The 237,841-nt window shown below is 44.3% G+C and overlaps 3 protein-coding genes and 1 long non-coding RNA gene across 6 annotated transcripts; 2 read left to right on the forward strand and 2 right to left on the reverse strand.

Annotated features, from left to right (window-relative positions):
* The first annotated feature begins 3,898 nt into the window (after window positions 1–3,898).
* Window positions 3,899–14,583, forward strand: LOC131756389 (uncharacterized). Its single transcript, XR_009335607.2, has 4 exons — window positions 3,899–8,334; window positions 8,881–8,984; window positions 10,025–10,207; window positions 13,387–14,583. It is a non-coding gene; the product is annotated as an uncharacterized lncRNA (long non-coding RNA).
* On the reverse strand, window positions 8,698–133,925 carry STK10 (serine/threonine kinase 10). 2 transcript variants are annotated; one of them, XM_059063478.2, is made up of 19 exons: window positions 133,402–133,925; window positions 108,495–108,659; window positions 81,040–81,088; window positions 75,692–75,841; window positions 61,999–62,071; window positions 60,835–61,029; window positions 60,170–60,251; window positions 51,630–51,764; window positions 48,811–49,356; window positions 46,220–46,347; window positions 41,571–41,694; window positions 40,944–41,123; window positions 23,017–23,109; window positions 20,137–20,266; window positions 18,636–18,760; window positions 16,885–17,073; window positions 16,219–16,344; window positions 13,453–13,566; window positions 8,698–10,039 (listed from the first exon to the last, which is right to left on the reverse strand). In XM_059063478.2, the coding sequence occupies exons 1-19, from the start codon at window positions 133,555–133,557 to the stop codon at window positions 9,899–9,901; spliced, it is 2,901 nt and encodes a 966-aa protein (XP_058919461.1). In that variant the 5' UTR covers window positions 133,558–133,925; the 3' UTR covers window positions 8,698–9,898. The 2 variants fall into 2 exon arrangements, with proteins under 2 accessions (XP_058919461.1, XP_058919462.1); XM_059063479.2 differs by lacking the exon at window positions 75,692–75,841 and having other exon boundaries at window positions 133,402–133,907.
* An 8,567-nt stretch (window positions 133,926–142,492) lies between these two features.
* Window positions 142,493–147,746, forward strand: EFCAB9 (EF-hand calcium binding domain 9). The gene is given in 5 exon segments (XM_059062415.2): window positions 142,493–142,628; window positions 145,433–145,581; window positions 146,621–146,797; window positions 147,548–147,634; window positions 147,636–147,746. Coding segments are annotated over 5 exon segments (660 nt in total).
* Window positions 147,747–152,453: 4,707 nt separating this feature from the next.
* Window positions 152,454–212,440, reverse strand: UBTD2 (ubiquitin domain containing 2). 2 transcript variants are annotated; one of them, XM_059063485.2, is made up of 3 exons: window positions 212,223–212,440; window positions 168,211–168,447; window positions 152,454–153,266 (listed from the first exon to the last, which is right to left on the reverse strand). In XM_059063485.2, exons 2-3 carry the CDS (start codon window positions 168,383–168,385, stop codon window positions 152,869–152,871), a joined length of 573 nt encoding a protein of 190 aa, XP_058919468.1. In that variant the 5' UTR covers window positions 168,386–168,447; window positions 212,223–212,440; the 3' UTR covers window positions 152,454–152,868. The 2 variants fall into 2 exon arrangements, with proteins under 2 accessions (XP_058919468.1, XP_058919467.1); XM_059063484.2 differs by lacking the exon at window positions 212,223–212,440 and adding an exon at window positions 211,948–212,113.
* Between the last annotated feature and the right edge of the window lie 25,401 nt (window positions 212,441–237,841).

Raw genomic sequence — 237,841 nt, forward strand, 5'->3', positions numbered from 1 at the left:
CCAGGTTTTCATCTTTTTCTTGTGTAACCTCTCAGACCTTATCAAAATTTACAGGCTTCACCATGCACCTTTTCATTCCTTCTGATAGACAGGTAATATAATATCTCATCCTAGCCTGGCCTACACGATCTTCATAGTGTGGGTCATGTTCTGGGACTGCATCTCCACCCACCTGATAAATTTGGTGGGGTAGATTGGTGGCCAGTAGGCCATCTGCATGTTCCCTGGCCTTTAGTATATCCTTCTTTTCATGCAGGGTGTAACAGTGGGCCAGAATAACCATGATGTGCTGACAAGTAAGAGAGAATGTTCCTATAAGTTTCCCTACGCCGGGATGTATTCCTTGAGATTGAGCATCTGTAAAGCCTATGATGCGGCTCCTTGGAAGTGGCCAGCCCAATATCTAGTCTGTAACAGTGTCTGGGCTGCCAAGGCCTGGAGTGATGGGGGTCCTAGAGGTGCACAAAGGAACTCCTGGAGGAATTGGAGTTGGGCACAATGGAAAATGCCACAGGGGTCAGGACCTGAGGGCCTAGAGGTGGGAGTATTCCCCCAGGGGACTTTTTTTCCTTTTTTTTTCTTTTGGACATAGAGTAAGGTGAGAGACTAGACAGCAAAAAAACCCTTTCTTCTGTCTGTTCGGCGGCTACAGTAAAACTGGGGAGAGCCTGATGATTCTATCTGACACAGGCAACAGTGAGTTTGGACAGTGTTTCCCATGTAATTTAACATATCAAATGAACCCAGTTAGTTTAGGATTTCTCTTTGGGATGCTCCAGGGCTCCCTTGAAGCACCCCAGAGTTAGCTGGAGGTCCAAAGCATTTCAATTAGAATTTGATATTTGGCAAGCCTGTCAAAAATTTCAAAAAGTTTTAAAACACCTGGTCAGACAGGATCATAGGTTGCTGTGAAACAGTACTTATTTCTTGAGCTAAGGTGGAAAAAAGATTTCAAAAATAAATACAGATCACTTAAAGGCACAGAAACTCACACAATCTGTTATCAAAAGCAGCATTCCAGGAAAACTTTGTTCTCTTATGAGAGAGAGAAACCAAATCCAGACTTGCATCAGCCTACTCTTAATAAAGTCCATTTACCTAATTAAATGTAATCCAACCTTAGAAAGTCCTGACCACATACAAAATTCTTTTTCAATTGTTCCTTTTCCACAAATCTACTGCAAATTTCTGTAACCATATTTTGTCCCTTATTCTTTTCCCATTCAGAAATAACCAGATCTAGGACAAAATCACCTTTTTCCTTTTAACAAAATATATTTCCCTTCCTCATACCTTCTTTTCTGAAAACACGCATCCTACTTTCCTTAAGCAACCGTGAACTGTCTTTTACAGTAGCATTCCTTGATTGGAATATCCCATAACCTCTAGAAACTTGTATCTTCCCAAAGCACAATTTCTTTCCTTAATGTGGTACAAGACATGTGTCTAATAAACCCAAACATTTTTAGTTTCCCTCTCGCAAGAAGACAGTAGTAGGTAAATTTAGACCTGTGTAGCAATTAATGTTCCAATATTTCATCTTATTTGAAATGGCCTGGATACTCAGTGGATTCCTATCACTCAACTTAGTTTAGTTTCAAGTTACCAAAATTTGGAGGGACTATTTAGATGGACATTTCCAAAACATAATTATTCCTATAGAGTTTACCAAAAGGTTCGTATCCCAGTTATATTTACTTAAAAGTTTAATTATATCAGGTTATTCTACTTGTTGACAGATTTTATAACAGAAACAATATGCACTTATTGACTTCCAGTAACCTTAGGTACTATAAAAGTATTGATATTATACTTAATGACTCTAAAGACAGGTCTGTATTAATTAAACCCACAGACTTAAGCTAGACAAGTTAATTTTTACATAAAGACAGAACCAGAGATCTCATAGTTTTCCCACTTGAATGTTTTTTTAATTTTTTTAAAATTTGTATTGGAGTATAGTTGATTCACAATGCTGTGTTAGTTTCAGGTGTACAACAAAGTGAATCACTTAAACATATATTGAGAAAAGTATACATATATTACGGAAAAACCCAACATTTTGGCCAACCCAATATATATATCCATTCTTTTTCAGATTCTTTTCCCATATAAGTTATTACAGAATATTGAGTAGAGTTCCCTGTGCTATACAGTAGATCCTGTTGTTTATCTATTTTATATATAGTATTGTGTATATGTTAATCCCAGTCTCCTAATTTATCACTTCCCTCCATGTTTCCCCTTTGGTAACCATAAATTTGATTTCTAGATCTGTGAGTCTGTTTCTGTTTTGTAAGTAAGTTCATTTGTATCTTTTTTTGTGTGGATTCCACATATAAGTGGTATCATGTGATATTTGTCTTTTTCTAACTTACTTCACTCAGTATGATAATCTCTAGGTCCATCCATGTTGCTGCAAATGTTCTTTTTTATGTTCTTTTTTATGGCTGAGTAATATTCTGTTGTGTATATTTGTACCACATCTTCATCCATTCCTCTGTCGATAGACATTTAGGTTGCTTCCATGTCTTAGCTATTGTAAATAGTGGTGCATTGGGGTGCATGTATCTTTTTGAATTATGGTTTTCTCCGGATCTCCGGATATATGCCCAGGAGTGGGCTTGCTGGATCATATGGTAGTTCTATATTTAGTTTTTTAAGGAATCTCCATACTGTTCTCCGTAATGGTTGTACCAATTTACATTCCCACCCCACTTGAATTTAAAAGGCCTCTTTTTGTTTTCCTCTTCTCAATTTGGGGGGCTACAGATAGTTCAGGTAGTTCCTGAGAGCCCAGGCAGAAGAGTTGCAGAAGCAGAGAGAAATGCAAACTCCTTGAGCTCAGATAGAATAGTTACTTTACAAAGGCAGAGGAGAAAGATGCAAGCTCCTCTCCCCGCCCCGCCCCCCCCCCCCCCACTGCCTTTTTTTCTTTAAAATCCCAGTAAGTAGCCCAAGGCTGGAGTCTCTGGCGATGTGGGCTGTGTTTTTTTTTCAAGCCTTAAGTGCTCCACCATGCCCACAATGTCAGCAGAGACTTGCAGGAGCCATTGGACAGACAAAACTACATAAAACAAAGATACCAATGACAAAAACTTAAAGACACAAACAAGAAGTTTTCAGGATAAAGGGGACCAGAGTGCAGGTATAAACATCAAGGGAGAGATAAAGGGAGGAGGGACAGAAAAGACTGAAAAAGAGAGACAGCAGGAAAATAAAGGTGAGACTATCAGGACAATAGGACTTCCAGCCAGTACACAGTATGAGGTTTGAGTCTCTATCACTCCCATAAATCTCCCTTCAGAGAGAGCCCGCTGGACCAGGATCTGCACAGTGTGAGGCGGGCCTCTCCCACCTCTGCTTGTCACCTGTCAAGGTGAGCCATTGCCGGCAAAAGGGAGCATGGTCTCACAAGCTCAGAGGAGTGATGCTGTAGCTGCCTGACGTCCACTCAGAAGTATAGGCCAGAAGTCGGAGAGGACAGAGAGAGGAGAGATAGAGAGCTATCAGGAGAGGGAAAGGGACAAGGGAGAGGGGGAAAGCATTGCCTGAATGAGGGTACTGAGGCCCCCAGGGGCCAGGAAGGCAGACTTACCAAACATGGTGATGCTGAAACAAGATGTTCAGGTGGCCATTTTTCACCCATGGGGAAGCTGCATTCGGTGGTCCCAGAAGTGCGCAGATCCCCTCCCAGGAAGGGGACAACTGCCCCACATTGGGTGCCATAAATCTGTTACCAACCAGGGTTCTTGGCCTCCTTAATAGATATTGATAAGAGGCTAGACAAGAAATTCAGGCAAGGCTTTTCCCTTGCTTGCTCCCAGGGAAGGGGGCATGGGCATGAGCTGGTTCCTTATATGGGGTGAGGGTAGGGGTGTGTCCAAGGACCAGCCTGGAGGGGTGGCTTAGGTGGTGTGCCCACCCCTTTGGTGGTGTTATGTGGAGGGGGCATGCATAGTACCCTGCTTTTGCTTCTGACACCCTGCATTTGCTCCCAGCTCTTCAGAAATAAGAGTTGGGTTCTTTCGGCCTCTTTCGGTTCAATGTATCCCATTGCGCATAACTTGCCCCATCTGCGCACGCACACAGTTGTTTTTAGTCCCTTGTAGTTTCTTTGTGTTCTGTTGCTCAGAGAGACATTTGCCCAGGTGCAAGCACTGCAGCAAAGGGTCCCAGGTCCCAGTCTGTCTCATGTTCAGTATTTCTGTCCAGATTTTCTAATCGTCCTCAGTGTCAGGACTGATCAGGATGACCTAGTCTGCCATCACTGGAATTGAAAGTTCTCTGTTTCATTTTTAACTAAAGACGTACTTGGTTTTGTTTTTTTTTTAACATCTTTATTGGAGTATAATTGCTTTACAATGGTGTGTTAGTTTCTGCTTTACAACAAAGTGAATCAGTTATACATATACATATGTTCCTATATCTCTTCCCTCTTGCGTCTCCCTCCCTCCCACCCTCCCTATCCCACCCCTCTAGGTGGCCACAAACCACCGAGCTGATCTCCCTGTGCCATGCGGCTGCTTCCCACTAGCTATCCACCCTACGTTTGGTAGTGTATATATGTCCATGCCACTCTCTCACTTCGTCACAGCTTACCCTTCCCCCTCCCCATATCCTCAAGTCCATGCTCTAGTAGGTCTGTGTTTTAGTCCCGTCCTACCCCTAGGCTCTTCATGACATTTTTTTTTCTTAGATTCCATATATATGTGTTAGCATACGGTATTTGTTTTTCTCCTTTTGACTTACTTTACTCTGTATGACAGACTCCAAGTCCATCCACCTCACTACAAATAACTCAATTTCGTTTCTAGATTTTTTGATGATGGCCATTCTGACCGGTGTGAGATGGTATCTCATTGTAGTTTTGATTTGCATTTCTCTAATGATTAGTGATGTTGAGCATCCTTTCATGTGTTTGTTGGCAATCTGTATATCTTCTTTGGAGAAATGTCTGTTTAAGTATTCTGCCCATTTTTGGATTGGGTTGTTTGTTTTTTTTGTTACTGAGTTGCATGAGTTGCTTATAAATTTTGGAGATTAATCTTTTGTCAGTTGCTTCATTTTCAACTATTTTCTCCCATTCTGAGGGTTGTCTTTTCGTCTTGTTTATGGTTTCCTTTGCTGTGCAAAAGCTTTTAAGTTTCATTAGGTCCCATCTGTTTATTTTTGTTTTTATTTTCATTTCTCTAGGAGGTGGGTCAAAAAGGATCTTGCTGTGATTTATGTCATAGAGACATACTTGTTAATCAGAACTAGTGAACACCCATGGTAGCACAGTGAGTTAATATACATCCAGTCTACAGCCCCCAGATCCCTACTGCTCCCTTTATGGCATGAGAAGCCCAGACTGCATATCTTGGTGTTGCAGTGCTGGATTCTGGGTGTTTAGGGGTCAGCTAAGGTCTTACTCCCTGCCCTCATGAAGCCTGCAGTCTGCCCTTTCCTTCCTAAAGTCTCCAACCTTTGTGGGCCAATATTCCCATTTGATTTTGTCTGTGTTCTTCTCGGGCCATCTCTTGAATTGCTACACTTATGATTTCAACTGTCCTTCCTCTGAGTAAACTCTTTCCCAGCCTTCGTACTGCTCTCAGGGCAATAAAGGTCAGCCTGAGCCTGGCATGCAGGTCTGGCCCTGTCCTTTTCTCAGCCTCATGGCCCATAAACCATTCACTCTCAACTATAGCCCAGTCTCTAAATGCATGTGTTTTGGCACATACAAGTTTGTCCTCCTAGACTCGGCATCACCTCCACTGGGAAGCCTTCCCTGATTCTCCCAGGCTACATCAGCCTGAACTAACACTCTACTTCACCAGGACTGTTTCCCCAGGAGGACAAGCATTTTGAAGCCAGTGTCAACATCTTATTCATTTCAGCATCTCTAACACTTGGCGTTTAAGAGGTGTCAGTTAATGTGGAAGGATCTCATGGGAAGTCTCATGGGAACTTGGGAAAAGTGCCACGCATCCCCTAATGCATTGTCTTTTCCATCAGTCGAATGAACCTTTTTCCCTGGCAACCTCAATTTCTACTCCTTAATGGGAGGCATGCCAGCTGCTTATCTGCCTGCATCCCCCCAGACACATCGAGTTCACAGACCTTTGGGACACTGTGACAGTGGACTGCCACCTGCTGGTGAGAAGGTTTCTTGGACAGTGACAGGAAAGTTTCTAGGCCAGTGACAACTCAGGGCTACAGAGAGAGCAGGGGTTCTTAAGGCATTCCACAAACAATATAAACCCCTTCTCAGAATAGTATTTTCAGATGCACAGTATAAAGCACATAGATTACAAGTGAAACCAGTCATAATGAGATAGAGGTGTCAAAATATTAGAAAATATATATACTATGTGTGATATATGTATTATGTATCTCAATAAATAACAAGATCTAGTAATAGGTCCAATAACTACTATAATTTCAAAATGATGAACAAAAATGATAATTGAAGATGTCTGCAACAGCTGTAATGTGAGTTGCAGTCTCTGTGATTTCTACTGCTGACATAGTCACAAGTACTGCTAATAATATTAGAGTTTGTTGCCTATACCCATAAGGAAAGGAAATGCGGAATTTCAGTTAGAGGTTAGTGAAACTAATGACCAAATATTTCCCATCCAGGTACAAAGATACCCTGAATTCTACCCATGGATCCCTTGTGTGTGTTTGAGGGGGGGTCCATTGACTCCAGGTTAAGAACCCCTCAATGAGGTTTAGAGGCATGGATGACACTTTTTTTTTTTTTTTGGCTGCATTGGGTCTTTGTTGCTGCGCACGGGCTTTCTCCAGTTGCAGTGAGCGGGGGCTACTCTTCGTTGCGGTGCACGGGATTCTCATTGCGGTGGCTTCCCTTGTTGCGAAGCACAGGCCCTAGGCATGCGGGCTTCAGTAGTTGTGGCACGTGGGCTCAGCAGTTGTGGCTCGCAGGCTCTAGAGCGCAGGCTCAGTAGTTGTGGCGCACGGGCTTAGTTGTTCCGCAGCATGTGGGATCTTCCCGGACCAGGGCTCAAACCCATGTCCCCTGCACTGGCAGGTGGATTCTTAACCACTGCGCCACCAGGGAAGCCCATGGCTGACACTTTTGAACATGGCAGAGATGCTGGTGGTTAAGTGTGTGTGACTCTTGCTGAATGTAATGTAATGTTGGCAGAGAGGAGCTGTGGAGGAGACAGTGAAGTTCAAACTCTGAAGCCATAGGCACTTTATCAGCACTTCCCAGTGCTCTGAGCTTTCGCCTCACTCTCCCCTGACCCAGCATGTTTCCTCGTCTATAAAACGAGAATGACAATGTCTTCCTCATGGGTTGCTGAAAGGATTCAATAAGTTAACATGTAAAAACTCCTGGGGTCGGGCTTCCCTGGTCTGTGGAAAAAACACACACACAGCCAAGCATAACTTCTTTCAGAACAGAAACCCCAACGTCTGACCTGCTGTATAACCTGTGAGGCACCAGTGTACTCAGAAGATAGGAAACCCTTTCTTGTTTAAGTCTGCCCTGCTTTTCCCACCTGAATCCAAGAGAACAAATCCAAATGCAAAGAGTTTCTCACCTTGTTATTTTATTAGAAGCATATTTACATTCTCGCAGTTAACTTTGCAGAGAACATTTTACAAAAGTTTTTTATATAAAGTTTAGAACTACATAAAAATAACTTCTGTTCTTCATAAAGGGGAAAATATAAGTTAGTTCTATTTACTCTGCTAAAAATTGACTGTAAATGAGTAACAGTTCCGTCTGTCCCTTCCAGAGAAAACATTAGCACAGAACACAAAGAATACTGCATGGGCCTTCTCAATGTTGGGCATTGTACGCTGGCACAACTGTGAGACTGGGAGACCCAACCAGACCCCATCCAGAAAGGACAGGGGAGGTGTTAAGACTAGGGCAGCACTGAGCAGGAAGCAGCAGCTTCTTGAATGAGATTCCAATGTGAAAGACAAACCAGAGAAGGAAATGATCAAACACTTTCACCTACACCATGAAACTGGCGATTCACCTAATACTCATTCTCACACCCCAGGCTACAAAAGGCAGTATTGTAAATAAAGCACAAGTCAGCCCTGCCACTGGCCATCACCTGACCATTTGCCAGTGCTGGCCTTGCGTGGTGGAACTGGGTCTGTGTTCTGTAGTTACACTGTTAGTTCATGTTTTCCCAGCACCTGTGCACCAAAGAGAATCAAAGGGGATAATTGTTTCGCTTGTCTCATTTGTGTGAGACCTGAAAATTGTCCCTTCTGGGTCAAATACTGAAGCAGGCAAGCTGAGTGCTCACTAACCGAAGAGGACCAGTGCCTTCCCATGGCCCCCAGTGCATCTTTACTGCATAGGTAAGTCTTTGGAACCCCAAGTCCCTTTTCCTATTGAATGGTTACCCTACTTTCCCAAGATCCATTTACAACCAGTGCCCAGAAAACTCCAGGGAATTGCTTTAGAAAGACAAAGCACTGCACCCTTACCTATAGGAGTGAAGAAAGAGGAAGTCCTCCCAGGGTGTGTCAACCACCCCATCACCACCACCAAAATAGTAGCCAGACTCAGTACACCCATTTGATTCCTCAAAATCACCTTCAGTTTTCTGCTTTGTTTTTTTAAAGCAGGTATTTTCCTAAGGAAGCCATTTATTTATATTTTTTTCAAGTTAGACATAAACGTGAAAAAAAGTTTACTTTGTAAATAAACCGAACGCTGGGTTGAGCATTGCTTTTATTGGGTTATCTACACTCTGCAGCCTGTGGGGATCAGAATCTGTGGGAGGCCAGCTGAGTCATCCAAAGGCCCAGCATTCCATCTGAGATACAGAAGCTTTGCTTTTGCCAGGTTCCTGGGGGCAGGAAGCACTGCATTTCTCCCTGATGCTTTTTCTCCCTGAACAGAAGTTCCAGTGCCTGCCAGCCTCTGTCTGAAGTGTAAGGCGGACTCTGAACTAGGAGGGACGCAGAGCAGAGGGAAGCAGCCTTCCCGTATCTCCTACAGACAGGTGGGCAAGTGTGAGACAGAGTGACTGGGGTGGGAAGGTCTCGTGGGGCGGGGGATTTATCCCTGAACACAGGATCCCGTGCAGGGCCAAAAGGAATCGCAGGCTGGCGGTTCAGCCTGTGCCTCTGGTGCCGGCCCCCAGCACGCCCATACCAATGGCTCCCCTCACATGTTCAGTGGCACAGGCTCAGGCAGCGAACATGTTCCAATCCACCTGGCACAAGAGGCCCAGGGGGCCAAGGGGTGGGTGTGTGTGTGCAGGAAGGGGGAGTACAAGATGGCACGAAACACTTGAGATCACAGTGGAGCGTTCAGCCACTCCCCATCCCACCGCTGTAGATGGATGCTGTCTCAAGAAGAAAGCAGTCTGGGGGAACTGGAGGAAGGAGGGCACCCCCTGAGCAGCTGGCTGCAGACTAGGCTCCACTGGGAACCAAAATGCCTGTTAGAAGCCGTGGTTCCTGGCCTGACACTGCAGGGAATGGCTGAAAAGCCACCGATAATTACAATAGGACGCGCCCACGGTGACTTCCTCAGTAGCACTTTGTGCCCACAGACAGCAAAGCTGGTGTTTTAGCAAACAGGAGGGGCCTCGAGGCCACAGAACACCTATTCCTCCTGGTCCCTGGCCCCCCCAACAGCCCAAGTCGCTGACAGCTCAAAGGAACCTGGGGCTCAAATGGAATGCACGTTAGGATCAGGCAGCACATCATAAAACCTCGCCCTCCACGACAAGCGGAGAAGCCAGAAACGCCGGGTGGGTCTGTCAGGCACAGCTGGGGTGGCACAAGACAAGGGGCGGGATTCGAGCCGGCATGGAAGCAAGAGGGAAGGGGCTCCTGAGTTACTTGTTCACAGAGAATGGGAGGGCCCCGAGGCCCACTGGCCTGCCAGCCACACAGCCCCAGGCGGCTGTTACGAAGCATCCGCAGAGCTGTAGGGGAAGAACCTGGTGGCCTTGTTTGGGGTGGTGGGGCTCAGGCACTCTGCCTCCTCGTTCATTTTGAAGAACATCTCCTGCTCTTGCTTCTTCTGGTTCAGCTCTTCTTCCAGAGCCTAGGACAGAGGGCAGACCGGAGCTCGTTTGGATCCCTTAGGACACAAGTCTTCCCCAACCACAGGACCCCCACCAAAGTGGCCTTCTCTGGAAATTCCCCTCCCAGGCCTCAGTGCTGGGTAACTTGGTCTTCCCTCGCTCCTGCTCCAGCGCCTATCACCCAGAAGGTAGGTACCACCTCCTCCTTCCTTGTGCCACAGCCATGCAGGCGTTTCCTATGGACCAAGGGCTCTGCTTTGGGGAAATGCCAGTCTAGATGGGGTGTGAGGGAGAAGCAGATGCAAATCAGCCGGCAGGAAAACAAAAGAATGGAGAAAAACCTGAGGTAGAAAATGGAGCAAGAGGTTTAACAGGGGAAACAGAGATGTCTGAGTTACATGGTGTTCCTAACCAGGGGACCATCCTGCAAAATCAGGGGACTTCTTTTCAAAATACACGTGCGGTCATGCTACCCCCCTGAGATTCTAATTCTGAACGTCTGTGGTAGGACAGGGGTTCTCTACGTTGTAAAAGCACATCAGATAACTGCAAGGGGAGCATCTAGACGGACAAGCACTGCAGGAGCTTCCCTTGGGCACACGCAAGTTTATATAGCTAAATTGTGTCCTACCAGAAAAATTTCTTGAGGGTTCTCCAAAAATAAATAAATAATTATTAAATTAAGAAAGGAAGCAGAGTGCAGAGGAAAGAGCAGGGGCTTTACAGTCAAATAGGATTCAGCTCCATTACCAGCTGGGTGGGCCTCTGCATGCTACCTTTCCTCTCCAAGCCTGTTTCCTCTCGTGTAAAATGGCAATATCACTACCTGCCTGGCCGGGCTACTGCAAAGATTAAATTAAAAACTAATGGGCTATAAGTACTACTTCCTACATGTCAGGCACTATGCTAAGTGCATTACATCTTATTTAATCTTCACCCTATGAGATAGATACCACTATCCCCATTTTAACGATGGAGAAACTGAGGCTCAGAGAGCTTAGGTCACTTGCCCAAGGTCATTCAGCTAGCTGGAAGCAGAGCCAAGATGGGTCTAACTTCAGAGTTCAAGCTCTGAAACACTGTGTGCCACCATCTGCAAAGCCAGGCACACGAGTTACTCAGTAAATGTGGCTTCTTTATTACTTACTTTCACTATAGAAGTAACCACTTTCACAGGATTTGACCAGCATTCTATTATGTCTCTCTCTTTAAAACTATTATTTGATGCCCTGAAATAGTCTCAACAAACAGCTTAATTACTAGATACCCCCTTAAGCTCTCATTCCTTCAACAGTACTAAATTCTAGTGAGCTCTACCTCTAAGGAAAAATGCGGAAGGGACACTGAATCGCAATGCCAATTTTTCCGGTCTGTTGTAAGATATCCATATTCAAAAGATACTGGAAATCCAGATTTTTATGTAAAATTTCCTTATACTTAAAAAACTGGCACCTTAAAACAAATTTTTGAATTGCTGTATGTTGGCCATACCTAATGTCTCTAAGCCACTTTCAGCCTGTGGGCCATCAGTTTGTAACTTCTGCTATAGGAATACCAATTTTATTATAATAGCTACCACTTTTTTGAGCACAGAGAGGTTTAATAACTTGCCCAGGGTCTCACAGCTAGTAATGGGGGAGCTAGGACTTTCTCCCACGTCTGTCTTCCTTCAAAGCCTATGCTCTTAAGCACTACCCTATTTTACCTCTATATAACCTATATATTCCTCTATATAACGTACAGCAGGAGTCAGCAGTCTTTTTTCTATAAAGGGCCAGATGGTAAATATTTTTGGCTTTGCAAACCTTAAGGCCTCTGTTGCAACTACTCAACTGCTGTTTGGTGTAAAATCAGCCAGAGACGATATGTAAATGAACGAGCATGGCTGTGTTCCAATAAAACTTTATTTACAAATACAGGTGGTAGGTCAGATTTGGCCCATGGGCAATAGTGTACTAACACCTGTTTTAAGGAAAGAAATGTTATCTTCATCTTATGGCCCCAAAAAGCAAGGTTCAGGAGGGAAGACTTGTCTGAGGCCACATTCTGTGTCAACTATGACCCAAGCAACGCCTTATTGACCTTACTAGATATTCTATACTTACTGAAAGAAATCTGAATTTTTCTAAAAATATTCCACAATGTACAGTCATCTCCCCTGCCCCCACATACATGGGCAGGCAGCTCAAAGCTGCTGACTGAAATGCAATAGTGTAAAAGAACGTTTATTCCAGGATGCAAATCATCACCTCCGGGTCAGTGTTCCAGCAGCAACCCAGGTGACTAAAGATAGGATGATTCTACAAAGAATTCTGGGAAGAGGTAGCCCACACCAGCAAAATCCAATGGCTCTCCAAATACATACTTGCGGCACCTCCCCTAAGCCCAGGCACCTGCAAGAAGCAATCTGGGCAGTTGCTAGAGGCAAGATGATGATTCATTTTCAGACTCTCAGGATGTGCCAAGGGTATAGAAGCCCTAGGTAAGAGAACCAGGTGAACATCTATTTCCTGATGCCAGATCAGCCTGTGTCAGCAGGAGTATAATTGATTTGAGTGTCAAGTATCAAAAGTCCTAGCAGACCATTCGTGGTTACAGATAAGTGTGGGCCTATTATCAGGAAGGTCTGGGACCCAGGCCAGCTTCCAGCTAGAAAGCTCCATTAGCACAGGGAGGGAAGCCTCTATTCAAGGACTCCCAAGGCCGTTATATGGCTGAGGTGGGCAACTGCCTCCTGGGCAGATCACAGTTACAGCAAACAGAGCTCAAGTACGACCGCAGAACAAACCTCAGGGCTCAGGACACATGAGTAATGGGTAATCAGGACAGCTCTCTCCTCAGAGTTTAGGAGAGTGGAAGGACATGAGTACGTCCTTGGCCTATACTGTGGGCTGGTGGCTTTCTGCATAACACTATACAATATTCATTATCTTCACTTTACAAATGACCACACTGAGGCCCTGTGATGGTCAATTTATTTGTCAACCTGGCAAAGCCACGGTAACCAGTTGTTTGGTCAAACACTAGTCTAGATGTCACTGTGAAGGAATTTTTTATATGTGATTAACATTTAACTCAGTAGACTGAATAAAGCAGCTTACCCTCCAAAATGTGGTTGGGTCTCACTCAATCAGTTGCAGGCCTTAAGAGAAAAAAGACTGAGGATCCCGCTAAAGAAAGAGGGATTGGGTCTCCACACTGCCCTGGGGCTCAGCGCTGCAACATCAACTCTTCCCTGGCTCTCCAGCCTGCAGTCTGCCCTGCAGATTTCAGGCTTAACAGTGCCAACAATCGGGTGAGACAGTTCCTTCAAATAAATTCTTAAATCTGTACCTTATCCATATCTGTATCTATATCCATACCCCAGGCAGACACCGATGGCACAACACGAAGCAGAGCCCACCACTGAGCCCACCAGCCCAGACAGGGTTACCTTTTTGCGTGGCCGAAGCTTGTCCCGCCATTCCTTTAGGTTCTGGTTATGGCTTTCGTCCAGGGCCTTCAGCTTCTGGGTTTCATGCTCTACCAGAAGGTGACACTTTTCATTCTGCAACATATTCCAGGAAGTACAAGGTAAGAAGCCCAGAGGGCTGAGATATACCATGAAGGTACCAGCATCATTTTATTACTTCTCCTTGATTATAAACTCCATTTATACAAAACACTACATGTAAAGACACATGCACCAAAAGGTGCCTGGAAGACTATTCCAGAATATTAACATTAATAATTCTTATTGAGTAGTGGAATCTGCAGCAGTTTTGCAACTTTCTACTTCGGGCTTTCTGCATTGTTTGAATTTTTCAACATGAACGTATAAAACTAATAACAATAAATCTGTGCCCTGATCCCACCACACGGAGGCAACCACCACAGAATTTTAGATATATTTCCCGTCAGGCTCTGTCCTGTGCGTTTTTTAGCTCACCCTGTATACACAATTCTGAAACCTGCCTCCCTCTCAACATTATAATGTAAACATTTCTACATTTATACAAAGAATTAACATCTTTTACAATCATCATTTTAATTCCTACAGGATGCCCCACAGTATGGTTTATCTAATTTAAACATTTCCCTATTTTTGGCCACTTAGGTTGCTCTTAACCTTCACTATTATAAATACCATTGTGCTATGTACTGAATTCAGTACATAGCACCTGTGCTATGTACTGAATTGTGTCTCCCCAAAATTCATATGTTGAAGCCCTAATGCCCAATGTGATGGATGATATTTGGAGATATGGGGCCTTTAGGAGATTAAATAGGTTTAGATGAGGTCAAGAGGGTAGGACCCTCATGGTAGGATTAGTGCCCTTATAAGAAGAGACCAGAGTGCTTACATGCTAGAGTGCTCCCTCCCTGTCTCCTTCCCTCCTTTTCTCCCTCTCTCCACCTCTCCTTTCCTCTCCTCTCTCTCTCTGCCATGTGAGGACACAGCAAGAAGGCATCCATCCGCAAGCCAGAGAGAGAGACTTCACGAGAACCCAGCCATGCTGGCAAAGCTGATCTTGGATTTCCAGGCTCCAAAACTGTAAGAAAATAAACTTCTGTTGCTTAAGCCACCCAGTCTGTGGTATTTTGTTATGGCAGTGTGAGCTACGATAATCTGTGTGTATAAATATTTTGTATTTGTATAAGTTATGTAATCATCTGCATCACATACCATTTCTTCAGGAGAGATTTGTGACAGGGGTAAGGGCAATGGACCTGGCTGAGGCTTGCCAACCTCACTGTTCTCTCGCTGAGGTAAGTTACCTGCCTCACAAAACTTAACCTGGAATCTCTCATAGGCAAAAGTGACAATTCCCTGTTGATTCCTCACAGGGAATCAATCTTGTGATTTATAAGGAGTTTATAAGCAGGGGGAAAGTGCCTTTATCCAGATACCTCAACCTTACTGGACTGGAAGAGTAGAACCCCTTGGGGAATTTTTATTTGGGGTTTCAAGTTCAAGGGTTTTGGGAATTTAGAAATTGCCTTGGTTGGGAATAATATAGCAGCCCTGAGTACCTCTGGCCTGCCCAGAGCTGGGCTCCCAGCACTCTTTATGGGTTTTCTCAGTTCATCCTCACAGTAAACCCACGAGGCAGGGTGGGGAACATAGATACAGAAGGTGAGTGGCCTGGCTAAAATTCACACAGCAACAAGCAGCAGAGCCCCTACCTGACAGGCTTCAATACCTGCAATGTTTCCTCCACACTTCCCTGCCTTTCCAGAAATTGCCAGATGGATCCAATAGCCTAAAGAATTTCCTGAGGTCACAGAGGTTTTGTGTCAGCCCATCTGTCAGGTATGGCAATGCCTCGCTCCACCACAAGGGGGCTCCAAGTACCAGCTCCCGGGCGGGTACCCTTAGGGTGAGGCAAACCTTCTGTGAGGCAAACAAAAAGGTCAAGGATCTCCCCAGGGAAAGAGGTAACAAAGGGGCTTGTCAATATCAGGATACCTTTTCCTGACTTCAGTGGGAAAACTTTGAGCTTCTCACCATTAAGGATGATGGTAAGTAGCTGTAGGTTTTTATAGATACCCTTTATCAAGTTGAGGAAGTTCCCCTCTATTCCTAGTTTACTGAGAGTGTTTATCATGAGCAGGGGTCAGCTTCTGTCAAGTACTTTTTCTGTATCTGTTGATGATATATGATCATGTGATGTTTCTTCTTTAGCCTGTTGATGTCATGGATTACATAACTCATTTTCATATATTGCACGAGCCCTGGGATAAATCCCACCTGGTGGGATGGTGTATACTACTTTTTATACATTTTTAAATTCTATTTGCCAACGTTTCTTTGGGGATTTGTGCATCTGTGTTCATGAGAGATACAGGTCTGTAGTTTTCCTCTCTGTAACGTCTGGTTTTGGTATTAGGGTAATTGGGACACCTTTTCCCAAGATACAGTGGTGACCGAGAAATCCAGCAGCAAGCCCACTGCCAGGCCCCGGTCATGGCACGTTCAGCTCAGCTCTGTCATCTCATTTACAAAGCCTCACCACGGCCCCCTGCCTATTTTACGAATGTGGAGACTATGGCCTGGGAGGGTGATGTGATTCGGCCAACATCACACAGAACGGCAGGATGGAAACCATTCCACCCTGAGCTTCAGACTCCTTCCCGGTTTGTAGGGTCTTTGGGCCCCCAGGGAGGTGACTGCCTCGGGGGCGGTGAGGCAAGCAGGGGCGGGGCAGAAGGGCAGTACCTGCAGCTGCTGCAGCTCTCCCATGTTGCTCCCGCACTGTGCCACCATGTCCCGCGTCTGGCTCTCATGTTTTTGCTGCTGCTGCAGCCGCTCTGACTTCTGCCTCTTCTCTTCCTGCTGGGAGAACTGCAACAGACAACAGGCGAGGTGCCTCAGCAGGCCACGGGCCTGGCTGGGAGCCCAGCTCAGCCCTGCCCCGGGGAGACCCCATCTGAGGGGCTGCTTTGTACAGAGCCACAGTGCCCTGCACCACTCAGGCTCTGCCCCCCGTCTCAAGTCCTCCCCTCTGAGCTGAGACCCAGCCCCTGCCCTCAAGGAGCCCCCAGATTGGCAACGACACTGAGACATGCTAGGACAGCATATGTAGTAAGCAGGGATCACAGGAGCCCACGGCCACCGACTCTGTCCCCGGGCCACACGGGTGACTTGTGAGCGGGGTCTCAGGAGAGGAGAGGAAGGAGTTTACCTGCAGAAGCAGCTGCAGGATAGACACCCTGAGTGTGTCCACCAGAGGGGCAGTCAACGTGAGGCTTTTAGGCTTCCATTCCATTCCTCCTTCCAAGACCCCGTGCTGCGTCTTATATTCTGTACTCCCCCAACCATATGATATTCAGGCCGCACCAAACCCGGGTCTGGCCCCACTCCAGGACGCCCCCGGCCCCCCACCTGCTTGATCTTCTCGCGCTGCTCAGCGGCACTGCCCGCCCCGTTGATGTACAGGCTCTTCTTATACATGGCCATGCGCGTCTTGCCCTCGCTCCTCTGAATCTTGGGCAGCCGCGCCTTTTCCTGCTGCTGCCGCACCTTCAGCTGCTCCATCATGCGCTGGTTGTAGCGCTGCATCTGCTCACACTCCTGAGGGGGACACCCAGCCGGGGCCAAGGTCAGCTGCGTTCCACGCACATGGGCGTGGTCAGATTCCAAGGCTGCCACACGCACTCAGGAGCCCAGGACCTGCGTGGTCCAGAATGCTCAGCAGAGCAAGGCTCGTGTCATTTTACTACTACTCTTAAATAACATTTTCTGTTCTCACTTTAAAAATTACCATTAATAACCTTACCTTCTTACCTTCTAAATGCCTTCTTAATCTCCCAAATATACAAACAGCTCATACGACTTAACCAAAAAAGCCCCCAAGCAACCCAGTTGAAAAATGGGCAGACCTTAATAGACATTTATCCAAAGAAGACATACAGATGGCCAGTAGGCATGTGAAAAGATGCTCAACATCGCTAATTATTAAGAGAAATGCAAATCAAAACTACAATGAGGTACCACCTCACATTGGTCAGAATGGCCATCATTTCAAAAGTCTACACATAACAAATGCTGGTGAGGGTGTGGAGAAAAGGGAGCCCTCCGACCCTGTTGGTGGGAATGTGAGTTGGTGCATCCACTATGGAAAACAGCATGGGAGGTTCCTCAGAAAACTAAAAATAGAGTCACCATATGCTATAGCAATCCCACTCCTGGGCATATACCCGGACAAAACTAATTCAAAAAGATACATGCACTCCTATGATCATAGCAGCACTATTCACAATAGCCAAGACATGGACGCAACCTAAATGACTATAAACGGATGAATGGATGAAGAAGATGTGGTACATATACACAACGGAATACTACTCAGCCATAAAAAAGAACAAAATAATGCCATTTGCAGCAGCATGGATGCAACCACAGATGGTCATACGAAGTGAAGTAAATCAGAAAGAGAAAGACAAATACCAAATGATATCACTTATATGTGTAAGCTAAAATATGGCACAAATGAACCTATCTACAAAACAGAAACAGGCTCACAGACATGGAGAATAGACTTGTGGTTGCCAAGGCCAAGTGGGGAGGGAGAGGGATGAACTGGGGGTTTGGGATTAGTAGATAGAAACTATTACATTTAGAATGGATAAACATCAGGGTCCTACTGTACAGCACAAGGAACCGTGTCCAATCTCCTGAGATAAACCATAATGCAAAAGAATATTTTAAAAAGAATGTATGTACGCATATAACTGAGTCACTTTGCTGTACTGCAGAAATTAGCACAACATTGTAAAGCAACGATACTTCAATTAAAAAAAGTATTCTGAGGGAATGCATGGGAAAGATATAAAATGAAAATGGAAAGAAAGGCAGGACAAAAAAAGGGAGAAGAGCATAAAAGTGAGAGAGACATGTACCTCAGGTGTCAGAGTCAGCGAGGGAGCTGCTTGGGCCATCTCCTTCCCTGCACAGTTTCCCCAATTCCTAGCCCCTGGATCTGAGGCAGGACATCACCCAAGAAGCTCTCAAGCCTCACTGTGGCCAATTTGGCTGCTCTCAGGAGCAAGTGATGCCCCACTGAGGGGCAGCCTCACGGCTCTCCCAGGTCTCCCAGTGGCAGCCCCTGAACCCAAGCTGACTAGGAGCCTCACCTTCTCATGCTTGCGCACCAGCTCGTGCCGCTGGAGGAAGTACTGGTCTTTGAGCTGCTGCTTCACCAGCTGGTGCCTCTCCTGCAGGTGATGCTCCTCCATCTCCCACAGCGCCGCCTCCCGGTCTGTGGAGGACATGTCACCCGGTGAGGTGCAGATGGCCAGAGCCCCACCAGGCCCTCCCCTCCACTGCCCCGAGCCAGGTCTCCTCACACTGGCTGATAACTGTGCCACAAAATAATAATAATAATAATAATAATGAGCCAGAGACAGCACTCGTATATTAGTCCTATGTTTACATCTTTACAACAGACAGGGACCATTAGCTCCAAAGCCCACAGGCACCAAACTCTAATTTTCACCCATCCAGTTGTTTTGTTTTTTTGTTTTGCTTATTTTGCGGTACGCGGGCCTCTCACTGTTGTGGCCTCTCCCGTTGCGAAGCACAGGCTCCAGACACGCAGGCCCAGCGGCCACGGCTCACGGGCCCAGCCGCTCCGCGGCATGTGGGATCCTCCCGGACCGGGGCACGAGCCCACGTCCTCCCAATCGGCAGGCAGACTCTCAGCCACTGCGCCACCAGGGAAGCCCATCCAGTTGTTTTAAATGCAGTTCAAACAACAGACTTCCAACCATTTGGAGCCTGCTTGCTTTGCATACCCCATAAAATTGTACCCAACATCCGCTAGCCATAAATTAGGTAGCCGGGGGGCTACATACAGACCCCAAGCTCTGCACCCTCCAGAACTCTCTACCCCAGAGCTTCCTCAGCTGAGCTCCCCCTGCTGAGTGACGTCATCCAGATACATAAGCCCCTCTCTGATCCCCTTCTTCCCCAGGATTTCCCCTGCCCTCCTCCCTCTGGGTGGTGGCTCACAGTGTTGTCTCTGGACAGTCTAATGCTGGGAGGGACTCACCAGCATGCAAACCTGCCAAAGCACCACCACACAAGGGTAGTTAAGAGCTTGGCTTCAAGATAAAGTCTGCATCCAAGGCCCACTCTACCACTCATTAACTGTGCAACCCAAGCCAAAGGAGTCACTCTCCAAGCCTCAATTTCCTCATCTATAAAAATGGGGAGAACAGTAGGGCCTGCCGTGCAGGGTTACGGATAGGATGCAGTGTGACTAAGGTGTAAGATTAAGGCACGTGGCTAGGCAGAGGAGTCGCTCGATACGTGTTGGCTGCTGGAAGCGGCTCTCAGTACTGCCCCCCGACCCCGTTAATCCAGCTCACTCACGTGCAATTTCCACCCACTCTACATCGCTTCCTTTTTTTTTTCCTTTCCTTGACATCCACAATAATGTCAGATAGTGTTGTTGCTAACTGGTATCTCTGCCTCAGTCCTGACTTCAGTGGGGATTTTCCTCATGTTTCACCATAAAGGCTGATGTTTGGTCTTAGGGTGGAGAAGACCTAGCGGTTCTTCCTTGCCCGGGGCTGGCATGTACATTCATGGAGAGTCTGGGCCAACATGTGCGCCCCGCTCTCGGGCACCCACCTCGAAGGAGCTCCTGCTTCCTAGTGAGGCACTCGCGCTCCTTGTCACAGATCTCCCGCCTGTTGTCGGCCGTGATCCTCTTCATCGCCAACTCCAGGTCCTCCTTCTGCTTGGCGAGGAAGTCCCGGTCCTATTAAGTATTTAAAATTTTAGGCATGTTTCCGGTATTGTGGGGTTTTTTTTAGAGCTAGATATTGAGATGTTAACAGGTGACATGATACGATGTCTGGGATTTGATTCAAAATAATACAGTAGAGTGGGGCAGTGAGTGGACAGGAGTTAATAATTACTGAGATCAGGTGATGGGTATATGGAGATTCATTATACTATTATACTTGTTTCTGCCTATGTTTTAAATTTTCTTTAATAAAGAGTGAAGAACTGAAATTTAAATTTAAAAATTTTAGCTACTATACATGAAGTAGATAACCAACAAGGACCTACTGTACAGCACAGGGAACTATACTCAGTATTTTGAAATAACCTATAAGGCGGAATTCCCTGGTGGTCCAGCGGTTAGGACTTGGAGCTTTCACTGCTGAGGGACCAGGTTTGATCCGTGGTCAGGGAACTAAGATCCCGCAAGCTGCACATCGGGCACAGCCAAAAAAAAAAACCAAAAGCAAACAAACAAAAAAACCTATAAGGGAAAAGAATCTGAAAAAGAATATATATTTATATATCACTAAATCACTGCACTGTATACCCGAAACTAACACAACATTGTAAATCAACTAACTTCAATAAAAAAATAATTTAAAAAATTTTTAAATAAAAATTGTAGGAAACATGTTAAGAACTAAAAATGTGCACTAATCTTATCACTCAATGCTAGCAGCTGGTTTTGGTGTGTCTATATAAATCTATTTACATCTGTTGTTGTTTCACAAAAATTATTTTTAAAGACTTGAAGAAATATTTGTACACCCATATTCATGGCAGCATTATTCACAACAGCCAAGGGATTGGAAACAACTCAAGTGTCCATAAACAGATGAATGTATAAACACTATGTGGTATATACATACAATGAAATATTATTCAGCCTTTAAAAGGAAAGAAATTCTTATATATGCTACAACACGAATGAATCTTGAGGACAAGGTAAGTGACACAAAAGGACAAAAACTGTATGATTCCACTTATATGAGGTCAAATTTGTAGAGACAGAAAGTAGAATGGTGGTTGCCAGGGACTGGAGGCAGGGTGTCATGGGGAATTACTGCTTAATGGGTACAGAGTTTCTGTTTTGCAAGATGAAGAGTTCTGAAGATGGATCATGGTGATGGTACTCACAATGATGTAAATGTACTTAATATCACTGAACTGCACACTTAAAAATGGGTAAGATACCAGATTTTATGTTACGTCTATTTTACCACAACTTTAAAAAATTATTAAAAAGACCTTTCCATGTCATAATGTAATCTTCTATCAAAAATAAGTTTTAATGGCTGAAAATATTTCATGGTATAGCTAGCTATACCCAACTTATCTACCCAATATATAATAGGTTGTTTATAGGTCTTCTTTATTTTAGATACTGCTGCTCTTCACATTCTGGTAGCTAAATGTCCTTGAACCTCTGTGATGATTCATCTTCCAAGATTAGTCCTAGAAGCAGAAAATCTAGGCCAAAGGATGTGTACATTTTTGAAGCTCTTGATGCAATTGCCAGAGTGGCCTCCTAAAAGGGCCAGTCTTCTCTCCCTCTGTGAGGACTAGGGCCTGTCTCCCCACCCTCCCTAGCCCTGCATTCTTTTTCTAATCAACCTGTCAAGGGACAGGTTGGAGGAAAGTATGATGGTATCCTGGAGTCAGACTCAGCTTGAGGCCTTGGACCCCACTGTTAACTGTGCAGTGTCACCTCTCTGAGCCTTAGCTTCTTCCTCTGTAAAGGGGAAAAACAAACAGCACCTATCCTGGTAAGCCATGAATGCTAAACCAGATAATATACCAAACAATTGTAATTGTAGACTCTAATTTTCTTTGCATTTGGGGGCAGAGGAAGTGGGACAAAATGAGAGCATGAAGTGAAAAGAAGGCTACTGAGGCTGGGGTAGAGGGGACTGAGTGTAGCTGGGAGAGGCTGACAAGAGACCTATAGGGCCTTGAAAGCATGTGAGAAGGCTGATCCGATCTTACGGACAAAGTGGGAGCCACTGAAGGTTTAAAAGGCCCAGGGCTGTTGGGGAAGGGTGCCATGATCAGATTTGGAATTCGTATTGATCACAACAATTGGTATGAGAGAAAGAATTGCAAGAACTGGAGGGAAACTAGCTGGGAGGCTACTGCAATAGTCCAGGCAAAAGACAAGAATGGCTAGGGAGTCACAGAGATGTTGACAAGTTGATGGATCGAGAGAGAGTTTGGAGATTAAAAAAAAAACAAAACCCAATGAAGGATTGCAGGGAAAAGAGGTGTCAGGAATGACAAGGCTTCTGGCCTGACAACACAGTGGAGGACAGTGTCCCCTCAGAACACGAGAACAGGACCAGGTCAGGGAGATCTGGGTTTGGTGTCTTTGAGGCTCTCCAGAAGATGTCAGGTACCGGGACGTACTGGGTTGGTCAAGGAGATGTGATGTACAAACAGCTATAAAACAAGGCAGGAAGCGCTGGATGTAAAGGTCTGTGGTATCTCCTAGAGATGGGAGAGCTAGCTCACTTCCAGCTGGAGCAAGGGCAATCAGGGAAGGCTGCATGGGGGAGATGACAACAGGGATGATAATCAGGATGGTCTGATTTATTCAGAATGAGAGGTGAGTATTCAAAGGGCAGGGCATGGGCACAGACAGAGAAGAGCTCTGGTCACCATTCAGAGACTCAAACCTGAGACTCCCCAGCCCCTCTACTCCCCAGCTGAGGGGCAAGGACTCACGAGAATCTGCTTCTTCTGTGCATGCTCCTCCATCTTCTGCTTCATGCTTTCCTTCCGCTGCTGCCTGGGGAGCTTCTCCACCTCATTCTTCACCTGCACCAGAGATAGCAGAAAATGGCTAGGTCAGGGTACCTCCACACTTCATACTTAATAAGCCTTCAGTCCCAGAACTCCTGGGCCAGGGAGACTGAAGATGAGGCTCAGCTTTCCAGGCACTAGCCCCGACTCTGCTCTCCACTCCGCTGACAGATGGCACCTACTGGCCACCTGTCTGCTGCTGGCTCCAGTTTCCAGACTCCTTCAGAGCAGACAGATGCTGTTTTTGCTGTTTGGTATCCATCCCCCTTCTTCTGATGATAGCACCTCAGTTTCTTTTAGGACAGTGTTTCTCAACCTCTTTTTAAATTGTTGCCCCCTCAGAAGCCCTTTTAGACATTTTTTCCCTAATTACCCAACACCATGAAATTTTAATACCACAGATATACTGTCAATCTGTTAGACCATTATAATATCTAAGATGTTTTTAACTTTTAGGGGGTGATATCACCCCAGTTGAGAATGCATGCATTAGGTAGCCCCTGCTCAGTCTCTGAGGTTCAGGTATGGCTGATGCCCCCAGCCCCATTTGACTCTAGGCTGGGCATATGATCCAAGCTGTCAATCAGCATATTCCATGCCTTGGCATCTGGGATTGGTTGAGAGATGAGCATGTGATCTTCGCTGGGCTAGTGAGAGCTTCAGGATGGGTGCTGGCATTATTGGGGAAAGCCGCTCTCTGTCCTTTGGGGTTGCTGAACTGGGAGGATGTAGGCCATGGTGGACCACCCTGGAGGGGTCTGCCTGAAACAGAATCAATGCATGGAAGCAATATTAAGAGATGAAGGATTCCTGGTGACACTTCTGCCCTCCTGGTCAGAGACAGGAGTTCTTGGTTTGATGTCTTTGAGACTCCAAAAGATGCCAGGTGGGTAGATGGTGAACTAATAGTATTCTCAAGCCAGCTGGAACTAGCTTTCTGTTTTTTTATAAAAGAAGAAGAGATTCATGACACTTCATTATAAGGAAGCTAGAGTTCCTCAAACAGTTTTCTCTGAGTAACCCATACCTTCACAGTTACCTGACACCCCAAAACATGTACTCACTGACAGGGCTCTTAGGAGCAGGTAGTGAAGGATTTTTCCATACTGTCCATGATCAAAAAAAGAGCATTCCAGGAGAGTTCTACTTCTGGCATGGTGAGGTATGCCAATGCAGCCTCTCATTCCTGCTGATTACAGTGAAAAACTCTGGATAAAATACAAAAAGCAACTAACTGAGGACTCTGAAAAGTAAGCAAAATCAGGTGGCTACGAAAGGGAGTCAAAATTTATAGAAGGGGCTGGTACTGGGGGTGAGTTTCCTGGGATTTTTTTTTTTTTTTTCCTTTTGCTCTCCTGGCTTTGCCCCTGTCCTAGACAGTGATGCAGTGGCTAAAACTGTAAGAAACACTGTGTTTCTTCTGCCAGAGAATCAGGCAGAAGTCAATAAAATTAATAAACCTTTAGTCAGATTTACAGAGAAGAAGGAGGAAGTGGAGAAGGAAAAGGAGGAGGGAGAGGAAGAGGATACTACAACACAAATTACCAGTATGAAGGGTGAAAGAGAAATCACTACAGATCCTACAGTCATTAAAAAGGATACTAAAGGAATCCTAAGAACAGCTTTATGTTGATAAATTCAGCCACTTAGGTGAAATAGACAAATTCCTTGAAAGAAACTACCAAAGCTCATTCAAGAAGAAATAACTAAAACCAGAGTGACATTAAAACCACCGACCAAATCCTTTTCATAAATATAGACTCAAAAGTCCTCATCAAAATATTAGCAAATTCAATCTAGTAATATATAAAAAGTGAACTACATAATGACCAAGTGGACTTTATCCCAGGAATGTAAAGCTCATTCAATATTTGAAAACAAAGCAATGTAATTCACAGTATCAACAGACTAAAGAAGAAAAACTATATGATCACATCAATTGATATAGGAAAAACATCGGACAAAATGCAACATCCAATCATGACAAAATCTATTAACAAACTAGGAATAGAAGGGAACTTCCTTAATCTGAAAGAGGGCATCTACAAAAAAACCCTAATGCTAACATCATACTTATCTATGAAATACTAAATGTTTTCCCCTTAAGACTGGAAACAAGGCAAGGATGTCCACTCTACTATTCCTATTCAACATCCCACTAGAGGTCCTTGCCAGCATGTTAAAGCAAGAAAAAGAAATATATATATATAGATTAAAAAGGAAGAAATAAAACTCTGTTTGCAGACATTACTGTCTATGTAGAAAATCCCAAGAAATCTATTTTTTAAAAAGTACTAGAACTGGTGAGTGAGTATAGTGAGGTCAGGATACAAGATCAATATACCACTATTTTCTATACTCTAGCACTGACGTTAGAAATTGACATTAAGGGGGACCTTCAAGATGGCAGAGGAGTAAGACATGGAGATCACCTTCCTCCCCACAAACATATCAAAAATACATCTCCATGTGGAACAACTCCTACAGAACACCTACTGAACGCTGGCAGAAGACCTCAGACTTCCCAAAAGGCAAGAAAATCCCTACATACCTGGGTAGGGCAAAAAAAAAGAAAAAATAGAGACAAAAGAATTGGGACGGGACCTGCACCTCTGAGAAGGAGCTGTGAAGGAGGAAAAGTTTCCACACACTAGGAAGCCCCTTCACAGGTGGAGACAGGGTGGGGTGAGGGTAAGCTTTGGAGCCGTGGAGGAGAGCGCAGCAACAGGGGTGCAGAGGGCAAAGTGGAGAGATTCCTGCACAGAGGATCGGTGCCGGCCAGCACTCACCAGCCTGAGAGGCTTGTCCGCCAGGGCAGGTGGGGGCTAGGAGCTGAGGCTCAGGCTTCGGTGGTCTGGTCCCAGGAAGAGGACTGGGGTTGGCTGCATGAACGCAGCCTGAAGGGGGCTAGTGCACCAAAGCTAGCCGGGAGGGAGTCCAGGAAAAACTCTGGACCTGCCTAAGAGGCAAAAGACCATTGTTTCGGGGTGTGCGAGGAGAGGGGATTCCTTCTCTGTCTGCCCACAGAAGGCAGAGCAATGCCTAAATGAGATCCAGAGATGGGCGCAAGCTCAGCTCGGACACCAGAGACAGGTGTGAAACGCTAAGGCTGCTGCTGTAGCCACCAAGAATCCTGTGTGCAAGCACAGGTCACTGTCCACATGCCCACCCCCCACCCCCCGCAAGCCTGTGCAGCCCGCCACTGCCAGGGACCCGTGATCCAGGGACAACTTCCCTGGGAGAACACACGGCACACCTCAGGCTGTTGCAACGTCACGCCAGCCTCTGCCACCAAAGGCTCGCCCCGCATTCCAATTATAACTACCGTACCCCTTCCTCCTCCCCCACCCCACCAGCATGAGTGAGCCAGAGTAACCTAATCAGCCTTGCTTTAACCCCATCCTCTCTGGGCGGGAACAGAAGCCTGAGGGCAACTGAGGTGGGGCCAAACCCAAAGCTGAAGCCCAGGAGCTTTGTTTGAACCCCAGTGCAAACAAAGAAGAGAAAGGGAGATATGGGAACATATGTATATGTATAACTGATTCACTTTGTTGTAAAGCAGAAACTAACACACCATTGTAAAGCAATTATACTCCAATAAAGATGTTAAAAAAAAAAAAAAAAGAAGAAGAAAAAGGGAAATCTCTCCCAGCAGCCTCAGGAGCAGCAGATTAAATCCCCACAATCAACTTGAGGTACCCTGCATCTCTGGAATACCTGAATAGACAACGAATCATCCCAAAATTGAGTTAGTGGACTTTGGGAGCAACTGTAGACTTGGGGTTTGCTGTCTGCAACTGACTTGTTTCTGATTTTTATGTTTATCTTAGTATAGTTTTTAGCGCTTGTTATCATTGCTGGATTTGTTTATTGGTTTGGTTGCTCTCTTTTTTAGTACTTTTAAATTTATTTTGATTATTTTTTAATTTTAATTATTTTATTTTATTCTATATTTATTTTTTTATTAAAAAATTTTTTTTCTTTCTTTTTTTCTCCCCTTTCTTCTGAGCCGTGTGGCTGTCAGGGTCTTGATGCACTGGCCTGGTGTCAGGCCTGAGCCTCTGAGGTGGGAGAGATGAGTTCAGGACATTGGTCCACCAGAGACCTCCCAGTTCCACATAACATCAAACAGCAAAAGCTCTCCTAGAGATCTCCATCTCAATGCTAAGACCAAGCTCCACCCAACGGCCAGCAAGCTCCAGTGCTGGACGGCCCATGCCAAACAACTAGCAAGACAAGAACACAAGCCCACCCATTAGCAGAGAGGCTGCCTAAAATCATAGTAAGTTCACAGACACCCCAAAACACACCACCAAATGCAGCCATGCCCACCAGAAAGACAAGATCGAGCCCCACCCACCAGAACACAGGCACCGGTCCCCTCCACCAGGAAGCCTACACAAGCCACTGAACCAACCTTATCCACTGGGGGCAGACACCAAAAACAACGGGAACTACGAACCTGCAGCCTGCAAAAAGCAGACCCCAAACACAGCAAGTTAGGCAAAATGAGAAGACAGAGAAATATGCAGCCGATGGAGCAAGGTAGAAACCCACCAGACCAAACAATTGAAGAAGAAATAGGCAGTCTACCTGAAAAAGAATTCAGAGTAATGACAGTAAAGGTATCCAAAATCTTGGAAATGGAATGGAGAAAATACAAGAAACATTTAACAAGGACCTAGAAGAACTAAAGAGCAAACAAACAATGATGAACAACACAATAAATGAAATTTAAAATTCTCTAGAAGGAATCAATAGAAGAATAACTGAGGCAGAAGAAAGGATAAGTGACCTAGAAGATAAAATAGTGGAAATAACTACCGCAGAGCATAATAAAGAAAAAAGAATGAAAAGAATTGAGGACAGTCTCAGAGATCTCTGGGACAACATTAAATGCACCAACATTCGAATTATAGGGGTCCCAGAAGAAGAAGAGAAAAAGGAAGTGTCTGAGAAAATATTTGAAGAGATTATAGTTGAAAACTTCCCTAACATGGGAAAGGAAATAGCCACCCAAGTCCAGGGAGCACAGAGAGACCCATACAGGATAAATCCAAGGAGAAACACACCAAGACACATATAAATCAAACTATCAAAATTAAATACAAAGAAAAAATATAAAAAGCAGCAAGGGAAAAACAACAAATAACACACAAGGGAATCCCCATAAGGTTAACATCTGATCTTTCAGCAGAAACTCTACAAGCCAGAAGGGAGTGGCAGGACATATTTAAAGTGATGAAGGAAAAAAACCTACAACCAAGATTACTCCACCTGGCAAGGATCTCATTCAGATTCGATGGAGACATTAAAAGCTTTACAGACAAGCAAAAGTTAAGAGAATTCAGCACCACCAAACCAGCTTTACAACAAATGCTAAAGGAACTTCTCTAGGCAGGAAACACAAGAGAAGGAAGAGACCTACAAAAACAAACCCAAAACAATTAAGAAAATGGTAATAGGAACATACATATCTATAATTACCTTAAATGTAAATGGATTAAATACTTCAACCAAAAGACAGAGACTGGCTGAATGGATAAAAAAAACAAGACCCATATATACATTGTCTACAAGAGACCCACTTCAGACCTTGGGACACATACAGACTGAAAGTGAGGAGATGGAAAAAGATATTCCATGCAAATGGAAATCAAAAGAAAGCTGGAGTAACAATTCTCATAACAGACAAAATAGACTTTAAAATAAAGACTATTATAAGAGACAAAGAAGGACACTACATACTGTTCCAGGGATCAATCCAAGAAGATATAACAATTGTAAATATTTATGCACCCAACATAGGAGCACCTCAATACATAAGGCAAATGCTAACAGGGGAAATCGACAGTAACACAATCATAGTAGGGGACTTTAACACCCCACTTTCACCAATGGACAGATCATGCAAAATGAAAATAAATAAGGAAATGCAAGCTTTATATGATACATTAGACCAGATGGTTTTAATTGATATTTATAGGACATTCCATCCAAAAACAACAGAATACACTTTCTTCTCAAGTGCTCATGGAACATTCTCCAGGCCAGATCATATCTTGGGTCACAAATCAAGCCTTGGTAGATTTACAAAAATTGAAATTGTATCAAGTATCTTTTTCAACCACAATGCTATGAAACTAGATATTACAGGAAAAAAAAACTGTAAAAAATACAAACACATGGAGGCTAAACAATACGCTACTAAATAACCAAGAGATCACTGAAGAATTCAGAGAGGAAATTAAAAAATACCTAAAACAAATGACAATGAAAACACAACGACCCAAAACCTATGGGATGCAGCAAAAGCAGTTCTAAGAGGGAAGTTTATAGCTATACAATCCTACCTCAAGAAACAAGAAAAATCTCAACCTAATCTTACACCTAAAGCAATTAGAGAAAGAACAGAAAACCCCACAAAAGTTAGCAGAAGGAAAGAAATCATAAAGATCAGATCAGAAATAAATGAGGACTTCCCTCATGGTGCAGTGGTTAAGAATCTGCCTGCCAGTGTAGGGGACACGGGTTCGAGCCCTGGTCCAGGAAGATCCCACATGCCGCAGAGCAACTAAGCCCGTGCACCACAACTACTGAGCCCAGGAGCCACAACTACTGAGCCCGTGTGCCACAACTACTGAAGCCCATGTGCCTAGAGCCCGTGCTCCACCAACAAGAGAAGCCACTGCAATGGAAGCCTGCGCACCACAATGAAGAGTAGCCCCTGCTCACCACAGCTAGAGAGAGCCCACATGCAGCAATGAAGACCCAATGCAGCCAAAAATAAATACGTAAGTAAGTAAATTAAGAAAAAAAGAAAGAAATGAAAAAGAAATGAAGGAAACAGTAGCAAAGATCAATAAAACTAAAAGCTGGTTCTTTGAGAAGATAAACAAAATTGATAAACCACTAGCCAGACTCATCAAGAAAAAAAGGGAGAATATTCAAATCAACAGAATTAGAAATGAAAAAGGAGAAGTAACAACGGACACCGAAGAAATACAAGGAATCATCGGGGATTACAATATGCCAATAAAATGAACAACCTGGAAGAAATGGACAAATTCTTAGAAAAGCACAACTTTCCGAGACTGAACCAGGAAGAAATAGAAAATATAAACAGACCAATTACAAGCACTGAACTTGAAACTGTGATTTAAAAATCTTCCAACAAACAAAAGCCCAGGACCAGAGAGCTTCACAGGCGAATTCTATCCAACATTTAGAGAAAAGCTAACACCTATCCTTCTCAAACTCTTCCAAAAGATAGCAGAGGGAGGAACACTCCCAAACTCATTCTACGAGGCCACCATCACCCCGATACCAAAACCAGACAAAGATGTCACAAAGAAAGAAAACTACAGACCAATATCACTGATGAACATAGATGCAAAAATTCTCAACAAAATACTAGCATACAGAATCCAGCAGCACATTAAAAGGATCATACACCATGATCAAGTGGGGTTTATCCCAGGAATGCAAGGATTCATCAATATATGCAAATCAATGTGATATACCATATTAACAAACTGAAGGATAAAAACCATATGATCATCTCAATAGATGCATAAAAAGCTTTTGACAAAATTCAACACCCATTTATGATAAAAACCCTCCAGAAAGTATGTATAGAGGAAACTTAACATAATAAAGGCCATATATGGCAAACCCACAGCCAACATCGTTCTCAATGGTGAAAAACTGAAACCATTTCCTCTAAAATCAGGAACAAGATAAGGATGCCCACTCTCACCACTATTATTTAACATAGTTTTGGAGGTTTTAGCCACAGCAATCAGAGAAGAAAAAGAAATAAAAGGAATCCAAATCAGAAAAGAAGTAGAGCTGTCACTGTTTGCAGATGACATAATACTATAAAAAGAGAATCCTAAAGATGCTACCAGAAAACTACTAGAGCTAATCAATGAATTTGGTAAGGTAGCAGGATACAAAATTAATGCACAGAAATCTCTTGCATTCCTACAACTAATGATGAAAATTAGGAAAGAAGGGCTTCCCCAGTGGTGCAGTGGTTGAGAATCCGCCTGCCAACGCAGGGGACACGGGTTCATGCCCCAGTCCGGGAAGATCCCACATGCCACGGAGCATCTGGGCCCATGAGCCATGGCCACTGAGCCTGTGCATCTGGAGCCTGTGCTCCGCAACGGGAGAGGCCACAACAGTGAGAGGCCCGCATACCAAAAAAAAAAAAAAAGGAAAGAAAAATTAAGGAAACATTCCCATTTACCACTGCAACAAAAAGAATAAAATACCTAGGAATAAACCTACCTAAGGAGACAAAAGACCTGTGTGCAGAAAACTATGACACTGATGAGAGAAATTAAAGATGATACAAACAGATGGAGACATATGTTCTTGGATTGGACAAATCAACACTGTGAAAATGACTATACTACCCAAAGCAATCTACAGGTTCAATGCAATCCCTATCAAACTAACAATGGCATTTTTCACAGAACTAGAACAAAAAATTTCACAATTTGTATGGAAACACAAAAGACCCTGAACACCAAAGCAATACTGAGAAAGAAAAATGGAGCTGGAGGAATCAGACTCCCTGACTTCAGACTATACTACAAAGCTACAGTAATCAAGACAGTATGGTACTTGTACAAATATAGAAATATAGATCAATAGAACAGGATAGAAAGCCCAGAGATAAACCCCCACACATGGTCACCTTATATTTGATAAAAGAGGCAAGAATATAAAATGGAGAAAAGACAGCCTCTTCAATAAGTGGTGCTGGGAAAACTGGACAGCTACATATAAAGGAATGAAATTAGAACACTTCCTAATACCATACACAAAAATGAACTCAAAATGGATTAAAGACCCAAAATGTAAGGCCAGACACTACAAAACTCTTAGAGAAAAACATAAGAAGAACACTCTGACATAAATCACAGCAAGATCCTTTTTGACCCACTCCTAGAGAAATGGAAACGAAAACAAAAATAAACAAATGGGACCTAATGAAACTTAAAAGCTTTTGCACAGCGGGCTTCCCTGGTGGTGCAATGGCAAAGAATCCACCTGCCAATGCAGGGGACACGGGTTCGAGCCCTGGTCCAGGAAGATCCCACATGCCATGGAGCAACTAAGCCCATGCGCCACAACTACAGAGCCTGTGCTCTAGACCCCACAAGCCACAACTACTGAGCCCACATGCCACAACTACTGAAGCCCGTGAGCCTAGAGCCTGTGCTCGGCAACAAGAAGGCACCGCAATGAGAAGTCCGCGCACCACAATGAAGAGTAGCCCCCGCTCACCCGCACGCAGCAATGAAGACCCAACGCAGCCAAAAAATAAAATGTAAATAAAATAAATAAATTTTTAAAAAGCTTTTGCACAGCAAAGGAAACCATAAAAAAGACAAAAAGACAACCTTCAGAATGGGAGAAAACATTTGCAAACGAAGCAACTGACAAAAGATTAATCTCCAAAATATAAAAGCAGCTCATGCAGCTTAATATCAAAAAAACAAACAACCCAATCCAAAATTGGGCAGAAGATCTAAATAGACATTTCTCCAAAGAAGATATACAGATTGCCAACAAACACACGAAAGGATGCTCAACATCACTAATCACTAGAGAAATGCAAATCAAAATGGCAATGAAGTGTCACCTCACACCGGTCAGAAAGGCCATCATCAAAAAATCTACTAACAATAAATTCTGGAGAGGGTGTGGAGAATAGAGAACCCTCTTGCACTGTTGGTGGAAATGTAAACTGATACAGCCACTATGGAGAACAGTATGGAGGAACAGTAGAACTACCATATGACCCAGCAATCCCACTACTGGGCATATACCAAGAAAACCATAATTCAAAAAGAGTCATATACCACAATGTTCATTGCAGCACTATTTACAATAGCCAGGAGATGGAAGCAACCTAAGTGTCCATTGATAAATGAATGGATAAAGAAGATATGACACATGTATACAATGGAATATTACTCAGCCATAGAAAGAAACAAAACTGAGTTATTTGTAGTGAGGTGGATGGATCTAGAGTCTGTCATACAGAGTGAGGTAAGTCAGAAAGAGAAAAACAAATACCGTATGCTAACACATATATATGGAATCTAAAAAAAAAAAAAAAAAATGGTTCTGAAGAACCTAGGGGAAGGACAGGAATAAAGACACAGACGTAGGGAACAGACTTGAGGACACAGGGAGGAGGAAGGGTAAGCTGGGATGAAGTGAGAGAGTAGCACTGATGTATATACACAACCAAATGTAAAGTAGATAGCTAGTGGGAAGCAGCTGCATCGCACAGGGAGATCAGCTCAGTGCTTTGTGACCACCTAGAGGGGTGGTATAGAGAGGGTGGGAGGCAGGCACAAGAGGGAGGGGTTATGGGGATGTATGTATACACACAACTGATTCACTTTGTTGTTCAGCAGAAACTACAACAACATTGTAAAGCAATTATACTCCAATAAAGATGTTTAAAAAATTAATTAATTAATTAAAAATAAATGGTGGTATACTCACAAATGAAGAAAAAAGAAGAAATTGACATTAAAAAATAGCACCTTGTACAACAGCACCAAAAAAAATATGAAATAAGAATAATTCTGGGCTTCCCTGGTGGCGCAGTGGTTGAGAATCCGCCTGCGGATGCAGGGAACACAGGTTCGTGCCCCGGTCCGGGAAGATCCCACATGCCGCGGAGCAGCTGGGCCTGTGAACCATGGCCGCTGAGCCTGCGCGTCCGGAGCCTGTGCTCCGCAAAGGGAGAGGCCACAGCAGTGAGAGGCCCACGTACCACCAAAAAAAAAGAAAAAAAAGAAAAAAAGAAAAAAAAAAAAAAGAATAATTCTTAAAAAAAAAAGAATAATTCTAACAAAATATATGCTGAACCTGTATGCTGAAAATTAAAAAAGAACACTAAGGAAAGATGTCAAAGAAGACCTCAATGAATGGAGAGATGTACTGTGTTCATGGAAAGGAAGGCTCAATATTGTTCAGATTCCCTTCTCCCTAACTTGATCCATGGATTCAACTCAATCTCAATCAAAAATCCCAGCAGACATTTTTATAGAAATCAACAAGCTGATTCTATGGTATATATGGATAGGCAAAGGAACTAGAATAGCCAAAACAATTTTGAAAAAAGGAACAAAGTTGGAGGACTCACACTACCTGATTTCAAGACTTACTGTAAAAATGTATTTATCAAGACATTGTAGAACTGGTAAAAGATAGATCAATAGAACAACACAGAGAGTCCAGGTATAGACACATAAATGTGTGGTCAATTGATTTTGCACAAAAATGCAAAGGCAAGTCAGTGGAGAAAGCATAGTCTTTTCAACAAATGGTGCTAGAAAACTGCACATCCATAGGCAAAACAATAATGATAATAATAGTGAAACTCATCCATACATTATGCATTTAATATAAAACCTAAAATTATAAAACATCTAAAACATGTGACCTTGTGTTATGCAAAGATTTCTTAGATAAGCTGCTAAAAGCACGATCCCTAAGAAAAAATGATAAGCTGGACTTCACCAAAATTAACTGCTTCTGCTCTATGCAAGACACCGTTACGAGAATCAAAAGACAAGCCACAGACTGGGAGCAAACATTCGCAAAATATATAACTGACAAAGTACTTGTATTCAGAATGTAAAAATAACTGTCACAATTCAGTAATAAAAAAACAAATCACCCAGTTAAATAAATGGGTAATAGGTTTAAACAGGTAACTCACCAAAAAAGATATATAGATAGCAAAAAAGCACAGGAAAAGATACTCAACTTTAGTCATTATTGAAATGCAAATAAAAAGCCACAATGAGCTACCACTTCCTATCAGAATGGCTAAAACAGAAAAAATAAAACTGATAAAACCAAGTACTGGTGAGGATGTGGAGCAACTGGAACTCTCACACATTGTCTTGGAGATGTAAAATAATACAGACTATTTTGGGAAAGTTTGGCGGCCTCTCCTAAAGTTAAACATACACTATCATCTGACCCCAAAATCCTACCAGCTATTCTTTATTGTTTCTTCTTCCAATTCTTGGGTGTTTTCTTTCATGGTTTTAGGTTTGTAATCTGAATTCTGCCCCTTTGTTCTTTAGCTTTAATGGTCTTGGATTAGGGTTTCTCAACCTTGGCCCTATTGGCTTTGGGAGCAGATAATTCTTTGTTGCGAGGGATGTCCTACGCATTATGCAGGATGTTAATAGCATCTCTGCCCCTACCCACTAGATGCCGTAGCACTCTCTCCCCAGTTGTGACAACAAAAATGTCTCTAGACACTGCCAAATGTCCCCTGGTGAGCAAAAGAGTCCCTGGTTGAGAATCACTGTATTATATTAGAAGTCCTCATAAAATATCTCAAAAAACTCATTTGTGCCACTTCACCTTCCATTTCCAAGGGCTCCCTTAGATATATGGGACATAACCATAATTCAGCACCAGTCAGGTGTTCATCAAAACACCTCTGACAGCCCCATTCAAGGCATCATACAATTGAAAGGATGCATTAGCTTAGAAGTGTGCTTTTCAAGCTTGATGATGTGGTCTTCCAGGACAAAAGATGAGAAACAGCAGTTTAGAAAAGGGTCTGGAGGTTTCTGCTAAAGGCACTGAAAACAGTAAGAACTCTTATACCACTGACAATGGAGGGAGAAAGCAAAAGAACATTCAGAGTAGAGTCACATGGAGCTACTTAGCAAAGGGACACCTCGACCTGCTCATAAGTAACCCCTGAGGACAGGGATGTACCAGCGCCACTCTGGCTGAGGTCTATAAAGGGAGGCTTTCTACTACAGGTCAGAAATCCTGCTTTCTGGTCCAACTGCACATCTTTGGAACAGTCCCTGGACTTGTTTCCCATTTTCTCATCAGAAAAAATTACCTGGCTTTTAACTAAAACTTCTAGGGTCCTTCCAGGAATATAACTCTGTGATGTTACAGAGATCCAAACTATTTAAGAAATAGTTAAATTATGTTTAATGAGTTTTGCCTAGGAAGGCAGGAAAACAAAGAGTTCTGGAAAGGTTTCCTTCAAGACTGATTGAATTTGTTTTCAAATTTAGATGATCTAAGAAGTAACTTACAATTGTCCAGTGAGTTTCTCGTGGATGTTAAGTGTACTGTGTGTATGGGGACTGAGGAGCAGACCATCAATTCCATTCTCATAGAACACACTTATTATACATTTATTATATTTCTATAGGTAGACACACACAGTACTAGATTTAGTTAATTACTTGAAACAACAATGAAGAATAAACACATCCCCATTCAACTAGCTTACTAATAATGATTTTTCCTATATGCAGACCTCCTAAATGCTGGAAGGTCATTAGTATGATATTTCATAAAAATAGCTATAACCATGAAAGAGGTCCCATGAGGCATCTCAAGTTTTACCCTCTGTTATTTTTGTATGTTTTCTATGCCTGATATCACATCATGACTGGCTTTCTCACATTCAGTGGATCATAGGGAGATGGACAGGGTGAACCCTTCCTTGCTCTGAAATGATTAAAGTCAAGTCCACGTGGGTCTGTGTATGGTCTTCTTCTCCAGCATCCACGTGTGGATTTCTCTGATGCAGCACTGGGCTGGCTAATGCATCTGTGAGCCTGCTCACCTGGGGGTCCTACTCATTCCCACTTTTGTCCTTCACCCCTGCTGGTGCATCCTAACCACCAATCCGAGGGCGTACCCAAGCCTCCCTGCTGGGCTTCACCAGCAGCCCTCACACAGGTGACCTTTGTGATCAAAGGTCTTCGGACTGTGGAGTAGGCAATGGCAGGACATGGAATCGTGGGACACCTTGGGGGGGGGCGTACCATGAAGCAAAGCCCTTCACCAGCCCCCACCAGCAAGAATCTCTAGACCTTACTTTGGAAACTGATAATAATGATAATGGTAAGAATAACCGAAAGGGCCACCATGCAGTAAATGCTTACCAGGTGCCAGGTGCCTGGCCTGCATTCTGTCATTTACTCTCTATCCAAAACAGCTTCATGAGCGATCCTGCCATTACCTGCTTTCACAGAGGAGACAGAGGCTCCGTGAGTTTAAGCAGCTTGCCTGAGTTCAGAGTCGGGATTCAAACTCGGGTCTCTCTGACTCCAGGCCCACACAACCACTTCCCTATGACATCATCCTAAAAGAACTTGCTTCTTCTCTTTACAAGTGGAAAAGACCATCTTCCCCCTTCACTCCCTCTGATAAAAATGTAGTACCTTCTCAAACTTCTTATAACCATGTAACATGCAACTCTTTCCATATTGACAGCCTCTTACAACAATGGCAAATCTGAGGACAGGGGCTGTGTATGATTTGCTCATCACTGCCTAATACAGGGGTGAAAAACAGTAGGAGCTCTAAAAACATATACTGATTAATTAAGTAACAAAACCCCCGCAGCTAGCTCTGGGAACCGGAAGCAAGCGCAAGCCTACACTTTGCCTGGCTCCACTGAGAAGCAGGTTAAAGCCAGCAGCTCTGTTCAGTCAGTGAGCCGGAGTCCTGGCAGCAAGAGTGCCTCATGGGAGGACAGTGACAGGGTCACAGTCTTACCAAATGGCAGAAGCCAAAAGGGCAAAGAGGTCAAGCTTTTTCTTTCCATGAAAACTTTTTGAAGAAAAACACCCAGGGAAAAAGAAAAACTGAATCTGAGTAGAAGCCCAAGTACCAGATCCCACGCACTGCCTCAGAATTCACTGACAGGCTTGAAAACCCTCCCAGAGTGCTGCCAACAACAAGAACGTCCACCTTTGTTAAAGGTCAGTGCTGGCCAAGGGTAAGGAACTCCGTGGCGACCCCACCCCGTCCCAGGCACCTCCTCTTTTTCCCACTTTTACAGTCCCCACAACTCCTCCCCCCACCCGCATGTACAAAGGGTGCGCGTACGTGATGGGGTGAGGAGTCAAGAGGAAACTGGAATCCGCAGGGTACTTGTTCTGGGGCAGACACTGGGTGCTTCTCATTTAATGCTCAAAATATGTGAGAGGAATGCATAGTAAACAGCACCGAATCAAACAGCAAACTCCTGCCTCTGACTCACCTCCCTCTGTGATTTGGCCCCTCTCTACCTGTCTGATTTCATCTTGTCCGAATCTCCCAATCGCTTCCCAAGCTCCTACCACACTGATCATTTTTTCAGTTCTTTCCAAGCTCTTTCCCACACCTCAGGGCCTTTGCATATGCTGTTCCACCCTCCTGGCATGTTCTTATTACTGGAATGTTCTTTGCACATGCCGTTCCACCCTCCTAGAAACATCCTTCTGGTCTCAGCCTAAATGTCACATACTGATCTCTCTGTAACTTCTCTAGTTAACCAACCTATTTGCTCTCACAGCATGTATGCAATGGGCAAGTGTTTTTTTATTTGATGTTGTGCTTTTTTTTTTCCTGGTTTCCCCGGCAATTAACAACTCCTTGAGTGTAGGGACCCTATCTATTTTGTTCATTACAGTATCCCTGGCACTTCATACAGTGCCACACATGTAGATATTCAATAGAACAGTGGCTGAGTAACTCTCACTGTGACAGAAGGCAGCCAGAACTCAGGCAAGAACTCAAAAAATATTGCTGGCTCGGTTCCAGACCACCACAATAAGGCGAACATCTCAATAAAGCAAGTCACATGAATATCTTGGTTTCCCAGTGCATAGAAAAAGTTATCTTTACACTATACTGTAGTCTGTTAAGTGTGCATTAGCATTATGTCTAAAAAAAAAAACTGTATAGAACTTTAAAAATATTTTATTGCTGAAAAAATGATCATCATGGGCTTCCCTGGTGGCGCAGTGGTTGAGAGCCCGCCTGCCGATGCAGGGGACGAGGGTTCGTGCCCCGGTCCGGGAAGATCCCACATGCCGCGGAGCGGCTGGGCCCGTGAGCCATGGCCGCTGAGCCTGCGCGTCCGGAGCCTGTGCTCCGCAACAGGAGAGGCCACAACAGTGAGAGGCCCGCGTACCACAAAAAAAAAAAAAAAAAAAAAAAAATGATCATCATCATCTGAGTTGTAATCTTTTTGCAAAAGTAACATCAAAGATCACTGATCACAGATCACCATGACAAATATAATCATAATGATAAAGTTTGAAATACGCAAGCATTACCAAAATGTGACACAGAGACAGGAAGGGAGCAAATGCTGTTGGAAAAATGGTGCAGAAGGACTTGCTCAATGCAGGGTTGCCACAAACCTTCAATTTGTAAAAAAAAAAGAAAACATAGTATCTGCGAAGTGCATTAAAACAAGGTCTGCCTGTAGCCTGTCCAAAGCCCAGCAGCTCGCTTTGAGCCACACAGCCGAGACTTGGAACCAAGTCTGTGCTCCCAGCATTGGAGCTGGGGATGTGCTTAGTATCAGCTTCTCCCTCCACTCCCCACACATCTCAGCCCACTGGCCCATCTCTCAGCAGGAGGTTCAGGACCAGGGTAAGTCAAGGCACTCACCTCTGGCACAAAAGGGAATGCCAAAAAACTCAGTAATCAAGATAAATACAATTTTAAAAACTCAAAATTCATGCCAAAAAGAAATTATGAACAGAATTCAAATACAGACAGGATCAAGTCCTATACATGCAGGGCTCAGCCTCATCGCCTCACACTAACCCCAGCCCTGTCGGATCCTGCCCATTTTATTTCATTCTATTTCATTTCATTTACTTTTGGCTGCACCACACGGCATGTGGGATCTTAGTTCCCTGACCAGGGATCAAACCCGCGCCCCCTGCAGTGGAAGCACGGAGTCTTAACCTCTGGACCGCCAGGGAAGTCCCCTGCCTCTGTTTTAAATAGCTGATATTCTGTTCATCATGAATATTTTACATGAATTTTTATTTTAAAACACTGCATCAGAATATTATTTATCTTGATTATGGAGTTTTTTGGCACCTCCTTAAATTCTGTGCCCTAGACAAGCTGTCTCATCCCAGCCCTGGCCCTGCTCAGCCAGCCAGTGGCCCCACTTTCCACAGGCAGCCACCAGAGTCCCCTTGGATACACCAAATGTCATGTCCGTCACAGTAAAGTCTAGGAGCTGGGTTCTGGGGTCCCCGAGCACCATGGACTGCTTGTTCACCTACTGCTCCCATCTGGAGATTGGGAAGCAGCCTTGATTGGTATGCCTGCCCCAGGGCTTCTACCCTCCTCGTCCCCCTCCTTCCTCCTGAGAGTTTAGGAAAGAAAGTCTGCCCCAGCTTCCCAGTGTCTGGCTCCACAGGGGGAGGTGTGGGCTGCTCTCTGGGACCCAGATGTCCTTCCCTGGGCAGGCTGAGAAATACACTACCCTTCCCTTGTCCTAGGACCATCTACCTCTTTGCCACCTCCCACTTCCCCTTCCAGCTGGATGGGGAAAGAGGGAGAACAGGCACATAGGTCCAAACTAGGGGGGCTGCTGTTCTGGGAGAAGGGAGAGTAGGGCATGGAGGATGTGTGTGCACCCATCCAGCACCCACTGCTCCTCTGGAGACAGCATCTCAAGTTTCCCTGAACTGCCATCCCTTCTTTCCCCTGCTCTCTTTCAGTGAGGGCTGCTAAGCTGGGGGGATGTACAGGAAGCTGCCTGAGGCCACATGGCGAGGGCCTGCCTGAAACCAAATCCACACAGAGGAAAGCAGAGCCCAAATGATGGGGAAGGGGCTCCTAATGGCACAGCTGGAGGGTGTAGATCCAGACATAGCTGGATGTGAGCTTTTCATGTATACAAGCTCCCCCAAATTCCCTCTGTTTCTGAGGCAAGGTTGAGTTGGGTTTTGATTACTTGCAACTGAGAGGGTCCTAATCCCCCTAGACACCCCTGTTTCCACCCAACACGTACTCACCTCCTTCTTCATCAGCTTGAGCTGCTCCTGGAACCTGGCATAGTCCCGCTCCTGCTCCAGGCGGATGCGCTTGGCCTCCTCCCGGCGGCGCACAGCGTGGTCTTGCTCCATCTTCTCCACTTGCTGCTTTTGCTGACGCTCCAGGTTCTCCAACTCTGTGTCAAAGAACTTCTTCTTGGCCTGGAATGAGCAGAAAGGGAAATTCAGGAAAGTCACCTTATACCTGGGAGGCAGATGGGGAAAGCCCAGAGCCCGTGCTCAGACCTGGGTTTGAATCCCAGGTCTACCACCTCTTTGCTGTGTGACCTGGGACAAGTCACTGAACCTCTCTGAGTCTTTTTTCTCATGTGCAAAAGGAAGACCAGACCATCTACCTCACAGGGTTGTTGCATGGGGCTCAATAAAGGTTATGTCCCCTCTAGAGATCCTCTTGTGTGACTCAGAGGAGCACCGTGACCTTCATGCAGTGCTGTGTTTGTAAGTCAATGCCTAATGAGATCAGGAAACAGAGGAATTGGGCAAATGTGAATTATTCTCCATGCCCAATCATCCTCACTCTGCAACTTCTGCTTAAAGAAAACATGGAAGCAAGAAGCCCTATAGGGACCCCTCTTTTCTCATGCTCACATTGATTTCTTGTTCAAAACGTTTGTGCATCTGCTCCAACTGCAGCTCATGCTTGCTGCTCAGCTGGGTCTGGTTCCGATGCTCTTCTTTCTGGAGCAGCCGAAGTTCTCGGAGTTCCTGGCGCCTGAAGGGTGGAAGGATGTGGACATTTCAGTCAGAAAGTGCCCTCAGTGATCATATAACTCATAGCTAGGGACACTGAAGGCTGGGGCGTGGAGAGGCGTCACATAAGACTGGGGTAGAGGCATGACACGAACTTAGAACTCAGATTTTATTTGACATTTATTGACAGACAAAACATTAATAATTTTAATATATAAAGAGTGCTTCCAAATCAATAAGAAAAACAGGAATATCCTAATTTTAAAAAGTGGCACAGAACATGGACAGACATGAAACAAAAGACACAGTCTTTAAATTAGCTATGTGGATATGAAATACAAATTAAAAAGAAATAACATCTTCATTAAATAGGCAAGAATATAGGGGAAATTGATACTTTCATATACTGCTGACATGTACAAATTGACACACTTCCAGAGGACAATGCAATAAGTCTCTGCCTTTTGACACAGTAGTTCCACTTCTGGATACTGCTTCTAAAGAGATATTCATAGATGCACAACAAAATTGAATAAGGATATTCATAACAACGCTATCTATAATAGTACAAAATTAGAAACAAATGTCCATCAATATAGTCTAATGAAATGTGTCCATATGATGTAATTTTATACAACCATTAAAAAAATCAAGTTCTCAGAGATATTGAATTACATGGAAAAAATCTATGAAAAATGCAGCAATTCTTTATGAACAGATAGGGATTGATCCCTGAATAAAAGAAGCGAGCTGTTGAAGAGTGTGGGTCTCTTATGCTACCTACCATCTGGGTGAAAAACAAAAAGGACCCTATATGTGTGTGCACATATGCATGTGTGTGTTTACTTTCCTATTTAAACACTGAGTGGGGCTTCCCTTCCCTGGTGGCGCAGTGGTTGAGAGTCCGCCTGCCGATGTAGGGGACATGGGTTCGTGCCCCGGTCTGGGAGGATCCCACATGCCATGAAGCGGCTGGGCCCGTAAGCCATGGCTGCTGAGCCTGTGCATCCGGAGCCTGTGCTCCGCAATGGGAGAGGCCACAACAGCGAGAGACCCGCATACCGCAAAAAAAAAAAAAAAAAGTCCACATAAACACTGAGTGTTTCTGGAAGGATTACACTGTAAAATATTAACACAAGGAGGGGAGCTGGATGGCTGGCAGAAAAGTGAGAGAGGGAAATTTTTCGCTGTTTACCCTCTTTTTCTTGTCGAGTGTTGAACCATGACATTACCTATTCAAAATGTAAATACAATAAAAATTTGACCCCAACCACACAGTGTACCTTCATTTGGTAACATACCTATTGTCACTGTGTATATGTGTGTACACAGAAAAAATACTGGTGGGATAAACCCCACCAATTGTGTTTCTTTCTGGGCAAGTCCATTAAAAATTGATATGTATCATTTATGGAATCAGAAATTAAAATGATGCAAAAGAACTTAGGCCTCCTGACTGTGAACAGGGGGCGGTTCCCTGGCAACCTGTGTCCTATTCCAGTCCAGCGTCTGCAGCCTGTCCCATGGCCACCCCCCGCTGTGGGGCTTTCCTCACAGCTCTGAGCGGGTAGAGCTACTCAGGAACTGCCCACTAACAGCTGCAGGAGGAGAGGCCTGCACGCTTTCAGGGGTCTGGGGGCCTTATTTGAATCTTGGCTCAGCTCACTTTCCCTTAGGCAGTCGCTCAGTCTTCGCAGGCTCTGTTCCTGCATCTGTCAAATGGGGAGATAATCTTTACCTCTCAGGTTCTTTAAGGTTACATGAGATGATACCTGTAGTGTCTGCCTGGCACATGGCAATCACTCCCCAAGTGGTAACTTCTCGAATGATAATGAGGAAGAAGAGGTAAAGGCTGCCCGGTCTCTGGGAAAAGCCAGAAATGCTTTCTAGAGGCACAGAAGAAAGCTTCCTTGGGAGCCTCTGCATTTGGGAAGAGAGGAGGCAGGAGGTGATTGCTGAGAGCTGACAAAGAGAGGGAAACCCTCACACAAGAGAGACTAAGGCTCAGAGAACAACTGACCAAAAAACGAACAGAGAAGAAGGTAAGCAGGCAGGTTCTGACATTTCCTCCTTGACCAACCTGAGTTCTCACAAGGGAAAGGCAGGCAGACACAGGCTTAAGAAGGAAAGAACCAGCAATTTTAGGCAAAACCAGAAAGAACTCTGACCTAGCAGCCTCAATCTGTGAGAGCAACTATTCGGTGACACCATTCAAAAGCCTACGTGTCACCCAATCCTCCGGAAATGATAGGATCCAGGTACAACCAGGGACGTGGGCCAGAGCCTGCCACAGCTCGCAGCCTGGCGGCCTGGCCACATTGACAGGACATGCAGACCTTCAGACCACAGCAGGCAAACAAGCAAAGCCTTGTTCTTTCACTGTGAGCACCTCTTCTCCACTGTGGCTAAATCTCACCTTTCAAACCTAAGGGGCACCCACTCCTCTGCTTGGGAGGAAGGTGGAGGCCCAGTGCCAGAGCCAGAGGCATCGCTTCTAGATGGGATGTGCTGGGTCTGGAATTTCAACCCCAGGAACCTGAACTGCCCAGAGGGGAGGTGACGGAAAGGAAACCGAGCCCTTGGGGTCTGAAGAGTGAGGAGTACAGGTCACCTCCCAGGTGACCATTAAAACAGAAGGTGGTGTCATCGTCCAAGAGCAACCACACCCACCCTTCCCGCAGCCTCAAGCCTCTCCAGCGCACACAGATGAAGACACCAGTGCACGTGTGCATGCGTGCGTGCGTGTACACGCATATGCATGCACACAGAAACACCACCAATGAAAAGTCTGCCTCTCATCCCCCTGGCTCCTAGAAGGCAGAAGTGCCCCCAGGCATCCAAAACTGCTTCTGTTTGGCTTTGGAATGTCTGTGCTTTTTATTTTCTCCTTTTAATTTTATTTTATTTATTTATTTATTCATATTTACATCTTTATTGGAGTATAATTGCTTTACGATGGTGTGTTAGTTTCTGCTGTATAACAAAGTGAATCAGCTATACGTATACATATACCCCCTCCCTCTTGCATCTCCCTCCCACCCTCCCTATCCCACCCCTCTAGGAAAATCAGGCCTTGTTTCTTTTTTAAAAAAAATATTTATTTATTTATTTTTGGCTGCACTGGGTCTTAGCTGCAGCACGCGTGTGGGATCTAGTTCCCCGACCAGGGATTGAACCCGGGCCCCCTGCACTGGGAGCGTGGAGTCTTAACCACTGGACCACCAGGGAGGTCCCTGTGCTTTTTAAAGATATGAATGTGTTTGATATGTTAGATATGTCCCACAAATCAATCGTGAATTTAGCCTTCAAAGGCCTGGCCTCAAGGGAGATTCGTGGGTCCAAGGCCTCCCTCCCTAACTGCGAAGCCCCTCACCCCCGCCCCTGGCAGCCCCCCAGCAAGCTTCCTGGTCCAGTGGAAGATGGGTAGGATCCTCACACAGACAGAGCTTCCCACCTGGAAGACCCGAGGCACGTAAGTTCCCGCCAAGAAACAGTTTCCTAATTTACAGAACGGCCGAGATAGGGTCTCCCTGAGGAGGGCTGTCAGGGTGCCTGAGCGCCTTCAAAGTGCAAAGATGGTTCCTAGCAAACAGCTTTGCCTCACACCCTCCTCCCCACACCAATCTCTTCCAGTTTCATGGGTTTTGCCTCCAAAATGCATGCTGCATCCAACCACTTCTTCCCTCTGTCGGGCCACCATCCTGGCCGGGGTCTCCCTGGATCCCTGCATCAGTCCTGCCCCCTCTACACCCAGACTCATACGGCGGCGGAGCTGGCTTTCAAAAGGGATGTTACTGCTGGTCGCTCTCCAGCTGCTTCACCCCAGCTACACTGGGGATGAAATCCACACTCTTCCACCCCTGCCCACGGGCCAACATGACCTTGGCCCTGCAGGTCCCGGGGACGGCTCCCCATCCTTTCCCTCCCACCTCACACTCCACACTACAGCCCTGGCCCTCTCAGGTCCCTAAACAAGCCACGCGGTCCACCCTCAGGCCTTGGCCTTGCAGTTCCCTCCGTGACCCCCGGCTCTGCTCGTGGCCAGCTCCTCTCAACCTTCTGGCTCTGTTCAGGGGATTTCCCACAGAGCAGTGTCCCCGACCCCGGCCCAGGGGCTCACTATCCTTTCACCCTTATTATTCCCTTCACAGCATGTACCACAGTTGGGAATTATCTTGTGTGCTGTTTGTTGGTCCATGAGGTGGAAGTTTTACAAAGGCAACGGCCTCAACTACCTGGGTCACCACCATGTCCCCCAACCTGCTGGGGGGTATGGATACATGGGTGAATGGCTGGCTGGCTGGCTGGAGGGGAGGGTGGAGGGGTGAGCAGGTGGGTAGGTGGGTGGGTGGGTGGATTGGTGGATGGGGGGTTGGGTGGGTTAGAGAATGCAGGATCTCAGGCAAAGCCAGCTTCCTTTTGTGTCCTTGATCCCGCACTTGATGCTGCAGACAGACAAACAGCTCTTGCACCAGGAGGACCCACGCCCATCCCTCTCACCGCATCCCCACCCTATTACCACCATCAGCGGCCCTTCCCAGGCTCACCTGAGAAATCTCATCTCCTCGTCCTTCTCATCGTCACTGATGATCTTGGAGGTGGTGATGCTCACCTCCACGCCATCCACCACAAACTTGCGTGTCCTCTTGAGGGTCTTATTGTGCAGCCTCGAGTTCTGGCCGGGGAAGATCATCAGGCAAAGCTCAGCATCACAGCTAAGAATCCATGGGCGACACAGAGGGTGCAGCCCACAGTCCTCCTGGCCCCAGAGCCTCAGCCCCGTCCAGGTAGGAGGCGACTGTCCATTGTCCCCCTCTTGCCTCAAGCTTTTCAATTGGTGGGGGGGGGGGAGTGCTGAGTGTCTGACGCTGGGCCCTTTCCTCTCCCTGATCTCGCCCTTCAGACACGGCCCATCCCCTGCCCGCTGGCTGCCAGCTCTCTCTCACACACAAGACGCAGCGTGAGAAAGAGCGAGCTGGGTTCCAATCTTCCCTCTACCACCTACTGGCTCTGTGACCCTGGGCAGGTCCCTTGTCCTGTCCGAGCCTCAGCTTCCTCGACCTGTCAGAGGAGGTGCCAAAGATGCGATGGTGGTGGGGCATACAACAACACCCGGCTCAAGGCAAGGGTTCAACACTTGGTATTTATTTTTGACAGTTATTATTGCAGACCACGATCTCTTATCCTCAATGCTAAAATCCAAAGAGCCTGGAAAACCAGAGTTCAGAACTGCTTTGGCAGCCAAATGTGACCTGACCTGAACTCCACAGGAGGCCACGCCCATCTAGAGCCACCATGAGATTATTCATAATCTTCATCTTTACTTTTCCCTATGAATAATCATGCCTTTCACGTGTGCTTGCTTACACAGTGCTGCCAGAACTCCTCCAGGAGGAGTTACGGGTATTTAAATACCCTTTGCAAGCCCTCCATCCTGATTCGGATGAGGCCTGTGGGCCTGCACGGAAGTCATCACGGCCTCTCCCCTCCGACCTCTCCACTGGTTTCCGAGGCCCTTCCTGGCGCAGTCCAGGCTGGCCTTTCTGGGGGCCTGCCAGCCTGAGAGTGCAGGGAGAGCCAGGGTGGCGCCCAGCAGGAGGCCTCTGCCCTCAAAGTCCGCGCTGACCCCCGTGCCCGCTCAGTCGAGCCCAGAAGACTGTCCTTGGCCCTGAGGTCTGGGTTCCCCTCCCCTGCAGGCTCCCACCTCTTCCCATGGCACCTCGCCCAGGAGCTCTGGACGCTATCGGCCCTGAAAGGTCACCCTGCATGCAGCTCATCGCCCTACAGCATCCAGCTCACGTGTCCCAGGACTCAGTTCAAGATGAGTCAGGCTAGCAACCAGAAATGCAGGCTGGCTGGAGATGGCGGGGGAGGAAGGAGGCCTGGGTGCAGCCCTCACATTAGAGCTGCTCCTGGTCACAGGGCCTCCGCCTGGGGGTAACAGGCTCCCCGTCAAGCCAAGGGTGCTGACGCAGCTGTGGACTCTTATCAGAACAGCCGCATTCCCTGACTCACTGCCAGCCCACCAGCAAAGGAATGTTCTCAATACCCTTGAGAAGAGGCGGGGACCCAGCTCTGATGGGTCAAACCATTATTTAAAAGAAAAAAAAATTACTGTGTTTTGTTTTTTTTAACCCTTAGTGTCTTTTTAAGAAGAGAAGGGACAGACCCCCTATCTTAAGGAAGATGATTATACATCAAAGCTGCTGCCATCTCCGCTTGTCCTGCTGACCTGTTAAAACTGTGCTTTCTTTCTGTTCCCAAAGCTAAGTGTGCTGGCTGACTGCCTCTCCTTTGGCCAATATTTTTGAGTCTCTGCTGTGTCATTTTCACCAAGTAAGTGACGGAAGGAAAAAACAAAAAAGATGCAGAACCTTCCCTAAATTCAGCCTTGGTTGGGGATGAGGTCCTCAGTGTGGCCAATCAGGTGACCAACAGCGAGTTCACGAATATCTCACGATTTGTGAGACGGGCAGGGGATGCGGCCTGCCCTTCCTGAGGACAAACAGGCCAAAGCTCCCACCGCGAGGGCAGAATGGCATGTACGAATCAGAGCTCAGAGTCTGGAGTCTGACCAGCTCCCCACCTCCCACCTGAGCCTCTGTTTGCTGGGCTGTACTTTGGGATGATTGAAGGTGCCTCATATGCGGTTGCTTTTAAGCATTTTGCAGTACAGGCCTCGTGCTGAGCTCTCAAGTGCAGTGGCTACTGTCATTCACAATGCCACCTCCTGCAGAACAGCCACGAGCCAGCAGGAAGCCTCGAGCCCACCCCCTTTAACTGAATCAGTCGGCAGCTGGACCACACGGCTGACCTCCAAGTCAGAGAACTTTCACTTCTAGAATTGTCTCTCCCCCATTTTAGCAGGGCCTTTAAACAAACCCAATTTAAATGGAAACCCAAACTGAAATTAAAACCCAAACCAATTAATTGCCTGACATAACTAAATCCCAGACCGAACTCAGATATTTGGGGGTTTAACTATGAATCAAACGGAGAGCTCTTTAAAGAAAGAGTAGTCTCATGAACTACTTATAATGGAAGGCAGCCACCATATGCTTTCAAACACCAAAACTGGGCAGCAACACATTCTGCAGTGCTTCCTGCTCCAAGCCCGAGGCACAAGGGGCAGCGTTACCTTGATAGACAGAGAGCCCGTCTCTCTGTTCAGGGACAGGTCGGCTGAGAGGGAGGCGCCATAGTCCATGCTCTCGGAGGTGGAGAGGCTGCCACAGTCTGAGTCCCTCTTGGAAGGGCCTAGAGCCTCCTGGGCAGGGAGCTCCAGGCTGCCGTTGGCCAGCTTCTCGCCACCCAAGGTCTCCAGGGCGCTGCTGTTGGGACGGCTCTGGCTTGCTTTCTGGGACCTGCTGGCTGCTGGACTGAGGTCCCCACCCTGGTCAGTGGCTTGCTTCTCCTCGGATACCTGAATCCTGGCATCCATGGACACCGGTCGGGACTTCCGGAGGGGCACGGGCACTGCCAGGCCGTTCTCATTTCCAGGGGCCACATCTGGGGGGCTGGTGGCTTGGAGGGATGTGTCCCCAGAGGGTTGGTTGGGCCCATTCACAATGTCCTGAGGCTGGCTAGGTGGCAGTGGGGTGAAAGATGATTCTTTGAGAAGCTTGTCAGCATCGAGGCTCAGCTGACTCACCTCAGAGGAGTCCTGAGTGTGGTTCCCCAGACGCTAGGTGAAAAAAAAAACCATAGTCAAGGCCATGCTACTGTGTGTCCGAGGCAAGAGTCAGAGATGCAGTGAGGTCAGAAAGTCAGACACCCACAAGGTGAAGTGGGCCAGGGAGGTACAATAGGCATCCCTCTCTAGTAAGCCACAGTCCTCCCCACTCCTTACTGCCTAACCAACAATAAAATTATTGTACTACTTGCTTTGAGGAATAGGTATTCCTCCTAGGAGCGGAGGCAACTGTGGCCAGCTACACAGCTCACGCCCTGTCGAAAGGGGGCAATGGCTACTCCGCTCCAGCCAATTGTGACAACGTGGGAAAATGGGTCCCCGGTGCCCAGACCTTCCAATTTTTCAAGACAAGCTCGAATCTGGACTTGTACATGACACCTCCCAATTTTTAGATGGCAACTAACTCTTTTTTTAAAAAAATCACAGAAAAGCCAAGCCAAACCTATCCAGGGGCTAGATTCAGCCTATTAGCCTCCTTTTTTTGTTTTGTTTTTGTTTTTTAGAGCTTTTCAGGGGTAGAAAGTACTGAAAATGTTGCAACTGTGAAATAGAACACTGATTTCTGTGGATGAAACATCAATGTCCAGCCTAATAAATAAGCTGAGCACCCACACAGCCACCTTCCAGGTCAGGAGAGGGACACTGTCCCAGCCCCGAGACCCCGACCTGTGTCCATCCTCCCCACGACACAATCATTGGCCTTTGATCTCTAAGTGTTATAGGTCGGTTTGTCTGCTTTTAAACTTGATATTAACAGAATCATACCATAAGCACCGTCTGGCGCTTTTTTTTTTTTTTTTTTTTGCGGTACGCGGGCCTCTCACTGTGTGGCCTCTCCCGTTGCGGAGCACAGGCTCCGGACGCGCAGGCCCAGCGGCCATGGCCCACGGGCCCAGCCGCCCCGCGGCACGTGGGATCCTCCCGGACCAGGGCACGAACCCGTGTCCCCTGCATCGGCAGGCGGACTCCCAACCACTGCGCCACCAGGGAAGCCCCGTCTGGCGCTTTTTTAACCTTGAATATGGAATCTTCAGAAGCAACTCTAATCCACCTTCTATTCAACAACACCCAGAGCAATGATGGTTAAAAATTCAGATCTGATCCTGACATCCACACACCAACGCCCAACCCCTGCCTGAAACCCTCATGGCCCCCACTGTCTTCATGACAAAGATCAGCCTTCTGCCTGTGGAGAAACCAGGTGGGACGGGACACTTTCTGCCTCTTCCCCATCCTCGCTGCCTGCCCCCTCCTGGTACCAGGCCCCAGACACGCTGCCTCCCCCTCCCACTCCCAGCCCACACCTGGCCCTGCCACCTATCAGCTCAGCGACTGCACCACTCGAACCTCAGTTTTCCCATCTGTAAAATGGAGCCTGGGTTCTCCCCTGTTTGAGTTGCAGGACGCCCGGCACCCCAGGGCTCAGTAAGGGCTGTGGTTACCGTGCAGATCCCACTCGTCCTCCCTGGGGTGTTCCTTCCTCGTCCTGGTGAGGATTCACACCAGCTCAGGCTCCTCCCAGGAATGAATTAAACTTGAGAAAGTGCTGTATTGTCCATCCCCAACAGTCTAACCCCTCCCTCACTAGGTCCACGGCACCACATGGATAGCAAATCTCCCCTCCTGGGGGAGGCTCTCCCCAAATGGCTAGACCAGGGATCCGAAAGTACAAGCTCAGGACAGAATCCAGCCCACAGACATGTTTTGTTTGGCTCAAATGTCTTATAAAAATGTAAATTAGCTTTAATTTAAATTTACAGTCAGCCAAGCACCTGAAGCTTGCAGATGGGTTATGAATATGCCAAGACCTGGGTCCCCTGGGCACTCAGGGCAGCCCGACGGGGTCTGGGGTGGCCGGAGCCCTTTGTTCAGCCTGTTGCCTCTGATCACGTGCAGCCTTTATGTGCATTGATCCCACAGTGTGCTACACGCATCCTCATTGTATGTGAGCCACGACAGGAAAAAGGCTGGGAAGCAAGATGAGTCAACTACCAACTTTTAAAAACTGGAAGATCTCAGGTAAAAATCTGATTCCTGGTCAACATACAGGATTTGGTCAACACACTCTGTTGCCTCATCCCTGCCCACGTGCTGTCTTACGTAACTGGTGGCCTGGTGGCGTGGCGGCCTGTGACCTCTGAGCTGGGGATAAACAGAAAGGAACCCTTCCTGCACCGCCCGGGCCCCTCCCACAGCAGTCAAGGCCTGTGGGGATCCCATCCCTCCCACACGCCCCTCCCCCGCCCCGTTCCTCCAGGCCTTACAGAGGCGGCATCCACCGAGTCCTCCTCTTCTCCCTCATCCCGGCCGTCTTCAATCTCCTCCATCACTTCAGCCTTGGCCTCGGCCACCAGTTCCCGCAGAGCCTTGTTGCTGGTGATGCTGCTGACGAAAGGATGCTGAGGGGCGGGGGGGGGGGGGGGGGCAAGACAGCTGGATTAGAACCACTGTGGGCTGGGGGGTGAGGAGGGGCAGCCAAGGCTGGGGGAGGCGTTACCCCAGGCAGAGAAGGCCAGCGGCATCCCTGAGCGAAACGTGAACACGAACTTGGTCAGGCAGACCCAGAGGCAGCTCAGGAATTCCTGTGCGTGGTGGAAAGTGAGCTAGCTCTGCCACCTACCAGCTGTGTGACACCGAGCAAGCCCCCTTCCCTCTCTGAGCTACAGGCTTCTCACCTTTGAAGTGGAGACAATAATGCCAGACCCACAGGGAAGGCATGCGGATGGAATGAGATCACGCGCAGGGAAGAGCTGAGCCCAAAGCGGGAGCAGAAGGAATGTTTCAGGAGGTTTGTTTGTGTATTTGTTAATTTACTTTTTTAAAAGGTTTTCGTATATGGTTTAAAATATATAATATATATACAGTATACACATGCATATACACACATACACTTTATTGAAGAATTACTTACACACGGTAAAGTTCACTAATCATTCAGCTCAGGGACTTTTTCCATACATACACACCTGGTGTAACCACAACCCAGCTTAAGACACAGACCATTTCCATCACCTCGAGAAGGTCCCCATTCCCCGTGCAGTCAGCCTCACTCCCCACAGCCACCCAGCTCCAGAGACTAGGTTTGCCTTCTCTTTAACTTCATCTGAACAGAATCATAGAGTACGTATTCTTTTGTGGTTGGCTTTCTTCACTCAACACGAGTTGAGCGGAGACTATGAGATTCGCCTACCCTGGTGCGTATGTCGGTAAACTCTTCCCTTTTGATTCCCGTGCAGCATTCTACCACGTGACTCTGTCACGGTTTGTTTACTCTTTCTGCTGTTGCTGGCCATTTGTGTCGTTTCCCATTTGGGGCAACTATAAATAAAGCTGCTATGAACATGCTCATATAGGTCTCAGGGTGGATGTGTGTGTCTGCAAAATCTTGAGGCCAAGTAGTGTATGTTCTATTCCTATGTGTTTACAGAAAGGCCCCATCTTTAAAAAGTGAAGGCTCTTTCACGGACCTTGGAAAACACCAAAGCTTTTAAGACCTCAGCAGCTGGTAAATCAGCCCGAAGATGTCCCTGGTACAAGTCTGTCTCTGAGCGTCTTGTCCCCAGCACCAGGTTGTGGACTGGGACATGGGAATTCCTCAATTCCCCACACTCAACTTAGAAAGGCATTGGCAGGGGCGGGGTGGGGCAGTTGTTAGGTTGGAATTTGCTCATTTGAAATGCGCAGGAAGGCTCTGATGAAATTCACTGTTTTTACTGTCAGTTATCAGCGGAGGAACAGTGTCAACAAGATTGCAGGGAAGTATTTAAATGACTAAAGAGAATAAATTTTCTGACACCTTGAAAACACATTCACAACTGATAGGTCCACTACAAATCATTCCTATCTGCTTGTTCACTCTTATCTGTTTAGTACATTTGTGGAAGGCCAGAGACAACACCCTATTCAACCTGGGCACCCCACTCTGCACACGGGAAAGCAATACACCTCACTCCTTTTAAAGAGCCCTGTCGTTCAGCTCTTCCTAAACCAGCCTGACTTTCTCTAGTTAGTCCAAACTAGTAAAGACGTGAAGAATTTTATTTCTTATCTTTCTCTCCCCACCCCCCCGTTCATTCGTTGATTCATGCCTCAGCCCCATGTTGAGGCCAGTGATGTGCCAGGTGCTGGAATAAGGCCAAACAAGCAGACAGGCAAGCTCCCTGGCCTTGGGGGCTCGAAGCTGAGTGGGAAAGACAATGGGCACGTAACCAAACAACAAGGTCATTTTTCAGCTCAGGTAATAGGATAGGCTGGAGGAACACAGGCCCGGACTGGTGCGGTGGATGGGTGGCGGGAGAGTCTGCCTAGGTCTTTGGGCAGAGGGCCCTCCTTGGGAGGTGACATGCAAGCTGAGCCCTGAGGGATGTGAAAGGGCCGGACAGGGAAAGATCTGGGCACAGAGGTTTCCACGCAGGGGGAGCAGCAAGTACAAGGGCTGCAGTGATATAAAGAGTAACCATTTGAAGGTATCACTCTGGCTGCTGTGTGGCTCCAAAAGGTCTTGAATTGGATATTAATAAGGAGGTACTAATCGTGAGAGGCAGGAGAGTATAGCAGTGAAGACTGCTGGCTCTAGACTCGAGAGTCAGGCTGCCTGGAATAAAATCCCACTTCCACCAACTCGGGCAAGTCACTCAACCTCTCTGAGCCTCAGTTTGCTCATCTGTATACTGGGAATAATAGTATGGCTGTTCTAAGCATTGTAGTAAGAGCTCAAAATACAGCAGCTATCATCTGTATCATCACCACCATCAGCAGCAGCACCACCAACATCACCACCATCATCATCAACATCATCCCCATCAACATCAACATCATCCCCATCAACATCAACATCATCCCCATCAACATCAACATCATCCCCATCAACATCAACATCATCCCCATCAACATCAACATCATCCCCATCAACATCAACATCAACCTCATCACCACCACCATGATCATCACCAACGTCACCATCATCAGTGTCAGCATCACCACCACCACCGTCATCACTACCATCACTACCATCACCATCACCACCACCATCACCACCACGATCAACACTACCACCACCGCCGTCATCATCACCATCATCAGTGTCAGCATCACCACCACCACCATCATCATCACCACCATCGTCATCACCATCATCCTTATCACCATTATCACCACCCCCATTACTACCACCACTGTCACCATCACCACCACCATCATCACCACCACCACCATCATTACTATGGCCACCATCATCACCACCATCACTACTGCCCCTGCCATCACCATGCCTACCATTACTACCACTGCCACTATGATCATCACCACCATCACCAGCAGCAGAATCACAATCAGAGAAGGCTTTAAGCACCAGTTTGCACTCCCAGCCATTCCCATTCCCTCCTGCATCCCCAGAGTGCAGCTTTTTGGAACTGAAGGCAAGAATCGGATCCCAAAGCTTCCCGAGCTTCACACTGCACAACCTCACACATGTGAACTTGAGCAAGAAGCCACGGGACACTTCACTGCAGTTGCTGAAGCAGATGCGGCAGAAACAAATAATGCAAACACAGGCTTCTGGAAATACCAGGTTTTCATCAGGCCACATCACATATTGACCAAATTAGTGACTCTTAAGCTTGGCCAGGAGCCTTGCTTTCTTGAGGCTGAACACCTTCTGCATGGCCTCCCTTGAGCACCCCAGGGTCTTGAGGAAGCGGAGGGGGAGGCATGGGGAAGAAAGCCTCTGACAGAGGGGCAGATGAGAAGGGCCACTCCCCTGGAGGCCAAGCTCCTGGAATCCCCGGGTGAGCGGGCTGCCAGATGGGGCAGGCCCTCCTGTGTCTGATTAGGCCCGGAACACTGCTCTGTAAACTCTGGGACACAAAGCACAGACCACCTCCTCCACTGCATCAGCTCTGTTACTTCCAGGGTTGTGTTTAGAAAAGACGTTTCAACCGCCAAGCTGCCAAGACCCATTAGAGACAAAGCCCATCAGAGAAGGGTGCGGGACCTTCCCCGGTGGCCGGTGCACTGTGCACCTGCACAGGGACAGGCTGGTCTGGGCACATGAGTCCCTAGAAAGGTGCTCGGTCACCCTCGTGGAAGACCCAGATCAGAGGGAAACTCAGCCGTCTGCTCCTTCATGAAGAGGAACTGCTGTTCTGTGCTATCTCTGCAGGGAGCCCCAAGGTGCCATAGAACTCGCCAGCTGGCACCCACCCTCCAGCCAGGACCTCTCCTGCCATCTACGCAGTCATCCTTCCCAAGAACTTGAGCCTAGTTTTCCTCTGTGTGCTTAGAAACCATCAGCCGGGGTGTCCCACACTCCAAGACTGGCTTTAGAAAATGCCTAATAACACTTTCAAGTTTTCAGGTGTCAGCATCTTTCCTTCAGTCCTCCTTCCCTCCCTCCTAACTTTATTCCATCTCTCTCTCTTTCCTTCATTCATTCAGAGATGCAACTTACTAGAGTGGTCAAAAGAACAGGCTTTGGAACCAGATGACCAGGATCAGAAATCAGCTCTGTCACTTACACACTGTGTGACTTTGTGGAGGCTACTTAACCTCTCTGTGCTTCAGTTTTATCATCTGTTTGACAGAGACCCAAACAGTACCTATTTCATAGGCTTGTCATGAGGATTAAATTAGCTAACATTTGCTCAGCATTTAGAATAGAACCTGGCATGGAGAAGACGTTACATAACACTTTGTTAAGTAAAAATAAGTAAATGTATTTAACGAAGGCCCTCTCCATACCAGGCACTATTCTGGATGACTGGGACACATCAGTGAAAGCAAAAACGAAAACAAAAACAAAGACTGCTGTCCCAAGGGAGCTGACATGCTAGTCCAGGAGATCAACGGTAAACTTAATAAACATGTAAGTTATATACTGACTGTAAGTGCTAAGTGCCATGGAAAAATCAAAAGTAGGGCAGGGGAAGGAGAATCAGGAATGTGAGGGTGCAGTAGGTTTTAAACAGGGTACTTGGGGGAGGCCTCACTGAGAAGCTGCCATTTGAGCAATGACTTGAAGAGAAAGAGTCAGCCATGGAGGTGTCTAGGGAGAGAGCATCCCTGGCATAGTGTACAGGCAGTGCAAAGGCCCTGAGGCTGGAGTGTGCCTGGAGTGTCTGAAGAGTAGCAAGGAGGCTGGTTGGCTGGGGAAGAGTGAGGGGGCAAGAGGAAGAGAAGTCTGAGGAGTCAAGGTGCGGTGGGTAGACCTTGCAGGACCTTGCAGGTCACTGAGACTCTGGATTTTACCCTGAGTAAGATGGGAGCCATTAAGGGGTTTTGGAATCAGGAGGTATAGGAGCTGACTTATGTTTTTCCCTCCGGCTGCAATGGAGGTGGTGAGAAGTGGCTGGATCGTGGGCATGTTCTGAAGCCAGGGACAACAGGATTCCCTGGTAGAATGGATACAGAGTGTAGGAGAAAGAGAGGGGTTAAGGATGCTTGAGAGGTTTGGGGCCTGACTGCTGGCAAGGTGGGGCTGCCATCGAATGAGACAGGAAAGCCATCGCTAGAGCATATTTGGGGAAAGATGGGGGAACTCAGATGTGGACGTGTTAAGTTTGAGATATCTACGGACACCTAAAGGGGTGGAGGGTAAACAGCCAGATACAAAGGCCTGTGGGCGAGAAGGGCAGTCTGGGCTGCAGGCAGAAATGCGGGAGTCATGGCGAACAGACGAGCCCATCAAGGTGATGGAGACGGAGGAAAAGGTCCTGGCGCACTTCACGTTAATCAATTGGAGAAAGAGGAGCAGGCGAAGGAGACAGACGAGTGGCCAGTGCAAAGGAAGGAAACCAAGAGAGCGTGGAGACCTGACATCAGGCGTTGACAGCCAAGGGGAAGAGGGTCGCCTGCGGCTGCTGCTGAGTCCAGCAAGACCAGCACTGAGGCCTGAGCTGACCACGAAGTCCCAAAGGTACTAACGACCTTGACAAGAATGCTGTGCTAGAACGGGGTGGGTTTAAGAGCAGATTCAGTAAGTGCATGCTGCGCACCGGATGTGTGACAGCCACAGTGCTGAAGGCAGCGGGTGGGTACAGAATCGCATCCACTCACACACTTCCGTGATGCAAGCACGACCCACCTCCCACGCAGGGGGAAACAGGCTCAGAGTGAGACCACTCGGGTTTCAGGAGGGCAAGCCTGATTTCAGAGCCCGGGTTACCACCAAGTGATACGGTCCCAACAAAATATCTGTGCGAGCGAATGAATGGATCATAAACCGGCGGGGGCATAAGTCAGTCGGCTGAAGGCGGGACGCAGGGCAAGAGGAGGGGCCGGGAGGAACGTGGGGGCCGCAGGCAGATGTGAGGCTCTGGAGGGTGTGCTGGCAAGTCAAGGTCTGGGCTTACCTGTGGCCACTCCAAGTCAGGTGACCTCGGCAGGCCACTTCCCTGCCCTGAGCCTCAGGGTCCTCACCTAAGGCGGTGATGATGCCCCACCCGCACGTGGAGAAAACTGACGGCAGCCTAAGCTGTGAAAGGAGCTTTCTTTGTCTGGAAGGATCTCTACTTTCTTCTGCAACCCTTCTGCCTTAGTGAAGAATCCTCTGGCAGGACGTTTTTTTCTTCACTATGGAACGGAAATTCCTGGCTCTGGCTGAGGCTCCTGGGCTGCCATGAGGGGATGAGGGACAGCTGGTCTCTTCCTGGCAGCATATCCTGGAGGCCGGATGTATCAGGCCAGGAGGTGCCTGCTCACGGGAAACAACTGGTCCCGGGAGCTTGGAGCTTTTGCATCTGACAGTGACAGCAGGCCCACGCACCCCCACCCCTGGTTGGCCTGGTCCAGTCCCTTGCCAACGCCACCCACCAAACGCCGCAATACCCTGAAAAGAAGGCCTCTGGTAACTCCAGGCGTGTGCTTTCAAATGCAATGCAGAAATCTACAAGGAACAGTCATGAGCCCCAGCAGACAGAACCCATTCTGCATCCCCGCTTCTTTCCATTTTTTAATAATTCAATTCAAGGCATCAAATATTCACTGCGCACAGCACTTGACAATTAAGCTAAGTACTTTACAGTGTCTTCTCACTTAACCTTGTAAGGCGGGGCCTGGCTATCATCCTCACTTCAGAGTGAGAACGGGGTCACAGAGAGGTTAAGCCCCCCGAGCAGGGTCTCACAGCCAGTAAATGGCAGAGAAGTGGATTTGAACCCACGACTTTCCAACCCCAGTCCACACACTGAATCACTGCACTACACACCCCAGAGGGACGCACTTGTGGTCCAAAGCCCCAGTCCCTGGCGCACAGTAAGTCGGTGCTTGGGAGAAGCGGCCGAATGTGAAGAAAGACTCGACTGCACGGTGGAGCGTCGGCCCCCTGTGCTCCCACCACACGAAGGTGGAGGGACCAGAGTGGACAGGCCCCATCACCCAGGCCCACTTCCTCTCCCTCTCCCAACAGCACTGGTGGCGTGGGGACTGGGGTCAGCCGCGCTAGAGACGGCCGGGTGCTTCCAAACACAGCTGCAAACACTCCAACACTCACCCCGCCAGGACATGAGGCATCGGCCCCGGGCAAGGGCAGCTCGTCGCTACCTCCAATATTTCAAAGAGGCTCAAGGAGATAGACATCCACTTCCCCACCTGGAGGCCGTTCAGCCAGCTAAGGGGATGCTCCCTGAGTCAGCTTTCATCCTGGCTGGTTTTGGAGATTCCACACCCAACAATCAGAGGGAGCCCTGCAAGCGTAAGTCAGATGGTGTCTCTCTCCTCCCAAACCCTCCCGGCTGCGCCATCACACACAGGGTGAAGCCTGCATCCTCCCGAGGTCCTGCATGACCCGCCATGACCTGGTCCCCCTCCTCTTTGAAAGGCCTGCTTCCACCGTTGGTCTTTTGCCAGGAACTTGGATTTGGGGGGGTTCCCCCCATTAACTGGTAAGAGGGGCCAGCTCAGCCTGAACTGCAAGCGACGTGGCCCATGCTGAACGCCTGCCAGCCTGTAACCCTGCCCGTGCCAGGCAGAGGCTGCCCACGTGGCCAGCCCCCAGTGAAACCCTGGGCCCCGAGCTCTCCCACGGGCTTCCCAGGTAAACAACACCTCACACGTGTCACCACAACACACAGCTGGAAGAACTAAGCACAGACCGTGTGACTCCACTGGAAGGGGACTCTGGAAGCTCCTGCCTGACTTCCCTCGGGTGCCTTTTCCTCTGTATCTTTTTGCTGTAATAAGTCATAGCGGAGAGTACGACTAGATGCTGTGTCCCGAGTGTCCTCTTAGGGAAGCACTGAACCTGGGGGTGGACACGCCCCTGTACCGCAATGATCTCATCTCCAGCCCTGCCCCCCTCCTCACCCCTCCTCCTGCACCCTGGCCCCCTGGCTCTCCCGGCTGCACCCATCGTGCCCCCATCCTAGGCCCTCACCTCTGCTCCTAAGCACCATGTGCCTGGCTCCCTGGCCTCCTTTGGGTGTCTGTGCACAGAGCCCCTCGTGTCCTCCTTTTATAGGAGAGCAACCCCTCCCAGGCCCCCCACCCCTGTGCTGTTCTCTTTTCCTCCACAGCCCTGCTCTCCACCTGCCACGTGCACTATCTGCTCATCAGCTGCCTGTCTCCCCCACTGGAAGGTAAGCTCCTTGAGGACAGGAGTCTGGGAGCTCCCTCACCACAGCCAGCCCTCCCCGCACGAGGGCCGGCACGTGGCAGGTGCTCAGGGAACGCCGGCCGATGAGTGAACGGTTGTGCCCACCATCGCCTGGGCTGGGGGAGGACGAACCCAGCTTCCAGGTCACGGGTGATCTGTCCACAGGAAGGGCTAGGCAGAGGGACAGGCAGTCCCCCGGGAGAGGGGCCCACTCACCTCCAGGAGCTGTGCAGCGCTGGGCCGGGTCTCCGGGTTCTTATCCAGGGCCGTCTTCAGGAAGTCTCGGAACTCCGCAGACCTGGGAGGACAGACAGGTAAGCTGGGAGCGGGCAAGAGCCGAGAAAACTCCCCACATCACTGACTCCACTCTCCTGGGAGGCGCGTGCTTCCCAAACACGCCCTTCAAAGGACAAAGGGCGCCTTTATAAGCTAAATGGCAGAGGCGATGGGGCCTTCAAGATGCCCTTCTCGTCACAGACATCACCAACAGAGAGGATGTGGAAGTCAGAGGAGCAGGGATTTGCCCGAAGGCACACAGTGAAACACAGCAGTGCTGGGGTTCGAGCCCCAATTCCCAGCCCAGGGTTGGGCCACGTGGCTGCTGGGGCTCACGGGGGCTCTTACTCCTGCAGTGGGATCCGGCTTATCTGGGTTACCCATTTTCTCTGATGGAGAGCCGATGTCCACAGCACAGAGGGAGGAAAGAGCCAGGAGGGTCCAGGGAGCTCAGAGAGGCTTGCAGACCCCCAGGCCCAACTGCTCCCCAACTGAGGAGCCCAGCAGTGATGGCAGAGCCCTGGCACCCCGCATCCCCCCACCCCGCGTCCCAGGCCCGCTGGCCGTCCAGCAAACACCCTCAGGCAGGCCTCCTGGCCACTTACCACTTAGAAGGTGTGAGTAGCGTGGGAGGGTCTGACTTGGCGATCTTGAGCAGGACCCGCATGGGGTTGAGCTCGTGGTGCGGGGGCTCGATCTGGGCCATCTCAATCAGAGTGATGCCCAGGGACCAGATGTCGGCTTTGTAGTCGTATGGGGTGTCCTTCATGGTCTCACACATCACCACCTCGGGGGCCATCCTGAACCAACCAAGGGACAACAGAGGGCTCAGACCCTGGCCTCCACAGGCGCTTCTCAGAGACTCAGGGTCAAGGACCAGCACAAGCCAGCATGAGGGGGTTGGCAGCACTCCCGAGTCATGATTTTCATTCCTTTCCATCCCACGGTCTTCCTTAGGACCGTTTTCTCACAGAAAGACGCCTTCCAAGCGGTTCCAATGCCCAAGTCCTGCTGCAGTTCTGATTCCTACCACAAGATGGCAGCAACAATCCAGAACACAGGGTCCTGGGGAAGGGGTGGGTGGGAGCAGTGGGGAAGGTACCCAGGAAAAACTGGGGGCGGGAAGGGGGGGTGAAGAGAACACAACAGCACAGAGAGAAGGGATGGGAGAGAAAAGGAGAAAGGAATAAAGGGCAGAGAGAGAAAGAAAGAGTGAGTAATAAGCAAGCAAGAAAGGAACCTCACTCCACGATGTGAAGTAAAACAGAAAGCAGTTAGGTGTGAAACTGAGACAGGTTTTTTTGTGTGCTTGTTTTTAAAGTAATAGTTTTGGAAAAGAAGGAAACACAATGGACTGGATAAGTCTGGGGAGATTTCATATAAGCATAGGAACTGAACTTGTATTGTTCATCTTCATGGCCCTAGCCCTATGCCTGGCACTCAATCAAGAACCGTTTTTCAGGGGTGTCAGTTCTTATGAATGGAGCATTTTCTATATGCACCATCCCATCCAATCCTCACAATAGCCCTTTATGTAGGTGCTATTATACCCCTGATTTTACAGGTGAGTAAACTGAGGCACACGAAGCTGAGCAACATGGCCAAGGTCTCTGCGCTTGTAAGTGAGGGGATCTGGGCTCAGACCCAGCAGGCTGACTCAGGAGCCCCTGCCTCTGTCCTCTCTCCTCTAGACCAGCCAGAGGAACCATGGAGAGTTGGAGGTGTAGCGTTCAGTCCACCATCCCATTTCCAGAAGCTACACGACTTACCAGTAAGGCGTTCCTATGAAGGAATCTCGTTTCTGCAGAGTCTTCAGATTCTTGGCAGACACACCGAAGTCAGCTGCAAGGCAAGAATCTCACATAGAGTACTGGATGGACATTCCTCCACCCACAGCCCTGGGGCATGGACTCAGAGACACACGTTCCAAATCAACTAAGAGATGCCATTTTCTATCTAGCAAACTAGTGATCGTTAAAAAAACAATACCTACTGCTGTAAGATGTACTGAGACATGCACTTTCCTACTTGCTAATAAGAATAGAAACTGAAGGGGACTTCCCTGGTGGTCCAGTGGTTAAGAATCCACCTTCCAACTCAGGGGGTGCAGGTTCCATCCCTGGCCGAGGAACTAAGATCTTACATGCCGCGGGGCAACCAAGCCTGTACAACGCAACTAGAGAAGCCCACGTGCTGCAATGATAGATCCCAGGTGCCGCAGCTAAGACCCAACACAGCCAATAAATAAATAAATTTTTTTAAAGAAAACGAATATAAATTGGAGAGGCTTTTAGGAAAGCAGTTTGGCAATAAATAGCAAGAACATTTCAAATAGCCATGCTCTTCTGGTGCAGTAATTCCAAATCTAGGAATCTACCTTAATGGAATAATCATTTTTTAAAATTTTTATTATTTATTTTATTTATTTTTTATTATTTGGGGCTGCATTGGGTCTTTGTTGCTGCACGTGGGCTTTCTCTAGTTGCGGCCGGTGGGGGCTAGTCTTCATAGCAGTACACGCAGGCTTCTTACTGCGGTGGCTTCTCTTGTTGTGAAGCACGGGCTCTAGGTGTGCAGGTTTCAGTAGTTGTGGCTCGCGGGCTCCAGAGTGCAGGCTTAGTAGTTATGGCGCACGGGCTTAGTTGCTCCGCGGCATGTGGGATCTACCTGGCCCAGGGCTCGAACCTGTGTCCCCTGCGTTGGCAGGCGGATTCTTAACCACTGCGCCACCAGAGAAGCCCGAAATAATCTTAAATGTTAAAAAAAAATTATGCGTAACGATATTCACCGAAGTGCCATCATAACAGAGACGAGTTAAAAACAATCACAATTGCTTAGCTTTCAGGGAGTGATTTTAAAACTTCTTGTATGCAATATATAATATATTCTGTCTTTTCCAAAAAGAATTTAAGGGACTCTCCTGGTGGTCCAGTGGTTAAGACTCCATGGTCCCAATGCAGGGGGCCCAAGTTCGATCCCTGGTCGGGGAACTAGACCCGCACGCACGCCGCAACTAAGAGTTCACGTGGCACAACTAAAGGTCCCACACGCCGCAACTAAGACCTGGCACAGCCAAATAAATAAATCAGTAAATAAATATGTTTTAAAGAAAAGAATTTAAGATGGTGTATCAAATACACACACACACACACACAGAGCAAGATGAACTAGGAAATTAGGAGAGGTAAGAAAGAAGGTAAAGGGTAAACAACTGAACAGATTAAGAAAAATGTGATACACACACAGTGGAATATTTTGTAGTCATTAAAGTTTTGAAGTATTTATTCAATATTTTAATATTAAATTATACACATTAATATTAAATTTTAACATACATTTCATAATGATAATAGGTGAGGAAGATTAAGAGGCACAAACTTCCCATTACACAACAAATGAGTCACGGGGATGAAATGTACGGTGTAGGGAATACAGTCAATAATCATGTAATATCTGTGTGTGGTGATAGATGGTAACTAGACTCATCATGGCGATCACTTTGAAATGTGTAGAAATATCGACTCACTATGCTGTGCACCAGAAACCAGCATAGTGTTGTCAATTATACTTCAAAACAAACTCATGGAAAAATAGATCAGATGTGTAGGGGTTTGGGGGAGGGGGAACTGGATGAAGGTGGTCAAAGGTACAAACTTGCAGTTATAAGATAAGTCCTAGGAAGGTAATGTACAACGTGATAAATAGAATTAACACTGCCCGGTGTTATATACGAAAGTTGGTAACACAGTAAATCCTAAGAGTTCTCTTCACAAGGAAAAACATTTTTTCTTTCATTTTGTAACTATACAAATGGATGTTCACTAAACTTATTGTGATAATCATTTCAGGATATATGTAAGTCCAATCATTATGCTGTGGCCTTAAACTGATACAGTGCTGAATGTCAATTATATCTGAATAAAACTGGAAGTAAAAATAAATTAAAAATTTTAAATAACATATATTTAACTATTTCAATAGTTAATAGAATATTAAAATATTTTATTGGTATATTTATATAGGTTAAATGGGAAAGGGCGAGGATGTATATTGTATGGTCAGAATTATGGCCCACTCCCTCCCCGACAAAAGGGCAAAAATATATTTTGAATTATTGGAGGAAATGTACCAGCCTGCTTAAATGGTTGTGGGTGGTTAAGACTAGACGAGGTTTCTTCTATTTTCTGAATTCCCGAAGTCTGCTGTGAGAAACGCGTATGACTTTCAGGACTAACAGAAAATAAATAAATATAATTTCTCTTTACACACACATATCCACGACCACCAGTCTTGCTTCACACACCTGCTGCTAAGGGAAGAGCCCAGCGCCACGAAGAGGAATTTTCTCCAGTGCTTTGGCCTTCAGGGGCCGAGTTTCATCTTCATTAAAAACTAAACTCAGGAGGAAGTAACACCTTGAGAGAACTGTCGATGTTCACTTTGAAGCCCGGCTTCGAGAAACTGCAAAGTTGTTACATAACTGCTGGTCACCCCAGGAGCCTCCGCCTGGGTCTGGAAGCCATGATCGGGTGCTTTAATCAGACTCACAACTTCAAACCAGGAGGGAGCATAATGCTGAGAGACGGGCCTGAACACTAGAGAGGTGGGTTCCAGTCTTGCCCCTTCTACTGCACCAGGTTCATTCATCTATTCATTCAGGTACCATCTGGAACCACACACAGGCCCAGGGCAGAGAATACAGTGGGGAAAAGGCAGATGAAGTCCTTGCCCTCCGGCAGCTCAAAGCTTAGTTGTGGAGGCAGACAGCGATCATATAAACATGAACTCACAACCATGTAAAGTGATGGAAAGGTAAGGCTGCAGGGCTAGGAGGGTCTACGGTCGGGGGGATGTGACCTCAAGAGAACAGGGAAGGGAGGACCTGGAGGAAGTCCAGATAAGTGCCATCAGGCTATTCACTCATTCAACAAGCACTAACTAAACATCCCTCGCGGGCCAGGCACTGCTCTAGGCACAGAGATGAACCAAAACCCTCACCCTCATTGGCTTGTTATTCTGGGGGTGGAAACAGGTTCTCCACACCACGTGATTCCTGGTAATGAGAAGGGCCATGCAGGGATAAGGCAGGGCAAAGGGACAGAGGGTGCTGGATGGATGGGCGGCTATCTTAGACAGGAGGTCAAGGTCTAGGGGAAACTATTTCCAGGCAGAGGAAACAAGCTGGCTGGAGGGCCCAGGAGGGGCAGGGCAGCATGGCTGGAAGGGGGTGGACTTGGATAAGTGGGGAAATAGGCAGGGGCCAGGAAAGTAACCAAATCTCTGACCCTCAGTTTCCCCACCAGTGACATGGGGACGGTGATGAGACTGTAGAACTACTTTGTAGGGTTGCAGTGAGAATTAAACGACACATAAAGCAAGCAGCTCCAAGCCCGGCTCTTGGTAAATTCTCTGTCATGATGGTGAATATTCCATGGGTTCTTGAGCTGGCACCCTCGAGATCCTTAGGTCGGGAAAAGTACGAGGCTGTACTGAGACCCCTTCCTGGGAATGGCCAGGAAAGCTGGACCGTGAGCCTCAGTCAGCGTTAACTGGACGACAGCTACCCCATCAGCTGACGACAGTGCTCACGGGACAGACAGTCTGGCTATTGGGGTTGGGGGGCTGTCGCCTTCCGGGGTGGGAGCAGCTACTGCTGCAGGGTGAGATGCAAAAACCAGGAAACCCAGGTGAGAAGCCAGCTCTGCTGCCGACCACCCTGTAGCCTGGACAAGTCATCACCCCATCACTGGGTAAGACTGGGGAGCCAGGCTCACCTCCTTCCTGCTGGGTCCTCCTGGGCCCCACGTGGGCCTGGCTATCCTGTAAACACCAACAATGGCTGGCACGCCATTTCACGAGATCTTTGCAGGAGAGCGACTGCCTCTCAGACCCAGGGTGAGGCTTCCAGGAGGGAGGCTGGAGCTGGCCACTCCCATACCACGGCGCCCACTGGTCCCTTCCGGAGCAGGGAGAGGAAAAGCAGAAACCACCAACTTTCAAAATGACACAGAGTTGGTCCCCAGGGCCCTCCCTGAAGCGAGCGCCTGCCAGCTTTTTGGGTGGCTGCTACTTCCCCTTCTGGGGACCAGCCAGGAGGGTGGGGTGGCCCCTCTTTGCAGCCCAGAACCCTCACGCTGTCCCTGAGCCGCGGTGGCCACAGCCGTTTGCTCCCTGAATGGAATTTATAAGTCATGTCCTCCGATAGGTAGATGGCTGCCCTCAGACAATTCAAAGGCAGTCTGGTATTTTCACCAGGCAGTCTCTTCTGTCGAAAACATTCCTCCCTTCCCTTTTCCTATTTTAAAACAAGAATCAGAGACAAAGCAGCAGGCAGGTGGGGACTCCATAACTTATCATTTCCATATGGAAAGAGGCCATTTCTGTTTTGTCCACAGCAGTATCCCAGCACCGCATCTGCTACATGAAACACTCAACAGGGCTCTCAAATGAACAACAGAATAAATGAACGGATGGAAAAAAATGACAAAACTGGGTTTTAAGAAATATGTTTGACAACAATTCTATTTCTGGAAATAACCCCCCCCCCAAACAGATTTCAAATATACATGGATGCTTCTGAAAGCAGTATTCAAAAGAGTGAAAAGCTGGAAAAAACCTAAGCTGTTGCTGGAGCCTGGCTGGCAGATAGTTCAGTAAATTTGGGCTCACCCGGACCATGAGATAACATGCAGCCCTTAAAAGGAACGAATCTGCCTTTGTACATACTGACTTGGAAGTCTGTCCGTAGCACACTGTCCCACCACGTGGTGCTGAGAGGCCCGTGCATTGTGCGGGATGAACAGTATGAACCCCAGCTGTATCTTAAAAGAATGACCCACGCACACCTCATGCACACAAACACGTCCACAAACATCTAAAAGAGTCTGAAAGGCTGCACATCAAACTTAATTGTGACTACCTCCCCGGAAGTGGGATTTTGCTGGGGGCAGTGTGCCGAGGGGGCCTTGCATTTTGCACTGAATACACCTTTTACTCTTTAAAATGTTTATGATAGAGAGTATGCATCACTTTTATGAAAAGCAGGTTTGAAAAGCTGAGATGCATATGGCAAAGTTTGGGGTGAGGGTTGTGGGGTTTTGTTTTTGTTTTTTTCCTTTTTAAAGTAAAACTCAGCGGGGGCCAGGATGTGGTGAAAGAACTTCACACTCCACTGAGGGGGTGTGAACTGGCGCACCCAGCGTGAACGGCACACCGGCCACAGGTATCAACACCACCCGACACGGTGCACACACCCAACAATCCTGATTCCAAGACTCCCTCTTAAAGGTGTGATCACAGACAGAGACTTGCAGACCCACGAACAGGCATGCCCGTCACCGTGCTTGTTGGAGGATAACGTGAGAAACCTCACAAGATGCCTAAATATCCAACTTTGGGGGTTTCATAGGTCAATTATGGTTTGTGCACATGATGGAATGAAAGAAAAACATTAAATAACCATGTTTCCGAGGAATATTTAAGGATATGGGGAATTATCTGATATTATTCAATTTTTTTAAAAGCTGACTGGAAAAATATATATATATATACCATGATCCAAAATTTTTTTAAAAATACATGTTAATCTAATAAAAACTAATATTTACTGAGAACTTATAAGGTGTGCAGCACTACACAAAGAGGCTTATGCTTATCATTTACCTTCCTCTGTATGTCATTTTGCATCTCATCAGCATATATATTCCTATGTATGTCATTTATACCTATGACCCTTTGGGGCAAGGAAAATTATTATCCCCATCTTACAGATGAGGACAAGGAAGTTTAGAGAGATTAAGTAATTTGCAGATGGTCACCTGGATCTAAGGACAAATGTGATGCTAAGTCTGTGCTCTACCACTCTCTGGTCTTTCTGAGCTCAGAAAAAAGACTGGAAGGAAGCAGTGCATCTTGGCAAGATTAGAAGAGACTTTCATTTCCTTCTTTGTGGGTCTTATTCCTAACTGTCTATATGACTATATCTACCTATATACTCATTCATATATTTATTTTCTTATTACCAAGGTAATACTGCTTATCAAAAATTCAAACATTGGGTTTCCCTGGTGGCGCAGTGGTTGAGAGTCCGCCTGCCGATGCAGGGGACACGAGTTCGTGCCCTGGTCTGGGAAGATCCCACATGCCGCGGAGCGGCTGGGCCCGTGAGCCATGGCTGCTGAGCCTGCGCGTCCGGAGCCTGTGCTCCGCAACGGGAGAGGCCATAACAGTGGGAGGCACACGTACCGAAAAAAAAAAAAAAAAAAAAAAAAAATTCAAACATTTACAAAATAAAAAGTCCCATAATCCTGGCAGAGATAAACACTTACGAGTTTGCTGCATACAGCTCCAGATTTATTTATAAAAATAAAAATCATATATGTAAATAAAAATATATTAAAATTATATGTATAGATCATTTTCAGGTATTTACTACTTTTAACAATGAAATCAGACTAAACATACTATTCTGCAACTTGTTTTTCCCCCTTCACAGTATGTATATACGTCTTTACAAGAGAGTACACATTTTCTAGAACTTAATTTTCAATAGCTGAAGAAGATTCTATTGTATGACAGACAGTACCATAACTTATTTAAGTAATCCTCTACTGGAATAAATTGGATCATTTCTGATTTCTTGCTGTTACTAATACTGTTGCAATGAATACCATTGTACATATGTTTCTATACATGTATAAATAGCACATATTACTTTTATAATCAGAAAATTACATAACAGTATAAAATGCATTACATATTACACACACACACACACACACACACGCACGCACGCACGCACGCAGTGAACTTAGAATGTATGAAGATAAGAGAATCTTTCATCTGTCCCCTTAACTGCAGGCGAACAAAAGAATCCAAGATAAGAGAAGCCTTTCCCCAGACAATGCCAATTAAAGGCAAACCACTGCCCAATTGTCCTCCTCCCCTGGACCCTCCACCCCACACCAGGGGAGTCCACAATCTAGCTTGGTCAGGGCTTACACTCGAATTCTAGGTGTCTGAGAAGCTTCCAGCTGGGCCTCAATCAGGGGTCATGCCACGTGTCCCAGGAAGTATTTGGAAATGAATGGGGGCAGTCAGGTTAGCACAACAAAAGACAGTGCTGCTGCCATTTAGTGAGAAAGAGCCAGGGACACTGCATCTCCTTACACGGCAAAAGTGTCCCATCCAGCCAGCAGTGGCCCTGTGGGCAAACACTAGCCACAGCCCTCATGGTGCAGACAGAAAAGTGAAACCTCTCTAGAGGGTTTGGGACCTGCTGAAACTGGAGTGGTGACGGGAGAATCAAAGGCTCCCATCCCCAGCCCTGGAATCCCAGGGGTTTCCTTCCTAGAGCAGCCAGAGGCATGCCTGGGCTCAAAAGAGGGAGGCTTCCACCAGTCACCCAAGTAACCTCTCTTAATTATCAGGACATCTGCCTTCCCAGGAGCATCATGGGAACAGTACCAGGCAGGGAAGTGAGCAGAGTCTACTGTGATCTGAGACAAACTACTTCCTGTTTCTGAGCCTCAGTTTCCTCATCTATTAAATGGGGGTCATATTATGCAACCAACTGTGAGACTGAAAGAACTGCTCTATTTTTCTGTTTCTATTTTTATTTTCTTTTGTTTTTTAGGCAACCAGGTACACATGACCACTAATGAGGGCTTTGCTTTTCCATTCATTCCCCTCCATCTTTGGCCTCCTACCCCACTGCCTTCATCAACTCTCTCTTCTCCCCCATAACCCTGCATTTTTCTGGTATTTTCTCTCTCATCCTCAATTTCAAATTCAGTCCTTTGTTCTTGCTTTCCATCCACTTCTGCCTCACTCACTCCCTCTTCTGGGTCTCTATTACTCCAGCAGGCTGTGCCAGTCTACGGTGGACAGCAATTTGTTTTTCTGGCACGTCCAAATCTTTCCTCCTTCTAGAAAACCATCTTGCCCACCCCCAACCCCACTGTTTCAGGAGGGTGAGGGGGACTGCCATACAGCTACATGATCCTGCCTCCATTCTCAGAGACTGACTACAAGCTGGGCCAATCAGAGAAGCCCTACTTACTGGGCCTCCATGACTGGTCCAGGGATATGCACCTGAGCCACGCTGGGCCAATCAGAGCTCTTCACTGGGATTATTGACTCTGAGACTTGAAATGATGAGGTTCAGTTCATCCTGCAGGAGGCAATGCTGGGAAAAGTAAAATTAAACCCAGCCAGAAGCTGTGTGTGAGGGGTTGGACTGAGAGCCTAACCAACATGCACAGAAAGGCAGAAACCAGAGACAGTCCTGGCAGCATTGTTTTCCAGGGTCCAGCTAACTCCATGTCCAGCTGCATATCTTCCCCAGCACGGTTCCATGCAGCATATACACACATTCTCCTGTCTGCCTTAAGTCGCGTGAGACCAGTTTTATCACCTGACACCAAAAGAGTCTAAGGAGGGTAGTGGTTAAGCACGTGGGCTCTGAAACCAGATGCACTGGTCTAAACCCCAGTTGTTCCACTTACTAGCTGTGTGACTTTGGGTAAGTTAATTAACCTCTCTAGGTGCCAAATCCTTCCTCTGTAAAATGTTATCAGTAGTCTGTGAGGATTCAATGAGTTACATACCAAACACTGGCTCAGTGCCTGGTAGCCACAATGAAAGAACCAAGACCCCAGCCTGCTGGCATCAGCAAACAAGAATTCTGGATTAGGGTCCAGGTGGGGGTGAGAGGCAGGTGACTGGTGCCTGCCAGGCCTCCTGAATATCAGGGGGCCTTTGGGAAGTAGAGATCCTGTAGTAACTTGAACTGATAAAGTAATGGCAATGCAGGACGCTACTGTTTACTGAGCACCTACTATGTGCCAGGCTCTGTGTTAGGCACTTTGATTTTTAGGCCAGTTCAGACCTCTTCTTGGAACTTGAAAGACCCCAAAAGTTGTGAAATTCACCTCCCATCTCCAGAGAAGCACGTCTGGGGAGAAGAACACAGGTTCTTTGGAGAATGAAGAACATTCCTCCTCACGACAGCTACTGTGAGACATTCCTCAGCCCAGGAAAGAAACTCAACCTTTGCCAGGCCTCTCTGATGGGCTGGGCACCTATAGATGCTTTGCATATATTGTCTCATTAAATCATCATACCAATTCCATGAGGTAAGAACTACTACCCCACTCTGTTTCAGAAAAGTAAGGTTCAAAAGGGTTAGGTGACTCATCCAAGGCCAAAGGCAGGTCCAGGACACGAGCACAGATCTTTGGACCTCAGAGTCCTCACCCCACTTTATATCTGAACTGTCTCTGGTGGCAGACACTCTTCCTTTCCCTCTCTGCACAAATGGATTCCCACCGGCCATGAAGAACTGCTTCACAGCCACCCAGAGCTGGAACGTGTGCTCTGCTTGGCAACTATCAAATGAATCTCAGAGGAAGTTTGAAATCCTAGACAGAAGTAAACATTTAACACAACGAAGAAGCAAAATGCCTAGCAGCAGACAGGGACAGAACCCTGAGCCTCCCTGTGACAGTACTTTGTATTTCAGTCCACTGGTCACAACCCTGTGAGGAGGTTCTGTTGTTACACCCACTGCACAGATGAAAAGACTGAGGCCTGAACGGTTAAATGTGTTTGTACAGCTCGAAGTGGCAGAGCCAGGATCTGAACCAGGCTTGTCCGTGTCTAGGGCCAACGCTTTGCTCAGCTCACCCTGCTGCTTCCCATTTATTCCCACTCCATCGAGAAACACAAACTCTCTCTGATGAGGTGACATCTCTGCTTGGGAGAAAGATCTGCTGAGCAATTCTCTTATGCAGCCCTGAGTTGCGTAATGCCCCTCCAGGGGCCTCAGATGGTCCCAGGGACCTAGGAAGAGGCAGACAGACTGCTACCTCGTCTCCCAGGCCTCCTCCACTGCTTCACCAGGCTGCAGATTCCAAGCCCCAGGGGGAAGGAGGATTTTCTAAAACAGAATATCAGGCCTCAGCAGGCGTCCACACCACGGCTCCCAGGGCCCAGCGGTAATTGTGTAAAGTAATTGTGTAAATACTCGCACATTTAACTCTCCCTGAACTTTTTTCTTCCTCCTTAATTGGCTCCCTGGTTTTCTCAACTGCGTCTGCCAAGTCATTTGGAAAGCTGATGCCCCCATCTGCTTCTGCTGGGTTCCGAGTGGGGTTCTGGAGTCAGCTCGGCACATCAGCGCCCTCCCGACTGAAGGGGTGTGTGGAGGAAGTCAGCAAAGGAAAGGAGGCCCTCACTGGGCACATCTTAGCCGGAGGCTGCTGGGGCCCTCCCTCCATCCCTGTCTCCACCCAGGGCTTCCCGGGCTTCCCTGTGCTGACAGCCCCTCAGGCTGCCCCTGACCCAGGCTGTCTGTGTCTTGTCTCCTCCATTTGACATGTTCTTTTTTTTTTTTAGGTATTACCGTATGTATTTATTTTATTTATTTCACTTTTTTTTTAGTATTTTGCATATTGTTTTTCAATTAAAAATTTTTTTATTGGAGTATAAATGCTTTACAATGTTGTGTTAGTTTCTGCTGTACAATTAACACGTATCTGTGGAATCTAGAAAAATGGTACAGATGAACCTATTTGCAGGGCAGGAATAGAGACATAGACGTAGAGAACGGGCACGTGGACATGGCGGGGAAGAGGAGGGTGGGACGAATTGGGAGATTACGATTTGACATATATACACTACCAAGCGTAAAACAGATAGCTAGCGGGAACCTGCCATAAAGCATAGGAAGCTCGGCTCGGGGCTCTGTGATGCCCTAGATGGGTGGGATGGGGGGGTGAATGGGAGGGAGGTCCAAGAGGGAGGGGATATAGGTATACACTTGATATGTTCTTGAAGGCTGAGCGAAAGTTTGCCTTGAATTCTCCAGAGCACATAAGACTCTTCCGTCCCCAGATTCTCCCTGACCTGGCTCTTCCCTGGCCACCTCTCTCCACCTGTGACAGAGCCAGTCCACTGGCAGCTAGAGTCAGGGAGACCCAAGTCCAAACCCTGCTGCTTCTCCCCGCATCATGGACTGATCCTGGGCATCTCATTCCATTGTGGGCTTCAGCGTCCTCACCTGTGATGGGTATAGTCGCCTCCCCTCCCCCAAGTGTCCTCAGGAGTGCTGACTAAATGAGATGACATCTAGAAAGTGCCTTGTCTGATGGCTGGCATCTAGAGGGTGCTTCATAAACCTGATACATATGTGTTTTTTTGTTTGTTTGTTTTGTTTTTTTGCGGTACACAGGCCTCGCTCCACGGCATGTGGGATCTTCCCGGACCGGGGCACGAACCCATGTCCCCTGCATCGGCAGGCGGACTCTCAACCACTGCGCCACCAGGGAAGCCCGTGTTATTTTTATTATCACTTTTTAAAAATATTTTATTTTATTTTATTTTATTTATTTATTTTTTTTTTTATTTTTTATTTTTTTGTGGTACGCGGGCCTCTCACTGTTGTGGCCTCTCCCGTTGCGGAGCACAGGCTCCGGACGCGCAGGCTCAGCGGCCATGGCTCACGGGCTCAGCCGCTCCACGGCATGTGGGATCTTCCCGGACCGGGGCACGAACCCGTGTCCCCTGCATCGGCAGGCGGATTCTCAACCACTGCGCCACCAGGGAAGCCCCTATTTTATTTTTTTATTATCACTTTTAACTCTTCTCATATTTACTCCTGCATTTATGCAGGAGTAAATATGAGAAGAGTTAAAAGTGACTGTCTTCGGGGGGGGACAGGGAAAGGAGATGGTAGGAGTAGAGGACACATGTATGTGTTATTTTGGTTAAATAAACTTATTAAAAATATAAAGAAATTTTGGGCTTCCCTGGTGGTGCAGTGGTTGAAAGTCCACCTGCCTATGCAGGGGATGCGGGTTCGTGCCCCAGTCCGGGAGGATCCCACATGCCGCGGAGTGGCTGGGCCCGTGAGCCATGGCCGCTGAACCTCCGCACAATGGGAGAGGCCACAACAGTGAGAGGCCCACGTACCGCAAAAAAATAAATAAAAATAAAAAATAAAAAAATAAAGAAATTCTGACACATGCTACAACATGGACGAAACTTGAGGACATTATGCTAAGTGAAATAGGCACAAAAACACAAATGATTGAATTTATATGAGATTCCTAGAGTAGTCAAATTCATAGAGACATTAAAGAGAATGGTGGTTGGGGACTTCCCTGGTGGTCCAGTGGTAAAGAATCCGCCTTACAATGCAGGGGACGCGGGTTAGATCCCTAGGGAGGGGACTTAGATCCCACATGCCGAGGGGCAACTAAGCCCGCGCACCTACAACTGCTGAGCTCGTGCACCTCAACTAGAGAGCCTGCCTGCCACAAACTACAGAGCCCACGTGCTCCGGAACCCGCGCGCCACAAGTAGAGAGGAGCCCGCGGCGTGCTGCAACAAAGAGCCTGCGCACCACAACTGAGACCTGATGCAGACAAAAATAAAATAAAAACAAATTTTAAAAAAGAGAGAGAGAGGGCTTCCCTGGTGGCGCAGCGGTTGAGAGTCCACCTGCCGATGCAGGAGACACGGGTTCGTGCCCTGGTCCGGGAAGATCCCACATGCCGCGGAGCAACTAAGCCCGTGAGCCATGGCCGCTGGGCCTGCGCGTCCGGAGCCTGTGCTCCGCAATGGGAGAGGCCACAACAGTGAGAGGCCCGCGTACCGCAAAAAAAAAAAAAAAAAAAAAAAAGAGAGAGAGAGAGAGAATGGTGGTTGCCAGGAGCTGGGGGCAGAGGGGATGGGGAGATGCTGTTTAATGGGTACAGAGTTTCAGTTTGGGAAGATGAAAAAGTTCTGGAGATGGATGGTGGTGATGGTTGCATAGCAATTTGAATGTGCTTGATGTCACCGAACTGTACACTTACAAAGAGTTAAGATGATAAATGTTGTTATGTGTATTTTACCACAGTTGAAAAGAAAAAAAAACAGAGAAGAGACACACACAAAAATAATAATAAGGTTTCACTATATGCCCCTGATGTTCTATTTTCTGTCTGGGAATGGGTGAGGGTTGTCTTTCCGTCCATCACCATCTCTCAGATTCTACCTATCAGAAGCAAGAGCAAAAGGGGTTGGGCCAGTGCCTCCTTGCAGCGCCTCTGGCCTGTGGACAGGAGCACTCTTGGTAGCAAGGGGCTGTCCTGTGCACTGTAGGGTGCTGGGCATCCCTCTCTCTACCCACCAGATGTCAGTGGTCTTCCCCAACCTTTAGCTGTGACAACCAAAGATGTCTCCAGACATTGCCACTGTCCCCGGGGGACAAAATCACCCTCGGTTGAGAACCCTGGATTAGATGCAGCCACGACGGGAACTGTGGCCCTGTGGCCCGGGGAAGACTGGGGAGGACCTCGACATCCCGTGGGAGTGCAGACCCACACTCGTTCCCTCCTGCCCGCAGAGGCCAGGCCAACACCCCAGGCAGGTGGTGCAGGGCTCTGCCTTCCCGCCTCACCCACAGACACCCCTTACCCAGCCTGATGTCTCCCTCAAGCGTCATCAGCACGTTGCCAGCTTTCAGATCCCGGTGGATGACCTTCTTGCCGTGCAGGAAGGTGAGGGCTTCCAGCATCTGGCGGCAAACCACCTGAATCTGGGGCTCAGTGAGGCCTCTGTCCAGCTCTGGAAACAGAGAGAACTTGTCAACTCAGCAAGTGCTTAATGCAGGCAACTCCATGTCAGGCCCCTGCCAGGTACAAGAACTACATAAGCCGCCAATGTGGTTGAGCACTTACTGTATACCAGGTTCACTTCTAAGCACCTCACATGGTACTTCCTTTGTCCTCACAGTAACCCTATGGAGCAGGCACAATTTTTCCGCCATTTCACAGGTTAGGAAACTGAGGCTCAGAGAGGTCAAGTCACTTGCTCAAGGTCACACAGTAGGGAGTCACAAATCTGAGATTAAAGACAGCCAGCCTGGCTTCAGAGCTCAGGTTTGCAAACACAACCTTTCTAAGGGGCAGAGACCCATTCTGTGAGCGGGCACTGAGTGTCAGGCTCCGTGCTGGATGTGGGGACACAGAGAAGGGCATGGAAATGATAAGCAACTTTTGGAACACAGGGGGGTTGGGGCGCATGGGAGGGCAGGACAGGCAGCAACCCGTTCTACCTGGGGAATCAGGAAGCTCCCCAGAGGAAAGGGCATTCGAGCTGTGTCTTGAAGGAAGAACAGGTGTTTGAGAGGAGAAAAGTGAGGCAGGGCATTCCAGGTCAAAGAACCAGCCGAAGCGAAGGCCTGGAGGTGACATGAGCTGCTGTTGAAAAATGTTAACTGGCTGGTGGTGGTGGTACCAGAGATGGGAAAGGTGAGGGGCCGTCACCAAAAGCCTCTTGTGTGCTGGTTGGGGCCGTGCGTGCGCACACACACAGACACACACACACCCACTGAGAGATGGCAGGGCTTTCTTTTCTGAGCAGGTGAGGAGCACAAAGAAGAGTACTCGACAGCATGTGCAAAGGAGCCCGCTTGGCTGGCGGGGAAAGTTAAGTGGAGGTCGGAGGTTGGCAGGAGCTATGGAGGCTGCATTTTCTTTGAAATGCAATGGGCAGTCTGGGAGAGGCTCTGAGCGGGACAGAGATACAATCTGAGTTTTGCGTTTAAAAACTTCCTCCTGGTGCAGCGAGTGAAGAGCTTGCAGGGAACAAGAGTGGGCAGGGGGCTTCGCTGGGGGCCACACCGTGGTCCAGGAGGGCTAGAAGGTGGCCAACGCTTTGAAGAGGAAGGATTCCTGACCTGGGTCGGGGAGTGGGGAATGACAGAGTGTGGGACCAGCTGGGTGCAGTGGAGAGGAAGGGTGCGAGAAGAGTCAAGGACGACATGTCCCGCTCTCTGCCCCGCTGGTCACGGTGATTTATTGAGTTTTTGCTGCCGCCCAAGCTCCCCGTGCTGAGGTGAGCCTCACAGCCCTGCCTGCTGGGCCTTCAGGCTGCAGGCTCCCAGGCTGGTGGGCCAGAGCACTGCATTGAGGCCTCCCTCTGGCTAGAGCAGCACTCTCCCTTCTGACTTCCCAGGGCCAGGGCCAGGGCAGAGGTGCCAACCGCACTGTCCTGGGAAGGCCGGCCCCAAAGCAGGGCTCCTGGACCAAAGGCCCCTCTCTCTGGGTCCACAACTGCTCCCCTTCCCAACTGCTCATCCTTAACCCCTGTGCCTCCCCCAGCAGGGGTCTAGGCTCAGAGCCTGAGGGGACCTCAGGGCCACACGGACTGCGCCTGAACCCAGCGCTGCCTCTTACTGGCTGTGTGGTTTCTGGCAAGTCGCTCTATGTCCCTGCATCTTCATTTCCTGGTCTGTAAAATGGGAGTGTGATGATAGATATAGGCAGGGCTCCAGCGATAAAGCATGTTAACTTCTCAGCATGGAGTACAGTCAATAAAAGGCGATCGCTGTTACACTGGCCCTGAGATTATGTCAGATTATCTGCAGCAAATTTTTTAAATGTCAAAAATGAGTCTGGGGCTTCCCTGGTGGCGCAGTGGTTGAGAATCCGCCTGCCGATGCAGGAGACACGGGTTCGTGCCCTGGTCCGGGAAGATCCCACATGCCACGGAGCAACTAAGCCCGTGACCCATGGCCGCTGGGCCTGCGCATCCGGAGCCTGTGCTCCGCAACGGGAGAGGCCACAGCAGTGAGAGGCCCGCATACCGCAAAAAAAAAAAAAAAAAAAAAAAAAAAGAGTCTGGCTCATGTCTGATTTACTTACATAAATGAAACAGGGAAAATCAAAGTGATGATGTGATGATCATGATCTCAACGCCACCGTTTTTGGAGCCTTTACAATGCACTAGGCACAGGGATAAGGATTTGGGTACATTATTTCATTTAATCTTTACAATAATCCAGTGAGGTAGATAGATAAGACACATTTTTAAGTCCAGTTTATTGAGATATAATTTACATACAGTAATATTCACCTTTTTTGGGGTATAGAGTTCTATGAGTTCTTTGGCAAATGTATGTAGTCACAAAAACAGCACCACAATTTCTTAATAGAATACATATTTCCATCACTCCCCAAAATTCCCCTGTGCGCCTTTCACCCCCATTCCAGGCCCAAAGCAATCACTGATTTGATTCCTGTCCCTATAGTTTCATCTTTTTCTAGAAAGGCATATAATTGGAATCACACAGTATGATAAATTTTTAAGGTGAATTTTTGATTACACAGCAATACATGAATACTTTCTTCTTAATAAAAGAAGCTGCAACATTGCAGATGAGTCTAAGTCGCCTTTGAAACCACATCCAGACCCGCCCCTCACCCTACTGTTCTTCAGGAGGGCTGAGAGCCAAAATGTTTAGCAGCTAGCAAGGCGTGGCCAACAGGATCAGAACAAACTAAGATGGCCACGTGGTGACGTGCCACGTGCATGTTCTTCCCATGCCGTAAAGGAGCTAGCCCAGTACCCCACAGCCACCAAGCCAAGGAACCTGGGATGGACCTCAGGAAGCCTGGACCCCAAGCCCAGGCTCATCACTTTGCACAACTCTGCAAGGCGATGGGAGGCAACCTAGGGCAGAAAGACCCTCTGAGCAGGGCGGGCATCTGCGGGAGAGTCAACCCCTGACCACAGAGCTGCAGCCAGAACCTGGCTCTCCTCGTCCCAGCTTCTCTTCTCCCACCTTGATTTCTATAATGGGGATGGCACTTTTCCTTTAACTGCTGCCACCAAAAAGGAGCAAACCACTTGGGGCTGGAGCTGTCGGTTCCACCAGGAGAACTGAGACAGAGAGCCCAGGGTGAGTTTGCCTGCTGGCTGAGCAATAGCCTGGGGTGACGCCCCAGCTGTGAATGACTCATCAATGCCTCTTCCCTCTCTGATATCCTCCCCCAGGTCTCATTCAGCTAAGCGGCAAACCGGCAAACCAAACCGGGAGAGGCAGGCTGCTAGTTGGTTCCCATTCTCCCCTCTTTTTTTTTTTTTTTTTTTTTTTTGGGGGGGGTGGGTACCCGGACCTCTCACTGTTGTGGCCTCTCCTGTTGCGGAGCATAGGCTCTGGATGCGCAGGCTCAGCGGCCATGGCTCACGGGCCCAGCCACTCCACGGCATGTGGGATCTTCCCGGACCAGGGCACAAACCTGTGTCCCCTGCATCTGCAGGCGGACTCTCAACCACTGCGCCACCAGGGAAGCACCCCTCTTTTTTAAATATCCAAACATACGGCCAACCATCCAGAAGACCACAACTCTCAGCCTCCCTTACAGCTATGTGTTACTATCTTCTAGCCAGTGAGATGAAAATGGAGGTGTCATGTGGGGCTTGTGTGGTGTCTCCTTAAAAGAGTGGCAGTGGGATGTGTTTTGTGGGCCTGTCCTACCCTTCCTTCTTCTATCCTCTGCTATTTGGAATTCTGATGTGATGGCTGGAGCTCCCACAGCCATCTTGTCACCAAGAACAGAAAATCAGCATAAAAATGGGGCCAACACAGAGCAAAGAAGGGGCAAGAGTTGGAGAAGGAAACCAAGTTCTTACAACGTTTTTAAAACCCCTAGCTCAGGCTGTGCCTGAAGCCTGACACCCTTAAACTTTTCAGTTATTAGTGCAAAGAAATTCCCCCTCCCACATCCCCCACCTTTTTTTTTCCCCTAAAACAGTTTGAATAGCTCTTATAATCTAGAGCATCTCAACTCATACAAGACCATCATTTTTATGTTGTCAGATTCTACCCAGAACAATGAAAATCTTCAAAGGCAATCTCTGCTGGGAGAAGGCACACCCAAGGGCCATATCACAAGTGCCCGTATCCTATTCCCCACTGTCATTTACCCACATGGGAACTCTGGGAGTGGCAAGAGGCTCTGCAAGGAAGGCCAGCATTCTATAGCTCAGGATGGGAAAGGGCTGCCATAAATTTGAGATATTCTGAGATAAACTGAGGGGGAAAACACCCTCTTCACAATAAAAATGTGGCTGAGTGGTGCTACGTTATACTGAGGGCCTCTCCTCTCCCGAACTGCCCCAGAATCCCGACATGTTATTCAACCTTCTGGGCCCAAGACTCTCAACCTCTCCTCACTCACTGCTCACCAGGCTGCAAAAGCAAAGGATAATGCAGGGTGGGCAGCAATTAGGAACAGCATCCCCCAGACCTGGGTTCACATCTCAGCTCTGTTGTGTGACTCTGGGCGAGCTCCTTAACCTCTCTAAGCATCAGTCTGGTCAATAAAACAGAGATGCTCGTTCTGATTTTATACATGAGGATAATATACATGAAAGCAGCTACCACAATCTCTGGCATATAGTGGCCATTCAAAAAATAGAGGTGATTACTAATATATATTTTTTGTTACTGCTCAAGCTTGCCTGGAACAACGATTTCCCCACTGAGCTCTTATAGAATGGGTGGGGATCCCCACTTTACAAAGAACCTCCCTCAGGTGTCTCATTTTCACCTCCTAAGAATACTGTGGGGTCCGGCAAGGGGGCACCACACCTGTCTTATGCCGAGGGCTTGAGGGAGAGAATGACCCGCTCAAGGTCATGTGGCTTTTTGAACGGGAAGTGTTGGTCTTCCAAGTGTCCTGCATCCTCTCCAGTAACTCAGCCCCTGCTCCCAAAAGGGGACAGAGTGGGGAAGTACTCAAACAGGCCACGCACATTACTGGGGCAGAGGAGTTACGGACACCAGTCCTAAGCAGCGCCAACCCCAGCACCACTGCACTTCATGAAGGAAGACTCACCCAGGGGGCTTCCCTGGCAGGCCAGTGGTTAGGACTCCACGCTTCCACTGAACGGGGCACAGGTTTGATCCCTGGTCAGGGAGCTAAGATCCCGCATGCCGCACCAAGAAAAAAAAAAACAAAAAGCAAAAAACTCACCCAGCATGATGGCATCCACAGCTCCCCCAGGACAGAACTCGATCATGATCTGAAGAAAATACAAGGCAAAGTAACAATGAGCAGGCACCTGGGAGAACCACCAGATTCAGGCCTTCAAGAGGCTCTCAGCCCAGCGCGGCGGATGGAAAAGGGCAATTAAGAGTAAAAAGTGCCGTGGGTATTGACACAGGCCCTCCCTCTCTGGTCCCTCTCTGGTCCCATCTTCATACTTCCTGCCCCACTCTGGGCTCCTATCATATATGAGAAGATGCTTTCTCTGTTTTTTAAAGTGCGGATAGAGGTGGGTGGGGAAGGCAGAAAGTGACACAAACTTTAAGGCACTCCCGGTATCTCCTCCAGCTCCGGGCTCCCGGACCGCGCTTGTTGCAAAGTCCCTCCAACCAAGCTCAGCAGAGGCAGACACAGTGCCTGCAGGGTGGTCAAGAAGGCTCGTCATTCTAAATAGAAAAGAAAACCTCAGCCATGACCCAGCTGGGCCAGAGCCAGCTCTCCAGCCAGAGGACGGAAAAATAGCCTTAAGGTTTCGATGAGGCCTCTAAGCTTGTGGCCGACCTTCCAGAGGCTTCCTGGCAATGTAAATATGAGGATGTGGTGATGCATGGCTGGACCCAAGTCCCCAGCCCACGGCTCACTAGTTGTGACCTTGGGCAAGTCACTTCAATCGTGTGAGCCCGTTTTCTCAGCTGTAAGATGGGGCTGCTGATGCTATTACTATTAGCTGGGCCCCAGGTCTGAGTATATTTAGGGGGAAGGACACCCCTGGGGGCAAGAAACCAAAGGAGGTCAAGCAGGGGGCTTTAAGCTGGGCCAGGGACACCTGAGATACTGGGACCAGGGGTAGCAAGACTGCACCACCCTCCCAGCCCAGGACAGCAGACAGGCCTGCCACATGCTGTGCAAGGCTACCCGCCATGGGAGGGAGCGATGCAAGGGGAAACCCACCCACTCACACACCACCACCTGCCGGGGAGGAAAGACCTGGCCTCTGACGCTCCTACAGTCACTCTGGTCCTGCCTGGCCATCGGAACATCAGGCCTGACCCCAGCTCCCCCAGATACCTCTCTACCACTTTGGTGACTGTCGTCCCAAATAAAAGTCATCAGAGATGGATTAATGTCCTGCAACCCAGAACACAAGGAAGTGGTACTACTTTCTCCCACTCATTCACTCATTCGTTTGTTCATTTAACCAACCACCAACGAACCAGGCTTGTTCCCAGGGGTCAGGGTGACCTGGACACACGCATTGACCCCTCGAAGCTCAGTGTATCATTCTGCCTTTTAATAATCCTCAGCTCCACAAAAGAGAACCCCAAATCCTATTAATTGCTAGAAAAAACCCAGCTACAAGAGGCAGTGGTGGAAAAGAAGCCAAATTTAGTCACCAAGCAAGACCACTTACTAGTTAACTGTCAGATGGTGGGATCCACGCCCAAACCCCACGGGAGTGACAAAGTCATCCGGGCCTTGCCAGGCGACGGGTGAGGCTCAGTCAGTAGGAGCTATTCCTATGATTCCTTCCTTGAGCTCAGAGGTTCGGGTTTTTTTGATTTTTGTGTTGTCTTTTGAGACCCCATGAAAGCCACCCTCTCTCCTCTCACACAGAAAAATGCAAATACAAACAAATGTCTGTGTGCAATTCCACTGACTTCTTGCACACGCTGAAGTCCCACTACCAAACCCAGGTTGGGAACTCCTGCTCTTCACCTGCTACTATCTGTGCAGCCTTGTCAATGACCTACCTCTCTGCAAAATGGGGTAATACTATGGATGCCCCCAGAACTACTGTAATGATTGGATGAGGTGGTATTTATAAAGCAACAAGCCTAGCCTCACACACAGCAGACTCAGGACAGGCTCAGCCATTCCCTTCTCTAACAGGAGGCAGCTGAAGAGGAAAAGGTGGTACTGCCTCTTAATTAGCTATGTGACCCTGGGTAAGCCACTTAGCGTCCCTGAGCCTCAATTTCTTCGTCTGTAAAACGGCGCTAATCTTCTCTCCCTCCAACATCATCAAGACAGTCAATGACATGCCCAACACAAAAGCCACACCAACTAATATGCACTTGTCGAATCTAGCAAAGGAAATCACTAGAGAGCGTCCCACTTAGACCATTTTATTTAGGCCTCCTACAAAAATATGCCTTCCCAGAACTACAGTTCATCAGCACACCCGTTGCCAGTATCAAAAATCAGTATGAGAAGTGGTCAAACCCAGGCAGTTCCTGCATCTTTCAGTGAAACTTACACAACATTCTTACTCAAGGTCCCCCATGACCCCTCCTCTCCCAGGTTAGCACTAGGAAAGCTTGAGCATTGTGCCATTCTGGTTTGCTTCCTCTTCTGCAATTCGAGAGCTCCATGACCCCTTGCCCTTACCGTATTTTTTTTACTTATTATTATTTTGCCTTGGCTGCTGGGAAGCTCTGAGCTTAGCTTTGGTTTTATTCTCATGAATAAATGTACCGACTTTTCATTCTATGCCAGGATTAAACCTATAATACTTCACAATTTGCATATGGACCCCAAGGAAGTACCCTTAGGAGATGACTGCCCTGTAACACAGGCGTCCCCAACCCCTGGGATCTAATGCCTGATGATGTCAGGTAGAGCTGATATAATAATAGAAATAAAGGCACAAAAAATGTAATGCGCTTGAATCACCCCAAAACCTTTCCACCCCCCCACCCCGATCCATGGAAAAACCGTCTTCCACGAAACTGGTCCCTGGTGCCACAAAGGTTGGGGACCACTGCTGTAACCCACACTTCAAACTGTGAAGCTTTTTTTTGAAACAGCAGTCCTTGTTCGGAGTTAATCAGTGATGTTCCATTAATTAACTTTGTGTAATCCTGCCCAACTGTACTCTCACATGTGGCAAAATAAAGTTTGATTTTTCTTCTTTTTTTTTTTAAACTTGTTTCTTTTTTTTGTCCTTTTGGTTTAAAAAGCTTCACGTCTGGGCTTCCCTGGTGGCGCAGTGGTTGAGAGTCCGCCTGCCGATGCAGGGGACGCGGGTTTGTGCCCCGGTCTGGGAGGATCCCACATGCCGCGGAGCGGCTGGGCCCGTGAGCCATGGCCGCTGAGCCTGGGCATCCGGAGCCTGTGCTCTGCAACGGGAGAAGCCACAGCAGTGAGAGGCCCGCGTACCACAAAAAAATAAAAAAATAAAAATAAATAAAAATAAAAAGCTTCACGTCTTGGTGCCTTTTATGTGATGCCAAAAAAAAAAAAAAAAATGTCCCTTTCATGACATGGTTCTCTCACTGGGTTCTGTTACGTGGATCTTATCACTTTACCTTTCAGCTTGTCAGTGGTAGGGTCACAGGGGGCTTATATTATAAACTTCTCAGGGCTTTTACAGATATGCATGAGGTTTAATTAATAACATAATAATCTCAATAAAGGCAATAAAAACACTAAATAAAAAGAAAATAATCATCTTGATGCCTTAGGAAATTACTAAATATGCCTGCTTAGAAAAGAGCATGGAAACATACATCAATACCCACAGAAGGATTACCGGTAGTCTGTACTTTCATGTATTTTCCATATTTTATCTAACTAATATGTAATATAACATTTTATACTAGAAGTACTCTTTTTTTTAATGGAAAGTACTGGCCTAAAATCACCCATGGCTACAGACGCATCTATTCATCTGAAGGGGGATGGGGTTGTGCCCATACACGACGAAGGCCCCAGCAGGACCATGCCCAGAGCATCCTGTGATGAAAGGAGGTTCCTCAGGCTCCAGCGTTCCTGGGTGCAAAGCTGACGGCCTCTAAGCCCTCACCAAGCCCCAAATCCAACAGCTCCCAGTACCAAGGACCGACTCCTAGAACCCATCAGAGGCTCATCCATCACTCTTCCTCGAGAGCGCAGCAAGCAGCTTGTGACCGAGGTTTTTCCCAGGATCTGGTGAAGGGAGGTTTGTGACCAGCTTAACTCATCAACAACTACCAACTGAGAGTCTACCAAAGGGCTCACATTGCTAGGCAAAGTGAGGGCCACAAAAGAAGTATCTGATCAACAAACACTACCTGAGCTCCTAGTCTATGACAAGCCTGGGGACCCAGGACGATTCAGACAGGTCCCTCTGCCCTAAGACCACAGGCAGAGGCAGACGCAGACAGAGGTGAGTGGTGCAGGCACATCGTGACTATAATTACCCAGAACCTGTGGCCACAGTGGTTAACCCAGCCCGGAGCTGGAGAGCTTGATAAAACACAGATAGTCGGGCCCCACCCCAGAGTTTCTGATTCAGTAGGTCTGGGGGAGGGTCCAAGAATCTGTATTTTGAACCAAATGCCCCAGGGATGCTGCTGCTTATCCCCCGACTATACTTGAAGAACCACTGCTCTATAGGAATTCGCAAAAGAGCAAGAGGTCTGTACCCTGGAGTCACATCTCTCCTCCGCCTAGCAAAAACATAATGTAAGATGGTGGTACAGAAATCTTGGGGACAAACTGGTGGAATTAACATTTTTTTTATGTTCCTTAATTAACCTGAACTTCATCGTCAGTGTTTCCTTTACTTCTTGCCTCTAACCAAGGAGCTAGGGGCTTGGGGAGGATGTAAGATCATCCTGGTGAGACTTTACCAAATGATGGTTTGAGAAGCCCTGGGTATTGGCAGAGGCTTTAGGGATTTGCCTTATTAGAGATGGTCAGATTGAAACAGAGGAGTATTTCAATGAGTATTTTTTAAACGTAAGTATAAATGTAATTATTTAAATACCCTCCCATCTTTAAAAAAAAAACAAGATTTGAGGACCTTTGAGTGTGTGTGTGTATCAAGGGGCAGGATGAAGATCAGGTGGGTAGAAGTGACACCAAAAGCACAAGCAATAAAAGAAAAAACAGATACACTGGACTTCATCAACATTAAAAGCTTTTGTGTATCAATGGACACTATCAAAAGAGTGAAAAGACAACCCACAGAACGGAAAAATGTCTGCACGTCATACATTTGACAACAGGCTAGTATCCAGAATATATAAAGAATTCTTAAAATAAAACAATAAAAGGACAAATAACCCTATTTAAAAATAGGTAAAGGATTTGAATAGATGTTTCTCCAAAAAAGATATAGGAATGGCCAATAAGCACATGAAAAGATGCTATCACTGGTCATTAGGGAAAGGTTAATCAAAGCCACAATGAGATACCACTTCATGCCTGCTAGGATGCCTAGAATCAAAAAGGTGGACAATGGTAAGTGTTGACAAGAATATGGACAGGGGCTTCCCTGGTGGCGCAGTGGTTGAGAATCCGCCTGCCGATGCAGGGGACACGGGTTTGTGCCCCAGTCCGGGAGGATCCCACAGGCCGTGGAGCGGCTGGGCCCGTGAGCCATGGCCGCTGAGCCTGTGCGTCCGGAGCCTGTGCTCCACAATGGGAGAGGCCACAACAGTGAGAGGCCTGCGTACAACAACAACAACAACAAAAAAGAATATGGACAAATAGGAACCCTCATACACCAACAGTAGGAAAGTAAAATGATGCAGGCACTTTGGAAAACAGTCTAAATGTTAACAGTTTAAAATGTTAAACATGGCATTACAATATGATCCATACAATTCCCCTCCTAGATACATATCCAAGACAATTAACAACATATCCATTCCACAAAAGATCCCAAATAGCCAAAACAATCTTGAGAAAGAACAAAGCTGGAGGCATTATACTTCCTGATTTCAAACTATATTACAAAAGCTATAGTAATCACAACAGTTTGGTATCAGCATAAAAATAGACAAACAAATTAGTAGAACAGAATAGAGAGCCCATAAATAAACCCATGAATATTATGGCCAATTAATCTACAACAAAGGAGGCAAGAATATACAATGGGGAAAGGATGGACTCTTCAATAAATGGTGTTGGGAGAACTAGATAGCTACATGCAAAAGAATGAAACTGAACCCACTATCTTACACTGTATACAAAAATCAACTCAAAATAGATTAAAGACTTGAATGTTAGACCAGAAACCATAAACCTCGTAGGAGAAAACACAGTTGGACATTGGTCTTGACACTGGTCTTAGCAATATATTTTTTTGATCTGACTCCAAAGGTAATGGCAACAAAAGCAAAAATAAACAAATGGGACTACATCAAACTAAAAAGCATCTGCACAGCAAAGGAAACCATCAACAAAATAAAAAGGCAATCTACTGAATGGGAGAAGATATTTGCAAACCATATATCCAATAAGGGGTTAATATTCAAAATATATAAAGAATTCATACAACTCAATGACGAAAAAACAAACAACCTGATTAAAAAACGGGCAGAGGATCTGAATAAACATTTTTCCAAAGAAGACATATGGATGGCCAACAAGCACATGAAAAGATGTGCAACATCACTAATCATCAGGGAAATGCAAATCAAAACCACAATGAGATCACTTCCCACCTGTCACAATGGCTATTATCAAAAGGACAAGAAGTTGGTGAGGATGTGAAGAAAAGGGAACCCTTATTCATGCACCGTTGGTGGGAATGTAAACTGGTGCAGCCACTGTGGAAAACAGTATGGAGGTTCCTCAAAAAATTAAAAATAGAACTACCATATGATCCAGCAATTCCACTTCTAGGTGTTTATTCAAAGGAAATGAAACACTAATTCGTAAAGATATATGCCACATTCACTGTAGCATTATTTACAATTGCCAAGATATGGAAACAACCCGAGTGTCCATCAATGGATGAATGGATAAAAAAAGATGTGACATATGGAATATCAAGGGACCCCAAATAACCAAAGCAATCTTAAAAAGAACAGTTTGTAAGAAACTGTTCAAAGAAAGTTGGAAGTCTCACATTTCTTGATTTCAAAACTTACTACAAAGTTACAATAATCAAAACAGTGAGGTACTAGCATAAAAACATATAGGCCAATGGAAGGAGATCCCAGAAATAAACCCTTGCATATGTAGTCAAATGATTTTCAACAAAGGTGTCAAGACCATTCAATGGGAAAAGGACAGACTTTTCAACAAATTTTGTTGGGAAAACTGAATTACCCATACGCAAGAGAATGAAGATGGTCCCTTACCCTACACCATATACAAAAATTTACTAAAAATGGATCAAAGACATAAATGTAAGAGGTAAAACTACAAAAGTCTTAGAAGAAAGAAATGGGAGAAAAGCTTCATGACATTGAATTTAGCCATGATTTCCAGGTAATGACACCAAAAGCACAGGCAACAACAACAACAAAATAAATAAACTGGACTTCATCAAATTTGATAACTTTTGGACATCAAAGGACACTATCAACAGAGTGAAAAAGCAACCCACAGAATGGGAGAAACTACTTGCAAATCATATATCTGATAAAGGACTAATATCAAGAATATATAAAGAACTCTTACAACTCAATAACAAAAAAATTGGGCAAAATACTTGAACAGACATTTACAGATATACCAATAGGCAATAAATGCATGAAAAGATGCTCAGCATTACTAATTAGGGAAATGCAAGTCAAAACCACAGTTAGATATCACTTTACACCCATTAGGCTGGTTATTATTAAAAAAACAAACAAACAGAAAATAACAAGCATTGGCAAGGATGTACAGAAATGGGAACCCTGTGTATGTAAAATGGTGTGGCCACTGTGGAAGCAAGTATGGCAGTTCCTCAAAAATTAAAACTAGAATTTAAAAAATTAAAAATGAATTGCCTTATGAACTGGCATTCCACTTCTGGGTATATACCCAAAAGAACTACAAGCAGAGTATCAAACAGATGTTTGTATACCAATGTTCAGAGCAGCATTACTCACAATAGCTAAAAGATGGAAACAACCCAAGTATACATCAACAGATAAATGGAAAAATTAAATATGGCATATCCATACAATGGAATATTATTCAGTCATAAAAAGGAATGAAGCACTGATACATATGAATGAACCTTGAAAACATTATGCTAAGTGAAAAAAGTCAGACACAAAAGGCCACATATTATGTGATTCCATTTGTATGAAATGCCCAGAATAGGCAAATCCATAGAGACAGAAAGGAGATCAGTGGTTGCTAGTACCTGGAGGAAGGCTCCCAGGGCAAGAGACCGTGGGCTCTGAAAATATGACCCAAGTGCTTTTCAGCTCAGAAAACTGCTGACACTATGTGCCAAGCCCTGTCCCAGGCCCTTTATTCACAGTCTCTCATTTAATCCTCACACTGTTCTATAAGATGAAGACAGTAATAATCTCCATTTTCTAGATCAAGGGTCACCAAAGTTTTTCTGTAAGGAACCAGATAGTAAATATTTTTGCCTTTGTACTCTTGAGCTCTTTGTTTCCCTGGAAACCTCAGCCCATAAACATGTTCAGAGGGTGCCCGACAGGGGACAGCCTGCAGTCCTGCTGGCTTTCCACTCTGGCTGGAGGCCAAAGGAAACTGGAAACCTGTGTTTACCTCGATCCCCTATCAGTTTAGATTAAGCAGCTGTCATGGTGTAGCATAAGGGTCACAGTCTTGCTACATGATCCTGGCAGGCCACATCACGCCTCCTACCACTCATCCATTCATTCATTCACGCATTTATTAGGCACCTACCCTGTTCCTGCAATATTTTAGCTGTGGGAATTTAGCACTGCACCTGCACAGCTCAAATCAAGAAGTACTCTCTTCCCTCTCAGGCCAGTGTCCTCTCAGAGTTGCCCTGGGACTGGTTACTATAAAAAACTTCTTCGGAGCTGTTGCAAATGAAGAGTCAGCTCAATACTCCTTAGGACTGAGAGAGCCAGAATTTAAAATCTCTTCTCTACCTGATCGACCCTTCAGGACTAAACCCTGACGCCACAGTTCCATGCCAAGCTGATTTCCACCCTTCTAAATAACACACATGGAAAACACCACCTGTGCACTGCTTCCCCCATATAGTCTCACTCCACACCCTCAACCTCCTCAGGATGTAAGCAGTTGCCCGGTCAGTTATCCCAGGTCAGTCTCAGTTCCCCCACCCATGACATTTAACAGGAATCGAGAGTTTATTCTGTGCCAGGCTCCTTTGCATGGATTATCTTACACGCACCATTTGAAGTGGGTATCCTAAAAAATGCCTCTACCTCATGGGGTTTTGGGGAGGATTAAACAGGATAATGGATGCCTGGCACTTAGAACATTACCTGGCACACAATAAGTAAATGCTTGATAAATGTTACCAATTATTATCAGCATTTGGTGATACTTTATTCCCATTTTACATACGAGGAAACTGAGGTTCAAAGAGATTAAGGTCATAGAAATAGTAAGTATCAGAGCCAGGACCTGAACTGGGACGTATTTGGGTACCAAGTCAGCTCTGTTTGTCTCCCCGTTGGAAGAGACCTAGTGACCCCATCCTCCCTTCCTTGTGCCTCAAGAAGGAAGCCACAAGCTCGAGACACAGCCCCCAGGTGGTGGAAGAAAAGGCCCCTCTGTCTCCCTGCTCCAGCCCTCACTGGGCCCCACTGGTCAGCTCACACACACCAAGTGAGCTCACTCACCCAGAAATAAGGGAGCCAGGATGTCGCAGCCCAGATAAGAGAGGGCCTGGACCAACCACAGGGTTTTAGACATTAAAGCGTACAGCCCACAGGCAGCAGGGCCAAGTAGCAGGATGGGTCAGCACTGCCACAGCCCGACTGTCCGCAGGGGACAACTGAGGCATGCTCAAGCCATGCCCCGGAGACCACACGGTGCTCGGGACCTGGGTCCCGCTCTTTCCCTGGCCCTTCCTGAGGCCGGCAGGAGTACCGGGTACACTGAAGGGGCTCGATAAATAAATGTTGGCAACAGTCCTGGAAGTAAAATTAAATAAAATTAAACCTCTTCTATAGGTCTGGACATAGTCCCAGATGTGCCCCTGTCCTTCTGTTGACAGTGCCATCACAACCACTTTCCTGCTTTGAGCCTCAGTTTTCCTACCTGGAAAATGAAGCTTTTAACACCTGTAAGGTCATTTTCAACATTGACATTTGAGGGTCTAAGGTGAAGGACATCACTTTATCACTGAATAAGCAGTTAATATTTATAAAAGTCCATTCATATCATCCATTATCAGAGCCTGGACCTGATATGTGAAGAGTAAGTGTTCACTGAATGAATTTATGAAGAATGAAATATGAATGAAACATTTCAGTGGCTTTGAGATGCCCAGAAATCAGGGCAAAACAGCCAACACAGACTAACACAGCTGATTCTTCAAAGAAAGCTGGACAAAAGCAAGCCAGTCCCTCCCTCCTCTGCCACCCAAGAGAACACAGATGATGGCTGCCATTACTGAGTGCCTAATGCATACCTTAGAGTGCTAACCATTCTACAGGCATTCCTTTACTTACTCCTGTGAGCAGTTATACTTATGTCTATTTTACAGATGGGGAAACTGAGGTTTGATGGGGAAAGGGATTCCCCAAAGGCACTCAGTTCCTAGGTGAGAGAACAAGGGTATAAACCCAGGTCTGTCTAACTCTAAGATGCAAAGATTGCTGAAATGTGCAGCCACAGGCAAGCTCCTTTCCCTCTCCAGGCTTGTTTCTTCTTGGGGTAGGAGGGGCAGGTGCTGCAATCACCCCTTCCTTCCCAGGTCTCCCTATCCTGAGAGGCAATGTCTCCTGGACACAGGGACACCCCATCAGCACAGAAAACAGAGGCTTCTGGTCACTCAACAGAGACCTGTAGAAAGAAGAACCCCCCCAAAGAAACGTAACAGTGAACACAAAAATGTCTCCAGCTTCTCAGCAGGCAGTCCTGTAGGTGGAGTCCCAGAACCTCCACACCTCTGAGCTCCAGGCCAAACAATGCGGCCATTGAGCGGGGCAGCCCTCACCCACAAGGCCTCCCAGGAACGCCGGGCCTTGCTCCTCCGCCTCCAGCTCCACCCACCACGTCACAGAGAGTCCGAGGAAGAAATCTGGGCTCCCCTCGAGACTGTGGGAACTGAGTGCCCCCAGCAGGAAGGAAGGGCACAAGGGATAGCCCTTGGGGTTCCTAAGGGGAGGGGAGGGGGTCCTGCCAAGGCAACAGGGAGCCTCTAAGCCTGTCTGGCACATTCTATGGCAGCTCTGCCACAACCCCTGTGGGGAGAATTACTAGATAAGGAGACTGAGATGGCTCCACCTCCAAGTGTGCAGGCCCAAGTCCCGAGGCATCTCTGGGATGGAACTGAGGTGACTGCAATTCGGGGTGCCTAAGCCCTTCTGATACTCTCTGGCCCAGAATTCAGGAGCACTGGCTTCAGGGCCAAAGTCCTCTGAGCTTGAGTCCAAATGCTGCCACTGTGTGTCTTTAGGCAACATGCTTCACCTCTCTGAGCCTCTATTGGCTCATCTGTAAAATGGGGACAACACATTCCAACCGTGATGGTGTCCTGAGGGGAGTGAATGACATGGCACACGTGAAAAAACAAGCACAGTGCCTAGCACCTCGCCAGAGGGGGACAGACGACAGTCACTGTCATCACTATGATGATTATCACCATCGCCACTCCCCTCGTCACACCAGGAAATCAGGGCTGGAACCAGACTCCAGGCAGATGCAAACTGGATTTCCAGCCCCTAGGGGAGACACAAGCAGTCCTCTGTCTGCACAGACATTTTTCATCTATTTGACCATCTGTCTGTCCGGCCACCATTACCTAAAGCCAGGGGTGGCAGGGCTTGTGCCGCCATAGAGAGAAATGGTCCAGGGCCACGCCCCTCATTAGATGAACTCACAAATCCACAAGACTAGGAGTGATCAGGGTCACAGGAAATACAGACACACAGCTGGAAGGCCTGCCTGACTGGTAGGAAACAGCATTTTCAACTAAAATTGTTAAAGGTTTGTGGCATGTGAGATGGTCCTCAAGGGACAAGTAGGATTTGAAACCAAGGGGAGAGGGGTGGCGATGTGGAGAGGTGGGCATGGCAGGCAGAGCCGGCGCTGAGCTGCTCACAGAGCAGGGAAGATGGTGCAGCGTGGGTGTTCGTGTCCTATTACATCCCCAAGGGCCACACCCAGTCTTCCTTGACTTATTACCCGAGAGACAAAGTCTCCAAGGAATCAAAACACCTGAGTAAACAAGGTGAGCCCCGGGTTTTGACTCTGGAGTCAGATACACCGGGGTTCCAATTCCAGCCCTGACACTGACTAACCCTGGGCAAGGAAAGACCTCGGAACAAGCGCAGAGATGTGAGCCTCGGTTTGCTCATGTATAAGGTATGGGGGAACTATAGGATCTGCCACCTGGGTAGTGAACAACGGAACGACTTGGGGAAAGCCCACGGCTCAGGACCCGGCATTCGGCAAGTGTGCTCCCACCGTTAGTAACACCAGAGGCTGTATCCACGCGGGAAACTGAAATGACCAGCCCACACTCAGAGACAAGCTCCCGGCGCCAGTGGCTGCCCATGAAAGGTTGAAGGAACAATCTGAGAGCAGCAGACAGCAGGGCAAAAACACTGGGCGCCTTGGGCAAGTCTAAGCATCTATTTGCCCATACACTCTACAGTCTTATTATGTCCATCCTCTGCCTCCCCACCCCCGCTGCCCCACAGAATGCAAATTCCCAGAGGGCACAGCTTTGTGTCTGTGCCTTCAGCAACTAAAACAGTGCCTGGCACACAGCTGGTACCCTGGAAACATTTGTTGGTGAACGAATGAATGCATGAGTGAGTCAGTGAGTGAATGCATGAATGAATGAATAAATGAATAATGGCTCACCCACGTGCTCCGGGGAGGAGGGTCCAGGCGCATGAGATCACGGATGTGGAACACCAGACACAGGGGAGGCGTGATCACGATGGGGTTGCAGAGACTGCCACAGTGGCAAGTACTGAAGGCTCCACCAGTGATGACACAAGTCCGAGGGCTCCTGAGACACAGACCAGTAGGGACACAGCCAGGAAGGAAGAAGGGCCCTCATTCGCCAAGGAAGACAGAAGACAGTCCCTCAGCCCCCCGCTCATCCCTCTGTTTCCCCACTTCCCCCGCCCGGGACTGGGATTATCTGTTCCCATCGGGGCCAGACAGGGCATAAATGCAGTGAAGCGGCCAGGGTCGGGGTGAGGGCAGATGGGAGAGCAGGTGGCTGTCTCTGGGGTAGCAGCCCTCAGCCCAGCTCATAGATGCCGCAAGGGAACATGGGCCCCTGTGGTGAGAGCTGCTTCAGGCCAAGCCAAACACTTGGATTCCTATGTGAAAAACACCAACTTACAAAGGGTCGCACTAACTATTGCAAAACACTAGAAAAAGGCTGCCTTAGGCACAGCCTGTGGACCGGGTTTACACGTTTATCTGCCAGTCTAGACTGAACGACACACATGACCTTGTCAGCTGGGTGCCTGGCACGCGGCTCCTACTGCCTTGCCAGCTGGGACGAGCTGGGTTTCTAATCCTGGGCCAACAGCTGCGAGATCAGGTGTCATCACCCTTCATGTCCAGATGGGGAAAACTGAGGCTCAGAGATGGGTCTGGGGTCACACAGCAGCACAGAGGCAGCAAGATTCCAACCCAGGTCTAGCTGACTCCAAAGCCACTGCTCGATGGACTGAAGGAACGAGGGTGTGAGTGAAGCTGGGGCAGGGGGTGGGGGGCGGTGAGTGGGGATGTGAGGAGCACACAGGAGTGCCACAGAGGGGGTGACAGCTGGCTGATGGGGTCAGCTGGCGAACTAAACGCCTGGGAACATGGCAGGCAAATCCCCGGACCACAGAGTCACCCTCGCTCCTGTGAACGTGACACAGGGACCCCGGCCCGGCCATTCCAACCGCAGGATTCCAGGCAAAACCCCACATTACCCCGGCCTGTCCATCCACAGCTACGCCATTCTACTGCCATCCTACCTGCTAGTAGCTGACAGTCCACCGCACCCAAGGTAGAGGCGGGATGGATCCTCGAGCCACAGGCCCCTCCCCACCAGACACTGCCAAAAAATGGTCTGCAGGACAACGGGCTCCTCAGGTGGAGGAGGGGGCACAGACTGTGTGGGCTGGCACCTGAGGGGCGTGGGGTGCACTGCAGAGGTGGGAGCCAGGCTGACCTGAGTTGGAACCTGGATGTGAGCCCTGAGACAGTCACTCTCTGCCTCTGACCCTCAGTCTTCACATCCATAAAATGAGGCTGACAACATCTCCATCCCATAGATTTGTGAGGACTCGGCAAGGTAATCACAAAAGGGCCCAGCACAGAGAAAGTTCCCAGCGAAGGCCAGCTATTTGTGTTCTTTTGCTGACTCTTTCCTCTCATCTTCACCCCCTGCCTCCTGATTTACCCTCTGGGCCAAGAAGTCACAAGCTTCTGCACCTGCTTCCCCCTCCCTGAGCCTCAAGGCACTCTATCTGTACAACAGAAGTGGTAAGAAGTAAGAATACACTTACCCCAGAGGACTGAGAGGGCTGCACAGAATTTCAAGTGCTTCACAAAGTGCTATTATGGATATGCGTGTGTGTCCCCAGAGTGGACGCCCCTACAGGCCTAATCCCGAAGGACAGCAGGAGTCAGTGAATTCCAGGGAAGCCCAGGGGCACCAGGACCCCAGAGCCCATGGGAAGACGTCCTGGCCCACAATACTGCGGAGAAGGGCCACCACAGGCCACACAGCTGACCACGAACCCAGAGTTCAGGATTTCAGAGATACCTGGACTAGGACAAACTGAGCTGACTTGGGCCAAAAGGCCTTCTTGAGATCATCCCTTCTTGGGCCTGGCATTACGGGCCAGGAAGCAGAGGTGCAGGGAAGGGACATTGCTTCCTACGGTCACAGAGGGTTGGTCCCTGATCTGGGAAGATCTCAGGTCCCCTGACTCCATCCAGTCCAGCGCTCCTTCTAACGCACTGAGTGACTTTTTAAATGCAAACAGCGCGGCTAGTGACTTTCTAATGTCACGTTCTCTTTACAGTTCTGGTATTTTTTAAGGCCAGATATGCAATCTCTGTCAGTGACCAACAGCTAGCCTCTGAGCCCAAGGCGACAAGCCACAGAAACCCTGGCCGGTGACATGTAGTCATATGAACATGTCTGGACAGCGGGCCCCTCCCACCCACGCCCCGCTCTGTGACCCTGGGCCCTGCACTTCCTCTTTGTAGAATGTTCACTTTCTGACAAGAAGTCACACTCTGAAAAGCCTACAGTCACTCCTTCAGTTCCTCTCTCTCTCTCTCTCTCACTCTCTCTCTCTCTCTCTCACACACACACATACACACACACACACAAACAAACTTGGTATATACATACAGGAAATTCACAGCCCCTTACAAACCTATTTTTGCATTCCCTAGGCCAGGAGTCCTGGCTTAAATGCCACCAGGTCTGAGGAGCTAACTTATGGGGCAAAGCAGCTCTGCCTGTATGAAAAAATGTCATCTTGCACACTTTTCTAAGAACACAGTCCTCTTGGTTATCTGCACTTTCCTCAATTTCGATAGAGACATGGGAATGAGAAATATATCCTCTCAATTCTACTTTAAGAAAAGCAGTGGCAGATATAGAGAATAGACTTGTGGCTGCCAAGGGGGAAGGAAGAACTGCGAGATTGGGATTAGCAGATGCAAACTAGTATGTATAGGATGGATAAACAACAAGGTCCTACTGTATAGCACAGGGGACTATATTCAATATCCTGTGATAAACCAGAATGGAAAGGAGTATGAAAAAGAACGTAAATCACTTTGTTGTACAGCAGAAATCAACACAACACTGTAAATCAACTATACTTCAAAAAAAATTTTTTATAAAGAATGAAAAACAGTGGCACACGCCAATGACATACAGCCCTTAGGCTGAGTACTGGGGACAGTAGGGAGTAGTGAGGTCTGAGGCTAATTAGAGAGCAAATCTCAACTTAAGGGGCTGTTGCTGCTCAGCCCCAGGCAACTGCTGCCACATCTCCAGGTTGTTCAAGAAAAGTCCAAAGGCCAGAACTTTATGTGCCATCTTCTGACAAAATGCTCGCAGCAAATTTCTAAAAGCATCTCGCGTGCCAAACAAAATGTGTCTGTAGGCCCATCCTAGCAGACACCCTCCTCCTCCCAGCAACAAAAGGCCGTGAGTGGCAGAGACACGTAGTTCTCAACCGAGGGCAGTTTTGTCCCCCAGGGGACAACTGGAAACATCTGGAGACGTTTATGGTTGTCACACTGAGTGAGGAGATGGGGGTTCTGCTGGCATCTAGTGGGTAGAGGCAGGGACATTGCTAAGCATCCTACAACGTACAGGACAGCTCCCCGCCACATAGAAAATGATCCAAACCCTGATGCAGACCAAACAGCAGCATCCAAAAGGCTTGGAAGCTACCCTGGGGACCACCATGGGAGTGGGGGTGCTGAGGGTGACAGGAGGCCTGCCCAGCTTAGGGCAGTTGCTATTTTCTCTGTGGCCACAGGACTTCCGTGAAGATTTCAACAGAGGAGGATTCCACAGCTAAGAATGCTGGGAAAGCCCAGGTATAGACAATGAGAGTTGAGACATGAGCTGGGGGAGCAAGACCACTGGCCTTCGGGTCAGGAGAGCTGGGGCCAAACCCAGCCTCTGGCCTCTGAGTGCTCCTGGACAAGCTGCTGAGCCTGCCCGTCTCAGTCCTAAGAGGACCATCCCCAACCTCTGGCCTTCCAGGCTTGGCCAGACCCCAGCACCCCTGACCTGGGCACATCCCCAGGTGGAGGTCCTGAGATTGGGGCACTGCATGGCACCGGGGGAGAGGAGTTCCTCCACCATGCTCGTCCTTCTGCCAAGCCCCATCACTGCCAAGCGCTAAAGAGACCCGTGCTGACATCCTTCCTCCTAACAGGGAGCACAGGGCCTGGGCTGAGGGCTTTGGCAGGCAAAGGGATTGGGCCAGAATGGAACAGAAGTGGTTTATTTTCTTTTATTTCTATTTATGGCAAGTGGGTCCTAATTTTCCATTTCTGGTAATGAGACGGAAGTTTCTTTTTCAATTAATGTAGTTAATTTCTAAAAAGTGAGTCACCTTAAAAAAATATTAACTATTCCAGAGGTAGGAGAATGAAGCAGGTTTGGGAGAGGCAGCCCTACAGAGAGTGTTACATAAATATTACAGCTCTTTAGCTTCAAGAATGACAAGTTCATACCTGGGGGGGAAATCCAGGGAGGTTCTCTCCAACTGTGGAGGCCTTCTATGCAAGGCAAAGGAGTCAATGCTTTGTTTGGTAGTCAGCAAGGAGATTCCTGGCAGATAAACTTGTGCAAAACTTTCTGCCCAGATAAAACTTGGGGGCAGAGGGGCTTCTGAGCTTCTCCTGTGCCAGGGCTCCAGGGGTGGTGGCCAGGCCTGGCTGTGTGCACATGAAAGGGCTTTCCTCACCCTGTGCTGATTCCTTCATCCACCCTGACATCACCTTTCTTACTGTCCAGGGGTGACATGGATCACAGCGAAGCCTCGGGTAGGTTCATCAGGTGAAAGGCAGAAAAGCCAGAAGAGAAGAGGCTGCCACAAACCAGGGGGTGAGGGTGTAGTGGGAATAGAATGAAAGGACTGTGAGAGGAGGGGAGAGAGAAGCAATGGCATTAACTAAGCACCCATTTTGTGCCAGACACTGCTGCCCATGCCTGACCTCACTTAATTCTTACAATGGGATAGGTTTTGCTACCATTATCCCCATTTTAGGGATAAAGAGCTAGAGACTCAGAGGTTAGCTAAGATCTCAACTGGTGCTACGAGCCAGGACTTGTCCCAGTTCCTCCACTGCAGGGTAGGGAAGACAATGCATGAGACAGACATGGAGAAGAATCAAAGGGACTCAGAAACTAATCAGATTAATGGCAGAGGAAGAGGGCAGACGCTGGACTGCTTGAAACCTCCTAGAGGTTTCCCAACACCTACAATAAGACCACAACCCCTACCTCCCTGACCCCATCTCCTACCACCCCCCACCCCATCCCAGGCACACCAGCCCCTCGCTACCTTTGAATGAAGTAAGCATGCTCTCACCTCAGGGCCCTTGCACGTGCTGTCCCCTTGATCTTCCCTTGACTGTGTCCTTCTCAAACGTCACCTCCTCAGAGAGGCCTCCTGCTGACCATGCACAGAAGGTGGCTTTCCCCGTCCCTAGCCACACCTCTGATTTCATAGCCACCATGGTCCTTATCGTTGCCTGAATTATGTGTTTCTGTGCTTATTGGCCATCTTCCCCACCAGACTGTAAGCTCCATTAGCATGAGGACTGTAACTCTGGTTCACTACTGAATCCCCAGTCCCTAGAACAGGGCCTAGCACACAGCAGGCCATGACAATCTGGTCTCCTTTCATATGGTTCTCTGCCTCACTTCCTTTGCCATCCTCCAGCCATAAGAACTTTTGTCTGGTCCTTTAGAGGCTTCACTGGCTCCTGCCTCAGGGCCTTTGCACTTCCTATTCCCTTTACCTAGAACTTTCCACCTCTGAATTTTCTGCAGGTCTGCCCTGCATCCCTCCTTTGGGGCCTCAGCTAAAAGGTCACTTCATGAGAAAGGCCTTCCCTATCCATCCTACTTAAAGCATCTGTTCCTGACCCTTCCCTGGGAACCTCTATCCCATTTCCCAGTTTATTTTTCTTTTACACACTTATCACTTGCTGAAGTCCTCTCATTTACTTCCTCATTTGCTTCCATATCGTCTGCTTCTACCACAAGACTCTGAGCCCAGTGAGGCCCGGGACCTGGCTGATCTGTATCCTCAGGGCTGGAACTGGGCTGGGCACAAAGAAGGAATTCAACAGACACTTGTTTACATGAATAAATGGAGAACCCTGTGGTCTGACAGGGCTGCAGGCTTAATTCCCCCATGATGACCCAAGCTTCTAGAGATAGGAGCCAGAAGTCCCGGGGTAAATAGGTAACAGATCAAGACATAGGGTTTACTGTCCTGTCAAAAAGGCTGAGGGCAACTAGGGGTCAGGAACCAATCAGAAGGAGTTTTCAAAATCCTCACAGCCTGCAAAGCAGGACTCCACAGCCACCTTCACTTGTCAGCCAGATTCAGCAGAAAGGAAGAGCTTCAGAGGCAGGAAGATTCCTCCTCTCCTCCCTGCAAGCTACCAATAGCTAGAGAATTGCTTCGGTCAAAAGCAAGCGCTTCGGGCTTCCCTGGTGACGCAGTGGCTGAGAGTCCGCCTGCCGATGCAGGGGACGCGGGTTCGTGCCCCAGTCCGGGAAGATCCCACATGCCGCGGGGCGGCTGGGCCCGTGAGCCATGGCCCCTGAGCCTGCGCATCTGGAGCCTGTGCTCCGCAACGGGAGGGGTCACAACAGTAAGAGGCCCCCGTACCGCAAAAAAAAAAAGAAGCAAGCGCATCCTTTCATGTGTTTGTTGGCTATCTGTATGTCTTCTTTGGAGAAATGTCTATTTAGGTCTTCCACCCATTTTTGGATTGGGTTGTTTGTTCTTTTGATATTGAGCTGCATGAGCTGCTTGTATATTTTGGAGATTAATCCTTTGTCAGTTGCTTCATTTCCAAATATTTTCTCCCATTCTGAGGGTTGTCTTTTTGTCTTGTTTATGGTTTCCTTTGCTGTGCAAAAGGTTTTAAGTTTCATTAGGTCCCATCTGTTTATTTTTGTTTTTATTTCTATTTCTCTAGGAGGTGGGTCAAAAAGGATCTTGCTGTGATTTATGTCATAGAGTGTTCTGCCTATGTTTTAGCTGCATAGCACAGAGAGGTCAGCTTTGTGCTTTGTGACCACCTAGAGGGGTGGGATAGGGAGGGTGGGAGGGAGACGCAAGAGGGAGGGGATATGGGGATATATGTATACATATAGCTGATTCACTTTCTTATACAGCACAAACTAACACAACACTGTAAAGCAATTATACTCCAATAAAGATGTTTTTTTTTAAAATAAAAAAAGCAAGGGCAACGTCAGCCCCAGGGTATGGTCTGTGGGCTGCAGGTGCCCCACTGCCTTCAGTCTCCCCAGGGCAGGGCTGGCCTCAAAAGGGGAGGGGGTCTGCCTGGACCTCCGCTCCTTCCCCTGCTCTGGACCAGCCCTGAGGGAGCAAAGGCAGGGTCCTGTCTACCGGAGGAGGGAGACACCAAGACATAGAGGCACTAAAATGTGACTGGTAGGAGAAGAGAAAACTAAGGAGCAGAGAGAAGAGGAAGAGGAGGTAAGTTCCACCTAGAGGTACCAGGGAAGAATTTAAAAGGTCTCATGGAAGAAGCGATGCTCCTGCTGACTCTGCAGATGACAATGCGGAGGGCCTGCCTGCAAGAAGGCACTAGATGAACAAAGGCCTGGAGGTGCCACCCGCAAGTAGCTTAGAACAGCTGGAGAAGAGAGGCCTGGGAAGATACTGACAGATGAACTATAATTAGCCTGTGTACCAGGTAACGGGTTTGGAATGTATTCTGGAAAAGCTGTGGAAGGGCTTTTCATAGGGCAGTGCGACACGAGTAGGGCCTCTCATCCACAGTCTCTGACATCTGTATATCTGGGGCTTATGACTACTTCACTGTGTGACTTTGGGTAAATTCCAGACCCTCTCTGGTTTGCAGTTGTCTCATCTTTCAAATGAGATGTTGGCTGCATGACATCCAGCTGTAGCATTCTGCGGTTTAGTCAACACTCCTCTGGTGTGGCTCCAGAGGTGTGCCAGAGCCAGCTTTCACTGGCTTGTGAGGACTGATTGTTACATTTTCAGGCATTTTTGTAAGCTGGTAACATAACCATTGTTTAAAATTGTTATGTAACCTTATTATTTTAAAAATTGAATTAAAAACAACAAAGATGATAAACACTCAAAACTCATCACTTCCCTAATTATTTTAGCACATTCTAGTGTTATCTCTATTCTTAAAGTTATCTATATCTATCTGTATGGCAGGAATAACTTCTTCATGGAGTGCTACTGTATCTCTTCCCAACTCTGTGTTAGTGACATTTTGTTTTAGCTTGAAATTGACCGTGGTGGGAATACACCACAGAAACTGGCAGATGCTATAAACCAGGGCTGTTGTTCCCAGAGAGTTTATTGTTAAACATTTACCATCATGTTACTCCGTCTCTGTCTCACTCCCATAAGACTGTAGGAAAAGAGACCTAACCCTTGAAAGACTTTCCCAGAGGCCAAAATCTGGCTCAGGGCTAGGGGTGGGGGTGGGGGGATGGGATTGTTAGGGGGAGAGGCAGTTATAAACCAAAGGAAATTCATGAGTTCAACCCAGGGTTTCCCACATTCACTTACTTGGGGGGGCCTGGTGTACATCCAGAGCTGCATTGTCTACACTGTCTAATGCAGAAGCCACTAAGCACATGTGGCTGTTGAGCACTTGAAATGTGGCTACTGTAGAACAACATGTATCATTTTATTCACTTTTAATTAATTTAAGTTTAAAAACTGGTACTCGATTCTATTATTGGGATACATTTAAGAACGTTGGAACAACCTAGGGATGTTAATCTACTTTTTCACCTGTAAATTTTATGACATCTAAATACAGATCAAGCATTTCTAATGAAAATTTAGCTCCTGAATTGAGATGTTCTATAAGTGTGCAACACATACTGGATTTGAAGACTTGGAAGAATAAAAAGGTAAAATATCTTATTAATAATTTTTACAATGATGACATGTCAAAATGATAATATGTTTTATATACTAGGTTACATAAATTATATTATTTAAATTAATTTCATCAGCTTCTTTTTGCTTTAATGTGGCAATTAGAAAATTTTTAGGGAACTCCCTGGCAGTCCAGTGGTTAGGACTCCACATTTTCACTGCCAAGGGCCTGGGTTCAATCCCTGGTCGGGGAACTAAGATTCCGCAAGCCGAACAGTGTGGCAAAAAAAAAAAAAAAAAAAATTTCTTTTTAAAATTACATATATGGCTCTCATTATATTTCTATTGGATAGTGCTGGTATAGCACTGTTTGGGGTTGTTTTTTTCCCCAGATGCACCATTTGATATTCAAAAGCAGAAGTGGTCATAAGAAACCACTAGAAGGATTTTGTGAAGATTACAAATTCTAGAAGAAAATGAGCTAATCTTATCAGACTGCAGGTAGGGTGGTTTGGTGAGTGACCTCCACCCCATCTGGGGAAAGTCCATCCCTGGCTGCCATGGCTGGGGAAGAGGCCCAGGACACTTGGGCAACAGTTAATTTCTCATCCCAAAGCCCAGCCCCTGAGAGTGGACCCCAGGCCAGGGCCGATTTTGTCAAAGACACCCACGCAGAAAAACTGGCTCCTGGAGCCGCACAGAAAGCCTGGCCTGGCCACAAGATGGGGTCAAGAATCATCACACAGAAGGAAAGAACCAAATAGTTGGCGCACCTTCAACCTTATATCTCAGAATGAGACTCCTCCCTTCCACACTTTTGTACATGCTATCCCTCAGACTGCCTCTCCTTCTCTCATCCCTTGGAGAAATATGCATCCTTCAAGATCCCATTCAAGTGTTCCTTTCTCTGAACCCTTTCCTGACCAAATGATGTTCCCATCACACATCCTTGGTCTTCTGGCCTAGTCTATTCTTACCACTTCCTGGTCAGTCTCGGTGCTTTCACTCTTGCCCCCTCAAACCTGATTTCTTTCTAAAACGCAAAATTTGTGTCTCTCCCTGTGAGACTGCCACTGGGTCCCTATTACCTAAAGCAATAGTTCTCAAACTTCAACAAGCATCAGAGTCACCTAGAAGGCTCCTTAAAACAGATGGTGGGGGCTTCCCTGGTGGCGCAGTGGTTGAGAATCCGCCTGCCGATGCAGGGGACGCAGGTTCGTGCCCCGGTCCGGGAAGATCCCACGTGCCGTGGAGCGGCTGGGCCCGTGAGCCATGGCCGCTGAGCCTGCGCGTCCGGAGCCTGTGCTCCGCAACTGGAGAGGCCACAGCAGTGAGAGGCTCGCGTACCGCAAAACAAACAAACAAACAAAAACAGATGGCTACACAACATTGTAAATCAACTATATTCCAACAAAACTTTAAAAAAGAAAAAAACAATGACAACAACAAAAAGCACAGATGGCTGGGCCCTATTCTAAAGATTCTGATTCAGCAGGTCTGGGCTGGGACCTAATATTTTGCATTTCGAACAAGGTCCCAAGTGCTACTGCTGATACTACTGGTCTGAGAGGCTGTATTTTGAGAACCACCGATCTATTAAAAGATCAAGTGCACGGCTTCCCTGGTGGTGCAGAGGTTGAGAATCCGCCTGCCAATGCAGGGGACACGGGTTCGTGCCCCGGTCCGGGAAGATCCCACATGCCGCGGAGCAACTAAGCCCGTGAGCCATGGCCGCTGAGCCTGCGCGTCCGGAGCCTGTGCTCCGCAACGGGAGAGGCCACAACAGTGAGAGGCCCGCGTACCGAAAAAAAAAAAAAAAATGAGGAGATGGCACCTTTAAGGGTCTACAAAGTAATAAATACAGGCTATAGGGGCAAGTACAAGAGAGGAGGGTGAGAAATGATTTTGGCCAAAGCAGCAGCCCTGGATAAGAAAGTACCAGCCTAAAGTGATAACTTTGGGACAGAAAATTCTGGTGTATCTATTTAAACAACCTCATCACAGTCACTGTCCAGTTACAAATTGTCCTTTTTCTCCATCGGGTTTTCCAGCTCTGCCACTTTCTAGCTGTGTGGCCTGGCAGGGGGGGAACTTACTTAGTATCTTTCTCACTTTCATCTGTAAGATGAGGATAAAGCAACAACCTCAAAGAATGAAGATTAAATGACATAATGCAAGTAAAATGCACAGCAAAAGGCCCAGCACACAGTAAGTCTTCAATAAATGTTAGCTGTTGTTGGTATTATCTTTGGACTTGGGAACGTAATGAACTTGGTATCCAGTCACAAACAGTAATGGGAACACATAAAACATGTTTTTCTTAATGGGTACGTAATCAGCAATTCAATGAAGATTTTGTTGATAGATAGCAGGATGGATGGATGGATGGATGGGTGGGTGGGTGGGTGTGCATATGTGTTGTAGGTAGGTGGTTTGATGGAAAAACTCATTTGTATAACATCAAAAGTGGCTCTGGGGACTTCCGTGGTGGCCTAGTGGTTAAGAATCCGCCTGCCAAGACTTCCCTGGTGGTGGAGTGGTTGAGAATCCGCCTGCCAATGCACGGGACATGGGTTCGATCCTTGGTCTGGGAATATCCCACATGCCGTGGAGCAACTAAGCCTGTGCGCCACAGCTATTGGAGCCTGCGCTCTAGAGCCCACGAGCCACAACTACAGAGCCTGCGTGCCACAACTTCTGAAGCCCATGCACCTAGAGCCCAAGCCCTGCAACAAGAGAAGCCACCAAAATGAGAAGCCTGTGCACCACAACGAAGAGTAGCCCCCGCTTGCCGCAACTAGAGAAAGCAGCCCGCGTGCAGCAACTAAGACCAAACAATGAAGACTCAATGAAGCCCAAAATAAATAAATAAATAAATTTATTTTTTAAAAAAAGAATCCACCTGCCAATGCAAAGGACACGGGTTCGAGCCCTGGTCCGGGAAGATCCCACATGCCGCAGAGCAACTAAGCCCCTGTGCCACTACAACTCAACGTGCACTCTAGAGCCTGCGAGCCACAACTACTGAGCCTACATGCCACAACTACTGAAGCCCGTGCTCTGCAACAAGAGAAGCCACCGCAATGAGAAGCCCGCGCACCATAAAGAGTAGTAGCCACCCTCACCGCAACTAGAGAAAGCCCGCACGAAGCAACGAAGACCCAATGCAGCCAAAAATAAATAAATAAATTTTTTTTTTTTAAAGGTGCCTCTGTGAGACCGGCTTGGCAATAGACACTTAAAAATCTTAAAAATTCTCCTAAAGAGATTCTCAGGCAAGAACACAAAAATTCAAAGATGTCCATCACAGAGTTGCTTATAACAGCAATTAAATTTTTTTAAAAAAGCAATGGCCTAAATGCTCAATAGTCAGAAGACAGAATTCTACAGAAAAGGAAAAAATGAAGATGCAGCTGTTTCCCTAAGACGTGAAAAGTTGTTCTTAATATATCTTAAATACAATGGGTAAAAAGTGAAGTAACTAGTCTTGTGTAAGTTCATCTTTGACACACACACTATCTATCTTTCGTACACAAGTTCATCTTTCATACACACACTATGAGTATGTGTATATATAGAAAAAGTCTAGAAAAATATATTCCAAATGTTATCAGTGCTTATCTTTGGTGTAAAGATTTGGATGGTATTAATCTTTGTTTTTGTTTTTGCTTTTCTGTATACTCTCATTTTCCTCTGATAGCCATATATTTTAAAATTTGTTTAATTTCTTAAAAGAAGAAAAATTTTTAAAAAGGCAGCTCCATGAATCAAGACAGAAGAAATGCATAGGCTCAGCTTCCTGGGCCTCAGCTATGTGACCATGTGCAAGGAGCCTGCCCTCTCTGTGTGTGTGTCCCCTCCCCTTTGGAAAAGGGTGACTAGTCCCCTGCCCAGCTCACCTTCCAAGGTGCCCAGAGACAGTGGATGAGGAAAGGCTTTGAAATCCACAGCTGACAGTCAGGTGATGGTGGTTTTATTCCCCCCAGTGACATCTAGAAGACTCCCCAAGGAGATGCTCAGAGAAGCAAAAGAAAGCTGGCCTCCACTGCGGGGCAACCAGTTTTAGTGGAAAGAGCCCTGGGCGGAGCTGGGGCGCCAAGTTCTCACCCCCCTCGGACACTGGCTTCCTTCATTTCTATGAAATGAGAGGGATGAACTTTGACAGTGGTTTCTAAACCACTCCTTTGGTTTTCTTAAATAACAGGATCCTTTTCTCAAATGAAACACAGATTTCCCCATTAACCATCAGTAGCTCTATTCCTCAAAATCAGGCATTCTGTGCAAAAAGAATCAACTTGGAGTCTATTTCGCATTATTTCAAATGGGAAAAACTATAAAGCATGATGTGTCAACTCAAGACTCCCCATTAATTTCCTAAAATGTAACTAACACATAGTAACACTCTCCCTGTACATGATAAACTATCGTGATAGGACGTCTAATGTTTAAAACATACCCTCTTCGGAACCCCCTGGTGGTCCAGCAGTTAAGACTGGGCACTTTCACGGCCACGGGCCCAGGTGTGATCCCTGGTCAGGGAAGTAAGATCCTGCGGCGTGCCACGCCAAAAAAAAAAAAAAAAAAAAAAAATTCTCCTCCTGACCACCAAATCATTATTAACAACCAGTAACTGAGGTAGCACGAGCCTGGGCCGCTCTCTCTCGGATCCGGCACATTCCGAGATGCCCAGCCCCCACTGACCCTCACTCCCTTGGCAAACCGTCTACATGTGATTCTGACAGTCTTCCAATTACATCCAGAATTCACGAGACTTCCTGCACATCACTTCGTTACAAATGTTATGCTGAGTTTTAGGAACGTAAATATGATGTTTTATGAGCTCAACTTTGGCTGAAAAGGGAGTGTGGAAACATGTACCTTCTAGGAAGTTTGGGTTTTATAAACTAAGAGGCATTAATACTAGGAGAACATCAGTGCGGGAGCCATTCTGCAGGGTAGGCTCTATGAAAACCAGGGCACCCTGGAATTCCTCCAAGGGTGATGCTGAGTTGGGAAAGTAGGGATTGAAGCTGTGCCTGCACTGTGCACCTCAAAATATGAGGTTGCTGACGGAGAGTGGGGGCTATTAAAGGGTTCCCTTTAGTGCTGCCATTTGCAAAGGCATCCCCTTGGAGCAGCCGCAGCAGTAGTAATAACGATGCCACCACAACAAATAATAAAACAGCTCACACTCAGTGAACTCTGACATGTGCCAGCTACTCTTCCAAGCACCCATCATAAATTAGCTCACTTGGGCTTCCCTGGTGGCACAGCGGTTGAGAATCTGCCTGCTAATGCAGGGCACACGGGTTTGAGCCTTGGTCTGGGAGGATCCCACATGCCGCGGAGCAACCAGGCCCATGAGCCACAACTACTGAGCCTGCACGTCTGGAGCCTGTGCTCCACAACAAGAGAGGATGCGATAGTGAGAGGCCCGCGCACCGCGATGAAGAGTGGCCCCCGCTTGCCACAACTAGAGAAAGCCCTCGCACAGAAACAAAGACCCAGCATAGCAAAAATAAATAAATTAATTAATAAACTCCTACCCCCAACATCTTCTTTAAATAAATAAATAAATAAATAAATTAGCACATTTAATCCCAGTAACAACTCGATGAGCTAGGTACTGTTATCATCCCCATTTTACAGATGGGGAAACTGAGGCAAGGAGAGGTTAAGAACTTGCCTAGGGCAGAGCTGGGATTCGATGCCAGGAAGCAGAGTTTCAGAGTTCCTTCCTGCTCCAAACCACTACCCCTGGTCCCCAAAGTGGGGAGGCTCTGCAGAAAGAGGGGGCAGGGGACCCAGAGCCCCCCAACTTCACCTTGTCCTCGCCCCAGCTCTTGCCCTCAAAGCAGAAGCTGAGAAAGTGTTGAGGCCCTTAGAACCAGGCAGGGTCCGGTGGCACCAGGCCATGGGAGCCAAGGGGGACAGGCGGTGGTACCTTACCCACAGCTTCCAGTCATAGTAGTAGGCTCCCAGGAGCTTCACAATGTAGGGGTGGTCACAGGTGGCGAGGATCTCAATCTCCACGATGTAGTCCTCCAGCTCCTCCTCACTCTTGGTCTCAATTACTTTGGCGGCAGCCAAGGCACCTGTCTCCTTGTTCTTGGCCTGCAAAGTGAAGACACGGAAGGTTAGTAGCCATGGTCGGCAGGAAGCTGACCCCTGGAGGCCAGCTCAGAGAGGCCCATGTGAGTGGGAAACAGAGGCCAGATGTCCAGATGCGGATAAGAGGCTGAAGTAGGAGGTACGCTGTTCTCAACAATGGCCAGTGCTTGCTCATTATGTCAGCTCAGGAGGGCATGCGTGAGAAACAATGTTCTGTGGTTAATAATAAATTATTTTAAGTACAATACACCCATACTATAGGATAAATAAAAATACAAGAACAGCATAGATCTAGAAAGAACAACATGGAAAGATTGTTTATTGTTCAGTAAAAGATCCAAGTCACTGAACAATAAAAGTGGTATGATGCTTTTTATGTAAAAAATGGAAAACTATTCTTTTATAAATGCTCACACATGAACATAAATGCATGGAAAACTCTGGAGAGATACTGCCTGATAGCAGGCTGGGGAGGAGCCTGAAATGGGGACAGATTCAAAGGACACTTTCACTCTCTCTGTACTGTTTTAAAACTTTAATAGAATGTTTCGTGCATTTATTTGCATCATTTCACGTACATAAAAAGTAAAATGAGGGACTTCCCTGGTGACGCAGTGGTTAAGAATCTGCCTGCCAATGTAGGGGGATGAGTTTGAGCCCTGGCCCGGGAAGATCCCACATGCTGCAGAGCAACTAAGTCCAAGCACCACAACTACTGAAGCCCGCGTGCCTAGAGCCCGTGCTCCGCAACGAAGAGTAGCCCCCGCTTGCCGCAACTAGAGAAAGTCTAGTTTCTCTTCGTGGCTGCAGCAATGAAGACCCAAGGCAGCCAAAAATAAATAAATAAAGTAAAATGAAAAGGGTTTTTAGTGCCCTCCAGTTACAGTGGAAGTAGTTCCTAGATGCATTTCACCGTGTCGTAACAACAGTTTCTTACTTGATGAAAAAGAGAGAATTTCACACGTATGAGGATACGTATAAATTTTTAAAAACGGAAAACAAGTGTTGGTGAGGATGTGGAAAAATTGGTACCTTTGTGCATTGCTAGTGGGCATGTAAAATGGTGCAGCCACTGTGGAAAAGAATTTGGCAGTTTCACAAAAGGTTAAACATAGAACTACCGTAAGTTCCACTCAGGTATATTTGCAAAAGAACTGAAAGCAGGGATTTGAGCAGTATCTGTACACTAATGTTCACAGCACCGCTATTCACAAGAGCCAAAAGGTGGAAACAACCCAAGTGTCCATCAGCAGATGAATGAATAAACAAAATGGGGTACAGTCAGCCCTCCCGCATCCTTGGGTTCCACATCCTCAGATTCAACTGACTGCAGATCAAATATATTCAGAAAAAAAAAAAATCAGAAAGTTCCAAAAAGCAAAGCTTGAATTTGCCACATACCTGGCAACTATTTATATAGCACTGACATAGACTTAGGTGTCATAAGTAATCTACAGATGACTTAAAGTATACAGGAGGATGTGCATAGCTTATATGCAAATACTATGCCATTTTATATAAGGGACTTGTGTATCCATGAATTTTGGTATTTGCGGGGGGTCCTGGAATCAATCTTTGTGGGATACCGAGGGAGGACAATATATACATCCAATGGAATATTATTCATTTATAAAAAGGAAGGAAATTCTGACACAAGCTACAACATGGATGAATCTGGAGGACATTATGCTAAGTGAAATAAGCCAGTCACAAAAGGACAAATATTGCATTATTCCACTTAAATGAGGTCCCTAGAGTAGTCAAATTCATAAAGACATAAAGTAGAGTAGGCTTCCCTGGCACAGTGGTTGAGAATCCGCCTGCCGATGCAGGGGACACGGGTTCGTGCCCCGGTCCGGGAAGATCCCACATGCCGCGGAGTGGCTGGGCCCGTGAGCCATGGCCGCTGAGCCTGCGCGTCCGGAGGCTGTGCTCCGCAACAGGAGAGGCCACAACAGTGAGAGGCCCGCGTACCACAAAAAAAAAAAAAAAAAAAAAAAAAAAAGGACAGTAGAATAGAGGCTACCGGGGGCTGGTTACCAGCAGGAATGGGGAGTTAGTGTTTAATGGGTACAGAGTTTCTGTTTGGGATGATGAGAAAGTTCTGGAAATGGATAGTGGGGAAGGCTGCACAAACACTGTGAACATACATAATGCCACTGAACTGTACAGTTAGAATTCGCTAAAACAGTCAATTTTATGTTACGCATATTTCACCACAATTTTAAAAACTGAGAGGGAGCAAGAAGTAACCGTGTCATAGTGCAAAGCAATTTCACCCACGATGAGCTGGTGCCCAGGAAAAGGGGGCAGGGCCCACTGTTTCCCAGGTGGTCCTGTGAGCCTCGGGGGCCGCTGCTGGGAGCACCCACCCACCATGCTGCTGTTGGTGGCGGGAGATGTCCCGGTGTTAAAAGAGAGCATGCTTTCCTACAACACGGGCCTAAAAGCCAGCAGCTCGTCTGCAGCCTTTGAACAGCAGTCCGGTGTGGAAAGCACGGAAAAAAATGAGCCACCCTGGACTCCACCGTGGTGCCTTCCTGTGGACAGCACCACATGCCACTCGCCTAACAGGACAACTCTGCCACCTGATCCGCTGGAAGCGCCAATGGCCGAGTCGCTCCTGCATGCCCAAGTACCCCTGGGAATGACAACCTGAATTCACATCAGCTCATGTGACACCCCATTCTACAGACTTAGAGAGGGGACCAGACTGGAACTAGGGAGGTAGCACCAAAAGGTGAATCTGGGTCCTCTAACTTCCAGGATTATGAGCACTTTCCTCTACCACACAAGGTCCCCCTGTCATCTGCAGAACTCAGAAGCCTCTGAGACCAGATGTCGACAGGCAAGAGCACCCCCAGGCCAGCCCTGCACAGGGCACTCGCAATGCAGACACAGTGACCCTCCTCCTGGCCTCCGGGAGCTCAAGGGCCAGCTGGAGAGACCCACCCCTCTACTGCCTGTGGAGAGACGGTGAGCTTATGGGGGGTGGGGGGTGGAAACTGGGAGGAGGCGCCAAGCCCCGCTAGGGAACCTTCCAGAAGGGAGTGATGCCAATAGGCAATTTATACACTCATTTGTAAATTTACTCCCAGTTTAGGTAAATGTTTCTGCTAACTGAGCTGCAAAGTCCCCAGGTCCCAAGCAGTGACAATCACGGTTTCACATTTGTCAAGGACCCACTCTGCAAGGGACCCTGGTCCACACTTCAACCTGTGCTAACTCATTTATCTCCTCAACCACCCTACCATGTAGGTGCAATTATTATCTAATGTACAGATGAGGAGACTGAGGCAGGGTCCCAGCGACTTGGGTGACAGAGCTGACCTAGAACGCTGGCAGCCCTGCTCCCGGGTCTGCACTCTTGGCGGCCACAGTGTAGGGAACCTTCCATATCTGGTCCAGGAGCTCCGTTCGGGGAAGGCGCGGGGCCATTCCCCCGAGGTCAGTCCCTGTCCTAGAATTCACGCTGCTCACTCGGCCCTACCTGGGTGGGGTCCTCCCCCCTCAACTCAGTTTAGAAAGCTTGTTCAGAATGCCTTAGAAACTCACTGATTTAGCATTTGGGCTCACGCTGGGCTCGTGCTCTCTCTCCCTCACGCTCACACACACACACACACACACACACACACACACTTAACTGATGATGTGCCCACCTTTTCATTTCTTGTAAAGCTGATTTTCTTCTGTCCCACTAGAGGACCATCAAAGTATCCTTTCACATTGTACAGTACTCATGCCCCTCCTCCTCTCCAAATCCAGAGAGAAGTTAAGGCCCACTCTGCTCCTTTACAGAGAAGACAGGAGCGGGCTTAGTGGGTGGCCAGAGCTAGGGCCAGGTGACCAAGGTACCCACCCTGAACCTGCCCTCCCAGCCCCCAGCCACAGCAGCACAGGGAGAGCCGAGTTCACCTTTCACTCCTGAGAGCCAGTGAAGGAGGCTGCAGCCACCTTTTCCTGGGTTTCCTTAAAAGGACTATTTTCTCCTGAAGGTAGGCGAGACCCAGGGGGGACCGTTTTCCAGGAGTGCACGAAACCTGTTATTGTCCTCCATCCTGAAAGGCAGCACTGACCCTAGGGCCCAGCCTCTGGCGGGGTGCCAGCATCAACACTGAGGATCACCTGCTGCCTAGCACTTCACTCAGACTGCACAGAGACCCAGGGCCTGCGAGAAAGGGGTTGGTAGCAATCGTGGTACATAAAGTGACGTGGCCAAATTAAATCCTCTAAAAGCCTGGTTAAGGCAGTGTCAACTGAAAAAAATAAAAATAAAAAAGCACAACATGAGAGTTGTGGGCTAAATTTTATTTGGGACAAAACGAGGACTACAGCCCAGGAGACAGCATTTCAGATAGCTCTGAGAAACTGCTCTAAAGAGGTAGGGAGGGGCTTCCCTGGTGGCGCAGTGGTTGAGAGTCCGCCTGCCGATGCAGGGGACACGGGTTCGTGCCCCGGTCCGGGAAGATCCCACATGCCGCAGAGCGGCTGGGCCCGTGAGCCGTGGCCGCTGCGCCTGCGCGTCCGGAGCCTGTGCTCCGCAACGGGAGAGGCCACAACAGTGAGAGGCCCGCGTACCGCAAAAAAACAAGACAAAAAAAAAAAAGTAGGGAGGAAGGTCAGTATACATATGATTTGGGTGAAGGAGGAGTACATGCAATCAAGCACATATTTTTTGCAAGTTTCTGCTAGTCTCATGAAGGTTACTGCTAGTCACAAGGAGCAGATGTCACCATGAAGGATCTTAGTGCTCTTCTAGATATGAGGAGATACAAGAATTGGGCTCATAAAATCGGCTCCTGAAAATATCTATCTGAAGACCTGTTCTGCCAGTTTTTCCCAGAGCGCCTCATCTCTGCTCTCCACCCTGAACTCCTTCCAGGGAGTGCTGAAAGTCAGCAGCTGCAGCAGCTCATGATTTAATCCTTGTAGAGGTAGACGGTAAGTGCCAATTTGTAGGTGACAGCAGCAATCTATCACCGTGAGGCCACAGAGAACGTAACGATGGCTGATGATAAAAACAGCTAACACTGTCTAAGCGCTCACTGTGTGCTGCGACAGGCCCTGAGTGGAATTTCTCATTTCATCCTCAAGGCAGCCCTTAGAGACAAATATCAGCATTCCCGATTTACAGATCAGGAAACGGAGATTCAGAGAGGCACAGTGAGTGTCTCAGGTCACACAGCAAGTGGGAAGGTGAAGGCTGAATACAAACTCAAGCCTGCCTGGCTCAAAGAGCCTGAGCTCCAAATCACTCCCCAGCACACACTTCTTGGCGAGTGCCCAGTGTTCCCTGCTCCATCTCCCTTTGCTAAAGCCAACAGCAACCTCTCAGCGTCACAGCGCTTGGCAGCTGCGGAGGACTGAAACTGCCAGGATTTAATCTGCCCACGAGTCATTAAGGCAGGTGCCAGCCATCATGTCCATTTTCCAGATGAGCAGACTGAGGCTCAGAGAGCTATCAGGACCCACCCAGGATTGTGAGCTGTGGTGGTCTCCTGACTCCCAGTCCAGTGTTCTCTTTACTACACTAGGCTGGCAGGAATCAGCTTAATTCTATTCATTCATTCATTCAACCATTATTTACTGAGTCCATATTATGTGTGAGGCACTTTTCTAGTGAAGAGTTTCTGCCCAGAGGGAGAATCAGCAGGTTGGAAGCATTGCCTTCCCATAGCATAATTCACCCCTCCCTGATTTGTCTTCAGGGGAGCCAACCCACTCTCATTCCTAGTTCCTAAGCTGTAATGGGGCTGATTCCACCACCATATCTAGAAGCAGGTGGGTGACTTATGCCGGCCAATCAGAACACTGCATTCCCTCTAACCACAGTGATTGGTTCAGGGATAGACACGTAATCAAGTCAGCTAATGAAATGCAACCTCGGAACAGTTGCTGCCCCAAGCCCTCCTTTACTGCTAGCCTCCAGCACCGCCTACCACAGTCCTGGAGCTTCTAGGTCATCATGCTCCCAAGGGGAGCCTGAAAATGAAACTAGCTCTGAAGTAGCAGAGCCTAGAGAGGGCCCGAGAGGACACTGCTAGATCCCCTCAATTAATTTTTACAATAGGGTGGTGTTATTATGAAGAGCCTCATTTTATATATATATATATATATATATATATATATATATATATATATATATATATATATATATAAGAACTGATGCTCAGAGAGGTGAAGTCACTTGCTCAAGGTCACACAGCAGGTAAAACAGCAGGGTTGGGAGTTGAATTGGGGCCTGTGTGACTTCAAAGTCCATGACCGGGCTTCCCTGGTGGCGCAGTGGTTGAGAATCCGCCTGCCAATGCAGGAGACACGGGTTCGTGCCCTGGTCCGGGAAGATCCCACATGCCGCGGAGCAACTAAGCCCGTGAGCCATGGCCGCTGAGCCTGTGCGTCCGGAGCCTGTGTTCCGCAACGGGAGAGGCCACAGCAGTGAGAGGCCCGCGTACCGCAAAAAAAAAAAAAAAAAAAAAAAAAAGTCCATGACCGCTTTGCCAGAGGTGCCTGTAAATTCTGCCAAGGTCCTTTCTGGGCCTCTGCATCCCCCGCTGTGCAGTAGGAGAGAGGGGAAATGATAACCAAGCTCTCTCCAGGGTCTGATAGGAGGGCATCCTGGGGAGTGGGTGGGTACTGGAAAGCTAAGGGTGTCCACGTGGACGGGGCACCCACGGGAGTTGATAGGCAAGAAGTCATATAAAGAACAAGTGGCTGTCTGTGGCCTCTGACGTCCATCTCTCCCATCGGCTGAGGCAAGACTGGGGTCCAGTAAAAGACGGAGGGAGCGCCCACCCAGCCCTCCACGGCTGGCTGGCAATGACTAACGCCTCAGCCCACACCCTTGAGAGCACACACACAGTGGCCACTTGTGCTTTCTGCCCAGGCACCTCTGTGGGAACAATCCTCCCCCTTGTGCGGCGCGGGGGCCCAGCCCAAAGGAGGTGGGAACAACCCTCCCAGAAGAAGCCCTGCCCCACCCAAAGGGCCCAGCCAGCCCGGTCAGGGGCTGCGAGCTTCCTGAAAATCAACCACACAGAGCGGGCCAGCTGGGCACAGCCCCCAGGCCCTCCTCTTCCCTTCTGGCTGCAGGCTGATCACTCTGTCCCTCCCTCCTCCTCCAGGGAAAAGGCTGGTATCACAGAACTCAGGGACCAGAAGGAACGTTAGCCGCCCCTCCTAAAACCCAACTCCCAATTCCCAGTCTGCAGATGGGGAAACTGAGTCTGTGAAGGTCATGCAGTGCCCAGAGCCTGATCTGTGACAGCTGCCTTTATCTGTAGAACCAAAACAGAGTAAATGAGAGCACAAAAGCAGAAGGGCCTGGGAGGGCGTGTTGCTGTGGCACGGCTCACTTCAGGCCTGGGAGCCAGTGGAGCTGCCTGGAAATGAATCCTAAAGCGGGGCAGCAGGGGAACTGGCCAGCATCCATTTTCCCTTGAGGATTCACAACTCCAGTTCCCTTTGGGAGCCGTCTCTCTCTTTCAGTCTCAGTGCGAGGGATTCATGAGGCGCTGCTGAGCCCACCTGGTCCTGGCACACAGCCCAGCCCAACCACTCAGTCCTGACCCTCTCAGTCACAGCCAGTGGCAGGCCAACAGGGTCTCAACTGAGTGGTCTTTTGGTTTGCTTTTGGGGTGTTTCCTTTTTTGTAAAATTATCAGCAAATAAGTTTTTTCTTTCTCTGGGGTTGCTAAACTGGCAGAACAGAAGGCTGGAGGGTCTCGTAGCCCACCTTGCCACCCCTTTGAAGAGGCTGCTTGAGGGTGAGGCCAAGACCAGGGAAGACGAGACCAGCCACAAATGGAGGAGGGCAGATGCTGAGGGTCTGCGAACACCTGGAGCCAGCTGATCTTGAAGGTAGGATCTGCCCTTAGGCTTTCCTCAGGGACCCAACAAACTCCCTTTTGGATGACCGTCATTTGCAACAAAAAGGAAATGAGCTCCCCAACGCTGAGGTTATGCCAGCAGAGAGCAGACATCTATGGAAATACTTCACCATGCAACACCTGCGTAACGAGGCGCTCTTCACTCCCAAGGGCACCGTGACCGACAAAGTGACCTTCACTGAGGCCTCTCGGAGGACCTGACTGATAATCTAGGATCAGGGACCCAGATGGGAAACGTGGTTACTAACGGGCCACAGGCAGACAGAAACCATGGGATTCTTCTGCCAAAAGACTCTTCCTCCCAAAAAGCGGAGAAGATCACTTTACACTTATTAAATTAACAAAGCCAGGGACTTCCCTGGCAGTCCAGTGGTTAAGACTCTGTGCTTCCAATGCAGGGGGCACGGGTTTGATCCCTGGTTGGGGAACTAAAATCCCACATACCACAAGGTGTGGCCAGAAAAAAAAAAAGGCAAGGAAAAATGACCACCTCTACTGCTGGTAACCAAACGGGTGGTAAAATGCATAAGCTGATTACTGACAAGAATATAAACAGATTCAATCTTGTAAAGATGAAAACTGGCAATAGGTTTCCAGAGCCTTGAAAATAACTTTTAAGCCTATTAGCCCTCATTCCTGAGAATGTAAGGCCAGGAAATAATTCCAAAAAAGACAACAGAAGACATGTACTAGGATCACATTCACATTAGCCCACAATTATGGCAAAAAAGTGGAAATAACCTAAATGTTCAACTATAGGATGATGTTTAACTTAGTGGGATATTAAGCAACGCTTTAAAATGATAACTAGGAAAATAATACAGTAGTGAGAAAAAACAATTAAGCCACAATAAGTAAACAAAGGTGGATGATAAAATTGTAGCTAAGCTATAACTCCGGGAAAACTGTGCGTGCCTCCGGACAGGGAGGTGCTGAGACACAGCAGGAGGAATGCAAGTGGTTTCTACACTTGATCTTAGCCAAAAGGCCAAGAAGCGATGCAAGTGGTTTCTAAAGGTAATTTTCACCCAATGACATCTGGCAATTACCCACAGAGGGCCCGGTGAGGACAGACTGCGGTTGGGGCACAGAAATTGACCAGTTCATCCAGATCTTGCCTTAAATGTTTCCAGAGAGGGGCACTCTCTCCTCTCGGAAACCCACTTGAGCTGTGCTGTCCAATATGGTAGCTACTAGCCCCATGCGGCTATTTCAATTACCTGAAATTAAATGAAATTTTAAATGTAGTTCCCCAGTTACATTAACCACACTTCAAGCGCTTAATAATCACATGTGGCTAGTGGCTACCATACTGAATAGAGCAGATACAGAACAGTCTCATCACTGCAGAAAGTTCTGGTAAGTGGGCAGCTTTGCACTCAAGGCTGCAGCTGGCAGAAAAGGCATTCTCACAGAGGTGAGGGAGCATCTAAAACACTCCCAGATCCAGCCTCAGAAACAGGCATTTCTTTCTCTAGGAAGAAACAAAGGGCTTGAGTGCAGAAAGTGGGTAGAAGAACATTGGGTGGTGATCATATGCTCGTGAGGTCGCCTAGCAACCTGGCTGGGCAGCAGGCATGAGGAAAGGCTCTCAGCTGACCTGTCAGAGGAGCAGCCCAGTCGGGTGGGTCAGAGCTGAAGAATGGAGCAGTCAAGGCGAAAGGTTTCTGTTTTCCCCATCCCCTTGATTGATTCTGGACGCTGGGCCAGGCATGTGTCAAATGAGGTTCATGCCACTGGCACCAAGAAGAGGCTTGGTTTGTGCCCTGCCTGAACACACTTAATCTTTGCGTGGTGACGATGGTTACCAATCGCGGGAAAGGCTTCAACTCTATTAAGGAAGGAGGAAATCGGGCCTCGGAGGGAACCCGGGCCACAGCAGAACCGGCTACGTGCAGGAGAAGGGCCCAACATCAACTCAAACAGGGTGGTCTGAGGGCTGCGGACAGGATGGGTGGCAGATATGGCCTTGGGCTCAGATGCTGCCACCGCCCCCGGGCTGGTGGGCATGAGTGAGTGGGCAGAGTGGAGCCATAGGCACCACATGCCAGGATGAAAAAGGCCTGCTGGGGCCTCCTATGGTCTCCTGAGGCAGGGTAAGGAGCGCCCCACCTTAGCCAGCACAGGTCCACGAGGGATGCAAAGTACTGCCACCTTCTCCTATAGAAAACGAAGGCCCAGGTAGAGAAGGTGACTTGTCCCAGGTCACACAGCTAGGAAGTGGCTGCCAGGGTTCGACTCAGGTCCAGCTCTCTGCCCAGTGCTCTTTCCCCTCAGAAGCCCTCCAGAGGGAAATCTCCAGGGGCTCCCACCCAACTGCTGTGCGTGCCAATCCCCCTTTCCCACGACTCCCTCCGTTGCCTTTAACCAGAGACCCTCTTAGGGCAAACCCTCCATGGCTCCCTGCTGCTGACACGATCAAGCCCACGTTCCCTGGCCCAAAGCCTTGGTGACCTGCCCCTTTCACTTTTCCAGGATCCCACTGCATTCACCTCCTGCTACAGCCAGGGCCTGACTGCTTCCTACTTCCACGCTTTTCTTTCTGCTCTTTCCTCCACCTGGAGTGCCTTCGCCATACCTGTGTTTCACCATCCCACAAAGTCTAACTCAACCACAGCCAGCTCCATGAAATGTTCCCAGCACCCCAGCCCCCCTCCCCTGCTAGAACTTCCTCACACCTTATTAGGGCTTTCATCACAGACCGCCTGGCGCCATAGTCATTTGTGTTCACAAATTCCCTCTGACCTGGCTGTGAGCTCTGAAAGGCTAAGTCCGTGTCTGATTCATCTCGTTCTGCCCCAGAGAGCCTAGAACAGAACAGCCAGTGGATGGATGGGAGCATGGGAGGGTGCGTATGTGGGAAGACGGGAGGATGGCTAGCCAGACAGGCAGATGGGTAAGTGGCTAGATGAACGGGAGGATGGGTGGGAGGGAAGATGAATGGATAGATGGGTGGGTGGATGGGAAGATGGGTAAGTGGGCTGATGGATGGATGGATGGATTGACAGATGGATAGGACAGTGAGTGACTAGGAGGATGAAGAGATGGAAGGGAGAAGAGATGAATGTGAGAGAAGGATAAAGGAATAAAAGGTATGTCTAGGGAGCAGACAATCAAGTCTTCCTTTCTTCCCAAAAGGTACCAGGGCCTACCTTGTTGCTGGCTTCTGTGAACAACCCGCCTCTCTTCTTCCTTCTATATTACAGCCAACAAAGTTCTTTTTACAAGTACCAATGCTACTCCATCCAATATCCCCAACTTAGTAAACTGAAAAATGGGTAAATTTCTTTCTTTTTTTTTTTTTTTTGGCCTCAACACACGGCATACAGGATCCTAGTTCCCCAACCAGGGATTGAACCTGCCCCCCCCTGCACTGGAAGCACAAGTCTTAACCACTGGACAGCCAGGGAAGTCCCAGAAATGGGCTAATTTCTATCAAGTGATTTCTGGAATGGAAACAGCATGGGACTTAGGTTCAAATTCCAACTCTACTACTTACCAGCTACGTGCCCTTGGTGAAGACAGGAAACTAGACTTTAGGTTCCTGATGGAGATGTAGATAATTCCAGTGACATGAAAAAGTTTATAAGCCACCAAGGGTTAGTCAGTTGACTACTGACTGTTACCGCCTTCATTGGGACTGTGTATTTTTGGTTTTCAAAAGCCTAAAACCATGTTTATCTCGTTCACCAACGTATCTATTATTCTATCTGGCCAATAAGTATTTTAAAATAATAGATGGATGGATGGATGGGTGGGTGGGTGGATGGATGAATGAATTGGTGTGTGTATCTCCTTGTAAACAGAGAGAAATGAGGCCCTCCACATAAAAGAAAGGAAAGTGACATGAAGTCCATTGTCTCCTCAACACATTTAGATTCCTGAATCTAATCTGTTCTCTGGTTTGGGAAGATGGGCCCTCTTTACCTTGGGAAAGCCAAAGCCTTTGACTGGGCCAGGACATACACAGTTAATGAGAGGAAACCACTTCCTGATCAATAATCGCCGGGCCAAGTTTCAGTTCAGTGACAAATGAAACGGCTGAGTTTCAGAACAAGTAACACTGAAGGATGGCAAAGATTATGAAGCACAAAAGCAGAGGAGTAACATGGCTTCCAAAGACAGGCACTTAATATTCTCTCCCTTGGTGGGGAGAAGCCTGGCGCGCAATCCTGGCACAGCAGGGAAATGCTGAGGCTCCAAATCCTCCTGGGCCAGCAAATAAAACAGTAAAACCCGAAAAGGATTGGCCCCAAAGATACCACGTCATGGCCTTGGCTAAAAACCCGGGCAACCTGTCCAACTTGGCTGGGGATATGAGAGGTTTCAGATCTCAGCTCTTCAAAAGTTCTGGGGAATCCAATCCCGCGTTATCACTGATAAAGCAGGTGGGACAGGTGACGTGGGCTCTGCCTCCTTGAGGCTCCTGCTCCCACCTTTCCCAGGCTCCCTCTACCCAGTGGACTGGGTGCTGAGTCACGGGGAGCGGGTGGCCTGGGGTCAACGGCACAGAGGAAGGAAGCACCTTTATCCAGGCCGCCGCCCTGGACCCACTCCCTGCACATGCAGACACCTTTAAGCCTCACCTCAGTCAATCTTCACCACAACCTGGGAGTCATGTATTTTTATCAACCCTGTTTTCTAGTCAGTCCCAAATCTCAGAGAAGTTAAGGTTGCCCTGTGTTTTCAATCAACAGTACTTTTTGTGCTGTTTTTTTTTTTATTATTCCAAAAGCATTACACACTTGTTAAAGAGCATCTTCAAAATATACTGGTACAGGGCTTCCCTGGTGGCGCAGTGGTTGAGACTCCTCCTGCCAATGCACGGGACGCGGGTTTGGCCCCGGTCCAGGAAGATCCCACATGCCGCGGGGCGGCTGGGCCCGTGAGCCATGGCCGCTGAGCCTGTGCGTCCAGAGCCTGTGCTCCACAACGGGAGAGGCCACAACAGTGAGAGGCCAGCGTTCCGAAAAAAAAAAAAAAAAAAAAAAAAAAAAAAAAAAAAATATATATATATATATATATATATATATACTGCTACAAAGAAGAAAATCAAACCAGACATCATCCCAGAGATAACCGCCTTACGCATCTTGGAGCACCTTCTCCCAGGATTCCACAGTACAGAGGTACCTGGACTTGTCTGGAACCCCACCCTACAGTTCCCAGCTGTGTGACTCCAGGGGACTTACATGACCTCTCTGTCCCTCACTTTCCTGCTTGGTTGGTACAATAAAGATGTTAGCAGTTCCCACCTCATGGGCTGTCGTGAGCATTCAGTGGGTTAATATGTCAAAGACGCTTAGAGCAGGGCTGGGCCATAGTGCACGCCCCACAACTGTCCACTCACGCTTGTCTCTCTCTCTCCACAAATGTGTCCTTGCACACTTCATAAAAATGGGATTCAACTGTATACATTGATTTGTCATTCTCCTTTTTACTTAGCAATATGCCACAAACAGCCCTTCCGATCACAAAACACCTTCCACAGCACCCCCTCCAACTACTGCAGACTGAATGGTGGGTCCACTCTAGGTCTAACCAATTCCCTGTCGTTGGGCTCTCTCCCCTGGTCACAGGGTGCTGCGTCCAAAAGCCTGAGACTTGATTTACAGGTTGCCAGACAGGTCTCCAAGTGGCAGGGTCACTCCAGGCCTCACGGGTCACACAGGTGGGTAACCTTAGATGGCACTGAGATGTGAGGCCAAGCCTGGGTCAGTTCTGCTGTGTGCCCTTAGGAACTGGCCTTGTAAGACTGCAGGTGTAAAGACACTTTGGTCCCACCTGTGAAAGGGACTGTATTATCCCCCTTTTTCAGAAAAGGAAACTGAGGCTCAGAGGGGTGACATCACTTGCCCAAGGTCACTCAGCAAAGACAATGGCCTTGCTGGGACTCATGGGATGAAGGACATCACCAAGTCCAGAGCCTCTGAGGGGGACTCTTGTGGGACGTGTGGGGTGATTCAGGGGTCTTCTGAGGTGCACCTTGCTGGCCCCCGCAGGCAGTCCTGCAGAAAGATCAGAAGCTCGGGATGGGGGACAGAGGCTGGCACTGGTGCTTGGGGTTCCAGATTCCTCATGAACGGAGGCACACCAGTCACCTCTCCTCAGCCCCAGCTGTCACCTCGAAGTGGGTGCGGGGGTGTGGAAGGCACTCGAAGGAAAAGGAGGCTTGAGAAAGAACTAGGCCTACACAATCTGGCACCAGAGCCCACCAAGATGCAAAGCAAAGGTAGAAAGAATCTCAAGGCCCAACAGAGAGGCATGCCAGCTCTGATGGGGTCATTCCTCAGGGCGACAAAGCCAGCTTTGTGACAACCACCTCAGAGGGCCAAGAATTGGGTCTGGGTTGCCAGACAAGACAGGCTGGAGCTTTCCAGAAAGGAGGGCGAAGGGAAGTGAGGCACCGGCATTGGCTTCTCCCTCCAGGGCACGAATGCTGCTCTTCTGGCCACCCAGGATGGCCTTGGCTATCCTGGACCAACTGGTCACACGGCGGGCATGGAGCTGAGACTGACCTCCCCGGGCAGGGAACTTCTCAAAGGCTGGACGGAGCCTTCTTTACTGTTACTGAATCATGTTCATCCTCATAACACAGCTGTACAAGCTTTAGGCTGATCCCCGGGACTCGACACACCAGCGTCTACCCAGGAGCAGCCTCCAGTGTAACAAGCAAGGGGAGGTAGACCAGGAGCCTCAAGGGAATCTGCCTGTCAATCATCAGAAAGCCAGGCTAGGCAATCTAGTCAACGCGCAGAGAACATCATCATCACAGTGACAACAGTCCCATTCACTTCTCCTTCCTCCATGCTGGGCACGGTGTTAGGGCTGGCCACACGTCTCCATCCTCACAAATTCCCCGAGGGAAGCACTATTTTGATCCTCATTTTACAGCTCAAGATACTGAGCCTCAGAGAGGTGAGGTGACTTTCCCAAGGTCACACAGCAAGCAGGCAGCAAAGCCAGGAGAAAACTCAGAACTGATTTCCGTGCCTGCACTCATCACCACAGTGCTGACCTGCCTGAAGAGAGGGGGGAGCCTGGGTCTGGCATTTACTACCATTCGTTTATTCATTCAGCAGTTATTAACTCAGTACCTACCACATACCTGTCATCCACAAAAGATGGATAATTCCCTGCTCTCCAGGACCTTACATTCTCCAGAGAGGAAAGAAAAGAAACAAGGAGACACACAAGAGAATCCCAGTTTCTGACAGGAGGCTTGAAGGAAATCAGCAGGGAGCTGTCACTGTGGTCAGGAGGGAACATGGGAGTTGAGACCCAGAGGATGAGAAGGAGCCAGCTGTGCAGTCATCGGAAGAGAGTGGCAGGCAGAGGGACCAGCAAGTGCAAAGGTCCTGAGGCAGAAAAGGCTGTGCTTCTTTCAACTGCTCTCAGTGGTCCCCATCCTCCTCAGACTTGGAGGCTGACTAATGTTAACTCTTTATTCACCAGCAGAGTGGTTAACCCTCCACCTGCCACCCTTAGGGCTTGAATTCTGGTTCTGGTACAGCCTGTTTTTAGAAGGAAAAAAATAAGATGTAGGAGAAGGAAGAAAAAAAATTGTAGCAAAGGGGAAAGCAGAGAGAAAGGGGAAGAGAAAGAAGAGTGAGCACATGGAGAGCGGGAGGAGGGGGTGGAAGGAGGAAGCTCTTTTGCAAGTCCCTCCCTCCCTGCCGGCAGCCTACAGGAGTGCTCAGCACCTTAGGACCCACAAGGGCCTCAGGAGCACCCAGCTTCCCCACCCTGACACCGCCCCCTTCCCCTGCCACTTCCTCTGCTAGCCCTGCCCAAGACCATCACCACTTCCTCCGCATTAGAGGCCACCATCGCCATCCCAGGGCTCAGATTCAGTGGAGGCTGAGGCAGGCCCGAAGAAGGGTCACATTCCTGGGCTCACAAATGTCACAAATGTCAAGGAGATACCACACTGAAGGGACCCTGGACCCTCTCCTCCTAATAAGCCCGTTTGTCTTCCCCTCTGTATTGTACAGCAGAAAAGGCAGAGGCTCCTGGCCAGAGATATCTGGGTTTAAGTCCCAACTTTGCCACGGAAGAGCTGTGTGATGCTGAGCAAGTCCCTGTACCTCTCTGGGCTTCTGCATCATCAGGTGGGAATACTAACTCCTGCTTTTCATGAGGCTGGTAGAAGAATATATGATGGAATGATGGACAGATAAGAACAGAATGGGACTTCCCTGGCGGTCCAGTGGTTAAGACTCCGTGCTTCCACTGCAGCAGGCATGGGTTCAATCCCTGGTTGGGGAACTAGGATCCTGCATGCCACACGGTGAGGCCAAAAAAAAAAATGAATGGAGCAAAAGTCAACTCCCCACTCATTTATCTTGTTCACTTTGGAACCCACGGTGCCTGACACGTAGGAGGTGTTCAGCTGATCACGCTAATGACTAACACCCATCTGAGCTTTTCCACAGCCCTGGACTAAGTGGTTTCATGGGCTATTTCATACTCCAACAATCCTATGAAGTAGTACCTTTCTGCAACTAAAGAAAGCAAGGCACAGGTAAGTACTTTTCTCAGGATCACATAACCTGCAAGAGGGAGGGCCAGGCTTTAACTCCAGGATCCAGGATCGCACCCAAGTTCCCGCACCATCTCTAGTGCCTGGCAAACGTGAGCTTCCTTCCCATCTCACCGACTCTGCTCTTTCTTTACTGACTACCAGGCCTCGTTCTCTAGAATCCTCCATGCCTCTCATCCACGTACAACAACTCCCTCTCAGGCTAGGCCCCTTCCATCAGTCACTTCCCCTCCCTGGACTCTAACCTGGGCTCCAACCACAGCTCTGGTCCTCCCTCCCACTCCCACCAGCTCCAGCCGCCAAGACGTGGCCACTCTGTCCTAGCCTTCACTCATTAGTGGCTACCCTGACCTTAGGCAGCCAGGATACCTGGCTCTGGTATCCCCCAATTGTGTGGGCAAGCCACTCCCCATCTGGTGACCATCCAAAGATCACTCTTCTCTAACACCACACAAGGCTGACCTCATGACCCGGTCAGGCCCCAGAGGCTTGAAGCAGGCAGGACGGTAACCGTCATATTCAAATCCCTCAACTTGGCATTCAAGGCTCTCTTGACTTGGCCCCCACACACTGTTCTAGACCTGGCCCGCCCTGGCCAGCTCTCCAGGGCAAGCCCAGCTCCCAAACCCACTGACCACTGGGCTTGAGGAGGCATTTGAAATGTGTACAGTGGATCAGGGGGAGGGCACCAGGTGCTGGAGGACAGAGAGGCCAGATCTGCACTGCCCAGTATAGCAGCCAAGGTCACTACCGAGCACCTGAACCGTGGCTGGTCCATACCGAGACACACTGTAAATGCCAAACGTACACCAATTTCAAAGACTTAGTATGGAATGAGAACTTTAACTCTTTCTTTGTATTGATTATATGCTGAAATGCTCATACTTTGGAAATACTGGGATAATTAAAATATACTATTGAAATTCATTTCTCCTGGTGTTTTTCCTTGTTTGAATGAGGCTACTAGAACATTGTAAGTTGCACACACGCCTCCTGTTACATACCCCTTGGACAGCGCTACCCCAGAGGCTGCCCCTCACTTCCAGCAGATGTGGTCCCGCAGGAGTACACGTGGGCGGTACCAGCATATCTAATATTTCCACAGAAGACAGGGATCAGGGCTCATACGTGAACTCTCTTGATCTCAAAATGCTGGCAGTCACTTCAAATTTGATTCAGCCACCGTGGGAGTCACACCAACCCATCTGCAGGCCCTTCCTGGCTCAGGCTTCAGTGTCCGGCCTCTCTCCTGGCCCAGACTTCCTCCCCTCCAGCTTTCTATCCCGTCCCACCTGCCCTGCCCGGTGGAAGCCGTCCCTTCTCACTCTCACCCCATCTTGGTCCCGCTACAGCTCACTCACCCTGGCAGAGCTTTCTTTTCCTCCCCCTGTGTGGCCCTGAAAACAGCAGGGGAGGCAGGCGCCTGGCCCATCCTGAGCACCTATGAGCTACTGGTCTGATTCTCACAGCTGCTCTGTGGGGTGAGTACTGGTCTTGGCCCCACTGGACGCATGGGGAAACAGGCTCAGAGACAAGCCACTCGCCTGCCTTCACACAGCAGCCAAGTGGGGCAGCCAGGATTGAAAGCCTGTTCTGCCTGGCTGTGAGGCCCGAGTCTTTCATCACACCCAGGGATGTGATATGCACAGGTGAACGTGGCCTGTCTGCTGAACTGAATCGAGGCACATTCATTTGTATGAGGCAGCAGTGTGCCACGGGGGTGATCTTGCCCCCCCAGGGGACATGTGGCCTTGTCCAGAGACATTTCTGGCAACTGCGGGCGGAGGGGGAGGTGCCGGCAGTGGTGGTACTTTTGTGGGTAGAAGCCAGAGATGCCACTAACATCCTATAATACACAGGCAGCCCCCACAGCAAAGAATGAGCTGTCCCAAATGTCCATAAGGTAGGGAGCCTGGTATCATACGGACAAAAACTACAAACACTGAAGGCCTTCTGCTTGCCCCCAGTTTAGCTGCAGTAACTGGCCAGGACCTTCTCCATTTGATAGCAAGAGCATCAACCATAATAAACTATCATCCTTTCCTGCCCACTTCCTGGGTGGAGATCAGGTGCTGAATGTATCACACCTCCCTAGCTCATCTCGTCCTCCAAATTATCACCTCCGTTTTACAGACAAAAGAGTCTGAGGCTCAGAAGGCGGGGGGATCACTTGTCTAGGGTTACAACCCAGATCCTCCTGAGCCCCAGTTGCTTCCCTTAACCACCCCGCTCCACTGCCCTCAGCAGCAGCTGGGCCTGGGAGTGACCATCCCGGGCTGTTTGCTGGGGGCCTGTGGGGCGGTAGCCCCTGGGGATTTCCCCCAGTCCGGGTAACCTCAGGAAGCCAGGGGACCCTGGATGGAGGTGAAGGCTGGGGGCACCGTTAGTTGTTTAGCTCACTTCACCCTGGCCTGCTCTAGACCCAGCCAGAACAAGTCTCAGGGTGGCCAGTGCTAATTCAGCCCCTACAGACCCACGCAGACCCCCTGGGCAGGCAACATTCCCCAGGAAGCTCCGGCCACCTTGGTTTTAGGACCCAGCCGGGAACCCACTCACAATAGCATGGACTTGTGTTTAAAAACAGTAGACTGAGCGGAAATAAGGTTACTGCCTGGGGGCAGAGCTCTTTCCGGAGGAGGAGGGGAGGCGCACGGGAGACCTCGGCAGACCCCGGAGGAAGGAGGAAGCAGAGGAGCGGAAACCCAGGCTTTAAAACTCTTAGGCAGAGATGAGGGGAAAGGAGCCGGCCTGGCCAGGGAGGGCTCAGAACCACAGCTTTGTCTGAACTGGGTGGCAGGGCAGGATATGGCACCCGAAGGATGGGGGTTAACAATGGCTCTCTGAGCCCCGGGGGCACCTGAGGTCCCCACCCGTGGGGCGGCCGCTGCCAAGATCCCGGGTTCCTGCAGGGTCCCAGAGGACTCGGGGATTGGCTCTTAAGCGAAGGCAAGGGGCAAAGGGGGCCTCTATTAACTTATCTCATTTTATGTTTTTTTTTTAATATTTATTTTATTTTTGTGTGTGTGTGGTACGCGGGCCTCTCACTGTTGTGGCCTCTCCCGTTGCAGAGCACAGGCTCAGCGGCCATGGTTCACGGGCCCAGACGCTCCGCAGCATGTGGGATCTTCCTGGACCGGGGCACGAACCCGTGTCCCCTACACATCGGCAGGCAGACTCGCAACCACTGCGCCACCAGGGAAGCCCCCTCATTTTCTTTTAAAAACCACCCTCAGAGAGCCATGCATCACTCCCTCAACCGAGTAACTCCCGTCTAGGAGTCTAGCATAAAAAAATGATTTAAAATATAAAAACTTAACAAGCAAAGCTGTTCATCAATATAGAGTCAGCTTAGGGCTTCCCTGGTGGTGCAGTAGTTAAGAATCCACCTGCCAATGCAGGGGACACGGGTTCGAGCCCTGGTCTGGGAAGACCCCACATGCCGCAAAGCAACTAAGCCCATCCATGCGCCACAACTACTGAGCCTGCGCTCTAGAACCCGCGAGCCACAACTACTGAGCCCGCGTGCCACAACTACTGAGCCCATGTGCCACAGCTACTGAAGCCCGCATGCCTAGAGCCCATGCTCCACAATAAGAGAAGCCACCGCAATGAGAAGCCCACGCACCGCAACGAAGAGTAGCCCCCATTCGCCGCAACTAGAGAAAGCCCGCGTGCAGCAACGAAGACCCAATGCAGCCAAAAATAAATAAATAAAAATATACAGTCAGCTTTGCTATAAAGTTTCTTTAAAAAATGCCAATTTTGTTCCAACGCCACTGATGTATTAGGGAGTAATTTTATCAAAACACTAAATTCACCTTTGCTTATGTTCTGTTCTGTCTGCCAGAAACACTAGGTGAACGCAGAAAACTTCAGCCAGATGAGCCAAGCAGCAAAGGAATGCACAAATGGCACAGGCACCTCAAACATCTCTCAGCAACCTTTAAGCCACACCCACCCCATATGGGGGTCCAACGTGCCCCCTGATTTCAGATAACCCTCTTTTCAGATAACCCTCCTTCCACAGCTTCACGTACTGCAATGCTTCCCACCCACAGCCACGAGCATCCTTACAGACCTCTTTCCCAGTTCAGTGTTGTATTTATTGTGATAATTTTGTATTTCTTATCAGCAAAACTTGTGTAAAACAGTGCTACTTGTTTTTTAGGTTTCTATCTTTATTTTTTTCTAATGTGCTGATGAAGTTTTTGAGTGTTGTGCCCTTAGCCCCATTTTTATCACAGGCCTCTGATTTTTGTTGCATGTTTGGCACAATTCAGGGATTTTTAGGAAGGCATATTTACACTACAGCAGACCTGACTGTATTGTGTAAAGGGCTTTGCACAGCGCCTGGCACATGATAAGCATTTAATCAATTTTAACTTGTTGAGCTTCCCTGGTGGCGCAGTGGTTAAGAATCCGCCTGCCAATGCAGGAGACATGGGTTCGAGCCCTGGCCTGGGAAGATCCCCCATGCTGCGGAGCAACTAAGCCCGTGTGCCACAACTACTGAGCCTGCGCTCTAGAGCCCGTGAGCCACAACTACTGAGCCCTCATGCCACAACTACTGAAGCCTGCGCACCTAGAGCCCATGCTTTGCAACAAGAGAAGCCACAGCGATAAGCCCACGCACCACAACGAAGAGTAGCCCCCACTCACCGCAACTAGAGAAAAGCCCGCGTGCAGCAACGAAGATGCAGTGCAGCCAAAAATAAATAAATTTATTTTTAAAAAAAATTTAACTTGTTAATAGTAAAAAGAAAATGAGGGGCTGGGAATTACTTAAATATCCAATAAGATTAAAATCATGGGGTCACTGAGCCATCCCAGAAGGTATGTGTGAAGCATTTAGAATAACACAGGAAGAGGCTTTAGGAATGAAAGATAACATAAAACACTGTAGGTATGTATTATTACAACGCTGCATTAAAAAAATTTTTTCTCCATAAAAATCGATTAAGTCTGGAAGGAAATATATCAAAATGTCAACAGCAACTGATGGGACTTAGGGTAATGTTTTTCTTTTTAATTTAAAAAAAAAATTTGTACTATACACCTAATTTTGCAAAATCATAAACCTTTTAAAAGCTTAAAGACAACATAAGATGACAACTAAAGCAATTTTCAAGAAGCAGAAAAATCATCTCAGCCTGTTAACCCAACTCTTCATGCCCACATGCTCCCTGTCTCTGTTCAGCACATAAGTACCTGTTTCACCCACAGCTAGGACAGTGGGCACACCCTGCTGAAGGCAGTTTCTTCCATTCAACCCGATATCAAACACTTCCCTTTCCATCTTGTCTTTAGAATAAAGATTATTATTAAGGGCAAGAATTTTGACACTATATAGCTTGTGACTTTTACTTTGTATCTAGTAATGAACTAGAAATGATTTTCTTTTGAAATCGCTTAAGGAGTAGGTGAGCATGAACTTGACTGCAAAAAATCAATCCTACGAGCCTCTTCTCCCGAGATCAACTGATGATTTGTCAGGGAGAAGAGGGAAAAAGAGCCTCCATATCGTGAGACACTAATGTCTCAAGACTTTAGGCTTTGAGCCTCTGCAAGACACTCCTCAGGAAATCTGTAACTGGAGTCCTCTTCTGACAAGCCTTTGACAAATTGGGATTCCTATGGCTTCTTACACCAGCGAAATCCTCAGAAAGGCCTTTACCACCTAGGCTGCCAGGAGAAAAATCTGCTAGTTCTAGAACAGGGAGAGGAGGCGCTTCTGGCCATCACTTCGCCAGCTCGCAGCCAACTGGTTACCAAGGTGCCATGTCAAAATGGAAGTTCTGGTCCCAGACATAAAACCTAGATGGAACCTCTGGCCTGTGCTGCTGAAATGGCCATGCCAGGGAACAATGAAGTGGGAAGGAGTTATGGTTCCTGATTAGAATCTTTAGTAAAGCAATACCTGCTTCAACTTCAACTCTAAGGGGCTAAGCAGCACTTCTCCAGGGTAGGAGATGAGGTCACAGGGATCTCTGATCCAAGACGGGTCTTCCTTAGCTGGTAACTAAGCCCAGAGCCTTGGGTTCTAGTCCCTTCCTTTCCCTGGGCCCCTGTACTCCTGCGTGTAACATGGGGTTGGGTTAGATCAGAGGGTCACACACTAAGGCCAGGCAGGGAACCTAATAAATGCCCAGGTGTGTCAGCTATCACACAGCTCTCCTGATCTACCTTTCCCTTGTCTTAATTATGAGAAAATCATGGGAGGTGGTGGGGAGGGACTTGTGCGGCCAGCTCACAGCTTTGAGCACTAGACTCACTTTTAAAAAGGGTTCACGTGCTCTGGAGAACCAGGAGGAGACAAAATAACTTGTGAATCAGATGGGCTCCTTTGTATGAAACTTTCAGAGCTGTAAGGGAGTTTTACTGGGCTAAAGCAGGAGGAAATGACAGTCGAAACTGACAAGGGGAAATCTTACCAGCCTAGAAGCAAAGTTCTGCATTTAGGTTTGAAAGAAAATGAACCTTATGAAGCCAGGATTCATTAGGGGACAGGGACAAGACTGCAATGGAAAGTCAGCCCCTAACAGAACAACATCAGCGAGAGCCAACAGCATGCACTAAAAACACCAACTGAACCTTCTGGAGAAAGCGGGGGATGTGGTGAGCTGACCAAGGGTCCAGCTGTTCTCACGGTGGTCAGAGCACACCTGGAAGAGCAGTCTCCATCAGGGGAAGGCAAGTACACCAGCGGGGTGTCCGGCGGGGCCGCAAGACTGAGGACAGTTCCCTGGTGCCGCTAGGAGGAAGAGGCAGCTCTGAGAAGGGGAAAGAAAAGATGTGCGAGTGAAGTATGTGCTGGCGGCCCTGGAATACATGCAGAACCCTCAGGCAGAGAAAGGCAGCAAATCAAGGCAGCTGAGAGCCACAGGTATGAGTGTCACAGAGGCCAGCCTTCCAAACCACAGAACCTTTGCTCCAGTGGGGCTTTCACCCTGTAACAGGAAGTGCTGGCTCCGTGGGGAGGTGGTAAGGTAACAAAACAGGCAACCTGATGTGCCTGGGTGACTTCAAAATTGCCCCTAGAGCAATGTTTCTCAAACTTAAAGTGCAGGTAACATGGGGGATTCTAATCAGGGGGATCTGGGCATCTGTTAAAATGCAGACCCTACTTTATTATTTATTAGGTCTAGGGTGGGGCCTGAGATTCTGCATTTCTAACGAGCTCCCAGATGCTGGTGCTACTCATCCAGGGACTACACGTTGGTGATTAGCCTCCACCACTTGCAAGGCAAAGAGAGCAAGTCTTGACCAGGGGTGGCCTAGAGAAGCTCTCTCTGTGGTCCAGGCTCCTAAAAGGGAAATCCTGGGGTCAGAGTGGTCTACAAGCTATAGGAGCCCCAAAGAAGGTGATGGTGGCTTAGGAAGGAGGTGCCCGCCTGTAGAAACCAGCAGCTTAACATGTGGGTTTCTCTCAGTAAAGAGTTTCCTGGGGGAAAGGAGATCAGGGAAAGCGTGGAGTCAAGCTCTAAGTGTTTGGGTCCCCAGTACGACTGAGCAACTCAGAATTTGTTCTCAGGACCAGAAACCAGACAACGACCTGCTGCAAACGTGTCTCCAATTAATTAGCTCTGCCCCACCCACCCCTCCACAAAAGCTCTCTGGCCTTTTATTCTTCTAGGGAAAGGTGCCTTCAGATTGGGAGACTCCCCAGCTGTGACTCATCCACATACTCAAATCTAACCCCGAAGCGCAGGATTCACGAGGCCCTGACTTTCCCCTCTGCCCAGCCCCAGCCCACATTTCCATGCCTAACCTCTCACTCTAGACAAACCCCCTCCACCACCTGTCTCTCCCGTCTCTGGCTCGTCTTCAGGTGTCCCCAACTTCACCGACTCAACCCTTGCAGACGCAGCCGAGTTTCTCTGTCCCCATCGCCTCGGGACTCTCACAGCATCTGAGTGGCCTCCCTTAAAAAGTATGCCTAGTATCAGTTTTACCGCGGATGCCTCGTCTCGGATGCTAAAGTCCTATAAGCGCCCCCTTTGTCTCCCCCTGCGGCGCCGAGACCCGTGCGGGGCGCACAGGAAGTGCTCAGAAACTTAGCTCAGGGGCAGCAGCCGTGCCCGGAGGGGGCGTCTGGCACGCAGGGAGTCAGCCGGGCTGTGTGAGGATACCCCACCCCCACCCCAACGAAGAACAAGGATCACCACCAGGACGGGACCCCGGGACTCCGAGTTCAGGGCCGGGCAGCCCTCTGCGTTCTCCCAAGCCGTGGCCGAGACTGACCAGGGCCAGCGCCCCTTCCTTCCGGAGCCGCTCCACGCGCCCGAGCCACCCACCACCAACACAGCGCCCTCACCTTGTAAACCTTGCCGAAGGCACCATCGCCCAGCTCGCCCACAATCTCCCACACCTCGTTAGGGTCCAGGTCCCGGCGGACGTGCTCATATTCGCGGGACTTTCTCTTCTCGAAGGTAGACCGGCGCAGGATGCGGCGGAAATTGGCGAAAGCCATGGCTCGGGGCGCGCGAGCCGGGGGGCGAGGTGGCGCCGGCTCCGGCTCGGGCTGTGGCTCCGGCGGCCGCGAGGGAGGGGCTGGAGGACGCCGCGGCGCTCGGGGGTTCTCCCCAGACCCGCCCTTCTCCGCAGCCAGACCCCGGTCAAGTGCGCCCTGGGCTGCGCGCGGCGGGAGCACCGGAACCGCGCAGGCGGCCGCGGACCCCGCCCCCGCTCGGTCCAATCTCCGGGCCGCCTACCGATGTAGACCCAGTTCGCGCCGCGCCCCCACCCAGCCCGCAAGCCCAGGGACGCGTTCCGGGGACCCGGCCCCGCTCCCCCCCATCGGCCCGACTCCACCTGCAGCTCCCCGGCAGCGCCCGGAGACCCCCTAATTGGCTGCGGGCGCTCCCCGGCTCCGCCCGTCGCCGCAGGGCACTCTGGAAACTGTAGTCCCCCACGCGCCGCACGCCCGCGAGCCACGGACTAGGCTTTGGCAAGTTTAGGGAGCCCTTCGGCGGGACCATACCGGGCCTGGGAGGCCCACCGTGTCTCGTGGCTCCCAAAATTTCTGCGGGAGCGAAAGGGGAAGCAGATTGGTTATTCGCGAGCGCCCACTGATTGCTGTCCAAAGACCAAAAAGGCGAGCCGGCATTAATCATTGAATCCGCCCCGTTAACTGCCTCGCGAGGCTGCTCTGCTCGTGCCCACTTTTCAGGTGGGGGCGCCCGGGGGGCGAGGGCACTAGCCCCGGGCTGCACATCCTGCTGGCGGATCCGGTGCGGATTGCTCGGCGTGGTGCTGCCTCCTAGCGCGGGAAATGCTGCGCCCTTGCGGCGGCGGTCAGTCCCTGAAGACCCAGGCTCCCCGGCTCGCTTCCTGCTTCCCAGGGGCTCTGCCCCACCGAGATCCACCAACCGGCCAGGATTACAGGGCTAAGAGAGAGCGCTCCTTGGGGACTTACTTATCACATGCTTCCTGATGAATATTCAGATATATCTGCATATTAGGTAAAAACCTTCCTTATTCTTAATTTTCCAAATTTTTAAAATAAGCTCATTATACATAGAATTGAAGTTTTCTTTGACCACCATCATCCTCGATCCTGTCCGTTTTCTACCTGCCACTGTTAACTGTCTCTAGGACAGTTAACACTTGTATCTAAATCTAAGTGGGTTCCAAACAGCGAGTGCTGAGGGGTGGGCAGGTGGGCAACCTGTAAAGCTTATTATGGTAACTCTCCCACATAAGCAAATCCAGTCTCGGGGAATGTCACACTCCAATAGACCACGTCCCTGCGGAGAAGGTCCATGTTGAGGTGTTTTCACCTCTTCCTGAAGCAGCATGCAAACACCAAGTATAGTTCTAAATTTGGAAAGCCAAATGCAGAAGCCTAGGGTACTGGTAAAGTAAAGGTTGCCAAGCACTTTGAAATGTCCCCACAATCCAATGAGTGGTTGCAATCGTAGAGGGTCTTTATCACTAAAAGAAGGAAATGCAGCACAAGACTGGGCTCTCACCAAGTAAGCCCAAGTTTAAACCTCCCAGAACAAGCTGGAAGGCCAGTCTTTCATTAGTTTCAGTCCATTTGACCAACATTGTGAAGGGGGTGAGGGAAGAATGGGGGAGGCTTTCCCACTGGGAGGTGGGGGCTCTGACCACAGGTCAGTCTAGCGGGGCTGGAACTGGGAGTCCCAGTCCTAGTTCATCCCCAAGCCGGGCCAAGCCACACACAACTCTGTGAGACTGGCTCTGCGATAGCTCCAGAAAAAATGAAATGAGAAACAAAAATGGAGAGCTTCACTCAAAAATGTTGTAAGTGAAAGAAGCCAGACACAAAAGAGCACACGTTATATGATTCCATTTGTATGAAATGTCTTGAAACGGCAAATCCATAGGGACAGAAAGCAGATTAATGGTTGCCAAGGACTAGGCTGAAATGGACATGAGGAGTCTTATTGGGGTGATGAAAGTGTTCTAAAACTGGATTATGGTGATGATATAATAACTTGGCAAGTTTACTAAAAATCACCGAATTGTATACTTGAAATGGCTGAATCTTATGATATATAAATTATACTTAAGTACAGTTGTAAGAAATCAGAGAGGTTCAACAAAACAAAAGCTGTATCTCTGAGATAACTAATAGACAAGGCTGGTCAAAAAGATTAAAAAAAGAGTTGCAGAAAGAAAAATATTCCCAAGACAATGAAAATGAGGAAAGAGACAATATTAGGTACAGTACAGATTTTGATATCATAATATTTTAAACAATTTTATGTGAATACATTTTAATTTATGTGAAATGGGTAATCATGTAGAAGAAAATATAAATGATATAAACAAATGATATATAACTATATGAGATATGATATATAAAAGACACATAATTTCAATAAGAAATAAAAAGCCTAAATAAGCTAATAACCAATAAAGAAATGAATCAAAAATCTAAAGTCTGCCCCCACTGAAAGACATCAGGTTATGTGGTTTTACAAATAATCTCTCCCTTTATATAAATACTTTAAGAAGATAGAAAAAAAGGAAATATACTCATTTTTATGAGATGAGTTTTACTACAATTAGGTAGGAATAGTAAAAGAAAATTGTAGACTAATTTCACTTAGGAAATAGATGGGGGGGGGATACGAGCAAGATGAAACCAGAGGCTAATAAAAACATCATGACTAAGAAAGGTTTATTATCCAGGAATAAAAGAATGGTTCTTTCTAGGGATAAAAACCATTAAAGTAAGACACTGGATTGACAAAGTAAAGAAGAAAATCGCATACTCTTTTGTTTGTTTGTTTGCAGCACGCGGGTCCCTCACCGCTGGGGCCTCTTCCGTTGCAGAGCACAGGCTCCGGACGCGCAGGCTCAGCGGCCATGGCTCACGGGCCCAGCCGCTCCGCGGCATGTGGGATCCTCCCCAACCGGGGCACGAACCCGCGTCCCCTGCAACAGCAGGCAGACTCTCAACCACTGCGCCACCAGGGAAGCCCTCGCATACTCTTGATAATCACAGAAAAAGCATTTGACTGTATTCTTAGGCTAGATTTCCCCAAAGATGAGAATCTGAATGCAAATAGTTTATTTAGGAGGTGATGCCAGGAGGCACCAGTAGGGAGTGTGAAGCTAAGACAGGAGACGCTTGAAGCCAGTAAAGGGTGTACTTTGTAGATGATTACTGCTGTGGCCAACTGGGGCTTAATCCCACTGGGGGATTCTGGGGATCAGGATGCGACACACTTCAGACTCAGCCTGTCTGACAGACAAGGACACTGGGGAATTTTCCTCTAAACCTCATCTGTCCTTGGCCAAGGGCTACTCCTTAGGGCAGCACTTCTAGCCTGCCCTGCTAGAGAGCCAAGAGGACACGTCTAAGTTGAGAGATGTCACGGGTCTTTGTAGAGCTTCTGCTGTAACAATCCTTACACTTCTTATTCCTTCTACTTTCCTATAGCATTTGCTAGAATCTTTAGCTTTATGTTAAACAGTAACAGTGAAAATAGGAATTCTTATCTTGGTCCAATATTTGATGGAAAGGGGTTTAAAGTTTCTCCTTTAAGTATGATGTTTACCAAAGATTGTGGCAAAAGATCTTCACACAAAGTTCCCTGCTATACCTAATTTGCTAATAAGTTTTTCTCATAGCTGTAGAACTTTATCAAATGTTTTTTTCTTCATTTATCATATGATTAATCATATGAGTTTTCTCATCTAGTCTATAGACATGGTAAATTTCATTTATTGAAACATTCTTGCATTCCTGGAAAGCAAATATTTTGTCTCCCTCTAGAGAGGCTAAGTAATGTTCCCAAGGTATGCTTCTTCATAAGTCAGTCCCCATTCACACGCCTCACCCCAGGCAACCACTAATCTGTTTCTGTCACCATATATTGGAAATATCTTTCCTAGTTAACCATATAAATGGAATCATACAGTAGTGCTCTTTTAAGCCTGGCTTCTTTTCACTCAGCATAATGTTTTTGAGATTCATCGTGTTGTTGTATGTATTTGTAGTTCTTTCCTTCTAATTGCTGAGTAGTGTATGGATATACCACAATTTATCCATTCAGCTGTTGATGGACATTTGAGTTGCCAGTCTTGTTATCATGAATAAAGCTACTATGAACATTTGTTTACAAGGACTTGTATGGATATATATTTTCATTTTCCTAGATGCACCTAGGAGTGCAATTGCCGGATCCTACGCTAAGTATGTGGTTAACTTTTTAAGAGGCTGTCCAAGTATTTTACAAAGTGGTTCTATCACTTTACATTCCCACAAGTGATGTTGCTCCAATCACACTGATATCATCAGTTTTTAAAAACTCTAGCCATTCCAGTGACTACTAGTGGTATCTTACTCTAGGCTTTTGCCCTCAAGACATTTGCCAAATCCTAAACTGCAGAGCTTAGGGAAAGAGGTCATGAGACCAAACAGAAAGCCAATAGGCTCACAGACCAAAAAGCTAAGCAGAGCCTAGACTGTGGTCTCCAAACACAATTTTCCATAAAATAATATTATGGCTCCTTGGAGAAGTCTTTCTAGATCTAAGACAGGAAATGTCTATCCTTACATCAATATCTGTGCCTCTGTCTTGAAACAAAATACAGATGGCAAATATGCACATGTAAACATGCTCAACTTCATTAGTCATCGGGGAAATGCAGATAAAAACCACTGTATCCATTTGAACAGGCTGTTATGCTGCAATAAAACCCTCAACGTCTTGGTAGCTTAACACAACAAAGATGGTTTCTTACTGTATAGAAAGCTACAAAGAATGTAGCATCTATCTTAGTGAGAAAAAAAGATGGATGATCTACAAAGCTATAACTTTTCTTGAGCATATCAAAGAACTGAGGCCACAAGGCAACCAAGGAAAGTGAATCGAAGAAAGAACAAGCCCCTGCAAGGAGAGAGAGGGCACACCAGCCATTGGACCTTTGGCAGAACATGGCTGAAAATGGCAGCCACAGTACAAGTGGTGAAGAAAGCAACCAAAGTTTGAGCAGATCATTAGAGGCAAAGTTTGGGATACCACGTCAGTGTGGAATAGCTGGAGTTCCCAGACACAAGGGGTGATTACACACACTGGCAAACTCCTTCCCATGGGTCGCTAATGGGAGCCTGTGAGAAAAACTGGGCAGGGCAGCAGACTGGAGACTGCCAGTTCTTGCTGATGCAGGAGTGAAGGAGGTGGTTGGTGCCTGCCAGGGGATGAGTATAAGGTCTCATCTACTTCCTCAGAAGTAGCAAAAGCAAAATTCTTCAAAGCAATAGCTTTCTGCTGCTGGGAGAGAGGAACCCCTCCCTCTCAAGGTCCAGATAAAATCCACGGTTCTCACCCCCAGGACATGGAAAGATCCTCTGTCTTTTCATGTAGTCACTGAGGAACTCAAGACTGATAGGGAACCATCATCTATTTTTTTTTTTTTTTTTGGTATGCGGGCCTCACACTGTTGTGGACTCTCCCGTTGCGGAGTGCAGGCTCCGGAAGCACAGGCTCAGTGGCCGTGGCTCACGGGCCCAGCCACTCCGCAGCATGTGGGATCTTCCCGGACCGGGACACGAACCCGTGTCCCCAGCATCGGCAGGTGGACTCTCAACCACTGTGCCACCAGGGAAGCCCCCATCATCTATTTTTTTTAAATTATTTTTTATTGGTGTGACATTGGTTTATAACATTAAATAAGTTTCATGTGTACAACATTATATTTCTGCTCTGTGTACACTGTGGCACCCTCAGAGCACCATCATCTTGAATGTTACTGCTACTATGGCATTGGAAAAGAGAGTTCTGACATTTTGGGAATTGTTTGTTACAGTAGTTAGCAGTACTCACCCTAATATGCTGGGAAAATGAAGTTAAATATTACACCATTTTTTCTCCCTTCCCCTAGCAGCAATAGATCTTTCCCTACGTAGCTCCTGGTGAGTTCTGAGGACACCACAGCTGGCTTCTTCATGTGACATTATTTTTAGTGTTTTATACAGTCAAGATTCACTTAGATTTACTCACATATTTTCAATTTCTGGTACTCTTCATTCCTTCCTGAATTTCTGTTTCCACATGGAATTATTTTTCTGTGCCTGAAGAATTCACTTATGGCTGTTAATTTTCTGTTTTTGTGTGTATGGATTTATTTTGTTAGCTCCCTCCTGTCATAATTGTATTGCATTTAAATTTTATCATTTTAAACTCCCTATGACATTATTATTTTACCCCATGGTTGTTTACTTGCACTGACCCATGTATTTTTACTACTTTGTTGCTCTCTATTCCTTCTGATATCTTGGATTTTCTCTCTGTGATCATTCTCTGACTACCATAAGTTGATCCTTTAGAATTTCTTTTGGGAGGGTCTGTTGGTGGTCATTCTTAGTTGTTTGGTTGGTTGTTTTTGCCTGAATCCAGCTTTATCTCATCCTAATTTTTTTTTCTTTTCACTACAGAAAATTTCAAACATATTCAAAGTAGGAAGAATAGTATAAGCTAGTACTCCTGTACACCCATCAGTCAGTTCCTGTTTGAACAATCCTGTTATATGTATACCAACACCCACGGGCCTGGATTATTTTGAAGCAAATTCCAGGCATCTTACCATTTTATCTTTTTAAACAACCACCACATCCACTGTCATTCCTAATATTACATCCAATCAGTGTTCATAGTTCTCCATCATCTCATGCTTTTTGTTGTTTGTTTTTGTGGGTTTTTATGTACACAATCTATATGAATTAGGATTCTCCTAAATCCATACTGTAATTGGTTGATGTGATTTGAAAGAAATTGAATTATTAATCTATAGCTCCCTCTTCCATCTCTTTTCTGGTAAATGTTTATTGAAGAAGTAGTCATTTTCTTTTAGAGCTTTCCACAGTCTGGGTTTTGTTGATTGTGTCCCCATAGTGTCATTTAACATGGACCTCTGCTGTCCTATTTCCCTGATTTATATTTTCTATAAATTGATCAAATTCAGGTTTGATTTTCCTCCTCATTCTTTTAAATGAAGGTGGAACTCACATAATATAAAATTACCTATTTTAAAGTGTACAATTCAGTGGCATTTAGTACATTGACAGTGTCGTTCAACCATCACCTCAGTAGGAATCTTTGTAACCAGTAAGCAGTCACTTCCCATCACCCACTCCCCCAGCCCCCAGCCCCTGGCAATGACTGATCTGCTTTCTGTCTCCATGGCTTTGTCTCTTCTGGATATTTAATATAAATGGAATCATACAATATGTAACCTTCTGTGCCTGGCTTCTTTCACTTAGTATAAGGTTCATCTACATTGTAACATGTATCATTCCCTTTCATGGCTAAGTATTTCACTGTATGGATGTGCTACCATTTCATTTGTCCATCAGTTGATGGACATTTGGGTTGTTTCCACTTTTTGCCTATTGTGAATAGTACTGCTATAAACATTTTGTACAAGTATCTGAATACTTGTTTTCAGTTATTTTGGATATATATCTAGGAGTGGAAATGCTAGGTTATATGGTAATCTCATGTTTAACTTTAAGGAACTTCCCTTCAGTCTTGAAAGATAATTTCACTGAGTGTATAATTTTAGCTTGGCTATGATTGTTTTCACACATCGAAATAGTATTACATTATGTTTTGGTTTCCATGTTGTGAAGAAGTTGATTGTTAAGTTTAATCATCAGTCCTTTGAAGATAATCTTTCCTCTCTGATTGCCTTTAAAATCTTTGGTATAATGCAGTTTCACTCTGCTGTGTACATATATGTATTTCTTCTTATCTCAACTACTTAGGACTTCAGTCTTTTGAGAGGTAATATAGCATAGCTATTAAAAAGCAGTGATGGGCTTCCCTGGTGGCGCAGTGGTTGAGAATCCGCCTGCCGATGCAGGAGACACGGGTTCGTGCCCTGGTCCGGGAAGATCCCACATGCCGCGGAGCAACTAAGCCCGTGAGCCATGGCCGCTAGGCCTGCGCGTCCGGAGCCTGTGCTCCGCAACGGGAGAGGCCACAACAGTGAGAGGCCCGCATACCGCAAAAAAAAAAAAAAAAAAAAAAAAAAGCAGTGATTATTGCCAGACTAGGTTCACATGCTGACTTCACTATTAATTAGCTTAGTGACTTTAGGAAAATTACTTAACTTTTCTGAGCCTTTTTAAAAAAAATTTTATTGATACAATTCATGTACAATATTATACAAGTTACAGGTGTACAACACAGTGGTTCACAATTTTTTAAGGTTATAATCTATTTATAGTCATTATAAAATATTGGCTAGGGAATTCCCTGGCAGTCCCATGGTTAGGACTTTGCGCTTTCACTGCCAACGGTGAGGGTTCAATCCCTGGTCCAGGAACTAAGATCCCTCGTGCAATGGGGCATGGCCAAAAAACATATATATATATAGGCTATATTTGCTGTATAATATATCCTTGTTATTTTACACATAATAGATTATAACTTGAGCCTGTTTCTTAATCTGTAAAATAGGTATAATAATCTCTACCTCATAGGATTGTATGATTAATCTTCAGACTAAATGAGTTAACATATTAATACACTTAGAACAGTGTAACATGTTACTATGTAACATGTAGTTATGTAACTGTTCACCTTGATAATGATGATGAGCACAGTATGTGGGTGGGTGTCTTTCATTGGTTTTGGAAAATTCTTAACCATTTTTTTTTTTGGCTGCTCCAAGTGGCTTGTGGGATCTTATTTACCCAACCAGGGCTTGAACCCAGGCCACAGCAGTGAAAGCACTGAGTCCTAACCACTGGACCGCCAGGGAATTCCCACAATTTTAATTTTTTTATTGACTGTTTCCTATGATGCTTTGACATAGGAAGACCTTTACTACCAGAGCTTCTCTCTATCCAACATTCTAATTCTGAGGCAGAATTCTCTCTTCTACTTCAGGTTGCCAGAGTCTTCGGCTTACAGGGAATCATAATGAAACTGAAGCAAGGATCATTTCTGTGGTACCTCTATCTGGATAAAGTATATTGCTTATTATCCGTGAGAAATGTGAAGGCTTTGGTGGAGTATTTTCACCTTCTTGATGTGCACCGCAAGAAAACCTTGAATGGTTAGTACTTTCAGAAATGCTTCCTCTGGGTCATTACCTGGTTTTTAACGAATGTGCAGGAAAATTTACAGAACCAGAAACTATTTCATTAATGTATATATTATACCTTCTAAATGAAGCACAGAGAAAGATTGCCAACTGAGACTTGAAGGCAATTCTGTGAGGAGGATAAAATTGCAGGCTCTGGGGTTAGGTCCTCCACCCATTATTCCTTGGTGATTTGGAGAACATCATCATCCTCTTTTAAGTCTCATTTTCCTCATCTGTAAGTGAGGCTTCTAATAATGGAGTCCATCTCACAGTTGGAAAAAAAAAAAAGATAAATGAGATAATGCATGGAAAATGCTTAGCATGGTGCCTGGCACACTGTAAGGATTTAATAAGTGTTCCTTATTATTACAATTATTCCTAGGGACTGAGCCCCACTCAGGCATTAACCCTCAGGACTCCCTTAGCAAGACTTCTCATCTATCAAATGGGAGGTTTGAATCAGTTGATCTGCAAGATCCCTTCTAATTCTTGGTACTTGTGAGTGACCAGAAAATGCTGATGATCTTGACCCTGCCTTTGAGTGCACAAACGAATAGAAGACCAATTAAAACACTTTTAGGTTTTTTAAAAAATATATTTATTTATTTATATATATTTTTGGCTGCATCGGGTTTTAGTTGTGGCACACGGGCACTTTCATTGCAGTGTGCAGGCTCTTCATTGTGGCATGTGGGCTTCTCTCTAGTTGTGGCACGCAGGTTCAGTAGTTGTGGTGCACAGGCTTAGTTGCCCCACAGCATGTGGGATCTTAGTTCCCAGACCAGGGATCGAACCTGTGTCCCCTGCATTGGAAGGCGGATTCTTGACCACTGGACCACCAGGGAAGTCCCCTAGGTTTTTTTCGTTTGTTTGTTTTGTTTTGATTTTAGGACTGGGTATAAATAAGGTGTCCGACTCATTGTGACCTGAGAGAGATGTCATTTATCAATAAGGAGTTTCTTCCATAAAGATATTTCAAAGAGTTCATCCAATCTTTATAAAATAATAGAAAGATACTTTAATTTTCTCATACTTTCATGCCTCCAGTTTACACACAGTATGTCACCAAATCTTCACAATAACCCAGTCCTAGATAAAGCAACTGTAGGACGCCTAGATGTAAACAGAAGATCTGGGACCAAAACCCAAAGCCCACTCTTAGTCTCACCAGTGTTTGCTGAGCAGAGTCTGATCTCCCTGGTAACTAAATCACTCCCTGGTGATGCAATACCCAAGAGATAAAGTCATACTTGTGTCTTCTGGTCACCAAGGGACTGGATGGTGACCTGAAAGAGTGAAGGCATAGCCTTGAGTTTTGCCTTCTAGGGAGATAGTGACTTAAAGCCTTGGAGACTGAAGTGGGCCAGAGCCAGCCGATTGAAAAACAGTATTTGTTAAGTGACTACTAAGTCTCACAATAAAACATTTCTCAAGGAGCAAACATCACGGTGTTTACACATGGTGTGTTGTTCCCAAGTGCTCGTACCTGGTTGGACTCATACCTGGTGGGATGTGGGGAAGGAACATCAAGAGGCCATCAGAAACCCCCAGATCATGACATTGTGACGACTGGTTTCACTGTGCACTTAGCCAGCTTCAGCCAGGACTCCAAACCACACAGATGTGCTTTACGGATTTAGTGGAGCCATGTCTTGTGCAGGAGGTAGTCTCTGTAATCAATGGGCAAGGAGAAATCACATGTAGACACGGTTACACTTGAAAATCCCTGAAATCCCCTGGGTGATTTGTACAGACAACCTGTACAGCCATATATCACTGTGTAAACGTATCACCGTTTGTTTCTTCCATCTAACACTCCCTGAGACAGATGATTAGTGAGCGGAATTTCAGGCAAAAACCTTCCCTGTCCTTTAAATTACAGTATTTTTTTTCTCTGATTGTATATGACTGTATATGCATTAACTAGTGTGTAAAAGATATGGCTTCACTGTGGAAGAGCAAGGCTGTGGAGTCAGATGGACCGCATCTGAATCCCAGCTCTGCCACTCAAAGTGGGGTCCACTGACAGCAGCTGCTGCATCACTTGGGAGCTTGTTAAGAATGCAGACTCAGTCCCATGCCAGAGTTCCTAATCAGAATTGGTGTTTTTACAAGATCCTCAAGTGATTGGTATGCCTATTATAGCTCAAGAAGCCCTGAGATTAGGTACTACCTGAGGCTTATTGTAAAAGGCTGTGTAGGATTATCAGGGTTCAGTGACATGTGGCACTTAAAGCGCCCAGCGTCTGAGGTGCTCAGTGATAGCTCCTTTCCCCATCACCGAATGCATTTGCTTTATGTAAGCATGAGGAAAAGTGATACTTTTACAGAAGAGGAATGATTTTTAAATTTCTCTCGTTTTAATTCTCTCAAGTGAAAGGCCCAGGTGAAATGTCAGCTTTTCCAAGAATGTGTCATAGGTCCCCAGTGAGAATTGAACTCTTCCTTCTATGTACCAGGAGCACTTTGAGACTTTTATTGGTTACGTATACACATCTGTCTGCTCCGTCGAGCGTGTAAGCTGGGCTCAGGAACCAAGTCCTATCCACTATCTCCTTCTCCACAAGTCCAGGTACAGCGCTTTTCCACACAGCTCAAGGGCAACTGAGGTTTGAGAAATTGTGGAAGGTATAGGGGCAAAGCTGGAAACAAAATATTATCATTATTACGGCCAGGTCAACAAGCTTCCAACATGACAACCATTTATGTGGTTCCCAGATGTTTAACATTTTGGAACCGTTTCAGAATAATCCATCTCATCTCCTTACCAACAGATGTGCTATTCTACCACTTCCTTCATCACGTGACTGACCTGAACCGGAACCAGATCACAATTGTGTTTAACATGCTGGACTGGAATGCTGTGGGCGAGATTGGTTTTGACCAATTCTACATGCTGGTTTGCATACTGCTGGCACAGGAGGCAAGTAACGAGTCAGGCTCTGTGGAGCAGAGTGGGCACAGCTTGGCTGCTGCCACCATTTTGCTAAAGGTAGCACCGAATTCAGAGTGCATCAGAATTTTTCTTTTCACTTGAACCAGGAAGAAAAAAACGGTGGGAGATCTACTTTTGGTTCCTAAATGGCCCATCTATAACCTAGGAGTTTCCAAAGGTCATCCAGCCTCCCTCCCACATTGCCTTTATAAAGAACGAATCTCATCCTGTCACATCCCTCCTTGGCATGCCCTTCCTTGCCCCTTCTAGCTGGTGGGTCTTTTTTTTTTTTTTTTTTTTTTTTTTTTTTTTTTTTTTTTTTTTTTTTTGCGGTATGCGGGCCTCTCACTGCCGTGGCCCCTCCCGCCGCGGAGCACAGGCTCCGGACGCGCAGGCCCAGCGGCCATGGCTCACGGGCCCAGCCGCTCCGCGGCACGTGGGATCCTCCCGGACCAGGGCACGAACCCGTGTCTCCTGCATCGGCAGGCGGACTCTCAACCACTGCGCCACCAGGGGAGCCCTAGCTGGTGGGTCTTAAAATAATCACCAGTAATCCTAATTGCCTCTCTTCCTCAGTGATTCTTTTTCTCAGAGAACTTTCTGAAGGGGATGAATCATAAAGACAAGACACACTCTTCTTTGGGTTCCCACCTTACCTGGTACACACTCCTAGTGTGTATTTACCTCTTTCCCACTCCTTGAGGAAAGGCACCTTGTGTCAGCAGTTTCCTGCCAGTGCCACAGTTTTCATAAGTAGATTTTTACTGAACATAAGGAAATACATTCTAGTGACTAGAGTTCTGTCTAGCAGAACCAATCAGTACAGGTGGCATAAGTCCCCCCTGAATGCAGATGCTGAAGCAGGACCTGGTACATCGACCACGGAACCCTTTCAGCCTGGAGCTGCTATGATTCTGCCTTTTGCTTTTAGCTCTCTAGGAAATGGATTACTGAATATTATGAGTCTTGATGTCGCAAGTTTAGAAAGTAGCACCAACAACATATTTACATATTTCTCTCAGAGCAGAACCATTTGGAAGAGCAATTTATTTTCCGCCATTCCCGGCCTGTTTTTGAGCTGCTTGACCTGGATGGGGAGCTGAAAATTGGCCCATCCCACTTCCACATGTACAACTTTCTCTTCAATATTAAAAAACAGCAACTCAGAGACCTGTACCATGACTTTGACATCACAGGTGACTGTGTAAGTGCAGATCCCTAAAGTGTGGCCCGGCAGCCCCTCTGTCCAAAGGTAGAGGACCATGTCCTGCCACCTACAGTGGAGACGGGGGAGGAAGAGGGTGGGAAAACCTACTGGAGCATGTCATGGCTCTGGGATCATAAAAAACTAAAGAGATATATAGGCCTGTGAAAGAGAGAAGACTGAATAACTAAGTGCTACGTCACAGAATGTGGATATAAAATTACAGAAGTTTGGAGAAGGAAATTTTGTTTAGAAGTTCAATTGAAAGAAGGAAATACATTAATATGGCAGAAGTTGGTCTTAGGGGAAGGGTTTATAGATTTTAATAAGCAGAAAGGAAGAAATTCTTAGATGGGAACACAGGAGCTAAATCCCAAGAGAAAACAACTGTGGAGAAGACAGTGGATCCTGGCTATTTAAAGAGGAAGTCCATGTTGACTAGCAAGTGAGAGCTAAGGTTTACGGTTTAAAAAGATGGATCATACTCTGAAGAAGCTCAGGTGGCAGCCTGACGGAGTCTAGACTTGATGTAGCATAAGTAAGAAAGTGACCCTTGGTGCCTTTAGAGTCTACAATAGACTCTGTTCCTGGCTCCTAGACTACAATTAGACTATAATTATATCCTAATTACTGGGCCTCTTTAATTAAGTTTCCAAGGTTTTAAATGGGAAATGATTACTCCTGCTGTCATCTGAAACAAAGTATCAAAGCCTTCCTGAAATAACTTTTCTTTTTGCCCCCCAACACAAGCGTCTTAATTACAAGGAATTTAAGCTGTTTACTATCTTCTCCATGGACAAATACCAGGAGAGTCAGAAAGCAGTGAAAGAGGAGAAAGCAAGCTCTGCCCGAAAAGGAAGTGTCACAAGTGAATGTAAGCCAAAGAGAAAGTCTTCTTGGAATAAATGATTTTGAAAGTATAAGTAATTACAATTGTTAACATCTCTAAAAATAAATTTAGAACATCAAAGTAGGTATCTTTAAATTGAGTTTTACACATGCTGGGTTCAGATAAGCACTCCTCAATCAGCATATTCTTAACTTTAATAACCTTTAGACCTCACAAATGACTCACAGTTATGTAATGTGAAGTAAAAACTTTCTCTTTGTTGACACATCCCAACTCTGCTGCTGCTTTTCAGATCAACTCTGTCCATTAGGTCCCTGTGTATCCAAATAATTAACAACTCTTACTGGAGCCAAGCAGTTGGAAGGTGATGCTTTCCTAACATTTGTCACTAGTGGTCCAGTACTTTCAGAATTCTAATTCTCCCACTCCTTAGGCTAAAACAAACTTCAAATTGGCAAATGGCGAAGCGCCTCCAACCATGAGGGAAACTGACTTTTAAGGATATGGGGACTGTGTTCTTCCTAGAATTTAAATTACTCTTTGATGAGTTAAGTGCTTAAGCAACTATACCAAATCTACTAGGGTAAAATAATTATTGCATGCCCTTGTATAATTCTATTTTTTTGTATAATTAATGCCTTGAATAATTTTTAAGTGTCTTTAGCATGGGATTTATGAATCCTCCCTGACTACTGTGATGTTAACGATGATAACTACCACTGAGTAAGTGCTTTCAATGGGTCAGGCAGGGGCTTTACATGCATGACTTTTATTTATCCCCTAACCCTGTGAATTAAGTGTTATCCTCAATTTACAGATGAGGAAATTGAGGTGTCAAGATTTAGAAGCTTACCCAAGGTTCTTAATGACTCACTAGTGGCAGGACCAGAGTTCAAATTCAAGGTCAATTAGATGCTTGTACTGAGAACAAGAAATTTGAGTAACTCACTTCAGCCTTAGCAGATTCTGTTTAATTTTAAGCTGGTGTTTCAGTGGCTCAGAAACCCCTTCTACCTAATGCTAATTACCACATCTCCTTCTACCATAGATTTCTGAGGGACATGTTTGGTGATTAAAGAAATTCAGCTCATCTACTATAAACCAAGAATTTCTTAAGGGAACAATATATGCAATATAACTGACCGTAAGGCATTCAGTGAGTTCCAGAGTACTTAATAATCAAAAATCACTTTGTCAATGTGCAACAGACAAGAATACTGCCTAAGACTGTCATTCATAAGTCACACGTAATAACCGAAATCATATTAATTACTATGAACATTCTCTATACTTACTCTAATAGTCATGAGATTTCGATAACACACTTATGAGTAATGCTTAGCAGCCAAAACTTTTGTCTTCCCCACAACGGTACTACAAAAACTAAATGGAGCTAGCAGGAATCTCCTGGCGGCCCAGTGGTTAGGGCTCCGTGCTTTTGCTGCCGAGGCCACGCGTTCAATCCCTGGTAGGGGAACTAAGATCCCATAACACAAAGTAAAACCACATGACACAGGTTTCCACCTAGACTGTCAAAGATCAGTAAGTTGGTCAGGGACTTCCCTCATGACACAGTGGTTAAGAGTCCGCCTGCCAATGCAGGGGGCGTGGGTTTGAGCCCTGGTCCAGGAGGATCCCACACGCCGCAGAGCAACTAAGCCCGTGTGCCACAACTACTGAGCCTGCGCTCTGGAGCCCGCGAGCCACAACTACTGAGCCTGAGTGCCACAAGAGCTGGGCCTGCACGCCTAGAGCTGGTGCTCCACAAGATAAGCCACCTCAATGAGAAGCCTGCACACCGCCACTAAGAGTAGCCCCCGCTCACCACAACTAGAGAAAGCCCGTGCGCAGCAACGAAGACCCAATGCAGCCAAAAATAAATAAACAAATAAATTTATATTTTAAAAAAAAGTTGGTCAGGGTATAGGAAAATAAGAGCAGTCATATTGCTATAGTATTAAATTGGTTAAAATCTATTTGGAGGGCAATTCAGCATCTACTCCCTAAATGTATATACTGTTTGATATAGCAATGTACATAGACATAAAGATGTAGCTGTAGAAAAGGACATTTCACAGTAGCATGGTTTATAGTACCAAAAGACTAGAAACAGGCAGACTGACCTGTGGTACTCCAGACAATGGAATACTACTGCACCTGTAAGAGGAATGAAGCAGATCTAGCTCAACATATATGGAATAACCTCTAAGATTAACCATTTTAGAGAAAAATCAAATGTATAGAATAGCATACGTTATTTATGGAAAAAAACAGGGTAGGGCAGGTAAATATACTCACATACACTAAAATAGTGGTTCTCACATTGGGATCCCCAGACTAGTAGCAGCAGCATCACTGGAGAACTTTTAGAAATGCAAATTATTGGACCCCACTCAGACCTACTAACTCCGAACCTCTGTGGGAAGAGCACAGTAATCTGTGTTTTAATAAGCCTTCCAGGTAATTCTGATGCATGCTGAAGTTTGAGAACCACTGTGGTAGAGCATCTTTAAAGATATCCAGAAAACTGGGAACAGCTGTTACCTCTGGGGAGAATAAATGGGAGGAGATGAAGAACAGGCATCTCCAGAGAGACTTTTCACTTCGGTATGTTTGGATTGTTTTTCCCATGTGTATGTATCATTTATTTTAAATAAAAATTAACAATCAAAGCCTACCACTTTGATCCAAAATGGATAAAGAAATGAGCTCAGTGCTTCTGAAAAACTGAATTATGGGTTTTGGTTTACAGCATGATTCTTAAAAGAAAAAAACAACAACCTATTTGAGACCAAGATTTCAATGCAGCAAATAAAGTATATCTATAAATGACCATGTATGGTTTGACATAGCAGAGCCTAAGTTTGGTAGTAATGAACTTGTTAGTTACCGAGCTGGGAGGTTTTAAAAAGGGGAAAAACCTTTTTAGAGGTTTTTTTTTTTTTTTTTTTTTTTTTTTTTTTTTTTTTAATCAGAATGAAGCAGATTACCCTTATTGTGGAGAGAAATAATAATTAAAAACCCAGAATAAAGGCAAAGACAAAGAGAAAAATTGAACTTTTTTTTAAAAAAAGCACAAAAACCCTACATACTAAAATTGTACACATCAAGTATTGGTCCAATCTTATATCAATCTATTTACAATTAAACAGCACCATGGTTTTCTCACCTAGGTTAGTTAAATGCCCAGAAAATTGTTATTCAAAGTACATGTTCCTTTAAAATAAAATAAACTATTAAGAGAGCTCAAATCCTCAACAAAAAAACTTCTACCAACTATAGATTATTATATCACCAAATTTACTTAAGAAAAATAGATTTGAACACTTTTTTGTCCTCCAGTTGACAAACTTTGAGAGATGTTGCTGTTCAATGTGGCACACAAATTAATAAGGAAACATTCTGATGACAGGGGCATTATATTGAAATACCCTCGCATATCTCCACCTCCATATATAAAAATACTCCTTTGGAATTAATGCTGCTGTTGCCTCTTAAGTTTAGATTCAATTATCAGTAAACCTAAATTAAATGTAGCCACAATCTTTAAAATGATTGCATGAAAAAGAGAAGCAATTAAAGCTCTCAGAAACATGTTACAATTATAGATATTATGTGCAATCAGGCTATAGGAAATTTAATAGTATTTTAAATATTACATTTAAACTAGTTTCATTTTGCCATTAAAATTAATAATGGTGCTTCACATCCAAAATACATGTGAAGGTTTGATTATTTCTCATTTGAGAACAACGTAAGTGCCTTCTTGCCTCTACTTTTCCATCTCATGGATTCTCAGGGATTCAGAAATCACGTGGTAGCCCCCTTCTCACTTATGGGACCAACCTTGAAAAGGCTCCAAATTAAATATAATCCTTGGCACCTTTATTCCAGTCCTAGTACAGAAGAATCAGGTTATCTCAAATTTTTCAGTCCTCTAATATAATCTGCAGATGCTTCTTAATTTGCCTCTTTGCTAGGAAAGATGAGAGAGGAAAATTCTCATCCACCACAACTACAGGTTAACAGTGAACTATGGAAAGCACTAAAGTATAAAGCAACGTATCATCATTTGGTCTCACTGTCGATGTTTAAGTGATGTCAGTAAATCTTTCACTCTAGCAAATTATGAGTTGAAATTTTTTCTAAAAGATTGAAGACAGGCACAATTCTCCCAGGCACAGACAGAATGGGTTTTCCTTACACCCTTCCTGCAAATTGGGGGAGAAGAGATAATTACTTTATTATCCTACAGTAGAAACAGCTGTACTTGATTCCATGCATTCCCTGGGATTCCCTTGAATCCCTGGAATGATTCAAGTACATTCCCAGCTGTACTTGATTCCATGCATATCCATGCATTTGGGGGCACAGTTAGCTCTGAAAAGTTCTAAGCAGAGTAGGTAAATCAATGAAGGTATTACATAGTAGTGTCCTTCTAAGCCTGGATATGAAACAGCTTCATTATATAGACATTTCAAAATACCTATGCAGCAAGAGGACAAGACTTTTCAACTAAGTTATCAGTTGAAAGTCAGAGATCTGAATGCACTGACTAAATTATTGCCTAGTGTTCCAAAAAGGTGCCTGCCACCAACGTGCTGGAAGGCACCAAAATTTAGTGTGAATGTAAACAAGGAGCTCAACATATGGGGATGGGGAAAGCAATACTGAAACACAATTTGCCAGTCTCTACTCCTTTATGGCTAAATATTAATTGAGCAAGGAATTAAGACCAGAAAAGAAGAGAACCTCAAGTACTGCTCTTTTCAGTTTCCATTTTAAAAAGCTCAAGTTTTATAACTGTTGTTGATGATTTCTGGAAATTGTATTTGATTTATTTTTTAAGAATTCTGTATTCACAGGTGCTTGGTGCTGTTTCGGCATGGATGCAATGTTCTATTTACAGTCCAAATCATTTAAATACAGCCATTATATAGTTGTTGGGTATTTTAAAATAAATGGTTATCTATTTCTTAACTGCCTCTTGAATTAGAAACTGTAATTACATGAGTCTCAAAGGCTGGCTCTTTGTGTTTTATTAATTATTTTTGTTGGTCTCCATCACAGATGGAAGTTTTCACTGGTAATTCCTCAGAACTGAATCCATTCATAAGGAATTCAGAGCAGTGAAAATAAATTTCACGCCATAGAGAAGGAAATGATAACAACAACAATAAAAAGGAGCAAGAGGGATCTGGGGACAGCCAACAGGACCAGTTCAGTTCTCAACTGGTGTTGGGTTTTGCAAAGGTTGGCTCATTATAACCTGTACAACATAGTCCTTTGGGATCTTCAGCTCTTCCAACTTCATTTTGTCGGTGAGAGGTCTGCCAGAGAAGAACCACCGCTGACTGCCCGGCTCCACTCCTTCTGCTGCATGTAGCCGCCTCTTCATGTGGTACACTGTGTCTGTGCTGCGGACCACAAGTTTGAGGTCCTTGCCGGTGGAAAGGCGCAAACGGAGCTGAGATTCATACCCCGAATTGGGTGGTGGCTCAGGAATATCCAGAGTCTCTATGTCGCTCTTTTCCTCTATCATGTTGATTGGTGGTGCCAAGCAGTAGACTGGAAGCTGATACCTATTCCCCAGTTCATCATAGCACTCTGTAAGTGCACCTTAAGAAAGAGAAGATATGAAAAAGAGTTTAATCTAAATGAATGCATTTTTCTTTACATCTTGCAAAATGCTCAAACATCTCATTGGCTTGACACTGTAGAGAAAAAAATGTAAAATAAGGCCAATCTCTGTCAGTGATCATCAATAATCATTATCAAGACCCATGACCAAATATTTGAGTGTTTATCAAATTTTACATTAACCAGGACCCTAGCTCCTTGCCCTCACTTCTTCTAAGTCATTTCATACCTAATTCACACTTTCGTTAAAAAAGGAAAAGCAAGCACACAAAATTCCAATTTACTAATATTATCAATGCTTAGACCAAATTAATGGGCGATACAAATTACATTAGGATATCTTTTTAGGAAATGAAACAGCTAACCTTAAAAAAAAAAAAAAAAAAAAAAAAAAAAAAAAAGGCAAAAACCCAGATCCCTAAGCTCAATTCTCCACAACAGTGTTCCAGAATGGTTCTCTTAGTGCCTAGACTTCCTAAGTTGAAGTACTTGGCCAGAAGTCCTCAGTCCAAAGAGATCACAAACTAGAGATGACAAGCTTACCAGCTGCCACTGTCTCATGGCTTATGTATGGATCTCATTAGCATAACTACCACAGAAATGACTGAGGTGTTTTATTTAACCCTAATTAGTCAATCTGTTACAGAGAAGCTTTGAGTTAAAAAGGAAGAACAAAAGAGGCATTAAGTTTATAACTCACTAGCTCAGGGGAGGGGGAAAAAAGTATTTATGGTTTAAAAGAAGGTATTCATGGTTAATTTCTTTATAAAGTATAAACTGCATTGTAATTACCAGAGCTTCCCTTGGGGAACTTGAAAGCATACTTAATGAATGTTTTATTTTAAGGTTATTCATAATGTGTCTTTTGCTCAAACTGGAACATTAATGTCAGCTGATTATCAATTTGGATAAAAACCAAAAATACCTACCATATTCAGAACACCTCATACACAGGCTAATGAATATGAGGCATGGACACTGAGAAATGGTTAACAACAAATAAGTTAATAAACTGATCTCCATCAATAGGCTGAAAATCCAAAGCAACCCAAATGAGACTGGAACAGTCACCAATCCAGCAAGGGTTGAACTGGGCCCTGCTTCCTAAGTTACGTAAGATAGGCTGGGGTGAGAACTCAGGCACCAAGCATTAATACATGTGAATCTCCCCTTTCCTCTGTGTTTAAAAATAATGTTCAGGGCTTCCCTGGTGGCGCAGTGGTTGAGAATCCGCCTGCCGATGCAGGGGACACGGGTTCGTGCCCCGGTCTGGGAAGATCCCACATGCCACGGAGCGGCTGGGCCCGTGAGCCATGGCCGCTGAGCCTGTGTGCCCGGAGCCTGTGCTCCGCAACGGGAGAGACCACAACAGTGAGAGGCCCGCATACCACAAAAAAAAAAATAAATAAAAAATATTCAGCCTCTGTGTTATTCACTAATCTGAACACTGCTATGACTGTAGAAATAGATATGCTTCAAGCCCAGTTGTGATCACCAGCAGTTCCCTACACTAGTAACCATCACACTGCAGTATAAATATTATTTATAAATAGTCAGTTGTGCAAACTTCACTGTTTATATACTTGATATAGCCTTGTCCTAAGGGAAAGAAACATCAGTGCCTTTCAGGTGGGCTGACCATTAGGAAAACTAGCAAAGAGAAGGTGGAGAGTTCACTACAGACTCATCGTCTCTCTCAGGAAACTACCTTCAGATACATATCCCTCTGATACTGGGGCATCAGTAATGTCAGCCTGATACGAACAAGAACATATATATTTACATAACTGTTCTGCTAGAAAAACATTCTCTAAGAGAGGCACCATTCTAAATCATTACCTTTGGAATCAGGAGACCAAGATGATATTCCCAGCCTTGTTATTAACTAGGTGTACAACCTTGAGCAACATTCTTTAACCTGTAATACTTATCTCAATTAGCAAAATGAGGCAGGATAAAAATGACCTCTATAGTGATTTCCAGGTTTGTACATGCTGCTTCATCTTCATGCACCACAAGAGATAGAAAAGTGCAAAGCAAAGCTATCAAACTACAGGTAAAACAATGTCTTGACCGAAAGACAGCCTATATTTTTAGCCTCCCTAGAAACCAGGACGAGAGGTGCCATGGCAGTCTCTAGCTCAGTGCTGAAACAGTAGTGCATGCCAAGCTTAAAACAAATGTACAATCTAACAGGAACTTTGGCTCTTCCTAGATGTGAATACTCACTCTTTCATCATAATAGAAGGCTGAGTCTTTCCCCTTCTGCCCTTCAGCCCAGCAAGTCAGGGGTTCAGTTTTCAGACTCAAATGGGTGAGAATAAAAACTCCATTGAAGAGATACAGCTGAAGGTGGCATATCTTCTTATTCTAGCTCAGGCAGCCTCCCATCTATGAGGCTGGAAATCAGCTATCCAGACTCTATTGCTTAGAAGCTCCCATATTCCAAAATGTTGGGGAAAGGTAACTTGCAATTTATTTAACATGAAGTTTTCTGGTTTATTCCTTTCCTCACTCCTACCAAATTATACTGTAATCTGAGTTATAAATATGCTCTAGTTTTAGATTAAATGAAAAACTAAATAGGGGAAGAATTCAGGCCATGAAGTCAAATATTATTTAATTACATTTTTAGGCTGCAGTTTTATGGGTTACCCTCTCCCCAATTAAATATCTGGGATCATAAAGTATCAATAAAAATAATATAGCCCAGAGCTGAATATTACCCCAAAATTATCTATTCAGAGCAAAATGACTCCTCTGCAGGCTCAAACTCTTTTCAATAATATACTCCTAAATCCTCCACCACTTTATGGCCCCATATCTCTTTATTAAAGAAAAAACTGCTCTGCCAATAGTGGTCTCTATCACACAGTCTCTTTAGGACTTCATAAAGATCACTAGAAAACAATTCTCGCGTTCCAGAGTTGCTGCATGAACACAACACCTGGAAGTGTGTAGGATATGTCACTGGCACTAAGTAGAGAAGGTTACAAGGCAGCCAAGACTGTCCTTGACCCCCAGGAGCTTATAATCAAGGTGAGCAGACACAGAATACCCACCAAAGATTTAAATACAAATTGATACAATGAAAATCAAACAAAGGAGCTATCACACAATAGAAATGTGACTAGAGTTGGTAGAGCCAAGAAGGAAAACTTCTGTTGAAATAGTGTGTCCTGGGCACGACACAGAATACAAATGTAGGGCATCCCAAGAAATACGAATGATATGTAAAGAAGAATTAGTACAAGAGGGACTTCCCTGGTGGTGCAGTGGTTAAGACTCTGCACTCCCAATGCAGGGGGCCCGGGTTCAATCCCTGGCCAGGGAACTAGATCCCACATGCTGCAACTAAGAGTTTGCATGCCACAACTGAGGAGCACTCGAGCCACAACTAAAGAGCCCGCTTGCTGCAACTAAGGAGCCCGCTTGCCGCAACTAAGACCCAGTGCAACCAAATAAATAAATATTTTTTTAAAAAAAGAATTAGTACAAGGAGGGAATAACAAGTGGCTCTGCTGAGGTGGAATCCACAATCAATGGTGTGCAATTACTAACCAGAGAGCAATAGTGAAAACCTGATTGGAGGGTTCAGGAGTTTAGACTTAATACTCTAGGAAATTTCTAGAGGAGGCTAGTATAAGTACATGTGGCTAATATAGGTCCATGAGTCATTCATCCAACAAATATTGAGTGCCTACTATATGCCAAGCAATGTTTCAGGTGCTAGGGTTATGCTAGTGAAGAAGACAAAGCCTAAAGATTATTTCATCATTTGCATGAAGGGAGAGTGACTGACTAGAATCAGGGGGCCCTGCTAAAATGACTGGCTGATTAACAATGGAAAGAAATGGATCTGAGAGAATTGGTGGTAAGGAGCAAGACCTAATGATAGGTTAGGAAAGGCGAATCACCTAACCAGGAAATGAGAGTGACAGAGAATTTAGGGTTACAAGATTCTCTGCTTGGATTCTTTCTTTTTTTTTTTTTTAAGTTTATTTATTTATGTATTTATTTTTGGCTGCGTTGGGTCTTCGTTGCTGTGCGCAGGCTTTCTCTAGTTGTGGCGAGCAGGGGCTACTCTTCTTTGCGGTGCACAGGGTTCTCATTGCGGTGGCTTCTCTTGTTGCAGAGCACAGGCTCTAGGCGCACGGGCTTCAGCAGTTGTGGCATACAGGCTCAGTAGTTGTGGCTTCCAGGCTCCAGAGTGCTGGCTCAGTAGTTGTGAAACATGGGCTTAGCTGTCTGCGGCATGTGGGATATTTCTGGACCAGGGATCGAACCCATGTCCCCTGCACTGGCAGGAGAATTCTCAACCACTGCACCACCAGGGAAGCCCTCTGCTTGGATTCTTAACTGCTTCAGGTTCAGGGAGATACTTCAATTGAGTTATCTGAAGGTAACTGAAGAAGCATATTGGGAAAAGGGCAAAAGCAGTTTGTAGAGTAATAATCTCGAATGTGTAAGTTTAAACATAAAAGCAAACACTTAAGAGGGCTTACTAGCTCCGTCTAAGCATTTTACATACATTAACACTTAATCCTCAAAACAGCCCTCTAAGGTAAATCTATCATACTCATTTTACAAAGGGGAAATTGAAGGAGAGGTAGCTTGCCCAGGGTCAGAGATAGTTAAGCAACACAGTAAAATAATCTGATTCCTGAAGAAGTAAATGTATAACATAGGGATAAGGCTATAGGGCTTGTGACTGCTCTACAAGACTCCCAGGTTAATGATACGGTTAAGGAGAGGAGGAAATGTGCTTGGAAAAAGGCAGAGGACAAATACAAGAGGGATGAAGAACCAAATGCGAATCACAAGGAGCAAGAAACCAACATTCCAAATGCAGCCCAACAATACGTTTGCCAGTGATGTTAGTTAACAGGTAAAAGAAGGATCTGGAGAATGAGGCAAAAGAAAGTGGTGACTAAGAAGTTTCAGTGCTGCGAAGCCACCACATGTAGTGACAAAATGGACCTATTACTATCACTGTCTCATCTATGATATTTGAGAGCAATGTTTAAAAAACAGGGCATGGTTAGAAGAGAATTTTGCTTAAAGAAACACTGTATTTAAACACAGGAGGGAAGGAACCACTCTAAAAGTTGATAACGATTTTTTTACGTTTCCAAAAATCACTCCTAGCTACATTTGCGTTTGCAATTTACAAAAGGTTTTTAATCATCACCCATTCACCACTGACAGTGCAGTTCATCTAATAATTCTTCACTAGTTCTAAAGACATTCTAGCCAGGCTTGCTTAGATTGCTCACCTAAGTACACTTCTCCTCAAAAACTCATTATAGGCCTCACTCAAGTCCTAGCAGACACAGATGGCCACCAGGATAAATGACTGCCAGGCCACTGCTTCCCCAGGTCAGGAAGCCCTGAAAGCTCCCCAGGGTAGGAAGAAAGCTGCCAAGACTACCTTCTGTTCTGATTTCATGCATAATTTTTTGAAGTTGTTTTTATTTATCTTCTATCTAGATGACTGGCTCAGATGTTCTATTTTCCTGGGTCAACTCTTTTCTATAGCTGTTTTTAATTAGACTTCAAAATATTTCACAAGAAACTTATAAAGATAAGACTAAATTATATACCAAATAATAAAAATAGCTTTACTAAATGCCAGAACTCTAACACTTGACTCTTTCTCAAGTAGTCTTTCAGGTTAAAAAGAAAGATGTCTTTTTAAGCATTCAAAGGCTTCACTGGTTTTCCCTCTACGTTCACTCCTGCAAGACTGCAGCTCAGTCTTAAAATTTCTACCACGTGAGATTTGCAGGGCTACATGAACAAATCTGCAAAAGTTAAAAATAAATTTTTATGTAAGGAAACTTTTGAGGATATTAAAATGTTACCTTGATTATAGTGATGCCTTCATGGGTGTTTACATGTCAAAGCTGACCAAACTATACACTTTAAATATGTGCTATTTAGTGTTCTTCAATATACCTCAACAGAGTTGAAAACATTTAATATTTAAAACATACTAGCAATCTGATATAGAAAACGGTCCTCCCAAAATTAATTAAGAAATTAGGAAAGCAATATCCTAGAACTGCAAGGCTTTTGTCACATTGGGGGTTTCTTCCCAGGATGAGAAAGGACATCTTTATTCTCGACTTCACTTTTCTAACTGATCCAGAAGGCATGAACTCTTCATAAAACATGACTTCCTAAGACAACAGAAGACCTAAACACATAAGTGAGTTGGACACAGCTAAAAAGGATAAGAACACTGAAATAACAGAAAGAATGGGAAGGAAAGAAACAGGGGGTTAGACCTATGATTCAGGCAGCCCACTGTTGAGACTGACAGAGGAACAGAAGACTGGAGAAGCAGTAAATCTGATAGAAGGAACAGTGGCTTTGGAGCCATCAAGCCCAAATTTTAATATGAATCCTAATCTTGGACATATTCAGTCTGTTTCCTCAAGGACCATACTATCTACCTCGCAAAGTAGTTGTAAGTATTAAATAATAAAACACATGCAAAATTGACCAGTACATATAATAAATCCATTGAAAACACTCAGTAATGTCAGTTCCCTTCTCATACAAGTTTTAAATCTCAGAACCAGACTTATGCAGGAGAGCTCACCAATAGCAGTATCACAAAGGACCGAAGTTTCATAATGTTTGAGTCCACTGCTTTATGCTCCATGGGGTCCTTTACAAACCTCACAATAATGTCAAAAGGGCCATCGAAATTACCCTTCATCCAGGTATTACGAGCCGTCTTTCAGGACTAACAAATTACAGGCTCTCTCATGCAAACACTTTGCTGGGAATTATATTAAGCTTATGTCTGATAGTCAGGCTTTAAGAGAATTAGGTTCAGTTGTCTCATCCCACCAAATTAGCTATTAAGACTGGGATTCAGAAGTACCACGTCTATCATCTCTTCTAGAAAGCACAGGTGATAAGTGGCTTAGTTTGGATGTATTACCAAAGTCTTACGATGGTTAGACCATGATTAAGAGCTTGTGTAACATTTGGCCACATTTCTAACGGGACACTGATCTTTAATTCCAACTCTTTAAAAGGAACAGAGGAACAGACCAGCAGCACTGGGGCACTTGTTTATTTAGCTGACCTGGCTTTACAGAAGTGGAAGTCAGTGCAGTACACTTCCTGGGACCACATCAGAAACCCTGCTTTCCGTCCACCCCCACCACCCAGAATGGCAAAGAAAGGAGGTCTTCTTCAGAGACAAGCCTACTGACTCAGGGATAAACTCCTACCTCAGCTATTTTAGGCCCTTTGTTGCTCTACCTGAAGTAAAAAAAACAGGGTGACAGCAGCTGAGGAGTGGATAAAGCTACACTGTGTAACTCCAAATCATTTTTGTTTCGTTGAGGATAGAGAGAGGAAAAGGATATAACATTTAATTTATGATTAGTCAGTCATCAGATCCTTTATTAAGGCTCCATTTCATTTCTAAACACAAGTCTGGTAAAAATCCTAGGTCTCTCATGTATGTACAATTTTCATGCTTTTGTTCTTAAGCTTTATGTTCATGAATTAAGTTTATTAAATGACAAATTCTTATAGGGACCTTTAAAGGAATCAGAATTCATGGCTTGCTTTTTTTAAAATTTATTATTTTATTTATTTATTTTTGGCTGCGTTGGGTCTTCGTTGCTGTGCGCGGGCTTTCTCTAGTTGCAGCAAGCGGGCGCTACTCTTCGTCGCAGTGTTCAGGCTTCTTGCGGTGGCTTCTCTTGTTGCAGAGTACAGGCTCTAAGTGCCCGGGCTTCAGGAGTTGTGGTTCACAGGCTCTAGAGCGCAGGCTCAGTAGTTGTGGCGCACGGGCTTAGTGGCTCCACAGTATGTGGGATCTTCCCAGACCAGGGCTTGAAGCCGTGTCCCCTGCATTGGCAGGCGGATTCTTAACCACTGTGCCACCAGGGAAGCCCCATGGCTTGCTTCTTTTTTTTTTTTTTTTTTTTCCATGGCTTGCTTCTTAACGGGCATCTAACACACTTAAACGAAAAAGAAACAAGGCCTACACATATGCATTTCCTATCTGTCCATGTCTGAGAGAATCCACTTGTTTCTCTTTAGTATTAATAGAAGTATATCATTTTAAAGTATTCTAGGGACTTCCCTGGTGGCACAGTGGTTAAGAATCCGCCTGCCAATGCAGGGGACATGGGTTCGAGCCCTGGTCTGGGAAGATCCCACATGCCACGGAGCAACTAAGCGCATGTACCACAACTACTGAGCCTGCGCTCTAGAGCCTGCAAGCCACAACTGCTGAAGCCCGTGCACCTAGAGCCCATGCTCCGCAACAAGATAAGCCACCACAATGAGAAGCACGCACACCGCAACGAAGAGTAGCACCGGCTCACCGCAACTACAGAAAGCCTGTAAGTAGCAGCGAAGACCCAATGTAGCCAGAGATAAACAAATAAAATAAATAAATTTATTAAAAAACAAAGTATTCTATATAGTGTGGGAGAGACCTAAAATGGTACACATGGAATTAACACTGAAAATTACTCGTGTAGTAACTTTACAGAAAACACAGATGAAATGACTTGACCTTGTAACTTAGTTGCTTTAGTTACCGTTAGATCTAGGACTTGAGTTCAAAACCCAATTTCATGACTTCTACCTCGGAAAAATAATGTAACTTCCCTGTGCTTCAGTTTTCTCATCTGTTTAAAATGGGGACTGTTGTAGGTGATTATCACAGGCATGAGAATTAAATAACATCAATTCAAAACATGAATTGATAGTATTTTATTATTTCTGATTCTCAGACCAGGAGTTCTTTTCATCATGTTGCCTTCCTATACACAGAAATGGTCTATTTATGCTATTTATAAGTGCCTTAGTTTTAAACAACTTAAACAGCATTATACATAATTTATTCACATTTGATATATTCTGAGATAAGAAAGATCAGGAAAAAGAAAAAACAATTCTGGGCAACTCCTTTCCCACATGTATTTTGAAGGTGACTAAAAAATAAAGTTTTCTCAAGAATTACTATTTTCTACCTCCCATATCCTGAAGAATGAGAAAGGACAAAAGAAAATGGCCTTCAAAAGTCCAAATGAATGACTGGCAATGTTTAGCCATGAGAATTAAAAATAAACTTGGAGTTAAGACTTTAAATATGAGAAAAGTGTGTGCTTGGGTAATAGTGAGCAGCTACTCCTCCTCTACAGGGAAGATTAAGTAGGGAGTTTTTACATGTGAATTGCAGGGAAATGGAAAACACATTAATTGTAGATGCTAAAGAAATAAATAATAACCTTTGTAGAAAATTGGAAGGTAGGGAAAGGAGTGGGCAATTTTTAAAATCTTTTAAAATCTTCTGAATAATAATTTTAAAAAAGCATTAAATCCTCCTCTTTACCAGATAAACAGATACTGTTTATGAACGAGCTCTCACCAAAAATATCTGAATAGCCACTGTGAACCAGACTCTATGAAAAATGAAAATAAAAACCATCTTCTTTTCACCCTGTTTATGCTAATTTGGGCAAGCCACTTAATCTATAATCTGGTTTCACAGGCAAAACTGTATTTAGGAATGTTTTTAGGAATTTTAGGTAGTGACAAAATAGCACTCAATTAGAAAAAGGAAATAAGCTCTTTAAGAAATTTAAGACCATGAGTAAAAAATTTAAGACCATGAGTAAATTTAAGACCATGAAAAATAAAGCTCTTCTAGGATGGGGAGGCTGTGGAAAAGAAGTAGCAGACATTAGAATCACTGAGGGAGCTTTTTCCACAATAGTACACTATTACACATTTCCATATCATCCTCTGAGTCATAATTTCCAAAGTGAAAATATATGTTCATATGTAAAATCCCCAGGTAGTTATGACACGAACTTCCCTCTTAAAAATCCCTACTGCCATTTGAGAATAAAAAACTAAAGACTTCTCACAGATATTAATAGAGGAAGATAATTAAAGAGCACAGAATTATTTTGTGCTTGGACAGGCAGGAATATAATAAATATGACCTGCTGACTGAAATTAAGATAAAACACATTAATTATCAAGGGAAGCACTATAAGAGAAAGAAAAGACAGAGAAAATATGGGGAAAAGGGTTTTTTGTTGTTTCCTTGAAACAACAGAAAAGGTAACTATCATCACAAGAAAAAAGGCCATTGACAAATACATAATTTTTATGCATAAAACACTGACACTAAATACAATTTAAATCAAAAAGGGCATAATCCTTGCTTACTTTGAGCATACAATCTAAAATAACAGACAACACAGATACAAACAACATTTACAAAGACATTTTCATATGGTTTTCAAGCTTTAAAGAACTTTTTGTAATATTTATACTGGGAAGATAATATGAATAAGGTTGAGATAACAGAAAGATTATGGGAAGAGAAGAGGGTGAGATGAAAACAAAAAGATTTTTGGAAGAAAACTTAGAAAGGAGTGTGTATCCTAGGATCTCTTCAGGCTGTCCATCTATGATTAGTTCAGTAATCTTATGGGTAATACTGACAGATGGAGATGAAGGGAATGGGCATGGATCAGGTATGAGATGATGCTAAACTAACAATGTCCTCACTGCTAGGTGTATAATTAATAAACCTACTACTGGGCTTCCCTGGTGGCACAGTGGTTAAGAATCTGCCTGCCAATGCAGGGGACACAGGTTCGAGCCCTGGTCTGGGAAGATCCCACATGCCGCGGAGCAGCTAAGCCCATGCACCACAACTACTGAACTTGTGCTGTAGAGCCCACGAGCCACAACTGCTGAAGCCTGGGCGCCTAGAGCCCATGCTCTGCAACAAGAGAAGGCACCACAATGAGAAGCCCGCTCACCGCAACTGGAGAAAGCCCGCACACAGCAACAAAGACTGAACACAGCCAAAAATAAATAAATAAAATAAAAATTTTAAATAACTAAATAAATCTGCCACTATTGTTGCTATTGAATCAACATAACCTCAAAATTCCATTATGCATATGCCCAAAAGAAGGGTATCCTAAAAGCCAAAGAAAGATGTTACCAGTAGACTATACATCCAGAAAATGACTGAAATCTATAATTTAAGATTTAGGTGCAAGGAATTTACTTGTTAATGTCAGAGTTCAAGAAATAAAATCATCGAGAGGGCAGACAGCAGAGGCAAGAAGAACTACAATCCTGCAGCCTGTGGAACTAAAACCACATTCACAGAAAGATAGACAAGATGAAAAGACAGAGGGCTATGTACCAGATGAAGGAACAAGATAAAACCCCAGAAAAACAACTAAATGAAGTGGAGATAGGCAACTTTCCAGAAAAATAATTCAGAATAATGATAGTGAAGATGATCCAGGACCTTGGAAAAAGAATGGAGGCAAAGATCGAGAAGAAGCAAGAAATGTTTAACAAAGACCTAGAAGAATTAAAGAACAAACAAACAGAGATGAACAATACAATAACTGAAATGAAAAATACACTAGAAGGAATCAATAGCAGAATAACTGAGGCAGAAAAACGGTAAGTGACCTGGAAGACAGAATGGTGGAATTCACTGCTGCGGAACAGAATAAAGAAAAAAGAATGAAAAGAAATGAAGACAGCCTAAGAGACCTCTGGGACAACATTAAACATAACAACATTCACATTATATGGGTCCCAGAAGGAGAAGAGAGAAAGGACCCTCACACTTGTCAAAATGTTCATCATCAGAAAATCTACAAACAACAAATGCTGGAGAGGGTGTGGAGAAAAGGGAACCCTCTTGCACTGCTGGTGGGAATGTAAATTGATACCGCCACTATGGAGAACAGTCTGGAGGTTCCTTAAAAAACTAAATATACAACTACCATATGATCCAGCAATCCCACTACTGGGCATATACCCAGAGAAAACCATAATTCAAAAAGACACATGCACCCCAATGTTCATTGCAGCACTATTTACAATAGCCAGGTCATGGAAGCAACCTAAATGCCTATCGACAGATGAATGAATAAAGAAGATGTGGTACATGTATACAATGGAATATTACTCAGCCATAAAAAGGAACGAAATCGGGTCATTTGTAGAGATGTGGATGGATCTAGAGACTGTTATACAGAGTGAAGTTAAGTCAGAAAGAGAAAAACAAATATCATATATTAACGCATATATGTGGAACCTAGAAAATGGTACAGATGAACTGGTTTGCAGGGCAGAAATTAAGACACAGATGTAGAGAACAGACGTATGGACACCACGGGGAGAAAGTGGCGGTTGGGCAGTGGTGGTGGTGGTGGGATGAACTGGGAGATTGGAATTGACATGTATACACTAATATGTATAAAATGGATGACTAATGAGAACCTGCTATATAAAAAAATAAATAAAAAATTTTTAAAAAGATACAATCATCAGCACTACTATTTATTAAGTGTTTTTTGGACTATGGTAAGCAATTTACATGTTTTATAATCACATTTAATCAATACAACCACCCTACAATGTAGGTACTTACAATCCATATTTTACAGATGACAGAACTGAAGCTTACAGAAGAGAAGCAATTTGCCCAAAGGCACATAGCTATAAGAAATACAGAAGAGGCAGAAAGTAGGGCTAGGTCTGATACCAAAGCCTGAGCTAAATAAACAAGAGCTAAAGCCTATGCAATATTTTGAACTCAAAATATGAAGTACTTTGGGATGTTTCGGGTTTAACACAACAAAATGTGTCCAAAGTAAAATTTCAATTATGTAATTACACCTAAAAGATGGAAGGTATTTCACCAATACCACTGAGGTCTAGGTAAAAACACGTAACTAAATAGCTAAGTTATAAACTGATGGTGAGTTAGAGTACCTGATGAAATATAATTCAAAAGTCCACCCAAGAAACATTATTGATAAGTTTCAGATATGAACAAGGGAAATCAATCAAGGTTACCAATGACAATAATATTAATACACATAAAGTTATTACAGAGCTTTCAAAGAGGAAAGCTTGAGGAAAGTCAATTGGATTCTTTCATGCTAAAGCAGAAAATATTCCTTAAACATAGAGGGGACAAGTTGAGGCTCATCCAATATTCTCAAATTTCCAATAATTCTCCCTAGTCTGTTGGTTGGTGGGGCTGCCAGGATCATTACTTTGCGGTTCACACAGATAAGCAGAGATGAGGGACTTGAGTTTTTAGAGATCTGAGCCCATTTCTAAAAGGATATGCGTAGGTCCCTACCTTAAATGTAACAGAGCTGTTATGCCTCCATGAACTTGTAAACAAGTCCATAATTTACAGAACAAAATTAGATTTTCCCATAGGTATCTATGACAGGTAAGGAAGGAACTAATAAAAAGTAAGGAAGTCAAAGTTCCAAGGTTCTGGGCCTTGGGCTCCTAAATAAAGACAGTCGCAGATAAACGCCACCCTCACCACACTCGCAGGCCTGTACAGATACCAATCTATTCTGCTTTTTAAATATAGGATGTAAGCAGTAAAAAGAGACGAATGATAAAACTAACTGTAAAGGAAGGCCCTTCCCTTTATATTATATAAAGGTAGTATTTGAAGACATATTATAGAACTAAGAAAGGTAATGGAACAAGGTGATGTCCACTCCAGTCATGTAAGAAGTAAAGAATTCAGAGACTATCCATGAAAATAGGGACTAAAGAGTCATACTAAAACTGCATTCTATTATAAATTTTTCAAATGTAGGACAGATTATTTTTACACCTGCATAGAAAAAGTGATCTATATATAGTGGGTGCTCAATGTTATTAACCCAAGCCCATCCTAATAAGGTTTTATTAATAAAGAACAGAACAGCTATGGAATATATATTTTTAAAAGTTTCTTGGAAGCACAATTAATTCAGAAAATTAATGGAGATTTGGAAAACTGGGAAGGATACTAAGTTAAATATCTTTTATTTGACAAAGAGTCAAAGCAGATGATTAAACAGTGAAAAGCACTGTTCCTCTGAAAATGTAGACAAAGTAAGATACTGATCGATACTCATGTTTCTCTTCAGATCGTATGAATCTTTTGCCTTTTACTAAAAATTCCCATAGGGGGGGAAAGAAAGGAAAGAAGAAAAGAAATAAAAAAGGAAGATACTGCAAACAAAACAATGAAAGTATAATAATAAATAGAAAACTATGCAATGAAATATAGAATTATATTGGGCCTAAAGAGACAACTTAGAAAAATATTAACTTGAAAAACTGAAAAGTCAATTTATAAACATAGTAATCAACAGAACAAGAATATAATATACTGTAAAATTAACATCTAAATCTTAGTATAGCATGAAACTTTTTTGTTTCCAATCAAAGAGACTAAACATGAGGATATGCATGCGTCCAGCATACATGTGTCCCTGGAAACATTCAAAGTTTATGGTGGTCCTTAGAGTCACATTCCTAAGCAAAGGAAAGAGGTTTCTAATAAAGCTCAGGGATACAGTCATAGAAAACTGTCCTTTAGAATATGTGAGACTCACTTCTAAGTTTAGGTTTGCTCATTATGTTAAAAACAGGCTTAATGAGAAAGGATAATGACTAAAGGTGTGTCCACTGAGTCTCCATGGCTTCTGAGATCTAAATTTGAGACTACCTCTCTAGTGCTAGCAGGAAACCAGTGAATTAGAAGCTCTAGAAGATTGGGGCAGGAGGAGGCCTTGATGGAGAACTAGATTAGATGGAAGTTAGAAAATACAGGTTTATCAAGTGTTCTCTTTCTTGATATTAAAAACTACACACACACACACACACACACACACACACACGAATAAACCTATCTCCAGCTAAAAGATATACAAGAAGCAAAGAGGAATGTTCCTCTTTGCTACATTAAAAAAAAAAAAAATTAGGATAATGCATAGCAGGAAAATGAACACTTCCCATTTGGTTTCTTGCCATTAGAAAGGAGCTGATGATGTTCCTCTTTGTCCTTGACAACAACCAAACCTACCATGTGGTAACGTTATGTTCGCACCATCAATGATTGCCTGTGCCAGTTCATGATCATTGCTCTCAAAAGCATGTGCTGCAGCCTTCAAGGCATCCCAAATCTCTTTACGGCCTTCAAAAGCTGGTGCAGTATCCCAAAATTCATCTCTTTTGCTGCGCAGTTGTCCATCTGTCATGGGATAATCGCTTTTCCATTTGGGTTTCTCCTTTTTCAAAGGCTGGTTACGACCTAAAGCAACTGAGAAGAAAAATAAAAGGCTGACATCAAAACCAAACTTTATAAAAGATGTTTTAATAGCTATCTGGTCCTTCTTCTCTGGTTCTTTCATCAAAATTATAGCTGGAAGTTGGCCCACTAGCTAACTCTTGCATTCTGAATTCCCCTAACCTATTTTATTTTAGATCTACAAGAGCAAATGGAGATATTAGGTGGCTCTACCCAAATCTTCCAGTGACAAGTTAGTAGCTCTTTTTCATTCAGTCTGCCTTCTCCAAAGGAGAATTTTTAAAATTACCTAGAAAAATCGTAGTAAGTGTTCCATCAGACAGCAGTGGCAGAATTTAAAGAGAGTCAAAGGATAGCATAAAAGAGAGGTGAGATATGAGGAGAAACCAAATGGCATATGTCCAAGGGTCCTTGAATCTCAGGACCCTTGATCATATGAAGCCGGAAAGCAGGAACTGAGAAATCTCAAAGAGGGAAAAGACTATTTTGTGGTATCCAAAGGAAGAACAGCCAAACCACCAGATCCACAAGGAAACCTGATTGTAGAAAAGCTTCCTCTAGCACCCTATTCTGGACATGAGTCTAAGAACTGTGAATATCTTTCTCTGAAACTCAAATATAGGAGCTAATTTAGAAAGGGATGCGGGAGAGAGATAGTGCTTTACTCTTTGGCGGGACTAGGATTGGAACAGGCGATGCTTGATACTAGGCCAAAGGAGAAGTGCCCAACCACAAGAAGAAGAACTACAACACCCTACTCTAGTTTTAATCCAAGAGGAGAAGGAAAAAGAGGGTAAGAGTCCACTCCTTTTCTGCTCTAAGTGGCAGCATGGCTCCTTAGAGAATGTAGTAGTAGTGCTATAACGAGTCTGATGCAGCTTCTTTGCACCCAGATACTTACCTGGCATATGATCACTGATCTCATACTGACATAAAGAGACATTCTTATCTTACACAGAACCATAGAAAAGAAATTGTTAAACAGATGGAAGAACAGGTAAAAAGAAAACTGAAGCTCCATGGAGTGTTGGGTAAGAGTGGGTGTGAAATAAATGACAGAGTGGGTAGGAGGGAGAGGGTGTATATCAAAATTCAATGTTCTATATTTAATTGCAGGAAGAATAATAATTTAAAAGAAATTACTCTCAAAATGGTTCTAAAGAATCCCTGATTATCAACCACTCCCTCACTGGCCCAGGGCCAGATGAAATTTGGCTTACTCATAACAGAAATAAAACAAAATAACTCTAGCCCCTAGGTAATCTCTACATCCTATACCAGGCTATATTTCAAGATGACGGGACCAATTCATGCTGCAAAGTGTATCTGGCATGACACTTGGAGTAAACCATGCTCTCTTCACCCAATCTGGCCACCTTATTTCAAGGCAGCACATCAGGTCTCATCTACTCACCTTCAGAACACCCAAAGGTGTTCAGAATGTCAGATAATCACATTCCACCCCCTACTGATTCCACCAACAAGGTAAATTAAAGGTAAATTTTATTTTCTGCTACATTAACCTTTAGATGAGTCAGAAACAGTTTAGAGACAACATTCACTATTAGTTTACTGAGCAGGGAGTGGAAGATAAGACATCACAAGTAGATACCTATTTGAATAGGTAGCTAATTCAATACTCAAATAAATACCTAATTGAATAAAATTTCATGTCTACTTGAATAGTTCCAGAGAATTGTCTAATGTCATATGTATTAAACGTACCAGGGAGAAAGGTGATATAACTCTGTCATTGTGGGAGAATCGCAACGCAAAGGCAAAGTCAACAACAAAACCTCCACGATCTCGGTACTTAAGCAAAGGAAACTGAAAGGCCCTCAAAGAGAATAACCAACAGAAAAACTAGCTCACAGTAAAGGTAGAAAATACTTTGGAAAAAGTAAAAGCACCTTCCTTACAAATATGAGAGCTTTATTTTATCTCCCCCCATCTGTAGAAGGCATAAGAATAAAGTCAAATAAAAAGTATAGATAAGGGCTTCCTTGGTGGCACAGTGGTTGAGAATCTGCCTGCCAATTATGGGGACACGGGTTCGAGTCCCGGTCTGGGAAGATCCCACATGCCGCGGAGCAACTAGGCCCGTGAGCCACAACTACTGCGCCTGCGCGTCTGGAGCTTGTGCTCCGCAACAAGAAAGGCCGCAACAGTGAGAGGCCCGCGCACCTCGATGAAGAGTGGCCCCCGCTCGCCGCAACTAAGGAAAGTCCACGCACAGAAACGAAGACCCAACACAGCCATAAATAAATAAATAAATAAAATATAAAAGTATAGATGGGACTTCCCTGGTGGCACAGTGCTTAAGAATCCGCCTGCCAATGCAGGGAACACGGGTTCGAGCCCTGGTCCGGGAAGATCCCACGTGCCGTGAAGCAACTAAGCCCGTGTGCCACACTGCTGAGCCTACACTCTAGAGCCCGCGAGTCACAACTACTGAGCCCGCGTGCCACAACTACTGAAGCCTGTGCGCCTAGAGCCCGTGCTCCGCAACAAGAGAAGCCACCGCAATGAGAAGCCCGTGCACTACAACGAAGAGTAGCCCCCGCTCGCCACAACTAGAGAAAGCCCGCGTGCAATGAAGACCCAACGCAGCCAAAACTAAATAAATAAATTTTAAAAAGAAAAAAAAAGTATAGATGATACATTATGCTGCTTAGGGATAATCATTACTCTAAATGCATTTTCAAATCTGTATGCTGTCAACAGTTCCAAAGTAATTACTTTGTGTAAAAGTAAATAAGACAAAATGAATGCTTGTGACATGTTAGTAAAGCTTACTTTTTCTTCTGCCTAGGTGTCTGCTTTCCCTGTATCACAAACATCTGTAATGGAGAGTATCTGCCTATCATATGTCCACTATAAAAATACTTAAGTCTCGGGACTTCCCTGGTGGCACACTGGTTAGGACTCTGTGCTCCCAATGCAGGGAGCCTGGGTTCGAGCCCTGGTCAGAGAACTAGATCCCACATGCATGCTGCAACTAAGGAGCCCACGTGCCACAGCTAAAACCCAGCAGAACCAAATAAATAAATAAATAATTTTAAAAATACTTAAATCTTTGCAACATAAAATATTATTTTAGTGAAACCACTGAGCAGTACAGAATTTTCACTACAAAATATGAGATTAAAAGTTTCATGTTAGGGCTTCCCTGGTGGCGCAGTGGTTGAGAATCCGCCTGCTGATGCAGGAGACACGGGTTCGTGCCCTGGTCCGGGAAGATCCCACATGCCGCGGAGCAACTAAGCCCGTGAGCCATGCCCGCTAGGCCTGCGCATTCGGGGCCTGTGCTCCGCAACGGGAGAGGCCACAACAGTGAGAGGCCCGCATACCGCAAAAAAAAAAAAAAAAAAAGTTTCATGTTAAACCAAATGTGGTTTATTGTCTAAGTTACTTTTGTTAAGTAAACTAACGGGAAAAAAATGAAAATTTAGCAAAAGCATTTAAACTATCATCCTGAAATATTTATCTTCATGAAAACATTTAGGGTTGTTATGAGGATTTAATAAATTAACACTGTATAGCACTTACAATAATGATAGATATATAATAAAACTACAAATAAGTGCTTGTTAAATAAAAATAACTTTGGAAGTATATATGAATTTTTAAATCTTCAAACATTTTTGCAAAAATATACAGACTAATAAGTCTTTTTTTTTCATGATTTCTGAACAGAACCTGACATTCTGAGACCATAAAACAAAGTACCTTCCTTAATTTAAAAAAGAACTCTTCTATGATTATCATGTACTTCCTATGCATTTATCAGTGTACATTTTTTAGGAATTTGCTCATCAAATCTGTGCTTTGATTTTAGGTGATATCACAAACCTGTATTTCTAAAATACTTATAACACAGAAATCAGCCTAGCAGGTAAGTAGCTATGTCTGCACCAACTCAATCATTTTCAATTATTATGAAATGTCATAAAATATATATACTCAATTAGATTACATTTTATGCTCTGACACTTTCGGATTTATCCGTTTCACACATCTTCTGACTCCTGATACCAAGAGAGAAATGTTCAGTATCAATCATATTATCTGGAACTAACTACTAGTCTCTAACAATAAATTTAAAGACAGGAAACAGGGACTTCCCTGGTGGTCCAGTGGTTAAGATGCCACCCTTCCAATGCAGGGGGCGTGGGTTTGAACCCTGGTCTAGGAACTAAGATCCCACACGCCATGTGGTGTGGCCAAAAAAAGAAAGACAGGAAACAGTTCTTATTCCCCAAATTTCTGTTTCTAAATCTTTAAATTATAGGCATCCAACCATACTAAGTTTAATTCCATGGTTTAACATACAAGAAACAAAAGATTAATAAAGAAATTAATTTTTTTAAAATCTAAGTTATTTCAGAAATCACCCTTCTTTCCCTATCAATACACATTTACTTTCAAAACTTTGCCAAAAACTCACCCTCTCAGAAGCCTCTTGATCACATTCACCTACTCCTTATCTTCTCTTTCCTTGTAACCTTTCAACATTTCTTCCCAAAGATGTGACAAATAAACAGATCTAACATGTAAAAACCCCAAGAAAATTTGCTTCTCAGAACTAAATATCAATAAGAAACACACTCTTAAATATTTTTACTCCACAACTAAATGCATTTTGCAACTCATTTTGACATTTTATTGGTAAAAAACACTGATCTCTGAAGTGAAGTATGTTTGTAATTGTTTTCCTGCTTTTGGTTCCTCTTTTGAAAACTGATTTAATATTGGGACTCTTCAAATGAAGGAAGGAGAGGCCATTAATGCACAGGTACTGTAGATAACAAGACATGACTCAAGAAATAATAGCTTCAACAGACTGAAAACTCAGTTTTCCTAACACAACATTCAGGGGAAAAAACCCTGAATATTTAAAAAGATCACAATCAAACGGAAAAATTTTGTTCAGAAGAATTCTGAAGACTTTAAAGCAACATGGAATACAACCGGGATAATGCACCTATTTTAGGTTGATTAGTCTTAACATCGTGAAAATGAAAGGGAAATTTTTCTGTCACTTCAAGAGTTAAGAATAGATCCTACAGAACCCTTCTGTAACAGACTGTGCTAACCTAAAAGGATAGTTGTAAAATATTTTATTCTCATGTAAATTTAGAATACACTATATATATACATACGCACACATATATTCCCTAAGGCAACTAACTGCCGAAATAAAAATAGGGATATGGGGCTGAAAATGCCTAAAATACGAGCATCAACATGCCAACAGTCAATACCAAACCCATATCTGCTCTACTTACTGTCTGAGAATTTAGAGGTGGAAGAGACCTTAGATGGTATGAGCAACCTTACTATTTGACAGAAGACCTAACGAGGATAAATATCTTGCTCAAGGTCAAAAAGAGCCAAGACTAGAACCCAGATGACTAGATTCAAAGGCCAGAGGTCTCTTTCCATTATAGCACTCCATGTCTTACCAGAGCTGAGAAGGGTGTTTTCTTTTACAAACCAAATCAATTACGAAGGTTCACTCAAAATAAAGCATATGTTGAGCTGTTTTTCTAGTATCACTCATCCATCTTTCACGGGCTTCATTATGACCAATGGAATGTCTCTGGTAGGACAAAGGAAAAACTAACCAAGCAGCACCAGCTCCCCAACTCCATCCAATTTACCACCTAATTCATTTCTTTGGAGATATGCTCACCGAAAAAGAATCGTATAAGGAAAGAGGTAATGCAGTTTTCTGGCCTGTCAGCTTCAACTTACAAAGTACTCAGCATCTATACCACATTAGGCACTAAAGATCACATGTATACATACTTACTTAAGTAACTTAGATACATCATTTTTTATGCTACAATTTAATAATAAATAGAAATGAGAACTTTGATTATACTTCTAAAGTTTATAAAAATTAAGCAACTAGAGCATAATTTTAAAGGCATATGTTATAATTTATAATGTTGTTTGAGCTACCTTTATTGAGGGGGGAAAAAAATCAACATAGTGACCTCATATCGACTTCCTGGGTCTGTTTCTCAGAGTGTAAGTCTACTTACCAATGGTCTGAGCATACAAACAGGCAACAGGAGAGCCTAACTGCAACATAATGTTTCAAAGACTTTTAAAATGGATGAGTCTTATTAGAAATGTTATAAAAACATACAATTAAATCACACACAAAAAACAACTTTATTAAAAAGGGCAGCATTACATAAAATTGGGAGGGAAGAATATGGTCACCTAACACCAGCACACTGTACCTTTTAAGTAATACATTAAATTTTCAGATGGTTCATTCTACTGGGGGGTAGGGAGGTAGGGAATGGCTTTATCCAGCATTACATTCTTTGGAATGCAGGGACCTTTTCTTCTCTCAATTTATGGGCAGTTTGGGGGAGGGAAGCACACACAAGTCAAGGATGCCCACAATTTCCACTACTATCTAACACTGTGTTGAAAGTACTAGCCAGCACAAGCAGACAGAATGAAACAATTAGAAGTGTAAGAACCAGAAAGGAAGAAAACCATCTCTAACTGCAAATGATATGATGGTATGACTGGCAAATACAAGAAAATCAGTGCTAAAATGATAAAAGAAATTAACATAGTAACAGGATATAAATTGTAGGCCTTCTTATATACATAAAGTACCCAGCTAGAAGATGCAACAGATGAAAAGGTCCTATTTATAATAGAAACATAAAAGATATAATACTCGGAATGCAACAACTCAGGAAAACTTTTTTAAAACCCCTGAAAGATGCAAAAGTAGACTTGAACAAAATGAAGACACCTCTTGTACTTGGACTTCAACATTATAAAAATGTCAATCCTTCTAAAGTTAACACCTACATTTAACATGATTCCAGTGAAAATAATTTTTTCAAAACTTTTTCTCATGCTAGATGAGTTGATACTGAAATACATATGGGGGACTTCACTGGTGGCGCAATGGTTAAGAATCCGCCTGCCAATGCAAGGGATACAGGTGAGATTCCTGGTCCAGGAAGATCCCACATGCCGTGGAGCAACTAAGCCTGTGTGCCACAACTACTGAGCCTGCGCTCTGGAGCCTGCAAGCCACAACTACTGAGCCTACGTGCTCAAGACCCAACACACCCAAAAATCAATCAATCAATTAATTAATTAATTAAAAGAAAGAAATCAACCTAACTGTATATCGTGTTAAAATTACTATACAAAAAAAAAATGATTTCAAGTTAATTCTGAACATGATACTCTGACTATACATCTTAAGTGGGATAAATTCTAAGGAAGAAAAAACATACTACAAAGACATCTTAAACTTTATTGTGCATGTTAAAATACTAAGAATTCATGCAGAATACTAATTACTATAATTCTAAAACATGTGATGTTTACTGTAGGATAAAGCAAGTAAGGAACTATATTAACATCAATAGAAACCAAGATTTTTTATGAAAGGGAAGAAAAAATTAAATATAAAATAAAAAGACAGGAAAACAGATTAATTTTGAATTGGAAATAGAAATAGGAACTTGTAATCTAATGATAAAAAGTATTTTATAGCTCTGTTGACTAAAAGGGCTTGGAAAGAACAACAACCCAGTAGCAATGAGCATACCTAGCTCCCAGATCTTAGTTGTAAACACCTTTCCCCACTGAAAAGGTCCTAAGGCTATTCAGAGAAACAGTTATTTCTAAAATCAGAGCTGGGAAAATTCAAAGCAAGGCTGGAACATCTGGTTGTGCCAAGAAAGCAAGAAAGTGCTCAAAAGACTAATATTATTGAGATCACTTCAAAGGCACAAAGGAGTCAGTTTGAAGGAGACGTCTGCATCAATTTTGCAGCATGAAAAATAATGACTGAGGGCTTCCCTGGTGACGCAGTGGTTGAGAATCTGCCTGCCGATGCAGGGGACATGGGTTCGTGCCCCGATCCAGGAAGATCCCACATGCCGCGAGAGGCCCGCGTACCATTAAAAAAAAAAAAAAAAAAGACTGAAATGGACTTTAAAATACTGAATAAATAAAAATTTGTAAATCACTACTAATACTAAAAGGGATAAATAGGGCTCCCCTCGTGGCACAGTGGTTAAGAATCTGCCTGCTAATTCAGGGGACATGGGTTTGAGCCCTGGTCTGGGAAGATCCCACATGCTGCAGAGCAACTAAGCCCATGCACCACAGCTACTGAGTCTGCGCTCTAGAGCCCATACTCTGCAACAAGAGAAGCCACCCAATGAGAAGCCCGCACAACACAACGAAGAGTAACCCCCACTCACCACAACTAGAGAAAGTCTGCTCGCAGCAACAAAGACCCAATGCAGCCAAAAATAAATAAAATTAAATAAAAATTTTTAAAAATAAATGAAAGGGAAAAATAAGAGAAGAAAGGCTCTTTCTTACTGACAAATGCTGGTAATAAACAAATAAAAGAATGAAATATTTAAAAGAATCATTCTTTAGAACCCCATAACTGATTCAGGTAAGGATTATCAATAAATATACTAAAGCATTATGTGTAACAGGATACGTAGGGTGTCAGAGGATCACCCCAAAATATTGTGAACTGCTAAGGAGAAATTAAACTGTAGATACCTGACATTCATTACCTTAACCAAGTGACCAAACTTAGTCTCCTGATGTGCTACAATATGAAGTAAACAAAACAAAGATTAAGTGTTTTTACCCAAAATGTTTAACTTGACTCTAATTAAACTTCTAAACCTAACTTCTCATTTATAGGAAATACAAAGACTAAAGGAAAAAGTTAAAACATTTTCGGGCTTCCCTGGTGGCACAGTGGTTGAGAGTCCGCCAGGGGACATGGGTTCGTGCCCCAGGCCAGGAAGATCCCACATGCCACAGAGCAGCTAAGCCTGTGCGCCACAACTACTGAAGCCCATATGCCTAGAGCCCGTGCTCCGCAACAAGAGCAGCCACCACAATGAGAAGCCTGTGCATCACAGCAAAGAGTAGCCCCCAATCACAGCAACTAGAGAAAGCCCATGCACAGCAATGAAGACCCAACACAGCCATAAATAAATAAATAAATAAGAATTTTTTAAAAAACAGTCAATTTACCAAGAAGATATAACAATCATAAATGTGTATGCACCTAACAATAGGATTTCAAAGTGCATGAAGATAAAACTGATTGAATTAAAGGAGAAATAGACCATCCTACAATTATACTTAAATATGTTAAATTCTCCTATGAGTAACTCATAGAACAAGAAGCCAGAAAATCAGCAAGAATACAGAAGACCTGAACATTATCAACAAACTTGACTTAAATGACACTGATAGGACACCCCACCCAACAAAAAGAGAACATACATTCTTACCAAGTGCATATACAGGCCATTCACCAAGATAGATTATACAAACCTTAAAAGAAGTCATACAGAGTATGCTCTACAACCATAATTAAATTAAATTAGAAATTAATAACCTAAAGATATGTGGAAAATCCCCAAATAACTATAAATTAATACACATATAAATAAGGCACGAGTCAAAGGGAAATTAGAAAATAACTTGAATGGAATGAAAATGAAAATACAATATATCAAAACTCTAGGATGGACTTCCCTGGTGGCACAGTGGTTACGAATCTGTCTGCCAATGCAGGGGACACGGGTTCGAGTCCTGGTCCGGGAAGATCCCACATGCTGCGGAGCAGCTAAGCCCATGCACCATAGCTATTGAACTTGTGCTGTAGAGCCTGCAAGCCACAACTACTGAGCCCACATGCCACAACTGCTGAAGCCCACGCGCCTAGAGCCCGTGCTCCGCAACGAGAAGCCACCGCAGTGAGAAGCCCGCACACCACAACGAAGAGTAGCCCCCGCTCGCCACAACTAGAGAAAGCCCATGCACAGCAATGAAGACCCAACGCAGCCAAAAATATATAAATAAATAAATAAATATTTTTTTAAAAAAACCCTAGGATGCTGCTATAAAACACTGCTCAAACAAAAACTTATAGCATTAAAATGCTTCTATTAGAAAAGTCTCAAATCAATAAAGTAGGCTTCTACCTTAAGACTAAAAGAACAAATAAAACTCAAAGTAACCTTAAGAAAGAAAATAATCAAGAGCAGAAACCAAAGAAATTGAAAACAGAAAAATACAGAAAAATCATAAGAGCAAAAGCTGATTCTTTAAAAATATCAAATTGAAAAAAAAATCAAATTGATAAATCTCTACCTAGACTGATCAAGAAGAAAAGGAGACAAATACTACCAATATCCAAAAAAAAATACTACCAATATCAGGAATGAAAGAGGTAATATCACTATAGACCCAACAGACACTAAAGCGATAACAAAGGAATATCTATCTATTCATGAAGAAAACAATAACTTGACTAGCTCTGTATATACGAGCTGTCTATATACTAAAGACATTGCATTGTTGCAACAAAGAAAAGTCCAAGTCCAAATGGTTTCACTACTGAATTCTATCAACATACAAGGAAGAGATAATACTAATTACTCACAATCACTTTCAGAAAAAAGAGAAGGGAACACTAAGTCAATTTATGAGGCCATGACTGCACTGATAACACCAGACAAATATAAGAAATCTATCAACAAATATGCCTCATAAACATAGATGTGGAGATAACTTAAAGACCTTATCAATCATATAAGAACTGAAAGAATTCATCACCTACATACCTGCACCACAGGAAATATTAGAAGTCTTTTGGGGACTTCCCTGGGGGCACAGTGGTTAAGAATCCACCTGCCAATGCAGGGGACACGGGTTCAATCCCTGGTCCGGGAAGATCCCACATGCCACAGAACAACTAAGCCTGTGCGCTACAACTACTGAGCCTGCACTCTAGAGCCTGTGAGCCACAACTACTGAGCCTGCATGCCACAACTACTGAAGCCCACGTGCCTAGAGCCTGTGCTCCGCAACGAGAAGCCACCACAATGAGAAGCACACGCACCACAACAAAGAGCAGCCCCTGCTCACCACAACTAGAGAAAGCCCATGCACAGCAACAAAGATCCAACACAGCCAAAAATTAAAAAAAAAAAAAAAAAAAAGCTTTGGGCAGAAATAAAATGATAACAGATGGAAATACGAATCTACATAAAGGAATGGGGAGCACCAGAAATGGATAACTACATGAATAAAAACAATATTATTCATATCACCTTAAAAAAACATTGGGTTGGCCAAAAACTTTGTTCAGGTTTTTCCATAAGATGTTACAGAAAAACCTGAACTAACTTTTTGGCCAACCCAATAACTGAGTGATATCATCGGAAAACAAAGAGTAAGGACTTCCAAAACTCTTCTCCTCCATTAATGCAATGAGAACATTGGCAAAAACTCAAAATAAACTTCTTCAGTATTTTGGAAATTAACCAAAGACCTGCAACAATCCAGGGAACATTTATTCTTTCTTATTCAAGAAAAATAGCTGAATTTTGGTAAAAACAAAACAAAAACCTGTATGTGGTATTTAAGCATACCCTAGACCTATCCCCCTCTCCTCAGCTCCAGGGTAGCCTTGAAAACCAACAGATAGCAATACAATGAAAGCCATCAACTCAGCAGCCACAGGAAGGGTCAAAACAGGGTTGATACTCTTTAAAAAAGCCCCATCTGCAGAGAATTGTCTTTTTTTGGCCTATCTGAAAGTTCTTTAGAAAATACTACTCATAAGGCTTGTCCTTATTTGACCTGACTTAGAGATAACCCTGTATGAACAGCCTTTTCCTGGGGGCATTTGTCAAAAACAATCAGCAGCAATTGTTTAACACTGTACCTGTATGGGGCAATGAAAAATTTGGACCAAGAAGCTAATCAAAGCTGGAGAATGAGATGTCCAGACAAAATGACATATTTCTGGGGATCTAAAAGGTTACACATATGCATATAACTGTGTACACACAGGGCCGTGCGTTCAGTAAAGACCTGAGAAGATCCTACACTCTCACTTATGACTGAACATTGAGGCTCTGTGCACAAAGGAAGTAAAAGCTAAGGAAACTGCCTGAGTTTTGAAAGTAAGCCCTAATATGAACATAGGGCCACTCAGCAAAGAACAGGAGACTTACTCGTTCTAGGTTGTTAAGGAAATCTGTCCAATCATTAGCTTACCACTAAGCTAATTAAGCAGAGATTTCAGTGGCTACACCTAACAAAGAATATAAACTTTACAGGATAAGTTCAGGAAAGTCAGTAAACAAAAGCAACAACAATAACAAATGCTGAGGGAGAAGGGAGAATCTGATTTCCAGGGTTGCCATATATTAAATGTCTAGTTATCAACCAAAAATTATGAGGCATGCAAACAAACAAGAAAGTATGGGCCACACATGGGAAAAAAGGCAGGTAACAGAAACTGTCACTGAGGAAGCCCAAGCATTGGACTTACTAGCCAAAGATTTTAAATCAGCTATTTTAAATATGTTCAAAAACCTGAAGGAAATCATGTGTAAAGAACTAAAGCAATGAGAATTAAGTCTCAACAAAGAGATGAAAATTAGTTTTTAAATTATGGAGTTGAAAAGTACAATAACAAATAAAAAAATTCACTAGAAAGGCTCAATAGTATATTTGAGCAGGCAGAAGAAAGAATCAGTAAACTTAAAGATAAGTCAACTGAGATGACCTTGTCTGAGGAACATAAAAGAAAAAAAACGAATGAAAGAAAATGAACAGCCTCAAGTGGGGCACTATCAAGATTACCAATATACACAGAATGAGAGTCCTAGAAGAAGGGAGAGAAAGGGGTAAAAGAATATTGGAAGAACTAATGGCTGAAAACTCATATTTCATGAAAAAGATCAATCTACACATGCAAGAAACTCAACAAACTCAGAGATCACCACCTAGACGCATCATAATTAAGCTGTCAAAAGTCAAAGATAAAGAATCTTGAGGGACTTCCCTGGTGGTCCGGTGGTTAAGACTCTGTGATCCCAATGCAGGGGGCCCAGTTCTATCACTGGTCAGGGAACTAGATCCCGCATGCATGCTGCAACTAAGAAGTCCGCATGCCACAACCAAGAGCCCACATGCTGCAACTAAAGGTCCCACGTGCTGCAATGAAGATCCCACATGCTGCAACTAAGACCCAGTGCAGCCAAAATAAATAAATAAATATTTTTTAAAAAACATTTAAAAAAAAGAATCTTGAAAGAACAAGAAGCAACTCATCACATACAACCATCCTCAAAAAGTTTAACAACTGATTTCTTATCAGAAGCCATGGAGGACAGAAGGCATTGGGACAACATACTGAAAGTAATGAAAGGAAGAGTGTGTCAACCAAGAATTCTATATCCAGAAAAAAGTATCCTTTGAAAATTAAAGAGAAAATAAAACTTTCCCAGATAAGCAAAAACTGAAAGGATTTGTTGGCAGCAGACCAGCTCTGCAAAAAATACAACAGGGAGTCTTCAGGCTGAAATAAAGGATACTAGACAGTAACTTGAATACACGTTAAGAAATAAAGACCAGGGGCTTCCCTGGTGGTGCAGTGGTTGAGAGTCCGCCTGCCGGTGCAGGGGACGCGAGTTCGTGCCCAGGTCTGGGAGGATCCCACATGCCGCAGAAAGGCTAGCTCCGCAACGGGAGAGGCCACAACAGTGAGAGGCCCACGAATGGCAAAAAAAAAAAAAAGAAAGAAAGACCAGGAATCCCCTGGCAGTCCAGTGGTTAGGGATTCGCACTTCCACTGCAGGGGGTACAGGTTTGATCCCTGGTGGAGGAACTAAAATTCCACATGCACACAGAGGGAGGGAGAGAGGGAGGGAGGAATGGAGGGAGGAAGGAAGGAAGGAAGGAAGGAAGGAAGAAAGGAAGGAAGGAAAAGAAAATCAGTAACATTACACAGGTCAATATAAAAGACAGCATACGTGTATTTTTTTCTTTGTAACTTTTTGTTTTCTCCTATTTGATTTTAAAGGCAATTGCATAAAAAATAATTTAAAATTTGTGTTGATGAGCATACAACGTTTAAAGATGTAAAATGTATATCAATAACAGCCCAAAGAAGGTGGGAGGGAATGGAGCTGTGTAAGTTTTTATATGCTACTGAAATTAGGCTGGTTTCAATCAGAACTGAATTGTTATAAATTAAGATATTAATTATAATCCCCAGAGCAAGAAACAAGAAAATGACTCAAAATATATAGTAAAAAAAAAAATTTTAAGGGAATTAAAATGATACACTAGAAAACATCTGTCTAACACAAAAGAAGGCACTAATGCAGGGATGGAAGTAAAAAGAAATAAGACATACAGCAAAAGACCAGCAAAATGGCAGGTATAAATCCTATCTTACTAGTAACTACATGAAATATAAATATTAAGCATTCCAATCAAAATGTTGAAATTTGCAGAATGGACCAAAAAAACACAATCTAACTACATGCTGTCTACAGAGAAACATTTTAGATTAAAAAACACATTTAAGTCGAAAGCAAATGGATGGAAAAAGATATATCATGCAAGCAGTTATCAAAAGTGGAGTAGCTATATTTACATCAGACAAACTAGACTTTAAGACAAAAATTTTTACTAACAAAGACAAAGAAGGACATTTACAATAAATGCATCAATTCATCAGGAAGATGTAACAATTACACACATATATGCACATAACAACAGAGCTCCAGAATATATGAAGGAAATATTGACAGAACTAAAGTGAGAAATAGTTCTACAATAATAGAAACTTCAATACTCTAATTTTCAATAATGGACAAAATATCTAGACAGAATATCAATACAGAAACAGAGGACTTAATACTATAAACCAGTTAAACCTAATATACATATATACAGTTGACCCGAGAATTCAAACACAGGTTTCAATGCTCAGGTCTACTTTTATGCAGATATTTTTCAATAGAAAATACCTCTGTACTACATGGTCTGTGATTGGTTGCATCCACAGACGTGAAGGAGCCACAGATGCAGAGAACCAACTATAAATTATATACAGATCAACCCCCACTTGTTCAGGGTCTACATATATAGAACACTGCCCAGACTAATAAGTTAGATCACAGAACAAGTCTCAATAAACTTTAGATAAAATCATACAACATATCTTCTCTGACCATAATGGAATAAAGCTAGGAATTAATAACAGAAAGAAAACTGGAAAATTCACAAATATATGGAAATTAAGCAAAACACTCTTATACAACCAATGGACCAAATAAGATATCAAAAAGAAAATGAGAAAATACATTAAGACAAATGAAAACAAAAATGCAAATACAAAAACTCATGGGATGCAGGGACTTCCCTCGTGGTCCAGTGGGTAAGAATCCGTGCTCCCAATGCAAGGGGCCCGGGTTCGATCCCTGGTCGGGGAACTAGATCTCACATGCATGCTGCAACTAAGAGTCCACATGCCACAACTAAGCCCACATGCCGCAACTAAAGATCCCGCATGCCACAACTAAACATGCTGCAAAGATCCCGCATGCTGCAACTAAGAACCAGCACAGGCTAAATAAATAAATAAATATTAAGGGGGGGAAAAAAAACACCTCATGGGATGCAGCAAAAACAGTGCTCGGAGGGAAATCTGCAACTATAAACATCTACATTAAAAAAGACAGATCTTAATCAATAACCCAACTTTACACCTTAAGGAAGAGCAAAGTAAACCCAAAGCTAGCAGAAAGAAGGTATAATTAAAAATTAGAGTGGAGGGCTTCCCTGGTGGCGCAGTGGTTGAGAGTCCGCCTGCCGATGCAGGGGACACGGGTTCATGCCCCAGTCTGAGAAGATCCCACACGCGGCTGGGCCCGTGAGCTATGGCTGCTGAGCCTGCGCGTCCGGAGCCTGTGCTCCGCAACGGGAGAGGCCACAACAGTGGAGGCCCGCGTACCACACACACACACACACACACACACACACACACAAAGATTAGAGTGGAGATAAACAAAATAAAGGACAGAAAAACAACAGAGATTCAACAAAACCAAATGCTAGTCCTTCTAAAAAATGAACAAAACTGACAAACCTTTAGCTAGACTAAGAATAATAGAGAGAAGGCACAAATAACTAAAATCAGAAATGAAAGTGCAAATATTACTACTGACCTTACAGAAATAAAAAAATATAAGAGAATACTAGAATACTATGAATTGTTGTACACCAACAAATTAAATAACCTAGATGAAATGGGCAAGTTCCTAGAAACACAAAATTATCAAAACTGACTTAAGAAGAAATAGAAAATCTCAACAGACTTATAACAAGTATAGATTGAATCAATAACCAAAATCCTCCCAACAAAGAAAAGCCCAGGACCAGATGGCTTCACTGGTGCATTTTCACAAACATCTAAAGAAGAATTAACACCAATTCTTCTCAAATGGTTCCAAAAAAACAGAAGAGGAGGGAACACTTTCTAACTCATTCTATGAAGCCAGCATTCCCTAACCAAAGCCAGACAAAGACAATACAAAAAACCTACAGACCAATATCCTTAAGAAGACAGATGCAAAATCCTCAACATAATACTTGCAAACTGAATCCAACAACATATTAAAAAGATCATGCACCAACGACCAAGTGGGATTTATCCCATGAATGCAAGACTGATTCAGTATAGAAAACCACTGTAATACGCCATATTAATAAAACAAAGGAGGGAACTCCCTGGTGGTCCAGTGGTTAGTACTCAGCACTTTCACTGCCATGAGCCCAGGTTCAATCTCTGGTAGGCGAACTAAGATCCTGCAAGCTGCATGGCACAGCCAAAAAATAAATAAATAAAATAAAAAATTTAAAAACAAAGGAAAAAACCCACGTGATCATCTCCGTGACTGCAGACAAAGCAACTGACAAAACCCAACACTCTTACATGATAAAACACTCATAAAGCTAGGAATAGACAGGAACTTCTGTGACATGATAAAAGCTATTTATGAAAACTCACAGCTAACATCACACTCAATGAAGAAACACACTGAAAATTGCTCCCCAAGATCAAGAAGCTAAGAAACTCTTATCGCAGTTGTGAGGGGGGTGGGGGAAGGGAGGGAGGGGGAGGGAGGAAGGGAGGGAGGGAGAGGGAGACCCTCTAAGTACTGGTGTGCTTCACTGTACAATCAAGCAACAAAAAGTTACTGTTCTTTGGAAATTCAAAGCTTTTTAATTCAGACATGTTTGAATTACATAACAGGATATACAAAAACAATCATTTAAATATCTGCAATGATGATGATCATTAAATATCTGCACTACATACAATGGAAAGAAACTAGCCCATTTCAAACAAGAAGTTCTATGAGACATTCAAAATCTAAGAGCATAGTTATCACTGTGCATGATGGTACAACTATAAAGTAATGAGACAATCAAATGCCACACCTAAAACAAGTTATGTATTATCACTATGTATTTACATCTGAGCAGGTACTGTTGATGAGGCACTGTAAAGCCAAAAAATACACTGAAAGGTATAATATAATTTGGAGAACCAAATTTTCACTATTCAAAAGAAGTCCTACAACAAAAAAAAAGGAAGGAAGGAAAGCAGACAGACATGTATCAGCTCATTTGTACAAAAGGAAACAAGGATAAATCAGAAACCAATGGTACTGGTTACTTACAGAGGGTGAGTGGAAATGCAATGGAAATAATGGAAAGATGGGTAAGAGGTAAAAATGAATAAGGGTGACATTTCTGAGTATACCTTTTTGCCTAGTTCTAACTTTTAGAACTATGTTAACATTACACATACTCAAATAAGCAAACAAATAAAATCAACAAGAGGGTTTTAAAAGTAAAAATGGAACACAAGTAGAAATCAATGAATTTAACTGTATTTCAAAGGATTAAAAAACTACATTAAAAGTGTGTATACCTAACCCAACATTTGAACACAGTAATTTTGTTAGTAATTTTACCCTTAGGATACAGACATAAAGAACTGTAAACAAATACTGAACTCTAGTTAGTAGTTTTGTTTTTCACAATGATATGTATTAGCAATTCCAAACTATTCTACGTGTATTCTCAGACTGAGTAAACAGGTAAATACACTGCGGAAATTGGGAGCCAGATGTCTTTATTCTTAGAAAGAGAATTATAAATATGGACAGGGAAAGGCTAGAATGAACCCTGTACCATTAGACTGAATGAGAGACATCAGTATGAACTCATTGTTTTTAATATATAAAAAGGTACAGATGTGTGTTATACACATGTATATATCATATATATCTGTATCTCCTATATAGATTAGGGCTATATAGGCTATCTATAAATATGTATCCTAGTTCTTTCCACTGTGAGGATCTAGAGGCAAAGACACTCCAATAGCACCAAACACACCTGGATTCTAGATTTTGGCTTCTAAATATCATTCTCCACTAAAAGGAACCAGGGGTCTCTGGCTGATTCCAGGGCTCTGACAGGTAAAATACAAAATGAAACTGGAACATCTTGTTATGTGAGAAAACAAAGAAGTGATCAAGAATAATGAAGTCATGTCAAAAGAATGCAGAGGCCAGCTTGGCAGAGCTCCCACTGGCCAATCTGGTACAATTTGAGCATCAAAATAAATAATAGTAACAGATTATACCCCATGGAATAAAACAGAAAACCATGAGTCCATACCAATGTAAATAAGTAAGCAAATAGGGAAGATGAGAGCTCTTTCTTACATTAAAATGCTGATTAATAAATATAAAACAAATAGTGAAATTAGAAAAATCACAATTTGACAACCACCGTAATTATTTAAGGCAAGAATTACCAACAGATGCTAAAATTAGTGCCTGTTTGATAAGAAACAAAATATTTACATAGACTCAGTCTTCCTACTAGATACTTATTATTTGCAGAGGGAAAAACAATAACTTTGCAGGGAAGAATGGGGGCTGGCACCATAAGTGATTAAAGTTAACATCACCAATAATGGGAAAAGCAGACATTATATGACCCCTGACATGATGCACTAAGGACACAAATCTCACTTCTGTGGTATTCTTACGCAGAGTGCATAATAATGGAGGAACCTAAGCATGAGGAAACATCAGACAAATTCCAACTGATGAACACTCTGCAAAATAACTGGCACATACTTTTCAAAATACCAACGTCGTGAAAAAATAAGTCTCCAGAACCATTCCAGATTAAAGAAGACTAAAGAGATATGACAGTTAAACACCATGAATGATCCTAGGTGATTTTCTCTGAATATTAATGAAAACAATGGGGAACTCTGAATAAAGTCTAGAGTAAATATTATTTCAATATTCATTTCTTGATTTTTATTATTATATCGTGGTTACATGAATGTCCTTTTTCTTAGGAAATACACACTAAAGTATTTAGGGGTAAAAGGTTTATTGTGTGCAACTTAATCAAAGAGCTCAAGAAAATTTAAGTATTTATACACATGTATGTATATATAAAGAGTATGATAAAGCAGCTGTGATAAAATGTTAACATTTGAGGAAATTCGGATGAAGGGTACCAGAACTTCTTTGTACTGTTTTTGCAACTTTTCTGAAGTCCAATGTTATCTTTAAAAAAAGGAAAAAAGGAAAAAAAAAGACCTGTGACCCTTTGATAATCCCTTGGATATAAATTTGGATTTGGTACAACAACCATGGTATTAACTTAGATCTCACTTGGCCCCCAAAACCCACGACACCCTAAGGGTGCTGACTGTGTCTAGACAGAATTAGACACTTTGAGACTTTCCTTGACCAACTCAAAATTCTTCAGGAAAAGGAAGAAAAGTTCCTGTAAGCATTTCAAAAACCCTGCAGGGAATGATCCCTACTACTCTGTTACATCACAGGTGAAGGCAGCAGTTTGCCAAAAATGTTGCTTTTCTCAGAAAAAATAACAATAGTCAACAGAGAATGCATACTGTGGTCCAGCCACTGTGCAGAGTGCACTCTATACCATCCCACTCAATCCTCTCAATAACTCTACTGTAATCTCTACCTTAAAATGAGGAAACAAACTTAAGAAGGTAAAGTATCTAGGTGGGGAGGAGGATAAGGGAGACGACAATAATAATATGTTTCATAGGACTATTACAAAGATTTAATGAGGTAATATTTTTCACACAATTAGAACAGTGCCTGGAACATAAAAAATAGTACCTAAATGTCTGTTAAATGAATAAATATAAAAAATATCCCAAAGATCATACAGCTAAATGGTATAGCTGGGATTTAAACCTAGACTAATTCCAAGGTTCATATTCTTAGCCACTAGGACTATGGTGTCTCATAGTCTTTCACCTACAAAGTGAAACACATGATCAATCCATCTCTAAAGTCTTGGGGTTCCATGAGGTTTCAAAGCTGTGAACCAGTACTTAAGATGGCATAGCAAGTTGGCATTGATCTGAAGTGCCCAAACAACACGCTATTTCCAGACACTAATTACCAAAAGCATGTGGGTGCCTGTCCCAAGTCCAGTGCCAAAATTAGTACTAAGTGTTTCCTGAGAAAGATACTAGCAGTCCATACAATTCTTTATTCAAGATGGTTTCCCATGGGCTTCCCTGGTGGCACAGTGGTTGAGAGTCCGCCTGCCGATGCAGGGGACACGGGTTCGTGCCTCGGTCTGGGAGGATCCCACATGCTGCGGAGTGGCTGGGCCTGTGAGCCATGGCTGCTGAGCCTGTGTGTCTGTAGCCTGCACTCCACAATGGGAGAGGCCACACCAGTGAAAGGCCCACGTACTGCAAAAAAAAAAAAAAAAAGATGGTTTCCCTTTTCAATCTGAAAAGTTTCCTTTGCTTGAGAAATTCTAATGTTTTTAAGAGCCTGCCAAAGATCTGTGTAAACATACTTTACTTGAAACTGTGTTCCTCTGCCAAGTCCTTCTCCTTGAATGGGATTCTAAGTGCAAAGAACTCTTGCTTTTAAGAACAGATAAGAATCCAAGAGTAGGTAGAGCAGGACCATAGAAAATAATGATATTTTGGCTTGTCTAAGATTTTGCCACAAAATCCATAAAGCAGAACTGGCACTCAAACATCAAATTCTCAAAGTAGGCATAGAGGGTACTTTCCTCAACATAATAAAGGCCCTATATGACAAACCCACAGCCAACACCGTCCTCAATGGTGAAAAACTGAAACCATTCCCACTAAGATCAGGAACAAGACAAGGTTGCCCACTCTCACCACTCTTATTCAACATAGTTTTGGAAGTTCTAGCCACAGCAATCAAAGAAGAAAAAGAAATAAAAGGAATCCAAATTGGAAAAGAAAAAGTAAAGCTGTCACTGTTTGCAGATGACATGATACTATACATAGAGAATTCTAAAGATGCAACCAGAAAACGACTAGAGCTAATCAATGAATTTGGTAAAGTAGCAGGATACAAAATTAATGCACAGAAATCTCTGGCATTCTTATACACTAATGATGAAAAATCTGAGAGTGAAATTAAGAAAACACTCCCATTTACCACTGCAACAAAAAGAATAAAATATATAGGAATAAACCTACCTAAGGAGACAAAAGACCTGTATGCAGAAAATTATAAGACACTGATGAAAGAAATTAAAGATGATACAAAAGGATGGAGAGATATATCGTGTTCTTGGATTAGAAGAATCAACATTGTGAAAATGACTCTACTACCCAAAGCAATCTACAGATTCAATGCAATCCCTATCAAACTACCACTGGCATTTTTTTACAGAACTAGAACAAAAAATTTCACAATTTGTGGGCCTCCCTGGTGGCGCAGTGGTTGAGAGTCCGCCTGCCGATGCAGGGGACATGGGTTCATGCCCCGGTCGGGGAGGATTCCACATGCCGCGGAGCAGCTGGGCCCGTGAGCCACAGCCGGTGAGCCTGCGCGTCGGAGCCTGTGCTCCGCAACAGGAGAGGCCACAACACTGAGAGGCCTGCGTACTGCAAAAAAAAAAAAAAAAAAAAATTTCACAATCTGTATGGAAACACAAAAGACCCCAAACAGCCAAAGCAATCTTGAGAACGAAAAATGGAGCTGGAGGAATCAGGCTCTCTGACTTCAGACTATACTACAAAGCTACAGTAATCAAGACAGTATGGTACTGGCACAAAACAGAAATATAGATCAATGGAACAGGACAGAAAGCCCAGAGATAAACCCACGCACATATGGTCACCTTATCTTTGATAAAGGAGGCAAGAATATACAGTGGAGAAAAGACAGCCTCTTCAATAAGTGGTGCTGGGAAAACTGGACAGGTACAGTAAAAGTATGAAATTAGAATATTCCCTAACACCATACACAAAAATAAACTCAAAATGGGTTAAAGACCTACATGTTAGGCCAGACACTATCAAACTCTTAGAGGAAAACTTAGGCAAAACACTCTATGACACAAATCACAGCAAGATCCTTTTTGACCCCCTTCTAGAGAAATGGAAATAAAAACAAAAATAAACAAATGGGACCTAATGAAACTTAAAAGCTTTTGCACAGCAAAGGAAACCATAAACAAGACCAAAAGATAACCCTCAGGATGGGAGAAAATATTTGCAAATGAAGCAACTGACAAAGGATTAATCTCCAAAATTTACAAGCAACTCGTGCAGCTCAATAACAAAACAACAAACAACCCAATCCAAAAATGGGCAGAAGAACTAAATAGACATTTCTCCAAAAAAGATATACAGTTGCCAACAAACACATGAAAGAATGCTCAACATCATTAATCATTAGAGAAATGCAAATCAAAACTGCAATGAGATATCATCTCACACCGGTCAGAATGGCCATCATCAAAAAAATCTAGAAACAATAAATGCTGGAGAGGGTGTGGAGAAAAGGGAACACTCTTGCACTGTTGGTGGGAATGTAAACTGATACAGCCACTATGGAGAACAGTATGGAGGTTCCTTAAAAAACTACAAATACAACTACCATACGACCCAGCAATCCCACTACTGGGCATATACCCTGAGAAAACCATAATTCAAAAAGAGTCATGTACAAAAATGTTCATTGCAGCTCTATTTACAATAGCCAGGACATGGAAGCAACCTAAGTGTCCATCAACAGATGAATGGATAAAGAAGATGTGGCACATATAAAAAAATGGAATATTAGCCATAAAAAGAAATGAAATTGAGTTACTTGTAGTGAGGTGGATGGACCTGGAGTCTGTCATACAGAGTGAAGTAAGTCAGAAGGAGAAAAACAAATACCGTATGCTAACACATATATATGGAATCTAAGGAAAAAAAAGGTCATGAAGAGCCTAGGGGTAGGACAGGAATAAAACACAGACCTACTAGAACATGGACTTGAGGATATGGGGAGGGGGAAGGGTAAGCTGTGACCAAGTGAAAGAGTGGCATGGACATATATACACTACCAAACATAGGGTGGATAGCTAGTGGAAGCAGCCGTATGGCACAGGGAGATCAGCTAGGTGGTTTGTGACCACCTAGAGGGGTGGGATAGGGAGGGTGGGAGGGAGGGATACACAAGAGGGAAGAGATATGGGAACATATGTATATGTACAACTGATTCACTTTGTTGTAAAGCAAAAACTAACACACCATTGTAAAGCAATTATACTCCAATAAAGATGTTAAAAAAAAAAAACATCAAATTCTCTATCAAGTTAAAAAGAAAGTGATATCTGATGCAAACAATCAAAGTGACAGAAAAAATACTAGAAAGTGTATTGCCTTTGGGTTAGATTCATAGGAAAAGAAATATATCTTGGATGTCATTTAATCCTTTTAAATGGCATCTATGGCTATCACCATTACAAAATCCCAAGCTTTACTTTCAGCTTATTTAACTGTTCAGAAGGAAGAAAAGAAATACTAAATTCTTGCAAACTGCCGACAAAAAAGCATCAAGCAACTTGTCAATTATAGTGTGGTATTCCTTTCTCCAGTTTACACTGCATCTCCTCACATTAAGTCCTGGAATGTGCATCTCTCACATCATTATGATGACTCTACTAATTCCTAACTTTTAAAACAGCCAGCTCAATTTTAGAAAAAATACTGACAACATTCCCAAAATGAAAAGCTAACAATGACATACTCATTATATTCCAAAGCATCAGTAAAGTCAAACTCTAGAAGCTGTAGCTGTGACCTCAAAAAGCACATCACAATTTCTCTAAACATATGAACACATTTTTTTGTTTGTTTGTTTTGGCGGTACGCGGGCCTCTCACTGTTGTGGCCTCTCCCGTTGCGGAGCACAGGCTCCGGACGCGCAGGCTCAGCGGCCATGGCTCACGGGCCCAGCCGCTCCGCGGCATGTGGGATCTTCCCAGACCGGGCACGAACCCGTGTCCCCTGCATCGGCAGGTGGCCTCTCAACCACTGTGCCACCAGGGAAGCCCATATGAACACATTTTTGCTTCACTCTCTCTTTTATACACACAGCCATACACTCTGAGTCTGAAAGGATGTACACGAAAATGTTTACGTTAGGTCATAGGGTAAATTTTTTCTTCAACATGCTTTTTACATTTAAAAAATTTTTAAGTTTTTAAAAAGATTTTAAAATGACCATAAGGGGATTCCCTGGTGGCGCAGTGGTTGAGAGTCCACCTGCCGATGCAGGGGACACGGGTTCGTGCCCCGGTCCGGGAAGATCTCACATTCCGCGGAGTGGCTGGGCCCGTGAGCCATGGCCGCTGAGCCTGTGCGTCCCGAGCCTGCGCTCCGCAACGGGAGAGGCCACAACAGTGAGAGGCCTGCGTACCACACACACACAAAAAAGACCATAAGTTAGTAAAAAAAGGATTCATGCTACACAAATTCTCATATAAAACAAAGAGATTATATATAATAATGTATATAACATGCATAGTATATGTCTATATATCTATGTATACGTTGTATATGTGTATAGTGTTTATGTTGTATATATATTGTATATATAATGAACATATATGTATAAGAGTGTGCATGTTATGTATAGGAATCAAAAGCTTTACTTATTCTCTTTTCTTACTTAGAAGGCAAAAGTGATCTTACAAGTGCTCCAGTCTGAACCTCTGGACAGGTTTTGATTTAGTTTAGCAATGTTATAAGTAGCTTGTAGCTTATATCTAGGAATAAGTGCAAAGATACTGTTAATCAATACTTTATTTTAAAATTGTACAGCATTCCCCCCCCAAGATTTTACTACAAAAGTAACTCAGCAATGTTGTTTATACTTCCTATTTATTATTAAATCAGAACTATCAGAATTATTTCTCAACAGAAACTGAATTTTATTCTACATCTTAATTTTCTTTAATCTCCCTCAATGTTTTGCCTGAAAACGTCTTTTCCCTCCTCTGATAAATGGTGAAACTTTCATACACGTAAGACTTTTAGTATACATCCTTGTCCCAAACTGAAAAACTTACCTCTACCACTGAAAAGTTCTGTCCCTATTTATTATTCCCCTCTTAAAATAGTTAAAGATCATCTCTGACAGAAAAAGAAAAAGGTTCTTTTTCCAGTCGTTTTCTTGCCCTATGCTGTTACACTGTAATTTCTAGTCAGTACACTTAGTGCTGGTATATAGAAAACAAAAATACAAACACACACAAGAACCTGTTTTCTACCCCATGATGGATCCAATGCAAAAAGATAGTCTTCTTCTTGCCTCCAGTAGTATTTATTACATTTTATTACAGATAAGCAATTTTCCCCATTCTCAAAGCTCTTGTTACAGCTTAAGTGTCTAATTCAATGTTCAGCCTAGAAATATCGGGTATCATTTTATTGTTTCCTCAAATTCCTTTTCATTATATCCTACTTGTTATATGTAGTGGCACATCTCAATTTTTCACTTCATAGTTATGAGAATTTAAAGGGTATATAAACTACTCTTATTTAGGAAGAGAAAAGTATCCATGACAAGATGCAATCATCACAAACCAAGAGCCACAAAAGCCAAATTCACAGAAGGGTTTGCTCAACAGGCCCTGTGTGTTAATTTTTGCAACACAGCAATGATCAGAGGCCCCAAAGCTGTTTAATCACCATCAAGTTAAAATTATTATTTCCAAGTCAAGGAAGAAATTTATTGGTGACTGCCAGAAAAAGTACAGGCTCTGATAATGAAACTATATTATGGGACCAACCATAGGTTCCCTACTCCCCACTTCTTAATGAGACACTCCAGGTGACGGATGGTTTCAGTTCCTTTCATCAGGTATAAAACCAGGAGGTGGTTTCAAATGTCCATATGCTGATATTATAAGTACAGACACTCATTCACTTCTGGGATCCAATCCCCATCCTTAAATTTCTGTATATACTAAGCAGAGTGAACTTTCATGTAACCTCTTCAACTCACCCTTCAGGACAATCACCACTCTATGATTTGAAGCAGACAGATATTCTAATACTCCACTAAGAGTAATTTAAGAGCACCCTTTATTAAAAAGACTTTATAAGCTTTCTCCAAATTAGACAAAGTCTTCTTTGCTTGTATTTTAAGGACCTGAAGGAAACTTGTTTCCCCACAAAGTTCAACTGCTAAATTCAAGTCAAGCTTGAATTAAAACTGAATTTTAAGCTGAAAACATTAAGTCTGGGATAGGAGGCAGAGGTAACGATGAAAAAGAAGGTAACTGAGTAAAGGGGCACAAAAGAAGATGAGCAAGATTATCACTTTTTTCCATCTCAGCCAGTTAGATAATTAAGATCTTAATTCAAAATTTCTATCTTGTGAGATGCAATATAATTTGTTGACTAAGATCAAAGACAATTACTCACCTCATTTCTTACTGCTGCCATCTCCATTTTGGAGTATGAACACAAGAGTCCTTAAGAACCACATTTCATTAACTTCAACTCAACTGTGTTTACTGCCATGAATGAAAACACTCACACACACACACACACACACACACACACACACACACACACACACACTTCTGCTCCAAGGAAAGAAAAGTCAGCCAAAACCCTTCCTTACCATCTGTGGAGAGAATACTGAATTAGAAAACAGAAGACAGAGCTTACAGTTTGGGCTACTGTTTTTATTCCTTACTCAGATCAAAACATCTCTGTGCCTCAGTTTCCTCCCTTCTAAAATGGATATTAGGGGCTTCCCTGGTGGCGCAGTGGTTGAGAGTCCACCTGCCGATGCAGGAGACACGGGTTTGTGCCCTGGTCTGGGATCCCACATGCCGCGGAGCGGCTGGGCCCGTGAGCCATGGCCGCTGAGCCTGCGCGTCCGGAGCCTGTGCTCCGCAATGGGAGAGGCCACAACAGTGAGAGGCCCGCGTACCGCCAAAAAAAAAAAATTGGCGATATTAATATCAGCCTTCCTTAAAGTCAAAGGTTTCTTGTAAGAATCAAGAAAATGTATGTGGGACTTCCCTCGAGGCACAGTGATTAAGAATCCGCCTGCCAATGCAGGGGACACAGGTTCGAGCCCTGGCTGGGAAGATCCCACATGCCACGGAGCAACTAAGCCCATGAGCCACAACTACTGAGCCTGCGCTCTAGAGCCCGTGAGCCACAACTACTGAAGCCCGCATGCCACAACTACAGAAGCCCGGGTGCCTAGAGCCCGTGCTCCACAACGAGAAGCCACTGCAATGAGAAGCCTGCACACCGCAACGAAGAGTAGCCCCTGCTCGCCGCAACTAGAGAAAGCCTGTGCGCAGCAACGAAGACCCAACACAGCCAAAACTAAATTTATTTTTAAAAAGACATCCAAATTGGTGAATTTTTGTGTAGCCATTTTAATATTGAAGGTGGAAGAAAAAAAACATTCTCCGTATATTATGCTTTATTACTTCAAGAAAGGTAAAAATGAAACTGAAACACAAAAAAACTTTGTACAGTGTACGTGGAAGGTGCTATGACTGATCGAACGTGTGAAAAGTGGTTTGCAAAGTTTCGTGCTAGAGATTTCTCGCTGGATGATGTTCCACAGTCGGGCAGACCAGTTGAAGTTGATAGCGATCAAATCGAGACATTGAGAACAATCAACGTTATACCACGTGCGAGATAGCCGACATAGTCAAAATATCCAAATCAAGCACTGAAAATCATTTGCACCAGTCTGGTTATGTGAATCACTCTGATGTTTGGGTTCCACATACGTCAGGTGAAAAAAACCTTCTTGACCATATTTCCACATGTGATTCTCTACTTAAACATAATGAAAATGTTCCATTTTTAAAACAAATTGTGACGGGCGATGAAAAGTGGATACTGTACAATAATGTGGAACTGAAGAGATCGTGGGGCAAGCGAAATGAACCACCAACAACCACACCAAAGGCCGGTCTTCATCCAAAGAAGGTGACGTTGTGTATATGGTGGGATTGGAAGGGACTCCTCTATTATGAGCTCCTTCCGGAAAACCAAATGATTAATTCCAACAAGTACTGCTCCCAATTAGACCACATGAAAGCAGCACTTGACGAAAAGCGTCCAGAATTAGTCAAAAGAAAACACATAATCTTTCATCAGGATAATGCAAGACCGCATGTTTCTTTGATGACCAGGCAAAAACTGTTACAGCTTGAGGGGGAAGTTCTGATTCTTCCCCCGTATTCACCAGACATTGCACCTTCGGATTTCGACTGATTTTGGTCTTCACAAAATTCTCTTAACGGAAAAAATTTCAATTCCCTGAAAGACTGTAAAAGGCACCTGGAACAGTTCTTTGCTCAAAAAGATAAAAAGTTGGAAGATGGAATTATTAAGTTGCCTGAAAAATGGCAGAAGGTAGTGAAACAAAAGGGTGAATATTCTGTTCAATAAAGTTCTTGGTGAAAATGAAAAATGTGTCTTTTATTTTTACTTAAAAACCGAAGGCACTTTTTGGCCAACTCAATAGTTTTTATATGGAGGAATGTGGTTTAGAAAATAAATAAATAAAGGACAAATAGTTCTGAGCCCCAGAGTGAAATCAGTCTTAGTAAAGTACTTCAGAGAGCAGTTCCACCCTACAAGTTGTCCCCAGGCTCTGCCTTTCTCCAACATCCCCTAAAATGTCTCTTCAGAAAAACCCCAAACACGTAAATTCAGAGAATTCTTAAAGGGTGTCTTCATTATTCCTGGTCAATATAATACTTTACAGGCTGCATGTGAGACCTAGATTTCTGCTGCATTCAACATAAGCACAGGATCAGCTCAAAAACAGCCTGACATAAATGCCACTGGGCTGGGTGGGCTTTAAATATAATTAACCCTCTTTTCATATGCAAAGCAATTCAAATCACCAGTAAGTTTGCTAAGGATGACAGAATAATACACAAACAAACACAAAATAAGTGGGGAGACTTTAACAAGCAAATCAGATCACTCCCTCCTTTCATCAAACAGGCAAATAAGAATCTATCCCCGAGTTAATTATCATGAGGAAAATCACTAAAGATAATAGGCCCTTGTACAACCAAGGACATAGTTGTACATTACAACATTACAATAGTTTTTATTACTTTACATTTCACCCAAAAAACAAATGAAATAACTAAAGCCAAGTAGTAAACTTTTCATTCTCCAAATGATAAAATAGTCACTACTATTCATTCATTATTTCACTTATTTATTCAATCAGCAACTACTGAATGCACATGTACCAGTAACTATACTAGATACCAGGCATACAGTAAAGAAGAAATCAGAAAAGGCCCCTGACCTCACAGATGTTACAATATTGTGGGAGAAGACAGGAAATAAACAAGTAAACAAATAATTTCCAAAAGCAATATAAAAAAATAAAACATGGGGAAAGAGCATGCTATTTTTAAGAACTGTAATAAAAAGCACCACACAGCAAATATTTATTTACTTTAAGGCAAAGGCCTTGAAATGGGAAGAAGCTAAGCTTTATTCACTAGATGCAAAGATCTTCCGCTGACATCCCTTCCATGATTCATCTCAATCTAGTCCATTCTTCATAAGCAAGAGTCAGACTCTCACAAACATGGCAGACACCAGACATCACCTCCAGGTCCTTCTCAGCACCTCTTCTGATTCTAGTTCCTCCTTCATAAATCACAAACACAAGATCTCATCCAACAATCCCTTTTCCATGAAGTACTCACTGTCTGAACTTCCAGAGGTTAAACATAATACAAGTTTGCCCAATTACAGGCAAAGAGTTGGAATATTTTATGCTCAAGAGAGAAAAAAGTGAAAAGTGACATGGCATCAGAGGTAGGAAAAAGCAAAGGCCTAACTGTGCCAAGCTGCACTTCCAGCTTCAAATGAACTGAGAGGTGAAGTTCACATCTTAAATAATGAAATACCTTCACTTACAGAGTGCATTCTAAGCCAAAAGTTGCTCTGGAAGAGAAAGACCACTCTGAGGGCTTGTTCCCCATCCTTTTAATTCCTGGTGAAAGCAAATCCATTAGAGGGAGTAAGTGAACCAACTTCCAGATCTGTAACCAGCTGGCAAAATTACTGGTATAGCTACAACAGTCACCATCTCCTTGATCCCTTCACTATTTTTAATGTTTTATCTTTCCTTTGTTTCCTCTCGAAGTTAGCATCAAAATTAATTTGGATAACAAATTATTTCTCTAAATTGTGTAAACTTCTTAATTAATATAGTACTATTCTTTCATTAATTAATACCTAATACAATTCCCAACACAGTACACCGATCCTGAGAGTAGAGAAAACCTGACTGAAATTGTGTGTTAGGTTAAGACTTTTCCTAGGATCTGGTCACACAACTTTTTAAACTGGTTCTAAAGAATTCAAGAGACCAAACACCTGTTTCATCATTCCATAAACATAAACCATTTTGTAAAATATATTTTTGCTATTTTTTAAGACCCCTAACAAAAAGTACCACACATCAAATGTTAAAGTTCAAACATAAAGCCCATCATGAAACATGTTAGCTTATGCTGCTTGGTCAAAATGATCAGAGTCATTGAAATGAAGCTTCTCTTGCCTTCTCTATGCATATATGAAACTTAAGGAACGTCTTGTAACTGTGTCACTGATTGGGAAAACCACAGCTCTGCATGTGCCTTTTATTAATACAAGCACATACATGTAACACAGCACCAGGGAACACACTAATACAGCACATGGATGCCTGGGTTTCATTAAACGTCAGAGCAATCTCATATGCATCTGCTCAGTATATGCCTTCATCTTAAAAATTAACTGAAGAATGCTTAGTGAAAGTAAAACATAAACCATAATACTGTATGAAATGTTAGTGTTTAAGTTCTGAGTATAGCTGATAGTGTCAGTGATTCAAACTTTTAAAAAATCTCCTACAGAACTTTGAGACTCTAAATCATTTTTTTTTATTTTTTAGTGACTACATACAATCAAAATAAAAAGAAATCAAATGCTGAGACTGATATATTAGTGTTCAATGTAACATATACCTAAAAAAGAAGATTCAACTGTTTAAAAAGTTGAGAGTCTACTGATCTCATCCAACATGCTCATTTTATAGATAAGAAAAAAACTAAGAAACCAGGAAGTCAAGTGACTTATTTAAGGTAACTGATACAGGGAACAGAGGTGGAACCAGAACTGAAGAATTCTGACTCCCAGATCTTTTCATTACACTGTATGGTCTTATTTAACAAGGTTTTTGTTCTAGAATTAAATAATGTTCTATCAAGAAAATATCAATTTCTCCCTAATGCCATTATAAAGTCAAAGATGTGTTTCACACAATTGTTAACTAAGCCTAAAGTAGTATGAGGAAACTGAAGTCTCTGTCCCAGGTCCAATGCAACTTATATTCTGAGAATATAAGTAATGTACAAAAATAACGATGATAGAAGATTTTTGTAAAAATGGGAGAATGGGATGTGGATCAAAGGGTACAAACTTTCAGTTTTAAGAAGCAAAAGTTATGAAGATCTAATGTTCAGTATGGTGACTGTTAATAACACAGTATTTTATACTTGAAAGTCGCTGAGAGTAGACCTTAAGGATTCTCATTACCAAGAATGTATTAATTATCTTGATTTGGGTAATAGTTTCACAATGTATATGTATATGAAATCATGATATTGTATACTTTAAATATATACAATAATATTTGTCAATTATTCCTCAATAAAGTTGGGGGAAAGAACAAGAGAAGGAGACTAAGCACTAAAGAATAATAGTACTATGATATTCAGGATGGCAGGATTATTTCTGCGTGGAAAAATGAAAAACAAAAAAAGGCTCATACTTGTTCTGTAATGAAAAATTATCCCAATGTTGGAAGTTAGATAGCAGAAAAGAACCAGGAAACGTTTGGATTTTGGCTCTACTATAGTCTAGGAAATAAATAATCATACATATTTTGTTAGAATTAGATCTACCTGGGACTTCCTTTGTGGCACAGTGGATAAGAATCCGCCTGCCAATGCATGGGACATGGGTTCAATCCCTGGTCCAGGAAGATCCCACATGCCGCAGAGCAACTAAGCCCATGCGTCACAACTACTGAGCCTGCGCTCTAGAGCCCACGAGCCACAACTACTGAAGCCCGCACGTCTAGAGCCCGTGCTCTACGACGAGAAGCCACCACAAGGAGAAGCCCGTGCACCACAACAAAGAGTAGCCCCCACTCACCACAACTAGAGAAAACCTGTGCGCAGCAACGAAAACCCAATGCAGCCAAAAATAAATAAAAATTAAATCTTAAAAAAAAAAAGAATTAGATCTACCTAATTTCCAGTCTAAAGAAAATACAGAGGCTACAAGAATTCACTAAATACACCACAGGGAAACACAATCAGACAAATCCAGATGGTGGTACATAATATAAGACTCTTCAAAAAGTCAATGTCATAGGGAAGAAAAGTGGGGGAGGTTTTCTAGATTTAAAAAGATTAAAGAGGGACTTCCCTGGTGGTCCAGTGGTAAAGAATCCACCTTACAATGCAGGGCATGCGGGTTCGATCCCACATGCCGTGGGGCAAATAAGCCCATGTGCCACAACTACTGAGCTAGCACACCTCAACTAGAGAGCGTGCATGCAGCAAACTACAGAGCCCATGTGCTCTGGAGCCCATGCTCCCTGGAGCCTGCATGCCACAACCAGAGAGGAGAAAACCCACCGCCACAACTAGAGAGAAACCCACTACTAGAGAAGCCCATGGGCCGCAACGAAAGATTCCATCATTGACCCTGCATGCCACAACTAAGATCAATGCAGCCTAAAATAAATAAATAAATAATAAATAAATCTTTAAAACTCTTAAAAAAAATAAATTTCTAAAGAAAAAAAGATTAAAGAGACAAACAAATGCAATGTCTAAATGCAGATTAGATCCTATTTTGAAAAAACAGAAAAGACAGTTGGGGGACAACTGGGAGATTCTGATTATGGACTAGATCTTAGGGAATAACAGTTAATCTTCTTAGGAGTGATAATAGTATTGTTATGTAGGAGAAGAGCTTTATTTTTTAAAGATGCATGTTAAAGTGTCATGATGTCTGTACTCACTTTCAAACAGTTAAGCAAATGTACATATACATACACACACACACACATTTGTTCAATCTAACTAATGGGTATTCAACTGTTTATACTAGAGTCTTTCAACTTTTCAACATGTTTGAAAATTATCATTAAAAATGTTTTAAAAAGAATTAGATATCTTGATAGAGAAGATCTAATCCACTAATCCGCTGTTTTTCAACAATTTTTTTTTCTTGAGAAGAAACTGAGCCCAAAAAGTACCACAGCTAATGCAGGCCTTTTCTCAATAGAGATTAAAACTCAGGCAGATCTGCAGAATCTTAGCCCAGACTCTTCACATATGCCAGAAAACTGGAACTCAAGAGAAAACAACTGATCTGGGACAAACACCTACATGTGCATGTAAAAAACAAACATTTTTTATGTTTTTTTTCTATTTTATTTTTTTAATTTAAAAAATTTTTATTGGAGTATCATTGCTTTACAATGTTGTGTTAGTTTCTACTGTACAGCAAAGTGAATCAGCTATACATATACATATATCCCCTCTTTTTTGGATTTCCTTCTCATGTAGGTCACCTCAGAGCACTGAGTAGAGTTCCCTGTGCTATACAGTAGGTTCTCATTAGTTATCTATTTTATACAGAGTATTAGTAGTGTATATATGTCAATCCCAATCTCCTAATTCATCCCACATCCCCCTTTCCCCCTTGGTATCCATACGGTTTGTTCTCTACGTCTGTGGCTCTATTTCTGCTTTGTAAATAAGATCATTTATACCAGTTTTTTCAAATTCCTCATATATGCGTTAATATACGATATCGGTTTTGTCTTTATGTTTAATATGTAATAATCCCATTACAACTACAAAAGAATAAAAATCCGTTAAAGACTATAACAACCTAGTACAACAGAAATTTGTACAAAATAACTTCAGGATGCAGCATTAAATGGGAATTAGTTCATTAGATGCACAAAAAAACAAAAAGCAAAATTTTAAACCACTTAACTAGTATCACCTATAATATTGTCTCACAATTTTGTCTATTGATTATGCCAATTATGCCTTCCAAAATCTGACAACATACCCTAATAACTTCATGTTTCACCATTCCCTCCACAAGCTTCTTGCCAGTCCCCCAAAATAACATGTTTTTTCATATTTCTATACAAGTATTTTCCTCTGCACACAGAATGCCCTTCTGCCTTTTTTTCAACTACTCCTCTTTCAAGACCAACTTATTATATCACCTCTCCAATGAAGTTTTCTGACAGTGCTCCACACTGCTCCTTGAACTTCCGTAATACTTTTTTCATTGCTATAGAGACTTTTTAAACTTTTTTCCTAATTATTTAAACGTATGATTCCTTCATTAGACCATAAGCTAACCTGATTTCACACAGCAAGTCTTATTTATATCTCTATTTATAGTTAGCTTCAAGTACTGGCAATCAGAAATAACAGAAGCTGTCTATTTTTAAAAGACAGCTTTCTTTCTTTCAGGAAGAACCTAAAAAATAAAGTGTTTGCCCTGAGTTGAAAATGATAGTTTATTATGAAGCAGATTCATACCTTGAATGACTTGGACTATTTGTTACTCTGCCCCTTTGATACACTTGTCACACAGCCCACAAGCATGGAAACTATCTGAACAAATGCAAAGAAGCAATCTGATCTTGCTTATACCTACAAGCCAATTATAATAAATGCATAAAATTATCTGAAGGGTTTCTTATGAGGGTAAGAACTTAAACAGAGAAGTCCCAAAGTCACTAATTCATTACTTACTGAAGTCTTGAGCAAATATATATCATTAAGATTTCACACTTAAGTAAAATTCATATAAAATTACCCCCACATGTAAATATCTCTTTTTCTTAGACAGCTACCTTCAACAGAAATTTCATTTCTAAAAACAGAGCTATAATGGACACTTCTAAAAGTTTTACTGCAAACATGCAAAAATATGGCATTACAATACCCAATGTATACTCAGCAATATTTAACCACTCAGCTCAATATATGGAGTATATTCAAAACCAAGCCTGATTCTTGCTGCCTGCAAGTCAATGTAGCTGATGCAAGATGAATACATGCTTGATTGTTCTTGGCCAACACACATGCATCTTTAAGTACATACGCATTAGTAAAGTCTCAACCTATGGTCCTTGAACTACCAGTGAGTCATGAGGAGCCTGCTGGTAGCCTAGTACTGCCCGACAAGCAGAAGCAGAAAGCTGGGTAGGGATGGTGAGGGGTGGTGGGAAGAATCAAGTGCAGTGGTCACCAAATGAAGATAAACCATTCAGGTGGTCTGCAGTAAGGAAAAAGGAGAGAATCACTAAATCAGCAAATTGATCGCCCAATTAATATGATCATGTTGCTTACCAAAATCAACCTAATGCTCCCTTGCAACAAGAGAAGAATGTGTTTCGGTCAAAAACCACAAGAGAGAATTCATGAACATAAAGGCAAAAGTTCCTTATTACTGTTCTTAACACTCAATAATCATTCACATTAGAAGACTCACCTGGGTATAGTACTACTAGCAAGGGGCTGCCAAAGCTTTGCATTTACAGTAAGAAAATCAGATTTAAAAATAAAATCTACTGATTACTATTTGTCCATAAGAAAGACAGGTATTATAGACTAGGGCCATCAAAAATCAAAGGAATGACAATTCCTATCATTTCTAGTGGCTTAAATCTTCTGTCCATACTGTGTATCACTAGCAACTGACTGCTAAATACAAAATCAGAGATGAAAAAGACAGCCCATTTAATATCCATGAGACTCTTCTTTCAAAATGTCTTTCCAACATAAATTCCAAAATAATTTGGAATTTGGGAAAATTCCAAATTATTCCAAATTCCAAAATAATTTGGGAAAAAATTTCAACCCTCTACTTAGTAGAAAACTGAAAACGAGTGGGACTAGCCCAGTGGAAGGTAGCTGATGAGGCGGGGGCTACAACATACCATGTCAGTTTTTTATGTAAACTGGAGTTTTAAAATCTTTTCTCAAAGAGGATTCAGCTTGCCCCATATGGCAGTATTTTCCAACTGTAGCTTCCCTGGCCTAATTTCAGTTCTCATACCTACTGGACCTACCTACCCACCCACAGTACCACTCACTGTATTTCCAACCTGCGTTTTCTTGCTGTATATGTCCCTTTTGGTTCTTTCCACACACCTCCACTCCTAGTCAAATAAGCCACCCTCTGCTTTATCAAGTAAATGCCTCCTATTTCACAGTATGTCTCTCTCCAAATGGTATGAAATTTTATGCATCCCTTTCATAAAGCCCCAGAGCTCACCAACCCAAAGAAAACATGAAAGATTTTTACTTCTACTGTCACACTAGGGATAAAAAAGGAGGAGACTTAATCTTTAGTCCTAGTCATGTTCAGTGTGCTTCATTTTTTACTATAGGCACAGCCCTAAGAGTAGAAGCAAAAGAAAAGTCAATAAGCAACCTAGTTAGATTATGTGTATAAATAATATATGGGACACTGAAAATATATAAGGAATAGATTTGCATGATATTCTTGGTGAAGAAAGTAACTGACAGGCTTCCCTGGTGGCACAGTGGTTAAGAATCCGCCTGCCAATGCAGGGGACACTGGTTCGATCGCTGCCCCAGGAAGATCCCACATGCTACAAATACTGAGCCTGCGCTCTAGAGCTCGCAAGCCACAACTACTGAGCCCGCGCGCCTAGAGCCCATGCTCCGCAACAAGAGAAGCCACCACAGTGAGAAGTCTGTGCACCACAACAAAAGGTAGCCCCCACTCTCTGCAACTAGAGAAACCCCATGCACAGCAACAAAGACCCAACAAAGATAAAAAAATAAAAACAACTAAATAAATAAATTTTTTTTTTAAAGAGTAACTGATGTCTTATAGAGGATGTGTTTGTTCTGAAGTACACCAACCTCAAAAGGGCTGTTGGTATATTCTGGGGCTGGATGCCTAAAAAGTCTATCTTGTATTAGGATATGAGTCAAACTACAACTAGAATTTCTGCAACAACCGTACTAGAATGAAAAGTTCAAATACAATCAGATCTATCAGTTTCACAGGCAGATCTGTTTTCCCAGTTCCCAATAATTCAACAAAATTCAGTATACTAAGTACTTACTATGGTCAGGTCCTGAGAGGTGATTCTCATTTCTCTACCTTTTGTGAAATTTTCATGACTCAATTCTTAGTACTTTCCTCCTCTTTCTACTTACTTACAGCAGTCATTCACTTTTACACCTTCAGTCAATCCCCCAGGTGATTCCAAAATCCACATTCATAATCCTGAACATTTAGGAGTTCCCTATCTAAACTTCTGCACAATCCTAAATGATATCTCAACTTAAAAATTCTTGTCATCTAAACCTTAAGCCACCTCAATATTCTTGGTTACCCAGGTTCACAAACATGGTATTTTCTTTTCTGTATCCATCCCTACATCCAATAAATCACCAAGTCCTACCATTTTTTTTTTTTACCCTAATGGGTTCCTCACTCCAGTCTCTTCCCACTGTAAGCAATCCTCTATCAATGTTTCTCGAACTTTAACGTGCATGGGAATCATTTGAGAATCTTGTTAAAATGCAGATTCTGATTCAATAGTTCAGGGCTAGGGCTTGAGATTCTGCGTTTCTAACATGCTCCCATGTGATGGCAATGCTGCTGGTTGAGGGACCACACCTTTGAGCAGCTGAGGCCACTTTGTTTTTCCTTTATTCCCTCAGCATGTGCACAATTTATTCAATGGTATTTTTATCTGTTTAAATAGTGTTTTATAGTTGCTTCATGTGTGCATATTTTATTACGTTTTCCTAAAAAAGGATTCTGACATCCTCAAGAAATAGGAAAATGATTCCTTTTTTTGGAACAACAGCAACCAATACAAAGTTAGGCATATTACGGGTACTCAGCGCTTGTTGATTTTAAAATGCTTCCCCAGAAAATACAACAATCACCTCTTGATTACAAAGTTGAAGCAGGTTTATGGATTACCTTTGTCTATTTTTTAAAAGCCATTTCGCTGTAGGTGCTTCCCTGGTGGCACAGTGATTAAGAATCCGCCTGCCAATTCAGGGGACAGGGTTCGGCCCCCCGTCAGGGAAGATCCCACATGCCACAGAGCAACTAAGCCCGTGAGCCACAACTACTGAGCCTGCGCTCTAGAGCCCACGTGCCGCAACTACTGAAGACCGCGCACCTAGAGGCCTTGCTCCACAACAAGAGAAGCCACTGCAAGGAGAAGCCCGCGCACAGCAACAAAGACCCAATGCAGACAAAAAAATAAATAAATAGAGTTATAAAAAATAAAATAAAAACAACTTCACTGCAAATCAATCTTTTCACCAGATCTGACAGAGGAAATAAGCTTAAAACAGCTTTCTATTCACAGTTAAGAAAGCAAATGTTAATTTGTGAATTACTGGTTATAGATTTATTCTTTCTCCATCAGTGAAGGATTAAATACATATTTAAAACTGAAACTATAAGCACAGGCAACAAAGGGAAAAATTTACTGGACTTCATTAAACTTTTGTGCATCAAAAGACACCATCAAGAGAGTGAAAAGACAACCTACAGAATGGGAGAAAATATTTGCAAATCATGTATCTTGCTAAGGGTTTAATATACAGAATAAATAAAGAACTCTTACAACTCAACAACAAAACCCCAAACAACCCAATTAAAAAATAGGCAAAGGACTTAAGCAGACATTTCTATCTATTAAAAGAAGTTATTCAAATGCCAAGTGAGCACATTAACATCACTAGCCATTACAAAAGGCAAGCCAAAACTACAATGAGATACCACTCACTTCACACCCACTAGAAAGGCTATAATTTTTAAAACGGGAAATAACAAGTGTTGGTGAAAATTTGGAGAAACTGGAACCCCTGTATGCTGCTAGTAGGAATATAAAATGGTACAGCCACTGTGGGAAAGTTTGGCAGTTCCTCAAAAAGGTAAACACAGAATTACCACATGACCTATCAATTCCTAGGTTCTCCTAGGTATATATCCAAAAGCACTGAAAATAGGGACTCAGCTATGTGTACACCAAAGTTCATAGCTGCATTATTCACAACAGCCAAAAAGTGGAGACAATACAAATGTCATCAATGGATGAAGAAATAATCAAAATGTGGTGTATATGTATACAATGAAATATTATTCAGCTATAACAAGGATTTAGTATTGATACTTGCTACAACAGGATAAACCTGGAAGACATGTAAGTGAAATATACCACCAACAAAACAATAAACATTGTATGATTCTATTTATATGAAATATCTACAATAGGCAAATTCAGAGACAAAACATAGATCAGAGGTTACAACAGGTTGGGAGGAAAGGGGAGCAAAGATACTGCTTAATGGATCTAGGTTTGGAGTGATAAAAAACTCTGGAAATACAGTGATGATGGTTGCACATTGTGAATATAATTAATGCCACTGAACTGTACACTTAAAAGTGGTTAAGGTGGCGAGTTTCATATGTATTTTACTAAAAGTTTTAAAACATAAAACTAGAAAAAAAAAAACTAGCACTCTTTATTATAGCCCTGAATTTAAGCTCTGACTCTGCCATTTGTAAGCTATGCCATGTTAAGCAAGTTATTTAATTTCTCCCAGCTTCAATCCATCTATAAAACAGAAATACTATCCACCTCCCAGAGTTGTTGAAGACTAAATGAGAAAAAAATCACAGTACCTGTTACATAATAAATATTGGATAAATGGTAACTGTTGTTACTCAAAAACCATTGTTCTCATCAAGTAGGTGTTAGGCTGCTATAAATGGATATCTAAAAGAATTCCATGATATTCTCAAGACACTCAGAAATAAAGCAGTCAATATTCAGCTTTCAGAGTTATCCTCCTGTAAACCTGGAAACTGGTGACCACCTGGGTCAGTAATCTTGGGATATCACTGAATGTACAGAATAAATGACACACCCAGAAAGTGAGAACCTACTTTGTACATCACTATTTTCATTAAAGAAATGATCAAAATATGAAAAGAAGGTAACTGGCTGTCTTCAATGAATTTCATTTTGTTTTTTCTTCACATATTTCTTATTTTGAAAAATCCTCAGAGATTTAATTACTTAGCAAATGCCTTGGGCTAGAGCCTTATCTAGAGGACCTAAGTGCCAATCTCAGCATCACAATGTCATAATAAGGTGGAGAACCATACAAAATATGCTGTCTACAAATGTCAAAACAATTGGAAATTCTAGTAGTGTGGAAGCTTGGAGAGACATGTTAAATAATCTTGCATAACTCCTGAAATATACCTTTCTTGATTAAAATTAGGCATTTAAAAAATGGTCAGGGGCTTCCCTGGTGGCGCAGTGGTTGAGAGTCCACCTGCCGATGCAGGGGACACAGGTTCGTGCCCCGGTCCGGGAAGATCCCACATGCCGCAGAACGGCTGGGCCCGTGAGCCATGGCCGCTGAGCCTGCGCGTCCGGAGCCTGTGCTCCGCAACGGGAGAGGCCACAGCAGTGAGAGGCCCGCGTACCGCAAAAAAAATAAAAAATAAAAAAAAATAAAAGGTCAAAGTAGCTGAAACTCAAAAACTGAATTCTAGGCAAGGTATGCCAGAAGATACAGCAACTGATTCCAAAACAATAGACAACACAAATCCTATAACATGAATTAAGCCATTTCCATATTCTATAACCTCTTAAAAAAATTTCTCAAATTTCTTCAAAGAACTAATCCACCTAGAAAGGAAGCTTTTCTCAATATACACACAATTATTTGCATACTTGAGACTTAGATTCAGAGGGAAAGGGAAAGTACAGTATCTCAAATAGCCAAAAAAGTTGTGTTTTTTTTTAAAGTCATGTTACTAAGTCTGCTGATATTCAGAAAGTGAAGCTATTCTAAAACGGTGATGTTTGCACTACACCGTGGATGTAATTAAATCTGTCATGAAAAGCATCGGAAACTGTACTTAACTCCATGCTGATAAAAAAATTTTCATAGGCCAATATGTCCGGATTAAAACTACTAACTACTGTTGTACGTCTGAAAAGTGAAGGATCTGTGCCAACACCCTTAGGAAAGTCTTTCCCTTCCCAACAAAAATCTATCATAATAAGCAAGAACCTATTTAACATGTTAACCTGAAACACTCACCTGAGCTAATTCCTTTAAACCACAATTAAATCTTTAGCTATCATGACAATAATGAAGAATAAAGGCCTCCCTAATTAAATTCGAGAAGTAATCCTTTTATGCCACACAGCTAATTCCTTCACCCCAGTTACATCAGGGTCATGCCTTCTCTCCAGAAAAGAAATAAAGAGGTTTGGTTATTGAGGTTCGTTTTTTCTAAACTTTATTTCAAAAAAGTAAAGCGCAGCTTAAGATCCAGAGAACTCAGTTCTCAAAGAAGCTGATACTATAGTTATCTAACTAGACACCATTGGTAATAAATTACCAAAAGCTAATACTTTTTGCTTTAAAAAGCCCATGCTAATAATGCCTAACTGGTCATAACTCACACTACCAAAAGGCCATAAAACCATAAATTGGTTCAAGTGCATTACCAACAATAGAAAAACGTTGAATTAGAATATTAAGTGTGAAAAATTTTAATTAAAACTAAACACTACCTATAACAAGCACACTACCTATACTTACTAAAAAGTAACACCACCTATAGTTCAGTACCATTAATTATCACCTCACCCGCAGGAAGAATCATCTGATCCCCAAGTTGATCTTAACCTAAAGGTGTTTTCAACCATGCCTTTTATCTTCCTGCCCTGTTTTCAGGGCAAATCTCATTGTTAATATGCCACTGAGTAATTATGCTCTGACTTAAAATGCACTATAAAGTACCGTTTTCATGGACGATTTTTTCAGGAAACGCTTCGCTGAGCTCTCAAACTATTTACCCAGGACTTAGACATACAGGATGCCCATACATTTTAAATGAAGTGGCCTGGCTAAACATCAGGCAATTCAGGACATTCATCAGCCAAACCATTCATGTACATGGTTTATAGATGGAGCTTAGTGACAGGCAAGCAGCTGGTCTAAATGCTAGCTAGCATGTTAAGAAAAAGTTGTAAACCCACCCATCCCCAAACGACTTAGTCTAGGAACTTATGCCCCACATTTTGAGACGTCTAACACAAGGTTGGAACAAAACCAACACTGTCATCTTTGCTGTTCCTAAAAGCGATTTCTTATTTAAAACATTCTGCTCTCTACACAAGCTGTAGAACGGACTCAGCAAGAGATCATTTAACTAAAAGCAGAATTAACTGTATTCTTCTGCTATACTACAACACCGATTGCATTAAAATACTCTCATCAGCAAACTGCTTTTTACAATAAATAAGAAGTGCGTTTCGTGTTACAAAAACTTTTACAGTACCCATCCTGCGAGGGTAAACGGACTCTCAGGCATTTGTACTTTTATCCTACATATTTTCCTTTACGTAAGACGGACAGGAATTTGAGTAGCCCACCCCGATACTGGTCCAACACCCCCGGGCTGTAGCAAGAAGCCACGTTTTACTCGGGAAGACCGTTTCCCCACCCCTCGTTAAAAGTAATGCCTGTGGCCGCCTGAGACTTCCCCAGACGAGCTCCAGAAACTTGCAGGTTTAAATGGCCAAATTGGAACCAACCAGGGCAGCTGTCATCTGAAACTCAGGAAAGCTGAGACCAGCCAACTCTGCGGAACAAGGACGGGTGCAGAGAGATGTGACGGGGCGCGTCGGAGGGAAGGCATCAGGCTCCCCCCCACCCCCCATCAATTGGCTTTTCTGCAACCCCAGCGCCGCCATCCTGTTCCTGAATAATTAAACCAACTGGAGAGGGAGTGAGGTGGCCAGAGGTAGTTTCTAGTCCGAGTTTCCCGAGCCGAAGCGGTGGGGTAGAGAGGCCGAGGGCTACATCCCCGGAAAGCTGAGGGCTTTATCGGGGGCCAGGGAAAAAAGGGGGCGACCCCGCGGCCGGCGGGGCGGCCGGAAGCGGAGCGCGGGGAGTGACGTGGAGGCGGGGATGACAAAGGGGCACGGGGACCCCGGCCGCGAGGCCCGTGGGCCCGCAGGGGCCGGGACAGGTGGCCGGGCCTGGCCGGGAACAATGGGGGGCCGAGGCTGCCCCCTGGCGCTCACCTACCTCCGGTGCCCTCCGAGTTCTCGTTGAGGCTGCCCGAGGAGTCGTGCTGGGCGCCCACACACCCTCCCATGGGGGCCCCCGGCGCCTCGTCCGCCACCTCCGGGCGCTCGTCCGGGCCCGCCGCCGCCTCTGCCTCCTCCGGCGCCGCCTCTGCCGCCGCCGCCGAGCTCCGGACAGGCGCGCCGCTCCGCTCGCCCGCCGCGGCCCAGCCTCCGCCCCCCTCGCCGCTCCACCCACCGCCTTGGCTCGGCCCCTTCCTCCGCGCCCACTTCTACCTCAGTCCCCGGGCCGCCCGCCCGGCAGGCCTGTCCCGCGCGCCGCCCTCGCCTCCGGCTCGGCCCCGGCAGGCCGGGGCTGGCCCATCCCGGGCGAGCCGCAGCGCCCGCCTCACCCCTTCACAGCCCCGCACACCCGCGTCCAGGCGAGCCGAGCGCCGGCGCCGCCCGACCGCCAGGCCCCATCGGCCCCCACGCCGCAGCGCCGCCCTCCGCTCCCGAGGCCTGGGCTCCGCCGGGCCACCCCGGAACAGCCGGGGAGGGCGGGGCCGCGGGAGGCCGCGCACTGATTGGCTGCGGGCGGGGCCGCGGGCGGAGGGGTAGCCGGGAGGCGACGAGGCAAGCGGAGGGGGCCTCCGAGCTGGAGGAAAGGAGGTGACTGGGGAATTGCTCACGGGGACTAGGCGTGGAAAGCAGGCGTGGACGAGGGAGAGGCGAAGACGGGGAGAAGAAAGGAAGTCGAAGGGAGAGAGAGCAGGAAAGGAGGAGCAAAAGTGAGAAAAGAGAAGTGGAAAGGGGCGAAATCGAGTTTCTGACTCCTCGGGCGGCGTCAGCTCTTTCTTGTAGAAGCGGGTCGGGAGCGGAAGGTGGTGATGCACAGAGCTATACTGATGGGAGACTCGCAGGCGGAGTCCCAAATAACTGGCGGAGGGAATGCATTAGGCTGGCCGAAGGATGAAGTCCCAGCACCTTTTGGATTTGTGTAGAGTTCAATGGATTGGTATCCCGAGTCTGGGCTTACCCTTGCCTGCCCCACCCCCTTGCCCCCTAAAATCTCTGTGCCCCATATTAGACATTAGACGTAGAGGCGGTCATTGTGGTTGCAAACTGAACTCACATTACAGAGGCAAGCCATCCGGTGCAGGGAGAGATAAGCGTGGACCTTAGTTCAAGGGACATGGGCTAGTTTCATTCAAACAGGACTGATTATTCAAACACAGTGCTACTTCTCAAGATCCTCCCTTTAAGTATCCTAAATCGTCTTTAGAACAAAGTGAAATATAAATAAATAAAATACCCTGCTTTTTTCTAAACTAGAATTTGGTACACTGACCACGCCCAACGTTCTTGGCGGTTGCTATCCCAGTCTAAGCCAAATTGTTAATGGTCCCTTCAGAATCGTGCTTCTTGCCATGATGCCTTAAAATTTTTATCACCTCGCATGGGTCTTTCTAAAGCTTATTTCTGCCTAAGAGCTGTTTTAACTATCTGCTCCATTTTTATAATCAGATTTCTTTTTTTAACATCATGGGTCAGCTTTTGCTTAGCATTAAAGAAACAGTTTTAAGTAAAATACCTAGGAAAGAGACTCTATGCAGCTTGGAATTTGCATTTAAATATATTTTCATACACTGCTGGTGGAAGTGTAAATTGGTTCAGTCTTTTTGCAAAGCAATTTGGAAACACAGATCAAGAGCCTTAGAAATGTTCATACCCTTTGACTCAGGATTATCCCACATGTGGGAATCTAGCTCACAGAAATAGTCCAAAAAAGAGACAAAGATTCATTTGATAATCAGATTAAAATGAATGTCCAACGAACAAACAAAACCCTATACTTATATGAAAACACAGAAATGCCTTGTGAGAAATAGAAGTCTGCTATGTTAAATTTATACTGACAAATTAGCATTGTCCTGGGTACTCATGAACATTCAAAGAGCTTATATACAAGTGACATCATTATGAGTTTTCAGAGGGTGCTCTGATTTTCAGTTACTGTATTATAAAGCCTTCTATCTGATCATTCTCTGCTAAGCATTCACATTGGCAGACGGACACATCACTTCGTCACTTCCCCAAAGGAGAGAAGCTACATACTGATATCTTCAAAGGGATTGCTTTGTTCTAAATTTTGCTCTAGAAACTGTAGAAACCAAGACTTCCACAATGTCTATTAAACAGATGGTAGGCACCCAAGCGATGAGTGCTTCCTGAGGAGCATTGAGGAGTTGGCACTAGGAGGAGAGAGCAATGTCATTGAGAAATTCTTAGCCATGGATGTTCTCCACCTTGCCTTTATCTTAGAACAGAGACAGAAATTCCCAGGAGAGAGTAATGTGGTAGCTAAGGGCCCCACAGAATCTGGCTTCTATCCTGTACTAGCTGTATGACCTTAAATTTCTGTACAGCTCAGTTTCCTCACCTGTAAAATTGGGCCAATACTAATGCTGCAAACCCTGTGGGAACTCCTTATTAACTCTCCTCCTTACTTCACCTCTAGCATCACCTGTCTAACGATACTGCATGACCCAATCCACTTAAGATGTTTTATATAAACATGCCTTTGTGTGTGTGTGTGTGTGCTTTTCTACTTTTTTATAATATCTTCATTGAGGTATAATTCATATATCATATATTTCACCAGTTTGAAGGGTAGGATTCAAATAAATTGGTGCAGCCACCATGGAAAACAGCATGGAGATTCCTCAAAAAATTGAGAATAAAACTACCATGTGATCCAGCAATTCCACTTCTGGGTATTTATCCAAAGAAAATTTAAAAACACTAAATTGGGGGCTTCCCTGGTGGCGCAGTGGTTGAGAGTCCGCCTGCCGATGCAGGGGACACGGGTTTGTACCCCCGTCTGGGAAGATCCCACATGCCGTGGAGTGGCTAGGCCCGTGAGCCATGGCCGCTGAGCCTGTGCGTCCGGAGCCTGTGCTCCACAACGGGAGAGGCCACAACAGTGAGAGGCCCGCGTACCACAAGACAAACAAACAAAAACACTAACTTGGGACTTCCCTGGTGGCTCAGTGGTTAAGAACCTGCCTGCCAATGCAGAGAATACGGATTCGAGCCCTGGTCCAGGAAGATCCCACGTGCCGTGGAGCAACTGAGCCCGTGCGCCACAACTACTGAAGCCCACGCACCTAGAGCCTGTGCTCCGCAACAAGAGAAGCCACCACAATGAGAAGCCCATGCACCGCAACGAAGAGTAGCCCCTGCTCACCACAACTAGAGAATGGCCACGCAGCAACAAAGACCCAACGCAGCCAAAAATAAATAAATTTATTTTTTAAAAAAACACACTAACTTGAAGAGATGTGTGTACCCCCATGTTCATTGTGGCACTATTTACAATAGCCAAGATATGGAAACAACCTAAGTGTGATCAGTGGATGAACAGATAGAGAAAATGTGGTGTATATATACAGTGGAATATTATTGAGCCATAAAAAGGAGACCTTGTCATCTGTGACAACATAGATGGTCCTCGAGGGAATTATGCTATGTGAAATAAGTCAGACAGAGAAAGATAAATACTGTATGATCTTATTTACATGTGGAATCTAAAAAAAAAAAACCAATGTAACTCATAGATACAGAAAACAGGTGGTTGCCAGAGGCAGCGGGTGGTGTGTTAGCAAAATGGGTGAAGGAATCAAAAGGTACAAACTTCCAGATATAAAAGAAATGTCACGGTGATGTAAGGTACAGCATGGTGGCTATAGTTAATAACACTGTATTGCATATTTGAAAGTTGCTAATGGACCTTTCATACAAATGGGGATCATATGAGGTCTTTTGTGACTGGTTTCTCTCATGTAGCATAATGTTTTCAAAGTTCATCCATGTTGTAGCATGTATCAGTACTTCATTCCTTTTCATGACTGAATAATATTCCATTGTGTGGATATACTACATTTTGTTTGTCTGTACATCAGTTGATGAGCATTTAGGTTGTTTCCACTTTTTGGCTATTATGAATAAAGCTGTTGTGAACATTCACGTACAAGTTTTTGTGTGAATGTAGGTTTTCACTTGTTCTCGGTAGATACTTAGCGGTGAAATTGCTTGGTCAGATGGTAACTCTATGTTTAAGTTTCTGAGGAACTGGCAAACTGAATTTTCCAAAACAGCTGTACCATTTTATATTCCCACTAGCAGTTTATAAGGGGATATAAAATGGTGAAGCCATTTGGGGTATGGAGGGTATCTCACTGGGATTTTGACTTGCATTTCCCCAATGACTAATAATGTTGAGTGTCTTTTCGTGTGCTTATTGACCATTTGTATATCTGGTTTTGGAAAAATGTCTACTCAGATCCTTGGTCCATTTTAAAATAGGATTATTTGTCTTTTTATATTGAGTAGTAAGGGTTTATCATATATTCTGATGAATATCCCTTAGCAGATATATGAGTTGCAAATATTGTCTCCCATTGTGAATTGTCTTCTAATTTTGTTGATAGTGCACCTTTGAAGCATGAAAATTTTTAATTTTGATTAAAAGTCTATTTTACCTATTTTTTCTTTGCTTTCTTGTGCTTTGGACCTCATACCTAAGAAACCATTGTCTAATCCAAAGTCATGAAGATTTATACTTGTTTTCCTCTAAGAGTTTTACAGTTTCAGCTCTGACTTTTAGGTCTTTAATCCACTTTGAGTTAATTTTTGTATATGTATGAAGTAGGGGTCCAACTTCATTCTCTTGCATGTGGATTTCCAGTGTCCCAGCATTTGTTGGAAAGACTGTTCTTTACCCCACCGAATTGTCTTGGCACCCTTTTTGAAAATCAGTTGACCATAAATGTTTGAGTTTATTTCTGGACTCAATTCTATTTCTTCTTTATGTCTACATTAGTCTTTATGTCTATTTTTATGCCAGTACCACACTATCTTGATTACTGTAGTTTTATAGTAAGTTTTGAAGTTGAGAAGTAAGAACCTCCATCTTTATTCTCCTTTTCAAGATTATTTTTGGCTTTCTGGATTTCTTACATTTCCATATATATTTTATCAGATTTTCCATTTCTGAAAAAAAAAGACAGCTAGAATTTTGATGGGAAATGTGTTGAAACTGTAGATCAGTTTGGTGAGTATTGCCATCTTAACAATATTAACCTTCCAATTTAGGAACATGGATGTCTTTCTACTTATTTATGTCTTAAATTCCTCTCAATGACATTTTATCGTTTTCAGTGTACAAGATTTGCACTTCTTTTGTTAAATTTACTCCTAAGTATTTTATTCTTTTTCATGCTATTGTAAATAGCATGAATTTCTATTTACAACTAGATTTATTGTCTTTATTTCCTTTTCAGATGGTTTGTTACGAGCATGTAGAGATACAATTGAGCTTTGTATATTGATCAAGTATCCTACAACCTTGCTGAACTTGTTTATTAGCTCCAGTAGTTTTTGTTTCATGTATTTTGGGGCTTTGTTGTTAGGTGTTATATGCTTACAATTGTTATACCTCCAGTGCCTTCTTTATTCAGCTAATTCTCCAAGGAGAACTGGCAAAGGGAAAGGAGGAAGGAGAAGAAATGGGTAGGAGGGGAAAAGGGAAGGGAGAATGAAGTCCAGTAGCTGTCAAACTCTAGTGTGGATTTCAGTCACTTGGGGAGCTTGTTAAAATCACAATTTCCCAGAGATTCTGATGGTAGGGTCTTGGAACCAGCATTTTTAATGCATGCATCAGGCAGTTCCTGATGCAGTTTGGTTCACAGATGGAATTTCAAAGAACACATGTTCTTGACAAAACTTGATTCTCCACATTCCCTGCCAACCTGTTTTTACTTTAGTCTTTCTCATCCTCTACAAATGGCACTATAGTCCATCCAATTGCTCAAGCCTCAAACTTAAGAGCTATTGGTGATTCCTCCATCTTCCTCACCTTCTGCACCCTGTCCATTATCAAGTCCTTTATATGCTATCCATTAAATATATTCTGAGTCTCTCCTCTCTTTCCCTGTCAGTGTTGCCACCAGCATCTCTCACTTTGGCTACTGCAATACCGTCCTAACTGGCCTTCCTGTACCCTTTCCCACCTCGTACTATAATTCATTCTCTAGTCAGCAGCCATCATGATTTTAAAAAATTTTTAACATAGTACACTGCACATACTTAAAGTGTATACTTTTATAAGTTTAACAAATATATACACCTATGAATCCATCACCACAATCAACATAATGAATATATCCATCACCCGAAAAGGTTTCCTCGTGCCCCTTTGTAATCCCTGTCTACTGCATCTCCCGAGTCACCTGTCCCCAGGTAACCACTGATCTGCTTTATGTCACTATAGATTATTTTGCATTTTCTAAAAATTTCTGTAAATGAAACCACACAGTATGTACTCTGTTTGGTATGGCTTCTTTCACTCAGCATAATTATTTTAAGATTCATCCGTATTTTAGGGTTTATTCCTTTTAAATACTGAGTAGTTTTCCACTATATGTTTATGCCAGTTTGTCCAATCACTTGGTGAACTTTTGGGTTGTTTCCAGCTTTTCGTGATTACAAGTAAAGTTGCTATGAACATTTGTGTACAAGTCTATGTATAAGCACATCCTTTTCTTTCTCCTGGGTAAGTATCTAGCAGTAGAATGGATTGAGCATATGGTCATTTTTTTTTGGGGGGGGGGCTTGTTTGTTTGTTTGTTTTTAAAGAAACTACCAAACTATATTCCAAAGTGGTCTTACTGTTTAGATTCCCATCAGTATTGTATGAAAACTCCATTCCTCCACATCATCACCAACACTTGGTTTGGGTCAGTTTTTAATATTAGCCATTCTAATAAGTGTGTAGTGAGTATCTCACTATAGTGTTAGTTTTCATTTCCCTAATGACTAATGATGTTGAATATCTTCTCCTGTTATTATCTACCATTTGTATATCTTCTTTTGTGAACTGTATGTTCAAATCTTTTGCCCATTTGTAAATTGGATTGGGTTGTTTTCTTATTACTGAGCTTTCAGAGTTCTTTATATTTTCTGGATACAATTCTTTTGATATTTAATTTGCAAATATTGACTCCTATTCTTTGCCTTATCTTTTTATTCTCTCTTTTTTTGTTTTTAAATTGGCCGCACTGAACGGCTTGTGGATCTTAGTTCCCCAACCAGGGTTTGAACCTCGGCCCTCAGCAGTGAAAGCACGGAGTCCTAACCACTGGACCACCAGGGAATTCCCTTTATTCTCTTAAAAGTGTCTTTTGAAAAAACAAAATTTAAAAATGTTGATGAAGTTCAGTTAATCAATGTGTTCTTTTGTAGATCATGCTTTTGGTGTCATATAGAAAAATCTTTGCCTAACTCACAGTCAGAAAAACTGTCTCCCTTTTTTTCTTCTTGGCTCTTTATAGTTTGGGCCTTTACATTTAGGTTTATTATCCATTTTGGGTTAATTTTTGCATATGGTGTAAGGTATGAATCAAAGTTTGGTTTTTGTAATTTTGGTTTTGAATATAAATATACATCATTTAGGAACATTTGTGGAAAGGCTGTCTTTTCTCCTCTCAACTGTCTTTGCCCTTTTGTAAAAATAAAGGGTTGTCCAATTTCCAAGAGCCAAGACATGGAAGCAACCTAAATGTCCATCAACAGATGAATGGATAAAGAAGATATATATACAATATATATACAATGGAATACTACTCAGCCATAAAAAATGAATGAAGTAATGCCATTTGCAGCAACATGGATGGACCTAGAGACTATCATAATAAGTGAAGCAAGTCTGAAAGAGAAAATCAAATATCATATGATATCATTTATATGTGGAATCTAAAATATGATACAAGTGAACTTATTTATAAAACAGAAACAGACTCACAGACAGAAAACAAACTCATGGTTACCAAAAGAGAAAGGGGGAGGGAGAGGGATAAATTAGGAGTTTGGGATTAGCAGATACAAACTACTATATATAAAACAGATAAACAACAAGGGAACTATATTCAATATCCTGTAATAAACCATAATGGAAAAGAATATGAAAAGAATATACACATATATATGTATATGTATATATATATATGTAACTGAATCACCTTGCTGTACACCAGAAACTAACACAACACTGTAAATCAACTATACTCTGATTTTTTAAAAAAGAGTTGTCCATATATGTAAGTCTATTTCTGGACTCTCTACCCTGTTTCTTTATCTATTTGTCTCTCTTGATGCCAAGATCACATTGTCTTGATTACTGTAGCCTTATAATAAGTCTTGAAAACAGGTGTATTAATCCTTCAACTTTGCTCTTTCTTTTCAAAGTAGTTTTGACTATACTAGGTTCTTTACATTTTCATATGAATTTTATTTTTTTACGTATTTATTTATTTTCAATATTTATTTATTTGGTTGCACTGGGTCTTAGTTGTGGCAGGTGGACTCCTTAGTCATGGCTTGCCAGCTCCTTAGTTATAGTACGTGGCTCCTTAGTTGTGGCATGCAAACTCTTAGTTTCAGCATGCATGTGAGATCTAGTTCCCTGACCAGGGATCAAACCCAGGCCCCCTGCATTGGGAGCGTGGAGTCTTACCCACTGCGCCACCAGGGAAGCCCCCCCATGTGAATTTTAGAAACATCTTTTCAATGTTTTTTTTTTAACCAAAAAGACTCTTTAGTGATTTTGATTGAATTAACATTGACTCTATAAATAGACTTTGGGGGCTTCCCTGGTGGCGCAGTGGTTGAGAGTCTGCCTGCCGACGCAGGGGACACGGGTTCGTGCCCCAGTCCGGGAAGACTCCGCATGCCGCAGAGCGGCTGGGCCCGTGAGCCGTGGCCGCTGAGCCTGCGCGTCCGGAGCCTGTGCTCCGCGACGGGAGAGGCCACAGCAGTGAGAGGCCCGCGTACCACACACCCACACACACACAAAATTATAGACAAATGTTATTTACAAATATTGATTTAAGAATCCAAAATTTAGCAAACAGAAAATTAAGAAAATTATAAACCATGACCAAGAGGGGTTTAAAGTAATACAAAGATGGTTCAACATTAAGAAATCTATTAATATAATTTGACATATTTATATCTAAGAAGAAAAATCATGTTGTTATTCCCATAAGAACTAAGAAGAAAAATTATGTGATTATCACCATATGTGTTTAAAAAATTTTAACAAAATTCAACCACCATTCCAAAAAACAAACAAAAACTAATGAAACAAACAAAAAACCCTCTTGAAATAGGAATGGCTGGACACTGCCTTAACATGATAAAATATATATACCTTAGTCCTAAAGTCAGAATCTTACTTAAGTGAAAAACACTAAAGATCAGGAATAAGGCAAGGATACCCACTAACTCCACTAATACTTAACATTGTGTTGAAGGTATAAGCTAATGCAGTTAGACAAGAAAAGTCAAGGTGGGCATAAGAATTGAAAAAAATATTAATTATAACTTGTTCTATTGGTCAAAGACATGGGAGTGTACCTGGTAAACTCTAGGAAATCAATGACAATACTAACTCAAACAGTATAAGAATTCTGCAAGGTACAGCATATAATATTAACACACAAGGGGGGTGAGTGGCCAAGACGGCAGAGTAGGAAGACCTTGAGCTCACCTCCTCCCATGGGCACACCGAAATTACAACTATTCACAGAGAAACTATCAATAGATCAAACTGAAGACTAGCAGAAACGATTTCTCACAACCAAAAAGATATCAAAAACAACCGCAAGACAGGTAGGAGGGACGGAGACATGGTTCAGTCAAGACCCACACCCCCGGGGAGGTGACTGACAAGAGGGAGGATAATCACAATTACAAGGGTTCTCTCCAAGGAGTGAGAGGACTGAGCCCCACATTGGGCAACCCAGCCCAGCAGTCCTGCACCAAAATACAAGCCCCCAGAACATCTGCTTTAGAAAGCCAGTAGGGCTGAGTTTGGGAGAGCTGAGAGGCTGTAGGCAACAGAGACTCTGTTCCTAACGGGTGCACACAAAACCTTACATGCTCTGAGACCCAGGGCAGAGTCAGTAATTTGAAAAGATCCTGCATCAGACCCCACTCGCTGATCTTAGAGAGCCTCCCAGAGAGGCAGGAGGCAACTGGGAACTCCCCCTGGGCACACAGACGCTGCGACAGACATTTTTCAGAGCTCCATATACCACAAGGATGCTGGCTTCGACAAGTGCCATTTTGGAGTCCTCCTTCTAACCTATTAGCACCGAGAGCTTACTCACCCACCAGCTGGTTGGCACCCGTCCCAGGACCACCCAAGCCAAGCAGCCAGCCAGTGGGAATCCAGCCCCCACCACCAGCAGGCCCAGGACCTGGACCCGGCCACCAGCAGATCAGAACCAGCCCCAGGACCCACTGGGCCCCAGAGCCAGTGATACCAAGAGCCAGAACTGTCTACCAGCGGGCCAGTGCCAATACTGGGACCCCTGGGCCTAGCTGCCAGTTTGCTGGAACTCAGCCCCACCCAATCAGCAGCTCCACCTGAGGCAGGGCCCAGCAGCCAAAGAGAAATTAAGAAAACGATTCCATTTATAATTTACATCAAAAAGAATAAAATACCTAGGAATATATCTAACCAAGGAGGTAAAAGACCTGTACCCAGGAAACTATTAAGACATTGATGAAAGAAATTGAAGACAACATAAACAAATGGAAAGATATACTGTGCCCATGGACTGGACAAATTGATTTGTTAAAATGACCATATCACCCAAACAATCCACAGATTCAATGCAATCCCTATCAAAATGCCAATGGCATTTTTCACAGAACTAGAATACATAATTCTGAAACTTGTATGGAAACATAGAAGACCCTGAAAGCTAAAAAGCATTCTTGAGAAAGTGGTAAGGATGAAAATATTACCTTTTCCTCTGTTTTTTCCTTTAAAAGGGCAATGTTGTAGCAAATAGACTAGTTCTTCCAGCCTGCCTTATTGAGACATCATCTCCACTTGCTGAGGTTTTCCAAGCTCAGGAACCTGATTTTATTTTTTCATGGAGGGTGAAAGCTCAGGGAAATGACAAGGAATAGATACATGTGATGGAATGCCACACTATTCATTTATGCCTGGGAAGATAACTCTCCAGTCCTGGTCATATGTGCCAGTCTCCCTCCTAATGCTGCAGGTGGGACCTTTCAAGAGACCAGGTTCAGAAGGTTGCTTGGTAAGAAAATAATTCAAGCAGGTGGCGCTGGATCTTCCTAAGGAATGTTTCTGTTATCTGTTTTCTATCTTTTCTTCCTCCAGTCTGAAAATAAGCAGATATACTTTTCTCTGGATAAATGGAATCGATTCTGAAAATCAGAGTATTCTGTCCCTTGGAAAATGTGGAAGAGATCCTATAAAATCTTACTTTCTAACGCAATTTTCTGGACTCCATGTAGAACACTCTGTATTATGACTAGACAATGGACTTACTGCAACAGCTGAATAAAAGTTAGATTTGAGTGTGTGTAGTTTGAGCTTGCCTAGTATTCATTCATTCTTCCCTTAGTAACAGTGCCCTGAATTGCCTTTGAAGAACGAATTCCTCCCATCCATGACTCCATCCATATGGTTCTGATGGAGCACACACCATCCCCTACTTCAGGGTGGTTCCAAGACCTAGACCTGAGCCAGTCAGTGCATTCTAAAACCATGATGGGTTTAGGATGGGCATGTGAACCATTTTGGACCGATTAGAATCAGATTCAGGACTTTTTTTTTCCACAGTGGTTTAGAAGAAAGAATCTTTTTTTTTTTTCTGAACACAAATTTGGGAGGACATAAACTTGGAGCTACCTGGAACCCCCCTGTCAAGGGAAAAATTTAGGCCACTTTCCAATAGGAGAGGGCCTACCCAAGAGACAAGCCAAGCCAGAGGAAAATACAGCTGAGAAACAGGGGAAAAAAACAAGCCTTGAACACGATGTGAGCTGGACCCGGCGATGCCTAAATCTACTGCCTGGAATTTTCGGTTCCATAAAACAATACATTTTCACTGTATTCCCTGTAAGTTTGCTTGAGTTGGGATTCCCTTGCTTGAGGATAGGAAGTAGGTTTTATCTATCTTTGTCTCTCAAGCACCTAGAACAATGCCTGGCACACACCTTCCTCTTGTGTCAGGGTAAAGAGGCTTAGACTTTATCTTCGGCAGGTGAGGGGTAACTGAAGGGCTTTAGGTAGCAAACACATGTGGCATTTTGTGTGTCAGAGCTACGGATGGGTAGAGTTTGGAGTTTTTGCTGCTTGCGAAAGCAAGCAGTGGTGAACATGATACCCTTACCTTGTAGCCCACCTGGCTGAAATTACACACCTACTGACAACAGGAGGACGGAGCTGTAGCTGAGTTATATGCCCCCTCTAGAGGTATGTGAGCGATAGACCTTCTGTCTGGACTGCCCCAGCAAGGAGTCTCCAAGGTGTCCACGAGGCAGGACTGCACACATCGAGAGCTGGCGGTAAAGCACGCTTCACGGGGTAACATCAGGCACTCATTAAAGGAATGCAAGAGCTGTGGGTGATTAAAATCTAATTGAAACAAGCATCCTGTGAATGGCTTCCAGAATCCAGGCAAGAGAGCCTGTTAAACGTCTGCAAATTATTTTATGGTCAAACACCCCCCAGTCCCTTTTCCCCCAGACAATCCTATAGCAGAATTAATGTCTATCTCCTATTCTTCTTTTACTCTCATAGTCTCTCAATTACCAGATGTATTGTGGTATGACTGTAAAGTGCAGTGAAGTCTGTATTCCCTTCTAGATGTGAACCTTGAGGGCACAGACAGTTATTCATGTTTATTTCCCTGCTGTCCTCACAATCTCCATGGTGCCCTCAGTGCCCATTTGTTGAATTGAGTTGGTGAAACTCCATCTCTAGATAAGTCTGATCCAAAAAAATGATCGAAGATACACATATTTGCTGACTCCCTATGTATATTAGGACTCTCTGCGACTGCTGCTGGACACTCAAACTGACCTAAGCAAAAAATCAAAAAATAAAAACCAATCATCGATCACCGTTAGGCACAGCTAGATCCAGATTTTCAGTGTCACCCAGACTCTTTTTCTCTACATCTTTTGGCTCTCTCCTTTACTTTGCTTTAGGCTTCATTCTTGGGCAAGCTCTGTGCTGGAGATGACAAGGATGGTCACCAGCATCTATAGGCTAAATTCTGCCAGTTTAGCAAGCCCAGCAGAAAAATAGTTCCTTTTCCTCAATATCTCTGGCAAAGGTCCTGAGATCAAGTTTCATTACTTGCCTCGGGTCATGTGCCCATTACTAAACCAACTGTAGCCCGGAGACTGGGCTGCACTAATTGGCCAGGTCTGAGTCACATGCCCATTCTTGGCACCAAGGAGTTAGGCCCCTTCCAAATCACATGGATTGACAGTAGGGGAAGAGTGTTCCCCAGACGAAAATGAGGGTCATACTACCCGAAGAAAGGAAACTAGATTATGGGCAGCTAAAACTCACAATGTCCATTCTATACAAACATTTGATAATTTGTGTGTGTGATTATATCAACAACAACAATAATAATAATGGTAGCCACTATCAACTAAGTTGTTTCACATTAAGACAACATAGGTTAGAAGCACAGGAGAGTCTTCGATTTTTTGTCTTCCCCTTCCACCACCCCAATCGGCTGGGCCATTCGCACAGCAAACGCTGAGCTCTATGACATCTGAGTCTTCTACCAGATACTCAGAGAAGAGTAACAGGAGATCCCTGCCCGGAGGGTGCCAGCCTGGTGGGGGGAGACAGACATATAAACACAGGATTAGCACACAATGTGGTAAGTGTTAGAGCAACATTCTTTAGAACAAATTTTTCCTTTTGTTTCCTTCCACACAAAGGGGTTTTACATCTTATTATAATTCAGTGGTGTTATGAAAAGAGGCTCAAAGAATTTCGATTAAAATCAAATTTATTTCTACCATGGACCTCAACAAGCATTATTAGATCCAGAAAAGAGTGGTCAAAATGGGGTGATCCTCGTCAAATTTCTCTTTGCAATTATGAAAATGTACGTACTGCTCCCCAGCTGCCAGCTTCAGGGTGCCATGTCCACCTCTCTCAACATATCTAGTCTATGTGCGGTTAAATTGTCCTGTGCCCCCTAGACCTCACAAAAGCATCCAGATTAATCCACTATCTTTTAGAGCGTAGGAAAGGCCATTTGCGGTGGTATTCTCATATGTGTGAAATGCCATCAAATTATGGTGTGCAATTATTACCATTTCCAGTACTCTTGTAATTTTTCTGGTTTATTTTTATTTTTTTTATTGAAGTAGAGTTGATCTACATAATTCTTCTGTATATACTTCTTCTTCGTACAGTTCTTTTAATGAAGTATAAAATCTCATTTTGGTGTTATCTTGTCTTTAACACCTCCTTAACACATGCTAATCTCCTTTTAGGAGAGAGAGAGACAGAGACAGAGAGAGAGAGCCTCAGTGTCAGAACCTTTAACTGATAACTAACTGTACCTAGCTGGAACTCAGTGACACTATTTTGCTTTCATTGTGTTTACTTTTAGAGTTACCTTCTATTTATGGAAAACCATACAGGCTTTCCAACTGTTATGATATAGCTTCCCTTTAAGGAAACATATTTAACTTTTGGGTTAATCAAAGTAAATTATTAAGGAAATGCTGATACAGGTGGGATGTGGACATAGCAACATTTGTGAGGGTGCCACTCAGCTCAAGTTTAGGGAACACTGCCCTCACCTATTGGGGTCCCTATTTTTAACCCTTTGGACAGCTTTTTATTTATTTATTTATTTATTTATTTATTTATTCATTCATTCATTTATTTTTGGCTGAGTTGGGTCTTTGTTGCTGCGCGCAGGCTTCCTCTAGTTGCAGTGAGCGCGGGCTACTCTTTGTTGCGGTGCGCGGGCTTCTCATCGCCGTGGCTTCTCTTGTTGCAGAGCATGAGCTCTAGGCTCTGCGGCATGTGGGATCTTCCCGGACCAGGGCTCAAACCCATGTCCCCTGCATTGGCAGGTGGATTCATAACCACTGGACCACCAGGAAAGCCCTGGACAGCTTTTTATAATCATCACCCCTAGGCAGCTTTCCCTTCCCACTCTGTGTCCTTCAGACATTTTGTGCAGTATTCTCTTATAACTCTCCTACCTGTAGTTGTCTGTAGGGCAGTCTTTCCAGCTAGACTGTATTTTTCTTATTTATTTCTCTGTCCTCAGTTCCCAGGACTGAACCTGGCCCAGAGCAGGCCCAGGATTAGGTAGGTTGCCCCTGTGCTCTCATGCATGAAGATGCAGGTTTCAGGACTGTCCCTACGGGATCAGGACTCAGCTACCTCGTGCCAAAGCAGTTCTGCCCCCTTAGAAGTCATGTCTGTCATGGATCTGCTGGAGTCCGCCTGGACGTCTGGGAAGGAACTTCAGCCAGGGCACGCTGGATCCCTGACGGACATGAGTGGCAAGGAAACCACATAGCCCAGGGTATGTTCTTGGCCGATGTTCCTGACCCACTATTGGAGCGCAGGGGCAGACTTTGACTCTGAAGGGGACACATGGGCCCCGTAGGCTGAAAGAGAGCGGTCTGGAAGGGGAGGCTGACTCTCTGTTCTTCCTGCCACCGGGCCACTTGCTAGCCTGGCCCTGGGCAGCCGTCTTTCAGCTCATGTAGAAGGGACACGTTAGTTGATGTTGGAATGTCCAGCTTTCAGTGATGAGTGGTAAGCACAGAAGTGGGAACCCTTATCCTGTTCATCGGGCCTGCGTATGTGTATTGGTAGGGGAGGGCAGGAGACGAGGAGGTAGCACCTGAACACCAAACCTTGGTCTTCTGTGAGTCCCTGGTCCTGATTCTGAATAGTCGAGGGGCACCTTTAGGGAATCCAGGAGTTCCCTTTCCACCCCCACCCCCCACCCCAGACTTGCATCCCTTAGCTGAAAAACTATGAATTTTTTAAGGTAATTAAATACAGTCAGAACTTAATGGAGGCACTAACCCATCACAGAACCAGAACTAAAAGACTTTTCAAAAGCAGGAGGTTCTTGGAAGCATTTGCTTTTATAAACAAATCCGTTCTGCCTACACCTAGAGCACCAGCATGGAGCGTATTTCTGAGAATCTCTACAGCATATCCCCGTAGCACATCTGGTTTTGATTGATAATAAGCCCAATGAGCAGAGGTGCACCTGGAAAAAGGAAGACTCCAATTGGCTTTGCCCCACTTGCCAGTGGCAGGAGTGGTTAATTGCTTCGTTTCCTCAACTTTGCTTCTTCAAGTTCTCTCAAGGGGCCTGGGGCCTGGGGCCTGTCCTGAAGCAGCCCAGTGAAGCCATTTCTTTGAAGTCTGCAGTTTTATCTTAAAAATGCAGGCAAGTTTTACATTCTATAGCGTAACATATCCCTGTTTGCTTCCATATGAAAATGTGTAAAATAACTTCCTGGTGAAATTGCTTACATCTCTACTCCCAACTTTTTTTCCTATCACCAACTTTTGGGGAAAAATTGAGTCCCAGAAGCAGCTTTAAGCATCTCCTAACACACTGCTGTTGTGTGCTCCCAGGGAGACTGCCCGGGTGAAAGTGAGTTGCCAGGTGATCCCAGCACCTTTCAAATGTCTTCCAGAACATACACAGAGCTTCTGTAAGCCCTCCTCCATGCATGGAGGGTGCTTATAGGAAGTGGAGAGGTTGGTGGTAAAAAGACTTTCCCATTGGAGAGCATTTGTCTGCTCATCCCTAGGGCTTGGCAAAGTTAAGGGGAGGGTTAGGATTAAAAAGGAAGATGGCGTTTCTTAACTTGGGTATACAACTTCTCTATGAGAATGTTTAAATTTTGCATTTCCATTTTGATAATATTTCTTTAAAAATGGATAGGCATATTCTAGATCATCTGAATGTTGGCGTCAGCAATAATTCTGTTAGCAAGTGAACTGTGGTCCCAGGCTAGTACTTTCAGTTTCATGGGTTAACGAGAAAAGAGCCAAGTTTAATTTAATACATGTTATGGACTGTTTGTGCCCACCCCCCATTCATGTGTTGAAATCTAATCCTTGATGTGATGGTGTTTGGAGGTGGGGCCTTTGGGAGGTAATTAGGTCATGAGGGTGGCACCCTCAGAATGAGATTAGCGTCCTTATAATAGAGGCCAGAAAGCTAGCTTGCTCTCTTTTTGCCATGTGACCATACAATGAGAAGTCAGCAGTCCGCAACCCAGAAGTCTGGGCCTCATGAGAACCTGACAATCACTCTGGTCTCAGACTTCCAGCTTCCAGAACTGTGAGAAATAAATTTCTGTTGTTTATAAGCCAGTCAGTCTATAGTACTTTGATATAGCAACCTGAATAGACTAAGATAATACGTAAGTGATGTATTAACTATTACATTTAGAATGGATAAACAACAAGGTCCTACTGTATAACACAGGGAACTATATTCAGTGTCCTGTGATAAACCATAATGGAAAACAATATAAAAAAAGAATGCATATATGTGTATAACTGAGTCACTTTGCTGTACAGCAGAGACTGGCACAACTTTGTAAATCAACTATACTTCAATTTTAAAAAATTGAAAAAAGAAAAAAAACTTATGCAGACATAGTGATGTATTTACACCAAATGAGGGCTAAATGCACTATGATGTGCTGCTTTAACAAAGGTTTTCCCAGTATTTCCATTAGAGAAAGATGAATCGTCATAATACACAGAATATATAGACAGATTGACTCCAAAAAACTTGCTCCAATGTGGTTGTTTCTATCCTGTCATTGTTAGTGGAGATATAGTTTCAGCAAAGCCAAATTAGCTCATATATATACATATATATATATATATATATATATATATATATATATATATATATATATATTTACCACTAAAACAAATGAAGGAAAAAAAAGCAACATCAGCTCTCCTGTTAATGGTGTTAAGATAAATTCTGTTGGTTTTGTAGTTGTGTGTCTAACCTCGAAAAGTGTTCAATTTTATTTGTATCTTCCCTACAAAAAGAACATGTGTATGCCTGGTTTATGTTAGGTAACATTATAATTAAACTCATTTAAATCTAAACACTGGGAGCCTATAAGGATATTATTATCTTTAAAATGAATGGGTACAAACTCAACTTTGAAAAGTCATTTTTAAACATAAGGAACTCTATCTCAAAAATGTGTTCCAGGGACTTCCCTGGTTGTCCAGTGGTAAAGAATCTGCCTTATAATGCAGGGGACACAGGTTCGATCCCTGGTCGGGGATAAGATCCCACATGCTGTGAGGCAACTAATCCCACGCGCCACAACTACTGAGCCCGTGCGCTCTGGAGCTCTCATGCCACAACTAGAGAGAAGCCCACATGCCGCAACGAAAGATCCCACATGCCTCAACTAAGACCTGACACAGCCAAATAATAAAATAAAAATTAAAAAAAAAAGTTCCATGTTCACCCTCACCACTTTTATTCAACATATTGGAAGTCCTAGCCAGAGCAATTTCAGCAAGAAAGAGAAATAAAAGGCATCCAAATAAGAAAGGAAGAGGGCTTCCCTGGTGGCGCAGTGCTTGAGGGTCCGCCTGCTGATGCCGGGGACACGGGTTCATGCCCCGGTCTGGGAAGATCCCACATGCCGCGGAGCGGCTAGGCCCATGAGCCATGGCCACTGAGCCTGCGCGTCTGGAGCCTGTGCTCCACAATGGGAGAGGCCACAACAGTGAGAGGTCCGCGTATCGCCGCAAAAAAAAAAAAAAAAAAAAAAAAAAAAAAAGAAAAAAGAAAACTGTCACTACTGGCAGTTGACATAATACTATATATAGGAAACCCTAAAGACTTCACCAAAACAAAAACAAAACAAAAAAGCCTCCCCAAAACCCACCGCCACCACCAACAAAAACTGTTAGAACTAATAACAAATGCAGTAAAGTTGCAGGATACAAAATCAATACACAAAAATATGTTGCATTTCTATACACTAATAACAAACTATCAGAACGAGAAATTAAGAAAAATAATCCCACTTATAATTATAGCAAAGAGAATAAAACACCTTAGGAATAAGTTTAATCAAGGAGGTGAAAGACCTGTACACTGAAGACTATAAGATGTTGAGGAAAGAAATTGAAGAAGACACAAATAAATGGAAAGATACTCCATGCTCATGAATTGGAAGAATTAATATTGTTTAAATGTCCATACTACCGAAAGCAGTCTACAGATTCAATGCAATCCCTATAAAAGTTCCAATGGTATTTTTCACAAAAAGAGAGCAAGCAATCTTAAAATTTGTATGGAACCACAAAAGATGTTGAATAGCTAAAACAATCTTGAGAAAGAAGAACAAAGCTAGAGGCATCACATGCCTTGATTTCAAACTATATTACAAAGCTATAGTAATAAAGGTAGTATGGTATTGGCATAAAAACAGACACATAGATCAATGGAACAGAATAAAGAGCCCAGAAATGAACCCACACATAGTATATGGTCAATTAATTTACAACAAAGGAGCCAAGAATATACAATCGGGAAAGGACAGTCTCTTCAATAAATGGTGTTGGGAAAACTGGACAGCTACATGCAAAAGAATGAAACTAGACCACTATCTTACACCAAACACAAAAATTAACTCAAAATGAATTAAAGACTTGACCATAAGCTCTGAAACCATAAAACTCCTAGAAAAAATCATAGGCAGTAGGCACTTTGACATTGGTATTGGTAATGATTTTTTGGATTTGACACCCAAAGCAAAGGCAATACAAGTAAAAATAAACAAGCAGGACTTAATCAAGCTCAAAATCTGCACAGCAAAGGAAACCATCAACAAAATGAAAAGGCAACCTCCTGAATGGGAGAAAATATTTGCAAATTATATATCAGTAAGGGGTTAATATCCAAAATATATAAAGAACTCATACAACTCAATAGCAAAAAAAATCTGATTAAAAAATGGACAGAGGATCTGAACAGATATTTTCTAAAGAAGACATCCAGGTGGCCAACAGGTACATGAAAAGCTGCTCAACGTCACTAATCATTAGGGAAATGTAAACCAAAATGGCAACGAGGTAATCACCTCACACCTGCTGAATGGCTATTATCAAAAAGACAAGAAATAACAAATGTTGGCAAGGATGTGGAGAAAAGGGAACCCTTGTGCATTGTTAGCAGGTACATAAATTGGTGCAAACACTGTGGAAAACAGTATCGAGGTTCCTAAAAAAATTGAAAATAGAGCACTGAAAGCACCAAGTCCTAACCATTGGACCTCCAGGGAATTCCCCTTACTTGCTTTTTTTTTTTTTAACAGCTTTATTGGAGTATAATTGCTTTACAATTGTGTGTTAGTTTCTGCTGTATAAAAAGTGAATCAGCTATACATAAACATATATATCCCCTATGTCCTTCCTCTTGCATCTCCCTCCCATCCTCACTATCCCACCGCTCTAGGTGGACACAAAGCACCAAGTTGATCTTTAAATAATAAATCCTTCCTTCTCCCGCTTAAAAAAAAATTGAAAATAGAACTATCACATGATCTAGCAATTCCACTTCTGGGTATTTATTGGAAGGAAATGCAAACACTAACTTGAAAAGATATATGCATTATATGTTCACTGCAGCATTATTTATAATAACCAAGACATGGAAGCAACCTATGTGTCCACTGATAAATGAATGGATAAAGAAAATGTGGTGTATATATAATGGAATAGTCAATCATAAAAAGAAGGAAATATTGTCATTTATGACAATATGGATGGACTTTGGGGGAATTATGCTATGTCAAATAAATCAGACAGAGAAAGACAAATACTGTGTGATCTCACTTACATGTGGGACCTAAAAAGAACTGGGACTCATAGATACAGAGAACAGATTGGTGGTTGCCAGAGGCAAGCAGTTGGGAATGGCTGAAATAGGTGAAGATGAGTTACCAGACCTAACCTGGGTCTGCTCGCCTGATGTGCAGCAAAGCCAATCTCCTGAAACTGTACAAAGGAAAGTACAGCATTTATTGTAGGGCACCAAGCAAAGGAGTGGGAAACAAGCCTCAGATCTATTCCAACTTGGTCTTGAGTTAGGGTGGTTTTTTTGTTTTGTTTTGCTTTGTTTTGTTTTTAAGGGAAGAAAAAAGAAACTGGGATTAATTATCATCTTGTGACATTTCTTAATCATAGTTTCAGGAGTCAGGATGTCTCTAGTGTACGATTCTCTGGCCAGGTGGTCCATGGCTGGGGTGTCTGTGAGCTCATCTTGCCCTGGAGAAACAACTTGAGTTTGTATGTTGGTGATGATATCTCTAATAGCAATTTTAGTACGTTAACTATGTTATTGACAACAGTGATTTTAGTCCTCTCACTCTGGTCGATTAGTGTTCAGTTAGCACAGGATTGAGGTCAGAGGGGACAAGAAAGAGAGTAAAGTTATGGATAGAGAGGTTAATCATAAATTCAGTAAAGGAACTTGGTTTTAGGGGGACTCCACTTCAAATGGTGAAAAGGTACAAACTTCCAGTTATAAAATAAATAAATCCTGGGATGTAATGAACAGCATGGTGATTACAGTTAATAATACTGTACTGTATATTTGAAAGTTACTAAAAGAGTAGATCTTAACATTTCCCATTACAAGAAAAGATTTTTGTAACTGTGTGGTAATGGATATTAACTAAACTTACTGTAGTAATCATTTTTGCCATATATAAAAATATTGAATCTTTATGTTGTATACTTGAAGCTAATATAATGTCATATATTAATTATATCTCATTTAAAAGAACTATGGTCCAGAAATTAACTACATATACAATGAAGGTGCAGCCACTATGGAAAACAGTGTCAGTTCCTCAAAATGTTAAATGTGAAGTTAAATATGATCCAGCAATTCCACTTCTGGGTATATATCCAAAAGAACTGAAAGCAGGGATTCGAGTAGATATTTGTACACTCATGTACATAGCAGCATTATTCACTACAGCTGAAAAATAGAAGCAATCCAAGTGTCCATTAACAGATGAATGGATGAACAAAAGTGGTATAAACATACAAGGGAATATTATTCAGCCTGGAAAAGGAGGGAAATTCTGACACATGCTACAAAATGGGTGAACCTCGAGGACATTATGTTAAGTGAAATAAACCAGTCACAAAAAGACAAATACTGTATGATTCCACTTATATGAGGTACCAAGAGTAGTCACACTCAGAGACAGAAAGTAGAATGGTGGTTGCCAGGGACTGGGGAAGGGGGGAATGGAGAGTTGTTTAATGGGTGCAGAGTTTCAGCTGGCGAAGACAGATGAGTTCTGCAGATGGATGGTGGTGATTATTGCACAAACAATGTGAATGAACTCAATGCCACTGAACTGTACACTTAAAAGTCAGACAGAGAAAGACAAATGCCATATGATACCATGGAATCTAAAAAAAACGATACAAATGAACTAATTTACAAAACAGAAGCAGACTCACAGACTTAGAAAACAAACTTACAGTTACCAAAGGGGAAAGCTGGGGGGGAGGGATAAATTAGGAGTTTGGGATTAACAGATACACACTACAATAATTAAAAGAGATAACCAACAAGGACCTACTGTATAGCACAGAGAACTCTACTCAATATTCTGTAATAACCTCAATGGGAAAAGAATTTGAAAAAGAATTTTCTCCTCAGTGGGGAAAGAATTTGTATATATATACATATATATAACTGAATCACTTTGCTGTACACTTGAAATTAACAAAACATTGTAGAAGTCAACTATACTCCAATATAAAATAAAAATTTTTTTTAAATGGTTAAAGCGGTAAATTTTAAGTTATGTGTATTTTACCACACACACGCATGCACGCGCACGCACACACACACACACAAAATACAGTGAAAGCAGTTTAGCAAATCCATGTTCACAGCAGCAAGGACATGGCCTGGTTGTCAATCTTCTCCAAGGACACACAGCAGCTGCTACCTTCTTCCCAAGGTGCACCAGTGCTTCATGAGGCATCTTGATGTTTCTAAGAGGCCCTTCCACAGGGCTCTCCAAGTGAACATTCTTATGGTCCCGAGATAAACACAGGGAGAAAAATCAGCAAACATGCAGCTCTTGCAAACTGAAGACCAAGTTGGCCTGTTTACTCTGCAGAAGACAGTAACTAACACACGGCATCCAAACCACATTTCTCGGATGCATCATGATGGAGCACAAACTCAATTTAATATAGTAATAATAAAATTCTGCATAGCCATTAAATTTTAGGATCTACAGCAGCATTTTCCAAAGTATGTTCTGTGGGATGTTCACGTGAAAAAACAATTCTGTTGTGAAATACACTTTGGCACATTGGATTAAACAGTTTAAACAGCTTCTTTACTGCAGGATTCTCAGAGCCGTGCTAGTATGTGACACAGATTCCAAGTGGGGAGACTTGGAGAATACTCAGGCAAGTGGTTGCCAAATGGACCATGGACCGAACAACGCTTTTTCAGGATCATGTGAGGGACTGCTGTTCCATAAACACACTTTGGGGAAACTTTCATTTCGAGAAAAGTAATAAAATAGGAGATGGATAGACACCTGACCAGGGTGTCAGCCAACTATAGCCCTTGGGCCTAACCCATCCAACTGCTTGTTTTTTCACAGAACTGAGAATGGTTTTTACATGTTCAAATGATTACATTTTAAATAGTTATGTAAGTTCTTGCATAACATTTTGGTTTTCTTCTTGGCTCCCAGAGCCCCAAATATTTACTATCTGACCCTTTAAGAAAAAGTTTGCCAACTCCTGTACTAGGCCGTGAAAATATGTGAAGACTGTTCATTCTTCTTGACTCTTCACAGAAGCAATAATTATGATGTCCCATTAGAAGTGCCTACTATGTGCTAGGCATGTATTATTTCCATTAAGCATCACAACAACTCTGTGAGAAAGGTGTTATGGTCCCCAATCTATGGATGAGAACACTGAGTATCAGAGAAGTAAGGTGTGTATCAGTCAGAACTCAAACCCAGGTCTAACCCCAAAGTCGGTCATTCCATTCCTGGCAGCTATTTTCTGAACAGTTTCCTACTTGAGTGGCGATCTTACTATGGGGAAATCCACTCTGAGAGCTCCAAGTTAGACCAATGGCAAATAGGAAACCTTGAAGTTCACGTGTCCATTCAAAGAAGTATTTTGTACTCACCATGCTGTGAACGTTAGCGTTGAAGCCTGGGCTGCAGTGAGGGGTGGAGTTACACCTGGAATTAGGAGGAATCGGCTAAGGATTGTGGTTCAGAACTCAAGGTAGGGCTTTCCTGGTGGCGCAGTGGTTAAGAATCCGCCTGCCAATGCAGGGGACACGGGTTCGAGCCCTGGTCCGGGAAGATCTCACATGACGCGGATGCAACTAAGCCTGTATGCCACAACTACTGAGCCTGGGCTCTAGAGCCCGCAAGCCACAACTACTGAGTCCATGCGCCACATCTACTGAAGCCCCCACGCTCTGGAGCCCGTGCTCCGCAACAAGAGAAGCCACTACAATGAGAAGCCCGCGCACTGCAACAAAGAGTAGCACCCACTCGCCGCAACTAGAGAAAGTCCGTGCGCAGCAACAGAGACCCAACACAGCCCAAAATAATAAATACATAAAAATAAATAAATTTTTTAAAAAAGAACTCAAGGTAAAGTTGAAATGTAAAATTCTACATTTTACAGAATTTATGACATGAAATACTGCCCTTGCTAGATGCTGTGTGAATGGCTTCACAGTCAAGTACAGCTGAAGAACCCGATATTGATAACACCCCTCTCAGTCACCCTGAATGTTTTTATGCAAGGAGCTTCAAGAAGTTCTGCAAAAAAACCCCCAAAACCAAAAAACTGTTTAACTTAATTTTACCAAGCATTGCTCAAACGAATGCGTCCACCGAACACTTTCTTTTTAAAAAATAAATAATTTATTTATTTTTAGCTGCGCTGGGTCTTCGTTGCTGCGCGCAGGCTTTCTCTAGTTGTGGTGAGCAGGTGCTGCTCTTCATTGCGGTGTGCAGGCCTCTCACTGCGGTGGCTTCTCTTGTTGCAGAGCACGGGCTCTAGGCATGCAGACTTCGGTAGTTGTGGCTCACAGGTTCTAGAGTGCAGGCTCAGTAGTTGTGGCACACGGGTTTAGTTGCTCCACGGCATGTGGGATCTTCCCGGACCAGGGCTCGAACCCGTGTCTTAACCACTTAACCATTGTGCCACCGGGGAAGTCCCCCACAGAACACTTATTTCAGACATTATGTGTTGACATTTGTTCTGGAAAACACTGAAAAATGCTGAATGGAAAGATTATAGATTTAGTAACTGTGATGGTCTATTAAGGAGTTAGGGGTCCAAGGTCATCTTCATACTACCTGTGACAACGTGTAAACAATCTCTCAGGCTATTAATTTCGTCATCCATAAAATGGGTATAACAATTCTTACCTAGAAGAATTGAAGATTAAAGAGATAATATCTATAAGGTAACCAACCCATAGCATGTACTCAAAAAAATTAGAATTTTCCCCCTTAATTACAGCATTAGGTTTTGGAAAGAGGAAGTAGTTCTTGAATATGATGAATCCAGGAAAGAATTACATCAGGATGAGATATGTGCCTTGATTAGCATTTGGGAGGGGGCATAGAATGGGTTAAAAAAGCCAGTTTTAGGACCAGACAAGCCATGCACTAGCCATGTGAGACCTTGGGCCAGTGTCTTCACCTTTCTGAAACTTAGCAACTTCACAGGTAACATGCAGATATCTACTTCACGGAGCATTCTGAGGACGCAATAAAATTGTAGGTAAAGTGTCCCACAGGCCTGGAACACAGCAAATGCCCAGAAGAGTCATGGTGCCATTGATCATAATACCATGAAGTACCATTTTTGAACACACACTATGCCAAGTAAGGAAGGGGCTGAGTTTGGCCATCTCTTC

The sequence above is a fragment of the Kogia breviceps genome, chromosome 4 (assembly GCF_026419965.1).
Source record: "Kogia breviceps isolate mKogBre1 chromosome 4, mKogBre1 haplotype 1, whole genome shotgun sequence".
NCBI lineage: Eukaryota > Metazoa > Chordata > Mammalia > Artiodactyla > Physeteridae > Kogia > Kogia breviceps.

Coding starts and splice junctions, on each gene's coding strand:
- UBTD2 (XM_059063484.2), bottom strand. CDS start 212,017: ATGGGAGGGTGTGTGGGCGCCCAGCACGACTCCTCGGGCAGCCTCAAC. Junction 168,448..211,947: donor GAACTCGGAGGGCACCGGAG/GTAGGTGAGCGC, acceptor TTTTCTTCTCAG/TTGCTTTAGGTCGTAACCAG. Junction 153,267..168,210: donor GAACATAACGTTACCACATG/GTAGGTTTGGTT, acceptor CTCTTTCTTAAG/GTGCACTTACAGAGTGCTAT.
- STK10 (XM_059063478.2), bottom strand. CDS start 133,557: ATGGCTTTCGCCAATTTCCGCCGCATCCTGCGCCGGTCTACCTTCGAG. Junction 81,089..108,494: donor ACTATGACTGGAAGCTGTGG/GTAAGGTACCAC, acceptor TATTTTCTTCAG/ATCATGATCGAGTTCTGTCC. Junction 51,765..60,169: donor GCGCTGCACAGCTCCTGGAG/GTGAGTGGGCCC, acceptor CCCGCCCCTCAG/CATCCTTTCGTCAGCAGCAT.